At 41.8% G+C, this 254,548-nt stretch overlaps 2 protein-coding genes and 1 long non-coding RNA gene across 5 annotated transcripts; 1 reads left to right on the top strand and 2 right to left on the bottom strand.

Moving 5' to 3' along the window:
- Positions 1 to 28,713: 28,713 nt before the first annotated feature.
- si:dkey-112m2.1 (transmembrane protein 132C) lies at positions 28,714 to 178,065 on the top strand. The gene is made up of 10 exons (XM_047570684.1): positions 28,714 to 29,065; positions 29,441 to 29,632; positions 76,262 to 77,186; positions 107,115 to 107,258; positions 136,998 to 137,187; positions 154,727 to 154,870; positions 163,339 to 163,547; positions 169,076 to 169,385; positions 175,003 to 175,194; positions 175,794 to 178,065. Exons 2-10 carry the CDS (start codon positions 29,584 to 29,586, stop codon positions 176,874 to 176,876), a joined length of 3,246 nt encoding a protein of 1,081 aa, XP_047426640.1. The 5' UTR covers positions 28,714 to 29,065; positions 29,441 to 29,583; the 3' UTR covers positions 176,877 to 178,065.
- Positions 90,266 to 205,959, bottom strand: LOC124997106. 2 transcript variants are annotated; one of them, XR_007110920.1, is made up of 3 exons: positions 205,726 to 205,959; positions 174,962 to 175,156; positions 90,266 to 90,338 (listed from the first exon to the last, which is right to left on the bottom strand). It is a non-coding gene; the product is annotated as an uncharacterized LOC124997106 (long non-coding RNA). The 2 variants fall into 2 exon arrangements; XR_007110921.1 differs by lacking the exon at positions 90,266 to 90,338 and adding an exon at positions 159,475 to 159,604.
- Positions 205,960 to 213,424: 7,465 nt separating this feature from the next.
- si:dkey-1d7.3 (transmembrane protein 132D) lies at positions 213,425 to 250,288 on the bottom strand. Of its 2 annotated transcripts, none has more exons than XM_047569048.1 (10): positions 249,845 to 250,288; positions 245,609 to 246,536; positions 240,748 to 240,894; positions 237,053 to 237,227; positions 233,312 to 233,455; positions 230,121 to 230,329; positions 226,714 to 226,894; positions 226,514 to 226,627; positions 226,220 to 226,411; positions 213,425 to 216,540 (listed from the first exon to the last, which is right to left on the bottom strand). In XM_047569048.1, the coding sequence occupies exons 1-10, from the start codon at positions 249,912 to 249,914 to the stop codon at positions 215,065 to 215,067; spliced, it is 3,636 nt and encodes a 1,211-aa protein (XP_047425004.1). In that variant the 5' UTR covers positions 249,915 to 250,288; the 3' UTR covers positions 213,425 to 215,064. The 2 variants fall into 2 exon arrangements, with proteins under 2 accessions (XP_047425004.1, XP_047425005.1); XM_047569049.1 differs by having other exon boundaries at positions 237,053 to 237,224.
- Positions 250,289 to 254,548: the final 4,260 nt, after the last annotated feature.

The raw sequence follows: 254,548 nt of genomic DNA, 5'->3' as shown, positions 1-254,548 counted from the left end.
TGCTTATGAAAACCAATTGCCCTATCACTGCACAATGTCTGCTAAAGTAACAGGCCGAGCCCCCCTCAGGCTTGTGACCAGGAATAGCTGCTGTCCTGATTGTCCTCTCCGCTGGTGGCCGTGAATGAGCGGCTTTGCGTGTTCAATGCTCATCAGTTTTCCTATTTATTCACTTAGCACCAACACACAACAAGCACTGACACAGAAGAGGGAGGAAAAAAAAACAAAAACAAAATTGATTAACAAGATTACAGGAAGAAAACAAGATTGGCCCGGATAATGCAACATCGAAAAGAGATCATTCATGCTCGGTTTAAAATTAGTTTAATATCCCCTTGAAACAGAATTACATTGAAATATTAATCTACTCCTGGGAAAAGTATGATTATGTCGTATAATATTTAGCTGAAGGAGAAAAGCCCTTGATCTAGGGTGCACTCATACCATTGATTTTAAAAGGAAGACCTGTCTTTTCCTCTTTATTCCTGCTTCAGACGCCTCACGTCCCCATGCAGGGGAAGATATTAGTTTTTCAGGAGATGTTTGTTTCAGCGGGTAATGATCGTTTCCATAGCACTTCAATACGTTTAACGCTGGCCCGTGTCATTCTCTGTATGTCTAAAAGTGTTAGGCTCAGTGGCCAACTCCTTGTAATTTATTTACTATTGATGTTTGCGAGCACAAACGCAGGAAACTCTCAAGTTCAACGAGACTCAGGAGGCAGAAACACGATTACTGATAATCGCCTTCCGTGAAGCTGAGTTTTGATGTATTGCTCCACAACGCGACTGTAACGAACGCAGGTGGCGCAATCAGAACGCTGGCTGCTCTAACCGCATTTTGCATCAATATGGCTATATGTGAGGTATTGTCAAGGCGTCGAAAAATCTCCCTGGTTTAATAACATATCTTACGAAATGTCTATTTTCACATCTCTTTTGTTTCAGCGCAATTATTTCCTAGAACATTTCATCCGTCAGTTCCATTACTTCGGTACAATATATTTTTACGCAGTTTACCATCAAATCGTGTTTAGAGAACAGTGCTACTTCTACCCTTGGGAGTATGTACAAATACAGAGGAGCCGCTCACCTTGGTTATAAAAAACAAAACAAAAAAGAACAGATTAAAACAATTATATGAGTCCTTTATAATACACACGGTAAAAGGAGTGTGGGTTTAAATCCCAACAGTGCTTCTGTATAATAAAAAGTCCTGGTGAGTAAATTTCCCCTGAGAGGATAGGTAAAGTTTTATCTTAATACAGGAATATACTTTACATGATGAAAACTGCAACTAGTTTTCAAACAGGCAGAGAATTAAAACGCCACCACCAGCAGATCAGGCTGCTGTATGTGTTCAGCCTATGCTGTGTGTAGTGAAGACAGCGAACGAATGTAATGAAAGGGATTTTGCAGATTATGAAGGGGAATCACAGGGGAACTCGACCTTTGATCTTTTAAATAGAAGATGTCATCACTTCCTCATTTTATCCCATTAGATATTATACAATGTGATTTTCTTTGCCCTAATCAGCATACGGCATTGCCTTTGAATGCCAAATTGTAATCACTTCATTCTTGAGTCCGAGTGAACGCCTTTCGACACAAATTCCTTCAAGATATAACATTCACAAAAAAGAAGGGAAACACACACCAGATTGAGCCAGCAATAGCCACAACTCTTCATGGCTGAAATAGTGTGGACTGGTTCGAGGCAAGGGCCAGGGCCGCGCACCAACACCTGGTGTATTTTTTAACAGGCCGTGACAATATATTTGCTGAATTTGACAAAAAGTGTATTGGAGGAGAATGGCTTACCCCACCTTTAAATAATCAGTTTTCTTTTTTTTCTCTCTTCTCTCAAAGGTCACAATGACACCAATATTGAACCTCCTCCACACATGCACTGCAGCCCTGACATTTTCCAGACATCACCCTGTATGTGTGAACGCCACTGTTCCAATCAGTCGGACCGGATCTTATACTCTGGTACAATGTGTGTGTGTAGTGGACATGATGGTGCCCCCACCTATCTCATACAACTACCTGCTATAGGAGGAAGTGCACGGGTAAAAATAGTCTGAAAACAGCTTAGACGTGCACGCATAAAAAAAGTCTCACTTGTGTTCACACACTCTTGGCAATCAACAAATGAACGTAGTATTAGTGCAGGCAGACCACGGGGTAGTCTCAGTTCACAAGCCTAGGTCATCAGCTGATCAATTTATCAGCCAGCCCTTGTCAGCTGACCTCTCAGCTTGCAACTCAGCTGAAAGCATCCCTGGCAAATCTCATTCACGGCATCTGTTTGAGTGCTTTAGTCTGCCTCCTCTTACTGTTTCTCAGCAAGGTGCTTTGCTACCCACCTCCACCCCAGCTCCTCCTTTCACACTATGTCTGTCTAACCTTGTTAGCTTTGTGTTGTTGGTGTTTTTTCGAGTTTTACGCATATGCTTGTGAAAGGATAGAGAGGAACAGAGTCATGAGTCATACAGCCAAAAATTATTTACTGAAGTTTCTTTGACCGAAGTGGTACGCACCAAACTTTGTGTGTTTTGAACCCATTGACTAAATATACTGTGGATAAACCCATTGGATTCTCATCTCATCTTTTACTACCGCTTAATTCTCACTAGGGTCGAGGGGGGTTGCTGGAGCCTATCCCAACTGGCATCAGGGAGAGGGCCCTGGACAGGTTGCCAACCTATCACAGGGCTAACACAGAGACAAACAACCAATCGCACTAACACGCACACCTAGGGTCAATTTAAAGTCATCAATCAGCCTAACGAGCATGTCTGGAGGAAGCCGGAGTACCCAGAGAAAACCCACGTGGACACAGGGAGAACACGCAAACTCCACCCAGAAATGCCTGAGCTGGACTCGAACCCGGACCTTCTCGCTGGGAGGCCCCGCATTGGATTCTGAACCTCAAAAAATGAAGCCTGAAGTGGGCGGAGTCCACGGTCACCATTTTGGATGAGCTTTACTCCGCCCACACTCAGATACTCCAAATATGGACACAAGAATCATGTTGGGGTGGAGCTAAAGCAGCCTGGACGTAGAGACCCACCCACCCAGCTCTCCGCTACCTGTTAGTTCCGGCTACCACCTGTTACTCAAAACGGGAACGCCCTTATTTGTGCAGAATTTTAAACCTTAATAGAAAATAGAAACTACATCAGTAGTGGAATAAACTATGGAGACCAAAATCGTTTGTTGTACCAGGCTGTAAACATGTTTAATAATGCTGTAAAGTTGGGCTATTTAACATGAGTGTTTATGGGAATTTGCCCTCTTTCGGAGGCCACTTGATAAACTGCAATTTTTTAGACTTCTGCATGGGCTTCATCGATTAGACCTGGAGGTTTCCGCCTGGTTGAACCCTGTCGACAACAAAAAGCACATTCTTCCTCACATATTCAAATGTTGTCAGCCAGCATTCTTGTATCTTGAAGATCAAGTTGATTGCATGCCTACGATATTTACATATTCTAATATGGCTTAGGTAGAGTGGGGAGCAAGCATGTAGGAGCCCTACAAGTGCATGGTATTAACAGTATTCTTTCGTTTATCTTGTAGAGGGCCCACCATACTTACACGAGGGATGATATTAAGGTGTCCTGCCACACTTCATGTCCTCATTTCTGCCAGTTAAGGAACATATGGTCCTAATTACTACAGAGGCATTCTGGGACTGAACAAAGACTGTAGTGCTCCCAAAGGCTTTTGGCAATTTTTGGTGCTTGACTCCTTGAAATGGAAAAGATACATGTGTAGCCCCTGGACTATACATCTCCCCAGAGATTTCAATCAGTATGCTGGTGCTTTAGTGTAATTTAGAATTCAGGAACTTGATCGAGGTACTTCGTCTGTAATGGCAGTCGCACTCTCCATCACGCTGCGCGCCGTCAGAACGGACCAGCTGACATCAGATCTCTAGATTTCTGATTGGGAACCTAAGTTTGACAGTTCTCCCTACTTAATAGTCCAGGGGGAAGATTGACAGGCGGTGGAAGGAGACCTTTTTTTTTTTGTATCGGATTTTACTGCAGTTGAACTGGACCTATCGATTGAGATGGTTAATATTCCATGTATAGTGCTGAGCAGCCGAGTCCGTTCCCTGATGTGTTTTTTATTCCACTTTCTGTCATTCCTACTGTAATTTGATCATTGTTGTTTAGTGAGACGGGGTGTGCTCGTAATCAAAGGCCACCCGAGTTTTGCCGCAAGCAACAAATACCTACATTCTGTCTAAATTTGTTTTTCTTCGTCTACTTTGCATTATGTGATTCTTTCCCTCCAGCCTTGTTTTGCTGTGGATTGAGGAGAGGACAAAATAAAGGCGACTGCTGCAATTTCATCCCTATTGGCCCCATGGCAAATTGGCCCTTTATCAAACAGGGGCCTCATCTATCAAGCCAAAGACGGGTATTGAAATTGCCCCACTGGCTACAAATCAGGCCAATGGATCGGCCTTTATCTCAGACAAGGCCGTCATCACTCTGTAGCGGCTGGAAGGGGAGGAACTAGGCCATTTGAGAGTCCATGCTGCGTTTCTTTACTGATGGATGTGGCCTACTTGACCTCCCTGTGACCAGGACCAGCTGGAAAAAGACCAAATCGGTGTTTAACCCACATCACGATCTGGCTCAATGCTTCTTTGTATTTTCACCGTAAGACACTAAAAATTTGTTTTTCTGAACCCTGACACACTGCCGCCGCCTTCCACCTTTTCGCTCCTCTGTTACTGTCGGTTCTAGTTGTCGCAGCCCTCCTAATCTTGTCAGTCTGTCTTTGTCTTCTTTACCGACTTCTCCTTTGCTGCCTCACGTTCTCTTTTTCCTTCTACCATTTTTCTCAGAGTCTTTCCACTCACTGCACATCCATTTTCTGTGGCTAATCAATGCAAACAGAGAAAGACCATAATGAAGAACTAGACAAATGGATGCTGTACTCTTAGCTGGGCCTCCATAGTTTTAAATATTTTCCAACATGCTATGATTGATAGAAAGCTGTATTCAGGTAATTCCTCACTCTTGCCACATTGCACACAACCAGCTATCCATATACTTCTAATTCATGGCTGGCACAACCAGCATTGTTTGTCTGTCAATATGAATGATTTCAATTTTGTAAATATTGCTACCATTAAATGGAAACTGAAGAAACGGTTGGCCCTCGCTCTATCTGATCCATAATGACGTCAACATACGTTGACCAATAGGTCAAAAGTTATAACAATATTTCTTGTCAAGAAAAGACTGCGTACGACAACGAAACCGAGTGATCAGGCGGGCCTGCGATCCATCATTCACTGGCTCCCTTCCATGGCAGCTGGCGTCTTTGCTCATCTCTCCTGATCAATTTTGTGACTTATGGGTTTAACTAAAAGCCCGTCTTCAATCTAATCCTCTTCTTAATTATGTTTTAACTGCTCTGCTTTCATTTGATTAGATTCAATCACAGTGCAATTAACCTACTCTGATTTTGTTCATACTCAATCAGAGACAGGGATATTATCTTTACGTGTAGAGTCATTAACATAAGTCTGCTTTGTGTCATTGGCGGATCAAAGACATTACCTCGCACATATCAAACACGCGGCCATGCATGCATGAGATTTAAAGGATCATTTCAGTTTCGTACAACATTTTTTTGTAGTTTTCGCTTGTCCTCATTTCTTTTTAGCAACCCTTGAGAGGCTCGGAAATTAACTTCATTAAAGTGATTATTTTCATCTCATTTCATTATTCCCTGCGATGAGAATTAGGTGGAAGCAGAAAATCTGAGCTAAGCAGTCTAAGCATAGTAGCCAAGGCTTCCAAATCTCTGGGTACTATCTTAAACTCCTCCTGGGGGATCCCTCCTGGCCTGGGACAGTCCAAGGCCAGACGGTATATAAAATCCCTCCAGGGTATTCCGAGTTTGCCTCATGGTCTCCTACCAGTTAGACATGTCTGCAATACCTCCCCTGGCAAGAGCCCATGTGGAATCCTGTGCTACCTCTATGCTCCAGCTCCTCAGATTGAGGACCCTCCAGAGGAAACTAATTTGGTCTGCTTGTATTCTGTCCTGAGCTTGTGATCATGGGTGAAGATAGGAACGCACATCGACTGGTAGATTCAGAGCTTTAGTTTGTGACTCTGCTTTTTTTCCCACTATGATAAATTGGTACAGCGTCTAGTCTCTGCAGATGCAGCTCAAATCTGCTTGTCAATCTCCTTATGGAATTTTCGCATTTTGCTGCAGAATATTTTGTGTGTCCCAACGATCCTGGAGGCTTCAATGTGTTGTAAGGCACATAAGCTCCTTATAGCATCTCGCATGGTCCCGGGTGGAGGGGTAGACAGGGTCACAATGAGCACCCTCTTCAAAAGTGTCACTGTTGACTTTGCAGGACAGAGATCCGCCGCCTGGAAAAGTGATTCTCAAGTCCCTTCCTTAGACTTAGACTTATGCAGACTTTAATGATCCACGAGGGAAATCACTTTGTCACCGTGGCTTCGTTGCGCATAAAAAGAGCAAGGCCTAGAGAGAAGCTCACTTGGTGAGTGTCTGGTGTCTTGGCCCTTGTGGTCTGGTTGGGACGAGCCAGAAGGAGTGATAATACCACCATGTGGGCAGATTACAACAGGGGTAAATAGCAGATGAGCAACGGTCAAAGTGGTTTCAGGAGCCGGCTACATAAGCTGCTGAGTTACTAAATACTTTTCAAAAACGAAAACCAAGTTGTGATAATGTGGACTTTTTTTCACTTAATACAGTCTGATACTCTGGTTCTGTGATTCACCGTGGCTAACACCAACCTACTGCTGCCCAGGCAGTTTGAAATATGAACTTTTACCAGGACTATTTTTAACGTCTGTTATGTATGAAGTAAACTGCATAATCCCAAAGCTTGCCCTTGGTGCTGGGTGCGAAAATGGAGGACCATGAAATGCTAATCAACTTTGGGGAAAACCATTTCTGAATTTTGAAGGCCTTATCCCATCCCATCCCCTTGACTCAGTATGTGTGAGGTGTTATCAGTCCCTTGGGGGAGGCAGGGGAACCTTGGCCTGAACAGTGTTAGTGAAACGGAAAAAAAAAAAAAACTGAAGTCTTCCGGGGAAAGAACACCCACACACACAATGGACACCTACAGAAAGTAAAACAGGTCAGGACTCCAGAGGTCTGATAAGGAAGAGGACTCATGAATTAAAGAGTGGTGGTGGGGGGGAATATGACATTTTTCTTTTCCATTCCGTCTATCAGGACCTATGCTCGCTTGCCAGTGAAATTACCTGGAGAAAAGCTGGTCCGATAATGGACTGCCAGAGACGAGATTCACTCTGGTAATTTCTCTCTTCTCCTAGAGGCAGATTGGCATTGAAAATCCAACACAATTTGACTGCCTTTTGGGATATTTGAGAGACAGGGGATTTGCATTATCATAATAGATCATTTGTATCTCCTTAAATACTAAGTTTTTCCATTGTGTAATAGAAGCCATTCTTCCTCACATCATTCTTTTTCAGATGCATATTGGATTTACAAGGCTCATTGCGCTTAATTAAAAGAGCTAGCAGAAGCTTGTGTTCATCGTTGCCAAAAGTTAGCATACGCAAACTTATATTACGATTTCACATATTACTTGTATACAGAGCAACAGTCTTTTCTGACTCCACAGAACCCAATCAATTTACTCGAGCAGATAAAAGGCCAAAAGATCCCTGTACTGTTGTCTGGAAGTAAAAAAGAAGCTTTGTTCGTTTTTTGCCCCTTCTGCGGGGAAGCAGATGATTAAAATAGAAGAGATAATGGCAGAGTAAGGCAGAGATGCAATGGGTCTTCTCTCTCTAATGATTGGTTTAAGTGACTGCTGTAATGGGCTAGGGTGCCAGAGCCTGTGATTTACGGGACTTCTTTCTGTTGTCATGCCTTTGAGGCAGGCTGCAGGGGCTAACCAGAGATTTCAGGCTCTCTTTTGAAAATAATATCAGAGGAAATATAGATTCCCACATGATAAATATGTCCCTATGCTGTGCTTTTTCATTCTCACAAAGCCAAGTGCGGTTCTACATATTTAATGCAGAGTAAACGGGAGAGGAGTGGCTGTGTTCCCAGCTAACCTTTAACTGAGAGTGTTAAAGGTGTGCACTTGCAAAATGATAAATGGCGCCCGCAGAGAGAAAAGCTGGATGCAATTTCTTACCACAAGCTTCGAAGCTGAAACTTTACGACGGTCCTCGCTATAGTGGTACCATGAAACAGGAACTCCAGAGACGGGTTTTATCTGATGCCTCTGGAGCAATATACATGAAGCAGTTATTTCTCACTTTGAAAAAGGTTATTTTATCCTCCATGGGGTCTTTCGGTGGGCAAACAAAGTGAAGGGGAGCCTGAGGGGAGGAAAGGTGGGTAAATAGCTTCTCTAATGGAGTCCTAATCTGAGGAGGCAATCTGCAGAGAGCTGCCCCCGGCTGTGCCAGTGCAAATGATGAGAGGTGAGGTGACAGCGTGGCAGTTATTATTAGTGGTATCATTGATCAGACGGCCGAGTTGAAGAAGGATGATGGATTTGGAGGCTCAAGCCCAGCTAAGACATGAAGACTGTCAGACGCCGGTCAGGTCATTGTGTCCATGAGTTGTTCTGTACTTTGTACATGTAAATCACCTGGGGTCTTGGCCGTAGTTCAGCTGGGGACTGGCTCAGTTTGACAGACGCCATCTATCCCAGTCAAAGACATGTTGCAGATGAAAAAGTTTGTGTTGTTAAGTTGGAGCAAAGATAACTTTTCCTATGAGGCTTTGGAAATAGAAGCTGATCAGAATCTTTCCATTTCTCTCTCCCAAGATTTGCCTTCTTTAATCCAAATAGCTTTTTTCCCCCCCACCTGACCTATCTTTGCCCTTCTTGTTGGTTATGAACTCAAGTGAATGGAATCAACCTTAGCTCATCCTTTGGGCAAAGTAAAGACCAGAACGGATTTTTTCGTATATCACAACTTATTCACAAAATAAATTGGAAATTTCTGTATATTACAACTTATTCACCCATGATTGCAGGACATCCACAAAGACGGAGACAAAACATTCGTGCAGCTGTGGTTCAGGTGGTGGAGCTCCACGCATGCCAGAGTGTCCTTGGGCAAGACAGCAGGTGAGCACTTTTCATGGCAGTTCTTGGCGTGTGTGAATGGGTCTGTGATTGAAATTGTAAACATTGTGCTATGTAGGATTCCATGAAGAAAATAATGGCCATATAAATGTGGACCATTTGCTGATAATTTCAACTGCCAGTAACACAAATGTCTCTGCTAAGCAATAGAGGGGTCTTCAACGTTTTTCAGGTCAAGGGCCCCCAAACTGATGGAGAGATCAAGTAGGAACCCCCTACCTACTATATGTGTTCTATATTAAACCTAGTGCAAATTAGAAATATACATTATTATTATCATTCTGCATTCTATATCAAGCTATTCAAATAATCCACAGGTTCAAATATTCATTTTTTTTCCCATTTTTTGTGACAAAGTGACAAAGCGATCCATTTTGGCCTCAGTATTTGGCTGATGGGAGCAAGCTGCACCGTTAGTTTCTCTTCTGCGAATATTTCAGCATGTCTCTGGGATTTTACATGGGGACTGAACAGGCTCACGAAACCTGACAGAGTCAGCGTGTAATATGGGACCTTGTGATTGGCTCAGCAGCGATAGGGGCGGGTACTACTATGTATAGGAGGCTTAGATTGACAGGTTTAGTGTTGTGATCTGTGTGAAACGGTGCGCTAACCCTAAGCCTAACCCTAACCCTAACCATGGACCACCTACTGGTCGCGGACCCCCTGTTGAAGACCTATGAAACTTCTGTCAAATTATGTCCAGATTATCTTTGTTATATCTGTTTATCGAGTCCTTAGCGAGTCCCAATGGGTGAAGTCAGAAAATCAGCTACGCAGCATCAAATATTGTTCTCTCAGCAAGTCTTCCCAGTGGAAGTGAAGACATCAGTGCGGTAAGTAAATCACAAAGTGTCACAATGTATTGATAATGATGATTGTATTCATACTTCAACTCCAGCAGCTCATTGTCATACTCAATAGCAAATCACAGATTGCTTCTTTTATTGACTGGCAGTGAAGCGTGTCAAGGAGAGTTGCTGTTGCGTCGATGTGAAAGGATCACGCGTTTGACTACACACAATTTCACCCCTATGCATGTGATTTTACTTTGTATTATAAAGGCCTTTGACTCGTAGTAGAGTTCTATCTTTCAGCTGGAGAAGGCAGTTGAATGAGCTTGAGCACCGCTAGCTTATCACAGAGTTTGACACAGGGTTCCCAGCTAAACGCACAGCGGGGGGCGAGTCTTCTTCTTCATCGACTCAAAACACAACTTCCAAAGCAAAGGCAGGAAAACATGACGTGGCACACAACGCCTTCGGTTTCACCAGCACACTGGTGGAAAATGAAGGGAGACCACGGTGTGATGCGCGGGTAAAAATATGCAGTATGCTTCTTGACAGTTTGAAACTGAACAAGTTCAGACGCCACTTGGAGACAGCGCACCCAGAGCCGAAGAACAAACCAGTCCAAAAATATTCTTCCGTCTATCAAAGGTGGAAATTATGTATTTGAGGAATATTTGAAATGATGCAGCAATTGAATAAAACATATTTAAAAAAGAAATTGGAGGTTGCGCTAAATAGTGATACTCCATAATTAATAAGATCATTATGTCTTCAATAGCTCAACTTGTTAAACGAATACTCTGAACGAATATGATACAAATACACAGCATATAGTGAATTTAAATTATTAAAACTCAACCTATTACTTTGAAATGTTATCTCATTTCCAGAGCAACAGAATTTTATTGGACTTCATTTTTATTTCATTATAGCAATTTTCCAAACAACATAATTCACATCCAAAGGGAAAGGCTCATGCCTGTCTGGCTCAGATAGAGGGCAGAGTTGCCCTGGAGCTGAGACTGGGCCATTGCCAACTCTGCAAAACTCACCACTGAGCTGCGGCACATCAGAGTCAGTTCCATCCATTCTGCTGGCTCCGGTCCAAACACATCTGGGCCGCTATGAAGTGATCTGTGCGAAAAGTGTTTTGTGGCAATGCAGCGCAGGGGTAATGAGAAATCAGGACCATGAATGGATGAGGTCTCTGTTTTCTCTTTCTCTGCTGACCTGACCAATAATTTAGACTGCGCTGATAAATCAAAGTGGGGTGAATCCCAGCTTGAGTGCACGACGGACTACATTAATGACAGCTTTTGAATGCTCTCTGCTTCATGTTAGTGTTACAGTTTCCCTTCTGTAGGTTGCTTAACAAACAAATTGTTGCCTTAACAGAGACACTGTGGAGGTGGGACTCCTAATAACGTCCTACCCTATAAATCAGGGGTGCACTGATACGTGAACCAGTACCTGTTACTGGTCCAATACTATGCTCAAGTACTCACGCTTGTGTTATAAAACAACTAAGGCACAATTACACCCAGCAGCTCTTTATGATAATGTATACTGTAGTTAATCTGTTGATAGCTCTCAGTCGGATCTTAGGATCATTTGGCTTGAAAAAAATATATAAACATTCAAAGGCTGGAAAGACATACCAACTGGCTGTAGCAGCCTTGACTAGATGAGGACTAGATTGTGTCACACATTAGTCATGCTCAGGGAATATTTAGATGGGAATATGCAATATGGCTGCTCACCTGTGGACACGTCGGGAAAAGACCCCATCTATTACCAACTAAAGTAAGGCCTGAAGATGTGACCGGGCTTCTGACCAAAGCAACAGACAAGAACCTTGGCATCAGAAAAACTGAAGGTGACCTGAACTCCAGTTTTCAAATGACACTTCATTGACAAGGGACTGCACTGCAACAGAATAAACACGTACACTAGAAACTGCACATGTATATTTATGTGTGTGTGAGTTCTAAAAACAAAACTGGCATCATAACCAATCTACAACCCTAACCCTAACCTTTACTTTAAGTATGCCACCTCTACTTGCTCGGTTTACTTTATTGAGTAATTTGAAGACAATGCCCTGATATTCATTTGAACAATTTAAGACTAACTAGTTTAGAGGTGGGTATTGGCAAGGACTTCACGATACGATACATATCACGATACTTACAATGCATTATTTCAATATTATGATATTGCTATATATTGCAATGTTCTACATAGTTCACTGAGAATTTTTACATGCAGCTTAAAATACAAATTGCATATATGTACATCTGATGACAGGGATAATTCAAACAAAAAAAACAATATTAATTCAAATGATCCATTTCCAAATTACTGCACTTCGAGCCCAAGCTTTTTTTAAATGTCAAAAAACAGCTTGCAAACTGCACCCTCTTTTTCCAGCTTATTAGTTCCTTCCTCCATCTGAAAGCCATAGTGCCTCCAAACGTCAGCTTTGAATTCTGATGGCGCTTCCGTGCCCACTTCTGCTACTTGCCTGTCCACTTCTTCGACTGCCTTGTAAAAAAGTATTGCGATAATTTCTATCACGATACTTGTTTTTGATATTGCCAATTTGCCAATTTCTTTCCCACCACTAGACTTGTCTGTTATCGTTTCATATTATTATTTTCTTGGGGTTTTTTTTCAAACATCAAGGCTGCTGAACACCCGATCTGAAAATAAAAATGTGACGCACGTCATTGTCAGAACTATAATGCTATTATTAAGTAGTCGTATTGGTACCTCAGTGTCAGTGAGATAAAAATAAGCATTTCATTCCTCCTTCATTTCCTTCACTCCTAATCTCTCTCCTGCGGTATTGCAATGCTAAGAACCACTACTTTAAATAACTCCTCCGAATGTCTGATTTCCATGCCCTGTTGGTCTCTGGCCTTACAACCTAGTCACAATGTCACAAAACTCCAGTCAGCCATGTACATGACTGCTGGGAACAGGTTGTTAAAAGAAGGTTTTCCTCTTACTTGTGAAGTAGCTTTGACACCTATGGCCTCAATTATCCCTTTGAACCTCATTCTCCTGCCCGATCTCCTGAAGCTGCTCCTTGTCATTCAAGTTTTACGCTGCCTTCCCTAAGATAGCTGTAGTTGTTTTGTGCTCCGTGAGGTGATCCGACTTAACAGGTTTCTCCTTAACAAGACGTGACAAACTAAGAATTTCATTAAACTTTATTTAGCATTTAGTGAATGCTTAGTCTGTGGTGCCCACTTTATATCGGGTTCTTAGCAAGTTTGTTCAGTAACCTTTTGTACAATGTTCTGCATACGATATGACTGAACTGCATGTGCCCAGCTGGGTGGAAGGTGTAACCCCCCCTCTGTGGACGTATCTCTGCTTTAAAACCCATTATGATGCCCCACTGATAGCCGGAGGGAAATTGCTTAATGCCTTAGTGCAGATGCTGCCCTTCTGTACCCAACCCCCCGCTGATGTAATGCACATTTGAATATTTTTAAACCACAATCTGCCTTTACTCATTTTGCTAAAATTTCCAACCCCCCACTCCCCCCCCCCCACCCCACAAAAAGTCATGTGACAGTGAGCCGAAGGCGATGGAAAGTTCCACCAGCCGGCATCGTAGAGATCTCACTCCTCCACTTTGGCTGATTGAATCTGATGCCAAACCATGTTTGTGCGCTTTATATATCAATAACAATCCTAGAAAATTAATTTCATTTTTTGCACTGTTCAGTGAGCCAGATTCCAATACTGGAGTGCCTCTGCACCACAACGTCATCTCTTATCTTCATCAGGAGGCCAAAGTGCCTGCTGCTCCACACCATAAACCAAACTAAAGTGAATAAACCACTGATATTCTTCTCAATTTAGCTTTTCCTGCTTTATATAAATGGCATAAAATTACATTTTAGCCTGGAGTTTGTTTACTTAGTTGTTTTCATATATTCTTTTATTTATGCCGGAGCAGTTCCCATTTTGTGTTTCTTCACAAGAATATTCACAGCTTTACTTAAGCCATACAGCGCTACAATTCACAATCCTTGTGGAAAAAAAAAAAAAACCTAAGGTCTTGTAGTAACCTACAATCGAAGAATGCAAGTGTTTTTAGATTGCAGTTATGAATGGTAATGATGCGTTTTATTTAAAAGCCAATTTCAAGGCAGCCACAATCACAATTAAATCTCAACAAACATGTACAAGCAGCAGAAAATAATGGAAAAATGAGGGGAGGGCACAGGAAAAAAGAAAGAAAAGACACGTGGATCTGCGAAGAATACCAAGATGCATTATACACATACAGACTTTAAACATGAGGGAAAAGCTTTCACATGAATATAAGACCCATAGGGATTAAACGCTGATGCTGTAGGGACGTCTGCACACTGAGTGTACGGAGAAGGAGAAAACTGGATTTGAAAGAGCCAAACTACAGACAAATGTGAAACTTTATAATGAATCTGGTACTCAGCTCCTGAGTTAACATCTTAAATGAAGTCAGGAGACAGCTCTCGTGACAAAGCCTGCTCGGGGACAGATGATCCAACATTGCCATAAAGCAATGCAGCTGGCACGGCTAAAAATGGCACTCTAGTCAAGGCCACATATTTAAATGCAAATTCGGAAAGTGCAAAATATGGTAGGCTGCATGTGAACAAGGCAATTTCTTTCTGGATATATACCTTCATCTGTCAGATTCAATCCCAGCTCCTCTGCTCTGAAGACTCTTGAATTTGTGAACTGTAAGGAATTACTTCTGTTCACCTCGAAAGGAACGGCCAGTGCAGATATGCTGATGAAAAACTAGGTACGCTTACTATGCTTTGTATCACAATAATTAAACGTTTTATCAAGAATCCGTTATTGCATTTGAAAATATTTAATTATGCACAAGTCGATAAATGCCTAAGTTAGTACTCGTGAAAATAATTGAATGTATGCAGCGAAAGGTGAAGTATTACAAGAGAAGATAATTGAACGGGAGGCTGAATAAACCGTCTGATTAAATCTCGCTCTTGTGTTTGTGTAAGTCCAAAGCAGGAAACCTGTTTCATCTTCCTCCACCAAGAGGCTCTGTTTACTATTCAGCAGGATGCTCCCCGTAATGAATGAGATTCTTAATTGGCCCGAGTCCTCCACGGCTAAATGAATCATAAATACTCCCTTATGTGATTGTGTCACCGCTGTGCTGACTAAACAATAGGCTGGCCTGGCCTGCATTTGTGTCATGGTGACATGGTGAGTGGTTGCATGGTAACTTGTTAGCTAATGAGCTGACGGTGCTTCTGGACTGTGGAGCTTTTTCTTTTTTTTCTTCTTTCTTTCTTTTTTTTTCTGGGTCAAGCCGTTGAATATTTATCCTGGGTGAAGTGGGAACGTTGCATTTTAAGCTGAGTATCAGGTAATATTTAGGTTACAGAGGCTTTGATTGATGAGATTCTACAAACTAAGAGATTAATTTACTCTAAAAAATTTGACACACATATATATATGTGTGTGTGTGATGCTTCTGAGTTACTTTCCTGATGATATTTCTTGTTATTCTAAACTGTAAACCCAGAAAAGCGATTACAAATGAGGTGATCAGATGATTTTTTTTTTTTTTTTTGTAGATCTAGCATGAATATGTCAAAGTAATTTACATTTCTCTCTCCCTATAAGAAAGATACTCTTGTTATTACCATATCTCGTCATGTTTTTTCTCCACACCAGAAAAAAAAGGCCTATATGGTTTATGAGGGTTAACCTCAATGATTGTACACGGTCATTCACTGATGTAGAGTGCACTCCTGGCGACTGTGATTAGCCGGTGGGCTTTATTACGGTCTGTAAAACATTCCAGACTTTAATGTGCAATAGAGGTCTTCTTTCTTTATGCTGCTGCAGTGCACTCTGTTCTCTGCTCATTACAAACATGCTGGCCCTGCATGGCGCAGGCCCGAACATCTCTTCAGCCTCCTCTTGAATGGCCGCGCAGCCTCCTCGGGTTTAAGTACTTTCATATGTCACACTGACACATGCAGGGACTGGAGGGTAAACACTCCAAGCAGGTCATTCCTCCCACAGTTAGACATTTCATCTGATACCGTTTGATGTTGTGATTAGTGTGGGGGACAGCGGGTGTTGTATCATCCTGTCTAGACATTCTTACTCAAACAAGGCAACGCTGCTTTTTCCAACAGCACGTACAGTACTTCATATCCCACGGGGCGGTGGTTCTATTTCTGCGACTGCATACACAACTGGGATATATTTCTAGATAGTTTTCATTTTAATATGGTCCCATATTACTTAGCATTTGACACTGGACTAACAATCAAATTTTGCAGAGGCTCCCGGCTTAAAAGGCACACCTATAATACACGGACATTTAAATGAAACGCTGCCAAAACATTAAAAATTCACTGTACTAGAAACACAATCCACAACTGTGGTATAAATTCGCCATGCTGATTGTGGGCTTTCCCTGGATTTCTCAGGTTGTCCTTTTAGAACAGAATAATGTCACATGCTGGTATGGAGATTTATTTGTGTAGGCTAGCTGGCCATTGGCTTCAGTCTAGGGGTCTTTTTTCAACGTTTTTCAGGCCAAGGACCTGCAAACTGAAGGAGAGATTAAGATGGAGAGACCCCCTACATAGTATATGTGTTCTATATGGACAAGTGCTATTTATTATTATTATCATTTTAAATTCAACATTAGGCTATTCAAATAATACACAGGTTCAAAGATTCATTTTTGTACATCAAACATGTGCAACAGTAGGGTGTTTGAGGAGGAAATGAAGAATATATATATATGTATATATGAAATGTCTAATCAACCAAAGATTTTGCAACCCCTGCAGTACCTCCTATGTACCTCCTAGGGGTCGCGGACCCCCTGTTGAAGACCTATGCTTTAGTCTTTCAGCGCATCACCGGGGTGGGTCAACACCCACGGCATCCTTCGCCGCCTTTAGTTCTTTAATGTTACTTTGGTGTGCCTATGCCTTCGATGTCATTAACATGCAGCACACGTGACGGCACTGCCATCGACATGCGAACACATAATTAAAGATACATAGACACAGATTAACCACCAGGCGTTCACAGACACGCTGTGGCAACACTGAATGTAAACGCGCGAATGTGCCGTTACTCCGCATGCAGCGGAAACATAAACCGTTAACGGACTGCGAATGCCCACAAAGGACACATTTGCCGAAGCAGGCCCGTCGCCAAACGGGGATATCTTTGAGTGGAATCAGTTTTAGATACACTCTAGAAAAGGCGTCCATTATCCATCTTCATGAAAGGGACTGTGGCATTCACTTTTCACTGAGCTTTAACACACATTGGAAAAGAATGTGCGACACTGGTGCTGTAAGTGGGCATTTGGTATTAGAAAATGAGTGAGTCACTGAAAATAACAGAGCGGCACCATGACTTCAGGTATCTAAAAACCACTAAGGCTAAAGTGTGATTTATATTCCTGCGACCGGTCTACGCCATCAAAAGCATTTCTATGTGTGTGATGGTATGTCTGTACTGAAGATTTACACACAAAGGAAACACTAGGTAGTGTGTGGCCAGGTGTATTGAGCTTTACTCTGTACTTGTCACATGGCGAGTGGAAGTGAGTGGTTTATGTTAGAGTTGAAGATAATAAACATGGATCAACAGTAACTTTCACTGAAATCACCGCAGAACAGAACATAGAGAAGACGTCTGAGTAGATGGTGTGGAGGTGGCCGAACAAAGGAGAACTCTCTGTGCTTGTACAGCCGCCGAGTCACGTGAATAACAAGGAAATGCATTTCGGACCAATCACAGTCGTTATAATTCATGTCGCAGCAGCATGTAGTTACACTTCTGAGGTCCGGAGCTACGACATCAAATTCCCTCAAGGCTGACTAAGAGTGATGATGTCGTACATGAACCATCTTGAGCCAAAGTGTTCTGCATTTTATATAAGTGTGTGCGTGGGGCTCCTTCGGAAAAACATATCCATCATGTGCAGCAATGGGGTAAGTCCTAAATACTACAGCATGACAACTTATCCTGCAAGAAAATATGTATGTGTTTACTCCAAATTAAGGTCCCATGGCGGTGCATTGGAAGAAGTTTGCCTTTTAGCTCAGTTACTAAACTTTATTAAATGGTAACTATTTATTTATTAATTTTTGAACTGTAGCACATTTATTCATGTATAGCTAAAATTTTAAGCCATGTTTTCAGGAGACCGCAAATGACCCTCATGATTGACCGTGTTCTTGAAGAAGACTGTAATATAATATAATATAATATAATATAATATAATATAATATAATATAATATAATATAATATAATTGCCCTCAAGAATGAATTAATTTAGTACAGTATTCATGCATTTATCGCGGTTGTCGCTGAAATCAATGTGTCCTTTGTAATAACAGTAATAATCTATAACAATTACCACTGCAGCTGAAAAGCAATTGATTACATTTTCAGAAGTGCATTCATGATATGCACTGCAGGTCAGAGGGAAAGTGATTTACAGTTAGCTTTCTAAATGACTGCAAGTGGATCAGAGAGGCCTTTATTACTGGAAGTAAATGGGCTGCAGGGCAATCTGTTGCTGTCTGTCCCACTTAGCCAGGGACTACAGCGGGGGAAGCTGGTGTTTGGTGGAGTTGCAAACAGCGTTTGAGAGACGCTGAAACGGCTTTAGCCACCTACAGAGCTATGCTCCATGCCATGAAGAGGATGAAGAGGAAAACCTCCTGGCTCCCGGGAAAGTCTCTCTCCAGCATTACCGGTGTCACTACATTTCCTATGCTTCCCAGAGAGCTGCACGATGAGAAAACAGCCAGATTATTTTCCTATGTGTGGACAAGCACTTCCATCGACAGCATCAGGTTGATGAAACACATTCCAGGTAGCTGTCTAACCTTTGAAGCCGTGGCAGTGTGTCTAACTTGCCTTGCATGCAAATCACACACAGATAATTATCTCTTCCTGTCTGCTGTTATTAAATGTTAAGTTTCCTTTTATGACTCTGTGAATGACTTTGTGACAGTGACTCATCAAGCGCTTTTTAATTGAAGCCGAGCATTAGTCTCCGTCTCACCGTGTACGGAATCGGTCCGAAGACTTAATTTACTGTCTGGAAGTGTATGAATTAATTCAAAGGTGATGAGCACTTTGTGACCAATAATAATGCTTATGCTAGTCTGATTAATTAATCTCGCTTTAATTTCTTCAGAGGAGGATGGGCACTTTTCTGGCAGTTTCATTATGGAAGTCGCCTTAATTCTATCATCTAGATGTGAATTCTGGCGCACATTTGTGGAATAATTGTAATTACCCCGGCTCCCTCTGATCTCTCTGGTTGTTTCTGCTGCACCGTAACCATGCATTTCTGGAGAGATCACAAAAAACAACACATTTCAGGAGTGATCACAAAAACAACAGAGTACAGGGGATTCACGTGAAAGCTTTAACGTCATTACTCCTACACATAAAACAGTTTAATACAGCGAAATTAGCATCAACATTTAATGGTCCCTCAGGGCTCCACCTGGAGCTACTTCTCTTTTCTGTTGTGCTAATCAGTGACACAAAAACACTGTTGATTTGACCTTTTGATGCTCATTTACCAACCACTGAAATCTCTTCCGTATTTAATTTCATAGATTGGCATCCATTAATAAACTATTGTATTGCTGCATTTACACGGTGGTACACATTATGCCTTAATGAGATTCACCTGAGCTTTACTCCATGTGGAAAGTTTATTCCAGAGTGAATCAGTTAATGAAGTACTTACAAGCATAGTGGAAAAAAACAAGACTGAGCAGAACAAAGGAGCAAACAAGTGAGCATTTTAGGGGAAATTTGGGAAATCAGATGTCTTCCACTTCACTTTATTGAAATGGGAACAAATCAAGAAATCTAACTTTAAAAAATATTGCTCCTAACAAATGGCTGAAAAAGTTTCAGCCAACAACTTATAGTGTTACGTCATTTTTGGCTGGTAAAATGCCTGAAAAGAAATCGACATGAAATGCTTTCAAGTTAATGCGTTTTAAATCTTGTGTTGTCAAGTTCACACATCCGAGACTGAGAGCATGGGATTAGGGATCAGACAAAGCAACCTTTAAAGGAATGGAGGTATCAGGCACACAATATTTGCGTATCTTTACTGATATGTCAGCCTCATGCAGCACTGGACTAAAGGTTATAGTATCACTGAAGTCATTAAAGTGACAGATCAGCTGACAACTGACCTACAGTCCTTCCTAGGCATGCCACTGATGCAGAGGATGAGAGGGGAGCAGACAGTTCCATCATGGACAACACCATTCTCTCTGAGCTGAGGCAGCTCAGGAGCCTGTTCAAACTCATGCAGCCATATACGTTCAGGGGCCTCTTCCTTGCCAACTGCCATTAAACTCTCATTGTGCTGTGTGCAAGGATAATCAAGGCATTCTGATTCTGACATAAGACTCCACATCAGCAAGTAACTCCAACTTGCACTGACCATTACAAACATATTGTATCGTATCTTGCTGCATCATATTGTATCATATCGAACACCATCACATCGTATCATATCGTATGCCATCACATCAAATTGTATCGTACGACACCACATTGTAACGTATGGTATGCTATTGCATCGTATTGTATTGTATTGTATGCCATCACATCGTATCATATCATATGCCATCACAGCTCATCATATTGTGTCGTATGCCATCACATCACATCGTATCGTATGCCATCACATCGTATCGTATCGTATCGTATGCCATCACATCGTATCATATCGTATGCCATCACATCGTATCGTATGCCATCACATTGTATTGTATCGTATCGTATGCCATCACATCGTATCACATCGTATCGTATCGTATTGTATGCCATCACATCGTATCAAATCGTATCGTATCGTATGCCATCACATCATATCGTATGCCATCACATCGTATCGCATCATGTCGTATGCATCACATCACATCATATTGTATCGTATGCCATCACATTGTATCGTATCGTATCGTATGCCATCACATCGTATTGTATCACACAGCACCACATTGCATTGTATCGTATTGTATCATATGCCATCATATAACATCGTATCATATTGTATGCCATCACATCGTATCATAATGAACACCATTACATCGTATCTTATGCCATCACATTGCGTATGGTATAGTATGGTATGATATGGTATGGTATGGTACCACACAGTATTGTTTTACATAGTATCGCATCCCATCACATCACACTGCATCACATTGAATTTTATGGGATTATTTGAGAAAATGTATGGAGCATGAGAGATGATTTTAAATGCCTTAAAACTGCTTAAGGGGACACGAGACAGCCGACAACTGGCGGGTTTTGTTGGAGGAATTGAATCCTATTCAGATACTATGTATAATGTAACTTCAGATTTTTAGTATTTGTCTTGAATAAAAAATATAGTTACACTATATATATTATAGAATATATAATATATACTAAAATCTTGAAAAGGGAGCCAAGTCAAAACTTTACTCCTGCCTGCATTGTACCATGTGTGCATTGTGTGAGTATAAAGGTATTTACTTTTTATAGTAATGATCAGATTATTATCCTTTAAAGATATCATTACTTATATCTGCACCCATTAGATCTAATGGCTGTTCCATCAGTGGTCATGAACTTTGCAAGGAGATCTCACCGCATCAAATTGACCAGTCACCCAGAATTAGCTGCTCTACAGGATATAATGGCAGCTGATGACAGCTTGGCCTTGATCTGAGCTCTTTCCCTGACTGCCCGTGGTTGGTAATGACTGAGGGAGCGATGCAGCGGGCAAGTAAAGACCATGGCAGGTTACACATCAATCTCCCCTTGTGGGGGAAAGGTCTCTCTTGGAGACTGATAAATGTTAATTACTCAACCCTGACATGAGCCGGAGAACGCAACCCAGACAGCAAATTGAGGGCATGGGGACGGAGAAGGGGAAATTGTAAGTGAATATGAGCTTTGTGTACTGGTGACTATAAAAAAGTTTGTATATTAAACATTTGTTTGCAGGATTACACTTTTTAAAATGATATAGATTGTATTCTGGATGCAATTTTCTGTACTTTATCCAATTAGTTTTCCCCCCAAAAAGAAAAAAAACTCACTGAGCCCGAATTTTTCTTGTGGTTGGTGTAAATGGCTAAATTAAAACAATATTTTACGCTCACTTTAGGTGGTTTAAGCCTTTTTTGCCAAGGAGTTTGTCTGCCTAATGGGGTAAAGGCACAGTTTTTTCAAATGAAACCTCTGGAGAAGAACAACAAGTCTCTCTCGTGTGTTTGGCACCCATTCTTGCATTCGAGCACAATGAAATACATTAACACATATTATTATTTTATTATTCATGCAACACATTCATTTACTTTTTAAGACAAATACACTTAATTAGAAACTGAAAATCATCAATCAGTCATCAATCCTTCAGTATGTCCCAGTGATGGCAGTTTAATAGGCCTTCACCTCGAACCCACAAACCCACAAGTAAGAGAAGTATTTATTTTATGTCAGCGGCATATCCTCCACACATTTTTTCCTAATTAATCAATATAGATCACCCTTGCTCCAAGTCTCCTGCACGAAAGAGGTAAATGATGCAAATCAATACTTGATTTTGCCTCGAAGAGAACACATGCGCTGTGAGCGAAGGAATCACGGCAAGAGAAATCTTTCCCTTAAACTGTATCACAGAATATTTGTGCGTGTTTGTGAGAAAGAAAGACAGATATTCACAAACATGGGCCATAATCGAAGCTATACAAGGTGGAGCATAAAAAAACAAAACGAAAAATTGGACTGGACTAAACTAAATGTTAATGATTTTTAGAGCAGCTTCGTTAAAATGTGCATCGTGAAGAGCGATTTCCTTTCGCCTCTTTTAATAAATCCAGGTTATAATAATTATCTTCATAATTATCTTAAGCATCTTAAAAAGAGGATGGAGACAATGTGTTTTCTCTCTTATACCAACAGCTGTTAAACTCTGATATCATACGTCATCACTGAAATGAGCTCCAGTCACAGAAAAGTGTTAAACTGTCATTTTATTACAGTGTTCAGTTTCTAGCAATAATTCTAGTTAAATTGACTGGATTTGTGTTTATGTATTTGGATGAGCTTAAAAGTCCAGACCTGTGAATTCCTCCACCCATTCGGGTTTTATTGATTCCCCTTATCTTATGACTTGAAACAACTTCTCTGGAAAAAGTACCATACAACCAGCTGGAACTGACTACACTTCAGAGGCAGGTGATGGGAAGTCAAGACGATCACTCCAGACCAAACAAGCCAGATAAACTCTCAGTCATATAGTTAGTACCTCTCTAACGTCAGCTTAATTATGTTGTGATTTTTAAATGAAAACACACGAGAGACGAGGAATTGAATTTAGCTAATGACGTTGCAATGAGTTCTGGAGAAAAATGCAAGGACGGGTGAGTGGAAATCTGACAGCACACATTACCAACAACATGTCCATCACGCAGGGACGCAGGTACTTTCCTTATCCTGGCCGTAGCAATAAATCGCATGTAGTGCAGTAGAAGTCCGAAGCGGTGTGCTGAGATAAATCAGCGGGGCTGACAACATGTTTACCCCACTAATGGTTCCCTCAAACTATTCCCACTTCTCAACGAATTGCAGCGTCACTCTGTCTCTGACCTCTTTGGGCCTTCGATTGTGTTGAAGAATATCTAAAAGGTGCACCTCAATGTGAAGGAAGACGCGTTTCACGGCTGCACCTGATCTTTTATTCATAGCGTATCGCTGTCATTGTGCGTCTGCCTTTCCGCTCTCATTCATCAGCACATTATGGCACTGTTTTGTTTGCGCTGCCCCCGCTGTGAGAAGGGCATAAAACTATTTTCTCTTTAAGTCTCTAATCAGGTCGGCATCTGGTAATGACCCCAAATTAACGTGAGTGTGCATGTGTGAGTGGGATAGGATAATAATACTGTGAATGTAGTGTACTGTGCAACAAAAAGCACACGCACTGACTCACTATTCTATACGTAGGTAGCTTCTTTGTTTTCTGTGTTATGGAGAAAACATTTGAGATGCTAAATCTTTTGTTGTAAAAACTTATTAATGCAGCTTGGCCTACAGCTAATCTGCCCAATTCAGCGTTTATAGAAAAAGCACAATGAGACTAATACACCACTCAGCCTTTAGATTCACCATTTAGGATTCCATCCACGTCACCTCTCAACACCGCTGTGTTATGATGTATGGGTCAGTGCTCGGGGAGACATTTCTGTTCTTTCCTCTGCTGCGCAGGTGGCCAGGCAGGCTTACCTGAGAAAACTACTTAGTGAACATCACCAAGGAAAAAACACATTAGCAGTTTACCGATAGACCTCAGCAAACAGGAACCTCAGTTTGCAATGCCGGCAGTACGGGCAAACAGATCGAACGAGGAATATCATCCGAGGCTGCCGGGATGCCGTCAAATACGGAGCTGCAGGCAGAAGCCGGTATTCTCACCGCGACCTGAGGTCTGTTCCTTTTAAAGGCGTCCACGCCAGATGGAGGAGCTTGTAAAGACGGGAGCAGACTGAGAGTCACACTTATCAGGCTTGGTTTGCGAGCTTGTCGGAACAAATGTGAACCAAATACTTGCGTCTCAAGTGACTCATAAAAACTATAATTTATAACACGGCATTATAATCTGGCTGCTGCAGCGGGCGTGCAAAGAAAGGTTGGACTAGAGCGATCAAAACGCAGTCCATGTGTACGCCACACATGAGACAAATGTGATATTGTTGTCGCGAGGAACAATCACGCACCCCAAGTGATAGCACCACTTACGCCAAGAGATGAGAAAAATGGATGCCCCCCCTGGCAGACGGAGCGTCTGAAGTGACTTGTGACGGCTTCATGCCGTCGAGCTCAACACATAAAACACACTGTCACATGACAATCACAGAAATAACAACTGTCTTGACCTCAGTTTCCACGCGTGACTCTTTTGTCAGAAAGCCACTTATACCATACAGTGGATAATTTTTTTGCAACGTGCACATAAGAGGGCGTTGCATGCCACAGTCTGCTCCTTAAGGAATTAGGGAAAGCGAAGAGCGAGAAATGTTCTTAAAGCGAGAGAATCCTCCAAAGTCAGCTCGTTGTGTAAACATCTCGCCATTTTGCAAGCTGAGCGCCTGCCGAGGAGCGTGCAGCTGGAAGTCGCAGAGTGAAATCAGAAGGCGCTCAGAGCCTCGTCCCGTGGGACTGTGATCACCAGGAGGAGAACACCAGTTAAGATTTCACCTCTGGGATGTGTGGATGAGTGTGTGTGTGTATGTGTGTGTGTCTGTCTTGAAAGTTTTACCCTCGCTCCCACGCTGGCATCAGATAATCTGTTTTAAGTCTATTTTTTGCCGCTTTCATCAGTAGCCCATTAAACACTCATTGCTATTAAGTAAAAATGATGAATTCATTCCTTACGAAAATCCACTGCACTACTATGTCTCTTTTTGCGGTATTGTATGTGGAAAAAAAAAAAAAAACATCAGGCAGAAAATCTAAGATGAACAAAATTTGGATAACGTTTCTGATTCCTGTTTTGGAAAAGAAACAAATCATTTAGGCCTTGTTCTGATTTGGTGATCTGATAACTAATGGGCAGTCCTTAGTGAGTCCGTTCACATCTTGCCTTATGGTGCATCTCCACACACGTGTCTCATGCTCTATATGCAAATAACAACCGCAACCTTTGGCGTGCTGTACAGTACTGTGCAAACAACTGTGGCTGTTTCAGAACCATGGACAGCGCTGCTTGTTCTCCGTGCTGCATGATGACATGCGTGTTGGTTTACTGAAGGTACTGAAGGCCTGCGTGTTAAGTCATTATTTATTTATGTTTCCCAGCACCTGATGTTTGCTATTTTTAAAAAAAAAACCTACACTAAGCTGTCACAGGTGCTCACAATGGCCCGCCCACTTGTCAAATGACCGGGAATAATCTGGGATAATTTGAATATCAATAATACTCAGGCTGCTGTCACGTTTGAAGAACAGTCGGTTCTTAAAGCTGATTGTTATGAAATTTCAATAGTCGACTAAGAATACTGCATCTCAGCTGTAACAGCAAGCCCGTTTCGGGCTAATTGCTTTAGACCAATTTGTGCTTGGCTGTCAGAATGAAACAAGACCCTGGTCACGACTGAGAAAATACGGCAGCTTAATTTTCATTCATTTCATTTGTTAATTTGTTTAGTTTAGTTAATAGCTACAAGGACAACGTAAATACATTCGAAAGCTGCTCATACTCAGACAACCACTCGTGCTTGTGCTTTTCGGGTAGTCCATCATTTCATAATGGCACCTGTGTTTTCTCCTGACTGCTGATGCGGAGCACAAGCCGCCTTTTTGTTCTGAGATCATTCGAAGTGTTCTCATACGGAGGATGCCAGCTGAGTAGGGGCTGAGCAGGAGGTCAGTGTAGCCAGGACGCATGTTAATATCAGGTCTGAGCAGCTTCAATGCAGCCTGAGACAGACATCTCACATTTTCCATTTCAGCCATGCAGCAAATGCTCTCATCAGTGGAACTCATACCGAGGGCAATGCACTTTTTTTCTTATTCTTAGATTGCCCACGTTGTGAGGAGGAGCCAGGAAGGATTGTAAAGGTCAGAGGCATGGTGTCCCCACTATATTTCCGTGACAGTAAAACAAACAAGAGAGAAGCTTTATGAAACAGAAGTCAAGGATAGGCAGTGTTTTCAGCAAGTTGCTTTAAAGGAGGAAGAGGTGAAATTCTAATGAGAGGCTTAAATTATTTAAATGAGCTGTTTTCAGCTGGCTACGCTGTTTTGATTGCTGGAATGCTAACATGAATACTGGCAAAACACCTTCTGTCACTAGCAGCTCTGAGAAGCGTTCATTCAGTGTCATTCAGACATGTGTTATTATGTAATAACATGTTGCAGGACACAGTGGGTTCCCTAAATAACACGAAGGAAATAATAATTATATGTTTGGAGTTTCAGCTTGAGTGAGAATGTGACAGGGCAAAAACCAGACTGCAGCTGAATCCAGATATCGGGAGAAGCCAGTATATAAAGCAGCAACAGTAAAATGTGACATTCATATTTTATGTCGACTCCACGCGCCTGTTGTGTGTGTTATGGGAGACCTTCCTGGAGCGCCGCCATTTGAGAGGAAAATCTAGAATTTGTTTCTTTGATATCTTATTCTACTTGGATGGTGCTAGAGAAGCTGAAAGCAGGAAACAAAGGCGCGGATGAAGGAGGGAGCGCTTCTTCTTCGAACCCACAGGGTCCCTCCACTCCTCCGCTGATGGCCTGTAATCGGCGCTGAGCACTGTGGTGGAGAGGCTGCAGCTGCCTTTCAAAGTGTCGCTGGTTTGTATATGTCCCGTAATGGGTTGTTCGCTCTTCTCTCGAAGAATTGTCACTGGCAGCTCAGCCCGTGGGCCAGCAGGATGTGGAGGACAGAAAATAATAGACACATAAATAGAAACTACATGTACATAGTGCTTCTCTGTCTTAATGGCACTCAAAACTCTTCAGCCAGTCACACGCATTATATGCGAGGTGCTCATCCAGCATCCGAAGCAAGGGTCAGGGATCAAATCCTGGAAAAACCTGCTGGCTCACCTGAGACACATCTGTCCCTCTTTCATAGTTTCCGACATCCAACAAGACAGTTTAAGTAATTTAGTCTTCATAGGATCTAACCTCATAACCTTTGGACATTTCAATACAGTCCGTATAAGGGTAAAAGTACCGTGGGGTGGTAGCCTAATAGAAAATATTTAAATGAAAATTATATTCTCTGTTTCCATCCAGTAACACGACAGAACAAGTCAATACGCTTAAATGCTCCACTTTCTGAATGAAGCCTGGTGTTACTCCTCGCCAGAGATGAGATGGGGGCTCTGCAGACGCTTGTATTCATCTGTGTCTTGGTGCCACTTTAAGTACGGTCACTGTGTTCAGCTTGTAGCTGCTGTGTAGTTGAAGGCTCATATTCACGCAGCACAGTCGGGGTCGGAGTCATGGAGCTGACTGAGGGCAGCTCCCGGCAGTGAGAGGTGCCCCATAGGGGGCACTGTTGGTTCTCACGAACGACCCGTGGCACAACAGGTTGTACGACTCTGCTTCTCTTTTCCCTGGCTGCACACCAGTGATCCACCCGGGTTATAAAAATGTATCATAATATAACAGTTTAGTGTGCTCCTTTTTTATTATTATTTTAAAGCACCTCATAACCGAATTTAGAGGTATTTAATGCAAAACTAAATGCGGGATTTGGATTAATTACACCAATAACCTGGAGGTTCGTGGTGTGCATCTTGCATGTGAAAAGAAGCATTATCACTTTATATGAGAATAATGTTCATAATCTTCTGTTTGAGTTGTGATTCATGCAGAGATGCGTTCAATTTGGCCACCCAATTGAAAATATAAATAAACACATCTCGTGGAGATGCGTGAGGCTCGAGCCTAAACTGACAACTTTTTATTTCATCCAAACGGTTTAAGAGAAAAAAGAAGTCGTGCAGACCTCGTGTGATCTGATCTGGGAATTTCATGGCACACATAATTGCTGACGTGACGCCCGCAAACCCTCTAATTTGCCAATCCAGCCCGGAGTGCGCGTCCCGCGTCTCCCTCCCTCCCTCCCTCCCACCCACTCCCCCACCTCCTTCAGCTTCTGCACCAGCACTCTCCGGTCCACGGCCACCGGGTGCAGAGAAGGCAACAGCCCAGAATCCCTTCCACCGCCGCCTCCCTCTCTCTCGTCTGCGCGTGGAAAGTTGTGGGACAATGTCTTAGGTATTGCATTTTTTTTCTTTTCTTTTTTTTTTGCGTGACAGTCGGCGCGCACGGGCGATTTTTTAACGGCTGGTGAATTTACCACTATATGGAAAAGAAAAGGAAGAAGAAGAAGAAAGCAGCTGCGAGCACCCGTGTGACCACTTAGGGAAAGCAGAAATTGACGGGGATTGATTTGTCATCCTTGGTGAAAATTTTGCAGTCACATGCCAGCATCGGATGAGACCGCGGCGCCGCGTCCTGTGCATTGAGAGAAATGGTAAGAGGCAAAGAAACAAAACAAACCCTGCACCACTTTCACGCACTTATTCTCTATATTTGGCGCTCAGCTTGTTGAGAAATGTATGTTTCCAACTCAGATGCATCAAATATTAAACACCCTGGGTGTTGCGGGGTGTGATTGGCGACAGGCGGTTTATTTTTCACGCACCCAGAGGCACCTGTCTCATCCTGAGAAATAATGAACTCTTTACTCAGAACGCAGCATATAATGTGAAGAATCAGCAACGAGAAGTTGATTAATTATACACGCTTAATAGGTCTAAGTTGGAGCGAGAACTGCGCACTTTGCTTTCTTGGGATTCCAAATGTTATTCCTGTGACAGTGACCGTGCGCTCGTGTCTGTGGTGACAGGTGGTGCCGCGCGGAATACGGCAGTTTTGTTCTAAATGGGGAACTGCTCGCAGAGGATAGATACCGTGCGAAGTTGTGCCGCTCTCTGCTGAAGGAGTTATCCGTTCGGCTTCACCCGAATAGACACGAGTCCGCGGAGAGACATGGGGCCGCTCCAGTGCGTGAGGATCAGCGCGCTGCTCCTGTGCGCAGGTAAGAACCCCCCCCCCCCAACCCCACACCCCCCACCCCACAGAGAAACCTCCTCCGTTAATGTCAATGAGCGCTTGTGTTCACACAGCTGATCGAGAATTATGGAAATGGAAGGCAATGGTCGTGAAATAAGAGACGCTGTAAATGCATCAACCTTTTTTTTTCCTCTCCCCCCCTACTGGCTGATTTCATTCACCCCTTAATGAAATGCAAATAATTTCCTTTCAGCCAAGGGGACATATATAATTGATGAGACACATAATTAGCTGTAAGCTGTTGTGGCAGAATACAAAATGACTTGTAATATTAACAAGAATGAACTGTGACAGTTGCCTAGAGTGTGTGTGCGCGCGCGCGCGTGTGTGTGTGTGTTGTGGCAGCACTTGAACGGGATGCAGCGTGTGAGCGTGGCACTGCAGAGCACCAGGAATAACAACAGGCTGCAGACACGACCCAGAGCGGGAGGAGAAGGAGTGCACCTTTTCATTGTCTGAGCAGTTGTGCACTTAGGAAAAAGATGGATGAAGGTGTGTTGTTTGTGCGCGTGTGCGCTTGTATGCTTACGATGCCCATGTGTATACTGTATATGCCGGTCTGCAACTTTGTGTGCAACTTACACCGGCCTGTGCAGACCTGTGATTAAAAATGCTTATGTTAGAAAAGCCAAATCATCCATGTTTAGTGTTTAAATGCCAGTAAAAGGCGTATTAAAACAGATTTTCTCTCTTTGGTGCAAGAAGACAGACTCATTTCAAACCTTAAATGGCCACTGGCATAGACAAATTTAGTTTTAATAGTTTTGTCCGTCTTTCGGTTATGACAAGATTTAATTTAAAAATGCCAGTGCTGACACACGGGAGATGAATCTACACTGCTGGACGTGACTTGAACCTGGATCCATTAACAACAACAGCCACCAAGTTATTTGACAGTTTAAAAGCAAGCTGTCAATCATAGGCTCATTTGTGCACAGACCAGAAAAAAAAAGGCTTTACCTCAAGTAAAGGTAAAAGATTGCTTTTAAGACCTAAGTCCAAGTGGGCAAAGACATAATTCCACACATATACCCCCTTAAAAGCCCATTAAATATTCCATGTAATGCTTCTTTCTGTACAGATTAAAGGAACAACGCACAACATGGTGCTGATGGATTTTTACCACCGTTGGACAGTCTTCACTCTGGGCTAGCTGTGCCCTGGTTGGACTAGAAAGACGTGAGGATGGCGGGAAATATATAAAAAAAGACAGATGAACGTATGCCAGGCTGTTGCAAGTAAATGTAAGAGGCTAACGAAGCGAAGACAGCGGTGAATATTAATTACCTGAGCTCTCTGTTGTCAGTATGTTTCCGATTATGCAGACTGACCTTCTGCATGAACCTACTCACCAGACTTGTGCAAACAACACAGCATTTGATTTTGGTTAAACTGCAGATTTGCTTTAACTGACCTCTCTAATCCTCTAACGGCTTGAAGCCTGAACCTCCCTCGAGGGGCTTCGGATAGTTTCAATTCACAAATCACTCCTTTTGATATTAGTTATCAAACGGAGATCTCATCAAGTTGCCTAAATAGGTTATTTGGTTAAATATATAGTTCAAAGATGCAGTAGCTCCAGGGAATCCGATTCTTTTCTCACTTTCCCAGAGGCAGAAGCTTGGTGTCGTCTGAAGTTGCGGCAAAAAGGATTATTTGGCTTTCTAAGATTGGGCCTCGTTTTTTTTTTCTTCTAAGCTTTGTCTGAGGGGAGGCCCAAATTATCCGACTTAAAAAATAACATTTGTTGCAGTCCAATAATTCCTAGCTTGTTTCCACATCCCCGGATTTCTGCAGTGGCCGAATAATTCGTTTTTATGACAAATTGGTTCTCCACACCATTGGAAGTTATATCCAAAAAACCATTTGAATCGCCAGGTGAAAGTCAAGCCATGAATGCGAAGGTGGGCCAGATATCGATCTGTGTCGCATCAGTTTGATCAGTGCATTCAGGTGGGCAGAGAGAGAGAGAGAGAGAGAAACAGATTCCCCCCTGTCAGTCAAACCCTTCCTGTCCAGGGTCTCAGAGGATATTATACATCTCCAGCCACCTGACTGCATTCACAGAGAGGGTCCAGGTTGTTTCTGCGAGACAAACTCACTGACAGGCACATACTGTGGAGTGGAGCTACTCACACTCACATACTGTCAGACCGGACATCGGGACATTCATAAAAACTCCCTGTAGCCTGACATGTAGTCTTCGCACACGGAGGATATCCATTCCCTTCTCAGTGTCTAGAATGATGCTGCACCATCATTCATATATAAAAGACACAGCATTCGCTATGTGGTTTCATGGAATTGCTTATGAAATTGCCTCAATTTAAAGCTTTTAGTGTTTTATTCTGGTGGTGGTCATCAGTGGCGGTTGGTGGTCCTTCATCAACACCTACCACTTTATAAAATATACCACTTCATAATATCAGGCGGCAATACATAATGGAAAACCGTAACTTAAATTTAATGACCCTGTACGAATAGTCAGTCTGGTGTGGCATAACTGAAAACCTAAGTCTTCCACTGACCATGGGGACAACTGTTGCCTTCACCTTCCAGATCTTCCAGATCTTTTTCTTTCTTGGAATTTCTTGATCTTCTCAAGTTCTTCCTGTTGCTGCCCACCAGGATTGAGTCATCTAGAACTGTGGCCCTCTCATGCTGTTTGTCATCACCGGTTAGCCATCGACAGCTCGTCAGTCTGTGTGCGAAAGTCCCACAGGATCTTGGCTCAGTCATGCTCCGCCGTGTTTGGAGGTGTCTCCCACTTTGATCTTGGGACTTCCAGTCCACACTCCGCACAGACGAGGTCCCATGCATGCATACCCCGCACGCTAGCGCCCTCCGCTTTTCCTACGTTGTTTCCGAGACATTGCACCTGTTGTCACTCCTGGCGTGAGAGCATTGATCCTGTACTCCGAGCCTGTTCCCGTGCTGCCGCGACCAGTGCCTCAGCTTTTTCCAGACACTAGTAGGATTTCTATAATTGTCTCATTTGACAGATACGCAGTTTTCAACGCATGTTTAAAAAGTCCTCGAGCGCCTGGTAAAAAAGGGCACCGCGCTACACGTGGGAGGATTCCCACTCAGAGTGTGTGCCTGCTCTTTTGTATGTGTGTGGGCCCCGGTCGGCGTGGAATGGCATGGAGTCGAAAAGTTACAAAAACCAAAATGCATGTAGCCATAATTTAATAATAGCTCTCTCTTTCGCTCTCTCTCTCTCTCACACACACTCAACCCTGACAAAAAAAAAAAAAAATGCCAGAAGCATTCGTGCAGCTCAGCTACGTACATTTTCTCACCACAAAAGCATTACAGCTGAATTACTCGGTTAGTTAGACTGAGCGCTGCATTAGCTAATGAGGGTGCTAATGTAAACGCTGGTTATTCAAGCTCATCACCAGACAAGAATGTTAAAAGGGGACGATTTCACAAACATCAGAGTGTATTTAATGAAGCTGACTCACCCTTGCTTTCTTAACGGAAAAATTACAGCTAGGACATAATGGTCGAAGCATGGTTAGGGTTGGACAATTAAATACTGAAGGGTCATGCTAATGAAAAAGTGAATATTTATTAGATGCCTGAGATAGGAAGTGAATCCCAGTTCTGCACGAAAGACCTAAATGCCCATCCACCGCCCTCACGTTCCGCCTTACATACAGTAATGGGTACACTAACGCATGCAGTGGAACTGCATTTTGGCAAATCACACCGTGCTAAGTGATTTCATGTGTATTTAATTAATTAATGGCTGTTTAATATTCAAGGGAGAGGGCGAAGGAAGTGGAGCAACGCAATATTCTCGGAGAAGCAGAATTTTTCGTTAAAACGCATAAAATATTGAGAAAAGCAGAGATAATGAAGAGTGCAGAGTCTAGAGATCGTACGTGGGAAATAGTTCGTACAGGACCATAGCATCAACGACCAGTCTTTTAGATCCCACAAGACCAGGCCTCCATTTCAAAGAATGGGGAGGAAACCAAATAAAAGTGACTTGAACAGGTTCATCAGACAAATCTGATGGTGATTTAGCTGCAAATAAGATTTAAAATGGATTTTCCCAACAGGCGATACTGTTACAATGCATGCACAAGGTTTCACAACATCAACTTCATTAATTCACGTCTTTGATTCGTAACATCTGACTCATGCCTGTTCACATTACGAACGTACTTTGAGTGCTCTTACTGCACCTGCCCCTGCGACCGCACAACTGGAAATGGACCTCGACCGTGCAAAAAAAAAAAAAAAAAAAAAAAACACGACCAGCCTCGTATGTTTACAATTTAAGCTGCTGCAAAGCAGATGTTTTGCTTTTTTTGGAGGGAAATGCGGGACTCGTGCCAGACGCATGCCATTTGCCATAGATTTATATCCAGATTCTTTACGTGTTTTTAACGCCGTTTTCAAAATCAGCTTTTTTTTTTTTTTTTTAAATATGCCAAAGCTGACAGAAGCAGCATATGAATACACGCATTTGGAGGTTGGAGTGCATTTAACAGTGCTGAACACATACTGTGAACGGTTTCTGCGTCGGCTGCCAGCTTTTAGAAACTGGCCAGAAACTGAGAGCTGAAACGTATTATCCCATGGGGAGGGAGAAGAAGCCCAGAGAGACCCACACATGAAGGCTGTGAGTGGCCAACTACCTCCAGGAGAGTAGAGTCTCTTGGGGCATTACTTGTTGGCTCTGAGCATCTCCTGGTTTAGCTCTTAAAGAAACAGCAGAAGGCAACAGGATTATCTGACTTAACGGAAAACTTGTGCATGTTATTGGAGCGCTTGACCAGGAAGGGAAAAATGAAGTCAGTGTATTTCTGGATCTATTCCCAAAGTCTCCGCTACAACACATTTTTTTATTTTTTATTTTTTTAAAACAATAGTTCTCAAAGCAAACATATATTTAGAAATACCCTGTCGTATCCAGTGCAGGATTGTACCATCACTGAATGAAATGTTGTGTTGTAAAGTGATGGATGCTGCCTGGCTTGCACGGCGTGACACTGCAGCACAAGGAAACACTGCACCAGGGAGCCGTATGTCATATTATATGGGTCATAACACGGAGACAAAAGTCATAAAATGAAAAGTAATGAAACGCGGTCTGAAGATCTGAAGTACAAACCCCCTGAAAAAAAGGTGCATGCTTCAAAAAGCTTACATGTAGGACGGTATGTGAGGATTGAAGATTCCAGCAGAGGGAAATGCAGCAACGGGGAGCCATATGTCATGTTACGATGATCACGATACGGAGGCTCACTTCGTAAAATGCCAGTAAACTTAAGAGCTTCAAAGCTTTGATTCAGACGCTACGAATGGTTTTTATTTATCAAAGTACATCTCAGCTCGTTAATCAGTTTCAGGCCGCAGGGCGTGATTTTTGGTCACATGGGGGGGAGAGGAAGAAGGTTTTGCAACACATCAGGCGTATATTTAGAATCTCACTTCTGTCCCGTAAATGCAATAAAGCCCAGGTATTTATTCCTGCCGTGTTTTGTTGCAACTGTAGCAGTATTTGAAGTGGTTTTCTGATAATAACGATAATCTAAAAACATAAATAACCATTTTTTGTTTTGTTTTCCACCACCACCAGTCTTTCGCATTGGTAGGTGACTGATAACGGATGTTAAAATATGAATAATAAGCCTCCTTAAAATTGGCAGGGAACAGAGGGGAAGCTGTATCTGTCCCAGCTTTATTACATTCTTTAAGGTATGTCTCAATTTGTAAAGTGGTTTGTAAAAGCATCACTACATAATATTCTTTTACTGAGTGGAACAGGTCTCCAGACCCTGGCATCTTGTGTTGCGCCAGTGGGAGGGAGAGTCATAAGCGGTGCATGATGGGAGTGGAGACGACCGACGCTGACTTCTGTAGTTCAGTCAGGATCACTTTAGTCAAAGGAACTTATTGCATTTGCAGTATATCCTTTTTTATTTTTATTTTTGTGCAGTATGACTGTTCTGAGGCCTCGCTGCTCTTCCACACACCGATATGGAAAACATGGAGAGCAGCAGCAGCGGCAGCTAAAGTCCCGGTACAGAGCAGAGCAAGAACCAGTGACACAGTATTGGCACTGACAGGGAGATACAGCATAGATGGGCAGAGGTGGGTTGCAAAGCAGCCTGCAGAGAAACAGCAAGGGAAGGGCAGGCTACAACAAGTTAAATAGCAACATTGGATGAGATTTGCCAATGATGCTGTCAGACGATATAGGCCGGTTTATAGATTAACCATCAACTGATCAGCTGATCCTGACTCCAGGCTCTGCCTCGGCTGACGCAACCCTCCATACGTCTCTGCCGCACAATTTTTTAGCTTTTTAGAAGTTTTATATTTCCTCTCTTTCTGTCTGAACCCCCCACACCCCCTTCAAATATTTAAACAAAAACATAAAAGTCTAACAAATTCCCCATTTAATGTTAGATGTTGGAATGAATACAGGCTTGGTCCTGCCTCAAGTCACCGTTTTTCAATGTAGTATCTCCCCCGACTGTACAACAGTGCTTGCTGAAACATAAAGAAAATAATGAGGATAATTAATAGACGTCATTGACAGCGTGAAGCCTTAATGTTGATAAAACATGTGTTGGAAAATCTAGATGAAATGGGCTTACGTTTCTATTTCTGTATGTGTCTCTATGTTAAGATGGGCTGCAGAGACTCTCTCAGCCTCATGCATGGATCTATAATATGAATGTATTGTGCATACATATGAGTCTTTGCAGCCGGCAAGGGAGAAAAATACCTATTTTCTATGTAATATTGGTGTATTTTCTGATTTATTTAATGTGACACCCTCGAATATTTATATTACAAAACACCTTGAGTCAAATTTGAATCAGTCTCATATAGATAAGCAGCTTTGACTCACAGGATCCTTTTTCGCAGTGGATGACTTTGAATTGATTTTAGGCACTTCTTGTGTCCTGCTGATTCACTTCTTTTTTTTTTTTTTTTTCAAATTTAATCTACGGAACGACAAGCAGGAACATAGCTCCTGCTTTTTCTGATTTGATGCAAGGCTATATTTTTTTGGAAAAGGAGGAGATTCAGAGGAGGATATCACGAGCGGCTTCTTAAGCCGAATTGAAAGGCGTTAGCTTGGGTCATTATGCATGAAAGCTAAGTGACTGACAGGAACTGACAGTGATGCTGCACAGCGATAGTACAGTTCATGACCCGGAGTGAACATCTCAAGGAGAGCGGCGATGGTGAATCTAGTCTTTGAAAGCTAGCTCATCCAGATATATATATATAGATATATATATGTGTGTGTGTTGTATGAACAACATTTTAGATTAGAGAAAATAGTGAATTAAACCTTAGGATTCAGAAAGTTGTGTTCACATAACAGCATGGCATAATGGGATTTTGCTTCCTCTATTGCCTCAACTGAGGCCACTTTCAATTTATTATATATTTTTTTTTGGAATTTCACTGGATGTTAGTCACTGTGGAAAGGGAGCTGTGAAATATATCTCTCTTCTTTTGCCCCCACAGGATTTGCTTTACTAATAGGATCAAACACAGAAAGGAGAATAATCGATATGTGACAGCATTAAGATGAAACCTTTCCCCGCGTCTCTTCTTCACTCTGAGTGTTTGGAGAATTGGGAATACAGCGTGCCTAACCTGGCGCTGATGCATCCCGACACACATAATCACACACTGAGCGCGTGTGCTCAGCATCATTAAAGACTTTGTGACACATTGCAGCCGTGCCGAGCCGTAAACACGCGCGCGCGGGGCGCACGCGGGCTCATCTCCTTGGGCAAACAACTTCACAGCCGTCCAACTGGGAAAGGCTCGCGCTCAGCGGGGGGTCTGGAGACAATTAGCATAACTAACAGAACACTCAGCGCGCACGGAGAAAATCAGAGGGAAATGAGAATGAACCTACGCAATCAGAGCAGGGGAAGAATTTTAACGACTCCGACAGCACTTCCCGCGCAAAAGATTGACAGAGGGAGATCACATGTTTATCTCGCTCCGCCAGATTTGGTCCCACAAGACAGCGGAGGTACGGTACGTGTCCCCCCCCTCTCTTACGGGCCTGTCGCTTGGGCTTCAACCCCCCGCCGAGTCGTCCTCACACATCATCGCTTTACAGAAGAGGAGTGCAGTAAGTTTTGCAGTAAGTTGACAGGGTAAGCCAATAACCTTTTCCTCTTCTGTGTTTCTCAGGATAGTTATAGTGTCATTTCGGGCCGGTTTTATGTGTGCGGATGCCGCTGGAGCCGAGGCAGAGATGATGACAGCGGTGATGGGAAGGTTTTCTGGTATTGCCGTTATCTGCCCAGGTCAGAGCAGGAAGCTATTGCCTTCTCTTTTTTTTTTGTCCAGCGGAAAAACATGATTGATTATTGTGGCAAAGGTCCCGATGGGCTGCAATGTCATGAAGTTTCTTTATTTTTTTCATTTTTTATTTTTTGTAGGTTTCCACAGTTGCAGTATTAAACTTTTCCCCAATCTATTGTTATCTCCCGGCGCGTCCGTCTCCGTCTATTCGTCTCGTTATTCCCGGGATCTTCTGGTGAAAAGCTGCCCCTCATTATCTGATCTTTACCGCCAGGTTCATCAAAGGTTAAGAGACGGGAAAATAACCACTAGAAAAGTTCAGCATCCTGCAAGAAGAAGAAGAAGAAAAAAAACTAAACTTCGGACATACGGGGAGGTGAATTTTAATTTCAAACTTGATAGACACTACAGAATTGAAACCTGAGGGGAAACTATCCCACACCTTTAGGAATGTAGCTCCCAAACCAAGACTCAATTCCCTTACCAATTTTCAGCAACACTGCCTCAAGAGAGGTAAACATTACCAAGACCTCCAACCAATAATAATAATAAAAAAAAAAGTATTAGGGAATAGGAAACTCCCATCTTCCAACACTTCAACCATAGTGATAAATAGATCGGAACAGTCTCTTAATAATTGTGTAGTATTTGCTTGAAATGATCAGAAATGTGTGCAACTTCAGATAGCCGACGCCAGCCCGAGCACTGACAGTTTGTATTCTATATGTTAATGCGGTAACTATGCGTGGCTTGGAGTAGCTTCCAGACATTTCAGCCGGCGTAGGAACGGGCTATAGGGTCAGACGTGGCGGCATACAGCGCCCTGGCGGCGATTCCAGCGGGCTGTATGTACGTGCGCGTATGATTTGCTCGCCCTGGTGATGCATCGGACGGGAGAATGAGACACAGATATTGATCGATCTGCAGGCTTCGGGCCAGACCTGGGCTCAAAACTGCGAGCGGCCTTAAAAAACTGTTATTGGTCAATTTCTTGTTAACACTAAATGTGCTGATGGCCGGTTGGTAAGGCCCTATTAGGTCGGGAAAATTGCAATCTGTGCAGCGGTGGAACAGCTGTCATCATGGAATGAGAAAAATCTGTTTTTGAGTGATTTGTGTGTGTGTGTAACGTTGACATAGAACATGCCCGCTTCTCAATTATGATGTCGCCTGCCAAAAAAAAAAAAAAAACGAAGCCGCCATCAGATTCACAATAATCAGATATGTGGACAGGCACATATGATGCTTGTTCTTTGTTATCCTCCTCCATTCATCCTCCTCATCCATCCGATGCTTGTCTCCCTCCCTTCCCTGCCCGCCACGCTCCCCGTCACCTTTACGTCTTTGTTCTTCTCCACCCCTCATCTCCAGTGGCCTTCCACTTTTCACTCACTGTTGCTCACGTGTTCCTGCTCCTTTCATCAAAGCTGAATAGTCACGCTGCGAATTATGACAAGCAAAATACAGCAAGCGATCAGACAGTCGGGTATTTGTGAGCGGCTTTTCCTGAAATTATCTCAAACCGATTGAAGGAAAAGTTCTATATTTCACCCTAAATTTCTTTCCAGTCTGTTAAATGAAATGTTTAATTAAGCCAGATGGTTAGAGGGGGATAGAATATCAGTTAACACCTTGTGCGTTTTACCAAAATGTACGACTTTTTTTTTTTTTTTTTGCAGGAGTGAGGCTTAGGGCTGAAATCACTTCTTAACAGGTTGCAGTGACTTCTTTGAGTCTCGCTGTCGTTGCTCTGAGACTGATAAGCAGCCCGCATAGATCAGGGATATAGGATCAGTGCCTGGAGCTTCAAAGGTGCTGGTAGTTGGATTATGTTACCTTCTTACAAAGCCGGGCTAGCAGCTCCACCCTGCTTTCAGTCCATATGCAAAGCTGAGATCAATGATTGCGCGGTATAGCTCCAAACTGAGCCTTCATATAGACATGAAAATTATATCAATCAATCATCTCATTTAACTACAACGAGAAAAGTGATGTTTGTCTGAATTATTCTTATGCACCTATACGTTTTTCGCTAATTGCATTAAAAACGCATCATGATTCTCTGTTTATTCACTGTGCTGCTACCAGTCCGCCATGTCTTACTTACTCTGGTATCACGCCGCAAACTCAACTCACAGAAATGTGTTGCCACCATTTTTCACGCTTTTAAGCCACTGCTGTTGCAAAGCAATTCGGGCTTTGTGTCATTCTGTCAGAACGTGTTAACCTATACGTCATGCTTTATTTCTCTTATCCGCGCTAAGATCTGTTAGCTTCAGTGCCACCACCAGTCTGAACTCATTATTTTTACCCCTCTGCCATCTGTGGCCTTTACCTCTCTCAGAACCTGTCCCCAGTAACCAGACCAGCCAATATGCATCCTCACCATCGAAATACAAACAGCCAGTAAACTCCCTGCGCTGCCCGGTGGCTCTGAATTCCTTTCCAATGCTCCTCCAGTAAAGGTGTACCAAGTTATCCCCCCTTTGAAGCTCTTGACTCAATTTGCCAACATCAGCAAACCAACTGGAACGCCCAAGCAAACTGGTTGATCAGATTACCCTAAATATCTGATCGCAAGCCACAGTGTGTATTTTCAGTTCTCTAATCTATGCTTAGCACGCGCCCGCGCCCCATCCAAGGCAGTAAAAGCGATTTTTACGACGGCTCTTATTTAGCCATCTTGTCCCTGTTTCCTACATGAGCAATATGCTGCGCCGCTCTGAGCATGCCCAGGGCCAGATCTGGGTCTCAGTGCTTCAGTAATAGAGAGATAAATCAGTTCTTAAAAGGTCCATATAGGGGGGAGCAAGAAATGTATCCAAAAGCGGTGGATTTAAACAGGGACGTGAAATCCCCTTTGTTTCGCTGTGGGCATGAAGCTGAGCGAGTGAGCCTTGTGTGGGCTCTTGGTACCAGTCTAGGGCTTCTTTGGTGCCAGAATTTTCCAGCAGGTAATTGGGACACTCTGAGCATGTGTGTGTGTGTGTGTGTGTGTAATCTTCATGAATACAGTGAGGGCACACTCCTCCCTTTCCAGAGTAGATGTGGAAGGACACATGCCTCTTCTATTTAAGGTAACTGATGAGGTAGACAGCTAGACTGATATGGTCCACTCATGTCCTAACACTCAGACCCTGAGGTGTGATTTCTATCAGCGCTTTCATTTTCTTCTGCTTCCCATCCTGGCTTGGTCCCCCATGTGGATTTGGCTTGATGGATTCCCTGGAGATCCCAAGACTGATATTTATTTTGCACTTTAAATAATTCGATATAAAAATAGGTTTGGGAGGCATTATCATCTCCATATAATCTCAGTGGGGTCCCTCATGCTTTATGGAAAAAGAATACAACATTATTCCTAGCACAGATTCACTTGATCACTTTCCAACTCTATAACTGATTGGGTCATTACATATTTTGGATCAAGGGGCAAGTCTCAGGAGCCAGAAATTGTCGGGAAATCTGGAAAATATATTCACATTCGGTAAAGAGTACAAAAAGTACATCGCGCTGCTACCGGTTTGTCTTTGCATTGTAGTACAACCTTTATTCAATGCAGTACAATCTTTGCTCTGCACCATACAGCCTTGTACCGGATCAGATCACGTTTTCTCTACGCAGTGCTCGCCCGCTGTAATCTGCAACAGCAGATGTGGAGCCTTAGTTTAAACCACAGTCTGTTAGTTTGTTTAAACAGTCTGTTAGAAGACACAGATGTCACTGACTCGTGCAGTACAGAGCTCACTGGAAAGGCTGTTGAAAGTGTCTTGAAAGTTAAGAATAGACCTAGTGATTATTTACTCAATTTAACAGATCATTAATTTAGTGTTGTTTTTCAGAGGTTGCTCATCGTAAGCTTTAAAAGCAAAACTCAACGTGAGGACATGTTGTCAAAAAACGGAAAATTAAGATTCTGAAATCAGTTAAAATTTGGTGTTTTTTCTTGATAGATGATTAATTATTTTCACCCACGTTGGCTTATTTAGTCAAGACTGACATACACAAAAGTCGTTAGATGGACAGTCATGGTCTCAGAAGATGTATCCCATTGACTTCACCTCAGCTGCCACAATGTTAGGCTGTTTTTTTTTTCGTGTGTTTTTGAAATTTAGCCATTGGACGAGCAGAATAAAAACTTGTGCGTAAATTTCCTGGCCTGCTTACTTACTTCTCTTCTCATTCCACAAAGAAACTATTCTATTTTTAGCTTTTCAGCTAAAAATTTACCAAGACCTGGTTTTTATATGTCACAATTAAACTGGACACATGCATTCATGGAACCCAGCTGTTGATTCATATGTGATCTCAAAAACTCAGCAAAATACAATGCTGCCAATTTCGATTTTCTTAGGATTAGCACATACTAGCTACCTTGGGCATATCCTTGTGGTTTTAAACGTATTGGTTTACTGACTAAATAATTTTTTTTTTAAGGAATGTTCAACAATTGAGCACATCAACAACCTAATACTTCTAGCAAAGATTTAAGAAGTAGTTTCAAACTCACATGATGTGTACCTGCATTAGGAGTTAGAGTTTAAATCTTGGAGTACGGAAAGAAGCATGTGTTTTCAAATCTTTAAAATACAAGGTGTATTTGGAGAAAGTATTCTTGGAATCCGGTTCAAAGACAGATATAGAAGGTGTTTTTGTGGTAAGATGAAAAGAACTTAAGATTAAAAGCAGTAACACCAAAAAAGTGATGAGTGAAAAGTAATGAACAATCAAAAAGTTATCACAATGACAAACACGGATCACTTCTGTAGAAACTGGTCACACGGAATTCAAAGCCTGCTAACTCAAAGCTTACTTTCAAACTCAAACACTTTATAGTTACTCTCTTTCAGAACGTGTTTGCTGTATTTGATTTGTCTTTGTACGCGCTGACTTTTAGTTTGGAATTCTTCAGCTGGATCTTCTCACAAGCTGGAATATACCTCCAATCTGTAAAGCTAATTACTGCCATTTCCATCACGGCGCTGTACAGGGCAGAAGTTCTTTCATATGTAGATATGATTAAATTATGCCATGGTGAACTCATTAGATTGGATTTACATTTAGAGATGTTTTTGTGCTCCATCCCCCCAGAACCCTCTCAAGGCTAGTCGCAAGGATTCTGATGACCTGACATTTCTCAGCCACTTTTCCACCGGCACAGCACTGTGCGCTCACAAAGTCCCGTCTGCTCATCAAAGCCAAGGAGTGGCAGCATGCTGCTTTTAAATTTATGGTTCACTTTGCTATATTAAACACTCTCATGGTTTTGTAATAGGTCGAGCTGTTTAATTAAGTGGGTCAGAAAGCAGATCAAAGGCCTCTGGTATATAGTCTGTATTTTGAACCGGCTACGTTGAGCCAAGACACCACATTTTTAGATGGGACACTTCATTGACCATGTCTACTTAAGCTTTGATGTCTGAACCAATATTAAGTAGAAATTAATACTTACCAAACTTAATATTGGGTCAAACATCAAACAATATTGGTTTAATTTAATTCCAGACAAGAATCTTAAACTGAAACTCAAACCTCAAGTAGAAATCTTTACTTTTTGTTGGAAAATTCCACCCTTTGCACCATAGCTGATATTAGTCTAAGTTGTGTCGCTTAAAGGGTTCTGCGGGGATGACTGACTGTTTCAGGTTAGTTGGTTTAAAGAAAGCAATGGATCTAATCGTGAGGAGTAAAAAAAAGAAAAAAGTGAGGTAGCCATCAATCATAAACCCCCGTTTTTCCTGCTGTCAAGCTACCTCTGCACCATCACACCACCCCCGAACGCAATTTTATAGCGAAAGAACACTTTATCTTTCCGGCTGTCAGAGGAATGATCGGCTAGTTGATTATGACGTTAGTGTTGCGGTGTGCCGATTAAGTTCCAGCGTTTGCAATGTGGAGATGAATAAGCCCCTATACGCCCCGCAGTGCATACGGCACGCAAAACATGCAGGATAAGGTATGTGCGCGAATATTAACATCATAAATTGTCGCTGTATTTCCATTTGCTTGCAGCTTTTCTTTCATAATGATTTTTTTTTCATCCTTTTTTTTTTTTTTTTGCTGATGTGATATTACACTGGGGAATAATAGTGGTAGAAATAAAAGGGAGGATTGAGGGCTTATCTAGCTGTGCAGGTGTGGTATTACACACTTCTCAATGGGAATCAGACTTGTGGTGTGAAGTATAAGCTCCTGCACTGCGCAGAGCATTCTGTACATAATCCCGCCACACTTTCCCATAACTGGGAGCCGGGACAAAGTGAAGGGCACACAGTGTGTTGGCAGCGTGACACTGACGAGCGGCCACTGAGAGGCGGGCGTAAGTGCTTGCTGTGCTTTGTGCGGTTGTGGTGATGTTGCTGCGCCTCAGCAGTGCAAGGGAGAAATCTCCTCCAATCCGATGTTAAGAGTCTTTCTTTCCTCCTGTGTGAGATTACACACAAAAGGAAAATGATGGGCTGATAATTTTATAAGAGGACTTGGAAAAACTCATTGTACAAAACTAAGAAAATGAGTTCAACGCAGCTGAAACCAATATCCCGCTAAATATAGTGTAATCATCAAACAAGCTCATTATATATCATTAGTGGCGTAATACATTTGGATGGGTCATCCTTCAAAGCCGAGTGGAAAAGCAAATTTAATGTCTTTTCATTATGTATACGGATCTATTTTTATGGAGCACACTGTGTGGCTCGGTTAATCAAAAATCAGCCCCAAACATGTACTATGTACTCATCTATTTTCATGCACATTGTGATAAAACGAGACAGTGGATCTGGACCACTGAATATTCAGTGAGTCTTTGTAGACTAATTATAATGTGTGTGCCTTCGTAAACTTGGGGACTGCATGCGGTGACTGAATAAGCCAGAGCAGAAAATAAATAGATTTTGTATTTTTTTTTTTTTTTTTTTTTTTGCTTTGATGCAGTCGGGTGCAAGTGTCTGATGAGGGGCTGCGCGAAATAAAGAAAATCTTATCCCTTACTTCTTTTGTATGATAATTTAGGCCAGCTACGGCAGATCGCATTGTGTCGAATTCTTTGCCACAGCGGAGGGATTGCAGGGGATCTATTCTGGGCTGTGATGAAATTAATGGAAAGCTTTATTGGTGCAGGTCATGTTTGTGGTGTTGCAGCATTGTAATGAAGAAGAATGTTGAGGGATGTTGAGGAGGAGGAGGAGGAACATTAAAATGCCCCCGGCAGGTTCTGCTCGCTATTGAATGGGAAATGAGTCCATCATGGAGAGAGCTCACTCAAAACAAGTAATGATTAATGTTGGGTTGGGTTGTGTTTGCACACATTTCCTGATTGAGTATGTGCGGCGTGTGCATACAAATAAACAAACAACAGGATATATGCATACAAACACACTCATATAAACAAATATGCTTAGTCTTATATAGTTATTCAGGCGTTCAGGCACTTCGCCCACATTCAAGCGCAAACACCATCACACATACACACAAAAGCCATTTACAACAATAGGCGCCAAGAGGCTGTATTTCATGAAGGGAAATGGGTCTGTTCTCACATCATAAGTTGAATAATTCTCCACTTGTTTCAGTGTTTTCTGTGTGTCAGTTGAACTTGTACGTTTGTCCTCGCCAACCTCCGAGATAACAGAGGGGCACAAATTAAAACCTTAAATGGATTTGGAAACTTTAAAGGAATTGCCACTAATCAGACACTGTTTTAGTTAAAGTAAACAAATGAGACCAACAGATTTAAGGCTGCATCTAAAATGTAAGTTTTGTGAAAAAGGAGGAAGTGCAAATCTCATCAAAAAGTTACCGAACTTGTTTTATTTTGCGATTACTTTGCAAGAAGTGTAATTTGACTTCCTGTGTTTGCGATTTTGCGTTTGCCCTCGTTACAGTATTACTACCTAGACGGTGTGTTCACAGGCAGGAAACCTGTGCCAGGAAGCTGCAGCAGCTGCAGTTCTAACGGTGAACACCACACTGTGTGAATATTAACTCAGATGTGTCTACACGGCTGTAGACGTGTTCAATAGGTTCATTTAGTCGTCTGTAATGATTTGGTGCCGTAACAGCTGCAGCACGTGGGCAACATTAGCTCGGGAGATCGGTCCAATTGCTCATTTCAACTTATCGTATTCAGCTTGGAACAACGTTACGCAAAAGTGTGTACCAACAGGAGAATCCAAAATAAGAGACAGCGAGTCTAGCGCTCTGCTTTGTTGGTGGAAGGATTGTCTTTGCACTTTGACTGTCTTGGGAGTCAGGCTTCCCTTGCTGATTTTTGCCTGAGTCTTCTTCCAAGTATGTCTTATCCAGGGACAGCTGGTTTGAATGGGCTAGCAGGGCTAAACCCTCCCAAGCTCACACAATGACACAAAGATGAGGAGATTATTTTTTAAGTAACTTACAACGGATTGTTTTAAATTTTGGTGAAGAAGTTCAGCTGTGGCGGGCATTAGCATGAACGAGGTGAATTACTTGCTTTCTAACCCATTTTCCTCAATGTCTTTGGAGGTAAAGCTAAGATAATGGAATCACGTCGGCCAAACGACATTCAAATAACTCAAAGTGATGCCAAATTGGTTTCTTGGTTTGAAAGAAATGACTGGCTAATGGCAAGTGTAGCCAAGAATTCACTTTTCTGTTGTCCGTGCCGGCTTTATGGAGGGGGATACGGCATGGACCCGACAAGGAATTGTGGATTTGATACGTTTGTCGGGCAAAATTAGAAAATGGCGATACAGAGCAAGTCACATCGGACAATGCGACAATGCTGATTCAAGATTGCAAGCCATATGTTTGCATAGTGCAGTGGTTAGTGATGCTGGATACCACACGGGAACATCGGTGTTCAAATCCTGATGCGTCTTTAGACACAAAATGGATCTTAATGCAGTATTGGTTGTCATAGTTTCTCCTGTGTTTTGTAGGCTATTTTTGCTGCTGTGTTAACTATTTAATCAGTGTCATGCATTTGTTAGCCCCCTCCACCAAATTTAACCACCAGCTGCTAGTGGTCTTATCTGTGGGTTATTTCGCTTTTGCCCGAGTACAGATTTCTGCAGGGCATACATCAATCAAAGTGGGCGTTCTACCACCAGCGTGTACTTGTGCGACAGTTACATGTGGTTGGCTTGAAATCACCAGTGTGCTACTGGAGGTCTTTACCAACCACGTCTAATTGATGAGGAGTGTCCACGGCTGATGAACACCCACTCATGTTGGGCAGAGGCTATTCCATGTCGGTGCCGTTTTCTCCTTTGGCTTCCTCACTTGTATGACATTGAAGCTTTTAATTTTGGGACTTTTATTTTTTCCCAAATTGTTTCAGCAAAGAGGTTTTATTTGGCTACCCAGCAAAGTAGGGCAAAGCAGGTTAAATGCCTGAAGAATAGAAGAGCCTGGGTCTGCCACGCAAAGCATGTGCACGACAACCAACAAGCAAACGCATTAACACAGTTTAAAGCCGCTGCTCTCACCTGTGGGTTCTTTGTATCGAAAAACAGCAAAACAAACAACTACATCGAGGCATCTTTGAAAGCCCCGAGGGCCGCGCGAAGTATCTGTCTTTGCCATCAAACACACGTTGCTCCAGGGATACTAAGGAAAACTGACAGGAAGTTGAAGGACCACTCATACACCTGCTCCTTCACGACATGACCTAAGATGTGCTTGCAGAGTTGACGAGACGCAGTCGACATCCTGCAACGCACTGAGTTTACTTTTAGCATTTAGTATTTCCATCTTTGTGTAAAGGATTTGGACACACACACATCTTTTTTTTTTATCATAAGGCACATTCGGCGAATATATTAGATTTTGTTATCGCTGCTCAAATGTTTGTCGGGCACTTGTGACTCAAGAGAGAGATCTGCAAAGACAGTTTGAATAAGGAAAATGGAATTAAGGCACAAAATGAATGCTGATTAACCCTTCATAGAGCACCCACTGAAATACTTGGAAATTCTAAATTTCAGCCCCACTGTGTTATCGTAGGACGTCAGGCATCTGTTTCACTTTTGTGAAATTTTTCATTTTTTTTTTCTCAAAATTTTCATGGAGAAAATATTAATGCATTTAACATATATAGTTCTTTGCCCTTAAGTGGTAAACAAATGTAAACATGTATTTAGACCATTAGAACATGAGCGCTGATTGGGACACGTTTCAACATACCCATTATCAGATTAAGACAACATTAAGCCAGTTCTTCATGGTACATCACGTATTCATGCAGAGGTGGACCTTGGAGACCATATTTGACCCTGATTTGATCGGAGAATGTTTCCTTGATTTTCTCTGTTTGGCTTCATAAACGTGTCAGTAATTTAAAATGTGTGTGGAAGGTACCATATATGGTGCCTTGCCCCATAAAGGGTTAAAGCGGGAGCACACTGAGAGGCATGTTCAGGGGACTCTAAGACAAATGCTAAAATAACAACTGGATAATTTGTACTTTACACTGTGAAGTGAAACTAGCAATTATTTGCACTACACAAGGCATTTTTGGTGCCTTTGGCATAAAAAAACACTATGTGGACTCCTGAGACAAAGGCTGTGGCCTTGGCCAGAGTTAAAGTAAAGTCCAAATCGATTTCAAATTCGGCCAGTAGTGTTTGCTGACATCTCCTGGGTCTTTGCCCTGTCTTCACTGACCAACTATAATTTATCACTAGCTGCAAAAAGGCAAAGAAATGCATCTAAAAGTGCTACATACACCAAATAAGCACACAATAAATAAAAGAATACACTCATCAGTTATTTTTGAAGAAACAATGAGTTTGTCGTTGCACTGCCATTTCAGGAATTTAACTGCCTTTGTCTCCCAGGAAAATGAGGAGTACCCTCTCAGTAGAGGAGCTGAAGCTGGAGTGATGGGTATCTTGGCACACCGTTGTTGCTGAGTCAGGTCAGTCTGGATTGCCAGAGGGCATCCAGTCAGAATATGGAGGATGTTCTCGTGTTAATGAAGGGAAGGGACTGTCCAACACTTCTTGTTAAAGCACTTCTTGTCACTTTGTTGAGTTTGCCAGCGTGGTAACACAACAACACAGCACAGGTAGTGAACCGCGGCGTTACACTGCATTCAGCGGTGAGAGTGGAACGAGGGTGTTTTTCTTTTTCCCAACACGTTGCTCAATGTTCTTAAACATGTGGGTGAGAAATCAGCTTCCTGGAGGTTACTTATAGTCTGGAGGTGAAAGAGTATAAGGTGGGTCACAGAGGCTTGAGTCCGCTAGAGCGCCCGCTAGACCTGTTCATCTTCTGCCGAGCACTGACAGTGAGCGGTGAAGTGTGTCAGGACCCATTTGGCTGCAGAACAAATATGCAGTGGTGTTTTTTTCTTGTTTTTTTTTTTCCTGAATTGCGCCACATTGAGCCTTGCTCATGTTCCTTGTCAGAGTCAGAATTCAGTAGGGACAATAGAATAACCACATGTGTATTGTATAAAGTATATTGTAAGTAAAAATTAATTCAAAGTGAAGTGAGGGAGCTGCTTCAGACAAACAAATTGGAAATACTGGACACACAAGACAGGGGGTACAAAAGTGCAATGTAACATAAAGTTGGGTGATGTTCATTTGTTTTACAACTGTGAAGTGACATTTTGCATTTTGTCTTTATTTATTAACTGTGGTGTAAGTTCCTGGTGAAAAGTATCAGTGCACGTCTGGTTTTTATTACCAGAACTCATCCTCGTTGTTGGCTTGTCAAAGAAGAAAAACAGCAGCAAAAAGTTCTCTGCTAACAATACCGCCGCAATCCATAAATGCAGCAAGGAAAAATTCACTCGAAAACACCCGCAGCGGAGAAGTGCCTTTTGTACACACCCAACCATTGATTCCGCTCTTGAACCTCACAATAGGGTACCGAGGAGGTTTAACACAGCCTATTTATTTCAGACGCGACTATTCGTGAAGAAACGTACATGCTCTCAGCCGATGCTTGCGGCGCGTTAATCACTTTTATCACAGGTCACTGCTGTCGCCAGCTGTGAAATATACATAAGCATCAATTGGAAGCTCATTTTGCTCAAGTATAAAAATTAACCTCCATACATTTGCTGCACAAATGGAAAACAAAAAAAAAAAAAAAACGAAAGCCGACCCTGAGCGTCTGTGCGTAAATAAATACACTCACACAGACACATAATCAAGCTCCCACCAGCTGAGTGATCGTTGCAGCAGCGGTCCCAGCTGATGGTAATTGAAAGGATGCGTAAATACCATCTGCGTGCAGGTGAGAAATCATCACCTTTAAAGGAGTGTGTGTTGCGGGGAAATGACCAGCATGGTGCTAACAGACTACAGACTAATGTCCAGGAGCTGCACGGTGACCCATGAAAAGATATGACTGTGTCATAACAACCATCTGGTCTGCCTCTGTTGGTTCTATTAATAAATCTCCTGACTAAGCAGAGGGAGGCGAGTGCGGCGTACAGAACAGCAACATGTCAAAAGCGTGTCTTTCTTACAGCTTTAACATAACCCTAAAACCAGCTGTTAACCTCCAAACAAGTCAGGATTGAGCGAAATGTCAAATACCAAGCTCATGGCCGACTTTCTGCCAGTGACTCACAGGGATGGTTTGTGTATCTGTTGCCTCATCTCTTTCAGTTTCCTTTAACAAAGTTAAAGTTGTTTCCCCTCACGGTTTGGCAGAACATACAGTACATAGTAGTTGGCTGTTAGCTGCATGCTAGCCGCAGTCCTTGCGGTGTGTTCAAAAAGCAAAATTTTGGCCCAGACACAGTGGGAATAAGGCGCCGCCTAAGTTGACTTTCACTGCCAGGGAGTCTGGGGCTTAAAACTCCAATCAGGGAACAATTCACGTGCACACACAGTTGTGTTTCTGTCACTTACATCATCAGTCGCAAGCTAACGGGAAGCAGACGTCCACAGAGACACTGATGATGACTCAGCCTCAATCTGAGGGTGGCTCCTCGACGTAGATTACAATAAATGCATTTAAAATATGATTCTTGGAATATCTTATACTTTTGCCTACTGTGTTGTTGGTGGTATAAAAAGTAAAACCATTCAAATCTCTGTTGTGTTAGATAAGTCAAGCCAAAACAAAATAATTGGCTCCATGAGCAAATACGTGCACGGGTTTAAAGTTAAATGGAGGGAGTTAGTTTAGAGGAGTGAGTTCCTAATTACAGATCCTGAATATGTCGCATTCTCACGATAATGGAAAAAGATTCTCATCGGATTATTTCCCTTCGAGATAAACTTTTATCCCGATGTATACTTCTGTGCGTGTCACCGGAAATCAATTTCAGACAGAAAGCAGAACGAGGTGAAAATGATTGTAACAGGAACCAAAAGAGAACTCTGTTTTTTTTTTTTTTCTTTTTTGGCACACCATAATTATATTTCAATCATGCAAATGAGCTTGGTTTTGGTAGTTAGGGGGCTGTTGGAGTGTGTAATTGAAAATGCAAAAGATTGTCTCGCATCAAAATGTCGAGGAATGCGCTGGCTGGCTGCTAATCAGAATGGCCCCCACGTGCCACGCACGCTGAATCGCTGCCTCAATCTCTCCAGAATTGAATCGTTTTATCTTAATTAACTGCGCAGAATCCATCCAGGTTTGTGAGAGTGGCAATTTATTTCACCCTTCTCTTTCTCGCTTTTCCCAGTGTGCACACAGGGAATGGAAAAAAAAAAAATCAGCTCTTCCCCCACTTCAATAAATATCTCTGAGACTGACTGTGATATCAACTAGAGGTGATCGAAGGATGGGATGCTGTCAGTTTTCTGTGGCTGCTCACGCTGCAGTCATTTCGCTTGGTAATGTGTTGGGCCCGATTACAGGTTACTCCTTTAAAAATGAACTTCTTTACTTTACTGATTACTTGATTTTAAAAGTAACTAAGTAAGAGTACAAGTTGTTTTATTAGTTACACTCTTATTGGAAGTGCAGTAACAGTTCATTCTAATAACTAGTTGTAATAACATAATATATAATACTAGTTTAATAGTTATAGTTGTAATAGTTATTAATTTAATTGCAAATAAAAAAAAACTGCGAAGTCGCTTTAACTTAAAAACTATTTCCTGAAAAAATGCATGTTTTTATAAAAGAGGCAGCATTTCCTATATGACTGCCCGACCAACTTCTTCCAGCTTTCCCCCACTTACTGGTTTTGCACCAAAGTCCAGCTTTTGCTGTTTAGTGGTGGGGGACCTCCTCCTGCATTAGGTGCAGCTTGCTGCTTCACACCACCTGCTTTGCACCACTTGTTAGCTTGACCGTGTCGTGCTGCGACTGAGTTTTTGATAGTTTTTAGATAGGACTCTGTCGCCAGAGCAGAGTCCTATCTAGGCAGAGGCTTAAAATATTAGCTGACGCAAACTTAATTTTTTTTGGCTTAAGTACTAACGCACGGTGACCTTGATAAGTAATTTCAATTTAATATTACTGGTTTGGAAATAGCTACGCGTTACTTGTTACTGAAGAAATTGGCAAGATTAGAGCAATGTGTTGTCCTTCTGTCCTTCAAACGTCCATGTGTGTGTGAGTGCATTGTGTACACACATATATATATATATATATATATAAATCTTGCTATGAAGTTCACTTTAGAAGTTGAAGTCCACATCAGCAGGAAATTCTTAAAGCATCATTTGTTTTTGGTTGTCCACTTTACAACCACACTTTATTCTCTCTTAATTGTCTTTTAGTAGGAGCCGCTCCCATTAACATAATCCCCGTCAGTGTGGTTTTGGGGCTGCAGGAGCGTGAGATTTGCGATTTCATTAGTATGATCATAACCCTTTGCATGCACCGGTCTCTGGCTGTTAGCTTCAGCAGCTTTTACAGACAGGCGCAGGATCTGAATGTTAGACTAAAAAGGAAAAAAGGTAAAGAGACGCAACTTTAAAGAGCGAAAAGATCATTTGTTCTTCAGAGATTGTTAAATATGATACGTCCTTTTACCTACATATCTCCACTGATTGATAAGCCTGAGACATGGCAGATAATTCCCTCAGTAATGAGCGATTAAATTAAATCATGTTCCCAGTCTGATCCTACGGCCCGGCACTATCTCAACACGTAATTTCACAGCTTTAATTGCTTGCAGCAATTAAGTAGCCTCTGCTAATTGCTCCATTATGGTAACACTGAATACAAATTATGAGGAATTTAATTTAAATTCTGTTTTTGCTTTGGCCATAAGATAAACTCACTGAGGTCATTTAGTTCTAGCGAACGCAGATTTTCCCTTAAGCATAATGTACAAATACAGCTAGCGCCAACAGCGTTGCTTTCAATTAGAATCATTTGAATTGGAAATGTAAAAGTAAAAAACATTTGGCCTTTGTGCGTTTAGTGTTTGAAAAAAGACAAAGAGAAACAAGGCCAGAGGAATGGAGAAGGACACTGCAAACCCCGCAATCGCAGCGTGATTATTACACAGCAGAACCCTCCCATTTGAGCTCAGAGCCAAGGTCACAGCAGACAAATTCAACAGTAATTCTACACCTGAGTTGAGCGTCCCAGCATCCTGGGAAGATTATCTTGCAGTGTGAACAGGCTTGGGACTGCAGAGTGTGGCACTGTGGGCTGGCAAGATGTTTTCAAACATGTCTGATTTTATCTGGCTCACGTAGTGTGAAGTGGTACAAGACTCGCCAAGGCTGAAATCTGAGAGCAGCATCGACAGCAGATAATCAGAGTTTAGACACAAGGACGAGAGATGAAACAGCGAATGAACTGGGGCTTTAACAGCAACAACACGCACTCAAGCAGACCATTTCCATCACCGAGACGCCAACCTCTATTTATTCGACACACAGTAGGAGGAATCGGGGGCTGAACCACTACACTCACAACTCACGGGTGACCGGTGCTAACTCCCACGCTACAGTCAACATGAATCTGAATTTATCCTCAGTTGTGACAATTTTTATGTGAAGGGCCAACAAGGGATTGATTAAGACAAACGATTTACTGTGCATCAGTAGTATCTCAACTGGTTTACTCAACATTAACTTCATAATCTTGAATATGTTTATATTATCCAAATAGCTGTATGTAAAGTGAGCTACTTTTGGTAAAACACAGTCATTATCATAAAGGATACAATGACACAATTCTGCCAAAATCCCAGGTACAACACATTTAGAAGTCCAGTCCAACTGAAAAACCGACCAGCAGGGAGGCAGTCAGCTACCAGCTAGCAACTAACCAGAAGACACCTGATACCTAGCCTAGCCAAAGGCAGCAGGCAGTATACTGCATAACATTGGGAATTTCAAGTGGGCATCTCCCTTCCCTGCACTAAATGACTTTCAACCACAGAGAAAGGAACTTAACCCTTTCTATATTCAATAAGTTGTGTTGGTGGGGTGTCCAAGCTACCTCTCTCCCCGGGCAGAGAAGGGGAGCCCATAAGTATCAGCCAAATCTATAGGTTTATGAGCTAGACATTTAGCATACTGTCGTGTCTATGAAGGTTCTGAGCAATCCAGGTCACGGTACTGACAAAAAAAAAAAAAAACAAGCCTGTAGAAAAGGCAACAGGACTTGTTTTCTTCCCTCACTGAATAGTACTCTAATGACCCATTAATGGCCTCTTTTTGGAGGTGTGAACATGCGAAACCTCTTGGGGACAGAAGTATAAAGACCTTGTTGTAAATGGATGGCAAATTATATCTCAGTCCACCTCCCCTGTTCAGAGAGAGGTTTTAAGGTTCAAATAGGATCAAAACAAACTCCTCTAATTACAAGTGAGTATCTGGTTGTAAAAGGTCGTCATGTATGTTTGGGGTGGACACCAGCCAGAAATGTTCCTAATAAAAGCCTAATCTCCCCACTGGTCACTGAGAATTGAAGATGAGCGGTGAAACATCTTCAAGGATAAGTCCAAGTCCAGTTGCCTTTTAGATATACTGTCAGATCTTATGTGTGTGTGTTGGTAGAACCCCTTGACATCACAAAATCCCAAATAACACATCCATCTCATTGGGCCTCAAGGATTGTTGTGATCCAACAAATCAGCATCCTGTGAGGAATTATTTGCAGCTAGGGGAATCTTTTAGGTGTGCTGACAAGTGATGGGGACAAGAAGTGTCCATTCATGCACAAACATTCCTTAATGTAATGTAATGTAATGTAATGTTATGTTGTAATGTTAACTGCACTGACTACTAGCTAACTAGCAATCAAAACACCTCAGACTTGTTGTGTTTAGCTTGAGACAGTCAGTTCATCCAGTTGCTCACCAACATCATTTTTTTTGACTGATTTTTTCTTCCCAGATGGCTCTGTGTAATAAACCATCTGGTACCGTTTAATAAACCATCTGGCGCATCAGGTTACGCGATTCCTCGAATGAAAAACCACCGATAAACACTACTGAAGCTTCCATACATGCCAAACCAAACAGGAGACAAACATGGCATTGAGTTGGTAAAAATGCCAAGCCCTTAGCAGCTCAAGAGCCACACATATTTCAGCTGCAGGAGACCAAAACTCAGCTAATAATAAAGTGGGAATGGGTGGTATGGGTGGGTGGAAGTGGCCAGATACACAACTGTGATGCACATATAAATAGGCAACTGTTTGCTATTGCTTTAGCCACAATGCAGCTATCATTTTAAGTTTGTAAAGGGTAAATCATAACACACCTGATCTAAAATAGTTAAAATAAACTTTCAGCAATGCTCTTTTACATTAGACACGACAAACAATGATCAACCATTTCATTAAGAATAACCTCAAAGCTTTTGAAGCTTTAAAGTGGCTGTGACCAGACAGAAACCAAACCAAATCCAATACGTATCTTCACCTTTGTGTTCAGGTACGAAGAAAGGGCACAAGTCCTGAACATAATTCAAAATGATTAATGCTTCTTTCTTGTCTCTGATGACTTTCCCCCACGTCAAGCTCGGGTAAATGAAAAACAAATGCATTTCATTCGCCAGGCAGGAGGTGCAGTAGAGCTTTTAGTGGTGGGGAGCATCTCCACTGACTGGCTGTAAATATTGACTGTTGTAGATTGGCTGTAGTGAGTGGAGCACAGTGAAAGAGGCAGCTGACCATGACAGTAGCCGTGACAGCTGCTGCGCACTTCCTCTGAGAGTGCCACACAAAGTCAGCGTCGCTTGTGTTTGGAGACGGATCCACTCTTCCTCAGCGTTTGTGTGCACACGGATACGTGTTTGCCTTTGTCTGGCTCTCTTTGCGTTTGTACGTATACAGAGTAGAGGAGAATGATACCGATGGCGGAGTTATGTTTTATGTCAGAGTGTGTTCGACTGTGAGACTGTAGTTTCTCCACTACCTGCGCTCCACATACGTGCATGCAGAGATCTGTGTGCACATGTTTTTGTGTGCGTTTTTTTACCCATGTGACAGACAGGGTGTCAGGTAGTACTGAGGAAGGGTGTCACTGCAGTGTCTCTGTGATGTGGTTGGTGCTGACGGGGGCCAGAGGGAATATAGATATTTCTCCAGGGCTTAGCTACAGGTTAATGGAGACAGGAAGGAAGAAGAGGAGAAGAAGAGCAAGAGAAACAAATGAAGGAGGTGAGGTTGAAAAGGATACAGTTGTGTGAAAAACTATACCTGATTTTTTACTTTATTTGCATATTCGTCACATCTAAATGTTGCAGATCATCAAACTCATTTAAATATACAACAAAGATAGCATAAGTAAACACAAAATGGAGGTTGTTCAAACCCACATGACACCAACAAGCAAAACATTTGTCCTCCTTGTTAAAACATAACGTAACTGTGGTTTATCACACCTGGGTTCAATTTCCCTATCCACACCCAGGCCTGATTACTGCCACACCTGTTCTCAGACATCACTTAAATAGGACCTGCCTGACGAAGTGAAGTAGACCAAAAGATCCTCAAAACCTAGACATCATACCAAGATCCAAAGAAATTCAGGAACACATGAGAAAGAAGTAACTGAGAACTATCAGTCTGGAAAAGGTTATGAAGCTAAAGCTTTAGGACTCCAGTGAACCACAGTTAGAGCCATTACCCACAAATGGTGAAAACATGGAACAGTGGTGAACTTGCCCACTTCCGACCAAAATTGCCTCAGTTAAGGTCAGTGTTCATGACTCCACCATAAAAAAGAGACTGGGCTAAAATGTTCAAGACCAAAACCACTGCTGAGCAAAAACCACACATAGACCTGTCTCAGTTTTGCCAGAAAACATCTTGATGATCCCCAACACTTTTCAGAAAATACTCTATGGACTGACAACACAAAAGTTTAACTGTTTGGAAGGTGTGTGTTCCATCACATCTGGCGTAAAAGCAACACCGCATTTCAGAAAAAAAGACATCATACAACAGTAAAATGTAGTGGTAGAAGTGTGATGGTCTGGGGCTAGTTTGCTGCTTCAGGACCTGGAAGACTTAATGTGATAAATGGAAACATGAATTATGCTGTCTACCAAAAAATCCTGAAGGAGAATGTCCAACCATCTGTGCATGATTTCAAGCTGAAGCCAACTTGGGTTCTGCAGCAGGACAATGATCCAAAACACACCAGCAAGTCTGACCACCTCTGAACGGCTGAAGAAAAACTGAATGAAGACTTTAGAGTGGCCTAACGTGGTCCTGACGTGAATCCTACAAAGATGCTGTGGCATTACCTTAAAAAGGTGGTTCATGCTCGAAAACCCTCCAATGTGGCTGAATTCCAACAATTGTGCAAAGATAAATGGAATACAACTCCTCAACAGCTGGAAAAGACTAATTTCAAACTATCAATTGCAATTGTTGCTGTTAAGGTTGCCCCAGCCAGTTATTGGGTTTAGGGGGATCACTTTTCCACACAGGACCATGTAGGTTTGTATTTTGTTTTCCCTTAATAATATAAAAACACTTAAAAACTGCATTTGTGTTTACTTGTGTTATCTTCGACTGCTATTTAAATTTGTTTGATGATGGGAAACATATAGGTGTGACAAACTATATTCATGGGGAGCGAGGAGGAAAGATGACAGCGGAGACAGAAAAAAAACAAGAAAAATCTGGATCTGGATCATATTTACAATGTGTGAAAATCAAAAACGAACTTAATCTGCAGATGCATAAAAAAACTAATATGTTTTAAGAAATGAACAGTGATGAAAATAATTAACTGTCAGCTGTAAAACCAGCAGAGTGTAAAGATTTATAAGATTTATTCATTTGTTTAGAAGAGCAGCGCTGCTCAAGACCATGCCCAGCTGCAAATGCCAAATCTGTCTGCAAAATAGAATATATATATTTGTGAACAAAACACTCCTATTCAGGCCGTCCATGTATTATTTATACTTCTGAATATTAGCTCTTTGAATTCAGCAAGGCAACTGAAAGGCATATAAAATGTGTGTATGACTCACAAGCATGTCGTTCGCTTTCACCACTGCTGCCGGTGTGCTGCTATAATCACTCACTCTGAAGACTCAGGTGGGCTTATTCTGATCTCCTGTTTTATCTTCATTAAGCGTTTGCTCTTGATGTTGAATAGCGAAGGTTCTCTTTAGTCTCTCCTTGATGTCAACCAACGCTGTGGTCCCTAACGTTTCCCTAACTTGAATTAAACGCCACAATGTTTGATTTCATAATTACAGCAAAGACTGTCATCTCAAACAGAGCAAGTTTCAGCGGTTACCATGGCACTACTATAAAGAAATGCTGAGGTGCCAATACTACAAAACATTTAGTGTTGATTTCTGTTGCGTGTCATTGTAATATCATAGGGCATAGTATGTAGGGGGTCTCTACTTAATCTGTCAGTCAGTTCTGGGGCTCTCTTAGTGTGCAAAACAGATTAGATAGAATGGTAATGCTTCAGACTGGTGGTGGGAATGCAAATAACAAAGGGCTGAAGGGCCAATCAACATTAGTAAGGAACTAAACATTTGTCTGCACTTTCCGACAATTACATGGTTTTTGGAAGGCTCCGTCATGGATTGACCCATATTATAGGATTCCTGAGTTTTTTTGGGCTTAGCATTGTGGCTCTAGCCATCTTGGCCTGAGTGCCCGAGTCTGCCTTAATCCCAGCTGATTCAAAAATGATAAAAACAACAACAAAAAAAAAAGGTTGGGCATGAGCGGAGCTGAGGTGGAGGTGACATCTAGGCAGATATCTACCACTCACGCCCATTTCCACTCAAAGCGTCCCTGCCCTTAATTATGCATGACTTTAACTAATTAACTTTTTAACGTACAATTAAAACTGATAAATTAGACCGAAGTTACTGTTGAACTTACTTGCCTTCGCTGCCTCTAGTGGCCATCTGAGGCACTGCATCATTTCTCAGTCCTGTTGCCTTGCAAACAATGTCACCCTGCCCTTGTGTCTTCTACAATAGTTACTGACACATTTAGCAGATAAAAAGAAAAGTTCTTTCTAACAGAAGGCAGTAAATGATGCATGAATAGAGAGCCGAAAATTAATAATAAAAGAAGGCAAGGGTGAGTTTTGGGAGATATTTTTGTAACAGACACTGCGAGCAAAAGTGGGAACACAGAGTGGTCCACTGCTAATTTTGCACCATCACTTAGATCAAAACAGACACTCCGGAGACTTTGGTCAGTGTGTGTAGAATTCTAAGACCCCCACCGAGCTGCCCAGCATCCTTTCACATATCCAAGCCACTGAGCAGAGCGCGCTGTCAGCTCAGCAGCAGCACCGTGTAGTGGCAGGAGCAGACACTCCTCTACATGCCCCACTGATCTCTACAGGGGGCTGCGCACTGATCAGGAACACACACCCACAAAGCCTCTAAAGCAAATCCATGTTATGGTCCGCGGCATTCATCTACACAAACACCGGCGCACACTGCGTGCTAAATGGTATGCGCTCACGCACAAACGCGCTGCACGGAGGCCCGCACGTCGCCCATTGTCTGTTTCCCGGGCAGAGCAGGGCAGGGCAGACCCCTCGCACGGAAAACAGTGTGACCTTTGAAGCCATCTCATCTCTGGCTGAATGGGGAGCGTGAAACATCCTGTGTGGCTCAGAAATGAGTTCACAGTGTTGCCGAGTCGCGAATGAGAGCCCTGGAGAGATAGGCCGGCTATGAAGAGCGCCCTTGTGGGGGATTTTGGGCCAGAGTTCTGTAGCCGTCGACAGGCTGTAATATGCTGTGACAGATGGGTGTATTGACCGGTGTGCACACTTTGAGGCCACCACCAATTTTGTAAAACAGGCCTGTATTTTTTTTATTTTTTGTCCGTTTCCTCTTGGGTCGTTTACATTATTGATGACAAATTATTAAATTAAACAGAAAATGAATTTGTAGCATTCATCAAGAAAAAATGTCACCGCTTATCATATTTGAATATTGAATATAATTTGAATATAATTCTGGGACTGTGGAGAAACTGTTTTTGAACATTTTCTGTGATCTCTGACACGACGTACACTAAAGTGAAGCCTCATTCAGTGCGTTGACAGGCTTATCTGTGCAACGAGCGCGCTCATTATATTGGTGTTGTTGTGGTATGAAAGTAAAATTTATAATAATTCTGACCTCCTGCACAATTTCTACTGTCGTGTTTTTATGAATACGAGAGTGCTTACATATACGTATAAACACAGTATGCACCTTTTATACAAACGCCCATTCAAACCGCATATGCATAGTGCTTTATAGTTTCTCAATGAGAAGCACAGCGACGAGCCCCCTCTCTCCATTAACAGGCTGCTTTTTATTTCTCTGAATCTGTGTCACCGAATTTGAGTTCTGCTCAGGGACTAGTTTTGTCTCCGCTGCTAGATCAGTACTTCTAGCTGTTAAAATTTCATGACTGTTGTCTCTGCGTGACAAAGAGCAACCGCGCTTTCATCTTTGATGGCTCTTGCTGCTGAAGTGAGAATATAAAAAAACAACAAGAGCTCGCTAGCGGCCAGGGGAGCTGTGCGACGCTGCCAAGAGTTGCGAGGCGTGATGCCCAATGTGATGCTCATGAACCGCTCAGCTGCGTTGTTAAAAAACCACTAGCTCACTGAACGCGAGCCCTAAGTAAAGACGGCGCATGTAAATCAGCTCCACTGATGGGAAAATAAAAAATAAATAAATAAATAAACGTCTACGTGCTTTCGCGAACCTCCTCGTCTGCTTGGCTGCCCAGACGCTCAGGTTCATATTTCATCCTGGGAGACATGATCAAAGTCAAGGAGACTCTTTGTTTTAACAAGACCTGGATAGATATAATGAATCCGCCCACACCCACACTCTCTGTGTCAGATTGATTTACACTAAGGTAAACAAGTAAGTTGTCTTGCGCTGGTATTTAGAGTCATTAACTTGGGTAAATCATCTCAGGCTCCCAGTTATTTTGGAGATAATAATAGACAGCTTAGATATTGATCTGCCCTCATCAGCTCAGTGCTTTACTCTGAGAGCCTCTTCTGTGTGCAGGACGCGCGGACACGTGATGTGAATACCAATGCACGTAAGCAGAAATGCCCTCATGCAGATGCTAATAGAGCAAATTAAGAGAGGAACTATGCATGTGTTGTCGGTGGAGTCCTTGGTGAACCACAGGTCATTACAGCTGTGGGCAGGTCGATTTACCACACTGGACATGTTCTATCGCTAACACTGAAGCGTGTTGCTCCCACTCCTCACGTTCAGTTGCAAAATTACCCAAATCTTAGGAAGCTGGTATTACTGAATGAATTCAGGGCATTTTGGAAGCACATCTGGTTTAGATGTTTTGACTGACTTGCATTTCATCTGTCTGATACCTGATATGGATGATCTGTAAAAACTTTTTTTTTCTGATTGTGTAATTCAGCATTTATTTTCAAGTAAAATGCCAACGCTTATATACAGTGTGTCTGCAACCCTGTTAATTGTGTTGCTGAATGAAAAAAACAGCCTTTAATGATACCTTTGCTGGTTAAATAAAGGCTATGATAATGATTTTGAATAAAACGCCTAACTGCTTCACAGTAATTCCAATAATTTACATTTAACACAAATGTCATGGTGCGATGGATGAATCATTTTTCAGCTGGGGATATTTTCTAATTTTCTAAATTATATCCAATCTATACAGTAGATGGTAAAAATATTCCACAGAAGACCTGATACAATCAGGTGATCGCCAAAGTCAGTAGGCACCATCTTCTACGCTTTTGGAGAGAGGTGGATCATGTGACAGATTAAATGACCCACCGTTTACCATCATTACAACCACACCGCTTGTTCAGTGGGAAGAAGTCGCTGGACACTTTCAAGATAAGCAGCTATTAGTTGAGCTCCTTCTTATTAGATTAGATTGGACTTGGAGGCATAACGGCCACACTGACCTTTACATGGAGGTATAAGAATCACATGCAGAATAGGATATCTACGTGCACTGTAGTTCAATGTGGGTCCAAGGTGACAGAAAAAATGAAACATGAAATGTACTCATGTTTTTGCTTGTGCGCTTATGTGGAATCATGGAAATACAGTAAATTAGCAAGTACCTAAACTAGGGCATTAAAAATGAATGCGTTAATGCTAATTGCTTTTAACACTACATTTATTAATTTTTGTGACAATGACCTCAGCCTGACTGCAGTTTGGGAAATCAGGTAGCGCTCAGGGCATCAGTAATCTTGTGGAAAGCAAGCAGAATCTAAGAGCGAGGCCGTGGTAAATAATTTTACCCTGCAGAGGGCATAAATATTCCCTGTGGGGTAAAAACTGCCAAAAGAAGAAGCAGAAGAAGAACGCGAGCAGAAACGAACAAGCAGAAGCGGATTAAGAAACAGGTCTTCTGAATGGCAAGTTCAGCTTCAAAGCCCTGTGAGATTCCTCTGTTGACAAGAAGAAAATGATTTGCATTTACTGCCGATGTGAACTGAGTTCTAAACTGAGCAGCTGAGACCTTGGTGAGAGTAACACACACCTGACAAAATATTCCTTTCCAGAGTCCAGATTTTCAAAGTTTAAAACAGATACAGTTTAAAAAAAAAAAAAAAAAAGTTAGAGAGGGTATGCAATGACGTCACTGACGCCTCAGACCACGTCACAATGGGCGGCAAAAACATGGTGAAATGTATCAGTAAATACAGCAAGACTGGAAAAAATGTGGATTATCTGATCAGATTAAGGTCAATTGGACCTGACAATGATCCACACGAACTAGTATGGATTTGTAAAAGTGGATTAGCCTCAGTTTCAGTTAGTTTTAGTTAGTTTTGGTTCATTTAATGATAAATATAGCTAAATAAAAGATGCTAATGCCAAGAGCTTTACTGAGAACTAACGTTAGCCATACAATACTATAGCGTCCGCATATTTGTTAGACACTATTAAAACCTATGATTCAAACTAATGCTGCTAATCTCCATGCTCAACTGTCACTTTTTTGCCACTCAGTGACTGTAACCATGGAGACTTCGCTAGCTGTGATGTCAAGTACATACCGTGTGTTAATTTGCTTTAAAGTGTGTTAGCTATGGAAACCAACTATTGACAATTAACTATTTCCGTCTACTGACAACCCCACTCTACAAGTGGTTCCTTCTCTTCAGGAGAAGCAACTGGATGACAAGTGAAACATCTTCAAGAAAACAAGTCCAGCAGCCTTTGTTTTAGCTTTGTGTCAGACACATCATGACCTGGATGACTCCTCAGGCATAGCATCCCAATTCATTTAAGCATTTCAGGTCAGAGAATAAGGGCGGGGGTTAATCCCTTAACACCCCCATTTTAAAATGTCCAATTTTATAGCATTTTTTTCTTACGGTTTAGCTGTTTATAGCTAATTTCTCCATTCCTTATATTACATTATGGGGGTTAACTTTTTACATAAACCGCCTGCTAAAATGATGCCAAGGCTTAATGTTAAACACAATTCAGGTCGTGGACACTATGACTGACAGGTGAGTTCTCCATCTGTTTGCCTAGGTGTCGACCATCCACCTCAACTCCATTCACACCCCACTTTTTTGACCAGTTTTCAATTAGATGGGGTGTTAAGATTAGTCAGCAACTGCCGAGATGGTGACAGGCAGAGCCATCGCCACACCAACCTCAAGAACTACTATTCAGGAACGTATGGATGCCACAAAATGCAGTCAGCGGTGCGGATAACAAGGGACGTGACTTGACGTGACACGAGACAAGTTACATTTACGCACAAATTTTGATTTGCGAGCGTCATTTTCTAAAGTGAACTGTGCCTACAACGACAGCTCAATCATTATCTGACTAGGGGCTACCATTACAGCTCAGTTTTAGTAACCTACCGTGTTTGTTGCAATCTACAGGGGCATCCGGAGATATCCACATGACTTTGGTTAGTCATTTTATGTGCGGAATAAATTCAGCATGTAATGTTTCATAAAGTGTTATCAGACAGACCTAGCTTCACACTGAAATACAGACACTTATTCAAGAGCCAACATATCAGACTTATGCAGTTATTGCAGTTCAACACATACCTCTTTTAAATTTAAACAACCTCAATAAAACCATATCGCGTCAATTAGAGGTAAAAAATACAAGTCTCCAGTCAATACTTGTAAACTCCATATTGTTGTCACCAGCAGCAGCAGCAGCAACCCTGTAAAAACCTCACTATGTTGTTTGCAACTTATAGATCGGTCTTAAAATATACGACTTATATCTGTCAGTGATCGTAAAACATCTGCTGTAGGTTAATCCTTTAATATCCAGCTGCTGAAGTACACGGGCGTGTGACCTTGCTTCATTGTAATCAATGCATTGTATGTCTCTGAAAGTCAACGCGTGCAGAAAAAAAATTAAGTTATGAAAGAATGTGGCTTTGAATTCCTTTAACAACTGTGTTTTTGTTTTGAGTGGAATGTCTTCGTCCTTGGGATAAATGTTGTGCGCTGTTGCCCTCATACTTTTAAAAGAGACCAACATTGCGAGAACCAGCAGTGTCAAAGGTTATCCTGCTGGTGCGACTTATTTAACAATTCTACTGGCAAGGCGCTCTCAGGTGTCTTGGAGGAATTAAGTTTCGAAAGCTTCTTTCACTCGCCATGAAAACTTACATCGAGTGTTAGATGGAGTTATAGGCTCGAGAATCTCGAGCATTAGGAAGGGATTTAAAATACTTCAGTCGTTCCATGAATTCAGGCGTGAATTAATGAGATTTTTTTTTTTCACATCTGTGTGAACACCTTTTTAGATGCATAGTTGGAGAATATAACGTCTTCACGTGCCAGTTCATGCATATTTCCACCTCGAGACCAACACGGTTGAGTGTATGTACAGCTTCTGTCAATCTCACTGTACCATCAGATTTCTGATCCCCGGTCAAAGAAATTGAAACTGAAGTCGAGAGTGTCTCTGACTGAAGATTGTCCTTCCTCAACAGCCTTTCCTCCTTTCTCTATGATTTCCCTAACCTGTTATTACGGAGGCCCCGCCGAGTTGTCCTTTTGCTCGCTTGAAATGGTGCGAAAAAGAAAACTTTCTCATAGCCGTACCATCTGCAAGAAGATGAAATAACACACTGTCAGCTGCTTTATTTATTTTAGATTTATCCCACAGGATGGTAACCTTGGGCCTCCGTATCAGTGCTACTTCAACTATGAATAATGTGCCAAAGAGAGATAGCATTTTAAAGAGGTCCACGGTGATGTAAAGACATTTTATGATGCGCTGCATCTTGTTTTACGGCCGACTATAAAAAATGAAGAAACTCTCTCAAAAGCTTTTTCTCAGCAAAAACCCAAGGCGCTCGCGAGGTAATTATCTGACTAAACCTTTCACAGCCTCTGTTAGTCACAAAATCTGGCAACAGAAGGATGAGCCCGGCAAATAAAACTAGGTCTGAGCATTGAGTGAGAATGATAGACAGCCTTTCTCTCGGCATCTTTATTTCCATTTCCTGCTTATTCCCATAACCGCTACGCTCACTCCAAGACCCAAAATTCTCTGTGGCACTTTTGAGGGAGGGTATGGATAAAGAAATGCACGCCGTGAGCATTTCTTGCTGCAGGGAGAGACCTCGGAGTTCATCTCATTTCAGAGTTTCTGAGCAGCCGCGAAATGACTGTCTGTTCTCTCCCTCTGCTCCTGCTGGAGCGTGCAGTGGACTTCCTCAGGGCCATGGGAGACCAGGCTCCTCTCTTCCATGCTGTTTACCACCTCGCTGCTGTCAGAAGCGCGCAGCCCTCATCCATCCATTGATCAACCCAGTCCACTGTATCTCTGCCAGAGGCATCTCGCTACACACATTCCTTAACTTTCAAAAAATGCATTTGGGCCATGCTTATATTCATATTACACTTGGATCTTTAGAGGCTCGACTTGTGATCATCTGCAGCCTGAGCAGTGGGGCGCGGGCTGGCTTAAAATCTAAATATCTATGGATGGAGCTCGAGCCTAAGGCTGCAGGACAGTCATCTCTATGAAGTTCAATGTGTGTCCATGCTTCCACGATCGCACTCGCTCACACATAGACGTGAACAAGGGTAACACGCTCACATTGACAGCACGAGCATGTATGTTATGATGCAAGCACAAGTAGGTGATAAAATACCACACAGTATAACCCTGAACTTATCCAAGTCTCATCTCTACTGGACTACCCCATATCTGCATTGCACGGTCTGATCATCGGATGTTCTCCTCCCTAACTACATAAATCTCGCCATATATGCTGTCGCACGTAGAGCGCTCATTATACCGTAACGCACCACCCCTACCGCCCGCCCGACTCATGTTTAAATCCTCCCACCACCCGGCAGCGGATACAGATCCTTGAGCTGTAAAAAATGACTTGTGCGGGAGCTTTGTGCAATTACAGCCGTCCACGGAGCGCATCGCTAACATCTTAGGGCCATTTTTAGCATTACTGCGCCGTAAAATATCGCTTTTAATTTACGGCTCCCTCGTGTTGCCGTGTAAAGCCGCTGGACAGGGACTCCTAACAAATCGTACTTTTTTTTTTCCTTTCTTACTTTTACTTTAAATTTAAACTCTCACGAATCATCCATTTTCTTCCTGCAATCTCGTATTCTGAAGGATGACCTTCAGTCATTATTAGAACATACTTTGAAGTGGAAGATAAGTAGTCATCTTCTAACTACTGGTCTTGGTCAGGAGTGACGTTACCTTTTCAGACAGGCAACTGTTGAGAGTTCAGTAGTGTCCTGTTTGTCTGTATAACCACAAAATGAACTGAAACAAGGGTAGCTGGACTTGTACAGTTCATTAAAGACATTCAAAGAAACTCTAATAGTCCAGTTACGTTTGTTTTTTACATTTCCTACATTTGAGTACCATTGTTTTTCTCTTCGAGTTATGGCTCGGCCCTTTTGTTCCCCAGAGCTACTACTTTATTTTGTTTTCAGATGAATGAACAGGGAATGGAAAACTATTATTTAAATAAAAGAAGACACGACAATGCAATTTTAACCAGCACGCATAAAAACTGGGCACTGCACATAATATATGCGCATAACACTATATGGGCAAACATAAGACCATCCTTGCATGGAAGAATTTCTACTTTGAATGCACAAATACATTCTCGCAAGTTTGGCTGTGATGATTGTGAGATCGATCCTCCCAGTGAGCCCCCAGCAGCTCGAGACTTGCTTGTTCATCAATAAAAGTCAGCAAGTTGCATCAACAACTTGACAGAAAATATTTGTGGACCAGCAAAAGTTGGGAATGACTGGGTGTTTATCAATCAAACTTGTGTAGTCCCAACTACCAAGCAAAAGTCCGGAATTTGCGTAGCATTTGCTAGGTCGGACTTCCGCTCTGATGGGAGGAGGCAGCACAAACAGGCCGTAAATGGAACAGCAGCGGACCACGAAATGCATTCTGGGATACCTGGCTGTGCCAAGTCTGGGCAAGTTTATTCCCCCATGCATCCTAGATGAACTGGGTGGGATAGGAACATATCCAGGTATTCTGAATGGACATACTTTGATTTGGAACAATGCTTTTTACAGGTTCAAAAGAATGGACTAGAACCCCTACGTTAAATGCTCACTGGTACAGTCGACATAAGACGCAAGTTTCTCAAAAAGTTTAGGAAAACACCAGCCATGACTTTGGTTTCTACCAACCAAATTCACCCCACTGATACGGAACTTGGATTTCTGGGTAAACCCAGATGGAGCGGTACCAATGACACTGACTGTATTTTCTTTTCTAACAGAGGGCAAGAAGAGCTAGTTCTGTCCATACGTGAGCAATAGCTTACGTCCACTAGGAGCCAACTGTCATCTATGCAAAGCGACAACAAGCAAGACCCCTTCATATGTGGACGAGGCTTTAGATTTAGGGGCACTACCAACAGTACCAACAGTCTTCTGCCCGTCTCCTAACCTCTAACCAGCCAACAAAGTGGAGTCAACAGCCATTGTCCTTGTCTCCACAGCCCTGAACATAGTATCCTCAATTGCAGAAGTTCGACAGTGCTTAAAGTGATAAACTATTCATGGACGGAAGGTGTTTCGAGGTGAAGATATTTCAAGTGAAGACATTAAACAAGTCCCCATCGCACAGAAATATAACTGGTAACAACAATCTATTCATATCCTGGAAGCTCTTCTTCTAATCTTTAATGTTATTATTCTTGCTTCCAAGCTGTGGCACATAAAATTGTACTAGTAATAACTACTAATAACTAGTGGTCGTTTATTTGGGCCTTTCTAATGAGATGAGAATTTGCAAATTGCGAAACACAGCATTACATCTCCATATGAATGTTGAATGTATTTAAAGATGGTGAATAAGTAAGTAAATACTGGATTTCCGCCTGTCGCCTCTCATGAGCATAATTAATACTGTGGTTTGCAGTATTTGAGCTCTTGGAGCAGCTGCAGTGCCTGGTGTCCAAGGCCCACTGACTTTCTCACAGTGTAACCTTGCTGGAAATGCCAGAGCATTAGTCAACCTGCTCCTTTTTGCCAACTCTTTGCATTATTCTTACCCACTTAACTGCATGTGTTTTTATATATTTGCACCAAAAAAAAAAAAAAAAAAAAAAAAAAAGCGTCCCCAGTGTATGCTACCATATAGCATATCTGAAATTCACTTGGATGTGATTACCGTGTGCTGTTGTTATTTATGACACGGGTCTCCGGCTATCTGAGCACACCACAGCATCATCTGTCACTGTCACTACTTTTATTTGACTCGCTTACAAAGTGCAGTGACTTCAGTCACGGAGAGAGAGAGAGGGACGGTCACATTCATGAGCTCAGAGAGGCAAGCTGTGGTCCTAAATGACACCAGCAGAGCCGGCATAGTTAAAGCTGAAGCCTTCGATTACCCCTGTGGGTGCCCTCGTAAGAAGGCTAACTGCTGCTCTGCTCTGCTCAGCACATTTGCTGCTTCTTCAAGAGCTCTCGTCTCAGAGTTCATCTTGTCTAAACAACCGTCGTCTCCTTAGTGGCCCCGCGCACCGCCATTCCCCTCCTCCCTTTCTAACACTGTACAATGAACAACACTGGGCCCAAAGGCAACGGGCAGAATTGAAGTGTCATAAAAAGCCCATTCATGTCCCAAATGTGTCTTCAAGGCGGAAAGCTTTGAGTTCTTTTTTTTTTTTCCCTCTCCGCACAACTGGCAAAGTGCTGTTCATTGCTGTTGCCGAGTACCTCCACCAGGGAGACGAGATGCCTTGCAGAACCAGTGGAGGGGAAAAAAAAGTCCTTTACGCAGACAAAAGAAATGTTTGGAAGCTGCTGAAATTTGTCCCATCGGGCGTATGCCCAAACACGAGGCTCTTTCTTTCCCATTTGTTTAGGGTTCCTGTAACACTAAAATACATTATTTCTAAGCAAGCCCGATGGGTTTAAAACGCCATTCTCAGCAGCAGTTACCTCTCGGATCTAACTGGGGCGGCTTTCGATGCGACGCATCTGCTGTTTAAGGAACGACAGCTTACAGACAACTCATTTTTTCAGCATTTCAGCAAAACTACGACTACTTCTCATTTTGTCCCTGATGTTAACTTTAAACATTCCAGATTTATTCACGCTTTTGTGTCAAAGGGCATAAAGAGAGCCCTTAGTTAACCACTCACTAATGGTAGAAGGCACATTCAAAGTCTGATCAGCTGTGTCATCTAAAATGGTTTTAATTCTCTTCTCGGGCTACTTCATTTATTTTGCTTAATTAGTTATTCAAGGACAGAGCAGGCAAAATGTTCATTATTTCAGATGTATTAACATGCTTTCCATAAAGAAGGATCTCTCGGAAAGGCGCGATTTTTCTTCTTGTCTCGGCAGAATTTAAAACGACCCGACTGAAACGTGAATCTCAGAACACGCTAGAATATCTATTTTTAATTTAACCTTTGTGACGGGTCCTTCTTCAAAGCTCAGCGATGTTCATTTATCAGATGGCGGCTGTCCTTAGGAAAATGAGGGAGGGTCTTTTGTGGCTGCAGAGCAATCCAGAAAAATGTACCTGTATTTGCTCAATCTGATTTTATAAATTTTTATTTCAGTGCGTTTGAAAGGTAAGATGAGGAGTTTTTTAAACAAAAAAGAAGAATGCCGTAAATTACTTGTGTTCAGACTTTATCGACATGAACGACCCAAAGCCATTTAAGGACTAAAGAGCCCGTAAGATTTGTCTGAGGCGAAAAACAACTCAAGCCCGGGAGAAACACAAGGCACTGACTTATTGCTGATATCTGTAAGGTATGAGGCCGTGCCCCATCCATCTCGCTCGGGTCACAGTACTTCATTTTCCCTCATTTCTCTGAAAGGGGAAAATATGATTCCACCTATCGATTGCTGCATAAATGTGTTGCCTAGTGATGAAAGATGAGGTGTGCTTTGCTTTTATGTGATCCGATTAACCTCCAGCTGGGAGTGGGCTCTCTGCTCTGCCCCGGCTCTCCTGCAGTGTCAGGGTGCATGTGATGGGCACTTAAAGCGATTAGTGTTCTAGTGTGTTTTGTTTGCGTTGAGATATCATCCAGGACTGGGCATTACAATGCTAGCCGCTGTATTTACGACGGTGCCTCTTCAGATTGCTTGTGAGACTTAGAAATAATAATTCACTAATTCTACTTGGGTTCCAGGAATTTCTTTAACCAGAAAAGGAAGGATTTTGATTTTTTTTTTAATAGTTTAGCTAAGTGTCTTGCTCCTTAGAGGTTTTGGAGGCATTCTCTTTCCCCTTTATGTGCACACCAGACTTTATATGAAACCGTCTTTGATAAGGTTTTTAAACTTCTTGACTTTGCCAGTGGCCTTTTCTCCATCTTAGCTGCAGCTGACATTTATATCCAGCCCTCCAAGAGCCCAAAATACCCTTTTCATTCCATTGTTCTGAAGCTGAAAATAAGAAAGTTACCTCTCATACTGACCAACAGCAGGTCCGCCGACGGAGACTTCAAGGTCCCCCAAGCACTTTCTCTACAGGCCGAGCTCCCACATTGAGCAAATGTTTAACAAAAGCAAATGCCATGTAAAGATCACGTCTTAATGTTTTACCTTTTGGACTGATGAAAATTTGGGATTTCAAAAGCTTTTTAAATGTCAGTATTATAAGAGACAAAAAAAAAGAGACAGAGAGAGAGAGATGTGCCTTCCTCTTTAAAAGGCAACATCAGTGGAGTAAACAGTCTTCCAACTTCCCGATGCAATAAGCGATACTACTAAATGCATCCACAAGCAAGGGAAATAGCGTGTTGTGGGTAGTTTTATCATTTGATTGACTTCCATTTTCCTCAGCAAAGACCAGCTTTCTGATGTCTTGCAGTAATTGCAAATAGCGGCTCACATTTGTTGCGTTTTTCCTGGAGGTTGTTGAAAGATTTTGAAAGGGTGACTCGTATTAGACGGTTTTGTCTGAAAGTGACAACTGGGACAGCGAAGGTCTAACTAAAGCCCATTGGTGGGCAAATCCTTTTAATGCACGAAATAATGATAATAATAATAAAAAAACACCTTGTATTCAAAACTATTTGACACATAGCTGAATAATTCATTGCAATATCTCGTAAGCCAGGGGTCTTCAACATGTCCAACAGTAGGGCGGCCGGGCAACTGCCGTAAACATAAACATACCTAACTGGCAGGTTGCCAGATAAAGAAAATAACTGACAGATTCAAGTTTTAACTTTAAACATAGCTAAATGTGGTAGGGACAGTGAATTGACAAGCCACTTCGGCCTCAGAGGTTGTCTGATGGGAGCGAGCTGCACTGTCAGGTTCTCTTCTGCTAATATTGCAGCGTGCGTCTCGGATTTTACCTAGAGACAGGACAGACTCTCAGCCGATCGCAGCGAGTCAGTGTAATACGGAGTCTCGTGATTGGCTCCATTTCACCCTTTACTAAAATATGTTGGATTCATGTTAACGTGTAGTCCATTAAAATAAATTTTAACTTGCGATTTTGTGGGGAGAAAATAATAAAAAAATATATCTATATAAAAATGTCTGGTCAACCAACTTTTTCTGCCTTGTGCCTATGCAGTATGAAAGTCTTTCTTTTTTTTTCTTTTCTAAAATGAGACCAAGTCTATATTAACTATAGTGTCTTTCTCGGTTTAATGAGGTAACATGTCACCCTGCTCAAAGGTGTGGCACGCTAATGTGTTTTTAATAGTCTCTGGATAAAAATGAAGCTCCTGGTTAGCAGGATTACTGCTTAATTGCTGCGATTGGTCTTTTCATATTAACAGATCGGAGCGCTTAAGAGCCTGTCAGGTCAAAGCAGAGCAGTCTGAAGGGAATGCTGGCCGGACAGACGGATGGATCAGATGTAGATAGATATCACAAGTCGTCTTTGTCAGTGGTTGTTTTTTCAGTGGAAAAAAAAAAAAAAGTCAGGAACTGTTGCGTCAGCGGGTTGGAAGGCAGCGAACTCTTGAACAGTTTCTCCTAGAGCGAGCGAGTAAAGTGTTCTGCTGAATCCGTGTGGGTTTTACAAGAAAAACAAGTCTAAATTTACACCCGGTCCTACAAAGGAGGAGCCACGTGGGTTACACGCGCCATGTCTAGCTACGATCTTCGACTTCTTCTTTTTTTTTATCACTTTAGTGTTAACCATAATCATAATCACCGCTTCCCACTTCATCCTGTTTTTTTTCTTTCTTCCGTCTCTTACCTCGACCCCTTCTCTCTCCACGAGCTTCGTATAAGAAAGTCTGTTTGATTAATGTATGACTGAAGTTGGCCAATTTAATATGTTCGATGAGGGAGTGGCTGCGAGATGCACACATGGCAGAGGATAAAGATGGGAGGAGGAGGAGGGAGGGAGGCAAGATGAAGGGATTACATTTTTGGGTGAAGTTCTACTCAGGTCTCTGGGGATAAGAACAGGTGATTATAAGAAAACGGTTTGATATGAAGCCTACGCACGCCTGTCTTGAGGACAGAAATGCGTTAATGCCATCTTTTGTGGAGTTTACCTTCCAAGTTCCTCGCTGCACGGCGGATGACATGGGAAGTATTTAAAATGCATTTTAATTTGTAGCCTCGATGTTCCCGGCACGGCTCCGGCTCACACACACCACATGAATATAACATCAAGACATTAAATCCCGAACCTAACATCTGTCTAATGACGAAGTCCGGTTGAACCGCGTGTTTGATACGTGATGAGACTCCTCAGCCCCCACGCGTCCTGAGGGGCCGGCAGTGCCCAGAAATCCTCCGCAAGAGTTTACAGCCAGGATTTACCACAGATGTTGAGATATCTACACAAATCACTCGCGTTTTCATTTGCAGAAACAGTCGTGCGGACATGATTTACAAGTACAGTAGATGCAGACATGAAATCCAAGGGCGACTCAGGGCTGCAGATCAAACCGGCTTTGCCTCTATTTACGACGTCCTATTGGTGTCACGGACAGAGAGAGACATATTCTAAATCTGAAGTTACAAATTACAACAGTTTTTTTCTTTCTGGTGTAATGAGGTGTTTAGTTTCATCTGTGTCATAGTAAGTGGAAAGTAGGACAGTGTGTCACATCCCCCAGAGAAAAGGATAGACAGGAGAATCCTCTCATTCGACTATAAGCAGCAATCAAGCACCTGCTCTACTCTTGACATTGGTCTCAGATTTTACAATTGTAAGAACACTGTTCTCTCAGTCGGGACTATGCGACTGCAATCACTCATTGTGTCTCAGTGAAGGTCTTCACAACCTTTCCTCTTCCTCCCCAGCAGGCACGCCGTTTAAATCCCGACTTTGAAGTGGGTGTGCAACATGAATAAAAACATAAAAGCAACTGCTCGGAAAACAGCGCAACTAATTTACATTCATGATTAGTTCCTTTTATTTTCATTTGTTCCTCGTATCAGAGTCAGACATTTAACTATTAATGCCCGTGATTATAAACAAGACAGAGGCTTGCAATTAGGTGCAGCCCTGTTTTTCGGTTGAGGAGCCGGCGCAACTTTTTCTTTTCAAATGAGTCTTAATTATTTGAGAATAAAATGGGAGCCGCGGTTTCTTGCCATTGAGGCTTTGATCCAAATTCTCTCTAATAATACCAAAATAGACCTTGCTGCTCTGGTGTACCTAAAATGTATGACTAAAGAAGAAGGATCAGATGTTATTAGGACCCCATTGCGGGTTGTATTTCAGACCAAGGCAGAACAGGCACGTTATATATAACCTGGTCCATGACACAGAGTAAGACGTGTCTCTTTTCTTGATTTTCTCTTGACATTCTCTCCTTATAACACCAGATCAGGCCCAGATCCTACATCTTATCTAAAACATCATGATCAAAGATGGTGGTTTTTACCCCTACGCCACACGCCTGTTTCTGAAACGCTGCTCCTGCGCATGGCTCTGTCAGGCTGGCGAGCTGCCGGTCGCTGCTCTGCGCCCATGGATTGTCACAAATCACCGCCACGCCACATCTCCCACAGCACACGGGGTTCAAGACAGAAAATCAATGGGCTCTTATGGGCTCCTCCGTCAGTCCGAATATCTGAGGCTTTATGGCAAAGGGGAAGACGGGGCGGGGAGGGGTTTGCGGGTTGGGGAGAGGGAGAGATGGAAGCAGGTTTTTTCTTAGGGTTGTGTGAGGCCTGGCCGTCACAGCGTGCCGCGTGTTTGTGAGGAGAAACGGTAATGAGAAAAAAAAATGACAAAGGTTGAATAGCTAATTTTAACTGGAACGCAGGCGAAACCTGTTATTTGTTTTCCAGTACCTTAGAAGAGGTGGTACGTTTATGTTTCTCTGAAGATGGCAAATGTAGACACAGAGAAAGGTGTTATGGGTAATCATAGGTCACAGAGGGATACGTGCTTAAGGAAGGGCAGGTGGGTGAATCAAAGGTTGAAAATGAAAATGAAGCCAAGCACAGAAAAAGCAGCTGCGTGCACGTAACCAAGTCACCTTTGTGCATCCTTGATTACAAGTCTGGGATGGACAAGCATAATTCCAGGTTTAAGTATGGCTCCTGAAGGGGCCATTGGAGAGTATACGTCTAGTCTTAAATTCTGCAAATGCATTCATTATTTTAGAATTTGTCCTTTTAGCAAGTAAGTGCAAAATAATGATTTTGAAAGTACGTGATTAAAGCCTAGCCAAACTGCATTATAACGTGTCTGACCACACTATACAGTGGTTATTCATGCATTTTTCGACTGTGTTTTTATCTGTGGCAGGATGTGACTTGATGACAGTTTTCAACACATTTGATGGCAGTGATGCAAAAGTGAAGCGCTGCAATGACAGACAGAGGCCTGAAAGACAGAGTCACGTTATAAAAATGTCAGGAAGCAGAAATTGAAAGAGAGGAGCGCTGCCTTAGGGATGACAATCCACCCACCCAACCTCAAACCTTTCTCTCTCAGGAAGCTTGAGCCCGAGGTGGGCTGGACTGGACTCCAACGCACTGCATATTAATGTATTCATATACTTTGTCTTTGGCTGTGTGCTCTTTAATTGCCCCTCGAGGGTAAATAAAGTTATTTGAATCTTGAATCTAGAGAAATGAATAAGATTGGGTTAGCACGTCGTAATGAAAAGGACTGAGATAAGCAAGTGACTGAGGAAGACGCAAGTGCATTGAAACGGAGCGAACCAGTTCTTTTAAGAGCAGTGGCTCATGAGAGCGATACCATATGGAAATGTCTCCAACAAACCTTTTAACATTCACTGCTGGAACTAGCTGGAGATATGATTGCCTCAGGTCACAGGCAGTACATGCAAATGTTATGTTAAATGTTAAGTGCCCGTGTCCGTTTTGTGAGTTATTTCATTCAGTTTTTGATTGCACGGCTGGGTCAGGTTGTGATGACGGTCTAGACAAAGACGGCGACGAGTGACCGCGATACATTGTTATTCCACGCTGTCGAAACAGAGGTTGATGGGTCATTGCCATTTTCTCCTTTTCTTTCAGTGGTGGACGGCAAGGTGATCCTGGAGGGCCTGCAGAGGTACGGCCCCACGCCAATCTATCTGCCTGTCAGTTACCAGATCCTCAATGCGGAGTCAGCGTTCTTTTTACAGGAGGCAAACCAGGACTTAATGAGGAACTCCAGCCTGCAGGCTCGAACGGAGTCCTTTTTCATTCACCAGGCCCGGCAGATGCCCTTTGTCAACGCTAGCTACGGACCGCTGTCCGTCCAGCAGCCGGTCCCTCTGGACATGCTGCAGACGCTGCCAGGGCCATTTAACACGCCCTCCTTCTCTTCGGCGCCGGTGCCAACATCAGCGTCGTCGTCGCCCCTCTTCACATTCAACTGGAAGGTCCACACGTATATAATCAGTGAGCGCATTCACCCAAGCTGGCCCAAGGTCCAGGTGCTGTTCTACATCGCCGGCAGGGACTGGGACGACTACAGCGCCATCCACAAGCTACCCTGCATCAGGATGTTTGCGTTTCACGAGACCCAAGAGGTGCGCGGGACATGCAGGATAAAAGGGGAGCTGGGGATATGCGTCGCCGAGCTGGAGCCCCTGGCCAGCTGGTTCAGCCCGCCCACCATCAGGCCCGGCAGGCAGAGGGTCTCCGAGCAGGCCCAGGGAACCCCCGTGGAGCTCTACTACATGGTTCAGACCACGGACAGCGGCGACTGCAGCTCGGAGGATTCAAGGAAGGGCAGCTCCGTTCACACGGACCAGCAGAGGCCGCTGGGCTATTTTGCAGGGCACACGCCCATGCAGCGCATCGGGAGTGTCAGGCTGTTTCAGCCACTCTCTGAGCTGAAGCTGGACAACAACTTTGTGGTGATGGCGCCATCCAAGCCCATTCGGCAGAGAGAAACGGTGTCAACGTTTCTGGCCCTGTCCACGCTGTCTTCGGTGCAGATTTTCACCCTCAGGTGAGTCAGCCTCCTCCTGGATGTTTACCCTGCCGCTGTATGAATGAGTTTTCTATTACCAAACAGAAATGATTGGATGTACACGCCGTTGAAAAGAGGCTTCAGTTGTATTATAGGGAAAGCGCCAGTGATACATAAAACCTATGAGAACACTCCACTTCTACACAATGTCCCATCTGGCTTTTATGTGTGTGTTTTCAACTGTTGTAATTTCCTTAAAAAATTCTTAGTCACAGTTGGTCTGAGTCATCGGAGTGGAACGGATCATGCAGGGTGTAATAAATCTTGCATAATGTCTTTCGGTTTCTAAAATAACGTACTGCGTGTGCAGTTATGAAAACATGTCAAATCTGTGTTCTCGTTCCAGAGATCTCGGTCGGTAAGCAAAACGGACAAAGTCCAAGAATTGTGTTTTCTTTTTAGCGCCATCAGATACCGCAGTGGATTTGAAACGTTAAGTACAACAAGCTCGTTTGATCAAAATAATCTGCCGTTGACAAAATCGTCAGGGATTAATCTGGCACTGGAGATTAGAGACTGTGTGTGATAAGCATTTGATTTGCCACTATAAACTCCAGCCATGACACCACTGCTCTAATGCCCCATAGCTGTTAGGTAATTCATTTATTTAGGCCATGTGGCTACGAATCAAAAAAAAAAAAAAAAAACTGTATAATATCATATTCTTTTGAAACGTTATTTCATTGTCAAAGAAAGAGCTTGCCTCACTCCGAATCTTGGCTCCAGACCAGCTCTGAACCTCAAGGCATTTGAAAGTTTAAAAGTGTTCTGTAAGAGGGAGCACAAGCTATTTCAGTGATGTTCAACATAACCGACGGCAAAGTTTTAAGGGAGTTTATGTCAGAGCTGGACCCGAATATTGGACTGTTCAGATGTGTTGTGTGAGAAATGTGGCTTCAACGAAAAAGTTTTTTCGATTGATTGTTTCACCCGTTATGTTTTTAACGCTACGAAAAGCATTTTGAACTTGAATACCGATGATACTTTTCATTAAAGCAGTTACAATTTATGCAGGCACCAAGAAGACAAAACTCAATCCAGCAATGTTAATGTTTCTGACAAGCGATGGGTCGATGTTGAGATGCTTGCAACGCAGCGTCAGAACCGCAAAGTTATATTTTACTCAAGAAGTCCAACACTTTTGACATTTAGGTTCAGCTTTTTATTTTTTGGGGTCATTTTTGTTATGCCATAATGCAAATCAATGCAAATGTCGGGGTTTACCAAAGAAATTAATGGATTTTCTTAACTTCTTGGATCCTTGACAAAAGTTTATTTCAGGTACCAATTCTTTTCCTGCTTAGAGTGAATGTGTCACATGTGGTGGTTTGGTATAATTATTTACAAATGTCGCCCTAAACCTTACTCATACGTGAAAAATAAATTCCAATACAACACTTAAAAAAACACATTTAGCGAGTATTGCCTTTAGCAGACATTTACCGTAACATCTTTTATTTATTAGCTCATTAATATTAAAAATATTAATGAGTTACTGGAGTGCTTCAGACAATTCAAACCACACCTGTGATGATGCAGATCGCCTTGACTGCATTACACCTCAATTACACCTCTGTGTTACTGAGGTACTCATTTCCAAAATTGCCAGTTTGATCGCCTTTTTTTATTTTTTTTTTTATCCAAGGTGATTCCGCACAGCTGCAAACTAGTAGTTATTGATTCGTTGAGCTTTGTCTCATACAAATTACCGTTCAAAGTGACTGTAATTGCTGCATGTTGTGTGATGCAAATTAAGGTGTAAGGAATATGCATTTCCAGTAGACTGCTTTTATGCCTGAGATCTAAATCATGCTAGATGAAACAGTTAGCAGCCTCAAAGCGGAGCTATGACAGAGAGCCCTGGCAATTTGTCAACCCTGGGTGAGCAGGAAATCTGCCAAAAAGCCTCATTGCTTTTTCTCTCACTCCAGCGATGATGAACTCCCATGAAGTATTAGCGCTCGCGGTGTGTGTTTATCGCGTTTGTCAGCATGTGTGTAAACGGGAACTTTAAAGGCGGTGTTTTTCCTTTAGTGCCTTTTTGCTCCAGTGTTGCAGCCCAACTGTTCAGAAGTTCATCTTTCTGTTTTTCCGTCGGGATAGCAGAGACTTCTACCAAAACACCTCATTAGCAACCAAAAGATTAATCCTCAAAGTGTTTGAAAATCACAGTACGTTACAGTACTTGACTGCCAGCTTACCAAACTCTGTAAATGAACATCCAAACACTCAGGATTAATCCCACGTCAGCTTTGTTGTGCGTTGCTTTTATCTCACAGGACAAAACCGGCGGTGCTATTGGATGTCTTATTCTCTGTGTGATGCTGGATTTCCTGACAATACAAGGCTTTAAATCATTTAAGCACTCGATATCCCCACGATGATGCTGCGAATTCAAGTTCTGCATCCCTGGAGGCGGAGGCTGGAGTGAGACTTGTTTAAGATGATTTGCTACGTCGAATGTGTTTGCATACTGCTGGCCAGTGTTTGCCTTTACATGCAGCTTACTTAACAAGTAGGCCTGGTGTGTTTCTCTCAGCTGTTAAGGCATCATTAACTATTTATGGAGAAACTCCCTTCCTCTCCATATTTTCCTTTCAATCGTTGCTGTCTCCTCCTCCTCAACCAGTTTAACTTGTGCCAAAAGAACAGTGAGGATCTCTCTGGACAGTCTTTATTTCTACACATGCTGCTGTCAGATCAAATCTTTGACTCTTATCTTCCAAGCTTTTTTTATATTTTTTTTTTTGATAGGACTGCATTTTAAGAAACATAATGTGGTGTTTATTCGTCCCGACTTATTGCTTATCAATCAGATTGCTTTGCATTTGGACGGATGGGTAACCTTGAAAAATGGCAGCTTTCGTTGCTGAAGTGCTTATCTGAAATAGATTTTAAAGGGCATGACGTAAAGACCAATGAGAACGTCGCTTCAAAATCAAGGTGCACGTCATAATGCCTTAGTTTGCTTGTTTGGGAGCGCCGTGTACAATCAGCAAGCTTAAATGCACGCAATCATGAGGCTTATTTGCGCTCACTTTGTTTGAGTCAAAGGACTCAGCCATCGTTTAGGTCACGGTGGTTATGTAGATCATAATCCTGCATTTCTATAGAGCTTTTCTACCTTAGTAGCAATCAAATGAATCAATATATTGGTCAAAGAGCACAGTTTTGCAGTATAAAGAAGACAAATATGTTATTCAGTTTTGATTCCACAATGTAACATAGTGCGGCAACAAGAGACCCAACAAGTTTCCATATTTGAACACACATTTTTAGTTTCTTTTTTACTTGAATCATGAATTAATTAATGTTTAACTGATTTACATACGTTTATCAGCCCTTAAAATGAGCTCTTATAGCTACATAATCAGCAGATCATCTTCCTCAGAGCCTTCCATGTTGTGCCACCGCGCTTTGATTCTATACGTTAAAGTGTCATCTTAAAATTAATGGCGCCATCTTTTTGGGAACCACAAGCTCGGGAGAGGAGTATAAAGCCTCTTTCAATCACCAGCCTCACCGCTACAGTGGCCAATAAATTCTGCGCGGCGGTTCTTTAACCTGGAAGCCGCAAAGTAAATTTATCATAAACTACGGCCGCGCTCAGACCTTGAGTTGACATCCGACCTGAGCAATGTCATCACAACTGGCCAGCTTTAATTACAGGTGTGAACACACTTTGAACGAACTGACGAGCCATCTGAGACTCACACACATTTGGAGGTGGTCTGGGCTGAGAGTTGCCACAATCTGGGAGCAGTGTGAGCACAAACATGCATCCTGGGTCGCATTAGGGGCGGTCTGCTAAACGGCTGTGCTCTTGTGTAAGCACAGTTTTACTTCATTTATTCAGGGGGGGAAAAAACATAACATCCTCTACTAAAGGAAAAAGCACCATGAAAGATGTCTGTTCATTAAAAATGAGAGCATTTTATATTATATTCTCATTAATATTCAGTTCTTGTAGTTGTTCACTAGTTACCAAATAATACATAAATCTAAGCAAGAGTTAACAAATGAGATTAGATTATCGACGTAAGTGACGCCAAAAATGGAGAGAATCTAATTTCTCAATGTATTTTTTGCTGATAACAGGAAATTGTTGCTGGATTAGAGATAAGACTGTGGAATTACACGATTATCATGTTAAATTGATTGTCTGAACATGTGGCGTAACGTTTAAAATTTGCACATCATCCCTTAGCTTAGCTCTACACATAAATTTAGCGCACTTAGCATATTTTATGGTCAAGTTTTTCCTCTCTGCCTCATCGTGCAATCAAATACATTCAGTCTTGCGTAATGTAATGTAATTATTTTGAACGTAATTGCCGGTTTTCAATCCCCGTAACAAGCAGGCGGTCATGAATATTCACGTTCACACGTGCAGAGTCGCACGTGCACGCGCGCGTTGCAGACGCCCACAACCCGTGCGGACGTGCATGCCGCACCAACTGTAAAGTCACGGTGTGTTTGTCATGCTAAAGGCTCCCACCGGAATCACTAATTCCTTGCTCCCTGCCTCATTAGCCATGGAGAGAGTGGTGTAACAGGTTGGTAAAAAAGGTTCTCCAGCTACTCCTTATTCAACATGCAAATGAAAACACCATTTCCTCCAGAACAAATTAACAGGCTTTTCAAAAGATAAATTGCCCCAGCTGTATTGTAATTTTGACTAAACAATCCAACATATTTCCACAGATCCCCTCTGGGGCGGTGTTGCTGATGAATGCAAATGAATTTCTAATATCCGAGCGTGTGAAGGTATAAGTAGGAGATTCTTCATGCCGCACCGGCCCAAACAGTCGGCGCGGGTTGCTTTAGGATAGAGACTGAGCAGGTGAAAGAGGCAGGCTCTGTGAAGACACGGCTCTGAGCTGAGGCCGGTATGTCATTATTCAGATGTCATTCGGCACTCTGTGTCAGATAATTGTGATCCCTAACACAGTTCATGTTTACGGGTCTTGTGCCTTTTCTGTTTGTTTTTGGCCATTGTCTGCTGAAATATCAGCGGGAGAAAAGGTTGGAACAAAGATGTTCTCCTCAGTGTATTAGCCTTATCTTGACTGCTCTCCTCTGTGATTCGGTTCTTGGTAAAGGTCACCCAAGATAGGTATGTCTCTTTTTCATTTTCATTTCTGTACTTATCTGTTCTTTCTCTTGTATTTTATCTGCCTCTGCTCTGTCTTGTTTTATTTTTTTCCTCTCCCTTCCTCGTGTTGTTTAACCTTTCTCTCTGTACTAGCACCCTCCTTTTCTGTCACACTCTTGCTTTCCCTTCATTTGACATGTAATCTTCTATGTGTTGAAACGCCGAAAACTCACTCTGAATCAAGAGAGACGACTTTTAATTTGGGATATTTACCCTCGCCTGCTCTTCCTTAGCCCGGCACCCTCTGGTCGGCCTGCTCGCTGTTGTTTACTCTGACAGCACAGACTTTCCTCAGCTACTCATTAATAAGTAATTAGTCATTTTAGGTCTAGCGAGACAGTTCACTATGTAGATTCTAGTCTCTATTGGGTCCTGCCACCACAAAGCAATCACCATTTGCCGGCAGCAAGTAATTTGAATCCTTGTATTTCTACCGTAATGATTTTCCATCACTTTTCTTCCCTTGAATTTGTGTCTGAGCTGATGAATTTATTGGACCTTGGAAGCCCAGAATTTATTGCTCTGTCACTTCCCCACTGCCAGTCTTTTTTCCGCCCTACTCTTGCCATGTCTATCTTCCATTGGAAAGGTTGGATGTTCCCAAGGGATTTTTTTTTTTTTTTTTTTTATCCTACAACTTGGCAGCTTGGAGTCATACAAATGTGCCGCAACATTCAGAGTGACATACACCTCCAAGGCTTGGAGAATCGACAGGGTCACAGGTTGCACCGGTGTCTCTCTCTCTCTCCTGGTTACTTTGAAGTTTTGTGGAAGCCTTGCAGGCTTTTTTTTTTTTTTTTTTTTTTTTATTAAACCATCAGTGAATGATGGAATCTGGTGTGTGATCCTCCCAAGAGAACAGCACTCCCTGTGTGGTCTAGATGGAGAAGGATCACTGATGAGTGAGAACTAGGTATGGAAGTGTATCTATTCCTCAGATGTTTTAACTTGTATGAAGATACACAGAATCTACCATAGACTGTATAAATATGGCGCCGTGATATCAATAACCCGACTATACGCTCTACCTCCACCAGTTACAGAGGAATGTAGGATTATACACTGTGCTGATTTAATTTTTTTTTTTCTTACAACTCTCACATTCCCAGTTTGTGGAGCACTTGGCATAGCATCTGATAGCATCTGGTGGTCACCATTATCCAGTTTCTATCTTGTCATATACCCAACTAAAATAGAACTTGTACAAAAAAAAAAAAAAAGACAACTGAACAACTGAACATGCATCAACACTGTATGAACGACCTAAAATGTCAGAAATCATCTTGGAAAAACATCATTTGACGTGTATTTTAGTTTGGCCCGAGTCCTATCCGCTAACTTGGAGGAAATGGCGCTTATGACTTATACTGCAGCCAGTCACCAGGGGGAGCTCTACTTGCTTTGGCCTCACTTTTGTGCTGCAGTTCCACCGTCCATCTTGATACTGTCTATGGTGGATACACAATTCAATCCGATTGCTCCCTGAAAGCTCCCTGAAATGGATAGTGGAGTGTTATTGCAGTTTCCTTTAACCCTTTGGCTTCCACACTAAGAAATTAATCGAAATTATTATCGATTTTTAATCGATATTAATAGCGTGCACTGCAAATTGAGTATTTTGATGTATCATTATTAAAATTCTTACAAACTGAATGACTAGCCATGGTTAGAAATGAAGCCTTTTATTGTCTACTGCTACAAAAAAAGATCAACCGTGTGGTCACAATGCCAGTGAAAGAGTTAAAAGCGGACCTAAAAACGTAGTCTAGTTCTCTGTGAAGGGGAAAGCATTTTATTGGATCCCAAATTAGTACACGCCACTTAGTGCGAGTGGCGTCGTCAACATTGTTAAATCATTTTGAAATGACAAACACTAAAAAACAAAAAACAAAGAATACCTACATATTGACTATTTTTAGGGAATGCTGGGCCAGATACTGGCATCTTGAGTTTGATGTCATGGACCCTTAAGAATTTAATGTTTCTGAGACTCCCGTTGTTGATGTTGTCTTTTATTACACAAATAAAATGTTGCAATTCTTATATCAGAAAGTTCGCAACATTTCAACTCTATGTAAAAGTTTAATTTCAAATCAAGACAAGCAATGATCGCTGAGACAAGAGGAGGAAAAAAAAAAAAAAAAAGACCAGCAAACGCCAACTACAAGAGTTTCTCAGATGCAAGAAGAGCCGAACAACTCTTTTCACTCGATTCACATACATAAATAAAATATTTCAAATTTCCCACAGATCTTAAACCTCCTTCATATCAGTTGTGAGCTCCTGGGCTTCCACAATGTTTCTGTATCGCTTTACGAGGCCAACGCGCAACACCGGTTCATCAGAAAAGTGCATATGATTAGTATCATTTTACTCCGGCAATTTAAACCAGGATAAAATAATTACTTTTTCTGCTTTCAAGAGTCAGAGCCGTGTGGGGTTTTGATCACACACACACACACACACGTGGCTAAGACTAATAAAGCTGTGACCCTCGAGTCTTAACAAGGCATTTGCTCATAAGAAATAATAAGGCGCTCACATTTTGCTCTCCATTACAGTAGTGGATTGAACTTGGGGTACGGTAAGAAAAGCCCAGGCACTGAAAAAAGGATGAAACGGGATAAAAGTCGCCGAGAACCATTTTGAGTGAAAAAGGGTGACGTGTATGCTATGAAACAACAGGAGATGTTGGGGAAGTAGCCATTTAAAGGTCCCTAAAGGGCAGCAGAGGTGACAGATGCAGCCTTTAAATTACCAGTTCGTAAAATCTCTAGATAATTCAAGACGCCGCCAACATGATTAACACTCAACTATCAAGTCTTCCACAAATGGCTGCTCTCAAATTTGTTCTCAGGCTGCTGCCATTACCTACGATATATGCCACACAGATTGATACGCCTTTGGGATCACTGCAAAAGATTTTTGTGATTTTTCTCGAGCTGGCTGCCATTACAGACATTATGTTTTCCGTATGCATCTCGCAATTTTAAATCAGACACTAGACTCAACCCAATCAGTCGAGAATTTTTTTCGCGGTGCAGACCGTTCAACGTGTCAAGACCTACATCCAACAATGAAACGGTGATTGCATTTGATCGTAAATCCATTGGAGCGGTAACAAAATAGCTCTACTGTGAACCAGCTGAGATTGTCATGAAGGATTTATTTATTTATTTATTTTTTAACTGCTGCTGCAACTCCTTGACTTACCTTGCCGTTTTTTAACATCTTCGGGCGACACTTTCTCCTCCAACTTCTGCAACTCCAGGTTCTGCAATCTCGGTTGAAGATGATACACGTAGGGCTAGAGGGGTTCACAAACAGGATGGGATTAGGTAGCGAGGCAGAACTGGCAGAATAAGCTCTTCCAGCTAACTGAGGGTAGGTCTCTCTCCCCCCTCTTCCACACAATCATAAGCTTGGCCTTCTAATCACTTGTTTATCCTTGATGTTTCTCATAAGGATTTACTTTGATTAGTTTGATCCCGCAGACTTGACAGCTGTAACGCAAACTCGAGACCGTGCATATTTTAATGTGCACTAGTGGCAAGGAAACAGAGGGAGGTGATGATGAAATGTTTGCGGTTGTCACGTCTGCGGTCCGTCTTAAACACAGACAGTCACAGCAACAGCAGACGAAATGCACAAACTCACTCCGGCAATAGCCCTGTGAGAAATTGCTTCACCCCACAGAGGGGTGAGTTGAGAGAGACGAACTGAAACAATAAACAAAAGCCAAGGAAGAGAGGCTGCAGAAGACTGAGTCCGAGGGAAGAAATCAAAAAGGATTTTGCCTTTTCCCTAAGCAACAACATGGGGAGACGTGATGACAGACGTAAAAATATGACAGGTGAGACAGGGTGAGGATCGTCTCAGTCCGTGTCCTCTGTTCAGTACTAGGGGTGGGCGATACTGGGAATTTTGGTAAAATCCGATAGCAAGTAATTCCAGGGCTAGTATCGCCGATACCAATACCTTTTTCTTGAAACGTCACGATCATTGAGTAACTTCTGCACAGACTTGGAGAGAAGCTGCATGCAAGAACTCTGTAAGGAGTCATTAACTGGACGTATAGAAAAGAAACTGTAACAAAAGTATCCACGTCATTGTGCTAGTATCGATCTGATACCGATCCTAGCCTTGGTATCTTCGTACCTATTCAGTGCCACAGATCTTGAAATGATTTACATAATTCGACATTTTGGCCGTTAATCCCAGAGGAAACCAGGAAAGGCAAGTTTTATTTAAAATGCAATTATTGTTCAAGGTGACACTGGCAATTTGAACCGCAGAGGATGCTTTGCTTTGGCTGACAAAAAAATCAAACAAACCACGTCTCTAAATTAGCAAGAATCTGTTTGTGCCGTGGAGGGAGAGCACTTAGCAGTACCTGATTGCAGCAGATGCCCTAGTGTAGTCTGTTAAAACCTTTTGTTTCTCCCCCTGCTGCATCTCCTTTCCGCTTCAGCTTTCACATTCTTGCTCTCTAAAAATATCCAGGCACTTTCTTCTAAGGGCAAATAACATAAAATATAATGATTATACTGGTACAGTGTCTATAAAGAAGTGTATGTATTCAGGTACAATATTGAGCTGCAAGTCACCCACGTCCTGGCGACGCTCCGAGCCCTGATGCAAGCTAAATGTAGTTACACTCACAAATTGCGGGAAAATAAGCACATGGTGTAAAAATAAATATTGGCTACAGTTTACTGCCGTGTTAGTGTAATTAAAACCCGAAACGCATCAACTGACAGATTCATTGAAATCAGAGCATTTGTTCCGTCACAAGCGCATAAAAGGTGGGTAAGTGAAAAATGTAGAAAATGTAGCTAAATGGCGTTTCTCGACACAATGATACAACGAGATTAAAAATCTACAGCTGAAATAGAGCATTTAACTAGAGTGTAAAGGTTAGCTCATTTCACGGTCACAGAAGTGTTTTGGAGACTGTGCAGCGATAATAAAAAACATTTGGAGGAGGAGGACAGAATGAGAGGCTTCATCTGTATTGCTGTCAACATCTCTCAAACCGAATATAAGCTATAGAAGAAAAATATAATGAAGTCGCCACTTACTGAGAAGTTTGTTCCTGTGTTTGCATGACTACATTATCAAAACTTCAAGAAATTACTATGGGAGAGAGACATTTCCGTGCTATCATTTTTATTCTAAAAGGATTTTTTTTTTTTTTTTCCTGCCTGGCATTAAGGAGAAACCGGCTTCACAAATATGGGTGATTGAGAAGGGAGGCAAAGGTTTCTCTGCAGGCAACGAATGCCAAGCTTCAATGCACCGAAGACAGGTTGCCGACAGAATGAAACGGTGGCAAACAACACCACGTGGACCGGGTGTTGAAAATCACTGACCTGACGCCGAATGGATGCACAATGAATACGCATAGGTGTATAGAATATAAGGGGAAAAGCAGCCCGTGAGACGGTACGCACCTGGTTCAGATCAAAAATGAGATGCGGTGACCAGGGTAGGGCATCGCACGCATTTAAAATGACCTTTAACGTGACGGTAGGCATTATACATGGGACTGACTGCCACTTCAGATTTTTTCCACTGACTGCGCACAAACAAATTCGCCAGGACGTCAGCATCTTTTTATATGTAGTCTATGGGCGTCACCAATAGGATTCTTAAAGGTTGAGTTATGAGCTCAGTCTGGTGGCTATAGCCATAGTGTGTGACTCCTAACTTCTTAAATGCAACCCTAGCCCTAACCCAGGCCCTCTAACCCTAACCCTAACATCAGTACTCTTACTACTGTTTATATCATGAGTAGGAAAAGTAGGTACAGAAATCAAAACTTTTTCTAATTTTGTGGATATTTCTGCTGTAAAGTTGGGCATTTTCACATGGTGGTCCATGGGACTTGTTTTTTGAGCCAGCCTCATTAGACATGGTCATTAGAGGAACAGCAGCAGGCTTCATTTCTAAGGTACTTGATCAGACAGGACATTATAAGAACCTTCAAAGGTTCAGATGACAACTTTCTTACTCACAGTGTCATAATGTATAAATGTTTAATATGTCCAATCATCCTGGGGGATGATAATCTAACTCTAAATTGCAAATTCACATCCTAACATTTAATATTAGTTATTATTATTTGTACTATTTTAAAGTCCTTTGTTTACGGTTAGGACACATTGTCCTAGCTTCATAAATTTACTTTCCATCTTTCTAACAGTGACTTTGATGAAAAAACACCGCCTTAGATGACAGCATTGAGCAAATTCATATATTCCAACTCAGAAGTTTCAGACTAATGATATCATAGCGTTCAGGAGTAGAGAAAAAATAAGTTTGGTATATTTTCACCATGCAAAATATGTGCAGCCGCTATTTATTTTTATTTTGGAAACAGTAATTTCTGAGTTCAACAACTCAGAGCTAATTTTTGCCCCAAGTTGTCTTGAATGCAATCAGCTGCAGCTGGATCTCAACCGAGACTCACCCCCACCCTGCTTCTGCCTGGCTGGTGAAACAGGTGAAAGCTGATGGTGAGCTCAGATCAGACAAGATCTGGCACAGCCCCTGTGATCTGTGGCGGGCGTGGACCCCAGGTTGGGAACCACTGCTCTATGTGATCACCTCCCCTGTGCCGTTTATATAGTTGCTGAGCAACTGCAATGACAGCAGAAAAAATTCACCTTCTGCTCTTCCCAAAATATTACTCTTTCACATGTTTTGATTTCATCCCCCCTTCAGAACGGCATCCCTTCGCAGACACAAGCAGAGCTATAGAGTTTGTGGCAGTGACAAAGACCTAGGGAGAGCCATTATAAAGAGAAACAAACAAACAACAACAAAAAAAAAAACAACTACTGACAAGATGACAGAGTCTGGGCTTCCGGGGAGAATCACTAGACTGATATAGAATTCAGCAAGCAGCTTGGAGCGGTGCCTTCGGCTGGGCTTGAAGCTGTGTAGCGTTGGTCAGGCTGGCTGTGGCTGGTGGGGAGGTCAGCCATTGATCTGAAGATATAAGCTGGTACTTTGGATCCAAGCCTTCATCATCCTGCAGGGCTACCACCACCAGTGTGGGTGGATAAGCCTTGATCTGCTCTGGGGTTTGCATCTGTGTGCGTCTGTGTGTGTGCAATGGCGTCTACAGATGTAGCTGCGTTATGTTTATGTGCACATTCAGACTCACGCGATGTACATGCCTTGTGTTTGTCAGCCGCTGCTCTCCTGGGTACGGTGTGAGAAGACGGAGGGAAAAGAAAAAGATGCATATGTAGAAAGGAGTGACTGGAAATAGAGTTGGCAACAGCCGCCAGTTAACGCTTTGTGTGTGTAGATATTTTAAGTGAACATTAATTATTCGCTTAGAAATATTACCATCAGATCTAAATGACAAGCAGCTACATGACAATAAACCTGACAACGCAGAGAGATGGTGATGATTTGCCAGGGTGAACGAAAGTTCAGCAAATTTGATGTCTGAGGAACTGACAGTAAATAGTTTGAAATCTGGGACATTTTGACTTTGTCTGCGCGGTAATGATGCTGACCTCATGTTTTCACTCACAACTTAATGAGTCCGCGTGGATGCCTAGGAATGTGATTCAGTGCCTTAAAAAAGAAATGGCCTTGTCATTGGCTTCTTTAGTTCGCACAAGATCTTAAAACCTGCCGAACGAAACTGCCTTTTTTTTCTTCCCATATCCACTCGAGCCGAACCTCAGCGGCAGAAAAATGAAGCCAAAGCGCCAGAAACTGCAGTTCCTCAAAAGGCCACTGGAGGATGGCCAGCACAAATAAACGTGTTTACAGCCAAAAAACTGTGGTTTCTCCATTCCTGACAACTGTTACTCATACTCATTTAAATTATATGAAGGCTGGGAGCCGTCTGAGATTGCTAGTCTGCCTAGGCATTACTCACCCGTCCCAGCGTCACTTATACTCCTTCCCTGCGCCCATTTCTGAATTAGCCGGGAGTGAGTTGGAGTCAGACACTGCCAAAATGAAGAAAAGAAAAAAAAAATCAAATTTATACATAAGAATAGAGTATGAGTGCAGTGTTTGTCCATATTCATACTCACATCAGCCATAACATTATAACCAGTGACAGCAGAAGTGAGCATTGAGCATCTGATGTGACAATTTAATGTTCTATTGGGAAACGCTTGGACCTGACATGTGTGTGGATGTTGATGTGTACTGCCAACCTTGACCAGACCAGACACCCCGAGTACCCAAAGGCCCACACTAACAACATTCTGTTGGACACTTTCAGAAGGTCCATGTCCATGTCCATTCTTTGATGAGTCACAACCACTTTAGATACCTACACAATATTAGGAAGGTGGTCATAATGTTATGCCTGATTGGTGTGTATAGTCTATGTTTCCATTACTATCATAGAATATCCAACATTTAGCTAAACGCAGTGCTTAACAAACATTTAAAGAGTTTGGATAAGTTGAGTGAAAAACAGTGTTTTTCACCAAAATACCATTAACTGCTGTGACCCTTTAAAAACAATCGGATGCCTCATCGTTGCTCAGTAATAGTTTTTTCTCTATATTTATTGTTTACATTCACATTTGTAGTCGTCTTCTTCTGCTATATTTCCTAGGGCATTGCCGGTAAGAGCAGTTTATTTGCATGCTCTCTCTATCCGCTGTCATTTGAAACAGTTGGAATTTACAAGTATCCAGTCAACAGCATGCCCGTCTAGCCTGTGTATAATTTAGTATATTCATTTTATGAAAATAAATAAAAAATACACACACACACACACAAAAAAGACCCGCTCCTCAAAACGTCTCATATTGCTACTTCTTGCCAAACACTCCTTGCGGTTGCCAGCGCTACTGTAAAAATTGACTAATTTGACATTTTTGTAGTCTGTGTAACTGAACATGATCTAAAACCTGTGTCTGATTTAGAAAAGAAGTGTAGAAGTTTACAACGTTGCATTGGTTAAACCAACCGGCTAGTTTAATATAAACAGATAATGCAGTTTATTGGTCAAATAATGTCAGAAGCAGATGGTACTTTTTTTTGTTTCTCCTTTTAATCTCCATAATGGTTTAGTTTCAGGGCAGACACTCATTAACAATGCACACAAGATGGTGCAACAACCCCTGGTGCTAAAAGATTAAAGATCTTGGGTAAAACTAAAATTGGAAAGAAATTTAACAACCTCAACATTCCTCAGATATTATAAATACATTAGAGGAACTGAAATGAATTCAGCTACTAAAATGCTCATCAAATGTCATTAAAGATAACTTTTTGTTCACATAATGCCAAGGTGCTTTCAGTAAAATTAAATGTCACAGAAACATCATAATCCTACAAACCAGTTGAAGATTGTTTTATACAGATTGAATTAAGGTAATCCATGATAATCTGGAAATACATGTTTCATAATAATATATAAATTACCATATAGGCTGTTCTTAAAGGTATTTTCAGTGCAGGTTAATTGATCAATTTATCAGGGGTAAAAAAAACGAGAAATAATTTGTAATGATTTGAATAAAAATTATTTTTATTTTCACATCATGTTCTGACAAGGTACAACATACATATAAGAAAAGTGTTATGCTTTCTCCTTTAGAGATGCACGGTGTGATGGACTGCAATATACAGCATTTTAAAATGTGTGCTTTTACGCAGACGATGTTGTTCTCGCACTCTCTGCATGCCTGCACGTCTGTGCATTTTCATGTCTAACATCAAATAAAATTGTGCCTTCACCCCTGAGTATCTTGGATGGCAATCTTTCACGCCACTCCACTGTCATGTGTGTCAGACATGCAAGGTTCAAATGCTGCCGCACGAATCTCGGAGCTAGCGTCTTAAACGCAGCTGTGTGTTTTCTGCGTGCTCTCCTGTTGTTTTATCAGTTATGTAAAGCCCTGTGAAGTCCTCGACGGCTCGTTCGCTCGGCTCACTCTCCAGGCAACCGTATCCTGGCCCACTGTAACTGTGCCTGGAGGAGATCTGGCAGTGTCACTCCACTGTTCGCAGTACACATGAGTTGCGTTACAGCCCTGAGGACTCACTCTGATTCTCTTTGTCTCGCTCTCGCAGCATCCAAACTGACACAAACGCACCAAGCTGTACACTGACACAGACACATCAAACTTCTATTTTCCACCGCTTTAGCAGCTGCTTAGTATATTCATGAGAATTATGAAATGTGCTACAGTGCATTTACAAGCCCTCTCTTCATACAGGGTCACAGTTGCGTGTCCAAACTGCCACGACAATTCGAGCGCAGCAGCGAAAGCGCTGTGAGAAACTCACTCATTGGAAATGTAGCATGAGTCTGTGAGAGGGTTCACATATTGAGGGATGGGATTCAGGATTTTTTAGCCATGTTTTTGCCAAGGACAACAGATGACTGATTTTATCTGAAGTTAACTTCAGTTTTACAAAGTTCACTATTGTTGAACAGTTTCAACTTCGCCCAATGTCACTTCCAAATTTAGCAATTTTCCTCTGAGAGCGCTGCATAAATTAACAAGATAAGCGCTTTTTAATAGAACTGGGGTGGAAAAATGTGTTGTGTTTGAGGTGTTTGCAAGTTTCAGCAACCCTGATCTGTTCCTGGCTTTAATGAGTGAATGAAAAAAACAAACACTCATGTGTGACTTTGTGTGAACACACACACACACACACACACACACACACACACACACACAGACGTCCTTCTCTCTTATAAAACTGCTCAAACAAGACTTCTAAAGTACAGCATGTATTTATTTATGCGGTGGCTTTCGACCTGTTCACGTGAGCCTCCTGCTAATTAATGTGTCAGCGAAGAAAATTGTAGTCCTGTCTCTGCCACTTCCTGCTGTTCAGTGTCACGGCCTCGAAAAGTGGTGATGTAAATTCACTCTCACTTGCAGAATATGCAGCTAAAGCGTCAACGTGCTGCTTGTGTTTCCTTCTCTTGCTCTGTGACTGATCAGGGACTTTTTCTTCCATTTTGAAAGAAAGGTGAATGTATTAAATTCTGGCTGTAGCTCAGCTGCCTGCTTGCTCAGTGCTTAGCTAAATGCTACTTCAGAAAACATTTCCCTCAAAATCTGATTAGACATTGTAGCATGAAGTGGTGGTACACTAAATACCTAAATTACAGCCTTTAGCAGTTTGGCTATGCTCTGCTCTATTACCTTGGCCCAGACCAAAGCAAAAAAAAAACAAACAAACAAAAAAAAGATAAGAATTGTTGTCTTTTAGCCCTAAACCAGTTTGTGTTCAAACTGACTTTTTACAAAAAAAAAAAAAAAAAATGCTAACATGAAGCTACATGGACTGACAGACAGCTCATTAATTTCAGTGACTATCATCCTGCATCATCAGCACCACATGGACTCACATGAGGAGAGTTGCATTAAAAGTACAGAACTACAATGGTCATTATGGTTCCTCTTCTTCTTTGAGTGGACCACAAAAGGTACCCTGATGTACACCACATTTCCCTGCTGAATCCCAGTAGCTAGTGTTGTATACTGTACAGTATATAATCCTGTCAATATTTAAATGTGCACAAACTAATAGCCTTGGGTAGCAATCTGGAAGCAACCATGAGACAAATAAGTAATCCAAATTATATTGTAGGCCCATGTATTTTCAGACCCAAAATATTTGTATTTGTAGGACTGGGCACCCAAACCTTTTGATCTGTAAGCGGTTGATAATAACCGTGTTCATAAAAAGCTGTTTCCACTGCACCGCATTCAGTCGTTGCTTTATAGTTTTTGAATAACCAGCTGTCCTCTTTCACTCTTTCATCACTCGTCCCTCGGCTCACTGTGTTTTACTGTGGTGTAGAGGAACAGACTCAGCATCGTCACTCCTCAGGCCTTAATGCAAACACACCGTGTTGTGGCCCAAGGGAGTTGTGAGCGCACACACACAAACACACACACACACACACACACACACACACACACACACAAAAAAAACAAAAAAAAAAAAACAGAGGGCTGCCCAAGGGGGTCCTCTATGAAGGGATCAGTGTAAACATCCAGTGGCAGTTGAGGTGTTGGTGGCCCTGTGAAGTGGAAGCAGTGCTCAGGGCACAGTGCTGGCTGATAAGTAATACGAACATGCAGGAAAGAAGCGAGTTGGTCAGTCTGGTTAAAAGAGCACCAGCCACCCACTCCTTTGGAGTCATGTTAGAGGAAAGGCTCCTACAGGGCCAGTGGGTGAAGGGGATGACATGTCCTGAACTTTTCATGCATTCTTCAGTGTGTACAAACAGGGACAGCAAGTCTAATATAGGAATAGGTATTCAAATTACAATTTTCCAGTTGTTTGATCCAACATTTGTCTTGTTGGGAAGAAATAACTGGATGAATAATAAGCGTGGAAAACAGGAAGATAAGATAAGATAATAATGTCCTGCAAGCCAAAGAAATACCCAAATTTAAACCACCAACATTAACAAACCAGCTGCGGTCGCCAAAATCGAATTTGAAAACAATTACGTACATTTTGAAGGGCACAAACCAACAACTGTCTCCTACTGTAGGTAAATTCCAATGAAAATGATAAATTACGGCTTTCGTTCTGTCAGGAAAATTAATTTCATTTTGTGACCTCCAAACTGTTTCACTGTGTGTATCTGTGGCTCAACAGCCGAGTTTCTGTTCATGGAGTTGCAGCAGATATTTACCAACAGAGAGCCAGGAAATGTTATCTTAAAAACGGCAAGAAATCATTTTGTAATACTGTCTCTCGTCATTGCTTACACTGTTTAAACTGTTAGACAAGGTGGTGGCTTATTTACACAACGCAAGCACAATTTCTGGGCTTGTAAGCACCGACAAGAAAACAAGCAAGAAGCCGCAGTCACATTATGAGCAACTATTTATTCTCTGGAACCTGGGAATTAAACTCTGAAGTGTGGAATAAAGCTGAATGCAAGTCTATATTCATGTTTTTCTTTTATATATACATATACATATACATATTAAAAAGAGGGGAATAGTATGTTTTATTGTGACCATCCACAAGTTGCATTTAAGCCTCAAATTTCATGTAAATTTCACTCCGCCTTCCTTTTGAGTGAGACGCGCACTTCCGAGCAAGAGCAAAATAAGCCTTTCAGAAATCCACACCATGAGCAGTGCATGATGAAACTATTTTTGATTATGCTGTGTGTCCACTGTTTGTTTGCTTTTTCCTCTGGTGAGCTGATTTGAATTCTTTCTTCACGTTTTAAACTTGCACAACACAATACAAATCAATAGCTGCGAGAGGTGCCATCAAAGACTACGACAGTACCGCCTCATCATATACGTATGTATGGCCACATAACTGCAAGTTAAGGTCTTTTGACACATATGAAACACAAATTTTTTCCATGCCCTTTCACTCTGTTGTGCTCTTGAGAGAAAAACAAACAAACAAACAAACACATGATTTACTTTTACAAAGACACATAGTGATGAGGAGGCTTTGTTTTCTTTTATAGATCTACTCACGCTTAGATCTCTGATCAGGGCCCTGAGAGGGAAAGTGGGGGGAAAATAACAAGTCAGAGAGGAAGGGATGATGAGAAAGACAGTGAGGGAGAAACAGGATTGTTGTGGAAAGTCAATTGTTCTTGATGCTCCTGATAACGCGGCACCTATTTTTGCAAAACGCTCTGAAAAATCAAAGTAAAATATCAGTGTCTGTAATCCCCATATGATTTTAAGGACAGAGGCGGGGTAGCGTGCTCCCAGAAAAACAAACAAACAAACAAACAACAAAAAAAGTCTTTATTCTTTTTAACGTCGGGCAGAGCACAACGGCGAGCTGAGATTGTTGCATTTTTCCTGTCCAGGCTTTCATCCAAGTCAATTATTCAACCCCTAAATCAGCCCTCCGTCCTGCTTTTGATTGCTTCTTTTTGTCGCATCCTTCATATCCCTTATTTCCATTCGCACCCATATCAAACCTTCCCATATGATTCTGTCAAGACTTGGTGCTTTTTCCCTGTCTCCTGTATGTAGAGTAGCCTGCTGAGGGTGACTGTTCAGCCACTGGTGCACATATTAAAGTGCAAATGCAGCTAATGTACCGGTTGACATGGCAGCCATTGCAGATCAAACCAGAATTGATTTACCTGCAATTTCACCCCAGAATTTTCCAATAATATGCACCCAGCACAGTGCAGGGGAGGGTTTGTGGACATTTCACACAAATGCTTTATTTTGTCCCCGGAGGAGACTGTGAAGGTTGAATTTATTTCATTATTATTTTATTTATTATATATTTCTGGGGTTTGCATTTTCTCAGCAAAAGCCAATTCTCTCCCAATTTGTGACATGATCATGACAGTTTTTAGACAGACATTGTCTGAAATGTTGGGTTAGCAGGGTGGCTGTCATTGTCCCTGTCACGCTGCCACTTCAGCACTTACAGTACTGCCTTCACACCGCTCTGTCACAACACTGACAAATACAGCAACGCGTGACATTTAGAGCAAGAAATGTGTCTGGTCGTGGCAGGGCTCTCGCTCGCACCGGCAGGTAACGTTTAATCAATTACATCCGGAATATTGATAGTCCCCGGGCTGAGGACGCCTGAATGACATACCGCCACATCTGACCTCTCCTCCTGATCACCTGACATCGGCAGCCCCAAACCCTCAGCGAGTCAGTCAATAAATTACTCATAGATGAAGTCAGACGCGAACAGGCGTTTTAGTCCCTTCTCAACAACCCTAGTTCCCGGGTCCCAGTCATGCAGCACACTTCATCAGTCCTAGCTGGCTTTTTGTTTTTCGCCACCCCGTGTGACACATCCTTCAAATCCTTCCACAACAATGTGCTCATACAATTTATGATCTAATTAGAGGGCATAATGAATAGTCAACCATTTGTAACGATCGTGATTAAAATGTTTTAGTGATTGCCAAAGATTAATTGTTCCAGTAATGGCTTCAGATTGATGTCATTTGCATACATATGGCAATTAGGAGTTTCCTGTTCTTCCTGTATTTGATGTGCAAAAGCTGTTTCTCACAGTAGTGTTATATTGTCTGAAATAATATCCAGCTGGTAAAATTAATATCTGATTTAATAATTAACTCAAATTAATTGTACAGTATGCATTCACTAGCATGAGGTGCAGCCTCGCTATGGTAACACATTCACAAGGACAGTGCTAGCATATTGGCATGGTGAAGCTATAGTACATGTTATATGTTACCATTTTCATTTTGCATGTTAGTTTGTCATCATGCTGCAAAATCTGGGAATAATGTCATTCACTAGATTACACGGAATATTTTTGAACTCCTACAACAATTTAGCGCAGGGATTTTTTCAGGACAAGAACCCCCAAACTGATGGAGAGATTAAGTAGCATCTGGATTTCACTTGGGGACTGAATAGGCTCTTGGGCAAATTGCGGGAGAACCTGACAGAGTCAGCGTGCCCCACCCCCACGGACCCCCTAGGGGTCGCAGACCACCTGTTGAAGACCTATGATTTAGTACATGGAACAACTTTGTAAGCTCAAGCCTTCATTCCATTCATTGTCCCGATGACCCTGCCTTAATGAAGGCCGTCCGTAGAGTGAAATGGTCAAAACTTGGCGCATGGCCTTCACCTGGCTCATCAGGTTGATGGGCAGGTAGCTCCACATGTGACAAACACCCCTGGAGCATCCAGTACTTTTTATTTCTGTCCTTCATGCAGCTTGGTAGTAGGATAAACAGTGAGAATACACAGCATTGTTGGGACCTTAAACATTGAACTATTTCCTTTGGAATTCCATCATTCAGTACCAAAAGAGACACAGAGCCACCACTCTATCTATCAACCATTAAAATATCTGGGAAATGTAGTGAAATACCAAAGGTTACTTGACCTCCCACTGCACTGCGCTGCATGTACCCATATTGTGCAAGAAGGACAGCATCACCGTTAATCTGTGTTACCATTTACATCAGGTTTACCAACTTGCCATAATCTGTCCCTCTATATCCTGAGATTATACTGCTTGGCCCCCTTCTGTGTCCGTCCAAATATTGGATCAGTCTTGGATGATCTGTCCGGCCCAACGCAGCAAATGCAAAGCCTAATTTTTATCCCCTGGATGCATCCTTATGTCCAATAGGTTTTACTGGAAGCAGTGTCTGTATGTGTTTGTATCCCCTATTTAACTGGCTAGGCTTCCTTTCAAATGGCAGCCACAGGGATCAAGCTTCTGTCTGCTACAACATGACCTCATTCCTTCAGCTATAATCTACAGCAGCAGTAGTAGTAAGTTCCTGAAATCCAGCATTAAAGCAAATGGAAAATTGGAACTTTTTAGTATCCTGCTTGGCGTGCATTCCCCCGAAACATTAAAAATAATAAAAAAGAAAAAAAAAAACCATCCTGACATATATTTCAAATTTGTGCTGATCTGAAATCCTGCACTGGCTCTGCAAATCCGGGGACTCAAGTGCGGATCGAAGTGTCCTACATGTAGGGCAGAGACGAGGGATGTTGTTGAATTTTACATTTTGAGCCTCGCGTCGTGACGAGAGTCAAGCTGCGATACACTGGAGGCGACTTGCTTTTGACCAGTGGGTGTTGCGCTGTCCCGCCCCTAGTGTCATCATCCCGTTGGCAAGCTTTCATGTACGCAGTTACCGTACACACACAGGGCTTCTTGTCATCTCAGTCAATAGCCACCCTCACCCAGACTGTGTCTTTATTCAGTAAAACATGTAATCTTTGTTGGCTTTTTCTTGGACAGTTTTGCTCAAAAATAATGTGACATAGTGAGGTAATGAGAGTGTGGGACAGAGTCAAGAAAATAAAGCCATTAAGTGCTGTAAGCTGCAGGCTTTGGTAAATATCCCTTCTTATGAGCCACGATTTCAAGAAAACAATGCTTTAATCACATCTCAGGCTTATGTCAACACGCGTCTTTTTTTTCCTGAAAAGGGCACTGCTCAGAAGATCTTTGCTCAAAAAGTGATATTTCAAGGTTTCCATCAGCCTCATTTGTTTAATGTAGCCAGTGTACCTTTGTATTTCCTCCTAGTTATAAATAGCACCGTTTATTGTTCAGATGTTGTTTAAAGGCTGTCAAATGACAGTTCAAATTAAAGGTCACCACTACCTTGGCATTGTTATTTAATGACAAGGGAAATAATGACTTTCTCCGCACTAAGATGTATTTAAGGTGGACTGTGTGTATGAGACCTTGCCCAGGTTTTCAAATAAAATGCACCTTTCCTCAGACATGCTCAGGGGCTTCTCTGAATTTGTCTCGAATATATTTCTCAGCGCTCCTGCCCATGTGATTCCTCTTGATCTGTCATGGATTCGCTCCTGTCATGAGGATATGGCCAGCTCACATTTCGAACCTCTTCTCATTTGCAGTCAGACGCGCTCCTCTGACAGTTATTCCGTCTGCTTTTTTTTGGAAAAAAAAAAAAAAAAAGAGAAAAAAAAGGCGAGAGTTTGTTCCCAGAGCACAGGTCCGAGCTCTACATGTCAGTCAACTGGCTGTTTTTGGTTTTAATTAGGAAAGAAATAAATCAATAAAGACAGTGAAAGAGATGTAACCGGTGTTGAGGCATCACTAAGCCCTGTGTGTTTTTCAGGCATCAGCTATGGATGACGAGAGACCTTGGCTGAAGGCAATCAACTGCTTTCCCCTCCTAGTGAAAACCAAATAATCAGTGATTTTCTTGGACATTACAGTCCCTGGTATAGTCACCTGATTGCATATGTGCCTGGTATTTGGTGACACTCAGCAACTACACAATTAAGAACCACTCAATACAATCCACTCTAGGTCGAAATTACTAAGTAGCACTTAAAGCAGTACTCCATTTGATCATCTTTGTCCCTTGACAGATGGCTAGCTTTTAACCCTATACACGTCTGATTGCTTAAGACACATTTATGCACTGTGTGGTTTGGACAACACAGGTATTGATCTGTAAAGAATGGTGAGATGAGGCAGTGGTCCATGGCAGCAGAAATGACATTTCGCAAGGGTGAAGTTAAACAGGAGATAGATGCCACACAAGGCACCATTTACCAACAGCATGTTTAAAGCAATGTCCAGATAAAAATAGAGATTGCATGAGAAAATTAGGCGACCACAAAACCAGTTGACCAAAGTCCTGCAGACTGCATCTACACCTCCAACACAAGGTAATTGTTATATATTGAAGTGCGAATGGTGTTTTTCTTCACCTGCATTTGGTCCAAATCTTTTGTCAAACAAAAACAAAAGGAATAGTTGTGGCATTGCCAGCATCAATAGACTTCATTCTCGAAGGCTTATAAATGGCTGTGCCAAATTTTACGTCAAAGCATCCAATAGTTGTCGAGATATTTTAATCTGGACCAGAGTAGTAGAGAGACTGACCCTAGAGTCTTGTCACTAAAGTTGCTAAAAAGTTCCATCAGTATTCTCACAGACTATAAAGTCTTAATTACAGGTGTGCTGGACCAAAAACTGTAAAACAAGAAGGATCCAGAGTTCCAGAAAATGGGTGGTTATTTTTATGCACTTCACTTTTTCCAGTCGGTAGACCTTCAGGGTGAAAGTTTACCAACCGAAATAATATAATTCAATGAATAACTGAGATGAGACACTGTGTAGGATCTTTGACTTCTATCAAAAACAAAGTGTAAGGCACCAGTGACACATGGGGAGCTCTGCTGAAAGAGGATAGAGTGATGCACGGACGGATCGGGTACGTAGATACAACCCGAGAGGCAGAACGTTACGGAGGGAAAAAGACAGACAAGAGGAGATACGGAGACGGAGAGAAACGCGGCAGAACGCATGGCTGGAGATGAGCTTTGTCTGGCGAGTGCTCCTCCTTATCTGATAGTGTTAATCTTGTCCTCCGTTCGCAGCATTGCCACGCACCAGCACTTTTAACTAGCTCAGATAATGGGAAGAACGGCATCAACTTCATTAATTGAATTAGCTCCCTCTTTATCTTTACATCAGCCTGTATCCACTCGCCCCTAAAAACACTCCACCGACAACTACTCCTCAGTTAATTGACTCAGAGCACCTCCCGTGCAGCCCTGTTTCACCTTACTAATTTATTGGTCCAGGACCCAGCTTGGGTCGCCTGTCAGTGGCTTCTGTCTAATTTAATTTTCTCCATGGCAATGGAGATTATTTTGTTTTTGAGCCGGGGGAATAGAGAGGGAGGGAGAAAACAGAAAGAAACCTGAGCTGTTATATCCAACAGCTTGTGTGTTTATTCCATAACTGGATTAATCTGCAAGTGTTTGAATCCAGGAACAAGGGCCGACTCTACAAGCTGGCTGCAATTTGGCCATTTTCACCCGCTGTCTGTAAATTAAATTCAGCTAAAGTATCTTAAGTTTCTACTGGAAAACATGTCGAGCATCGTTACCTTTATAAGGCTAACCGGCAGACCAATTTGTCATCTGAGTTTTTTTTTTCTTCCAGTGTTTCAGTGAGTTTAGTTAATGATGCCTTGTTGTAGATTATATGAATGTGCTGCTGCTCATCTGTGATATCGCTTTCTGACTCTCCTTTCGCAGGGGCGATACAACAAATGTGGGTTCTTAGAGACACTTTCATTTATCTCCATTAAAAGCTATCCACCAGCCCACTCCCTGAGAATATGCTGTTAACATTATATCAGATACAGACACGGAGCGCAGGGCGTATGTGTAAAGTTATGGCGTTCTGTCAATTCTTCATCTCTAATAGTGCCTGAGTAATGATCTGAGATCACCTGGATGGCAATACAGGAACCATTTCCCTCCCGTTTCTTCTCATTTTTATTGTTATTATTTCAACTTAAAGTTCAGTGGGTGGAATAATCTTGCAAATGGCCTTATGAGGATGACTTTGACACGTAATGTGTCTTTCTCTCTCATCATTGGAAATGGAAGACCAGAGCAGACAGCAAATGCCAACACTGACTGGAATTTTTTATTCTCATCTCTTATCCAATAAAGTCCTCTCCTCAACTCTCCTCCTCTCCTGAATGTTTTTTCCCCTCCACCTGCCCTTTTTCATCCAACCTGATACAACACCTGTCTTTTCTAATCTGCCTGGCTGGTCTGCCTTTGGACTTAAGACACCTTTAGCACCCGGCTGTCATTGGGTGAGTGGCGGGGTACACCCTGGACAGGTTGGCAGTCTATCGCAGGGCTAATATAGAGAAACAGACAGCCATTGACACTCATACTCACACCTACAGTCAATTTAGAATCACAATGAACCTAATGAGCATGTCTTGGTATGGTGAGAGAAAGCCCGAGTACCCCGAGAGAACCCACACAGTGAGAGGGAGAACACTGAAACTCCACACAGAAAGCCCCCAGTCAGCCTGGATTTGAATCTACTTGCTCATTTTGGCATCACATAAAAAAAAAAAATACACTGCAAGCACATTATCGTTTCTCAACCTTTGCTCATTTTCTGAATGCTATCCAGTTGTTTCCATCTGAAAGCTGCAACACAGAAATTTTGGTTCCCACTTTTGGCAATGATGTGACTCTGTGGCTTAATCTGTGGGATAAGAGCTAAGCTAACTGAGTCGACATAAGAGAACTAATTTGATTATGCACCAGCCCACCAGCACTGGTGTTGGGGGTTTTGGGTGATTTTGCAATCTGCAACTTATTTGTCGAATAAGTAAAAAACTTCCTAACAATGATTACAATTAGTTTGGCTTCTCCTCACCAGAGTGGTTCAAAAGTGGTTATGAGCTAACACCATTTGTAAAATATTTCTGAGTGGGTTATGTAGCTATTTCATTTACTCTACTGACATAACGTCGAGGAACTGTATGTGTGTTCTTGAGACTATTTATAAAGAAAAACCTTGGAGCTAGAAGTTTAAAGTGTTTCACTTCATATTAAAATTCAGTAGTTCTGATGTACAGCATCAGAAACTTTTATTGGACCCTCCCTTCCCCGTTTTGTCCGCCACACTTGCACTTGCAACAGTGCCTCATTGTGGCCTTGGCCAGACTGTAAAACCTCAACAATTGCAGGCTACATTGCCATCAACTTTGGCACAGATTTTTGCTGTTGCTAAAAACTTTCCTTAGCATCAACATACAGTTGAAACCAATTAGAGATCTGTGGTACAATGCACAACCAGCACCTCATTTTCAGTTACAACAGTTCGGGCTCGATGCATGGTACGAAATTCAGCATGCAAGACGCAAGCGGTTGGTGTGTCGAGGTGTTATTTGGACAGAAGTCATCGCGGCGTGTCATTTCCTTGCGTCAATCACGTAGAGTTGAAAGCAGTCTCTTCTGACAACCTCATCTCATCTGTAAATACTCATCCCACTGATGCAGGTTTTCATGGAATTAATGAGGCAGCTTTGTGTAGCTGATGCATGTGAAAGAGCGCCTCCCTTCAAATTGCTTTTCTTTATTGCCTCCCCCCTTTGTCCCCTCTCACCAGAAATCACATTAGCCAAACCAATCTCATTTACAACATGACATTTTTTTAATTTAGCCCCCTTTGGATGACAGCTACGGCACATGCTTGGTTTCAGTGTCAAATAGTGCATCGGGGGGAAAAATGGATAATGTAGGAGTAAAATAGAAAGAAAGAATATTCATCAGCTAACTCCATGATTAATGTCACCTGAACAAGAGGCTGAAAGTGAAAAATGAATAGTAAGTAGGTGTACATGATTATTGAACCTAAAGCATGCATGCATGACATCAGTGAAAAAGTTATTGTGTGATTGCCAGATCTCTGTCTCATGTGTTTTGTTAGTTTATGTTAATGATTGTGCTGTGGCTAGAGTGATGACTGGGAAACCGGAGGGCAGGCATCTTCCACACCGTGAAGCTTTTATCTTTTCTTGTCAGGAACAGTGACCAACACAAGGCCAGTAATTACCACAGCAGCAGCCGTGATAAGATCAAAGGAGACCGGTTGAACATGGGAGATGGTAATGGCTGCGCTCTTCTAACCACCGCCGCATGGCTTGTCATGTCGTTATCCTGCAGTTAACGCTCCGTTTTTTTTTTCTTTTTCCCATCTTCTACAAGTTTCGCCCTCATCAAGACTAAGGATAGTCTCCGATTATTTTCATGTATGCAGTTTGATGGTGAAATTAACCCAGAGTTCACGTTTCACTGAGTGGAAATATTTCTTTCTTCTCACCTTTTTTATTTTGTGCCGGTGGTGTTTTGCTTTAGAACACCTTTCTCCTGCCAGCTTTCGTCTTCCTCGTCTCCGTTTCCCACAGGAAATATATCGCTCCATTTGTGTCAGAGGTTTGAACAAGAGCAATTTGTCATGTTGGAAAAAGAAGTACTGAAAGCTGCTCATGTACTTCATGATAATTTCATGTGACAGAGGAGAATGAGGGAAGCAGATGCGTGTCAGTATAGCGGAAGCAGAGGAGGTCATGGTTGTTGGGCACCTGTATATCCTCCCCGCAGACTGTGACCATGAGTAATGGAAGTGATAGCGGGACAAAAAGGGTGGGGAGGGGTAGAGGTTGTATGGGGGTCTGCAGAGACTGGACTCCATATAAAAACCTCAGGTGCAGGAGAAAAATCCCCGTTGGGGATCTAGATTTGTGCCCGCTGCCAATTTGTTGCTGCTCATTTGTTGATATTTTATAAAACAAGATCACGTGAGGCTGCTCCTTCATTCGGCGTGCGTACTAATTGGTTTAACACTCTTTCGCAGGGTTTAATTTGAGCTTGCTAACCCTGACTCTTCATTATTTTAATTCGACTGACATGCCATCTGTTGTCCTGATGTCAGGTTTAATCACTCCAAATGAAATAAATCAGGTTTGCAAGTTTCCCCTCCAAGAGCAACTTGAATCTGCTGGAGCCACCCTACGGCATTATGGGTCACAGCTCCTAATGCTGGGACCACTGTGGACTTCACCTTTTCACATCTGTTCCAGTTGTTTATTCAACCCCTGGTACCTCTCAACCTTTTTGAGCCAGCTGGGATTTCCACTTCTATTACAACCCAATTATGCTCCTTGCCAGCCTCCACTAAGTCTGGTTGGTTAACCAACAGCTACTGGCAGCTACTGCCGTTTGGAACTTGGAGCTGTATTGGTTTCAACTGCTTTCCCATTGAGACTTAGGGGCAGGCTCATTCTCAGCACAGGTGTTGCTTGGTTATTGTATACTTCTGGGTGTTGCAGTTTGCATTAACATCCTGCCAAGATTTGAAGTTCATCTTTTTGCAATCTGTAGCTTGGGACCTGGCTGGTTTCCCTGACCTCTGCCAATACGGAAGTAGTGCTTTGGTGAGTTCTGGTGCTATCGTGATCAGAGCCCGTCTTTCAGACCATCCTTTTTTTTAACTACAGGTAGGATTTCTTGATGTCAGTCATTTCCTCTTCACCAGTGAAACATCCCATATTTGGATCTCGTTTATTCAACTGGGATGGAATCTCAGAACTGGTCAAACCACCCCACTAACAACGTAATTTTGTTAGTGGGGGCTTTTTGATCCAGTAGGTTGAGGGGAGGGGCCTCTGTGAATCAAGCTTGTTCCAGTGCATCCCACAGATACTTGATCAGTTGGGGATCTATTGAGTTTGGAGGCCAGGTCAACACCTGTGATGTTCTAGTGATGTGATGTTTAAGTTTTAGTTGTTCTATGTCAGGCTGCATCCTGCTGGGTCAACATTTGCTGGCTGCAAAGTTGCAACATGTTGCAACATGTATGTAGCATTGTACTAGTGAGGGTAAAGAGAGTATAAGAACAAAGTGTCAGAAGTCAATCCAGGACTTCTCAGCATTGAAATGTTGACTGGACCAGAGGGTTCTAAGGGCCACATTGAACGAATTGGACTAGTTGTATCAAAGGCATGAGCAGGTGAACCAAAAGCCAACACACCATTAGAAGATCAAAAACCTGCTTCACAGAGCAAGAGAGACAAGTTGCTTCATCACGGACAAAGGGTTTGCTATATAAAGCAAAATGCAAGCCTCCAATCAGCAAAAGCACTCAAAAGATAGGACGAGTAGAGTCTCAACACCACTTGTCACTTGGGGAAACAAGGTCAAACACTTGGGATATGGGTAAGACATACCATAATTTTACTCTGGATGACTGAGAAAAGGCATAATCACTGATGAATCCAAGTTTGAGAACAACAGTAGAGTGAGTGCAGGGAGACGAACAGGAGAGAATAATACTGCAGTGTACCAAACGCACAGCTAAACATGGCGGTGGAGAGATTCTGAGGACGTCTGAAATTGCTGGGACAGCTGCACTGAATCGACCCCGTTCTGACCAATTGAGAAGTCACATTACATTCTTCATAGCTACACTACACACTCTGGTTCGTATCTTTAGGGTGAATCATTCATGCAGCGGTGGGATAATGAGAGCAAACACATGTCAAGGCTTTGAAGACTAGTGCCATCACATTTTGCTCCACAGTCACCTGAAAGCAGCCCAAGAAAGCCGTCACAATGAGTTTATATGAAGTTATTCTGAAATGCTACATCACACATATATACCTGTGTATGGGTATACATATACCCTTTCTTGTTTTTATTTGTTGGTTTTTACTTCCTTTAATTCTGTAATGTTCTATTACAAACAAATCTGTACATAATACACAATATAATTTTCTTTTAAAATATATAATCCAATTCTGTCAGTAATAGTGAAAACATGTTTGTGTGTGTCAGAGAAAAAGAAGGTTCAACCGGTGTTGTAAATTGCCAGAAAATAAGTTTGTTTGTGTTCCAGCATCAACTAATTTGATGACTCACTTTTGACGTTGGTGTACTTTCTGTGTTATTCAGGGTCAAGCTGAAAGACGGCGTGGCATTCCTGGGAGCCAGAGCCAATAACCCGGTAATGTGGACGGTGAGTCAGGATGTCAGAAGTGAAGGTCACAGGGTCGTCACCCTGCACTGTCACAGAAAGGAGAACAGTTTCGGCCAAAGGTACGTCCGACTCCCTCCTTCTGCAGGTTTAATCAATATGTGACTGAAATATGAACTTAACGCCCTGCTGAACAACCACAAAGCAGCAGCAGCTCACTTTATTTCTTAGACAGGTGTCACTTGAGAGTGATTGCAAAAAGTGAGGATGAAGGGGGGCATGACTCAGCATCGGAACCATTCATTCTCTGGCACTGCCCTGCACTCAGGCCTCAGTCCAGGGTGAAGTCAATAAAATGTATTGTTCAGTGAACACAGTGATGGCTTTGCCTGGACTTAATGGACAACTCCCGTAATGCTCTATATCTTTCTTTTTTTCTGTGACCAAAATCTGACATACCTAAAAAAACAAGCATTTTTCAGTCTTCGCTCTCACTATAATCTGACAGTTACGTTCCTGTTTAGCCAAGCTCGTGTTCTACTCATGCTATATGCCTGAAAATGTAACTTAAAGCATATGCAAAAAAAAAAAACGAAAAAGAAAGGCAACTGGGCTCGTAGATTGTCTTGAAAGTGACTCGCCGCTCATTCAGTAGCTTCTTCAGTTGTAAAGGGCTGGAAGTTTCCCTGGAAATCTCTGATGGGTTGAACGTGCAGATGTTACCATTTAAACTGCAACTCCCCACCAGTATTTCAGGACTGAAGATGCTACTTGAATAATTGGCGAAACGTCTCCAGGAAACTCTACGACCCACTTTTACGTCTTACCACATAATTTTACTGTCTGTTACATCATTTTTGATTATTATTATTATTTTATAATTTTATTTCTATACTTTATTGCGGACCCCTTCTCTGAGCACAACCATAATGTTTAAGACAGATTTCCCACCTTCTGCACAACCATTAATTTCACAGCACCATGAAAATCATCCACGAGAGACACTTGCTTAAGATATATATATATATCTAGGAAATGTTTTACCGTGATGTGGTATTACACGTTGCAAGCAGGAACTTTGTTCAAAGCATCCATGACATTCATGGCTATGGATGTTTGTATGAGTTATTGAAGAGTACGTAGCCTAATGTAAAAGAGGTCCATTTTAGAAAACCTATAACTTATTTTTCAGCATAGTCTTGTGTCCTTCGCCGGCATACTCTTTGTGAAGGATACAGATTCAATCTTTGCAGAAGTGGTGGAACTCAAGAAAGTGGTGCATGGCAGCATAATGCCAAGATCACTAGGTTACAACGGGTTAATTTCTTCTCAAATCCGACAGCTCATTTTTTCTGTAACAAACATCTATATTTCATAAAACCTGTCAAATATCGGTATAGCGATATAAAAGTTGATCGCAAAAGTGCATTGGAAACACTTACGTCTTTAAGAGAGTTATGGGATAGCCACAGCTCATTCGCAAAACATCTTTCAATGGAAACACGTACAGAGCGCAATCGTACTTTGTCGAAACTTCCGAAACATCGCTTCCCTTTTGCGAAAAACTGTAATGGAAACGCAGCTACTGTGTCCTCCTGCCTCCTGCTCCTCTTTGGATGATGAGCCCTTGAGGGCGAGGCAGCGATGATTGCATAACCGCCGATGTTGCCCATTTTCACACAGAGCTCACTCGCAATTTTCCAAAACAGAAACATCACAACAGTTATTACCTTCAAACTTTCTGCATAATGAATGAGTTGGGCTGCATGTAATAAGAGCCGTGCTCATCTCCTTAACCTGAAGTTATCCCTCATCCCTTGTATATGAAATATTTGAAAATAAGCAGATGCGGATGTTTTCGTTTTTTTTTTTTTTTTTTTTTAAAACCTTGGATGTACCTAAAGAATTGTGAAAATGATACTTGCTCGTTGTTCTAGTAAATCTACTCTAAAAGGTTGTCGGGTACAACAAACAGTTGTGTGCATTTCTTTAAGGGATGCAGCACAATGTGATGTAATTTAGGACACTTCAAGAACCTCGCTTGAAGCCATTATGTGTAAAATCTTTTTTTCTTTTCCCATTGATTACATAAAAGTTCAGCGACATCCAGTGATGTCATAAACATTAAAAGTATGAACGGTATCTATGGGCGATTGCCTCCTTTCATGTCGCTGAATAATAAGTCTGTGTGTGTGTGTGTCAGTATACAGTATTTGACATTCAACTCAGCAGCTAAATGGCTTTTGGCAAAGACAAAGTAGCTGCACAAAGGAAGTGACACAGCCTGGATGGGTTGTTATTTCCTCCTGGGTGTCAAGGTGACAACGGTGATGAATGACAAGTCGTCTATCATTTACATGTATCTCTTTAACAGCCCCGCTGAGGAGAAGACATTGAATTATACAGGACTGGTCAAATCAAGGTCATGTATGCTGTGTGTGGTATTATGCCTCCAATTCTGCGTTCAAGGAAAGAACGCCTTCAAATATTAAAATGATTACAGAACACCCAAGTGGATATTTTTTTTTTGTCAAATGCAATAGCTGTGGAACATCAGTGAATAAAAACCAATAAAATGCTAACATTGTTCTGTAATTTTCGTCTCTGGACTAGCAGCTGCAGCTTCGCGAGTCTGTTCACAAACTATCATTTGAGCAGAACTCAAAGGACATCAGTAAACCCTCTATAAACCTGAATGGACAGAGTCATTTCCTAAATCAATTTGATCGCTTAGCTCCCCGGTACCTGCAAGGATTTACTTTTTGACATACTTTATCCTGCTCATCAGTGTTAGATCCATACTCAGAGAATCGTTTCATTTAATAGCTCTCCTGCGAGTAGGAGAAATCAGTCAGCAAAGCCATCAGTCGAGTCAAGTTTCAAATGAGGCAGTGGAAATATGAGCAGAGAGCTAAGTAGTTTTAAAGGACAAGTGCCTTAAAACATTACATTTTTCCTGATGTCAATCGAAGAACACTTTACTGGCAATTACAACAGCATAATTGACCGTAAAACGGACTGTAAAATAAAATGCAGTGAGTGTCTCCTTTTGATCATAGTAGAAAAGTGTGACATTACAGCCACTGGTGTGGCCGTCAGGTTTGGTGGCTTGGTAAAATCTCAGCAGTCAATAAGGAGAGCATTGGAGAGTATTGACTGTGGACATGTAGATTAAGGGCTGTTTTTGCTTAGGCACTCATCTTAAAACAGAGTGGGACTGTGGCGAGCTTGTGTTTTCTTGCAGCAGGTTAGGCAGCTGGACCGGCATCTTGGTGACTCACTGTGAGCCCAAACGGGAAGAGACGTGCCGCAGATAGTGTGAAGACGCTAAGACAACTGACTTTGTGCGCAGTCCGCCGCTGACCTCGTCAGAGGATTAACAGACTCAAATCGATCTCGATTTGAAAGATCCGATATTGATTCAGATCAGTCCGTACGTAAGGAAGATCCAAAACGTGACGGAACCTGAGAGCATGTTCAGACCTGAAAGCTGATTTAAAAGTATGATGGTAAAAGACAAGTCATAAGCAAGAACTACCAACTACAGGTAGAATATTGTGGAAATATAACAAATCTCTGGATCCATTGACAATACAAGTTTAAGGTTTAAGTATATTTGCTTTGCAACTGATATAACTCTAAATGAATGGAAATTGAATCGAATCGGTACCCAGTGAATCGATTCAGGAAATTATTAGCGATACTTAGTCTTACTGCTTATACCACTTTGTTCAACATTTCAAATCACACCCATATAATAGTCTCATGTCAGTCAAGAAAATGTTATTCAGATTTACAACCAGCGAGACAAAGTCAATTATTATATTTAAATGAACAGTTAGAAGCTTGTCTCTACCGAAGGCCCTTCCTCTTTACAGTCATGTCAGGACACTGGTATCTGGTTCATCTGCAGGAACACTGCAGACTGATGTTACTCACTTCAAACTGCAATCATGCACAACGGAGCTGCTGGTTTTAGTCTGTGCATAAAGCACCTAACCATCACAGGGCGACAGAGGTGTCATTTCAATGACTTAATCTCCATGAATTATTCCATCCCCAAATCAAAAGGTTCAAATCAAAGTTGTGTTGCATACAGACACACTGGAAGCAGTTCACACTGAAATGAAAAATCATAGATCAGCTGAAGCCTTGGCACAATTAACTCCTTCGTCCATTGCTGCAGGCCCTTCCACGATGCCTCGACCGAGAACACTGACAAAACATCACAGCTATATGGACAACATAATTAACAACTGCAAAAGCGACAGCTTCCGCACTAATATAATGTGATAAAGGCTGTTAGTATTTCAGACCAATGTCTATTTATGTGTGGATCACAGATCCTTTACACGGCGGTCACGGTGACGTGGCACAGCAGGATCATTAAAAACAACTTCGTTAAGTTTCCCAGCATGATAGTGAATCATCCTCTCCTTGAAGTGGAATGCACCTATAATTAATACCTGTTTTGTTTTTTTTTTGCTTTTGCTTTGACGTGTGAAAACATAAAAGCAGGCTGTGAAAAAGGTTGCATTTATGTCACAGTATAATTATTGTGACTAAAGGAGGACTACTCCTCCAGGTAGCTAACAATTACTTACAATATACAATACATGCAGAATGAAAAAATCAACTATTTAAATGATGAAGGCTTGTATAAACTAGTGTTGGTTTGACGCATCAAGTCCACTAGTCACTGATCAACATGGAGGCCCCGGAGAAGACACGGGATTGGCCCTGTGACATGCAAAACATGCAAGTCAGCCCTGAAACATAGGTACATAAGTACTACTACAATGCACATACTCATTAGAAAATGCATCTGCTAACGCTAGCAGAGGAACAGTCAAATCCTCTCAACAGCTAACAACTTTACCAAACATCCTGCGGTAGCAGAGGGAAGGAGGCTTCAAATCAACAATCTGATTCCGAATTTGATCGTCAAAGATATTAGCCGTATAGCTGCAGTACACAGAGAAGGAAAGACTTCATTGATCCTGAGGGAGAATTCACCAATTACCTGTATAATCCAATCCATCAAAATGAGCTGCCATCCATGTCACCCATTTATCATCACCCCTCTGATAATTTATCTCTCTTCTTTTCTGTGAATACGTCTCCATGCTTTATGGTGACATCTCCCTGCATTTGCATCCAGAGTGTTTCTCCAAACTTTCTTTATAATTGCCAACGTAGCCTCCACGGATGACGAAGCAACAGAGGAAAGTTGCAGAGGGAATAGACCTCCTTGAAAAAATTAAAAAATAAAAAATTACAGATTTGTACGAAACAAGTCCCGTCACAGGACCTCTGTTTTTGGAGAAATGTAGGTAGGTAATTAACTGTGTTATTTTCACTCTAGAAATTTCAGCCATGGCTGATTCTCACGGGATTAAAATGAAAGCGCGTACGAGAAATCAATCAGCCATCAGGCAGGTTCGGTATGAGAAACTCTGCAATTATGACAAATTACCAAATTACCAGAGGTCCCCAGGTGGGTTTTGGTTATATGACTGTATACATGGGCTGACTCTGTGTGAGAAACACTACCCACAGTGTGCATTTGACAGACAAAATCAATTAACTTATTTAAATTAATAATTAGAAGTCAGCCTGTACTGAAGGTCCTTCCTCTTTAAGGCACAAACTCAACAAATGATGAGAAACTTCTTTAGTGAGTAGAAAGGCAGCAATAGCACGATTTTGACAGTTGTGTGCTGCACATTGTAAATAAAGATATAGTAGCATGTTATGAGACGGGGCTCACCGACGTCACCATCCGCACGGCCTCTGACAAGCGTTCATACATTTTAGAATATCTTCGTATTTGCCTGCTGCCCTTTCGTTCTATTAACAGCAGCACTGTCAGACGTGGCCGGCTAAGGGTTCTTGGAGTGTTTTTTTTTTTTTTTTTATGCTAGCTCAGCCTTCAAGTGTCGACATAGATGTTCAGAGGGGCTGAGGTCAGATGGCTGTGGAGTAAAGTCCATGCCAGTCAGCACTCCCTTTGTCTTCTTTGGTCTTCAAGTAGTTCTTCAGAGCTGTGAAGAGTGTTTGGGCTCATTATCCCGCTGCAGCATGAATCCTTCTCTACAAGGATGTGAGCCAGGGGCTGGCTCTTGGTCAGAGTGGAGTTGATAAAGTGCACATGTCCACACATCCCCACACCTGAATATTCACCACCAGGTTTCACCGTGGCCGCGCCATTCCCTCTTGTGTTTGTGTCCTTGCGTAAACCCTTCTGTTTCTCCCACAAATATCCAGTTTAGATCAGTTAATGTGGCCTACAATCTGTGATGAATTTACTTTTCTATGTATCTGTGAAAAAAAGTTGGACGGACTGATCTCCTGATGGCGTGCCCACTTTTTTTTTTGATCGTGCTTTAGATCCAGCTGATCCGGCTTCTGAAAAGTGTTTTCGAGCACAATCCCCTTAGAAAGCCTTCAGTCTAGTCAAGTTGTGATGCTGAGAGAGCTCCTCTTTACTTAGAATAACAATTTGACTTCTGACACCAACACTTAGTGCGGATGTTCCCCGCTATCACAGTGCTTTTTAGTAGCCGATGTTTTGCTAGAAACTTGAGACACAGGCATATTTCTAGCACAAACAACAGCTTCGAGTGGACTTACTTGAACGAGCCTCTGATGAGCTGATCAAACACATCAGTGTCATTTTCATGCGCGCTTCAACGGAAGGGCTACAACTCACTTACAAACTCCTAGCACTTTTAAATGTTAATTCTTACACTTTCTGATTAAAATTATTTCACATTTAGGTCAAAATAGGGCAGATGTTTTTATATGGTCACAGATGTTTTAACCTTTCTAGGCTGCTATTTCTTTTCAATGAATTAATCTAGGAATCGGTTTCCACGCGTTAAAAGCCTGAACGTATCACTGTTGATGAATTACCGTAAGTCACAGTGGTTTGCCCAAGTGGCTGAACACTGGGAAGTTGTGTTTTTCTCTGACAGACCTTGGTGACATCTCAAGGGTACAACTAAGTTTTTTACCAACAAATTCTTCGTCGTTCCCCTACCTGCAGTTGACAGCAGCAGGTCGTCATCGTTACTGAAGTGGCAGCTTTTTTTCCCCAGAAAGCGCAACTTCCCAGCATTCAGCCACACTTCAATCGGTGAGTTACGGTAATTCAAATACTGCAAGCTTTTTTAGACGTCAGGTCTTAAGATGGTTAACTAATGGAAATGCTGCTGTGTTAGCTATGTGCAAAAAAGTTGCTAACACTCACAAAGTAACGTTAATGGAAATGAACATCATTTCATTTAATAGGACCACATGCAAATAAACAAATGTGACATGCCATGGCAGCCATTAGCATGTGCTCCACAAAAAAAAATCTTTGCGATCTCGACTGAAAGTAACAACACAACAACCAGTCTAGACACACTGTACTAGCCCAAAAGCTGTTGTTGCTACTTACTTGTTTTGAGGTTGGAAAGCCCGTCATTATTCGTGCGCAGCCTCTTAGTGGCTCTTTGTTTATAGAATCCCCTTACTTCAGATAATGAGGATTGGGATTTTTAAGGTAAATTCAAGTTTTCTGGGAGGAAGGTAAACATTGTAACATGCCGTTGCAGCCACGGTCTCCGCCGTCTACGCCCAGGGTGCAGACAGTCTGTGTTCGCCACAAGTCATCATTAAGTTATTAAAAAAGGTCAAGAGGTGCAGACTGCTGGAACCTGTGATATAGTTTTTCCATTTACGCAGATGTTTGTTGTTGCTGCCCAAACGAGAATACAAAGCAGAAACTCCATAAACAGACTAGCAAAACATATTTATTCATTTATTTATTTCGTGAATCTACACAGACTCTCCAAGGATTCAGTTTGGCTGAAAGTTTGATTTTTTTTTTTAATATTTACCTTTATTTGTACATTTTAGTCCCTAAGCATTATGTGGGAGTATTGCACTTAATTACAGAAGCAACAAAAATTAGTTAATGTATTTGTTTCATTACACTACATTTAGGAAATTAAAGTGGCCTGTTTTCTAACTCTTAAGCATTTCGAATCAACTTTTAAATTCAATCAGAGAAATTCACACTTGCCTACGAAAAAAAAAATAAAAAAATAAAAAACTGTAGCTCTTCTACAGGCGCAAATTTCTTCAAGCGAACCACAGAAACCACGCTCAATACTGTTGACAGATGCTGATACTGCTACCAGATTAATGGAGGCCTGAGTAAAAGGGAAAATGGATCTGCATTGTAGTCGCCTCGGTGTCAGAGCCGTTTGTCCGGTGACAAGGAGTTTATTCGCGCCGTGGACCGAGCGTCTAGTTTACTTTCGTCTCACGGGACTTAAAAATGTTCATTAACCCTAACGCCTCAGCGTGTAGCAACTTGGAAACCTGTACCGCAGATTGTTTTATGCATCACAGACTGTTGTGTTGAGCATTTTTATTTGCAGACAGAATAGGCTGCACACTCGTACGTACTGTATTAGATAAGGAAATCCTATATCGAGTCGTGACTGATCCTCAATATAGTGAAACTGTGCCTGCAACAAAGAGGCCTATAGATATGTAATGAATACACAGTGTACATCAAGTGCTTACTGTTGTTTCCCATGGTTTTAACGGCTATAAAAAATGACTGCAAATGCTACAATGCAAATCATCGCGCGAGGCTGCAATAAAGCTCGACTCCTGCAAGATCAGCGGTCAATCAGCAGTCATCAGACAATACTGCTCTCTCATAAAGATGTATGAGGACACTTAAATGCTAAGAGCGTCCTTCACTGCGTAGTCTGTTTCTTTGCCCCTCTCTGCTCTTTGTTACTGCGGAATGAGAGAATGTGTCTCCCCATCATGGAGCTAATTTACGGCGCGCTCTTACTCGCTTGTCATTATTGAACTCAAAGTTCCCATCAGCCGTTGGGATAATTAAGGGCGGCGACGCGCACGTGCGCATGTTACCGCTGCGCCTGCACATGTTGACATGAGCACCGGTTTGGGTCGCCCGCGTAAGTGGAGGTGACAGCGATGTCACCCAGCCCGCTCGTAAGGAACGCAGGCTGCTTCTGCCTGCTTCATTTCTTTTTAATGAAAGCCAACACGATGCGGAGTTGCCGCTTGATTGGAGGGGAGATTGACAAAAGGGAACAAATGGAGACGTTCTGTGGGCCAGTGCCTGTGTGTCAATAAGTAGCTTGTCCAAGCTGCTATGGGAGTTTGATTTGTAATTGCAGGAGGTAAGGCGTGGCGCATAACAACTAATTAAACTGGATCTAATTGCCAACATATCTCAAGCTGCTCACAGTCGGAGCGCGTTGGTTTCAAAGCTTTCGGTAAACAGACATGGAATCTGTCAATTTTCTGGATGAATTAGCGCGATAAATCAATTTTTAAAAAATTGGAATTACCGTGGCTGATGCCAGTATAATGAACTACAATAGTGATCTTAAAAAATCCAAGAGAAGATGAGATTATTTTTCTCACAATACCGACGAGTCTTTTCTAATCCCCAGACAAAGAATACAAATAGGTTTAACCTTACTTAATGTATCTTTTATGCTCTCCTCCGGCGTGCTCCCTGCGCTGATGATATAAAAATATAGTTTGCCATCCACTCAAACAGAGCCAGACAGCACTGTATGCTTGCATCTGAATCCAGCCCTGAGACGCCTTGGAAACAAGGACGCTAACCTCACAAAATGAATACAAGTACATACAAAAAGCATTTCACAAACAATGTATTACTTCTGCACATAATTCATTTTACGTTCAGACAAATGGTACAGATATATAACTGCACTGTATGGATCTTTGGCACCTCGGTGCAACAATATATCACCTTGAACAATCCAATCCTCAATTGTGCAGATGTACATATTCACCCGCTTACATAATTTTCTGTGTATTCTGCTTCTTAATAGATTGTAGCATTAGTAATTATGGTAGTGAAAGCAGTATAGTAGCTAGTTGTGGCAGATCGAGGAAGAATATTTCACACCTTCAAATCTTTTTGTGAACATAATGTGCAAGTGGCAATAAAGGGGGCTGGAATCGTGAATCTGAAACGGGCACACAATAATGACTTAGTGTAAATATTTACTGCCCCCGTGTGCATGTACACCTCAGCGAGTTCACCATCTGACACACACGCACCCAATCAAAGAAACGAGTGAACAAACAGAAGCCTGCAGCATCTTCTCATGAAACATGCAACCACATTCAGTTTGTCTGCTGTCTGCTTGAGAGGACTCCCGCTGTGAGCAAGTGGGAGTAAGGTTCGCTCTAAAACACTGACAAGACAGTTGCGCAACACCTACACAGTGATGCGTGACTCTAAAACCAAATTCTTATGACTGCTATCTTAAAAAAAACAAAAAAAAAACAAAACAATAGTCCTACATCTGAGTGACAACGCAGCATGTCAACAACAAGGGCAAAGGGAATTAAATTTGAGCCAACAATATGCGCTTCATAGAGCACACGTTTCCTCATGTTTCCAATTATTGCAGTCATATAGTGAAACTTATTTTAGGTTTAGGATTAAAAAAGAAAAACAGAACTTGCAACTTGGGAAGCTGCACGAAGACGCTTAGAGTTCTGCTATGGCTTTGATGAGGAGACTCCGCTCAGTGTGCAAGCCCCGGTTTGAAAATAGGTTAAAGATTCAAATTGTTTTCCAGCAGTTGATGAAATCATGTTTTAAGCATCAGTGAAATCGAGGCTTGTCACTCTGTGTTTGCCCCAGCCATCTGCTGAGGGAAGTGACACGAGCCTCTGAGGGTCTTTCTGTGAAACAGAGGAAGCAAGCCTCAGTGCGGGGAATGGCAGACTTGCATTAGGCTGATTAGCATTCTGGGTTCCCAGGAAAGAAGAAAATCACAATTCCCATATAAATAGTCCATAAAGATTCTAGTTAGATAAGATTGCCTCTCCTAAACATGAATTATACAACAAATCCTTTTCCATTGTTTTGTGAGATTATCTCATGATGTGATAAGTTGGACTGGAGATAATTTGATATAGTTGATTACTGACTTTGAGCTGGAGAACAACAATCTGATAGAATGTCAATGTGCAACACTGGTGTCCATGGTAATGATACAACTGGTAATTGGATAGAAAATACCTGCATGGGCAAGTCTTTCATTTCCTTTGTAGGTCTGCATAGACAATAGCAATCTGAATAACATCCTTCAGTCAGATTTAAAGTAGTGGTATGAAACCTTGGACAGTCCACCGGACATGAAAATATTAGCATCTAATAATTGTAAAATCCAAATGTTTCTTTCTAGGAATCATAGGAATCACTGGGAAAAAAAGTACCATTGATGTAAACACCGCTAATGTTGGCCTGTATGTCCCTGGCTAATAATTTGAGAAACTGTTCAATGATGAGCCCTTGAATTTTTGCACAGATATTAATATACCCAAGAGGATGACTCCTAATTATGATACCAAGCAGTTTTGGGTCAGAGTGAAAAACCTGTCTGGTGGATTATTCTTATTTTTGGTTGACGATTTAGCTGTCTCATGCCGTTTCTGTCGGCAGATTAAAGCAGATGTATTGGGAATTCAGCTGAGCCGGAGGCCACACTCCCGTGCAGTGGTCCAATAACATGTTGCTCCTTAGGCACAGGTCAGATACTAACTGGTAGAAAGTTTGGCTTGAATCGGCCCACAGCAGCAATCACCACAAGAAGTGTGGGGGAAAAAAGAAAACTAAGTAGTATGAAGAAGACAGAAGCACAACCAATTCACACTGAAACTAAAGTTATTTGTTCAACCTTTTTGAGAGCAGATGCAAAAGCATAAGGAAGAGCAGCCCACGTTTTGTGGTTGTTCCACATATTTTTGGCAAAGCCACCAAGTGGCACCAGGTGACTCATCAGTTCAGGAGAGTACTCGCAGGACGAGAGTGGGAGCAATGTAGCGACAAAAGCCCATGGAAAGTTAATGAGATTTAACATGTCGCAGCAGTAACTGGTAACACAAAACAGGCAAGTTGGTGCAATGTAGCTCAGGCTGTGACCAATGGGAGCAACTCACATAATTGTTTGAAGGTTCTCAATCATCCAGGTCATGTTCAAGGTTCAGTTTTGAACTGAGGAAGCTACTTGGGTGACTGGAGAAACGTCTTCAAGAAGCTCCTTGTTGCCCTTGTTTAGCTTCGGATAAACTGGCGATAGCTAATATGAGACTGACACAGATATCCGTAAACGTTTATGGTTAGGGAACACAGTCGATGACTCGGTTCCCAACATCAAAACTTCCCAAACTCATAGATGGCTTGGACAACGGGAGAAGCCAGATGGAGTGGTGGCGAGAATGATGGCAGTTTTACAGGTCTCTGTAAAATATCCATCAGACAGCTGCACCTGATTCAGAACGCTGCTGCTCGAGTCCTCACCAAGGCCAGAAAAGTGAATCACATCACTCCATCTCTGAGGGCTTTACACTGGCATCCTGTCTGTTAGGGAACTGATTTCAAAGCACTGACGTTGGTTTCTAAAGCACTGAATGGTTTAAGACCAAAATACATTTCTGATCTGTTGTTACGTTATGAGCCATCCATACCTCTTAGATCATCTGGGTCAGGTCTGCTTTCCGTCCCCTGAGTTAAAACTAAACATGGAGAGGCAGCTTTTAGTTTTTATGCCCCACATACCTGGAACAATCTCCCAGAAAACTGCAGATCTGCTCCAACTCTCGGCTCTTTTAAATCAAGGCTGAAACGTTTCTCTTTGCTACTGCTGCTTTGTTAAATCTACTTCATCAAAATCTTACACTGCGCTGTAACTTTTAATCTCCAGTTTTATTTATTCAGTTTGTGCTGTTTTTACATATTGTCTTATGATCTTTTTAATTGGCTTTTTAATGTTTTGTTGAAATTGCCTTGTGTTGCTTTATTTCTTTTAATGTAATTGTGAATAGAATTTCATCTTGTTTTTAATGTAAAGCACTTAGAGTTGCATTGTGTCTGAATTGTGCTATATGAATAAACTTGCCTTGCCTTTTCTATTGAGAAAGTGTGTAGGGACATCAGGAAAAAATTGTTCCTGGAAATCCATAATGTCACATCATGTCCTCTTTAGAGACATGCACTGATCAGTCATAAGGTTATGACCACCTTCCTGGGCATTCAAAACAGTTGTGACTGATCAGAGGATGGACATGTTGTCTTCTGAGGGTGTCCTGTGGTGTCTGGTAACTGAATGTTGATATAGTGGGGTTGAGGGGAGGAGCCTCTGTGGATCAGGCTTGGTTCCAGTACATCCCACAGATAATTGATCAGCTTGGGATCTAGTGAATTTGGAGGCCACGTCAACACCTTGTGATGTTCTTCATGTTTTTTTTTAGTTGTCCCTAAAGGCTGCATCAGGCTGCATCCTGCTGGGGATCAAGATGACAATGTAGATCAACAAAGACATGAATTATTATTGAATAGATATTGAATTCTGGCCCTCGCATTGTATGCTGTCTTCCATCACACATAGGCTACCTGGGGCTCCTCGGTCCGTCACATACGGGGGCTGCGCTATATACATGATCTCATTATGCTCGTCTAAGTGGCCCTGTAACAACATGTACATTTTCACAATTTGAATGATTGTTCTCACGATATGGTAATAATAGCCTGAGGGCCTGAAAGGGATGCAATCTTCTCCCCGTCTCATCACTTCTTCTCCCATCTCGATGACAGGTTTTCTCAGTTTGGTATGAAATGCAAGGCAGTTACCTTGTGGCTTCTCCTGTATAAATTGCATCATTAGAACATTAGAAATGAGTTATTCACGTATGCATTTGTTAATATGAGCAACGGTGTCAACCGACAGTGAATATTATGATTGTATTACATGCCTACAATTTTAGAATTTGTAAATGTAAAATTAGCCTGCAGGGATGCAATTTAGGCCCCCATACAGAGACGAGAGCTGATCTGAATAAACGATGGTTTGTTGATTCAGCGGTGACATTTGACCACACCCCATAAACTGTAAACACATGCAAATGTGCATTGTTTGGGTTAGTGGAAATGTGTCTATAAAGCAGCAGCTTTACTCCTTGCCGGAGAGTCGTTAGGAGCCGGGGTAATTGACAGAACAATGATGAGTGAAGATTGAACAAGAAAGGAGTTCGATATTCAGTCCTCTTCAGTTCGCAGGGTGAGGTCAGAGGGCCTTGCGCTGTTCTTTCTGATTGCGCCCAGCTTAGCTCATGGCAAATGACCACATACAATCAATGGCCAGACCAAGCAGGACTGCATTTACTACGCGAGTTAAATCAAACGTCCCTTCAGTGCAATCTGATTCCAATGGAGGAACGCTCCGTGCATCAGGAAGATGCATGGATGCTAACGACCTGCCCTCTGAGGGTTTCTGTGCTTGTGTACACATGCACCAATTTATGTGAATTTGATAAAGTGGGGAATTAAAGAATAGTCTACCATTGCTTTAGACCTTGAAAAGCGTGGCAGTTTGCATTAGTTCTGTGTTGTAATTTGTTCAATTAACACTGGCTGAAAATGGTGCACTCTACTGTAGCAGGCAAAGTGGAATGATTTTGACGGAGTGTGTGTATGTGAAAAAACAGAGATGAAAAAAGTGCACTGTAAATAACAGAGGAGATGCATTTATGTTTGAGTGTTTGCAAATGCATTTCCCTGCATGCCCTTGAATGTGCGAATGGTCTTTTGAAAATAAAATGTTACAGATGATGGATAGGGGAGAAGAAGCAATTACCCTACCAGGTGGTCTAATTTATATATTTGTGAACAGCTGCTTTCTTTGATTGGCTTATCACAGCTACAGGTAGCATACAATTTGGTTTGAAAAATATTTGAATAAGTGCTGCAGTCCTTTTGAGTGATCATTCGGGCATCTTATTTTTCCTTGTATCACCTGTAGGGCCACTAATGCATATGGTGAAAACACTATGTAGTTACAGTGAAACAATATTTCTGCAGGAGACCGAGCCAGACATCTATGTGATCGCTAGATCAGTATGCGCAATATTGATCGTGTGTGTAATTTAATTTGTATGAGTGGCACATGAGTCCTATGTGCTGCCGGGTCTCCTCATGGTTTTATCATGAAAACTGCCCTCTGAGTCTAATATGACTTATTTATGCCCTCAAACCTGCCATCATTAGTTGAAATCAACATGACACGATGCTGCTAATGAAAGATAATTAATTTAATCTCGGGGTGAATGATTTATACCACATCCTCCTACTGAAAGATACGCTCCTCCCTCTAACTTTTACCATTAACAGCTAGATTCATGGATAAGATATTTAGTGTACAGTGGTGTGAAAAAGTGTTTTCCCCCTTCCTGATTTCTTCATTTTTTGCATGTTCATCACTCCTTAATGTTTCAGATCACCAAACTTGAATTGAAATATTAGTCAAACATAACACAAGAAAATACAAATGCAGTTTTTATATCAAGGTTAAAGGTTGAAGGATTCAAAAATCCAAAGCTACAGAGCTCTGGGAACTGACGTCACCCTGCGCGGTTAATCACAACACCGCCATATTGGCAGGAAAGCGCACTTCTCTAATGACTTTTCAGTTGACAATAGCAAGCAACTAACAAACTGACCTGGATGCCAGAACAGACAGCAGATTGCTGTAATAAAACGCACAAGAAGCAGGAGCGGTGAGATCCCCCACAGATTTCTCTTGTGTATCGATAACTTTCTATCAGGTACAGAATCCAGCGTTTTCCTAAACCTAATAACTGGTTGGGCCACCTTTTAGTTTTTCTTCAGGCATTCAGAGGTGGACTTGCTGGAGTGTTTTGGATCCTTTTCCTGCCGCAGAACCCAAGTGTGCTTCAGCATGGTACATGGTTCCACTTATCACACAAGTCTTCCAGGTCCTGAAGCATCAAAACAACCCCAGTCCATCACACTACTAGCACTAGATTTTATACATGTACTGTATGGGGACACACAACTTCCACAAAGTTCAACTTTTGTTCTGTCAGTCCATGGAGTATTTTCCCAAAAGTCTCGGGGATAATCAAGATGTTTTCTGGCAAAACTAAGACGAACCTTCATGTTCTTTTTATTCAGCTGTGGTTTTAGTCTTGAACTCTGCATTATTGCCCAGTCTCTTTCTTATGGTGGAGTCATGAACACTGACCTTAACTGAGGCAAGTGAGGCCTGCAGTTCTTTGGATGTTGTTTTGGGGTCTTTCGTGACCTCTTGGATGAGTCGTCGCTGTGCTCTTGGGGTAATTTTGGCTGGCCGGCCACTCCTGGGAAGATTCATCGCTGTTCCATGTTTCCACCATTGGTGGATAACGGCTCTCACTGTGGTTCACTGGAGTCCCAAAGCTTTAGAAATGGCTTTATAACCTTTTCCAGACTGATAGATCTCAATTAAGTTCTCATGTCTCATTTCTTTGGGTCTCTACATGATGTCTGTCGGTTGAGTAGATTTTGGTCTACTTCACTTTGTCAGGCAGGTCCTATTTAAGTGATTTCTTTACAGGAGGGACAAACACTCCTGTAAACCTACACACCACTTGTGTGTAGGTTTGGATTTTTTTCCCCCTTAACAAAAAAAACAAAACAAAACTTCAGTTAAACCTACATCTTGTGTTATCTTTGTCTTATATTTAACTTAGTTTGATGATCTGAAACATTTAGGTGTGACAAACCAACACTTTTCCACACCACTATACATTCTGTTATATCTTTGAACCACAAGGCATCAGTGAACTAGTTTATGTGTCTGTGTGACGTGAAGCCCCTTTTATTGAACCCTCAGGGAATCTGGCCATGACTCAGTGCTAATCCAGGTAATGCAGCAAAAGACACTGATGCATGAAATCAGCTGGAAACCATCAGGAGGTTCAACTTCATCTGTTATCTACAATCTCCACTTTGCTTCTTTCTGTTGTGCTTGGGGCACATATACATAAATTCGCCTCTTCTCCTGAAATTATAGTTTCTCAATCTGACTAATCAGCAACCGAAGCCAGCGTTTGTGCAGAGTTGCCCACAGACAAGTTGGAGATCGGCCATGGAGCCTGGTGGTGTTTGATAAGGAGGGCCTACTGGCCTTGGGACCCTGAGCTCAGACCCTCTGATCCACTTCATCTTCTAATAAATCATCGGCTGAGTCCTTGGCTCCTGTTAATGCTTCAGAGGTCTGTTTGAGGTACTGCAGGAAGCTGTCCAGGGATTTCCAACACACAGTCCTGCACCAACAACTTAGACACGCTGTACAGTAGTCCTGGCTCCTTATTCATGTACCATAACGGCATAAAAATGACTAAGAACCTATTCGCAACAATCTCTAAGTCATAACTTGGAATTCAGTGTGACTGGTGTGAGTGTGTGTGGGTCAGAAGTTCACACAAATCGCAAGATTAACACCTTGGAGAAGTTGTTGACTGTTGTCTTTACCACTACATGGAGTGAAATGGAGGGTAAAATTTCTCTATCTCTGTCCCTCTCTCATCCAGTGGGTGAGGAGGAGAGGGGTTTTGTTTACTTGACAGATTAATGAGGCGAGGGAGCAGAAGTAACGGGCCATGTCAGCAAAGGGTCACGGCGGGGTCGGCATTCTTATTAACCCCGGCCAGATACGCCAATTCAATATACCGAACCAGGGAGCTGTTTGTTTAGGTATGTGTCGGGGCGTGCAGGTGCATGCAGGTTTGTTGCTTGTGTTCGTGCCTCACATTGTGTGTGAAAGAGCGAGACGGAAGGAGAAGACTTGTGACCAGAATGCACGCAGGTGTCCAGACGAAACTGAACTGGTTCAAGGTAGCATAGCATTAAAAAGCAGCATGCACGGTTTTGACAGTCCATGAAAAATCTCGAGGATATAAACAAGATTTCCACTCGGGTTCATTTTAATGAGACATCAATGTAAACCAAGCTGTCAAACACGTGAACTTGTATGAGAAAGTTTTTTCTAAGTGACGTGTAATGAAGAAATGGAGAATGAGTGCATCTCTCACATTGATTTACTCCATAAGAAAGTAAATCCAAATAAGCGATTAAAAATGACCAAAATTCAAACTAGAAGGCTACGACAAACAGGAGAGGGCTGCTAAAGAAGATCACCTTATATAGAACATCAAATAAATTCATTATTTTACAATATATGGGGTCTTTTTTGTTGAGGACAGCTAATGAGTGTCTAGAACCAATATTAATAATGCATCATTGTAGTTGGTTTTATTCCCTCTTCCTGCATTTACCCACAATAGAAGTCCTTTTTTTGCCCAACAGCAAATAAATATAGTATTAATAAACTGCATATAAGTATTTATTTTTTTATTTATATTCCTTACGGCTTCTGTTTAGAGAGATTTGCACTGCGTTGAATATAAATCAGTCACAAATTCCTAAATGTAAATGGTTAAACAGTCAGTTAATAGTAGCCCGTGTAGTACTGTAATAATATCAGTGTACCACAAAACCTCATATTGAGCTGCTCTGCCACATAACATCAATGAAATAAGAGGTCCTCAGAGCACTACTCCCCACAGCAAATTCATTTAATGATAGCCGGAGGGCTTATTGCATTAGCATGTTACTAGCAATGATTTATTAAAACACATAGTTGTGTTGTCATATCTTGCATGTACATTTATTCTCCGCACAAAGAAGTGCACTTCAATATATAGTGTGTTGTCAAACACCTGGACATTACAGTATTTGGCTCCTCAAACAGGCCCTTTTTGTACCCACTGCCCTTTTGTTTCAAAATCCTGTGTGGTAAAACACCATACAAAAGAATACACTGTAGTTTCTAATTAACAAAACCCAGACGTTAGCAACCTTTATTCCTTGGAGCCTCTCTTTTTTGCACAGAGGAAAGTCCCTCTCTTAAAGCTGACATACCTCAAGCCATGCACACTCACACATAAATATCAAAGTGTTTTAGCCTCATGTTTGATTCAATATGCATTGTATCCTACAGAGGGCAGCAAACAAACCAGTAGCTCAAAAGCCAAAACTTCAAAAGCAGAAGTCGTAAGTTGCACACTTGGTAAAATTCAAATTGCTCCCAACTGAAGCTGCTGAGGCTATGAGTGTTTAGACAATTCCAGTGAGTTTAGTCTGATTGTTGGTTGGTAGCTTGAGCCCGGGACTTGTCGTTGTGATCTTATTAGTTGTTTTTTTTTTTTTTAGAAAATACCTCAACAGAGACTCGAGAGCAGATGCTTATCTCGAAAATGGCAGCTCTGCTTTCCAGTTCATGTATAAGCTCTAAGCAGTTTGTTTCTGCACATACAGACCTATAAAACACAACGATTTCCATTAACCTTATGCTCTAAGTGGGTGGAAGTAACCATTGGCAATGGTTAGCATCACAACATAAAAGCTCTGAGTTTGAGTTTGAATGAGTTGAGTGTATGAGATTACGCGTTCTCCATGTGCCTGTGTGCTTGTTTCCTCTCACGCTGGGATCCTAAGTGGGCCATACTGGTAAATGCTGCCCCTCTGCAGGTTAATAAAGCTGCATTTCCAATTACAATCAGCACCAGTCATTGAACTTAAATCATACTCTGCACTGCGTGTGCTAATTGAAGACAGAACTTGGTTAAATAAGAAAATCTTTGATAATTACATGAAATCATTCTGAACTTCTGTGATAAATAATACGATTAGGGTAAAAGTTTAGATTAAAGCCTCTATTCCTTTTGTTTTTGTTAAAATATGCCACAGTTATGGGTGAATAAAAGTTTAAAGGCTTATTTATCGGTTACCGAAATAGTTCATCGACTCCACAGAGAAAAAAATGACAGGTTCATCAACTGACTGAATAAATAATCAATAAAAACCAAGCGTCACTGGAAGAGCACACACGCTGAGCAGTGGAGAGAGTTGTCCTGCAGCACCACGCTTTCTCATCACTGTTACATGAACATGATGTCGTTTATGAATAGAGCAGCGGAACATGAAGCGCAGAACAGCGATAAATGGCAGAACCCACACTCGCTGCTGACGTTCCTAAAGTCCAATTTTTCACCATAAAACTGTGCATAGTGTTGAAGGCAGAACTTCGTCTATATTTCCCTGTGAATACAAACCTAACCAATGATGATGCAACAATATTGTTAATACTCCTTAAATCTGAATTGAAATATCAGTGGAAAAAGTTTTGATAACCTTAGCAGAGCAGACAAAACCTTACTCTGTCGACTTAGTTGCCGGTCACCTAATTTTTATCCTACATTATCAAAGTTGAGTCAAGCAGCTCATCTATTCACAACAGGCTTTCTGCTCAAGGCCATGTTCATGCTTTGTTGGCTGCCCATGCATGTGTACAATACCATGTGCGATCAGAGTAGGAGGGAAAAGACATGAAACTAAAAAGGTACCCGTGGTTACCGTCCACGGTAGATTTCCTCTCTTCTCACGACGTTATGGCACACGGTGGTTAGAAAAATATATATATAAAAATATTGCTTAAAACAAGACAAGAAACAGGAGAACATACGAAAAGAAAGGAGCGATAAACCAAAATCAAAAAGACAAGCTGAACTGAAATGAAGTACAAAAGAAATCTCAGCGATTGTGGCATTTCTCAGGCCACAAGACACAGAAAAAATCCTCCAAATCATGAGATTTACCAGTCACGAGCAGCAACCCGAGAGGCACATAATGGAAAGGACAACTTAATCTAATTCCTGTCATCTGTGAGTATATATGTGCGTAACAAGGAAACGAAGAAGTGTCATTTCTGGTGGAGAGTTTAAACTCCAAGGGGGAGATTAGCCAGTCACACTGAGCTGATCTTATTGTCCAGGATAAGAGGATGAGCACCACAGCCCTCTGGGGAGGTTTTACAAACAGTCCTACAGCTCACAGAAATCAATAAGGGGATAGGAGACGCCGTTTATACACTGATAGATTGTGTTGTATTGTATTCACTGTCTTTAGCATGCCTTATAACCACCAGCTGGTCCTTGAAAGCATTTTCAGTGGATAACAGAACAGAATAAAGGTGACGGCGGCTTTCAGGCAGATGCTGTGTGGTCCCTTTGTGCCTCGATTGTCAAGGAATTCACTCTTTTGAGAAATGATAGAGCCAGGCAGATGACACACAAAAGCGTTTACAAAAATCTACTTCACATCTTCACCTTGCTAGCACTTCACTCACCTCCACAAATTCTTTCAATATTGTGCCACATGGCAGATGATTCATAGTTGGAGTTAAGACATGTTTGAAGGGCTTTTAGGAACATGATAACATGATCTATGAGACATCTTAAGGAATACCTTTTTTTGTCCACTAACTAACCGCAAAGATTTTTTTTTTTTTTTTTTTTTTTTTTTTTTTTACAACCCTTTCATGGGAATGTTTGAGGCAATTTACTGCTTTACTGCTTTACCCATTCCAGAGGGACGATAACTAACACCTGGATTCACCGACAATAGCTTTTCACGTCCTTTATATTATATTGCACGACTGGAAGTATACTATATGGTAGACAAATGCGAGCATTGTGTTTAGGCACAGTCTAAGACAATGTATGATGAACTAAGCCTCTGGATCTGAATAGCAGGGTGCAACCATGCTCCAATAAAACCTGCATTCTGTGTAATGGACAGCAGATGCAGCTCCTCAGGTGGCCCAAAGAAGTCTGCCGGTAGACTTCTTTTACCTTTTTGCTCTAAGATTAGAGTAAGAGCGGAGTAAAATACACATTAAACTAGGCTAGCACATGGCTACTTAGTGACTGACAAACTACTACAATGCGTACGTGCTTAGTATTCGTCCTCAGCCACACTCCAATTTTGTCCAAACACTATGTACCCTGTTTCAAAAAGCCAAGGTGATGTCATGCAAAGACCCTTTGGCATGTTGGAGAACAAGGCATCTACCTGTCGACCCTGCGATGCTGTCTGAGCCAATCAATACCAATACATTTTGCTTGGTACTAGAGATGTAAATCTGTTTTCTGTGTCAACATTCCCAAGCTAGAGTAAGTTTAACAATGTGCTTTGTGTCAACAGGCAAAAAATTGCTTGCTTAAGTTAAAGCCGGCAAATGTAGCGACACTGACAAATTAGTCTACGGCTGGAAGTCAGAAAGAATAAAAAAAGAAAGAATGCAGGAAGTCCAAAGAACTCCAAGGTATAGTTTGTTGCTTTAAAACTAACATGAGGGTTCTCACCATGACATTTAGTGTAATGATTGCCATGTCCACCATCTCCTCTTAATGAGTCAAGGTAAAGGCTAATGGTTATGTTATTAGTTTGATCCTGCAAGTTGCACTGAAGCAAAACTTTAAATGTCAATCAAAACCATCACGTTTTATCCTCTGGTCACCACCAATGCCAAGACAAAGTTTCTTTGTAATCCATTTAGCAACCGTTAAAATTTTATGCTGTTGACAAAACCGGTGTTCGGACAGGTTAGCCTTGATGGTAGCGTGGCTAAAACATGTTACTCATAGCTTCACTGCTAGAGGCAAATACTGCAGGGAAACACAATCAAGACATCAATAAAAGCCTCAATGTCCGTGACAGCTACTCTTATAAGGAACATAAATGGGAAAACATTAAGCACAGGTGTATCGAAGAAATCTTTTGAAATGCATCAGTGTTTGACAGGCTACGTTTTCCGTTTGAGGTTTACAAGTTGATGAGACAGTTGAAACGTTTCCTTGACATTTTTTTTTTCTCCTTAAATTCAATCTACATATCTTTTCAGACAATATTGTTGCCAGGCGACATGGGGCATATTTTACATTTCAGATGCCATTCATTTCATGCCTCTCCTCCAAAATCAGCTCATCTGACAGCAGGAGGAATTTCAATACTATGACATATGACAATTGTTCCAGATGATGCTGGTCCCTGTCACGGCATTATCAGATTTAGGCTCAACTCTTAATTTTAGCACGGCCTTATTATCTCATATTTTCCAGGAGATGTCTGTGTTTCCTGGCAATGATTGGCTTTTGTCACAATCTGGTGCAGAGTGGCGACACCGCCTTTTGATTGGTTGATGCGCGGAGCCACATCTGTTTCATGCAGGAAGCCCGAATCCCCTCATTTCACACACCGTTTGAGACAAATAGAGAGAGAGAGGGGGGGAAAAAAAGTGGCACAGAGAAAGAAAGAAAACAGACCAGCAGGCAGTTGAGAAAGGCAAGATGGGCTAAGAGAGGAATGGGGAGAAAGATGGGGAGAGAAGGGGGGGACAGGGAAGAGGGGGAAGGGGAGAGGGGAAGACAGGGGTCAGGGATAAAATGAGCATGAGACAGCAACAGAAAAAAACAGAGGGGGGTTATTTCAGAAAATATCAGAGAAAAGAAAGAGCAAAAAGGCAATCTGGGAGAAGGACTGCAATATTTTTCTTTTAGTTTCCCCCCTCCTCTTTTTTTTTTTACCCCCACCCTTTTCTCACTCTGTTGGCCTAATGCTGAAGCAGACTAATCTATAGTGACAGCGACCGGGCTGACGTCAACGGTTTGATAGATCCTAGGGGAAATCTCCTGCATACATAAAACTGGTTATTCGTCACTTCATCTGCTTCTTGACACGGTTTCTTTTTATGATCTCTTTCATTATCCGTCTGTCATACGTCAGTGTTTATCGCCCCACTAACACGTCCATGCCAAAACGAGACAGATATTACTGTACAGAAAGCCACCTGTTCCCCGAGGAGCGCAAGGTCAGGGTTATAAATCAAGTGTTTAATGAGCTGCTTTTATGACTCCGAACAGTCTTTGGGGAAGAATTCAGGGCATTTCTCAGGAAATTCATTTAGAATTATTTTTGTGATGTTTTATTGTTTTGTTAGCCATGTCTGTCTATTTCGGTCACAACAGGTCCGTGTTCGCCAGCCCTCTAATAGATAGGACTTGTTGGCCCATTTGATTTCAGCCTTCCCCAGTCGTTTTGTTGTGTCTTACGTCTGCTGTTTACCTGCGCTATAAAGGAGGACAACTGGTGTTCATTGCTATAAGATCTCATTGGCATCATTGAAGACAGGAGACATACTGTGTATTAGACCTGAGACTCAAACTCATTATCAGATCACCCTCAGGATGCATACACACACAAATTATAGTTTCAGCTACACCCGATCACGATTTATTAATCATAATATTCTAACGACCCCCAACTACACAAGGCTAAATGACCTCATTACGCTGGCATTTAGGTTAGCTCCTGTTGAACTAGTAGAGTCAGAAGTAGTCTTTACTATTATCGTGCGGCGACCTTTATAACCACACTGCTTTTATTCTTTGGAGACATCTGATTTCCCACAGGCTCTTCAAAGCAATTAGAATCAAAATGTATTTCTGTTTGGAGAGGCATCGAGACTCCAACACAAAGAACACACACAGCCACACAGCTGGAGTGTAAGTGAACTACGAGTAATTACAACAGCTGCAAAAGCAAATCATTTGTGTCACCACACATGGGACAAACAAGAAAACATTCATGTCTTAGCCACAATGTGCGTGACATTACAGGAACGGTTCAATATTTTGATGCTGAACCATTAATGTAAATGTCCTTCAATCATTTTTCAACATTTTTCAGGCCAACGACCCCCAAATGCTGGAGAGATTAAGTAGTGTTCTAGTGCTAGTTAGAGATATACATTATAATTAACATCTTGCATTTAATATTAGGCTATCCCTTATCCCTTTACTAAAATATGTTGGAGTCATGTTAATGTGTATTGAAAGAAATTTAAATTTGTGGGGGAAAATTTAAAAAATATATATAAAAAATGTGTAATCAACCAAATATTTTGCGGACCCCTTATTGAAGACCTTACAGAAACACAGAAAGTGCATGTTGTGATATTACAGCTCCATGCTGTTGCCAGCTATATTTACCTTGTGTTGCCTGGACTTCCTGGACTTTGTTGCCGTGAGGTTGCCAGGCAACCGGCAACGATTACAGGAAGTGAGTGTTCCCGGCTCAGCGTTGCCAAGAAATTGTTAGAACTGACAAAATAGAAATCCACAAATTAATTATTAATTTAATGTAACTGTGCATCGGGGAAAAGGGGGGGAAAAAAGGTCTCTTTCTCCGAATTTAGACCTTTAATTTATCTTGGAGGAGATTTGTCTCTCTGTGTTCTCACACAGAGAAGGTCATGACTTGAGACCTACAGGATTTTGCTTCTTCTCCGTCTTGGGGCCTGCGCGGGTGTCCTCGTTGGGGATGCAGCTTCTTCCCACAGTTCAAAGATGTGCATCTTAAGTTAGGCGGTTATTCTGAGCTGACATGTGAATGCTCGTCTCTCTGTTCTAGCCTTTTAATGGACGGCAGCCTGTCAGGGGGCGTCTCTCGGCCAATGCCGGATGGAATAGGCTCATAGCGATGCATCTTGAAAACGATGGAAGGGAAAAGCTTTTCTGAATTGCTCATTCAATTTTGGAGACGCCCACTGTGTCTATTGTTGTCCATACAGTTTCTCCATCTGTTAATTTTTTCCTGTTGCCAGCAGGCCTTTGATATCCTTCTAGGATCTTGCATTTTCCACACACCCGTCCAGCTTTCACAAGAACACGCAGCAAATTGGGCATGCTGGGTCAGAAATCCAAACATCCGAACACATCAAACAAAGTTAAGTCTTGCTCACGGGAAAAATCCACTGAGGACATCTGACCAATAAATAAAAAATTCCAATAAAATTTCCAATAACTTCCTTTCAGCCTGAGATTTTATTTACAGATAGTTCTCACGCATCGGTCCTGAAGTAAATCCCGTTGTCTCACGTAACGGATAAAAATATATCCGCTCTTACTTGAACGGAGCAGTTTTATGCAGCGATCTACTGCATAGAGAGACACACAAACTCCTATCGCTGGACCCGCTGTCAATTCAACGTGTGATGAAATAGATTCAGTCCTTTGATGTATCATTGTTGTCAGCGCTAACCAAATCACTGCGGTGCATGAAAAGAACACCCCTCGGGTCTCCAAAACAGACAGCAGACTTTCCTTTCTCTGAGTCAGTTATCCACAGAGGTGTTAAGAGTGGAAAAAAAAAAAGAGAAACATGACAACGTGTTTAACGGGGCGTTTGTGTCCCTATAGCTCCACTTTTATTTTGCTGCTTTTGAAAGGTTTTTCATTCTTGGCATTTTTCTTTTTGTTCTGCCGCTTCTTTTCTGCTCGTCCTCCTTTGTTGCTAATAGTGTGGGTTTGAAATGCATCTTAAAGAACTGAAAGTGTTGTGTCTCTTTCTCAATCTCTCCGAGCGGATTCTCCTCTGTTTGTGCTTTCACAACCAACAATAAGGCTGACAAATAGATACCTCAAAAGCCTCCTCCGAGCGACACGGCCGGCCTCCACCTCATTTCGCCACAACAAACCGGCCACGGCGGCGAGGCGCCGTCACGCGGTCAGCCCTGTGATCTCCACAGACGTTTTGCTTTTATCCGAGCCCTCCTAACCCCACTTCCACTCGGCGTTTTCTCGTCTCCGTTTCCGCTTCCAACCTCTCGCTCCCTCCAGCCGTGACTCAGATAGGGAGAAGCGGTAGTTGCCAGTGAGTGTATTAAATTGTATGGTAATCGGACGGGGAAAAAGGGCACGCAGTGCAGTTATGCTTCTAATGAGACGCAGAGAAGCGGCCTGACCTCTCCAGCTGGTGCGCTGCAGACATCCATCATCCCGAACGCTCGCCGGATGAAGGGATGAGGGGATGGGGGGGGGAGAAAGAGAGTGCACTGCCCTCTGTTGAATGCAACGTGACACTGCGGGTCAGCGAGAGGGACGGGTTCAGGAGGAGGGAGGAAACAGATTAGACGCAATAATGGAGACAACACACAGAAAGGCAGATTAAACAGCCAGAGAATGGGAGTTACAGTGTAGTGTTCAGCACTGAAGCTCCAATTGTTTGGAGGTTCATTGTAAAGCGAGACTGCCTGTTGCAGATAATTGATTTGGCTGTAATTGCACACCATGAGCATAAAGCGCATAATCACCGCCGCCGACACCCTCGAGTCCAGCGTGTTGTCATAGGCGGTGGAGGAGACGGCAACTCTGTTCAACAGTCTGAATATGCGGCTAAAAATTCGAAAAATGACACGAGAACCGAGACACAGAGCAGGTTTAACACGCTGTAGGTAAGCCGCATGTTTGCTCCTCTCTTCTGCTTTCGGTGTTAACCTTTACCCGAAAGGTAAGAGCAAAATGTAGTCTACAAATGGCTGAACCGCACTGAAATGTAAAGTACAAACACAGCTCATCTAGGTTGGTATTTAGTTTTCCCTTGGTTACGTCACCACGGACAATTTTGCAGTAATTGAAATGCTTTTCATTCATGAAATGTTTTCATAACTCTCCTAGCTTCGCCTTTGGACTTTTTTTTCCCCAGTACGTATGTAAAGTGGTGCAGTAGGGGAAGACGTGATTGAAGGAGGGTGGTGAAAGAGTCTTTTAATACTGAAATACTTCACCAACATTGAAGATTGCTGTCACGATACAAGTCCTCTTCAAAGTGCACCTCATGAAAAGACTAAAACCAACAAGCTCTCGGTTTATCTCTTGATAGTTTCCAGTCTGCAAATCCTCCCTTCAGCACTCAGCCCAATTTACCTTTCTTTCTTTTTTTTTTTTGAATCAGTTTAAGTTTTACTAATGTCCAAAAGCAGCTAGAACACAACGACCAAACATCAGTCGCAGATGAAACAAACATTTATTACTTTCGGACATCGATTTAGAGAAGCAGAACACTGCATGTGGTATACCCAGTTTGTATTTAAAATCAACAGTAACTGCACATTTTAAAAAAATAAATGAATATGACATTTTGTGTCAAATTACGTATACCTACATAATAGAGAACTTTCGTCCCAAATTCTGGTTAACTGCGTGTCCCTGCAGGATCAACTGAATTGCAGTCGTCCTCCTTTTTCATGAGTGGTTCCGTTCCTGCTAGCAGCTTATTAAACTGGATCACTGACGTCCTAATACGTCCTAATATAGACTGGAAACGATTTACCAGCTGGCCAGAGTCTCCTTGCCACTGAAGTCTTTCTCAGGATTGGAGGGATCCAATATAATTTTTCTGCTTTGAACAAGTGTGGGGGAAGATCATCTTCACTCCCGGATGATTTCATTTTGGCTCGTATTTGGGAATTTTTATTTTTTATTTTTTTTGCAGTGAATAGAACAATTGAAGCATTGAACTCAAGTGTGCAAAATTTCTGAGAGTAACCTTATTTATCATATGACAGAAAACTAAGAAAAAAAGACTTGACGTTCAAATGACTCAAATGAATACAATGGTCTTGTTTGTTAGAGTGAAGTTGGGTGCAACCTATTGCAACAATATGAGTGCGTTTTTGATCGTTTTTCAATGGTGGTGCAGCTCTGTGGCAAACAATAAACAGCATTTTTGTCTGATAAATCCATTGTTTATTCATTGGCTTTGTTGACAATGAGGAAAAAAATTAAAACTCTCAGCGTTTTTATCCTTGATAAAAAAAATACTGCAGGGTACAAAAACCTTTTTATTTGCGTTTTGTTTTCTGGGAAAAAAAAGCGTGAATGTGTTTTTTGGTAAAAAATCCACAGAGAGATTCCGGCAGCGTGAATAACATCACAAAGAGCCACCGCCGCCTGCAACCCCCCGATGTACCTGTGAAATTCGTCCGTGTTTAAACAGAACTGAATCTAAACAGCACTCCCTGTGTGTCCAGATCCACAGCAATATTCACCTGTGATCACCCCCGAGCCAAAGCTTCTCTGTGCTTATTTGGAAACATATTTAGCATAATTCAGAACATTACCCATTGAAAGTGAAAAGCTTTTCTGCCTGACCTAGAATCGCTATTCAAGCTGTTTCATTCGAACCGTTCTCCCTCACATTTCTATTTATTTTTTTAAATACCAGAGTGGATCCTTAAATCTGCACTTTGAAGTGAGGCTAGTGTCTGAAGCATGAACATAAGGGGGAGTTGGGGCGAAATTTAAATGCAGACTCGGCCAAAATATGTTCAATGGAAAGCTTGGATCTTAGCCCCGACAGCCCCCACCTCATGCTCGCGTTGCTTTTTCTCCAGCCTCGTTTTAATTGTGTGACACCGCAACTACCAACATAGTGGAAAGAAGCAAAGCGTTTACCCACAAATATGTTTTCCACATGCACTCATTGCCTTTTTTCTTTCTTAAGCATTTGCTTTTAATTTTTGTCGCCGCCGTCCTCAACCTAAACGCTCACTCCTGCCATTCACATCTAGATCCCCGTGAGTGAACTGCACTTCATCTGTTAACGCAGTGAGCACCATATGCGTATCTGCGCCTTGCTGCTGGAAAGGGTTATGCGCCGAGTTTACACGGAGGCGCGGACCACCTGGGGTAGAGGCAGAGGCCCGATCAGACCGAGCGCTCCGCAAATCAAATAAGTTTGCAGGATATTATTTTGCATTCATTGTTTTTCTGCTTTGTTTGCATCTCCATCAGCTGAGGGAAAATTATTTGCTCGGCCCCGACAATCTCTGCGAGAGAGGCTCCATGTTGCAAAGGGAAAAATAAATTGCTTTTTCTGCCAACATCGTGGTTCTGGGCGGATGTGAGAATGAATTTCAATTGTGCAGCGATTAGTTTCGTATCCGACTCTGAGATGAGGGATACCTTGCTTAAATCTTAGAAGAGGGAAAAAATAGCATAGCCATCAAAATATCTACCTGTAATGCACCGCACTGTCTTTCAGCCTAATTAATATGTACATGTCATTTTCATTCCAGGGATTTTTTACCTTCTCTGTTTTCCCGTCATCTCACTCAGACAGGAGACCTTCTTAATGCAATTCTACTTCCCCGTTTCCTGCGCCATTAGCGTCCACATTATTGACTCCTTTTGATTGCGCTGTTGTGACTGCTGTGACTGCCGAGTCCACGCTTGTGACACGTATCTTCTCCCTGCAGAGTGGAGGCGGCGGGCTACCAGCGCGTGCTGCAGGTGGACCTGGAGGTGAACGGGCTGATGGTGACTCAGGGGATCAGGGAGGTGACGTGGCAGGTGGAGTATCCACTCACCCGCACCCTGTCCAACGAGGTGCAGACCCTCATCCGACTGGCACCGCAGGACCTGGGCGGCATCGTGCCACTAGCCATGGTGAGAACTGACTTGGGGGTAGTTGGAAGCTTGTATGTACAAAGACGTGTGTGGATCTTTAAGGCCAAATTTAGACCAACCAAGCACGGGGGAAAAATCTCCTTATTTGTTTCAAAGACTCAAAAGCAATTCATGGTCTACTAGAACAAAAGAAAACTCAACTAGCTAATCAAATATGTGCAATTTAATTTGTCCTGTTTTAATTCAGGCTATTTCAAGACAAAGAGCAACTGTCCCGCTCGGTCGGCTTTCAGACCTTTTTATGTTTGATTGGACCAGTGGAACTGCAAAAAAAAAAATAGAATTAACACCTTGCACATCCCTCCACCGAGTGGTCAACCTGCACTTTACATCCACATCTGTCTCATTTACTATTTGTGCTGAAAAACATTTGCCCTCAATGCAATCCTTTTGTGTCTTTTTCACAAGAATGGTACAGACACAGTGACTTTCAACTTCAACTAGTTAAATCCCATTCTAGAGTCGCAATTAATTAATCTTGTCAAATTTGAAGAAAGTCCCTGAAGGCCTTCCAGCGCCTTTATTCGCATAAGAAAAGCACAGACAGACGGACGTAAAAAGGAACCTGAAGGCAGGTAGACGCGCAAACAGAGCCGACTATAACTAGATTCAAAATGAAGCCAACCTGAACAGACCCAAACAGAGACCGAACACCAACACTGTCTGCGGCGAAAGGGTTCCACTGCAGGCCATGTCATTTTTCCCTGCACACCATAATTCACACTTCACTGTGTGTGTCTCAAAAAATCGAATTTCTCCCCCATGATGATTATGACGCATCATGTCAACAGATGCGAGGCCGGTCAGAGCCACTTAGGTGTTAGACACTGACGCACGGGCTCGAGACCTGCAGCAATACAATGAAACTGGACTCAACTAACCTCATTAGACTGAATACAATTTGGGTCAGATCTTGGGTAGAAGTCACAGTAAGACTCAAACAAGGACGAATGCAAAGGAGCCAAATAGAACTTGGCGTTCCTCATTTTTATGGTCTCGCTCTAGTCGACTGGTTGTGAATGGAACTATGAGGATAAAGTGATGAGTCGCAGCTCAGAGTCTCAGAGAACATAGTGATATAGAAAGAGCTCCAGTTTTAAGACACGCTGCAGGACAATGACCTGACACACACAGAGAAGACACTCAACTGTAACACTCTTGACTGGCCAAGTCAGCTGACCTTAATCCAGCTGAGCATGTTTTGCACTGGCAGAGGACAGGACTGAAGGCAAAAAGCTAAAAGGGATGACACCGACGTCAACCGATGTCCAGCAGTCACAGAGTTCAGAACCTATTACATTAAATAAGACGGCTTTATTAAAGTTCTTAACTTGTCCCACTCCCGTCTCTACCCGACACTGTTCCTGTTCCACTGACACATGACACGTAGATATAAATAACCCCAAATTAATGTTGAGTTTCAGCTAATCCACATATTAAATCCAGGGAAGTTCAAAGCCAACACAACGGAAAATGTGTCATCATCCTACTACTTCTGGACTGGAAAGAAAGAAAGAAAAAAGATGGACATGCAATTTCATAGAACGAGGTTAATTAAACACAAGTTACATATTGTGATTCCGAGGTCGACCTTTACGAACACGAGTCTATTTATAGACTTTGGCGTGTAGCTCTGCAACAGCATGAACATGTTTATTACGACACACACATATAGCCTCGCAACTGTGTTCCATTGTTGTTCTGACTTTGCAAAATACATGTGTTTAGACTCTTTATTAATAATGACAGAAGAAGCTATGATAAAATAATCACCATTCAGTGGCCACATGAAAAACAGTCAGGCCCAATTATTTTTAACACAAAGCTTGCACTATTTAATTGTCAGTAAGCTGGTTAATGCAACCCTGTTTGCTGAGAAGTTAATTGAGTTCGGACTTTAACACTCCAAATATGGACGCACTGGCAAGTGGCTTCAGATTGCTAATTGTATTATGATAATGACTATGTAAACATGATAAATTGTTATAATTGTTTTTATGAAATGAAAGGAAATGCATACAGCATGTTGCAAAGAGATAAGGGTTGCTTTAATTTTTTTTTTCACCGATAATGGCCACGTAAAAAAGAAATAGCTTTCAAGGACTTCATAAACTTTTATTATAGGGACTTGTTGAGGCAGCATTTTCATAATACATGGTTTCTAGCCAACAGAGTAACCTTGAGATTTTGACTACATTCCTTAACTTTTAATGTCTCATTAAAAGTAAAAATATGCTGAAATGATATGTTTATGTAATAAATAAATAAACCGACGTGTCCAAATCACACCCGATGGATGGGTGTTTGGGGACAATGCGCCGCAAGCTTCTTTAACTGACATAATAACAGCGGTAAATCAACTGTTTAAGCTCCAACATAATACTCGCATAAAAAGCTGTGAATCTGCACTGAAGCTTCTGAACTCATGATGAGTTCCAGAAGTGACTGGGTTACTTTTCTAATGAGTTGTGCGGTGCTTGCTAAAAATGTGTCTGTTCAGTACGTATGGGTGGCAGCTTTGTCAAGTAGCAGTCATGTAAACAACCAGCAAAGATTGATTGAAATCCAAGTCGTAAAGTCTTGCTGATGATGGAACTGAAAAAAAGGGCCAATATTTGCGGATTTTCCTGGTATAATTGGTGGGTACATTCGCCGACACATTTTTTTTTTTTTTTTTGAGCCGGCAAGATTACAGACAGACGCATCCTCATGTAGTCCTGGCAGCTGCTAGAGAAACTGCAGTGCAGCCCATACATTACCCCTCCCCCACTAGTAGAGTCGTGCAGCTGGAAAATACTTGTGCACTACCTCTTTTTACTGTTTATTTTGTATGCATAGGAGCATTAAATATTCTTTGAGTTCAAGAAATATTTATGTCATTTTCATCAATCTCTATCGAGAACGACACTAAAAAAGTTAATTCATTATCAAAAACTCTGTTGAGGATCACTGGGAGCTAGAACCTATCTCAGCTGGCATCAGGCAAAGAGAGTTACAACCTGGCAAGGTTGCCAGTCTATGACAGGACAAGCACAGGAACAACCACACGTCCAGGCACAGGGAGAACACCCAATGCCCCAAAGAAAGTCCGGCATCATCAAACCCAGAACCTTCTTGTGCGAGACAATGGAAAATGAATATCCAAAATAAGGGAACCAAAACATGTAACTCAGCAATGCTCTTCATTTGGTCCACAGTGACACATCTACCAAGTATGAAGAAGATTGGACCAAAGGTTGTCGAGAAATGTGAATAGACGCACAAGTGGAACAATCTTTTCTACATGACTGATGAGTCGGATGAGCACGCAGCATCTGGTGCTTGCCGTATGTAGATAAATTAAATATAATTACGTTCTATGGAGAATGAAGTGGGAGCTCTTGCAGTGAAGACAGGAAAAGCACACTTCAGTAGCATGTGATCATGAAGAAGTCATCAGCTTGTGTTAGTTTTCTTGCTTACCTGCAAAGTCGGAGTAACTTCAAATAGGACACCACAATTATTAAGGTAAACAATGAAACTGCTGCCCTCTTTAAGCTCACACTTAAAGAAGATTTAATTCCTATTGCTAATATCACCATCTGTGGAATACAGGAAGACACCAAGCCTCAGCTGGGATCTGGAGATGCTCTCCACATTCTGATGTTGTGAAGTATCCATTATTCATTGTTGACGTCTTGAGGAAATTGTATGTTAGTATTCGCATTATCTTGCCTGTCAACATGTGCACTGCAATGCATACCAATAAGGTGATTCAATATTACAAATGTGACACCACACGCCTTATCGTCTTAGTTTTAATGCACAGAAATTTACACATTGCAGCTTTAACTCCACATAAACCAAAGCACAACATCAGGTCTTCAGAAGCAACCAGACGGCTGACATCGAAGCACACATGAGCTATATTTCATGTTGTGCTTTTTAAGTCCACGACAGAAGCAACTTCCCAGCTTTTTACTCCGTGAGCCTGGTTTTTATCTTAGTGTTCAGCTTAATGGCATTTGTGCAGTGATGATTTAATATTCATCAAGTGCACCCTAAAGGGTACACATGGTCTGACAGCGCATTTTTCGGTTTTAATACCCAAGTAATAGATTAAAGGCATGTATGTCAACAAATAGTCTGATTAAAGTGGGTGTTGACAGCCAGAGTTGACATCAGTCTTCACCTGTGCAGGGGAACGTGCATGCCGACACCAATCGTTGCTGGCACTCAGCAGCACTTGTCTGTGTGCAGAATGCCAGACGCCGCTGTTCAATAAAACTCTCATCTCTTTGTAATCGCTTCTGGCCTGCACTCCAACAGAGAAGCACGCATGCACACACTTATACTGCCTACCAAACGTGAAATGCAGAACTCGTGTTATTCTACTTTACGGTTTTAACTGACAATCCCTGGAAATTGTTGTCTAGGGCATGGGCTCCAAAATGTCAGCTCTCGGACTGGTACTGGGCTGCAAGTATTTGCTACCAGGCCAAAGCCAATCAAGCACACACAATCCTATATTAGTTTAGGCTATTAGTGAAGTAATTACACTGAACTTGACAGTTCGTCTATGCCGCACCTTCCCTCACCACAAGAAGGAGCTCATGGCTTGAAGAGAGATCTTGAACTACTAAAGATTACTGTCAGAAAAAAAAGCCAGCAGCCAAAACAGAAAAACTTTGTTTAATCGGAACCACAGTAGATTGGTTTGAATCGTATTTTGGTTCCTTCATGTGAACAATTCTTCCAGATACATAAAAGTTACTCTGAGTTCCACGGTACTAGTCTGTACTAGAATCGATATTTTCCCATTTTACATGCTTTCCTGTGGCAATATCATAATGACAGAGGTTTTTCTGTGGTTACAATCACATTATTGCTTGGCTTCCGTAAAGCATCCACAGAAGATTTGGATTTGAACACTGTGGGTGGCTTTGGCAAATATGGCAACATTTTCAACATTAGCAGGCTTTTTTTTTTTTTTTGAGCCTGGACTTCACTGTCAACGGAATTTGAGCATCACTGCAAACTGAACAAACCCGAGAAATCCAAAGAAATGGATCTGTGAACCATTGATGAAATTTTAAGCGACGGTGGACCAGAAAGTGTATTTGTTGAAAAGTATCTCTGCCAGCATTGTGAATTTGTCAAGGCTGAGCATCGAGAGACAGCCACAAAACCATTGACAACCTTCTTTCCATTTCAAATTTTCAACATATTAGTGAATTGCAATGTCTGTAATGAAAATGTGTAGTGAATGTTCAAAGCTGTGCGCTGCCATGGTGGAAAAGAAGTTGGGGACCTCTGCCCAAAGATAACTAGCTAAAAAGTATTAGCATTAGGAGAGAATGGCTAGGTGTGAAAAAGAGCAGTAAAAGGAGGTAAAAAGACAAGAAAGTGAAGTCTCAAGAAAAAAAAATCTAATCGAAGTGAAGACAGCTTTGCAAAAATGCAGGCATGGTATGCCCAGTTAATTTGTTAATACAGAAATATTCTTAAAGTTCTCAATGTCATTGCAACCGCTCTTTACAAAAAACCCCAGCAAAGATCAAGTTATTCATCCTGCAGTGATTTAAAGCTCGTCATTTCAGAACTTTTTTTCAGTGAAGAGCACTTTGTATTGTGGTCCAATCAATGACTCACAATATTGTGCCTTTTGTGGCTGGAAGGGATATTTCAGAATGCTATTTCACCGCAGAAAGCATTTAACTTAACAAGTAATGTTCAGTTTAAATTCTCTGGGAACGAAAGAGGGATTATGACATCGAGATGAGATAATTATACTTCCTGCCAGAGCCATTTCCCACGCTTCAGGAATATTTAATGTATAGCCATCGTCCAGAAGACCAAATATAGAGGGATAACGGAGAGAGATTGCGATGTCAATATTAGGAAATGACACTTAATATTGGAGAATTTGTTTGAGCAAGTTGACTCGTATTGGAAGCAGACTGGGACTTCAATTGATTTTAAAAGAGTGCATTTATGGAGGATTTAATAACGGATTGCATGGCTCATTGGGAAGAAGAGTTTTTTGTATCTTTTGCAGTGCCCAGAGTTACCTCCTGGTGGTACTCTGTTCGGGTTTATAACACACTCTGTTTGAAATCTCTCAAATCAATACGTTTATTAGACCTGCAAGTCTCAAATGATCGAAAAGTACAAACTGAAGAAGTCAAGCTAAGAGAAAGTTCTCTGTGCTAACAGAGACGCTGGCATTGCTGTTCCCTCTCACTTTACCAGAGGCCTGGTGCTGTGATATCACAAACTCAATGAACTCATCTCGTGTCACTAAGACAAATGCCTGCATACTGTTTGCTTTAAATGAGATTGGCTATTGAGATTCTGAAGGGCGGAACCTGGGAAAACCTGGAACCAGAGACGTAGACGGGAACGGAGAATGTCAAAGTGTTTCATTTACAAGCTTAAAACGGGGAACACGCAGAGAACAAGCCAGCTGAGTGCGCGCCGCTTTTACTGCATCCTCCCATGAATTTTTGATCTGTCTCTCTTGCTGCGCTGTGCCTCTCTGTTGTTTCATTAGAAGAGACAGCCAGCGTGGCCCCCATAGCTTTTTACAGTACATCCCAAATGCTGTCGTTAGCCTTTTATTCATAGCCCCTAAAACTCACTCCATTTCATACTCAATAACATTGTGCTCACATTCCCACAACATTATAACTGGGGCCATTAGCAGGAGGCTCTGAATTAACTTTTCATTTTTTTTTTTTTTTTGTGGTCACGGGTAAGCGCCATTGTCCAAAATTACAATTATAAAGCTAATTTCTGCTTTCTCCTTTCAAGTGTTTGCCGGATATTATACACTTAGGCGACAAAAAATAAGGAGCAGTGTCCTCTCCAGGCAAGAGAAACAAGTCCAAAGAAAAAGGGCCGTTGCATCTTTAATTTATACACATTGCTATCGCGGCATCAGATACCAGCCAGCAGCATTCTAGCAGGTTGCCATGAGTCACGCTGTCTCACTGTCAGGAACAGTATTTGGAAATGGCCTGACAGAGCACTAATAGGGTGTGCACTGAGGCCATCCACTGGCAAGCCAAGTGTCCTCGAGGCAACATTAGCCATCTGCATGCAGCCATAATACCTCTTACAGCTTAATTAAATCCTCTCGTGTATATACAGGCCTCTAATTTACTGCTCTACATTTCTCCTGTGCATTTTACTACAATTATTCTCTCTATCACTTCCACCCCTGGTGAATTGAGCCCAGTGCGTCGGGCTCGTTTCTCATTCCTCGTTCTGATCATCATGCAGGCAAGAGGGAGACAGAAGAAGAGAAGGGCGGAGAGATCCAAAGAAGAAAATTCTGACCTAAAGAGACTTATTGAGATTATTATTTAGACCACTCTTTCTGCAGCTGCTATTCACATGCCTGTGTTACAGGCGGTTTAACAACCCAGAGCATATGCAGACTATAACACCGTAGCCTGGCTTGCAGCTCCCCAGAAATGTTACTACGTGTCGCCGCGGAGCAAACTGCAATAGCTGTGATTGGTCCGCTTAATAGTTTCCGGCTGGCTCTCCATTGCCACAATTTGCAAATCGATCTTTGAAATCTTTGTATCAATAAAGATGGACCACGTTTAGGAAAGGTTAACTGAGGAGGTTCGGAGATACAACCGTCTGCATGACTCGACTATGGCGAATTTTCGCCTAAAATTTCGGTCGCCATTGTTGAAAGCGGGGCAGGAAGTAGTAACCTGGCAAACCCGCCAACTAGGGTTCGGGCAGTGTTGTTACAGAGCGAGTCAGACTGATGAGTGCACCCCATTTAGTCAATGTCCTGCCTATCTAACCAAAGCACATTCATGCAATCATTCCATATTCATGCTTTGTTTAACTCCAGTTTGGTCTCCACCAACTCCGTGGAAAAAACACGGAACATTGCTTTTATTTAGCAAAAAACTGTTATGAAAACACATGTAGTGACATATTAAGATAATGTCATCATGAAATACCAGATTATCTGTACATTTTCTCTCAGTGCACAGGTAATTGTGCAAACAGCAGTCCAAAGAAACTCTAGCCCAAAGAAAAGACGAATTGGACTCTGAAACCGAGTTTCCTTTGAGCAAATTAGACAATTTCCTCCACTGCAGATTCTCTGTGGCGGTTGTAGAAGGCATCCTATCCTCCAAATGCGCTTCCTTGTGACCGAGAATGAGAAACGACAACACAGACTGAATATCTTCTATAGCAATAGAGCGGACACACAAACTTTATTTCACTCCTGAAACTCCACAAGTTTCTCTTGCTTCTTTCAGGGCCCCAAGATACAGCATCAATGTACGCCAGTCAGGCTTTGCTCTGGAGTTAATCCTGTCCATTCTGTCATTTGCTGTTTGTTTATTTTTTGCTGGCTTGCCTTCCCTCACCCACCCCTGCCTGGAGAGTCTTTTCATTTGGCCAGTGAGGGCCAGGCTCCAGCACAGCGGAGCTCCCTGGCTTATTCTAATCAAACAGCCTCCAGAAACAGGACAAGGGTGCTCGGAATATGGGCAGGCTTTATCGGGGACAGCCGATGTATCACTGCTGACTTCGGCATTTCCTCTCCTAATGTTAGAGCGTGAAAGTACCAGGCAAGGGGAAAAAAAAAAAAAAACAACAACAGCGGCTTAATATTTAATCTCACTAAAAGTATTTAGAGCTCACAGTACACAATAACAAAATCTAACAGATTGCCAGGCCAACAAGTTATAAATCAATATCTAATTAATGAGGAGAGTATAAATCACTGTGGGTCCTTTACTAATCAATAGTGGTATTTCTTACTCCTCGTTATGGCAGAATGCCCCCAAACTGCCCCCAACCCTTTATTTGCTAATACTGCAATTATTGGTGCTTTAGCAATTAAGGTAAATCAGTGGTGACACGGCCGCTGATTACGCAGCTAATTCCATCCTAATAAAAGTTCAGATTGAAACAACGTGGACTTTTGTTTTTCTTTGAGTACACGATTCTAGCATATGTTGCTGAAAATAAGATTTAGTGTTTCATTCATTCTCACCTACCTTAATTACACTTTCCCACGGTGGTTAATTTGATAGAGTTGATGTGGTTTTCACTCCTGCACGCAGAATAACTAGCAACTTCCTCACCGCAACTCAGGCGGAAAGAATGTTTTTTGTTTTTTTTTGTTTTGTTTGCCCTTTGGATCACAACCCTGTCATTTCACTTATCAACACCTTGCCCTAGCTTTCCTCCGACTTCAGCACTGCGGTGCAGAATAACTTGGCTGCTGTGCCTTTTTCCCGAGCCATAACCGCAAAGAGATTACATTGTGTGGACAGCTCCCCTCCCCTGCTGTTGTATCGCTATTTTAGAAAAAGTGGGAGGGGGGAAAAAAATAAAAATCCTAGGTGGTGCCGATTCCCCTGCCTTCCTTTTCATTTTATCTCCTGCTATAGGCTGTGAGATGTTCTGATGCTGCTGAGTGGCAGGGGAGAATCTCGGCTGGAGGGAATAGACTTTTTTTTTTATTGATAATTGATATGAACCGACGAGCGCTGCAGTCGCAATATAAATCCTACCTTCGAGTGCTGTTGGCTAACACAGTACAGGACCTGTGAGCTTACTGTCAATCTCGGTTGGTCGGGGAAGAGTTGATGTGAGGCTTGTGCGGGACAGAGGCATCTGTTCAGTCACTGAATAATGAATCGCGAGCCAAGGAGAGTTAAGTTCCCAGATCTAAACTAAGCATATCTCAAATGTGTCCTTCCTGTCCTCCTCTCATCCCTTAGAGTGAGTATATACGATCAGTCATTAGGTCTCATCTCGTCCTCCGACATACCTCATGAGACGTCAGTGACACGGAGCTACAAACTGATGGTTTGCAAATCAAAAGCTCAGTCGGCTTTAACTTTTCTTTGGCATACCGATGATGCAGGGAAGCATCAACAAATCATACCTCAGTGTTTGTCCTACCCCCCGCCCCTGCTTAAAGGTCAAGTTAATTTTATTTAATTATATCTTCTATGTAGCTTCAGATCACAACAGAAGTCATTGAAGTTGACCTTTCCTATAGAACAGATAGGTCAAAGTAATAAGCCATATGTTTTTAACTTTAACCACAGCGTGTCATTTCTGTCTCCACATGATCACGCGCTTACGATTCTCCTCTCACGCTCGCAAACAGCGGTGGGGCCAAACCCGGCATCCTAAAAAGCTGCAAACCTACGTGAAAGACTGCGCGTGCTTGTCCAGTTCATTTCCAAACGGGTCACGACGCAACTGTTCTCGAACAGCTCTCCAACGCCCTTGTAATCCTGTAATTTCCGTAACATCAAGGTAAATGTTCGCAAGAGAGTGGAGTGATTTCACGTGGAAAGAAAATCAATCACAAAGAGCCGTACGGAGAGCATGGGCAACCAGTAGTTGTCCAACTTTGGAGACAATTGCAATGACTAATGTTTACAGAAATGCAGTTTACTGTCATGTGCACAGTACAAAAACAGGATAATTTGTACAGGAAAACATGTTTCCCTGTAAAATGTTCTTCCACAAGTACGACTAATATATAACTCGACTCGACTCCATCCCCCTGGATGATGAAATGGTGATGTCATTATAGCCTGCCTGGTAACGTGTCATGAGAGCCTCTCTAAAATAACCCATGATCTTTTTTTTATCTTTAGTTTTTTTTTTTTTTTTTTTTTTAAAACTAAATTAAGTAGTTGCTTTAACAAAAAAGCGACTGAAAAATAATAAGTAAAAGACATCAAACCTGGTCACCTGTCCTCGAACGTCTGCTGTTGAGTTACTGCCGTTTTCAACCATTCACACATCCTCATTCTTTATACTACCTCCCCCTGTCTGCAGACCTCACAGGCTCAATCCGTTCGGATGTTTGCATATGAGGACATGTTGAACAATCCATCCGTAGCAGAGGTTTCCACAGCTACGGCGTACTTATTACTGAATGTATCCAAGATCAGTGCACTAACAGGTATGGGTGGTTTATTTTCAGAATAACAACAACAATAACACGGCTCCTCTTGAAACCTGGTTAACAAATCTGAGAGTGCTTTCCAAACATCCGCCGATCTCAAGAACGTATTGCTGAGAGACGTGAAACAAACAGCGTAACCCCGTCCTTGAAGTGGCAGACAATCAAATACAGTAGATATTTTCTAAGCAGTATCTCTGTAGGTTGTCATAGACATCATTCATCCACGGCAACGTCGGCCCTCCACCAGCGTATCCCAGCTTTACGGACGCATAATGGCCTTTTATCGATTCCCCCCTCTCGCTACATACGTCTCTCTTCTCTTTTCTCGCTCTGCTCTCTGTACTGCAATGATAGGTTGTTAGGACAAACTGTTGCACAATGATGATAATAATAATAATGCATTGGTTTTATATATCATTAGATGCTCAAAGCGCTTACAATTGAATGCATTATTCATTCGCTCATTCGTGGTGGTAAACTACCTTAGTAATGGCTGAACGTGGCTGTCAATCCGCGCCAATGGCCTCTCTGACCAACTCCAAGCATCACTCACTCGGACAGACTAGGGATAGGACGGGATTGAACCGCCAACCTTTCAGTTATTGGACGACCGCTCTACCTCCAAGAGTGTGCTTGTTTCAGAGTTGGTTCGCGTGTGTAGGCACACAAGTGCAGGTTTGTGTGTAAGATAATAATATAGCCAATCGGGGACATGAGTGTTTATCTGCTGTTGTGTACAAATAGGCTCCATGAATAAGAAATGCATTTTAGACCTTCATAACCCCAGGAGGGTATTAGGCAGTGAGATGATGCCTGGTGAGAAGTAGGTGGATTTCATGGAAAAAAAGATTTTGCCTTATGCGCCTCATGCGTCACTAAAACTGTTGTGTTCTGTGTTTCACTGAATTTCATTCAGCAAGTTGTATACAGGCTACCGGTCAAAGGTTTGGACACGCTTTCTCATTGAACTGAATGAGAACAGTGTGTCCAAAATGTGCCCAAGATTGCAATTCAATGCATTTAGGCATGTAGAGATGATCAAGACAACTTGATGAAGTTCAAACCGAGCATCAGAATGGAGAAGAAAGGGGATTTAAGTGGCTTTGAACGTGGTATGGTTGTTGGTGCCGGACGGGCCGGTCTGAGTATTTCAGAAACTGCTGATCTACACACAACCATCTCTAGGGTTTACAGAGAATGGTCCATGGTTGTTGATATCAGAAGTGAGAGGAGAATGGAGAGAACTTGTTACAACCAAGGAATGCAGAATACCACCTTTGGACGCACAACACATCCAACCTTGAAGAAGATGGGCTACAGCAGAAGACCACACCAGGTGCCACTCCTGTCAGTTAAGAACAGGAAATTGAGACTACATCTCAAACAGGCTCACCAAAATTGGACAACAGAAGATTAAAAAACCTTGCCTGGTCGAACGAGTCTCGATTTCAGCTGTGGCATTCGGATGTCAGGATCAGAATTTGGTGCACACAACATGAAAGCGTGGATCCATCCTGTGGTTGTGTAATGTTGTGGGGGATATTTTCTTGCCACACTTTGGGCCCCATAGTACAAACTGAGCATGGTTTAAATGCCACAGTCTACCTGAGTATTGTTGCTGACAATGTCCATCCATTTTTGACCAGAAGTGTACCATCTTCTGACGGCTACTTCCAGCAGGATAATGCACCATGTCACAAAGCTCACATCATCTCAAACTGGTTTCTTGAACATGACAATGAGTTCACTGTACTCCAATGGCCTCCACAGTCACCAGATCTCAATCTAATAGAGCACCTTTGGTATGTGGTGGAACGAGAGATTGGCATCATAAATGTGCAGCTGACAAATCTGCAGCAACTGTGTGATGCTATCCTGTCAATATGGACCAAAATCTCTGAGGAATGTTTCCAACACCTTGTTGAAAGTTTGCCACGAAGAATTAAGGCAGCTCTGAAGGCAAAAGGAGGTCCAACCTTTTACTAGCAAGGTGTACCTAATAAAGTGGTGAGTGTATATGTCATCACATGGATTTTAAGTGAGCTTAATCTATTATAATGTGTTTCTAACAAGTACAGTGAAATATGCGGCTGGAGCTCATTAAGACTCTTTTCGTGGTGCCGTTCCAGTCTGGAGAACCAAAGAGTACCTTTTTAGAGGTGTTTGTTTGATCAGCATCATATCATTATGCTCACTTCACTCACTCGGCTTCATGGAGAAACACACTCAAGAGATGATTTGAAGTTCTTCGTAACCAATACTACACATATTTCTAATTTTTTCCACTGGATTCATCTCTTGATTGTTTGTTTGAATAATCTTTTGATGTTGTCAGTCAGTTACGTTACCACATATTCTTTCATAATAACTTGATTTAAAATGAAACTTTTACCATACGGTCCTATTATCACATCTCAAAAAATGCATCATCATTATTATTTATTTGCAAAGTTCTGCTAACACTCACTCAAAGCTTGAACTTGATTGTATTGTTTCATTTTATAGGTCTATTTGTGCATAAACCATAAGCAAACCTGCAAATGGAATGAAAGGTAGAATTTAGTGTAGTGAAATTGGCCATTGTGATCTATTTTCATAGTCTTTGTTGAGCGTCTGAAATAGAGATACGACGACCACTCCAGACTCTGGCTGCCAACCAACAATCCATCAGAATAAAAAAAACAAAAAAAAAAAAGCTCATTGTAATAGTGCCAAATACTGCGTTCTCATCGTTTCCAGTTCACAAAGCCAGCGGATGTTCTCTGTAAAGCTGCTCAAGCATAGCGGTTGTGCTGCTGTGGTCGGCAGTTTAATTTTTATACTGAGTCCATCTTATTGAGTGTCTGTTTAGAGAATTCCCATTCTGACAATCAGGATTGGTCTTTTTTTAGGATAAGTTTGTTTTTCGGCATGTGCAGTAGCTGGATCACCCCCGTAAGAGTGATTATTTACATAATCAATGTCACTGATTGTGTTGGTGCATCGTTACAGCCATAGTCATTTAGAACCCAGAAAAAAGTGATTCACTCAAGAATCCACGCTGAAATTAGAAATGTATTCGACACCTCGTGTTTCTGTAGCTAAATGAAAGCACTACATATCTCTTTTTTCCCCCCCAAAATACCTCATTTGTCTCTTGCGTGTTTCTTGCAGAGACTTTGTTTTCCCCTGATGGCAGGCTGAATAAATTCACAGATAGTGTGGGAAGGATTTGATATAAGCAAACATTTACGTGAGAAAAGCCTGAGACACATTTTATCAAGGTTGTTTAAAAAGCTGAAGTTCAAGTTGAAGAAAGCCGAGTGGCGTTATTTGCTCTAAAAGCCACTGACTAGATGCCTCAGTAAAAGCTACAGTGTTCAGTTAATTAGAACACTTGAGTCAAAGCACAACTACCTGAGATTTTGCCTGATTTGACAATCTCCATCTCCATTTTTCTCGAGTTGTAATAACTCAATAAAGCAGTAAGTGGCAACTAAATTTAATAAGCAACAAGGACACCTCATGGTCATCGTGCTCATACCATATATTTGATGCAAATTCCAATTCATTAGCAGCAACAAAAAGAATTTAGGCATTGACATTTCAACTTGTTGAGAGGGACGGAATTCATTATTTGTATGTATCTAAATTACATCTTTTTTTTATCTCATAGGTGGCATGAGGATGAAAAAACAAAGTAAGGAGGGGGTGGAAACATTTTGATGAACAAAGAGTAGTCTGGAGACGAGTTTTCCTTTGCCTTTCAAAGAGTTGGGGCTCTTAGTAGTCTTTTTTTTTTTTTTTTTTAAACTAAGCCGTGATGAGCTGGATCCACTAGCAAATCCTTTGTACAACCAACACACTGAAAGCTCAAGGATTACCAGGCGTTGTCTTAATTGATCTCATTATCTTCTCCCTGCTCTTCTGTAAGGCCATAGACTCTCAAGTGTATCTTGTTATATCTCCTGAATGGCTGCAATTATGGGTAACGTATTCTTGTCAAAGTTGAGGTGAATTCTGGGGGAATAGCTTTAAAAAGGGTATAAAAAAAAATTTAAAAAAAGGACTGCAAATGATTGTAGTGACTGTGATTGTAATTCAGTGTAAATCCTGCATTAAAATGGGACCAATTTTACAAATCAAAGTCCGTTGATAGGTCTGGACGAGTACTATGTGGGTGAATGTAAATTTGGGATTTGAACAAGGCCGTGCATGCTGACAAATGATGTCATCGCGGACAGGGTTGGTTGGGGGTAAAGACGAATATATCAAAGGGTTTGGAGCAGGAAGTTAGTGAGCGAGTATCAGACCCATGTTGTCCAGGGTTACATTAGCTGCTATTAGAAAATGCTGTTTAGAATTTTGATAAAAAAGAAGAATTGCAGCTTCAGTTTGAGTGCAATGCTAAAACTGTTTTAAGGATATATACTGTAAATTGTAGCATAGTAGCACAAGCGGTGCATACCCGTACCATTATCTGTTCAACTAATGCACCAAGCAAAAATATACATTAACTTTTTTGTTCACCAGCCACTGTGGCTAGCTACTCAGCATTTTCACTAGCCACAATTTTGTTGTTGGGAAATTATGTTTAATGTGATTAAAGCTGACTATGACGTGCTAAAGTTTACTTGGCACATCATAGGTTAAGGCCTCCATGCTGTGGTCCTCACTGCAGCGTGGGTTCAGTTCCTGCCTTTATTCAGTTGCCTCATGTAATATAGGTGCAAAAGCCCACAAAAATATCTTAAAAAAAAATTTGTAAATGACCCAATAAATGTTTCAAGGTTCTGCATAGGCCTAAAACTCCTTTTATATGAAGATATAAAAAATATGGTTTGTTATTACATATTAAAAGCCCGCTTAGTACATGGCTTAGAACTAAATTATTCAATAATGTAACTCAAAATAACAATTCAAGGAGATTTTAAAATTAGCGTCCTAGTTATTTTCGCCTCTCTTCTACTTTGCCAGGGACATGTCATTCTTCAGACAGTGTTTTGTCCTCTCCAAATAAATTAAATGTTATATTCAATTTTCCTGGTTATTATGTGAATTAACATTGGGTGTTGTTGGTTGCCAGGGGCAGCAGAGGTCCGTCGAGAAATAATCACCGCTGAATATTGGCGACTGACCAATCAGAATCGAGTATTCAAGAGCGCCATGTTCTGAATTTCATCAAAAAGGCTTTGTTTTTCTTTATCTCCCCTTTTCTGACACCTTCAGTATGCCTCAGGGAACGCCTGGCTACAGTGACGTCGCTCATGAATGGACCAATGAGCTAACACCTTGCCCACGCAGTGCTCATTGGAATTGTTGTGTCGTAGTCTCACTTTGCATTTCGTTTATTATTTCAGATCCCGCTTGAGAAAACTACAATTAGAAAATGTATATAAAAATCAGCCTGCCATAGCGGCTAGTGGGAGTGGCTGTGCTACCTGCCACTGGTGAAATTCACCTGCATTTGGCAGGTGTTAATGTCAAGCCCTGACTACACCATATATTTCTATTATAAACAGCATTTCAGAAGAAATAAATGCAAAATTTGTGATCGCCATTCATTACCCTTTCCTGCTTAAAAACAAGCGAAAAAAGAAAACTCTTGTTTACTCATAATCTGCAATCCGTACCATGCCTGAGCACATTTGACCCCCCAAAGCACAGTTTGTTTCACTAGTGCTGCACTCCGTGGTCTGGTTCATGGAACAAGTACGGTCAGTTCATGGTTAGGGTATCGTGGGCCCGGGCACAGCTGATGATGTAAGCATCTTCGAGCAAGGAACAGAGAGCTCTCGCCGCCCGTGCCCATTGTTCCGTGCAGGCCAGCAGGAGAGCAGGGGAGGGAGGCAATTATACAAGGGATGCATGTCTAGCGCAACGAGTAAACCCAGCCAAGCAAACACCCTTGCGCTCTGCGGTGGTAAACAGTGCGGCTCACGCTCGTGCTCATTATCCCGCTGGACTACTTGAACACGTTTCAAAGGGACACCTGGTGATCAGATGATAACTATAGTCAACAACTCAAGAGGTTGTCGCTCCAGGTTGAAAACAACTTGAGACTAAATATTCTGAAGTGCCTTCCCCAGCGGACTCTTCGCTCCTTTGATAAGAACTTCCAAAGCATCGGCCATACAACTCGAACTTCAATTCACTCCTGTGTGACAACTGTTGCTGTTGATTTTTCATGTTTGTATTAACATGCAGAGTGTCTATTATATGTCATTTTTGACTTCAGTTTTTAGCGACAAAGAACATGAAACCGGTCATTTAATCTTGGATAATTACACTAAATATGCAGCATTTCAGTCAGAGTAAGAGACTTTAAAAGTTTCTGGGAATGCTCTATTCTTTGATCAAGCAAAATGTCGGTGAAGCATTAGGGAGAAGAGCCCCCCCCCCCAAAAAAAAAAAAACTGCTGAGCATACCCACTGTGCAATTAATATGAAGTTGAAAATACATAGTTAACCCGCAGCTAACAAGCTGGTGAAGCACCGCTGGTGGTTAAACCAAGCTGAGGCAGCCACGGAGCGTGCTGCTCCAGCGACACTAACGCACGTTTTCTGGTTTTTCCTTCACAGGACACAGAGATCCTCAACACGGCCGTCCTCACCGGGCGCACAGTCGCAGTCCCAGTGAAGGTGGTCACCGTGGGGACGGACGGAGCAGTCTCTGACGTTACAGAGTCGGTGGAGTGCAAGTCAACAGACGAGCAGGTTATTAAGGTCAGTGGTGCTTTTATTTAGGGATGAGTACTGTTGCCGATTTAGATTCGATTTAATATCGATTCTTTTAGAGGTATTTCAGCTTCAAAAGAATTTTACATAAGATAAAACTAATGCCGTCAATGGTTTTCATGTTTTAGGACCGACATTGTTATCAGGGTTGTAGCTTCTTCGTGTTTTGGATCTCCCTAGCTTCCTTGTGGATTTCAACAAGAGGATGAATAAATGATAAATGAAATGCAACAGCCCTAATTCTATTTAGCCTTTATTCAATTAGTCTTCTCCTCAATAATCACCTTTCAAGTTATATACATACCTGTGTATTTTTCCAGAAATCGTGCCTATGTTCCTATGTGAGCTGTAACGCATGAAAAACGTTATTGATGTTGAACTATCATACCAAGTGGCCAGCTGCATAAAGTGAAGATATTAAAACCCGAAAAACATGGGCTGTACATCTAGAAAGAAAACAAGTGATTTTTTTTTTTTTTTAAAAGTTAACACTGGGTGTTGAAGAAATGAGAGAGGACAGAGGAAAACTCTCTTTTTTTTTTTGATTGCGTCGTAGCCGTCAGCTATATTTACTCATCCTGTCTAACGTGGCACAATTCAAGCAGGCGGCAGCTCACATTCGTTTAAGGCAGAAGCTGCAGCTGTTCGTTTTCATGGCGTATGTTGGTCGTCGGATTTAAACTTCTGGTGTTATTCAAGCGTTAAGGTGACGTATTCCGGTAACATCAAGCCTTTAATTGACTGATTAACTAAAATGCGGTTTTGCCAGGGTGCCGGATGACTCACCCGCATTTTTGGATCGTCTCCTAAGAAATTTCAAACACCATTAAGAGCAGTGACAAAACTGCTTTTTGTTAATGTGTTGCCCAAGAAGTTGTGAGAGTGCAAAACATATAAAAATAACACTTGGGGATATTCTTGTTTGATTGAATTAATAATTTGTGTGGTTTTAGTATAATAGAAGTACGACAACCTTTCATAGTAAATTGTTTGTGAATCATGAGGTTCAAATTATCTCACTGGATGGACGTGGGTTGGCGTCCCAATTAACACATGCCACAAATGTTCACTGTTAACACATCTTAAACTCACATTTTAAGGTGAGGACGGAGGCATTTCGTAGTCTGCTACTTCACTCAAAATCTGCACGTATGAATAGCACGGTAAACTACACGAAGGACGAGTAATCCAAAAGCAAATAAATATTGTAAACATTTGCTAAGGCTCAACAATTGTAAATTAATAAAATGACAAGGACAGAAACGTGTGACACCCACAAGGTCATAGTCTGTCTGCAAAGTTTTTCACTAAAAAGCAGCCAACAATTACATGATCCTTTGTCCTTACGACAGTCAACATAAGCAATTCTTAGCATTTCTTGGCATTTTTCATACCCATCACTCCATTTCTGTGCAATATTTGCTTTTAAGAGCGACAATCCAACTGGAGTTTATCATTATTCATGGTATTCATGAACATCCATGTGTGTATTCAGCCTCCAAAACCCCTTTTCCCAAACTGTTAGTTCCGTACCCTTAACATTAACTGTTATATAGCGTCTTCTCTTCTCTTTATTCTATTCTATATATAACCTTGTATTTTTGCACCGCGGCTGCAACGGCTTGATTTCTCCACAGATCAAAAAAAGTCTTATTCTATTACACACGGAGGTCGACTGCTTCCCTCATGCGACAGCCACACGCTGTAGACCCGGTTCTCTAGTAATCCAGTTACTGGTCTTAAAATAATACTAAAACAGTCGCGCAACTGTTGCGTGAAAGCCGGCTGCGCGCGAAGAGAAGATTCATCAGTCTGCAGTGGTACCACTTGCCAATAGCGTAACTCTGACCAAGTGTAAAGGTGACAAACTGCTCACTGTGATCGATTAGCCGTCTCAAGTGAGCTTCAAATCTTTGTAAGGTGATTTTCATTGGCTTTCAGAAAGCGTAGGTAATTAATCTAAAACCTTATTGAATAAAACCTTATTGAATGTCCGGGAAATGATACACAGGACTTGTTAAGTTATAAAATGTAAATGAAGGGAAGGTGACGACTGAGCTTTTTACTGCTGCCATAGATTTTAACAGCCAACACGGCCCCGGTGTATCGTGCGTTCACGCGATCGTGAAAATGAAATGAAAAGGAGTAAGAAAAATAAAGTGTTTGTCCCTAATTGTGAGTGTGTGCGAAAAAGAAAAAGTAAAGTGTTACAAGTGTGTCTGTGTTGTACTGCACGGCTGATTTTGTGTGTTTCCGTGTACAGTGCATGAATATCAGAGGAGGGAGAGGAGGCAGATCTCTCAAAGGGTTTAATTATCCACTGAAGTAGCGCTGCACATTGTGACGCTGACCTCAGTAGCATACTCCCCTGCCCAAGCGTCTGGTTAGCGAACAGTAAGCGGTGCCCCTCCTCTCTCCACCGTATTTTCAAAGGAATCCCAAAATAAATCTTTTTTTTTGATCAGGACACATCTCCGGCTTTTCTCTGTGCTTCACTGAGACTTGGAGGGTTAAGCTCTTCTTTCTTGCGGCGTGAATTGCGTTGACCTCACCCTAACCTCTTTCGTTTACCCCAGCATTAAATATTGTATAATTAAGTGTTATCAACAATCGACTGCGCGCACACACACACACACACACACACACACACACACACACACACACACACACACACACACACACACACACACACACACACACACACACACACACTGCACTCTTAAGCTGAAAATGATTGTAGAGCAGAAATAGTTGTTAATTGAGCCGTTGACTGACGGAAACGGCATCTGATGCAATTATGACAAAATCATTCAAGTTAATTAAGGAAGAAATTCTACAATTAACATGTTACAAATGAACATTTTCTTGCATTCTTGGTCTTCTATGATAGTTTTGGTGTTATGTTCATGAAAAACCAGTCAGCTAAACACCGTGATCTCTGCTGTTGAGAGATAATTTCCTTTTAGTTCAGGCGTACTTAGGACAACCTAAGGAGATCGGGTGGTTTAACTCACGTACAGTTGAACTGCTGTGTATTTCGTTAGCAGTCGTATCGGTTCGCCTGTGTTTTTTTTGTTTTTTTTTTCACATGGCACTAGCAGGAGAAGCAAAGCACTCCTCTGGAAACTGGCGTGGGCAGCAGCTGCTTATTTGAATTTAAAGCTGCATATACATAAACAGCCAAAAGCTGGGTTACACAGACACGACTGAATTAGCCTCGGTTGATGGTGGTGAGCAGTAGGTGTGTCCTGAATTAACCTTTGCCAGTGTGCGATCACGCTGGGCCGACGTTTTCAAAATGCCGTAAAAAAAAAAAAAAAAAAAAAAAACAAACAAAAAAAAAAAAAAACTAGGTCACCCGCAGCGCTGCTGTCAACTTCAGTCGAAAGAACAGTTTGAAAGTCTCTTCTAGTTTTTGCTTGACGGTGATAGACCATGAGGACAGGAAGTCAACCGTAGGGGTTAGCAGCTGGAAATAGTGGTGAGGAGACTGAGTTTGTACATAGTTTGAAATATTTGTGTATAGTTGATTGCATCTCTTATGTCACATCTGCACTATTTGGGACTCTGGGAATGTAAAGCAACAGTTCTCAAACTCGGGTGACCGTACCCCTGTGGGCCCGTGAGCCATAGCTTGGGGGTCGGCAAAAGAATTTGTAATAAATCCTTAAAGCTGTAGCATTAAAAAAAAAAGTCCGTAAAAGTCCGTAATTACCTACACCGGCTTTGGGTGAATAAAAAGTCTGATATTTGTGACACCACATAAAATGTAATGTAATGTAATTAGACTTATTCAAATTCAAATGTACTTTTTTAAGTCCCCAAAAATTGTTAATTGAGCAAGTTTGTCATTTTTATTGTAATAAAATGTACATTTTTACAGTACATTTTTCTCAATTTGGATTTGATGATTTTTGTGTATTTTTGTCTCCAGTGTCTAAATAGTAGGCTAAACTGAACACAACAATAATAATAATAATAATAATAATAATAATAATAATTAAAGGCAAAATAAATGGTCAAAATAGGCTATGGGTTGACAATCTGTGCAATATTTTGCACTGGAAATTGACACATTCTAGACATGCAAACTTGTTAGAAAAGGGGTCTTATATGTGACCTTTCAAACACTTGGCACGGATCAGCTGAAGACAACAGACTCTGGCAAGGGTGTGTGCATCCATTAGAACAGCTGTGGTCAGCCAGAAAATGAATCTGGAGAACTCCTTCCATGTCAGTGACCGACACATTAACAGGTTCGTAAGGCGGGCCGTGCTCTGCGGTAAGTGGCGAAGCATGGGAACGTTATTTGATGTGTTATTCATCAAATCTGATAACTACCTTTAAAGCTGCGGATTACTGTTTGCCCTCCTCCACGTCCTGAGCCGACGACTGCAGATGCAGATCGAAACCAAATTGTAATAAGCAGCTTGACAAACCGAATCAAACAGTTTGCCTCCACAGCGCAAATTGCACAGCTGCTGCTGCTGTGCACAATAAAAGAAAATGGAAAATATCTTAAGATTCGTGATTAAGTAATTTATCATTTTCAGTTATGAACTCATTCATGTATGCCACCTGTATTAGTTTGCGTCGTGTCCTTATCTTCGTGCCGCCACCACTTCCCGATAAGTAACACAATTAATTGTTTCCACTGAGAGCTGGCATTGACTTGGGAATGTTTTCATGACGCACCGATGGGGATTACAGATTCCAAAGAGCCTGCAAGTGTTTAAGAAGAAGAATATATCTCAGTGTAGTTTGTACGGTAATTCCACACCTCTCATATGGAGGATACAGATGAGATGACAGTGTACAACTAAAGTGCCACAAACCTGGAGATGGAAAGGCAGCGATGGTTTGACAGCAAGAGGGTTGGAGAGCGAGTGAACGAGAGAAATGGAACAAAAATAGAGGTGAGACCCAATGAAGAGTGAAGTGGATTCTTCCAGCTCACTTTCTGGTTGGTTGCCTTTAGAAAACCTACACATTAGTGTGTATGTTACGTGTGTGAGATTGTGACTTGTTTTTGTCACACACACTGGATATTTCACATCATCACCAACCCGTATTAATTCTTGAGCGCTAATAAGGGTAGACATCACTGATGCTTATGATGCAATAGATATGTTTAAAATGAATGCACGTATGCCCAGTATATGAGTGTGATCCTGTTACTAAAAATGAAACCAAAAATATTACACACAAAAATAAAAATAAAATAATGCGTTTTTGCTTATGTTTACTATTTTCAGGATCCTAGATTAATCGAGCGTACATTTAAAGACTTTTAGGGTCATTACAGAATGTTTGGCTCCCCCCTCTGGTAGTGAGAGTAATTACTAAGATTGTTGACCAACTGTAATAGCAACCAAATTTGCAACTGCCATCAATCATTTCTTTCCCAAACTAATCTTTCCTTGGAAGGTTGAATTTCTTTGTTATCCCATCGCGGTCAAAATTAAACTTCCAAGGTTCTACCTTTTCTTTCCGACCACCTCATTTTTCTGCCACAGGCTCCTTCATACTCTACCACTGGTTGCTATTGGCTACTTCATCTCCGTTGCTATGGTTGCAAAAATAATCATTGCTGGTTTATGTAGAACAGCTCACTACCAGACATTTGTAAATCTGATTCAAAACTGGTATTCTGTGAAACACAAGAAGGTTCACTTGGTACTGATTTGGTTAACCAGTTTGGTGTGAAGTTTTGGTGTTTCTCAGGGGCAATGTAAAGCCCCATACTCCCCCATACTCAAATAGAGCAATATGTTCATCGCTCATTGCTTTGTACATGACGGCTGGTCGCTTCGTTTCAGGCTCTGCTTAAAGCTCCAAGGTTGCTGCGGTGAATTTGGTGGCACCAAACTAATGCTTCTGGGTCAGCGACCACCTCGGTGAGGTAGAGCGCAATGCTGTGATTGGTCCACTCGTTGTTAGTAGCGCGTTTCCACTTTAGTTATTTGTGGTGCTTCTCCATCTCTGCAGTTATGGAATTGATTGTTTTTGATCAATAAAGATAGAACACGTCAAGGACAGGTTTAAAGAGGAGGGTCGGAGATACAAACAGTTGCGTGACTAATTTTGGCAAAATTTTGACGAAAGTTTCAGTAGCCATTGTTGAAAGTGACGCAGGAAGTAGAAACTAAAGTTAACCCGACTTGTGTCCAGCAGAGGCATAAACAGAGTTCAAGTCGTGGAGATCTGTTCTTGTCGTACGTGTGTGGTCAACTTCATGTTTGCATCATATGTCAATAAACTGAACTTGTTGCCAGAGTCACAGCACATCAAACCAGAGAAAGGTCACTTATAGATTTTTTTTTTTTTTGGCTAAAGCTCGTTTCTCATTAATTTTACACACATTTACATGTAAAAGTTCAATTCAATAGGTTTAATCTACAACTATTTAAACTTGGGAGAAGCAGAAAATTCTCATATTCTGAAAAACATGAGGCAGTAGCTGGGTTTACAAGGAGCCATATATTCCGATTACGAATGAAAACGCTCCATATAAACACCTCGGTCAGAATAGACAGGCCCAAAGCCAATGAAATTTGATTCGGTTTCACAGGGGTAGAATATTCCTTTTCCCAAACTGATCGAAAGTCCTGTTCACGGTGAATCTGAATGAAGTCAGGTTCTGTCTTGGGCTCCGTGGAGAGTTTGTTTTTAATAATAACTAGGAAATTATTGCACGCTTAGACGGCAGAGAAAAAAAATCGAAATATTTAACTGTTTAAAAAGGTCCATCAAAAATGAATTGAAGCCGAGATAGACCGGAGCTGGAACGATTTTGGAACCACTGAAAAACCTTGAAGCCCGGCTACTATAAGGCTAACACAAAAGGCAATGCAAAAGTGGACATGACCCCACAAACTGCCTGAATCAAGCTGTTGCTTTAAGAATAAAAGTGCAAGAACAATAGATGTTTTCATCAATCTGTAAAACGTTCTTTGCGATTTAAAGTCGTGGTGCATGTTAACATCAGATCGGAATAGATCACCTCACATGTAAACAGCCGACCTGAAACCTTCAACTGGAATGAGAAAGAAGTCTCCATGTAAACGCAGCTAGTGAATGGTTTTAATATTATATAATATGTGTAATAATATATATTTCTAATAATAATATTCATTTCATCAATATTGAAGTATTAATTATTTATCTGATGTGGAAATCTAACGTGATGACAGGTGACTAATTAATTAATCAAACTGTCCACCGCAGTCACATGAAACATCTCTATATTGGCAGTTTTTAAATCAAATTAACCTTATTTTGACGGGGTTTCACTTCGCCGATGAATCGATGCGAGCCTGAGTGAAGTGTTAACTACCGCTCCAGTCAAATTAGCAGTTTCGCTTATAAAAGTGACGGCTTCAGTGGGAATTCAGGTGAAACCATACGCTTTGATTTCAGCTTTACGAATTGTTCCGACCTGCTCTCATTACAGAACACGTAGGAGGTACGGCAACACCGGAGTAGACCAAGGGTGAGAGCGAGGGAGTGGGAGAGAAGGAGAAAAAAAATGAAATGAAAGGGAGGAGGAGGGGGAGAGAACTGACAGACACCAAGCTGTCTGTTTTGTTCGGCAGAGAGAGGGGCTGGTCTGACATCATTTGAGAGTAAAACTGCCAAGTTGTATGCAAAGGACTGGAGACAGGCGGCAGTCTTCTTGTGACTGGTTTGTTATAAAGAAGCAATTGTCAGTTCTGAGGACATGTGTTGAAATTACCAGTTGTGCCAATCAAGCTTATGATGGTATTTGAGATTGAAATGAATTGAAATGCAAGTGATTACAAACAAAATCTGATGACAGATTGCTAAATAGTTTGTGTCCTCAGGGGGAAAAAAATGTTGATGAGGAGATTCTGGCGCTTTGAAGATAATGACAGCTACTTCTGATGTTCCTGCTGCATCATTTCTCTGTGTTGGAGTTGGATCTGAGAAACTTTGATAGCGATTTGGAGCTGCACTCCGTCCAGCCAGTCGTAATTTGGTTCGGGCGAGCGTTTTGTTCTCTGCTCGGATGAAACAGGTCTGTGTGCCTTCAGAGCTCCATCTGTTAAGTTGGACCGAAGTCGCACAACTTGTGAGAATGTTACGCGGCAGACACACAAATTGAGGATACATCAGCGCACATTCAAGCACAAATACCCACACAGAAAAGAAGGATCCCGACACTAGAGCTCTCACTGAAGAAATGCCAAAAGTACAATATTTTAGAAGAAGCCATTGACTGGATAAAATACCAGAAAAGAATCTTCCTCACAGCATCCAAAAGAATAAAAGTTATCATTACTTCCATTTCACTGATGATTAAATACAGAAACACAACATTTACAGCATATTCAAAAGGGGGTCCGCAGCCCCTCGAGGTTCCGTGGAGGTACTGCACCGGGGGTTGCAAAGTCTTTGGTTGATTGGACATTTTTTATATATCGTTTTTACTTTAGGTGTCCGAACGCTGTGACTACATCTACGTCAACGGAAAGGAGACGAGAGGAAAGAGCAGGGTGACGCTCAACTTCACCTACAGTTTCCTGAGCGCGCAGCTCGAGATGAGCGTATGGATCCCCCGCCTGCCCTTAGCCATCGACGTGGCCGACCCCGAGCTCAGCCAGATTAAAGGCTGGAGGGTTCCCGTTACTGTGGCCAACAGGAGGTAAGACACGAATAATTGTGGCACCCACAGTGCAGCGTTGTGTGTGATGCATTGAGATTAAACTGACCCCTGATTTTGAATTATACAAACACTGCAGCACTACATCAGCGATTTTAAAACCGCTAAGAGCAGAGGAGTTGCAACACAATAAACTGGACTCTTGCTTCTTACATTTAACAAATAAACTCCTGAACAAGCCGAACCCTTGGCTCTTAAAGCGAAACAGATTCAAGACTTGGGAGTGTGGATCAAGAGTCGAGCTGCAGAAATAAAACAAAAAGATAACATTGGGAATGACAAAAGCTGCAGTTCCTTTTACAGACGGCAGATTTTTCTTTATCTTACCTTACTTATACTGCCTGAGCTAAACATACTGGGCTGTGAAGGACCACGGGCCAACGCAGACTCCAGCACCTCGCTGTGATGTCCACTGAGAAGCAGGTGATTGAGAGTCAAGCGCGAAAAAGTAATTGACAGATTTGCCTCTCTCAAGGTGAGGTGGCAAAGACTGGAGTCTGCAGGGTCTGGTCAGACCAAAAGGAGAGACCAAGGATAGAATGATGTCTCTCAGGCAGGGTTGCTTATCTTTATTGGCCTTCAGACCTTTGTCTTTATCTTTTCTTTGGGGGTGGGGTGGTGGGGTTCTCGGACCCTAAAATTCTTTGAGTTCAATAAGTGTTTATGTTTTTGGTTAGATTGAGACTTCAAACATTTGTTTTCGCATTGTGTCATTTTTATCGTGTAAATGGAGGGAGAATAAATAGTAATGGCTCCAAATATCGGCAGCACGCGTCGGCCATCGACCAATGCTGATGTAAAAAAAAAAAAAAGGTATCGGCCCTAAAAAAATCCATATCGGCCCATCTCGTATATTAAGGTTTATGGTTACGCAGAATTAAGGCAGTGGGCACTTTAAGTGACAGGTGGATTCTGTCTCGAGTCTACTTCCACAGCCAGTTTGCTGTTTCCAAAGGAGTGTATCCCTCTTGTGCCTTTAGCACTTCCTTTTTTCTTTTTTCAGAACAAATCACTCGAGCTGAGGCCAAGAAGAGAGGGCGATCTTAGCCCGGTTGCAATTGTGTTTCTCATATATCAAACCAAGCAGTTTACCTGATGCGCGCTTGGAAGAGAAACTGATGGCTGACTACGTCTTATTTTTGCTTCTGAAGTGTCTGGCAGCAGCAGCGCACCCTCTAATCATAGACATGAAAGGGTTGTTTTCTACTGAAATCAATTTTTACAGCAAAATTGTGACAAATCACAAAACTGCTTAAAAGCGTGTAGCGTCGAGGGGGTGTCAGAACCTCGACTCGACTGCACTGTGAACAATGAGAAGTGTTAAATGTAATATTGTCATATAATGCGTCATATTACTCATTAAATGTCAAGAAACACACGTGAGAGAGCTTCCTCAGGTCAGTAGTTGTTCACCCTTCAACCTCCACACACACGCTCCACGCCCATTTCTTAATTAGCCACAAGTCAAGAGAAGCCAGGCCACTGCCGAGACAGTCGCTTAGATTCAAAACCGCTTCTCAGGTTCATCCATCTTTATATACAGTCCCTGGCGTCTGCACTTTCATCGTAGCACAACTCTGCCGCTTTGAAAACAGTTGCCAGACAAATCTAAATTTCTTAAAGTCGTTCATTTGAGAAGTTTTTAACAATCCCAGACAATCTCTTGGCAAAAAAAAATAACTAAATAAATAAAATAAAGGGCTGGATTAAATTGGCTTGGCAGCGGCGTTGTAGACACACAAGAATGAAAACGCAGGCACAGCTGCATAATGAGTGTCTAATAATTCACTGCACTGGTCTCCCAAAAAAAAAAAAGTATACTGAATAAGGAATGAGAAATCATTTTGAACATTACAGAGCTTGGGCAATATTCCTGAGGCTGAACAGTGATATAGTGCTCAATGATCTGTGCGGCGCAGCGTGAGTCGTACAAGGCAGCTCTAATAAAAATATTCAAATTTGTGGATTTTTTTTTTTTCCTCCTTCTAATGTGAATACGGCTGATTAAAATAGAAACAACCCTATTGAAATGAAAAGAGATGATCAGTGAAGCACATTGACTAATTTCCATTTAATAATAGCTATCATAATTATTATTTACTCTGATCTTAGAGACAGTAGCCGCGGTGAATACGCGAAGCACAGAATGTGTTTTAAAGCAAAAGGGAATTCGATAATTCCGTGCGCTGCGGCGTTGGCTCCTTCATCTGAGCCGGGATAATACATTAACAGTCATATGGTGGAATGAAAACAATAATTACACGAGACGACATATAGGTCCCATTTACTGTTGGCGATGCATTGAATTCAGTAATAACTGGTGCTTAACGTCACAGCTGGAGCCCCAACTATTACTAGATTAGGCTTTATGATATGAAATTATGTTACAGGGGAAATAACGTACGCCTTCACTTTCCCACCTGCTGAACTTCTGGTTGCTTCGATACAGCCTTTGTAATGTATATATATACATATTGGTTTTTTTGTTCGTCATTTTGATCAAGATACACATGAGGTAGGATATTTTAAAGTAAAAAATTACCTTGTGATAAACAATGAAATGATGACTCCATTTTAATTATTCATGTCTTGCATTAGCATTTCAGCACTGCAGCTTCTTCTTACTCATCAACCAATATATCCAAGAATGATTATGTATCTGCAAGGAGCTACCGTGCAGACCCTAGGGGAAGTAGGGCAGGGGGGTCGCAAAGCTTTGGTTGATTAGATATTTTTTATATATATATATATTTTTTTTTTATTTCCCCCCACAAATTTAAATGTTATTAACATGAATCCAACATATTTTAATAAAGGGATAAATGGAGGCAGAAGACGTCATCTTTCAGTCAACACTTCACTCATTCAGTGACACAGGAGCTGTCTCAACAGTGCACCGTTTCACACTACACCTGTAAATCTAAGCCTCCTGTACACAATAAGACCCACCCCTATCACTGCTCAGCCAATCACGTGGCCATATATTCATATATTCAGGTTCTGAGAGTCTGTTCAGTCCCAAGGTGCCGCAATATTAGCAGAAGAGAAGCTAACGGTGCAGCTCGCTCCCATCAGCCAACCACTGAGGCCAATCACTTTGTCACTTGAAAAAACTTAATGAATATTTGAACCTGTTTATTACTTCAATACCTTAATACTAAATGAAGAATGATAATAATAATGTATGTTTGTAATTTGCACTAGGCTGAGTTTAATACAAAACACATATAGTAGGTAGGGGGTCCCTACTTAATAGCTCTGAAAAACACTTATACCACTAAGATATATTTTACAATATTACAGCTATTCATGGTCACCAAAATCCTCTAATGGGAAGGAGTTTTTTTTGCTTTCAAATGCACCAATAAACACTTAAATGTGCAACATTAACTGCATTACGGAGCTTACATAGTGCTTGTTAATGCTTCATAATGGGGCTCAAAATAAATTATTTCACTTATTATTTTTTTCCAAAGAAAACGCCTGCTGCAAAGTCACTTCATGTCACTTCCACTTGCCCAGTAACCCACAGGGTGGCAGTCTAACACAAATGCCCCCCTGGTATCCAACGCCGCATCACATCAGCCGTGTATTTCAGCTGCATCACTGCACGGAGAACACGTGACATGTGCAGTTTAGACAGAGAGGGGGAAAAAAAACACGCGTGCGCTCGTTTCACGTAAGCCGCCTCGCTTAAGTCAAACATCATGCCTGACCCGTCATTCACTGCCACAAACATGCCCTGACCCCGTGTTTCCGTTTGCCGGCCACAAATGTCACCTTGGTTTCAGATCGCCGTCCCTTCGCTGAGGTGGAATAAGAGGAGGGGAGGGGACGGCGAAGGCGGGTTAGGAAGTAAGCCAAGCCACTGGGCCACATCATGTTAACCTGTCAGCCGGTTTTTCTGCCTGACCGGCCGTGCCTCATTAAACCTAATGGGAAGTGTCACCGTCGACCCCGCCCCCCAACTGGCCACCTGACCTGTAGAGGGAGGCAGGCGGGACTTGAAAGAGAATAAAAGGTACGAGTTAGAAGGTGCGAGATGGAAGCAGAGGAAGGAATTTGAAAAATAGATTACAGCAGAGGAAGAAACCGATGTGGCGAATAAAGGAGCGAGAGTCAGTGAGAGATACGATAATGACTATGCATAGGATAACACAGCAGGGCTATATCTAGTGATAAGGAATGATGGAAGATAAAGAGCAGATGGATAATTGTGATGTGTGTGGCGTGGATGGATTAAGAACTAGAGTAAGACATGCTGCTAAAAAAAAAATAATAATAAGTAGAGGAAAATGGAACAGTTTCAGAGTTGCGTAAAATAATTAATGTTACAAAGTGAGAAAATGCGTCACAATATCACATATATTTTGCCTTTAATGGCTCTATGTTTTAAAGATACAACTTGCACTTCTTGCATCAGCGGCTGCAACCCACAGTGGCACCATCAGCTCAAATGTGTGAACCTTTGCACGATTTCTCCGGTTATTTATTTTATATTAAATGGTTGTTTTCCCTCTCTGTCCTTTCCCAGCTAGTTCAGCCTAATGCGGGTCCCGTTAATGTGACAAAGGGCCATATAAGCTGAACTTAAATAGGCGCATGAAGAACAGAACAAATGCTTCGCAGAATTCCACTGCTGGGTTCGCAAACATTCATCTGTTGCAGAGCGTATCTCCTGAGATGGCTATATCTGCAAAGTGTTTGCCGTGGGCCAAATAAATGGCAGACATGCAGCAAAATATCAGTTGCCCTTTTAAAGAAAATGAGAAAGCAAGTCAGGCAGTAGTTTGTCTCTGCAAGCTGTTTTTAATGGATTTTTTTTTTCTCCCCCCCCCCACTTGAAAACACTGGGAGGCTGTGACTTTCGGAATGCCAGGCAAATGCGCGGCGGAGGATTTTTACCGCCGTAAATACATCCGACGCTTCAGACTTCATGGACTTTAATGGAGATAAGAAACAAATGGATTATGTTGAACTGTGATAAGAAAAAGTAGAATTTAACTGGTGTTAACATTCAAAGTCTTTTTCTAAGTACTTTTCAAAACACTAAGGATGCATTGAATATTTTTTTTTTTGGGCTGTGGAGCATGATGGATCATATAGCACTGTTTCAAGGGGAGATAAGAAGCTTCACCGTGGGGAATTTAGCTGGTATGGTCTGTTGCTTTTTTTACATTATCAAAAAAAAAAAAATCCACTAGCCTGCTTCCTACAGCATTCCGTCAGTCACTGGAAATTTCACGCTTGCTGTGCCTCCGTGGTAGGCCGGTTTTAAATAGCATATTTAGCACACTGCCTTTGTCTGAGGAGTCAGCTGAGGGTATTCAGCATGTTGTCCCACTTTAACAGCTAAAGTGAGCCCCCCGGCCGGGTTCGAACCGATCCCACAACCGTCTCGCTGCGAGGCGTCAGCGCTAATGCTAACCGCCGCACTCTTTGTTATTACAGGTAGCCGACCTGTAATTTATTCCCGGCGCTCAACTGCAAATGTGTTCCCACTCTTTCAGGTACGAGAGGGTCACCGATAACAAGGATAATGCAGAGGGAGCGGAGGAGAGGGCGGAGAGCGCCTGCGTCGCCCAGTACCAGAGCACCACTCTGCGTGTCCTCACGCACTTCGTGGCGGACAGCGGAGAAATCCGAGGGGCCATGGAGGAGGAGGGACTGGGCCAGCAGAACTTCCTGCTGGGCAGCGACTGGCAGGTGGACGTGACGCAGCTGGTCAAGGAATCTCTGAGGGTGCAGGACCCGAAGGTCGCCCAGCTGCTGGATGGTCAAGTCCTAATCGGACAGAGCGCCGGAACCACTAAACTACAGGTTGTATGTGTATATATTTAACTGGAGTTACTAAACTCAAGGTTACACGCGTCTACATTTTGGGTTCTTCATCATAGGAGCGACAACAAAGAAGCGGCAGTTTTGCTGGAAGCTGCTTAATAAATGTGTCTGGTGTGAATCAACAGGCATTTAACCATACTGATTAAAATGTTAGCACCTTAACTTAGAAGAACCTGCAAGAATGCCTCGTAATTAGTTTTCTGTTAAGTTTAGATTTCTTTAATCCAACTGAAATAGTTCTGATTAGAGATAACTTAGCTGTTCTCATGGATGCTAAACACAATTATCTGATAAGAAATACTAGATGTGTTAACTACTTATCAAGTAAGTATTCTCTGATATTTTTGGTCATAAAATCTGCAAGAGATAGACTTTTTCAGCTGCCTGCTTCTTTAACTTCTTTAACTCTAACATCACTGGCTTTTCATGAATGTGGTTTTCTGCATTAATGGGCTTGTGTATAGCAACCTTACACTCTATAAATATGGATGGCAGAACAACCAAAGTAAGCAGAGCTCCCCCTGGTGATCGGGTGCAGTATAGGGAATAACCTCCACCCCCTCCATGTTAGCGCATGGGACTTGGGTCAAGATAAAATAATATCATACACAAGAAATAATTTTTTTGTATGGTTGGTTTCATTCATTTGAGGTAGTTAATAAGATGTTGACACAGTTTATGAAGTTTCATTTTAGTTTAATTAACGGTAAAGAAACAAGATGTGACATAATGGCGACTTCCAGTTGCCATGTCAATCAGTCTGAGATGATGAGGATTGTAAGAAACAAAAACATAATTAATTAATTAACAGACAAGTACGCTGTATAATGCAAAGATTCTTGTGAGTGGCAAGATGGTGCTTGCACAGAAGAATATTGTCAGTAATAGTCAACATAGTGGAGCTTTTAAAGGGACTGATTATTTTTTTAAGCCAGCTAAAAGCATGGGAAATATAGAATTCACATTTAAACCAAAACATGACTTTAAACTGATGCTTACGTTGCTCCGTGTCTGCTGGAGGCGTCCAATGATTTATGAACGCATAAGTCGAAATAATATGCTGAGTCTGTCGTCGGTGTCCTCTGCCCCAAAGAGGCAATTAAAATAAATTAATCCACATTTAAATAAGTAGTTTGGAAATAAACACAAAGAAAGAGGTGGGAGGCCTGAGAAAAAGCAAAGCAAGAAAGAACAGGTTTGGCCGTGGAAAAGGAGGGAATCACGAAAACAGCGCCATTGATCGCAGCATGGCACAAACACTTAAGCCTATCATGAGCTGACAGAGGAGCATGCTTTCATGGCACGTCTAATAAAAGCCTGCACCTGAGCGGCCTCTCTGTCTCTCGCCGCGTCTCCGTCTCACACATGCACACGCACAGACACGAATGCTGAGAACATATCTGCCTGAGATAACACAATCGGCACCTCGCACAGAACGGTACACGTGCCCGATCGCACTTTAAATCCGCCTTAATAGAGCATTCACAGGATAACAACACAGAGAAACACGGTTGAAGCAGAGGGCTGAGATCAAAATATTCACAAAATATGTGCTGAAGAGTTACGTGCACCATCACTAGACAGAGAGCAATTACAAGTTTGGTCAAGACGAAATCAAAATGACAGAAAAAATGACAAAAAGAGATGCGAGGGCACCTTGTGTTAACTTTGATACTTCAGAAATTGTGTGCGTTCATGTTAAGTGATCATTTGGTGGCTTTACACCTTACCTGTTTGTCCAGCCCATGGCTATTTGTGGCTATTTTTCCAAACAGACAACCCTGTGAAATTGGACTTGTGACCGCCTCAAAGGCTGCAGCTTCACCTCCAGATATCGATCAGATTACGACAGGACTCAAAATGCCCCACATTTCTGTCTGAGAACGGAGCATTTTCAGATGCTTTCCCCCCGAGGGGAGCTTACTTCTGCATTTCACGTACCAGGGACGGCAAGTTTTATTGAACACAACAATGGCAATTTAACGGCGTCCACTTTTCAAATTCCAAGAGCTACATTTTTAATGCACTGAAACACTGCAGCCGGGACCGTTTCAGCCGAAGACGGTGCGTTTGCAGTTAAGTATTTCTGGCAGTGTGGCTCTGTTCTGGGACCTCCCTGCCCTCCATGCGCCTATGTGGAAAGCCTAAGGCAGCCAGAGTAGAAAGAGGCGCAGCGGAGACACCCGGAAAAGAACAGAGCAAGCATTAACGACACAAAATTCACATCAGTAGACGGGCGCAGGATGAAAGGAGGAGATGGGGTGGAGGTGGGTTGCTCTTAAGCAACCGTGTACATAAACAATGTAGGTAACTTCTTCTCGTCATGTAGCTTTGGGGCACGACTGAATAAATGATGCATTCAAATCTATGTCAAAACATCTTTAGATATGACATACCTGCAGTTTTTACACAACACCTATAACAAGCAAGTTAGTAATAGTAATAGTAATAGTAATACTATAGTAATAGTAATAGTGCAGAGTTATGTCACCAGTTATACCATAATTCCAAAGGAATATCTTTATCAATTTCACCTAAAGTGGTCAGAGACAACTCCTATAAACTTGTTTTCCTGTGGATGACGCTGAAATGTAATCACAATAGTGACAAATACGGACATGTAACTATACATATTTTTTTTTTTTTTTGCTTCCCATCTACTATGCAGCTTGAAAAGATCTCACGTACCGAATTACAACTGCTGTTTTCTTCAGACGCACCACTCACTTGATATGCAAATTGCATAATTGAACATAAAGGTTAATTGTACCCCCGAATGCCAACATGATTTGGTTCGTCTATTTAATCAACAACGTCCCCTTCTTTACTCATAGCGCGAGTTTCGGTTTCAGTGTTTGGCGTGGCGCTCGGGCGGCGTGTGGAAAGGTTAAATTATTCTGAATGAAAACATGCTCCTGATTCGAGACGAAGCTTTTGGGGGGTCAACCCAGGGAAATCATGTAAACACTTCGCGGAAAACAGGCAGACAAATCAGCTCAATGAAGCACAGAGGTCAGCGTTCACATATAGCTTACCTAATGTTCCTAAAAACAACACAAGTCATTTCAGAATCACCAAGTCTCACGACCTTTATGTCATGGCTGTTCTATTCATGGTGGCTATGAAAAAAGCAAGCAGCAGTCCTTTCTTGATTTGTCCCTTTCAAGCTTCACAATAATAACACAGCAAAATTAATGATGTTCCAGGGGGGGAATAATGACCAGCAAAAGACAAATGATGGTGTAGGAATAACAAATATCTGGTATTTTTTCATTCTTCCCTGGTGTTTCAATATTGGTTAAGAAGAAATAAGGGAAACTCTTTCAAAATTTGTATTGAGTTTTATTTGAATATGGAAGCCCTCCGACAAAATAGAACCAAAGGCCAGAGAAAGCAAGTAATATATTCAACTTCACTTAATATGTTATGACTTTTCTGTCCTTCTAGTTGCCAGTAGTTAAAATTTTAAAATTTATTTCCAGATAATAAAGTCCTAGGAATGTACCTCTTTATCTTTTTTTTTTTTTGGGGGGGGGGGGTGTTACCCTATTATTGAGTGGTTTGTGGTTTTAAAAATAGGACATATGGAGTTTTATTTAAATTAATCTGTTAAGTACTCCACTTGGAAACTTGGATTTGACATTTAAACCGATGCCAAGGATTTCAAAAGGCCACAGATGCATTAGAAGTTTCTATAGTGGCCACAGAATTGATAATGTGATCATTAATATACTGTGCTGCAAGTCTGATGGTGTAGCAGGACTGAGGAATAAATCTATTTAAGTACTCTCTTTCTGACATATTATGGATAGACTACTTGCATGCGAAACACATTTTGCTATTAACCTTTACATAAGTGTCAGTTTGCGAGTCAGAGACACATGGTCTGGGCAACAATGGATTTCATGTAATATCGTTGGCTGCACAGGACTAGATCCAGGTGCAAATGGGATTTTGTAGGCTTCAGGTAGCGACAGCCCTCCGAGATCTGGACAGAAATCATATAAGACAAGACTCTGACAGCTTTGAATAAGAAGGGGTAGGTCTAGAAGGGGTCTGTAATTGCTCTCTGGGGGTTGAATGAAGAAATCTGTAAACTTCAGAGCTGGTGTGAGGAAGGGACTTGACATCTCTGGAAGCCTGGTGGGAGAAGCTCACGCTTGTGGATGTAGGCCAAAGGCAGGATCTGCTGTCTCGCTAATGGGATGAAGGCAACTTTTTCTTAATCGGACAAAGGACTCTGGTAAAGGGGAGGGGAAGGGATCTGACTGCTGGTGCTGCTACTGCCGGATAAAGAAAAGGCGTCCTGACATCTCGAGATGAGAGTGGTAGAAAGTCTGGGCATTTGTTAGCATGTAGTCCGGGTTCGGTTGAGAGGTATGTTGATCTCTTTGAGGGATGCAAAAAATGTTTCTGACATCTTGTTGGGAGCTCTGTAGGAAGTTTACAGATTGCAGCCTTAGAGGAGAAAGATGCAGGTCAGTCCTTTCATGGTTGGAACACTGGCTTCCAACCTTTTTGCTACCAGAACTGTGACGGAATACTGCGGACTCACGTTACATATGATACGAAAAGCCGAGAGCAACATCTACCCGTCGAGACAATCCGTGTGCACGCGCAATTATCAACATGGAAAGTCTCGTGTCCACCAATCTGCCTCTTTAACCTCTCATAACTTCTCAGTGATGAGGTTAACACATGTTTCAACACCACACTCAGTTTAGCTGCTTAACATTCAAGCGTAACGGTTTCACCGTGTGGGAAGCAAAGGGGAAAATGCAAAGAGGTAAAGCAAAGGGAAGAAAACAGGGAAATAGGGCCGTACAAATGAGGCAGTGATCGGTGTCGACAGTTCATTATGGCTGGTAAAAGCGGCCTTGTGGGGGCGGCTAGAGGAGAGACTGGAGCCCTAATTGGAGCGGATGGGAGAGAATCTCTTCTCATAACAACATCACAATTATTTACACGCTTACACCTCTGGCAACTCAGCGCGTTGGCGAATGTGTTAAAGGAGAAGTTGTATGTTTTAGTTGTATGTGAGCCTTTTTACATGATGGCATGCGAGTGTGGAGTCTGTTATGAAATATTAGAGTTTAGAATACAGTAGTTGTGCCATTTTGGTGACATTTAGATATGTTTATTTAATACAGTAAAATCTCAAGAAAAAAAAATCTGTTGTTCCAGCTAAAATTCCAGAAAACAAGAAACAATGTCCACCATGACCAAGACCACCTGAATCACATTGTTACCGGACTCACTGTCAACATGAGATCAAAGGCTAAATTTAACAAAGTAATGATTTATATCCAAACCAAGATGGTATTTTTGGCAAAGTGCCTGTTGTAAGCAACTGTCTTTTTCTAAATCTAGACAGACCTGAACGATAGCATAATTAAATATTTTATTAAAGCTGGAAGCAAATGTGTGTCTACATCAACATTAGTATTGTGGAATGCAGGTTGCGGGGATCCTGGACTAAACATCCGATTTCTACAGAGTACCTCAACATCATTATCAACAACAGTGGCCATTAAGCCTTAAAAATGCGGTCTTACCATGCGTAGCAAGCAATGAGCGGAGTTCTTGCGTCTCACAGGTGCTGTCCCCTCTGACGTCGTCGGTCATGGCTGAGAGGAGCATCAGGGTGGTGGACGATAGAGTGAGCGTGACAGAGCTCGGGGTGCAGTTGGTATCTGGGCTCTCTCTGTCCCTCCAACTCAGCCCTGGAAGCAACCGGGCCATAGTCGCCACTGCAACAACACAGGAAGTGATTGAATCTCTCAAACAGGTATTACTGAACATTTACATACAGAATATACAGAATGTAGACATCAACCTATTTTGCACTATTTTACATGATTAATAATTCCTTAACCAACCATGAGAGGAGAAAGTTTATTAGCATTGTGAATTATTTGGCTTTCAAGTTCAGGACTGAAAAAAGAGTTATTATGGAGTCCATGATACTCGTTGTAATTTTTCTTTTTAAATTAATTCGCTCTTGATATAGCAAAGCTTTCTCTTTGATTTGCATCTCCAACCACGGAACAGCTCTGTTATTCCTATAATTATAATTTCAAATGAAGGAAGGCTACAGTCTCTTCCCCTGGAGAGAATAGTTGGCTTTGTGGAGAATAGTTTCACATCCATTCTATCCAACTGTTTCAATGAACCTTTCTACTTTAATTAAGACTGACTTTCACTTCTTCCATGTTGCTCTGCTTTATTTTCCAGCCTCTGTTTTTTCCCGTCCTTATGCATTCTGAGGGAATGTGCAGATAACTGTTTGAGGAGTTATTTTCAGGAGGTTTTTCATGCTGGGTTACTGCTGCTGAAGGGAGTAGTAACTGCCGCTGTACCAATTTCTGTCTGTGTCTGTTTTCTTAGGAGTCCCTTATCAGTGCTTGGCTCCAGTTCAGTGACGGATCCATGACTCCGCTAGACAACTACAACCCTGCCCATTTCACACTAGCTGCCACCTCTTTGGATGAACGGGTTGTGTCGGTGCAGCACAATGCATCGTGGAAGTGGCCCATCATTGTTGCCAAGGGCGAAGGGCAGGGTTTGCTTGTGCGTGTTGAAATGAGCCAATCCGAAGTGTGCCAGAAGGGCAGACGACATAATATTTTAGCTACCGGAATGGCAAACATACAGGTAAGGTTTGGCCAGCAAGAGGAGCAATACAGACAACCAGGAGACCGGCGAACACGGCCTGATCCTCCGTATTATGGAGGATCCATCTCTGATATAGAAACTGGGTTAATTAACCGTGGAGCCACTACCATCAGGGGCCATGTTCCTATGAGGCCTAATGGTGGCCGTCTATCAGCAGACAGTGGAGCAAGGGTCCCAAATGAATTCTCTGAATATCCGAATCAGGCTGACCTGCCACGGAGTCGCAGTACTGATGAGGACTTGTTGCCATCTCGACGGGGACTGACAGACCTGGAAATTGGTATGTACGCCCTGCTGGGAGTCTTCTGCCTGGCCATCCTGGTTTTTCTAATTAACTGCATCTCTTATGCATACAAGTACCGTAGCAAGCACTTGTCCCTGGAGGCCCCGGAGACCATGCCCCATGCCCACGACTGGGTTTGGCTTGGCCAAGATGAGGGGTTATGTTTGCAGCAGCAGCAACAGGATGAGCTTGGCGGCACCCTGGAGGAAGGTAGTCAACTACTGAATGGAGGCATCCAGCGAGGTAACTCCGGTGGAGGAGGATGTAGTTCAAGCGGGAGGGATCACCGGAATGAGTCACTTAACTCACCCACCACCAAGAGAAAGAGGGTGAAGTTCACCACTTTTTCTAGCATCAAGTCCAGTAATGGATGTCCAGTGCTCAGCCCATTAGCACTAGTGCAGACGAGTGAGATAAAATGGGTATGTCCAGACATCGAGCTTGGGGACTCAAAGGATCTTAGGGACTACATGGAAAAGCTTAATGAGAATGCTATTAAGAACATTGCATAGGGGGGAACTGGGTGTTTCCAATGAACTAAAGAGAAACTCACCTGAATGCCTTCAGAATACGGAGGGAAGGAGGAACGGAAAAGGAAAGAAAAAGAAAAGAGGGTGAGGAAAACAAATTGAGGCTGTTGTTGAACTGTACACCTCACCAGGATCTGCCACGACACTACAGTATAGTTAAGAAGGAGGGAAATGTGAATCTGGTATTGTTGCTTAACTTAAATGTATGTTCTTTGTCTCCACTGAGATTTAGTTTCCAGGTTAATTTTTATGCGGCATCTACATTGTTTTCTTTCTTTCTTTCTTTTTTTAATCACCTTGTTTTAACGTTGTATTTGTTGTACTTTCTTTGTTTTGTTTCTTTATAGAGTTTCTGTATGCCCTGTACCACATGTCAGCAATTATAGATTCTAGGAGAGAAAACAATTTTATATTGTATATAAAAGCAGATTTGGAGGTAATATATGTATAGTAACATTTTGTAAAGTGCAGTTTGGTTTGGTTTAGCTTTTGTTTTGTTTTGTCTCCAGAAACCAGATCCATGCATGATGTTATTTAAGAGGAGGCATGTGTGTCTGATCTGGTATGCGCAACGAAAATGTGTAGATAACTATTATCAGAACCACTGGAGACGTGTCAGTTTAGTATAATAATTGCATTTGTTTACTGTGGACAAGTTTGGGGTTGGATTAAGTATGTTAATATTGGTTTAACAGGTTTTATTAGATCTCTATATTTTCCCTTCTTATGATTTATGACTCCCTTTGACCCAGTGGCATACTCCACGTATGTATGACTACGTCTTTTCGTTCATATGACTTCAAACAGCCAAATATCACGACTAAATTAGAACTACACTCAACAGAAAAAAACACATAAACAGACAATCACATAACTAATGTTTGACCTAATGTTTTCATTTATACACTTTCCATAATAATCTATCCAGTCTGAAGGTTGTGTGGCATGGATTAATGGGGGATTAGCAAACACACTTAATTTCTAAAATCAGTGTATATGACATTTTGGATCCCAGAAGAGAAGTCACAACAGTCAACGAACAAATGATCAAAACCTGTCCCCTTCACTTCTTATGTCATAATATGGCAGCATTAGCCGAGTCCATCTTTTTCTACTGTATGTCTGTTTTAAAATTGGCTGCTGGACTAATTAAAACTGAAGGTGACTCTTCTTTGTCTTCTGGTTGTCTGATTCATTGGACTGGCTGTTTTACTCTACTTCGTCTGTGCAGTTTAGCACATCTGACGGGTTTATGCGAATACACAGGCACAGGCTTCATCAAGTATCGAAATCAAGAGTTGCTTGTTATTGGCAGTCGGTGCAGCTGGCAGCTGAAGCAGGAGAGATTATTTTGCACCTTTCATCCCACAAATCCATTCAGATATTCATTTATTTCCACCACGCACTGCAAGGTTACCATCATCCATTGGTTTTTGGGCGTAATACTGGTAGTACCATTAAAACTGACAATGGACACTGGCATTAATTCACTTAGCTGTCGTATAATACTGTACACTGACACAAATGGTTTATATTTAATTAAGAAAGACATCTTGTTGAGGCCAGATGGTAATGTACCAGCACATTTGACATTAAAAGCACTAAAGAGAAAATACGTAGTCATTCAGGATACTTAATCATATTTCATGAGCAGCAACAACAGAAAAAAAAGAAGTAGTGAGCTGGCAAAAACATCTACTTAAGTATAACTATTCAAAAGCAATGGCATTTCCAGTAATAGCAGAGCAGGGGAGCAGAGCTTAAGATAATAAGTATTCTTCCCATTTAATGATACCTTTGAGTATCATTTGTGTATCATAATGCGCTGTTAAAAAGGTTTTTGGTGCCAGAACCCTAAATCAAAAGTAACACACTCAGACAATTAGTCTTCTTCCACAGGATCACAGATGTGCTCCCCTTTTCAAAAGGGCAACCTAATTAGAGATTACTTAGTTCAATCTTATTACATGTTAATGTGGCCTTTCCTATGCAGTTCGTCTTCTTACTGTACCTACTGAAATATAATTTGTACCTTAATTAAAGAACATCCATGCTTTGTCAGGCACCCTTGTGTTATCGGGAGAGTGTAAAGGATGTAAATGTTTCCTTGAGAATAAGAAGCATGTGATGATAGTGATTTTACACACTTGCTACAGGAGTGTGGTCTGTTTTTGGATTCAGTTAGTACGTCCCAGCACATTTGTGAAATAGCCAATTCTGACCTTTCTTCAACCCTTTTTACATCTCCATTACATCACCCTCTGTCTGGTCCATTGTTTTTTCACATTTTTTTTTTCTCATTCTGTGTTAACGTACTCAATATCTGAAGAAATCAGACTTGATTACTGAAACCACTGTGTGTCCAATGAACATAAGTCACTGGTAATACCAACCCTTGGAAATAGCATCCCTACAATGTAAAATGGTGGTAGTAGCATTGTGCTATGAGGGTGCTAATTAGCAGCAGGGGCAGGGTGACAAGTCAGCAGGGTGAATGAATGAAGCCTAATACAGAGAAAGGAAACCTGGTTCAGTAGCTGAGAAAAAAAATACAAAAAAACATAAAACAAAACAGACTTAAACCACAGAATGTCTGAGCTGACACTTAAAGGTGGCAGTTCACAGTGTCTCCCAATCCAATCTTATGAAGCTTGAGAGGAACCCCTTAGGAAGGATGGGACGGGGTTTCAAAGGTTCGAAACCTTATAAACCTTTGGGTGGAACCCAAGTCTACTTGTAGAAGCAGTTTGTCTGCTTCCATCTTCTGTCCTCTACTTTCTCTCATCTTTTATCTCCAAAGGTAGCATAATACTCTTGTCTTTGACAAACTCTTGTCTCTCTTGACTCTTGTCTTTGACAAACAACAGGTTAGGACATACGGCTATATCGGTACAATTTTATTTTATCATTGGCTTCACCTCTAGTTCGGTCTTAAAGCTTATTTTCAACAAGTAGTTAATTGTAATTTGTTAAGAATTTGTTTGTTTGTTGGCCCCGTGATAGCACTGCAACTTTAGCCTGACCCCACTTGCAAAAACAAAATGGTTTTCTGGTCAACGTCAGATTTTTTTTTTTTTTTTTTTAAATCAAAAAAAATCCCAAACAACCAACACGGTACCTGTTTTGGCACAAAAAAGTTCTGTTCTTGGCCTGCCACTTAACTTTAGTACCTTTCCATCTTCACCATGCCTCACAGTGACACAGTCGCATCATGCATTTTAAGAACCGGTATACCGCCCAGCCCTGCTCCAATGGTTGTTCAATGGAAGGACCCAATACCTCAACAGTCACTTGAAGATAAGCTCAGAAGTGCTCTGCAGAGATAGGAGAAGGTGCCAAAAGGATGCCATCTCAGCAGCCCTCCATCAATCAGGCCTTCGTGGCATAGCAGCCAGACGGAAGCCAAAGTGAATAAAAGAAACATGACAGCCCAGTTGGAGTTTTCCAAATTACATTTAAGGGACTCCAAGACAAGGAAAAAGATTTTTTTGAGTCAAAGGAGAAACAATTAACGCAGAACTCTAAGACACCACATTACAGCCCTTCTGTTGCCTTTTGTTCTTTTTCTTATCACAGCGGACCACAAACAACATACTTTGCTCGACTTCCTCTCACTCTCCACTGAGCCACTCCAAAGTACCACTGCTGCCTTTCATTTATCAGTCAGATCTGTGTCCTCTGAGCTGAAGTGCCATGGAGGCGCTCCTCTTGCTGAACACAGGGATCTCTCAGTCTGCACTCCATCTCACAAAATAACTGACAGTTCCTGTCAGTTATAATAGAACAAAATCCTTTTAACATCACTAGTTATCCCGTTTCACAAATTTTTCCACCATTGCCATGGTAACTCTCCTCAACAGGAAGCCCTCTCCCTTACTTCCCCAGGCCTTCATTTTGTTCGCTTGACAGGTAGGATGGTGGCCACCACTAATTACACCACTGTTATACACACTTGCACAGCTGACAGTATTTCCAGTCCCAAATTTTATTTTCGTAAGTTGAGAAACTATGCCCATGTGCTTCTGCTGATCCGTGGTCTTATTTTGTATTCTAAAAAAATCCATCAAATTTTGAAATATCACTTGGATTTTTTTTTTTTTTTTTATCACAAAGCATATTACGACTCAGCGTTATGTCGGCAGTCCAGATAAAAAATCTGTCATTAGGATTTGTCATCTATAAAACATGAATATCTATATCAACTTTTAGTCAAAACTTTGACCTGTTGGTTGTATAATAGCAGAAGTCAAAAGCTCATTAGGATTTATCCTCTGCCAACATGGAAATCTACTAAATTTTAAAGAAATGCATCTCAAGATATTTTTTAGAAAATTCATTCCATGTCAACTTGCTTCACCAGCTGGGCTCCGTGAATGTTTGGAGAAAAAATATTTTCAGTCCATCCAATAGCTTTAAAGATTGTAGCCTGGACAAAAGCATTGGCCACCTGATTCCCAGAACAATGTTACCATCATGATGCAAAATAAAGACAAAGAGCATCCATTCCTGAAAGCAATGCTTCAAATAAGGATCACATTGTTTGCCCTGCATTTACACACTAAAGTCTAACTATTCTGATCTTTAATTCAAGGCATGGGTTTAGAGATCATAAAGAGTTACTATGGTTCATATATGCATACAGTGGCCACTGCACACTGTGCACCCCTGTTGGCATGCTGCACGCTTGCTTGTCATTGGGCGAGCGTAGATAAACTGTGAAGAATTATTGCGTGAGTGCGAGAAGCGTCAATGTGATTTATGGGTTACAATGATGCAATTACAGAAGGTCTGAAAGTGGTTTTGTTTACTTTATTCTGCCGACACTGAAACACAAAATGCTGTAACCCGGCGCCGTCTAAACCTGTAAACATTCACCGAGATGAATCGACCCTTAGAGAATGTCACATAAGTGACTTGGTGTTGCCTTGAAAAACAAATGAATAGTTCATTAAGAGAAATAAATCAGGGAATTTTTAGCTACGTGCAGCTTATCATTGGAAGTCCCTGTGGCGATGGCCTTATTGAGCACCGAGTAGATGTGGGGCTATACACTCCGGTAAACTGAGCACTGAATGCCACTTCTACTTTCTTCCGGAATATATTTTTTCTTATTTTATCTTCAGTGGTATTTTAGTTTTTAGGTCTGTGTTTTCTGGCATCCTAGGGGGGAGAGTGTATTCTGGGTCCCTGAAGTAATAATGATGGCTTGCTCGCTAGTTTCTTTGTTCTGCAACACAATACCATTCTGACAGACCAGGCTAAGACAATGGCTGCAGAGAGAGCAGCTGCTGTTTAAGAGTATGCTTAAGTAGATGCCATTGTGGTTGTTAATTTTGTAAGAAGTTGAATATATAGTCATGAATATGTACAGTTTTTGCCTAAGTAGATCCTATTTTAAAAATTCAAGTTCAATAAATAAAAAAAAAATTCTACTTATCCTTATACAAATATTAGACCAGACCAGACTGAGAGCCTTGGGATGACCTGCTGTCCAGTTTGGAAGACGCACTACCTTGAGCTTTGTCTCAAGCTCTGGACGTTGCAGACGAGGTTTGCCGGGAAACCTCGAACTCTTTAAGGAGCATCATGTTCAGAGAAATAGGAGCAAGGTGTGTCAGGTCCATGCACCTTAGTATTTACCCTGAGACTCCAGATAGACGGTACACCACCGATATCCTAACACTGGATGAAATGGTTGCTTGCACCATTAAAATGCTACAAGAGTGCACCGATAATAAGAAACTGATGTGCAAACATCAACCGCTGGAGCTGGAACTCAGCCTGGACCAAGACACAAGACACACTGAAGAAGACCAAGAAAGAAAAGAAGAAGAAGAAACCTGCTCTGGTATCTCTGACAAGCAGAATTAAGAGCCTCTTCAAAAAGCCACTTCACAAAGCATCACCTCCTGCACCAACAGAGATGCCCGATGCTACAGAGGTCACCCCTGTGGATGTCTTTGTGCCTCTAGACACAACACCGGAAGAAGTATTTGTGAGCAGCATTGCAGAGAACCTGATCTCCTGGGCCCTTAAAAAGTCCAAGAGGACCTGCGCTGCAGATGGCCTAGACACCGTGCACCAGCGGCTGTTCAACAAACTCTGGGCTGAAGTCGAGAGACAAGGTTTTAACATTAACCTGGACAAGCTGAAGGACGTGCACAAGCCCATTTTGAAAGACATCTACAAAAGGCTGCCAAATCAGCTTTGTGGACTTCTATGATCTATCAAGGTCCACAAGGGACACCTTCTCCTCCACTGGTTTCTGCAAGTCAGAGATCAGTGGAGGAGGGGGTTTACCTAAATGTGGGGACACTTCCTGTTCCTGCCTGTCTGTGGGATTACCTTTTCCTCTGCTGGAATCCACTAGACAGAGACCAGTGGAGAAGGGGGACGGATACGAATAGGTCAAGACTAAGCTCATATCATCATCTCGATGGACACCGGTACCTCCTGACAGCTAGAGGGCAAGGGATCGATTCCCCACTGCTGCTGCTGCTTACTTATTTTCACCTGCTACTTGTTACTGCAATAAAAAAAAGAAAAAAGAAAATACTGTTTGTACTTAACTTAACAATAATATAGTAAATATTTCAAACAATAATAAATATGTACACTACATACTAGGACTGCACGATTCTGGAAAAAATGTGAACAGTTTTTGCTTAGAATCGAGATCACAATTCTTTGGAATGATTTTTTTTTTTTACAAAATGTTTATTGCACTGATGAACTTAAACAAAACAAAACAAACTATGAACTAAATTCTTGCTGCTTCTCTCCCTCACTGTTTCCACACACTCAACTGCAGGCGGTTTTCCTGCACTGACGGAATCACATGTTGTATAAATGCTTTACCATAGATAGGTCGAGGGAGGAGTCAGCGGCAGTATTGCCTTTAGGGGCGCTTGAAAAAATCTGTGAAGATGTTGTTGTTTGTTTGTGAGGCCACTCGTGAAATAAAATGCTTAAGAAGCCTTGTGTTTCAAAATGAGATCCCGTGTATGCGTGAATCGAGATTGTGCTTCCGCTAACTCCTCCCTCGACCTCTGGTGGGGCCGTGCCACTGCTAATGTGTTTGTGAGGGGAAAAAAATGGCACAGAAGGGAAAAGTCTCAGATCCACCTGTTTGAGCACATATTCGCTAAAAAGGAAAAAGGGAAGAGACAGAATTTTTGTACTTCTGGGCCCAATACCCAGGCTATGGGGACACATATTACTGTTAGAAAGTGAGTTTCGCATAATACGGGACCTTTCATGACCAATGCAAACATTGGAAATTAACTGTAAAACCAACCAAAGCCTTTCCACCTTTCCCTAGCTTTCCCTAGAGTAAATTTGTGCGATACTTGACTGGTTTTAACGGTTTAGGCTTGCTTTGCCTGTTTAAAGGTCAGTCCAGTCGCCTTTCTGCAAGCAACACAATCACCTGCTAATGCAGCATGGTGAAATGAGGTGAAATGTCATTAAAGCAGACCAAGCTCGACTGAAAAACTTGATGAGTGTATGATTACAAAGGAGGGCATTGTACTCATCTTGAGATTCTTCACTGATACACAGTCGTCGGTTTTTACTGTGGCGATCAATATACCCGCAATCAAAGTGCTCTGCAAATGACCACAGAGCTATCCAAGGAGGTAGGTAAAGAGCAAATGATGTCACAGCTGCATGTTCAAGGTGAAGCACAAAAATATATACTGTGGTTTGCAGTCACATAGAAGTGTTTACAAGAGCTATGTAATATTCCACCTAGAAATAAAAATATCCCTCCCAGCACCCACTCATTCTGTATGAACAGAGTGGATGACTCACCATAAAGGTTCCGCACTGTGAAAACTTTGGCATTTCTTGCAATCTGATGGCTACAGTGGAGCGCTGAGGAAAATGTCCATTTCTCTAAATAGGTTTTATTTGTTCCATAAAATAAGATAATCAACAGCATGCATGTATGTGCAATCACATACTGTGCTCTAACCTAGATTAATAACACAGTATCCACCAAAATATCTTCCAGCCAGTTGACCTGTTGGACCTATTGGTCATGTACACTCTGCATTCAACTTATTCATTAGTACACAGAAAAATTTCTCTTACCACCACAGCTGCCCCCTCAAACAAGCTTACAATAGCCCAACCTTGTGTGTGCGTGTGTGTTCATTTAATGCCTGAAACTCACTCGCTTTGGAGTTTGTATATGGTTCTCGCTGAGGTCTAGGTTGAGTTAGGTTTGAGAAGTTTCCCGATTCGATTTAAAACGCTACGTGACATGACATGAGTTTTCGTTGTAGAGCAGAGTGGACAGTAGTAAAAAGCATTCTGACACAACAGTCATGTGTCGTTCCAAGCCAACTGTAAACTGGTAAACAAGTTTAATGATCAATTCAACATTGATCATTCTGAATGATTAGCTGTATCCGCGGTGGGAAATGAGAATGTGTATTGTCGCCAAGGCGACGCTAACAACAGGTAAGAGTTTGAATCTAATAAATTAATCCGATGAGGTGATTCAGTCTGTTGCTTTCCTGTAAAGCAGAGTGTTATTGACGTGATAGAAGAGAAGAACATCTGTAATTACAGTAAGTAGATTGAGCCTCAAAATGCTTAAAAGTCATCAAATTTCCAAAAGCGTGACCAAAAGTTGGTGAACATTTCACCAAAGAACATTTTATACTTAAGTTTTTAATTTCCGTAAAAAAATAAAGTAATATATATTTTGATCAAAAGCAACATTTTAAATCTCCATTCAGCTCTGCTTTTTTGCAGACCAAAGTGGCTTCCTTTCAGTACCCTTTAAATTTTTATCCTGCCTTTTTACAGGCATCAGACACATCGTTTGAATTAAAAGGATGTGAAAGTACTTCGGTGCTTTATGGTTTCATTTTTGCTTTCTGCTTGCCTCCCATTCTCTATCACTCTCCAAAGCACCGTCTCTCACATGCAGTAACAACTCTAACACCACTGCCATTTATTATTTATTTATTTTTTATTTTTTTTAACGGAAAGTAAAAGGTTCTCAAGTACATGCTCTTCACACACACTGTGAAAAGCATTGTTTTAATTCACAAACCGGTCTCACAGATCAGTGTTCCAGGTCCGGTTGCAGTATCATCACACTTGCCAAAAATGATTTCTACTGCTGCTCTCCTGCTTCTCTTAAGCATTTGTCCTAAACTGAAAAGAGAATGACTACGTTCTACCATATGAATGCCAAATATCAGCTATTATCATTGTTATTCTAAGCAGTCAATGGGTGTATTCACCTTTCTGGAACTGCTATCCACATAAAAGTACTGAGATCCAATGTGAACAGCTATAACAAAATTTCATACGCTCAGTATTTTAGTCAGCATTCGCTGGATAAATTAAACTTGTAATAATTAAATAAAGTAGCCAGCAGCTACTTGGAAAACAATTATTCATATGCAAGGTAGCAGCCTTGTACATGTAGAGCCTGGCATCAACACCCTTGGGGAGAGCATACGTTTAAGTTTAGTGGATAACAAAAGGTTACACCAGACTATGTGGCCATGGATTTTCTTTCCATCATTCGATAACATCGTCCCTTATCGACTCAAATCCAACAACACAAATTGGGGACAATATTCTACTGTGAAAATATTTTCCCAGACCTGGAGCAAGTTTCTGCATAATGGCTTCGCTACATGTCAACCATGTAGCCTGCAAATCTATGTGACTGACAATTTTATTATCAGCCGTCTAGATTAACCAGATTTCTCTCTCTGTACTAGTTAATCTTTGTTCTTCCTTCTCCCACAGTTTGGTCTTCGAGCCAGTAGCTTTGCAAGGACCCCCCATACTAAGCCAAGTATCTGAGCACAGCAAAGTAATTTTGTGTTTATTGATCACCATTTAATATCCAGAGACTATTCGAATTCTGAGGAAAGCTACGAGTTGAGTCGATTCCAGAGGACTCGGCCAATCCTCGGCCCATGAGAACGGTAGCAGAGCTCTGGATGCATCTTTGGGTTTTCCACCAGTATTGTTAGTTTTTGTGATTATAACTTATTGAAGCAACTATTCTCTCCCAGAGCAAAGCAGCTATGTGTTTTAACTAACATTTTTATTTATATATTTTAGCAATTAAAGAATATGATGTATTGCACTGCAAAATTCATTTTTAAGTTTGTCTTTATTGATTGATTGCCAATATTTGTCCAACAAAATGAATTAAAAAAGAAACCATCAAAAATCCATTTTCCTCAGATGGTCTCATTTCCCAAAGAAATTTAAGAATTTATGTCTAAATGTTTTGTCAGCTTTCCAGTTTAAAACAAGTGTAACACGTCCAAGGTTTGAAGTTTACTTACGTCCAGTAAGTTTCTACATATTCCAAGTATTTCTTCAGACACTGGAGTTCCACTGACTTTTCCCACTGGGTTTTCCAATAATTCATACATCACACGAAGCATATCTGAATCCCAAACTAAAAACCAAATATCTATTGAACAAATGAATGTCCAAATAGTCAAAAATAAGCATAAACAGCAACAGTTAGAATTTATTAAAAAAAAAAAAAAAAAAAAGTCTTGGCTACCAAGACTGCATTGTACATTATATTTTAATTGACCTGTTTGTTTGTTTGTTTTTAAGTGCAATTAATGAAAGATCTTTCAATGGTGCTGCTCTGTATAGAAAAGAGCACAGTGTAGAGCCAGTGGTAGTGTGCTGACAATAACAAAAGGCACCACAGGTAGAACATTGTTACTGAAAAACCTTGTATAATGCAATACGAAGAAATCCCTTTGCAACAATGCAATGGTATTAAAGCTTCTGAAGTTTCTTTTCTTTCCCTTTCTATTCTAAGGCTGTCAGACAAATGAGGACTCACAATGAAGTCATTTTTGAGGCTGCATTTTTTTTTTTTTATTTTGTGTCATTATACGAAAACTTATTTTCGTTTTCCTTTTTTGAATTCACCACTACAAACAGTTTCGATAGACAATGATAAAAGTCGGGGAAACGCTGCAGAAATCTCATATTTTATAAGGCGTAAACAGACGCTTTGTTTTTTTCTTGACAAAGATTTTCATCGATGAATTTTCACTCAATAGACTTGACCTACCTTACTTCATGTTTATACAGTCAAATGTCACAATTTACAAATAAGGGGTTACAGTTAAGGGGTTTTATAGTCTATATATATATCACTTTTAGACAAACAGACATTCAATATCAGGCAGTACAGAAGTAGTCACTGATGGGAAGAGCCGCATTATAATAAACAGCATTACTAACAGCATTATTTTTTTTCAGTAATGGGTAATCCAACTAATTACTATTTCCATTGTTACAATGGCGTTACCGTTACTGACAGTTAAATGTGGCGCATTAGAGGCATTTTCTCCTGGAGGCCAAGCGAACCAATGCTTCGTCTCTTTTATCGTCTCTGCAGCTGTCATTAAATAAGAAAACACTCCTTAGAACAGTTTAAGCAATTCTTCTCTGTCACTCAGCGGCTGAAGTTAAATGAAATGGCGACATAGAAGCTGCAACATACTCTTTTCTCTCACCCACCTCCTTAAAAGCAGATAGATGAGAGCATAGGTCTTCAGCAAGGGAGGTACTGCGGGGGGTGGGGGGGGGTCGCAAAATTTTTGGCTGATTAGCCTTTTTTATGTATATATTTTTTAATTTTGCCCCACAACTTTCCCCCACAAATTTTAACTACACGTGATCATGAATCCAACATATTTTAGTAAAGGGATAAATGGAGCTATAAAATGTTATCTTTCTTCCAGCACTTCACTCATTTAGCAATTCAGGAGCTGTCTCAACAGCGCACCGTTTCACACAGAGTGCTGCACTAGCCGAGACCTGTCAATCACGAGGCCGCATATTACACGGCAACTCTGTCAAGTTCAGCGCAATTGGCCGAGAGCCTATTCAGTCCCCAAGTGGAATCCTGACGCACGCTGCAATATTAGCAAAAGAGATGCTAACAGTGCTGCTTGCTCCCATAAGCCAAAATGGATCAGTTTGTTTAATTTTCTTTGGATGTCACTGGTGTGTGTGTGTGTGTGTGTGTGTAGACACACACACACACACACACACACACACACACACACACACACACACACACACCAGTTAGGTATGTTTGAACATGTCCAAATCTCTGAAGTAAAAAAAATAAAAAATAAAAAAATAAATGAATTGAGTTTAATATGCGTGCACACCTTGAAAACCAACCTTCTTTTAAGTAAAAAAAAGCCTGGCAAAACATCAAGAGTAAAAAAGGGTCCCCTACTTAACCTCTCCATCAGTTTGGAGGTCTTTGGTCTGAAAAACGTTGAAGACCCCTGGATCAGAGTCTTACTTGACCTCCTCAAAAAAAACCTAAGTCACACCACTGGTGTGCTATGAAGTGTGAGGTGAAGCAAGTCACTGAAGTCGTCATCAGACGTGGCTCTCACACAAGAGCTGCAAAGGTGGTTTTTAAAGAAAAAAATATATATATACAGTATATACATATATACATACACACACACATTGTGTAATAGTTACTTTCCCTGGTTATTAGTTACTTTTATAGTGGAGCAATTCAGTCACTAACAAACACTGGTAGTAGAACAGTAGAAGTGGAAAGGAAAGGAAATTTTAAAGGAATAGATTGATCCCACTTGACCTCTTCAACACACTGAAGACCTTATAAATACGAAGTATACGAAGAAAAAAACGAAATATGAAGCTAAGTAAGATCAGTCAGCTTATCTGAAGTGGACAACAGGGGAAAAAAAATGCATAAAAATTGATATTGTATCGATCAACATCGAACTTAATTGGTTACCGTGGAATGAATTAGCATGACAGATACAATCATGTACCTCTAAGGATGAATTCTGTTAAACTCGTTGGTGGATTTTCATCAGCATTTCAGTTCACCTAACACTTAAGTTTATATGAAACACCTCCTGATAAACCGAAAGTCATCAAAGCCAATCATTTAAAGCGCATTTGCTAAAACACCGAAGCTCTAAACTCACATATTATCCATAAACAGTTTATTGCTACTATAAAGTTAGATATACTCTAATGAGGCAGATTTATTCATACTATACCTGTTCAACCCTAATTCTAAGCATATTCACATTTTCTTGGTTCAAGAACAGACAGGCAGGTATTACTGAAGACTGAGTCTCCTGGATGGTTTCTGATTAATTTAACCCTCAAACACATGAACCTCTCCGGTCCTTCTGTTGTGATATCTGTGGCCTCTTGTTTTTATTTTATTTATTTATTTATTTTTTTAATCCCACTCTTTTCCTTGGAACACAATTCGTTAGCGTGTCTCTTAGTACGAGACCTCAGAAGAAAGGCCGTCTATTTTTAACGCGCTGTAAAAAGGGATCAGATGATCGGTGTCACAAGATGGAGGCCCCCGCACTGTCAAGTCCATTTTCACATCTCAGCCCCGCGATTTATCAAATTACAGCCTGGTTCCTGAAGGCTGCCAGAGGAGATTACAAGTACACGGAGGAAGAGAGGTGGTTTTAAAACGAACCCCCCTATGCCTTAACCTCCAATCAATGAAGCATCCTCTACTCGCTCCCGTGCGACTCGAGCACTCAAGCTTTTCTCTCAGTCCACCCGTCTTTTTCCGCGGCCGTCTACTTCTTAAAGAGCTCCGCGCGGCGCTCGAGACGGCCGCGTTTGTGTGCTCAGATTTGTCTGAGGGTCCGCGCCTGCACGTGCGCGTGGATGAGTTTCCTTGTGATTGTGTTTTGGTGAGGTGAGATGTTATGTGGGAGAAGCTCTGGCAGCTCCATTATCTGGGTGGTGTCAGCTTGTCTGCCTGTGCATGCTTCCTTTCTTCAGGCCCCCTTTCCCATTCAAACATTTATTTGCTGCCCTGACATACCCTGTCAAGCGTCTTCTGCCTCTCTGTCAGAGAGCTGGGGCTTACTGTACTGATAACTCAGCAGCTTCGAGGCTGCCTGCACTATGATGTGACCCCTATTCTAATGACATTGTTGCAGCATTTTCAAGTGTATTTCGAGTTAGTATTCTTCGCGAGAACTTTGTGAGGAATCTTTCTGTTTGAAAATGAAGTTGGTATTTATTTACGTGGGAGTAATATTGCATTGAGTTCACTTAATGGAGCTAATATTATTTTTATATGCGAGAAGCTATGATATGAATTCAATAGGTGCTAGCTTACTGTCTGGGCGCTCGCCGACTTCCACAGTGACTCAGCTTTTGATTAAGTCAGTAATTGAGGGCAGAGTGTAAATAGATTACCGATTCAATTAACCCTCCTACAGTCGGCGGTTCAGATCACTGCCAGACATTTAGCCCCTCCAGTGAAAGCCTCACCAATCTGTGGATATCCATATAACACAAATGGATGGCCAAAATGAAGCTTCTGCGGCAGATTAGGGAAACTGTTTCTGGAGCGCGTGGCAGCTCAATTAAAAGTGGTAAATGTGGAAATGATTCGGGGGTGCCATTTTGCCAACCGCAAGGAACAAAGCAGTAGGGAAATGTCATTTATTTGTGCAGCAATGGGAGCACAATTAAGCAACTGGAGGGAGCGGAACGACCTGCTGTGAAGCTTGGAAAAAGAATCGGGAGATAGTTGCCACGGGTGGCGTTTAGACAGAACACAGGCGACAGTTAACACCTTTCACTTCAAACTGCTATTACGCATGAATGAAAAGTTCAGAGTTCCAATTCCTTGATAACAATTTCGGTGAAAAAAACTAATTAATTTAGTGACAATGATTTTTTTATTTTTTTTAATCATGGTTGAGATATTTCACTTTGGCAGGCAGAAAGAGTGAAATATCTCAACCATTCTTGGATGGATTGTTGTAACAAATTCTTAGATTATAAACTACGCTCCATGCCCTCAACTTGTCCCTCTAACCAGTGGTTTTCAAACTAAGGGTTGGGAACGTCATGTGCGAACAAACACAGGTTGGATGAGTTGTATTTGATTAAAACTTGGATAATTTATTATTAGTTGCTTCCCCTGTCATTGGTAATGATTCTAAATTGATATAATTGGGGTGTGGGGTCAAGACCATATTTTGTTCAAGGCCATGCCAAAGAGGGTTTGCCAGAAAAAGTTTGATAAACACTTCTCTACATGAATAACACGCCCAGCCAGTCAACACTGACAAGATCGATAATAAAATTCATAGGATCATTCATTGGATCATAAATATTTTATACAGATATTCATGATCCCGTAGGTATAACTCTAACCAGGGTTCCTACACATATGAAATTTCAAAATTTCATACTTTTTCCAGACCCTACTATCCAGACTTCTCTGTAACAAAAAAAAAGAAGAAAATAAATAAATAAAAATCTAATTTATGGCATTTGAGTAAACTGTTGCGTATCATGTACAACAATTATGGAATCATTTGTTTTCATTCATCTGGATACATATGCTGATATGTCACTATGTCACCAAATAATTTCCAGAAGATTATAGCTACGCTAGGCAGTGTAGCTCATACAATACTTTTTTTTTTTATATTGCAAGTTGCACATGACTCATCCATCTATGATCATCGATGTAGCCTATTGAGTGCTCTCACACGAACATTTTAGCTCTGCTGCCAAGCGCCTTAAAAACCAGATCAATCCATTTATTTATTTTTTTAGAGTTAGAAATTTTTTCCTAGTTTTCATTTTGCATACTTTTCCAGGCCTGAAAATGTATAAAATCTAATTCCATAGTTTCCATACTTGTGTAGGAACCCTGTCTAATAGCTGTGGAGATCTACTAGTTAAATGCCTTGTTTCCTCTCCACTTTCAGCCTCAGCTTGACTTTATGTTAAATATTACTCATCAAGTACTGCATTGCTAACGTGCACATTAAATATCAGTATTATCGTAGTGAGCGTGTGTCAGCATTTAGCTGCAAACATCGCCAGGCAGCTCTGTCAAATATTAAGTGCAAACATTTTCTATTATTTATGTCTAAAGTGGTATATGTGCACATTTCAACCCAGATGAAAGTCAGACATGCTTCCATATCCACTTTCAAACCCTCACTTCCAACCTTTTCAAGATTAAATTAAAGATAATAATGGTAATGAGAAAAAGAAGAAGAAAAGAATTATTATTAAGGCTCTTGATTCTCCATCCCGTCTCCACCTTGTAGTACGTCAAAGGATTTCTTGATCCAGAAAACAATCTCTCACTTCTTTCTTTTTCCTCTCCCGCTGCCTTCCCACTTTTTTTTTTTTTTTTTTTTTCCTTAATTCAATTCCTGCTACCTCCCTCTGTCTCCCTCCTGGCCTCAAAAGAAATCTGCTTCAAACCATCTGTCTCCCAGTGCAACACATGCCTCCTCTAGTCACCAGAGAGAAGGAACGGAGCATGTGGGGACACAACTGAGCCATTACAGGAGCACATTTTTTTTTCCATTCGTCCTTTCCCTCCTTCCTCTCGTCCGTCCAGACGTCAAAGCTCCGCAACTCAGGCACTGTCAGCGCGAGGGTGCGGTGTGGGACAGAGAGGAGGGAATCAAAACAATGCAACCGAAGTAGTACGAAGAAGATGAAACACGATGAAGTCGACTAAAATCGGTCACGTAACTTACTGCCAACCACAGAACTTGACAGGTCACACTTCAACACCTCACGTCTCCTCCAGTAGTGTTGGTGTATACCACTGTATCCGTGTGGTCATTCATTTCTTATTTCAGCAGAGTCTGAAGTCTCTCACCACAGCTCCTCTGCTTAGCTGGGGTAGCTCGGCACTCCAGACGAGCTGGTTGGAGATCTCAGCAGGACATCCGGAGGCTGCGGTGGAGGATGTAGCCTCCGTGATTCGGACCATGAGACCTGCATGCATGAATACAGTATCTACAGAGACATGGGAGGGGGTGTACGTTTGCTTCCAGCGTGTGATTGTTCTCGGGTAGGGCTTCTTACTGTTATCCACATAAAACTTATAATACTCTACTGGACAGAGACCAGTTTTAAAATCTAGTCTTTTTTCCTTCAGACTGATGAAAAAGAAAATAATAAAATAATAAAGAAAAGTATGTATGACACAGTGGTATTTTTTGGTGGGTGCTTCCTATTTGCCGCAGTATCCGAACATTTTTCAAACTCATTATCATATATCATAACATCAGTGTATGAAGACGGCCGAACCCCCTATGGCGCCACCCGTAGGATGATCCAGCAACTTCTGACTCACTCCTGGCTATTTCAAAAACAGTCAAAGAGGTAAAGACAAAACCATGTGTGATATTTTGGTATATAGCTCAAGTTAAAGTGCGAAAAGTTGCCTGTTTTTGAATCATGACTCAAAGTATGTAGCGACAGTATATCTCCTGTAGAAATATCACTGCGTTTATGGGTTACACTGTTGTCAATAGTCACAAAGGCGAGAGTCAAAGTTGAATCATTCCTACAAAAAGGTCACTGCGATTATGTTTATGTTTAAGGTATAAATTTAAAAATTTAAAAAGTAAATGGGAGCATTTAAAACAAGGAGAAAGCTGACTGGAGGAGTGAGATGCCAAAGGGAACCTTTACCATGACATTTTCACACTGCAGCAGAAATTTTATTCATCTCCATAATAATATCTGCAGCCTATTCAAGTACAAGTTGTAAGCATGAGAGTATTTTCCATCACCAAGCCAGAAATAAAGCATGAAGGCCAGGCCTGTGCAATAATTTATTTCCTTGATGGCGATATTTAATAATTACTTAAGGAAACAAAATCATTAGATTTCCTGCCAAGATATACGGTATAATAACTTCTCCCTTCTTTTAATTTCCTTCTCCAGTTCCATCCTGTCACTGGTGTTTTTGTCTTGTATGGTCAAAGCTAATCAGAGTGCGGTAGAGTCAGAGAAACATGTTGCTTCTATCGCACTGGCGCAAAAACAAAAACACTGCCAAAAGGACTTTGTCGACTTACAAAAAAACAAGGAAAAGCCGATGATGGGAAAACACTGCGAGCCGACAGATAAATACATGGTCGTGCCAGTTGGTAAGAAGTTGGCGTGTTCACTGTGCGACAAGCTTTCTGTGAAATAGAATTACGTTACGACTGAAGAAAATTTTCAGAGGAACTAAAATTGACTACATTGCTCTGGGAAAAAAAAAAAGCTTAGATGAAATAATTCTCTCAAAGGTTCCTTCATTCTTTAAGGAAAAAAGGTGGAAATAAGACCTGGATAAAACCAACTGTGAGAGACAATGAGTTTGCTAGTGTAAGCAAGATTACCTTTAAAAAAAGAAAAAAAAAAGAAAAAAAAAAGCCCATAATAAGAAGAAGAGTAATTTCATAACTGTAATGCCGCCACTCCTATGTTCCAGTAGGAAAATTCCCAAGTGAAAAGCTATCCGAGCACAACTGATCGTCCAAATGGTTTTGTATAGTCAAGGCAGTGGTTTTACTTTCACGGGACGGCTGCTAACCAGACTGATTCACATACATAATACGAGTCTTTTCAGGACAGAGATTCTGATGAGATATTTGCTCTGGTGAAAAAGAAGTACGCCTGGAACTGGATGAAGTCACAGAAGTCCAATTGGAAAGTGTGAGAAAGTTTGAAGGCAGGCCTGTATATGCCCACGTACTCCCAAGAAAGGCTCTAACAGGGCAAATTAATTGCAAACAACTGTGTGGGTGTGTCGCTAGGTTTTAATAAGTGTTGGAAATATAATATGAGACTGAAAAGAAATCTAATTTGTCATATTCCACCAAGACAACATTGTGTCAGAGGTATGCTGCCTAATTAATGTTACAGAAAACTTTAATTGGGATCGTAACTCATTGGGAGAAATACATATTGGCCGCTGTGCAAAACATTTGAAGTTATGTCGCACAGGTTGCTATAAATCATGGCACACAGCATTAAGGTGACAGTGCTATATCGGCATGCTCGACCAAAGACCTTTTAACAGTCACAACACCAGTCCAGTATTAAAATCAAGTGAATTGTATTTACAAGTCCCACACATATATACAATGCACAAAGTACAATGGACCTTCTCCAAAGTGACATCCTGACAAACTTCTATTATAATAATAAATAATATAATTCTATAACAAGCTGGTAGGTGCCGAGTGTTGACCAGGGAGTCCGACTCTTCTTCCCTCTGCTAATAAAGTAAACATAAAGTAACAACAGTAACAAGTAAACGACAAAAGGAACACAATCTGACAGTGTCAATTCGCCAACTGCAGATACTTGCCATTAAACTATAATAAACTGCATAACACGATCTGGAAAAGTGATGTTCAGTACATTACTATGGCCAAATTTAAATATGTACTGACACAAGACAACTAACCAAACTTACTTGCTTAATTTATTTATTTGCACATTGAAGACAGAACATGTTAAAATGGTATAGAAATGGTTTGTTGTTGTTCAGGAGAGAGTGAAGCCTATAAAGGCTTATGAAATATCTATGTATCTACAAATGTAAAGTAAAATTAAACTACAAATACGATAGAAAGAAAAAGAGAAAAACAAAAAAATATAAAGGTACAAACTGTTGTCCACAAATTTGAAAGGAAATTAAAATAAATGGAGGTACCTTGTGTGCAAAATCAGAAGCACAAAATTAATTTTATATAAAACAATATTAAATGCAATATATAGCTGTTAGCAGGTGATTTAAAAAGCTACAAGTCTTGGCTGGAAAGTAACATTTTCATTGTTTTTTAAGCGATGACAGTGAAGACAGAGATGAAGATTAACTGTTTCATAACAAAGTGGCAGTTTCAATGGAAACCACCCAGCTGACTTCATTATATATGGGAACTGATCGCTAGAGGCGCAACAACTTAATTAATTAGCAGAAATGTCAAACTTAACATGAGCTATAGCTAGACGTTAGTATAATGGATAATTGGTACCGTAAGTGTAGCACCTGCAAAAAAAAGCAAGTAAGCTCACATGAAGCAGGACTATTAGCATCACACGCGATGAATGAATAAATCACCTCAAAAACACACAACACCAAATTAGATTGTTCCGTAAAGCAGCAACACTCTCTCAGACAAGCCTGCTTACACCATTATAAATTAAACTGGCCTACCACTGGTGCCACAACAAATTAATTTGGAGGTGGGGATATAGTACCGCTTATTGTTCTGTTACAAACACGCGTATCCCAAAAAGCTCCACAAACAATTAACCGTTGACAAGTTAACAACTACTAATTTACTACTTTGAGTTTCTTTTAAAAAGCTAGACAGTGACACTTTAGTCCCAATGTCGATATACGATGTAGGACGTTGCCACAGTTTCCCCCGTACCTGTAATCACTTCCTTGAAAGGAAGAGATTCAGAACGTCTGAGTCATTTGCCGTTGCGACCATGCATAGTGAAGACAAATACAAGTGTTTTCCACAGGCTTGTTTCTCGAGAACTGTTGCCTCTCATACACCTAATCACTCTAGTGTCACAGATTGAGAACACTGGACAGAGTGTGTAAAGCAATTTCACAATCCAGAGGCACAAATTTACGCTTTGGGTATTTGGCTGACATTTCGGCCCTCGCTGATCAACTTGGACAGAACTAGCTGTTGCCGGTTTCATATGAAACCGCAGTGTGAAATCCATGGCTGGTGCTGGCGTGTTATGAAACTCACATCATCCTTTGGATTCTGGAGCCAGTGTGCGTACATCTCAAAGATACGGTACATTACAACAGATCTACGCAAAGACTTGAGCGCGAGCTGTAATTAAAAACTGGCATTTTTTTTGTATCCACAACCAATAGATCTCAATATGTAAAACTCTTCTTTTTAGCAAAAGAAAAAGTCAACAATGCCCACTGAAACAGACAGAGCAGTTCCGTGAATTAAGTCAGCATGATTTTTGACACTCATCATAAAGACAAGCTGCCGCCACTTGCCACGTTTCATTGTGAATCCCAGAGGACTAAAAAACATGCTGGCAGATCAAGTAAGCCTGTTAACTTCCAGACTGTTTCACAAGAAAAGTCATGTATACCCTTGGCACAATTTCTCTGTCTAAAACAAAGAGGACAGCTGAATGGGGAAAAAAAGCAAATGCAACAGACCTGGGGCCTCATTTATCAACCGTGCATAGGCACAGATGTGTGCATAAAGAGAGCATAAGCACATTCAAACGCAAAGTATGGAATTTATCAATCTGTGCTTGTGCTTAGAAAAGTGTGTAAATTTACGCACATCTAGTGGTAGAACAGTGAAACTACACATAGAACCCATTAAAGTCGCAGTGTTCAGCAGGATCTCTAACTTCACACGTTACTACATATTGTCGGTCTTTTCTAATAATAAAAATGCTCTGTCAGTAATTTAACATTTTGAATAATTGGTGCGACAAGCTATAAAAGAAAAGTTGAAGTACCATTGCTTGTCTTGTGCTATTGGAGGATTTTGAGAACCGTGCGCTCGGAAGGCAGCGAGTTTTCAATGAGCGTTCCGATTTTTTTGCCGTGATTTAAAACTCTCGTTAGAGCGACAGACAAACTGCACCAAAGCCATCCCAGTGCACATCCAGCTCCTGTCCACCCTGGGATGTTCGGCCACCTGAACATTTCAGCGAGAGTTTGGAGACATGTAGCCGACACTAATTTCGGCAGTGTTGAACGAAATAATTTCTCTGGCCTTGGTTTACATCCAGTTCCCAGGTTAAACGATTTCAGGCCATTGCTGGATTCCCAAACATAATTTGGAGCCATAGATTGACCCGCATCGCAATGAAACTGAAACTGAACTAAAAAATTAATTCAGTTACGTTAATGGGAAAGGGTTTCATTCAATCAATACACAAATCATATGTGATGCAACTACGTCTCTACTAAGCGTTGCTGTAGTTGCTGTAGTGTAAACCTCAAAAACTCTTTCAAACAAGAGAGAGGTACCTTCGCCATTGGACGAGGACAGATATTTGCTTGCCTATGTCTTTTGTTGTTGCATCTGCTTGACTTTGGCAGTGCAGGCTAAGTCGATGACTTGAATTTTGATGAAGTGTGTCAGTGCAGTTTGGTTTAGCCACTAGCTGGACTCAATCTTATTTAAGATGCCATCACCTCCAATGATGCAGTTGCATAGTTGAACTAAACTACACTTGACTGACTTTGACCTTGATTGAACTGTTGCAGTTCAAACTACAAAAAAAAGTCCAATAAAGTCCATAAAAAGGATACTTTAAGGAATCCCAAAACAATACACTGGCTGATTTGTTTAACAAGTCAATCAACAGAGCAAATGAACTCTACAGGATGAGACACGTGCAGATAGAGAATGTCATATTCATTGCTTACAATTACGCTAACGTTCAGTCCAAATTTCCCTCTCCCCACAAAAGGTTTGAAAGGGGAAATTGGTTTGAAGTTGGCCCTTTGGGAGTCGATTATGTCGGGGCAAAAGCCGGCCAGCCAATCAGATAATTTGGACGGGCTTTATAGGTGATGAACAGTAGCAGCGGTGTAGCCACACAAGTCCGTCGAGTTCAATTTGTTGGACTCATCCAAATGGATAAGTATGTCAGCATAATCATACTCAGATAAGAATCGAATCTGGCTTGTTTGTGACAGACTTTAAGAAGGACTGCTACTGCCACCACTTCTGTTTGGCTGAGCAGCAGATGTCTGAGTACTGCGCTCCCATTTTATTTTAATGCTGCTCTCAAATGAGGGACCGAAGAGATGTCGGCGGTCAGTGATTCAACCTGTGGTGGGAGAGGAAAGAGAGAGACGAGAGACGCTAAAAAAAAAAAAAAGGTAAAAGAGCAAATGAATGTCATAGCGTCACCATTTGCAGCCAGATAAATATGAAACAATGAAGAATAAAAGAAATGAGAAATTTAGCAACTGTAGAAGCCTAAGGCAAGCATTGCAGACAACTTAGCCAGCCCGTACATATTAGAGACTCATGAATAAATGATCCTCAGATCTCCAATTTGACATCAAAAAGATACACACCGAGCTCACGATCAAAGGCCCTCCATCTCTGCCAGTGAGTTGTCACTGCAAAGGTAATAACTTTCTATTTCTCTTCCTACCTATCCTCTTCCTCCCCTCTCAGCCCCTTTCTCTGTTTCTCCGGTTTCATTTTTCATGCAACACAATGTAATTACATCTCGTTGCCACTGTATCCAGGGCAGCGACGTTTGATACCGACACACCCAACCCACAGACGTCCTGTGGGTGTCAAGACATCAGACGGCTGTGGAAGTCAACCACCTGCTGGGTGCGCCCCCGCACGCCGCAGCTTGATCAGCAAAACAAATCCTGCGTGATTGCAGACATGCAGTAATGGTGACAATCAAAGCCCTACATCTCAAAACTAGACTTCTTCCCCGTGATTTAAAAGCTGCCGCGGACAGCGCGCACATCCGTTCTGGTGACAAGTGCACTGATGCAGACACTGCCAGATGGAAGCCTGAGATGAACATGTGGGCTTTTAAATAAACTCTTGTGTATCCGTTTTTTTTGTTGTTTTTGTTGTTTTACAATTTTCAATTTTCCAGCCTTGTTACACACATGGATTGGTATGATTTAATCAATGAGTGATTAATAAAGAAAAAAGAAAAAATGTGTTTTGTGTGTTTTCATTGTGTTTTTGTAACATCTTGGAAGGTGATTACATTTTAACCACTCCTTAGCTTAATGGAGCTCTAAATACAGCTTTCTCAATGCGGTCCTTGTCACAGTTTACATGCAATGGAAAAAATTAAACATGTCCTCCACGTCCTCCACGTCCTCCTCCTCCTCCTCCTCCTCCTCCTCCACACTAGGTGGCGATATGCGTCTTTCCAGCAGGTTAATACGACGCCCTTTCGGGTTGGCCTATTACATAATACAATAAACAACTGGAGGCATTCATGTTGTTTCAAACAACAACAAGATGAACAATCGTACAGCTTTTTTAGTCTTGTACGTAAGGCGCACTTCTAAACGCTCTGTTTACCTTCTTCTTCTTCTACGATGAATAGAAGGCGGTCACTATATTTCATCCACATGGAGCTTGAGATTCTAATGTGCTCCTATAGTGTTTTAAGAAAAAAAGGAAACCAATGCAATAAGAGTATAATCATTCATTTCTACATTATTTACCTGCAATCCTGCGGAACCCCTCTCACTGGTTTGTGGCCAAGGAAAGACACAAATATGCCCGAGAGAGGTTTCAAAGCCTTGGTGGTGTGCTCAGCATCACCGATATTAGAAAACAGCCATTGGCAAAGAGACGAAGTGCATTGTATTAGTATCTGTTCGGATGTGAGAGCATGGCCACGCTTGGTGACATTGGTGACGGTGGCACGGATGCGGTTGTGAATGTAAATGTTAGACCACGAGTCCAATAGTGATCTGCCGACATATATTTAATTCAGGACAAACTAAGCCCACCCCTTCATCAACCAGATCCTCCACAGTCGGACATGCCATGTGGGATGACAGATGTTGACTGTGCGTTACAGCTGGGCGGTATACCGGTTCATACCAGATACCGGTATTTTCCTTTCATTATGATATGAATTTTTAATATACTGGCATACCAGCGTATTTCTTTTTTTTTTCCCCAGGGTGACCAGATGCAGCCCCGTCCTAGGGGAAAAGTGAGGACAATTCTAAGGGCCCACAGCCCATTAGAGTCCACACACAGGCCCCAAGTAGCATATATGACTATTTTCTACACAGACATAACTATTATATATTCATACTAATTAATCTGAGCTAAAACAAAGCCACATAGTATTTTAATATTAATAATTTCAATAAACCCCTTGGCCCCTTCTTAAAAATGGTTTGGTCCATGGTTCATTTTTCATCAAGTGAATCAAGTGAACGAGCAAAATTCGGCAGGCAGAGAGGCAGATCAATTAAGATGATGCCGCAAAAAACACAAATCATCAGAAAAGACTTGAGAGGGAGGCATTCAAGTTCTATTCAGTAAATATGAGCATCAGGCGATGGTCAATCGCTTTGTCATGATGTGTTCAATGTAGCCGTGCAAACCTAAATACAACAAAAGTTGAATAAAGTAAATCGACAATTTAGAATTCTGGACAGTTTACACTGGGATGGTTTTAATATTTTTTTTATTTAAACCATATTTTTCCCGGTTTCTTCATTTCTTGATAACATTATTATTATTTTTTTTTAATTTACTGGATTTTCCACATCAGCAAGTAGTGCTAACACGGGGCCATGTAAACCTGTTTTAGTAATAGTGGGGGATTATTCTACAATATTTACTCATCATCACAGTAAAATAGTCCATCCTTAATCTACTGCATTAATTCCTCTCTCAACCAGTAGAAAATGTTGTGAACATGTGATTATGCACGAAAGAAATACATAAATATTTGGTCATACTGTGTTTTAGTTTTTTAGATTATAATGTAGACGATGGCGAGGCGCCACTACAACTCGCTTTTATGAATGAATAGAGGAACAGGCTGGCACAAGAAAACCTGCTGGCGACCAGGTTAGGTTCACAAACTCAGCTACCATTGTAACCAACTGCAAGTTGGAGTTAGCCCGCTCTCTCTGGGTTGATTAACATTCCTTTCTAAAAGGGAAAATCCAGAGCTGCTCTTGTGACGTCTTTGAGCGCACAGTCATTCCCCGACCAGCCAGTCATGGAGTCGCTCCGTTAGCTCTCCCCAGCAAAGCAGTCATAGAGCATGCCTACATGTGTTGTCTAGTTTAACTCTGATTAAGGAGTATACATACCAGTAAAAATTCATTTCCAGTCGCATTATCTGGGAGTATTAGTTTGATAAGGAGAACTCTGATATTAGTCGGATAAACGCTTTTACATGCTCTTAAGTTGTCCAGTTACAGTCGGATTAAGGCAATAGTTATTTTGTTTCCACATGCATGTAAACATACTGACTCACTCAGTTTACATTCACAGCTTAATCGAGCTATGCTCAAAATTCAACTTTTGGAATGCGTCCTTACAGCTCTGTGAAACTCCAAAGGTTGTTTGTTGCCTTAGTTATTGACCATATGTGTTGATCACAAGTTGCTTTATGGCTTTTAATGAAATTTTTTTTATTCCTCTTCAAACCAAATAACTTTGATCACATCTGTTGTTGCCCTGGTGAAAAAGAAAAGGCTTTCTTTTATGGAGAAATGTAGGAAATCAAAGGATGCTTTCAAAATACCGATATGAAGGCCTTTCAGAGATATGCACAGCAGGGAATTTCAGTATGGACAACCCATACTTAGTCATCTTTGGTATATACACTCACTTGCCAGTTCATTAGGGACACGATTGAAAAATAACGTATTCTGATCTAAACAATCTTCTCTTTAAGCTGCAGGAAGGTTATGATACTCTGTATTTGTGCAACATAACGGATACGTTTCTATTACAGTTTAACAGCATAACAAACAACAGCCTCCCAAAAGATCATAGTGTTGAATTACATTTACAACTTTTCTTACTTTTAACAGAAACTGAACATTATAACGGTCAAGAAGGGGGATTCAGGGCAAAACTGCGATATTAGAATGCATTGGTTTTCTGTACTTAATGAACTGGCCAGTGAGAGTGCATCTCGACAGGTCAGGGAACACCTTGAGATTTCTAATGAGGAGATAGAATGCGTTGCTAGGGAGATGGACTTCTGTAATGCCATCCTTAAGACTGTATCCACCGCGATCCAAGCTGGGACATGGATGCATGCGTCACTGTTGCCTGCAGAAAGGTTTGCGGACGTTTAAGCAATAAGGATCTTGTGTTTGTACATCTTACTGTATAGCTTTAAACAAACAAAAGTATTCAGAGAGCTAAGATAAAGTAGTTAAATTCAGATGCATTCGAGGCACGGGCACTATGAAGGATGCTGCTGTGGCTAGCGTAGGCAGAGCATTTGGTTGAAGAGCCTCAAAGGAGCTGCTACCTGTAAAAACATCCACTCAGAGGTCAGAGCTCAGAGATCAGATCCCATGTGTAGCACTGCTCGCTATATCGCTAGGGTCACCAAGGTGTGAATGATTAAGTGGCAGCCTAAGGTCACAACATGATGTTCTGTCTGATTTCTTGAGCAAATGGATACTGCTAGACTCTGTTGTTATTGAGAGGCTGTATAATCCAAACGGAATAAAACTAAGGAGTGGGCAGAAGTTATCACATATCTCACAGATAGACGTTCTATATCATTCACTGTGTGGTGCTACTGACAGGGTGTCCCATTACGTTCAAATCTCATTTGGATGATAAATCCATACGTATTGTACACGTATCAGTATAAACAGCATTATTGATCTACCCACTCTCAAAATGATGCTAAACAAGCAGTCAACATCACATTTAATTCCTTTCACTCCCCCACAGAAAATATTCAGCATGAATTCAACTGATAGCCTTGAGACGACTGCTGCGGTAAAGAGGGTGCTGAATTAGTACTATCTAAATAGAATCACCTTTTCTTCTTGGCCTGGATAAGACCGGTTTAACACTGTGACACAATTAAGCGTGGCCTCTGGCAGAATATGAAAGAAAGTTAGAGACAGAGACAAAGCATAAGAAAAAAAAAACTCATAAACATCACCATTTAGGCCTCCTGGTTAGCAGCGAAAATATTTCTCGTTTTCTCCGATTGTGTGGCAAAAATTACTCATTTCAGTCGGTCATGGAACAGATGTTTCACATATTACGTGAAAGCACAGTTACTTTGACTCGAGTGAAACCACACACTCAGGACAACAGTGAAAATCAAATGTGTTCAGTGGCAAAACTTTCCCAGCTGCACCAGCAAGATCATAACTACAAGCTCCATTTGAAGGAAACATTTATTACAGGGCTCAACGCGAGCTCTCGCCAACTATAGTCCTTCACTAAATACTCGCTGCCCACTCACCTGCAAGACATCTCAGATGACAAGGGGAAAAAAATGAATAACCTCATAAAGCTTGGTTTATAGGCACGCGTCTCTTCTACCGGGTCGAAAAGCATTGTTCACGTGTCACGGCCGCAGGACAAGCACAGGAAGTGCTCCCTTGTTCAGCCAACTCCACACCATCTACTCAGATTTCTTCTCTACGTTATGTGCTGCGGTGATTTCAGTGAAAGGACCTGTTGATCCGCATTTATTAATTTTAACTGTGATATTAGATATTCAGGACTGCCATTATTATGCGAAACGAATGGAAACTTGGCTGAATAGTCGTCACCTTGCGTATACAAACCTAATCGGTTATTAATGCTTTCACAGGAGTAGATCCACATGGCGTCCACTGGTTGCAGTAGCATAAACTAGGCTTAATACCAAAAAAATACAATTTTAAAGAGTTTTTTTTTTTTTTTTTTTTCATTTCCCACAAAACAAATATTACAGGGAACAATTTGCTAGCCTTGCAGTCCCAATCAATGAAATATGTCCTATCGTAACTAGAGGGGGACCTGCAGAGGTTGTGTAGTATGATCAATGTAAGTTACTGTTTGTCCGTTACAGGTTTTACAAGGTTTGTGGTCGTCCCTGAAACATAGGCCCATCCATGCCTGTCCTGATGGTTTGCCATTGAAAGTAATAAACCTTCAATACTTGGTTTTACAATAATATGTCACACACTCAAGACTTTCGCATGAGCCATTTTAAACTAAATAGGCCATCCAGTTTTAAATCACTTGTGCTTCTTGCTGTATTAGCCAAACAATCCAAATGTTTCCAATGCCAAATTAAACCTTGCTAGCAGCAAAAAAAAAAAAAAAAAAAAAAGCTAAAATATCAACTTGTAGACACAACACATCACTAAACAAATATCCGTGGTGAACCTGGAGCAATAGCAGACAGTGCTTATTTACTAACGTGTGAACAGAGACCAAACATCAACACAGATGTAAGCAAACAAAACAAATAGCCTCCTCCTTACCTCGGTGAAGTGAGTTAGCTGTGGTTCCTGACGTCTTAGCAAAGAGCGACTTCGGTTGAAAGTTTGACCAACTGCTGATTTATTAAGCTCCACAACAAAAATGTAACGAGACCAACGTGAATCCTCCAAAAAACGCGACGTGAAACTTTAAAAGTTAGCTTCTAGCGCTAGCGTTACATGCTACAGGTGACCAGCGCTAATAATCTTCCCTCGGCGTCTAAGGCCCTTTAGCTTTCAAGGTGAGAACCCAAGGCCAACAATGAGGAAAAGTATGGAAGACTATAAGGGCCAACCAACCAAAAAAGAGAGAGGGTTTAATTGCAACATGCACTTCGAGAAAAAAGTCGAAATGTCGAGAAAAAAAGTCGAAATACAGCCTAATATCGAGAACAAAACCTACCTCCCAAAAAGACTATTCTCTTAAATAAAATAAGTTTGCTTATGCTAGTGTAGTCTATCATTAAAAAAAAAAAAAAAAAGCAAACAAAGCATACAAATCATCCATCAAAAATCTGCAGCGCCCAACAAAAAAAAAATAATTTTGTTTCAGAACTGCATTAAACAAATTACAAAAACTGCCAGAATCAGAATCATATTTACTGAACTTGAGTACAATACACATAAGTCAGGATGAAATCATCCCAAACCAGCAAAAAGTTTGTTCAACTGTACATATTATACGCAAAGAACAGCATTCACTACTTCCCAATCTGGCAACACTGGTTTGAATGAGCATTCAGACCTGCTCAGGAAGGAGTCACTACCTTTATTTTAGCAGTTCTCAAGTTCATAAGTGATAATTTATTCATTTTCCTAAAAAATGAAACTAATGCAAAGCGGAATGAACTGAATGTGGTGTTCAAACAACAACCTTGTATACAGACAATGGGACGGACAAATTAATTAGCCCTGATTAAATGAGGGAAAGAAATCACTAACAGCGCTGCACATAATCCTCCTTCATGACTCTTATAATGTTCAGTTCATGTTGAAACTGCCTCAGAAAGGAGGGGATTCAACTGTATGATCATTTTGGAGGATTAAAATTGTGTCAAAATAACGATGTCCGACAACACAGTACAATTCAATAGAACTACAAACGCAGCCTCCAAAATAAAAATATGGTTGAATCAACAGCTATTCAATTATTTTGAACATATTCTGAAAACCACAGTCTTCGTGAAGCTAAGATTTAGAGCGGGGCTGTCATTTTCACCAGTGTACTTAAAGAACTGGCAAGTGAGTGTACGGCAGACCCACCACCATCATCCCTGAAGCTTGCTGTCCCAACCCCTTATTAGGACACTTTCTGTAGAATGGATTTTCATTTGTAAAACCTCTGCATACATCAATTGCCTCAGTCATAGTTTTTAGTTTGAGCGAGTCGGGGTAGATTTCAAAAAGCACCATTTACCGTCGAAGATCCATTTAAGTGTTCAGTTTGAAATGAATCCTAAATCCTCTGGTTTCACCTTGTGTCACATTTTTGAGATATTCCAGACACAGAGGAAAATACGGTGTCAGCAAAAAACAAAAAAGGAAAAAACTCGAAGGGAAACAAATATCAGGAGGATGCAGAGAGAGTGGCAGGTGTGAGACCAAAAAAAAAAAAAAAGAGTGGGGGGAAAATAGCAAGACAGGCAGTCTTTGTTTAAAGCTGTAGGAAAGATAGATGCACTGTGTGTATAAGGTGTGAAGCAAGCGGGGAATGAAGTGGAGAAGAGGGAGGAAGAGAGACGGAGAGGCAAGGGGGAAATATAATAGTTGTCAAGGAAGGATTAAATGGATAGAGAAGTGTTTACTGTGTACAAGACAAGACCACATTTCCAAAACAAATGGGTACAGTGTAGATAAAACACTGACGCATACTGTTGCTTCAAAACGTTTCGTCAGCTAAACAAAAAGAAATATTTCAAACATCTGCGCGAGCTTCAAGAGGCTCTTCCATGCCAGCCTCGCAGCCTGTCATATATTCCCCTTATTTCTCTGACACTCCTGTCTCCTTTGCCTTCATCCTTAACCCACACATGCACAGTCAAACCCAAGCCCACTGTCTGTGTGCAAGTATATTTCTCAAACACACACACACACACACACACACACGTACAGACACACGCGCGCGCGCACGGGTGCTGCTCTTCAGATCTGAAATGAGGTGGAAAAGTAACTGCGAAGCCGGGCGGGCGCCTGCAGCTATCTCAGGGATGAATGCAACTATTCCATTACAAACACCTTTAATGTCACCATGGTACATCTGACTTGCTATGCAGGCCCATCATTTTATTTTTCTTGAAGGTACCAGCTCTATTATTCCCGGTTTGCAGCTTTTCAGCATGCAACTCGTGAAAAGAGTCAAACAGCAATCAGCCAATATGCCGCCGTAATGAGAAAGCATAAAGAAAGTATTTCACGGATTTTCCAAACTGGGTTTGTTTGTGTGTGTGACACATTAGCAACCTTAGTACATAAATTCAGATTACAGAAGCAGCGCGCCGGAGGTGAAGGAAGCCGACTCTGCGGGGATGTGCGAACGACGCGTAACATCTGTGGCGGCGGGATTACGATGAATGCAGCACTCCTGGTTTCTGGTGGACGACATTAATCTGCCCGTCACAGCTGCACAATGCAATATGACGTCGGTTGGAGATTGTATCGGTTTTTGCAAATGATATTCTTGTACAAGTGATGGTTTATTGAGACAGCTCGTGTATAAATCTCTATAATTGAACATAAAGGATCTATATTGCCAGAGAGTGAACTCAGCTGCAGTGAACATCCTGAATGATGGATACATTGGTATTTGAGGTATTTGTTCATATTTTGGGGTCTCAAATCGATCACTTATCTTTAAAAACTAGTCAAAACATCTACCGGTAACAAACCCTTGGTATAGTTTGCATCAACAAAGGAAATATCTTTACTTTTTGATGGCATTATGTAACTGTCGTCTAACCCATGCATGTACTGTATTACTATGAAACAAGTAAATACGTTAATTTGTTTTGAAATGAAAATACTGTATAATTTCCCAAACTGAGAAAGAACCACGTTCTCTCTTGAAGTTTGAGATTTCTGCTATCATTTATGAACTTTATGAACCATCATTCTTTGACTAAACAGAAATCTGAGGTCTACTTTGTTTGTTTTAAACAAAAGGTTTCACACTGTTTTGTTTGTTTGTTTTATGCATTGCTAATTCAGAGATGTCTTTGTGTGTACTTTTGACAGTATTGCTAATGTTCCACAGCTCCTATGTTTTCATATTGATTTCAATCAGTCACATTAGGATTCATGTAAAGACATCAATGCACGCTGTGCATACTTATTTCATATACATTAATGATCTTTCTAATGATGTATATTGGCAACTTAACTGAAACATTTCATCAACTTCACAATGGACTGCCACCAAATGACATTCATGGTCCGACACCTCATTAGTCTGGTTTTGAGTGAAATGTCTTGACCACCGTTTAGTAAATTGCTGTAATGTTTGGAATGGATTTTCGATTCGCAGATGATGACTTTCATTCTCTAACTTTTCTTCAGCTCTGGTTGATCTGGCGCCATCTGTGGTTACTGTGGTGGTTACTCAAAGAATTCTAGGACTGTTTTTAACAGTCAGTTTACTTTATCAGTATGTGATAAAGCGTGATTTAATTTTATCCTCTGCATGACATTAGTCTGTAAATAGAAAAGGAATTAGATGGTTACCTATGTGAGAAGTTGCGAGCTCTTCATCTGACTGCTCCCTACGGCTGCTTCTTCTTGTTCCTTGCGTTCCTGCAGTATTAAAAACTAATGTGATGACAAAAAAAAAAAAAAAAAAAAAGCCAAAAAGGACAGTTAACTTGTTTTGTCAATGCATTCACCTCATTAAGCCTTTTTTTTTCCTGAGGAGGCTCCATAAATAATTCAATTAGTTACCATTGTATAACCTCATTTGGAGCTACACAGACATGTATTTAAGCGAAAATCTTCTTGATTGCTACTTCGTGTTGCACACCCACAGATCTCCCAAAAATGAAATGTGCACGTCTTGCGTTATTTATAGATGCCGGATGCCAAGATAACGTGGCAAAAAAATAAAAAATAAAATAAAATAAAAAATCTGTCAAAGTTCTGGCACAGTGTGTGCTTTATTTTCTTCTGTACAACTCTCTTCATACACAAGACCATATTTGGGATCATTTAAAAATTCACATTTTTTAAGGAACAGGCAGTTGGGCAGAGATGAGTCATCTTGTGCTACAGTCTCTCACTTGAGATCTTTTCCTGCCTTGCCATTTTGAAGTTTGACAGTCATGTGTTGAATGATATCTCCTTGATCTAACTGGAAAAAAAAAAATAAATAATAATAAAAAAATAATAATATATGTATATATATATGTGTGTGCGTATGTGTATACGTACATACAATCCACTGCCACCAGACTCATTTACCTGTTGTCGACACTGCTTCATCCAGTTAAGACTCCCCTTTTGTCAGTTTGGGATGTCTTCTGATCTGACAGTGCCGTTTCCTACAATCTGTCTCATTAACACAAAGAACTTCTTCTCTGCCTTGAGTCCCCCCCTTTGTAAGATTGGTGACATTATCTTACGGTGCACACTGAGCACTGACACTCCGCTGACAGGCAGCGACAGCGATGAGTGTGGCGAGGAAGAGCAAGGTACTTTGTCTTAATGAGCTGCCATACAGTTTGAGTTCCCTTCCACCTGTGATATGAGTTATCGCTCCCATCTCCTTATTCATCTAGGACTGATGTCAGCATGTGGCTGTCTTCTTTTGTCTATCTCTGTCAGTCTTTATGTTTCTGTAAAAACATGTTACCGCGCTTTTTGTACCCATCAGACCTCACGCTAGCCTCACGCAACATCTCAATTCCACTACATTATTTAGTTCAAACTAAAAACACAAGTTCCCCCTGCTGTGCCATACGCTTAACGAACTGAAGCTGAGCTGCTATTTCAGACTCATCTTGTGAGTTTGAAATTTTAAAACTGAATAAATTCAATTAGAGAAAACCTTCAAGAAATTAAAGGCGTTAAATTGACCAACCCAGCTGTGCTGATGCAGTTAAGTTAGTGTTTGCATTTTCTCAGTTTGAATGAACTGTTCTCGGGCAAAAAACATATAGCTGTGACTGCTACAGTGGGAACCACTTTGTTGTCTAGTCAGCACAAAGGTGACAACCAAGATGGATGCACGAAAGAAAATTGCCAAGCTCCTGCTGAAACTCAGGTAGGGCAATTGCTGCAACTGTGGCTTGGGAGATCCATTCAAAGGGTAAATTAACAGAGGGCTGAGAAGACGTTGGACATTTATCAATACCAAGTATGGAAGCTTCAGACGCGACTCTGTTGAACTCTGAAGTACGTACTCCTCAGAGTCTACAGGGGGATGCAGTATGGTCATTCTGTAACAAGAACAGCAGAGTACTGGATGATACCTGAGAAGTGTCCTCTGGGACACCTAGCTGTCCCCAAGTATTTGGACTATATGTACTCTGAATTGGAACAGTACTTGGGCAGCAAGTACTGACATCCTGAGACTGAGAAGTCTCCAAGAGCACACATTGGTAAACGCACATTGTCTCATTACTTTGAGTAAATTTTGATGTTCACATAAGGCGGCATGACCGCCAGTAACCACTAACCTCCACATGGGGGCTTGCACCAATATGGAACACAGTCAGATTGCAGTGCAGTGCAAAAACAATGTGTGATCCAGGGCAGGCCAGCAGTACAGTGACTGGGTTATATGATGAGGCACTTGGACAAACTTTGGACAACAGTGACAGTCACTGACTGCAACCCGAACACTGTGGTTGACAGTGGTTGAAAAACAACAACAAAAAAAAAAACTTTCTTTCTCCCTTTGGAGCTGGACTGCTTCAAGGAACAAACTGTCCATGTTAAAAAAAGAAAGTTGTGCGTCATGTATGCAGTCACAAAACAAGGGAATATTGAGAGAGTGTCGCTCTCAGGTATTCCTAATAATAAAGTCTGATAAACTACAGATGATGTTTTCAAAAAATCTCAATGGGATGAAAGAACTCGCATACAAAGCAAAAACAGTTCAAGTTAGAAGAACTAGAATAATTTAAAAACTTGGCAATTAAAAATAATAATCAAAATAATAAATTGTGCACACACTGCATGAATTAAGACTGATTTGTCAGGCTTTTCATGTTTCCCAGCATCCAATACAAATTTCCCATTTGAATTTTTTTCATTTGCACCTGCCCCTTCCCGCCGACACCTTCCTCCATCTGAGACCACTTGTCTGAGCTGTGGGAAAGCACACTTGTGAAATAAGTGACCTTGTCTCTTTTGGCCTACATTATCAGGACTGTGCGATGGAGACGGTCCACTAATGCACACTAATCCTGCAACACAATGACCCCAATCCCTCAAATCTGTCAACAGGGAAGCTGATGCTCCAGATTAGACGTCTAGCTGTAATGATACCGAGGGTCGCTGCTCCCGTCTTGATCGTAAACTCATGCAATTTACATACTTCCTCATATGCAAAGTAGTCCTGACTGCTCTGTCAATGGATTTCGGTGGATCATCACCAAAGCAAAGTAACCGAAATCATATTTTTAAACGCTCAAGATGAATTTTGTAACTAAAGCTTGCATGATGAAAATGATTAAACAAAAAGCTTTCCCGCAACTGTGATATTGGCAAATTCTTCACGCAGGAATCATTTAAATTATGTTCAATTTACTTGTGGGACCAAGTCACAAACCTGACAGCAAGCAGGCATGAAAAAAAAAAAGTTTTAGTCGAGAGTCCTTTAGAGACGCATTGTGTTATTGCATTCTGTGTCATACAAACTGCGCAGGTTTGATATCTTAATCTGCGTCTGAACTTTAGAATTCTGAATTCTCTGTCTTATATTATGCAGCAGGTCCACAATCAAAGATGCCGGGTCACGATGCACCACTGAGACAGCTTTGAATCACTTCTTATCTCCGAGACGAGTTTGTTTACTTTTCCTGCGGTTGCTGGACAGATAAATCTACTGGAAAAGGGGAGGGAGTTTATTCGCGTGGGCCTGTAGGTGGAGAATTTTGGGGAAAGTTATTAAAATTGCTTTTATCAACACTCTAAATCCGCCCCGGCGCTGTTGTGCAGCAGGGAGTGACGATGTGCGGCGTCATATCCACAGCTGCCAATTCCTGAGGTGCGTGGCATCAGATTATCTGGGCTTCTTTAAGCCGGGGACGTTGTTTATGCATCACAGCTGGTTGAATGTAATTTTGAGAAGTGTAGCTGCGGTCAACACACAGACACAGGGAGGAGGACGGAGGAAAAGAAGACAAATGAGTCGTGAGTTATCAAACGCAAGCCTCTGAGCCCCTATTGATAAAATGCCTGCAATTCTTCAGGGATGAAATAAAAATACATAAAATGACGATCACTTTCATTCTTCACAGCTTTCTGTTATTCAGTGTAAGAGTTATTTTGTGGAGTCGCACAGAATACCAGTATTGACAGGCACATGAACTACATTGCTGTCAGCATGACATTTTGCAGAATGATGACATCAGCCTTAAATCACACTCGGAAATAATCAAACATAATTGAATGCCACTGATTCAGAGCCAAGCTTTAGCCTATAATCCAGACCATTCACTGTGCACTGTCCCTGTGAATCACTCACAAATTGAATTTCAAATATACCAAATGTATCTATTTGTCCTTTATTGATAGAATCTCATAGGAAATACACGTCACAGTTCGGTTTAAAAAATAGGAGGACATAGAAAAGGCATCATCATTTTTCATTCACACATGAAAAATCTTAAGAGTTGAATATGTATTGCACGGCGTCGAGAGACAAAAAGATTAGACCTGGCTTTGGAAATTGTAGAAGCAAGTCCCCAGGTGAAGCCAGATGTCCAAGGTAACATTGTTGGAATAAAACGTAAAATAAAATCAGAAACAATGTCAAACTCTGCACAGATTATATTTGCATAGCGTGCATTTGATTTGAATAAATATCTGGTGAAGACTGCGGTGACAGATTGCTCAAAATAACGTGATGAATGTTGCATATTTTCTGACAAATTGCACAGATTCTTCAGGTATTCTCCAGAGGACTCCCAGAAGAAGAAGAAAAAAGCAAGCACAAAAGGCTGGAAAAGAACAGAATTACTTGCAAGAAATAATCCCTCCAATACTGCATTTACCCTGACAACTAGGAAGGTGTGGAGTTGTTTCTACGGGGGGGCGACGGAACTGTACAAAAGTAAAAGGGAATGGAAATTCATTTGGACTTAGAAATGTAGAAATAAGTCAGTTACAATAGATATATGTATATACACAGAATCCCTTTTTTTTCTCTTTCAAATGTAAGAACTACGCATCAAGGGATAAAAGATAAAAACATGTAAACTGCTTTAATCTTACAAAAATGAACACAGAATAAAAGGAGCAGTTTGTATTATGGTTTGTAAAAGATGTATAATACATTTCCGTAGATGGGATTGCCTTTAGTTCTGATAAACACTGAAGCTACTTTCATTATGATATTCTGTGCTTTGATGCCTGCATTTAAATACTGAGTCAGGGGATTATTAAACCAGGGTAGAGGAGATGTAAGGAACATTAATGTTTAAAGCTAGCAACTACTAACTGACAACAGGGCACAAAAAATGGCGCAGCAGAAATAGCACGCACTCCAACTTCCCTTATATTTCTACTGTACACTGACATCAGAGCAACTGCTTGATGTGTTGACCGTTGCCGCACACTGCTACAGTATAGAAATCTCCCAATAGCCAACCTACATGATGATCTGATGGACAAGATACACAACCTTAGGTTACTGAAGGAACCAGTCTTGCAGGCCTTGCTGATGCTTGGAGGTCTGTCCTGGGCTAAAAGTAAACCCTGGCGAGCCAGCTCTCCTGTACATCTACCTCTTTGAAGGGTGCATCTCAAGAGCTTTGCCCATTGCTGCATTTATTGCTTAATTCAGTGACTACCAGTCCTGGTATAAGGTGGTATTACAAGACAGGCATGAGCAGGTACTGTCCGATTAGCATGCTAACTTACTGCTAACAGACAGATATCTTGAACGTAGTGTCATTTTGGTTGGTTTTTGAAAGTTTGAAGTAACTTTTCCCTTTTACAAACGATCTTACAAATTGCCCGTTTAATGTCAGTCTTCAATGGGTGCACCATTATATACAATATTTACAAGCTTGCACTGAGCAATTTAAATATAAAATGTCCTTTCTGTAATCTCATTAAACACACTGTCCATCATTTCAAGTGATCTCTCTCACTCATTTGTGCATCCACACATGCACACATATAAACTCACTGGGGCTCTCCTAGAGGCTTGACTACCGGCCACGGCATGTCAGGTAAAGGTGTTTGGGGCTCAGGTGCAGGACCAGGTGGGGCCTGCTGCTGCTGCTGTTTCTGTTGGTTGGCCCAGTTTAAGTCCACACCGTTCTTCTTGAGTGCAGCCAAGTGCTTGATGTCTAGCGTGGTAAAGGTGGTGAACTGAACCTGATTCCTCTTGCTAGTAGGGGAATGAAGAGGCTCGCTGCGGTGCGGTCTTGCCAGTAAGGTGGCCGAACGGTTTGCCATGGGGTCGACTGCCTTTGTCTGAAACTGTTGCTGTGAGACGGTCCTGCTGCGGCCCAGGGTGGCGGTCCTCTCTGGGACAGCTGGAGCACTCACCGTGGGCAGGGTGTTCTCCATGCCACGGTGGGCCATCGAATCAATGGAGTGACGGGATTCCAGAGGGCGATGATTCTCACGCTTTAATGTGGACACTTGAGCTGGGGCACCTGGGGCAGGAGCGCCATGATTGCCGCTGCCTAGCCAAACCCAGTCATGCTTGTGATCCTTTGAATCTGTGCTGGGTTGTGGGCCAGCCTGTATGGGGGTCTTGTGATTCCGGAAACATATATTGTAAGAAACACAGTTTAGTAAAAAAGCCAAGAGCGCTACACAGGAGACGCCCACCAAGGCATACATGCCAATCTCCACATCCGACATGGCTTTGAATGTCCTAATGAGATCGCTCTCAATTACTTTTGGAGTTTTAGATTTAGGAAGCTCTTTCTTGGGTGTCACTTCTGCTTCAGGAATGTCTTTGTTGGGAGGTGAATTAGGGTCATCGAGCATGTTTCCGTAGCTTCTCTTCTGCTCTTCTCCATCACTAGAAACATCTAGGGTTGTTGCTATAGGTAAGGCCGTGCTCAACTGTGCTTTAAAGCTTGGTGTGCTTATAGTTGTAGAGGCAGCTGTGACAGTATAGGTGGTTCCTCTTGTAGTTTTGGTAGTCTTTCCAACCCACACAACATGTGGTTGAATTGAGGTGCCACTGTCTGCGAGAGTGGACTCTTGCTGATCAGGCATTGTGCTTCTGAACAACCATTTGCCCATATCTGTGGCAGCACTTTGTGAAGTCACTGTAGTTTTGAGTTCACCTATGAGTTCCGATGCACCACCATCCAAATTTTGATTTCCATCAGTGCCTCCTTCTCCTGCCTTGCTACCGCTCCCAAAGTTGATCTTGAGGAGCCCCATGCCAACTGCCAACTTGCTCTTCCTCTTAGACTTCTGGCATTCCTCGCAGATCCTCAGCTCTACCCTCACTAGCGCCCCCTGGCCTTCAGCTTCACCTTGCGCTACTACAAATGTGGACTGGGGGGTGCGGCGTACTGTGGCCAACCCCTCATCTGGGGTAGAGACTGTCAGGGAGTAGATGCTGCGGTCGAACAGCTCCAGCGGAGCAACTGCGCCATCGCTGAAATGAACCCAGCAGCTGACGACTGCTTCCTGTGACGTAAGACAGAAAGAAAGACTGTGATAAATGAACAAAACAGAGGTTGTGAAATGAAAAGCAGGTCACTCCTGTGGTAATCAATATCCCCTCCCCCCCTGACCTTCACTTCCTGTAATCCCATAATTGTCAATAACACTAAACTGCCTATGCCAATCTCTCTGTACTATTTAACGTAAAACAGTTTATCTTTTACTATATCATTTGGTTTAAATGTAATTTATACAAGAAAAATATTAAATATTAAGTGACTTTGATATGAGTCCCTAAAAAAGTCTCAAAAAAATGCAGCTGGGGTCACATAAGGAAGAATTAGCCAATCAAATCACATTAATAGACAATGACCTAGTTCCTGTAGCTAATGTGAGCTACTGGGTCAACATAGACCTAACCTATATTTTGTATTTGAATACATTATGAATGGCCTCGAGCAGAACATTAACAGCTTGCCATCACAGATGCAATTGGCTGATCATCTACACTGGCACAGTTCTAATAGTTTGTTATTGACAAGGGCAAACCAGCAACAGTGACAGTGCACTGGAGGTAAAGTGAGCAGCTGTGGTCTCCCTAATTGCCGCCCCATGCCTGCGACAGAGAGCTGGTTTAAAACGGGCAAGCCGCCATGGCTAAATGTGTGAGTGAGCTGTTAAAAGGATCATCCGTGCACTCTGTCTGCCCTGCCTATTCTCTCACCCAGCACGGCAGTAAGGGCTATTAACACAATGAGCTCACTTTCGGAGAGGCAAATAGAGAAAACACAAATATTATTACACCTCTATGGTCATTGTTGCGTGAATCCACTTTGCTCTGGAACTTCTGTAGGTGGCCATTACATCTTGTTGGGAAACTAACATTCAGGACCCAGATAATAGCACATAGCTTTATCATGGCAACTTCATAGGGCGATTTTTGGCTTCTTCGTTTAAGGATTTCAATAATTCTGTGTGAAGCATATTATTTGTGGTGCATAAACAGGCTCTGCTGCTTGTGCGGGAACATTTGAAAGCTCACTGGAAAACAATATACATGACAGTTGAATATTGTTATTACACTTTCCTTCCTGCTTTCGGACTTATGATCCTTGAAATTTGGGCCATACTGGCAATCTCATCAATACTTTCATGAACATTCATACCACCAGTAATGAACAAATATCTCTCCAGTCACTGCTGAATGAGGTGGTAACTGTGCTTATGGTCCATGGATGAAAGAATTGCACTATTTCCTGCATAAATTTTCATTATTATAAACAGAGATCTGGATATGGATGTAGAATTCTAATAGTCCATGGGCCAGACCGGATTTTGGTATCAGTCAAAGGGACGAAGGCTACCTATATTTTTTGGATAGATATATGTCTGTAGATAATTTTTTTGTATGATAGCCTTTCCAGGTGAGTAGCTAAATATTGGTTATCAGCTCATGAAGTTAACCACCCCCTAAGGAAAACTGTGTGTTAGACGCATGTGCATAATCTGTTTTACCCTCATGATTAGGACTTTTCTCAGTGTTCAATAATATTGTGTTTGGTATCATTTTAAAGGGGACCTTCTAAGCTTCCATTTAAACCCAGTTGTGAACCTTTTGATAAATATGGAGGTCACTGCAGCTCATCAAACCATCAAAAGCATACATTTTTTCACATTTTACGCCTAAACTATGTTCTTTCTTTTATTCCTGTAGGACATAGGAACATCAGAAACACAAAACACAAGTACCACAACATTCACCTGACTATAAGGTTTCAGAAAATATATAACATGCCCATATAATTTCATTGTGAGAATTCAAGATGGCGTCGGAGTCCATCTTTACCCATTTTTTAACTTTTGATCTTGACAATGCAGATGGTCATGTAATACCTCTTTTTGTATGTTTACAAGGACGGGAAGTTCATTTCCAGGGTTATTTTTGAGATACAAGGTCAAATTCAAGGTCACTTGAAGGTCAAATTTGATATGATTAATGGCACATCTGAGGCCAGTGCACATCCAATTAACTATCAGCCAATTAACTTTGGAAAATGTATAATATATCCATATTATAAAATTGTGAGAATTGACTGTGAGCCTGAAGTTTTTCAAAGTCTCTTTTTACAAAATACACAGTGGGTCACACAGTGGTCTCTATAGGTTACATTTGTTAAAATACACAATGAACATCTACGCTAATAAATAAGTAATATCACAATAAAATAGGAAACAAGAATATGATTCAAAAACTTAAATATTTTAATAATTTGAACAATATTAACATCAGCATAACTATAATATAACTATCCCAAACCAAGTCCATCACCACACTGTGTCACTCTCGTCATCTGACCCCCCTACTTCAAAATGAGGCTCTGGATCTTCCTGCAGTTTTTGGTTACTACAGTTCTGTAACCTGCACATGTTTGTGCATGTCAGACCATTTGACAGGCATGTGCATCTCGGCATTGGGCATGAATGAACACACTTGAATGCCAATAGTTCCAAGACCACATCTGGTGCAGGCGGGGAGTGCATTCAATCTATGACCAGCTTGCCATCATCATCAGTCCATCCATGTCCAGTAGGGCTCGGCACCACTGGGTCAGCCTGCAGACAGCACTTCCAGATTGCTGCTGGGTAGTTTGCTCGTTAAGCATGCATATAGAGGCAGTCTCTACAGGGTGGCAACTGGTGGGACTCAACTTTTCCCCTTTTGGTGGTGAAGAGTTGATAGCGCAGTTGGTTGACCTCACCAGTGTTGCTTGTAGCAGCATACATGCGGCAGGTGACCAATTCGATTTTTTCAAACAGATCATCATTAATGTCCCATGATTGCCCCAGTCGACCTAAAGTCTCTTGGCAGATAGTGTCCTTTGTTGCCATCTTCAGGGCATTCAGCTTCCCTCGACCAGCAAATGCACTGACAGTATCACTGCTTTTGAGCCTGTGTTTGCTGCATCCAGTGCATGATGTAGTAGGCGAGTGTCAGCCTCTTCTTGTGTTGAGTACAGCTCTGATACTTCCTCACACTCATCATGTAGCAGGTTTCCTCACAGGTCATGTACAACACCTTGTCATGCAGCATTTCTCTATATCATGGGCGTCTCCACTCTTCTACCAGAAACTTGATGAGACTGGTCTTGTTTGAGGGACTGCAAAGGAATGTTCTCCACTGCTGTATGTGATGTCCACTTGTGAGGTTCTTGTACTGGAGAGTGATATCTCTATCCCGGTTTAGTCGTTCAGTGTTTTTGATCGAAATCTGGCGGTAGACATCAAAAAACACATCAATCAAAATCAATCAAAAATAATAAAAAAAAAACATCAATCCTTTCACTCTCTGCTCCCTCATGAAGAACATAGGTGAAGGTTGACTTTGCAATCTGTGCAAAGGTCTTGTTGTTGCCATTGAGTTTTTGGACCAGGCTCATCCCATCAATGATGGCTGTAGATGGTGTTGGGATCTGTTCAGCAGGAGACGCATTCTTTTCCAGCTCTCTGGCAAGTGCAGCCTTGTTTGTTTTTCGCAGAGATCCATCAGCATTTGCCAGTGGCCATGGCAGAGGACCCAGTGGGTGGGCAAGGGCATCTTTCATGTTCACCTTCCTGTGTTCAGCCACCAGGATCATGTGGCTGAAAAGGTTTCTATCTGCCTCAAGAACCACATCTTTTCCTTTCATAACATGAGATGTCTTTTTGCTGACCTTGGAGAATGTTTTCAGACTTTGCTTGGTCATCCTGTCATAGAATTTTGAAGAGAAGGTCTTATCTTACCTGGTTTGCTTAAAAACCTGGTAGGCCTCTTCCCGATCTCATGAGCTCTCAAGAGATCCCTGGTTACATCAGGTGGAGCCAAGAAGCCAGTGGACAGGCTAACCAGATCAGACTCATCAGGGGACAAAGGATTGAGCCAGTTGTTCTCCATAACATCAATGAGAGACTGGACATCTGCCTCATCTTTTTGAATCCTTGGACCTTGTAGATCTGGATGGGATAGTTTGGACATGCTTTGGCCTGTCAGGTCTCTCAGCTGTCTGAGGTACATGCTTCTGTACTCAGCCGTTAAATAATATTTACTCAGAGCTCCTGGCTTCAAGCTGAACCCCTTTGTCCCTCCAGCGGTCTGGGTGTCTTTGTTCACCATTTCTTCGATGGCTTGGTCAACAGGGATTCGACCAAAAGGATTTGTGGAGGTCAGTTAAACTGAGAAGCCCCCATTCATGAACTCCATGTATACATCTGGGTGTGTGGTGGGAAGCTGACACATCTGGGTGTAGTAATATGGAAGGTACCGTGCATAATTCATTCTATCATATGCAAAACACCAGGGATTCATTGCACAAATACTTCCCAGGTGAAGCATCCAGTCTCCCTCTCTAGACGCTCGGATGAGCCCCAACAAGATTTCAACGATGTCCAAATAGGACATCCAGAAGGATGAGAGGCTGCCGTTTCCAACTCTGAGGAACTTGCGGTACACTTCAACCAGTTCCATGATGCGTGTGCAAGAGCTGCTGTCAAGAACCTCCTTCAAAGTGCCTTGGGAGACGTTGTTCCCAAGACAGTCAGTTGTTTTCAGCGTCTATTCCAGGTGAACCAGGTCATTCATGTCAGTTGCCTCCAACCAAGACAGGAACCCATTCCATGTCAGTCGCATGAGAGCCTCATACAGGAGCTTGTGTAGTTGGACACCCCTGCTGTATTTACAGCCATCCATAACACCAGAAACTGAGCCTTCTGCAACCACACCAGATTCAATGCTGAGGTCTCGGAGTCCAGCATCTTGGAAACATTTTCCAATATTGCCATCAGTGTGCAGATGGTGTGGAATACCCCAAGCCTTGATGTTCTGAAACTTGTTGTGATGTTTCCATGTGATCTCAGCAGCCTTCACATACAGGGCTTGGTCACATACACAGACAATCTCTTTCAGGCTTAAATCTTGCATGATGCTCAGTGACTGGTTGAGCACTTCATTGACCGTAGACATTTATGTTGCTGGAACATTGATGGTAGGCAGGTAGCCTACATTGTCAAGGATGACAATTATGTCACCTCGAGTCAGGATGTTGAAGCCAGTCCAAGTGCTGACTGACTGGTGTTCTTGTTTCTGGCAAGATGAGTATTGGCAGCAGTATCAACATGTGTACTTTTGCTTTGTGGTGGCCCCACTCATTGTCCGGCATTGTAAGTTGGCAGCATTGGCAGGGGTGCATCAATTCTTCATTTCTTTGTTTTGGCAACACTGGCCATGGGTTGGACAGGAACTTGGTTAACTCGCTTTGCTTGCACAGCAATCCCATTGACTCTATGAGATGTTCCCTCACCACTGATGGTTTCTTCCAGACAATCAATATTGTCCCAGGCTAAAGTTGTAAATATTCTTGGATGGATGTTACCTGGTAAGGCCATATCTCTCCCTGATGACGAGAGCTTCTGAAAACACAAGGCAGTGTAAATCTCTGCCATCTGGGAATAGGATACACTGTGCCCAAGTCGGTTGAGGATGTTTATCAACTCCACACTGCCTGTTAATGACGTGACACTGAATGGCAGAACAATGTGCTTAGAAAGCTTGATTTTTCCACATGTAACTGCATATACTATGTCTTGGCCAAATGATTGCAGAAGTCGCTTAACTCTCTGGGCTGCATGAACAGGATGATTAGAGCCTGTGAGTAGATAGCACAGGAACACAGCGAGCGATGCTGGAATGGTCGGACACTCTGTTTCTGGTTTGACCTCAGGTGGCCAGGCATTCGGTGGTTATATGCAAGGACAGTCAACACATGAATGCATGTCTTTTGGTTGTAAGACAAAAGAGAATTTATGCGAAAGTGACATGGTGTGTGTGAAAGTGACAAGTAGCTTCATATGCTACAGTTGTTAGCTGCAATTGGCTGCACTCTTCCGTGCGGGGGGGGGCGCACACCAAAGGCGAGCCGCCCGGGGTGGTGAAAGTGGTAAAAAATAAGCATTATCTCTGTCCCCACCAACGACGCCGACACACTACTGACGCCGCTGAGCGCGCGAGCGCGCACACACACACACACACAAGGATGAGTTTCTCTCTCTTGTTCAATGAAGTTGGTGGTGATCAGAGTAATTTGTGATTATCGTTACAAGCAGCGCGAATCACAACTTAAATGAATGCGGTTCCGTTTTACATTATTGTCAGAACGTTAGATAAACATTAAAATTTATTAAAATCGAACATTAATATTTAGAGCTTGGAGGCTATAAAAATAATAGTCATTAAAGTAACCGGCTGGACTTAATTTTGCAGTGGGCTATATGGCCGTCAGCTGCGCTTGTGGAAAGCCCTGTATCTATCCACCACACCTTAAAAGCTGGTCCGTGAAAATATTGACGGACATTAAACCGGTCCATGGTGCAAAAAAGGTTGGGGACCGCTGGTGTACATTACAAATATATTTAGGATATACTCTGATTCCTGAATGCAAAATTTTGCTGCATCAAACATCATAATTTTCTAGCTAAAATTATGCTAGCAAGGCTAACGTTAGTGTAAGTTTTCAGTTCTTGCTAGATAGCCACTAAAACAGTCTTACACACTCCACAGTACTACATCTGAAGCAAATTATATATACTGTATTTTCCGCACTATAAGGCGCACAGGATTATAAGGCGCACCTTCAATGAATGGCCTTTTTTAAAACTTTGTTCATATATAAGGCGCACCGCATTATAAGGCGCACTGTCAGATTTTGAGAAAATTGGAGGTTTTTAGGTGCGCCTTATAGTGCAGAAAATACAGTAGTTTATCGGTTACGAGAGGAAGGGCAGCGGAGCGGTGTTATTTATCGCAGGAGAAAAAGCTCTTTGGCATCATCGCGGTGAAGAGATGAATGACTGTGGCCACCTCGCTTTGTTCCCTCGGAAACTCTGTTTAGTCTTCTTTACTTGGCGCAGGTCATCTTGTTACTTCCTCCACTTCCACACCATTAATTCGTTAATGTTAAATTCTCTCACTGCTGCTCTATTCCCGTGTTCTACTGCGTGACTTATCGCCTTGAGTTTAAACTCTGCGTCGTAAGCGTGTCTCTTAATAGGAGCCATTTTGGGGTCTTTACATAAACACACAAATGGAAATGAAACGGCACGCCTCACGCAGTCATATATCCCAGCATGCACCGCGCGCTTCTTCTTCTACGGGGAAAAAATGAAGTCGGCGGCTGCTTACTGTAATTGCGAGACCTGTTGTGGCTCAATATTGGTCCATATATAAGGCGCACCGGATTATAAGGCGCACTATCAGCTTTTGAGAAAATTGGAGGTTTTTAGGTGCGCCTTATAGTGCGGAAAATACGGTAATTGAAGTGAATGTATGTGTTGATAGAATAATCATAGAAGTAAAACAAACCTTGCTTTGTTTGTTTTTGATTGTGATCATTGATAGAACAGCAGTGGTGGAGTGATATTTACCTGGGCTCTGCTTCTTTCTGTTGTGGTGGACTGGGGTTACTTCTAACCGGAGCACAGTATAATTCCAAATTTGACCTTTGACCTTCAAGTGACCTTGAATTTGACCTTGTATCTCAAAAATAACCCTGGAAATGAACTTCCCGTCCTTGTAAACATACAAAAAGAGGTATTACATGACCATCTGCATTGTCAAGATCAAAAGTTAAAAAATGGGTAAAGATGGACTCCGACGCCATCTTGAATTCTCACAATGAAATTATATGGGCATGTTATATATTTTCTGAAACCTTATAGTCAGGTGAATGTTGTGGTACTTGTGTTTTGTGTTTCCTATGTCCTACAGGAATAAAAGAAAGAACATAGTTTAGGCGTAAAATGTGAAAAAATGTATGCTTTTGATGGTTTGATGAGCTGCAGTGACCTCCATATTTATCAGAGAGGTTCACAACTGGGTTTAAATGGAAGCTTAGAAGGTCCCCTTTAAAATGATACCAAACACAATATTATTGAACACTGAGAAAAGTCCTAATCATGAGGGTAAAACAGATTATGCACATGCGTCTAAACACACAGTTTTCCTTAGGGGGTGGTTAACTTCATGAGCTGATAACCAATATTTAGCTACTCACCTGGAAAGGCTATCATACAAAAAAATTATCTACAGACATATATCTATCCAAAAAATATAGGTAGCCTTCGTCCCTTTGACTGATACCGAATAGTGAAATTTTGGGCTCTGGCCCATGGACTATAAAGAGAAGCAGCAGCAGCAGTAGTAGTGATCTGTTAGATGAAGAGCTGCAGGCACGCCTCAGACTGTCTTGCTCCCATCGCAGTTGCTAGAAAAGAGCGAATCATTGCTTAAATTCTTTATTGAAAGTGTGTTCTGGTGCATCTAGGATTCTGTTAAGTAGTAGTATTAAACTGCTGTTGCTGCCAGTAACTAGAGGTGTCACCTCATCAAACGGACCATGGTCCTGCACATGCTTTCACATTTGGTTCTGCAACAGCAGCATCGCTATCTCAGTGACAATATAAAGTTTCTCCTTGATTTTTCCAAAAGTTGTGACTTGTAAGTGCCGTAACCAGACTTCTACGGACATCACAAGCATTGTTGAGTGGCATATGTGCAACAGATAGCAGCGTCTAATTAGTATCCCGCTAAGATGTGCCTACATTTCCCCCAATTTCCTTCAGAGAAACAAAAAGTTCTTCTTTTTATCTCAGAGCAACAGAGGAAGGATCATTTCCCCTTTCTACATTTTGATTTCGTGCTGGCTCATTTCCTATTACTTGTATCTGTTGTAACTTGGCATATGCTCCATAGAACATAGTGTTTTTTGAAAATTCTGGTCCTTCTCAACAAAAATCACATAACATCTGCTGTAAAACTACTCCAAGACACGAGAGCACACATATGCTATTGGATCTAGAATGATTTCACATGAAATTTAAATCAGCAGAATGAATGAATCTGAATGTGCATGTTCAATGTTTATAATTCCTTTGGCTTCACCCAGCCGTGATAAAGTAATAAATGCTCATCCCACACACAAGATTTGACACTTGCGCCATATGCACAAGGTTTATTTTGAATCAAAGAATAGCTGCATCTGCTAACAGTACATCAAACCTGTTGGACTCCAAACCCCAGTCTTTTATGATGTTATTTATGCGGTTCTGTTTTATTACACATAAATCTCCAATCACAGTTTCCAGGCCGGTGTATGTGATAAAAGGAGAGACTTTGTCAGTGGAGGAATGCTTGTTAAATGCCCGCATCTTTGAAGAACAATGATGAGAGGACGTTTGAAGGCTTTGAACGCATAAGCAAATTAAATACAGAGAAAAACAGATTGTGCCCCTCACCTCTGATGTATAATCTCACACAAAAGTAATTTGAATTCTGCATGTGTGTTTGTGATCTTAGGTAAGATCTCTTATGAAACACTGCGTACGGGGATGACACTGACAGCTGCTCCCATGGCAGAGTTTCCAAGGATGTGGGTTACAAAGGAAAATTGTAGCACTTTAAAGGAAATGTGCATAGTTTGGTGGATTTGCAATCAAGGGGGAAAAAAAAAACAGGAAATATTTTATGGAATGCTTACTACACGTGACATTTAAAATCTGAATTAGAGGGGCACGGCTGGTCATGTTGTGACACTGCGAAGCTAACAGGTGTGAAAGGAGACAAGTGGCGTCCCCCGCTGTTTTATGCCCTGCGTCTAACAATTTTCCAGTTACTTACCTGTTTGAGCTGCACGATCATCTCCCGCGTGGTTGCCGTGGCGACAATGGCCCTGTTGCTCCCTGGACTTAGCTGCAGCGACAGGGAGAGTCCAGATACCAACTTCACACCGAGCTCTGTCACGCTGACTTTGTCGTCCACCACCCTGATGCTCCTCTCAGCCAGGACGGACGACGTCAGAGGGGACAGCACCTACGACAACAACACACCTTCAGCCAAGTGTATATCAATATATGTGTATGTATATATATATGGCTTAAACCACGCATACGCACTCAACACCTCATGACTCACCCGTATAGCAGTGGTGCCAACTGCTCGTCCTTGCACCAGCACCCCATCTTGCACCCTGGCTACATCTGGATCTGATACTTTTATAGAAGAGCGCACAAGATTGGTCACATCCACCTGTCAAACAGAGAAGAACAGTTAGCCACGGTCGGGCAATGGGTTGCAAAAAGGAAGCTCTTGATTGCAGAAATGTTTTTTTTTACCTTCCAATCAGATCCCAGGAAGTATTCAACGGGCTCCTCCCCAGTTAGCGGGTCCGGCGGCACGTCTGCGTCCGGCCGGGCCACAAAGGTTGCGAGCACCTTCACCGTGGAGTGCTGGTATTGCAGCATGCAGCCCCGACCCCTCCTCATCTCCTCCTCTTCCTCACTGTCCCATGTAGACCTGACACACAAAGGCGAACAGAACACAGTTAGTTACATGCGTATTGCTGAGCGTTACAGCAGATTTACGAGACTGATGTAACTTTAATGCCTGAATGTTAAATATGGAGCTGGAGCCGGCAGCAGGCGTAGCTTAGCACATATGTTTTAAGCAGCGCGCATCTTGTTTGTTTAATCTGTACAAAAAAAAAAAGTAACAAGGTTATTTACATATGTTTCTTTCTACCTTTGGGCTGAGCCAGCTTGGTTATCTGCGCCCCTTGCTTCCAGTATCATGCATTTAATTTGCAAGTGCTGGCAAGCTGAAGAAAAACAATGAAGGCCAGCAGTGTGTTTGCTGCTGCTTGTTGACGCCCAACACATGCTGAGTGACCTTTTCTTCTAAATGAATTGAAGCTAAATTAACCAGGATCCCTCGGCTGAGTGGTTTGTTTGTGGGTGATAGAGGTTAAGCCGGGAACCATCCTCAAACCCCCTCAGCAATGATCATATAATTATCATACGCACAGCTGGTGTGCCACACGCCACACTGCAGGTGTGCTGGAGGGTTGGTGGATATGTTTTTATACTGCAGGCGGAAGGCTCCTGTCAAGAGCTGCAGTCCAAATAAACATCATTATTATATTGCCTAAGGTCTGAGCTTAACATGTGATGGAAATGCTGCTGTGTTGAATTAGTTTGACTAAACACCAGACAGGAAACTAACTCTGCGTGAAATGCTGCTGTCCAGCTAAGTAGCAGGAAGTATCTATACTGGTCATGTATGGGTTCTTGATGTGATTTAAATTGTCTCGCAGCATCCGTAGCACCAGATATTCCCTTAATTGCGCCTTTGTTCTTTTTCAAAACCTCATCTACTCATTTCTAAAAACACCTTTCTTTTACCATGGTTACACCACTTTTCACTTGGTTCTCAGTTCCCCTTCGAGCCATCACGCGTTCCACGGGGTTGCCAGGCTACTAATTGGCATCCAGCGACGCAAGAGTAAAAGTTAATTAAACTGTGCTAGCGTTAACTGATTGCAAGTGTTTATTTCAATCTATTTTGAAATCGCCCACAATCAAACAACTGTGAAAATTTCCAACTGTTGATTGTGAAAGCGTGAAGGCACAATGAGTTTTTAGAAAGGCTTTTCTTGGTTTTGTTTACGTCCGGCGGCCAGGAAAATACAGTTCAGGAATTTTTTCGCCACGAGACAAGTCAGGACAATCACGGCTCTGACCCCGAATCTGCGTGTGTCTGGGGCTGCTATTGAATGTTTTGGGAAATGACAGCCCATCAGACGGCCATCATCGTTAGTATTGAGTGGGGAAATAATGACTTTATTGTAAGTATTGAGTGAAATCCCACTAGCCTTTATCTCCAGGGCAACTGTGTAGCCTTTGCACTCTCCTGCCTGTTAATGCACCAGACACAGATGTGACGTCGCTGCGACTGGCTGCATTTACAGTGCACAGACAGATATTACACAAAACTCAGAACAGTTTTATATTTGCATTAGTAACATCACTGTGGGCACGGCTGCCTCCCATGATGAAATATATAAAAGTGACATCTCCAATCATTGAAGCGGCATCCCTCAAGATTTTCATTTAAATTACCGGCTGCTGTTTATCTGTCTTTTGCCAAGTGCAATGCTGACTGAGTCGACGGCCCACTGATGAAAGAATTGTAATCTTTATATATTTTTGTCATTATGAACTGGGGGTCTGTGCCATAAACAGACATCTGGATATGAATGCAGGTGATAGGTGATCCCTGCTAATACAAACTGAACATTTCCCTCTGCTGTAGCTTCATATTACAAGCATTTAAGGCGGCACAGGTGAATAGGGTGAAAATGTTAATTAACAGATATCACCATGAAACTTCGCCAGTTGATTACTTACATAAATACAATATATAAGTTACCTTCTTAAATAAGCGCTAAAGAAAAATGGCGAAAGCGAGGTTCGAAATTCTTGTTTCATTTTGTTAACATATTAGATTTCTTTTTATCACTCCATAAATCACAAAATACTGTCAACAGTCCAGAAAAATCAATTTTCGCCGTGTTTTTAGGAGTCAAGTGTTAAATAAATCAGGTCCTGAATGATATATGAAAAAAAAATCCCCTGTGTAAATACCTGTAGAATGAAGTTTTAGGAAGAAATCTGGAAAGTTTTGTATGTGTAATGGCTACTGAAGTGGAGATTTCTGGCTCAGAGGAGCAGAAAAACCCATTTTGAGAAAATGGCCTTTAAAGTTTTATATTGCAAAATCATGGATATTTTTATTGGAACCCACTTTGTACCAAAACCAAATCTACTTAAATCCCTCAAAACATAACATAGAATCATATTACCATATATAACATCAAAATATCAGATTTAAGTTTCAATAAGTTTATTCAAGTGTGAAACATTGCTGATCGTCTCCATCTTCATCTCTTTTTACCAAGAATAATTTACGTCCATGTGAACTCAGGTGAGTCCGACTTCCCTCTCCTCTCCTTCACGTGTCTTTTCTTTGACTTTTCTTGCTAATCTGAGTTGTAATTTTCTTCTTAGAGAAAACTCTGCAACATTTTTAGGTGTCCCTCACAGATAAACACAAACCAGCAGAGTATCCAGTCACGTGACACTATTGAACGAATCACGTTCAGAACGTCACCAGCCAATGAGAGTGCAAGTTTAACTTCAGTTCTGCCGTTCTACTTTCACGATGTTCTGGCTGCCAATACAAAGGACATGTACACAAAGGATAAAAAAGTAAGAAAAAGACTTTGTCTGCTGTTCATTATTCCGTGAGCAATATAAAATCGTCACGGAATAATGAGAAAAGGCCTATTACCAATTATTAGCGAATGGTTTGTCTTGCTGTTTTGGCCCAGTCTTCTATGACCTGTTGTATTACATCAAATCAAGCAGGACTGAGACATTAATTAAAGTTTCCCATTTATAACTTTAAGGTCACAGCATTTAGAAGCCTAATAACAATGGACACACATTTTAGAGTACCACAAGTTGCTGTAGCTTGATTAAAATCATCATAACAACCATCCTGGCCCATCCAGGCCCCCTCGTCTGGATCACTCCACATGATGAATCAAATCCCTGTTCATAGTGACAACTACCAAACTACTGAATTTGTAAAAATGTTTTGTAATCTTTTCTTATCTGGTTCACTTAGTTTTTATTTTTAAAGAAGTTCCCCAGTGCTTGCTATACAGATGGTCGGGCCTTACCTCCTGTTGCCCGTAGTAACAGGAACCCTCCAGCCTTTGATTTGACTGAGCTCGGGGTCGGAAACATCGAGGAGCAAAGGCAGACGGGGCGTCCACACGCTCATCTCCAGCTGTGCGCTCAGAAATCCGTAAGTAAAGTTGACCATCACGCTGCTTTTCCCCCTCGTCTCCTTCCCATTTACATAAACATAATCGCAGCGATCCGACACCTGGCAAGACAGATGAGAAAAGAAAAAAAAAAAAAACATGATTGAAGGGCTCAGGAGAGACATTCAAGGTTTCGGTCTGGCCCCAAAACTTCCCCCCGTTGTTCCTGTCAGACTGTTAATCTAAAAATAACTTGACACTGGACGAGAAGCCGGGATCGTGAATAGAGGTGGGACTGAACCACCGTCCAGAACTTTAAAGTAAAGTAGTAAAGTCCATCGCAGACTGAAAAAGAAAGTTTTAGTCTGGCTGGCTGATGAGAGGAGACGGGGGACAGAGGCACCAACAAAAATAAGCACACAAACATTTTATTAATTTCACACTACTTCCAAAAGCCTGGGCAGGGAATCGCAGTGTTTTAGCGTTCCTGTCATGTAAATTCACCGCCGTGGTCTCAATGAAACCGTTGCCGAATGTAAATTAGCTCTTCCTCACGCCTGTTCCTGTAGCACTGTACTGTACTGTAGGTGGGAGCGTCGCAGTCCCCACCAGCGAGAGCAATGAGGTGAGACACAGCAGTTGGTGTGTTTTATTTAAGATTGGAGGCCTATCTCCAATGCCGCCTCACTTATCTTAACAAACCAGTGGCTCCACAGAGGTAATTGGAGAGCACTAGACTGGAGAATTGAGTGTAGCACTGGAGGTAGGGAGGTGAAAAGGGGGAGGTGGGAGGAAAAAAAAAAATGAGGGAGGAGGAATGAAGGTAAGTCAAGTTGAACTCCTATGGAATTGTTAAAAAGGGCAGTCTCTGTAAATCGTTTCCCAACATGCTGACTGGTCCGGACCATAGTTTTATTAGCTCTTCAAGAAGCTGTATATCTGGAAAAATCCTGTCAATGTCAAAAGTGCATTTATGTCATGCTTCAAAAAATATTTAAAAGAAATTAGTGGGAAAAATCAAGTTCAAAAATGATTCTATGATGTGTTACAAATTAAAAATGCAAAGTGCACGATGTGTACTTAAAGTTAGGCACAAAGTGCTGGTGTGAAAGTGGGAAACCCACAGAAAATTATTATAGTAACCCCTCTACAGAGCACTTTAGTGCAGGGGATCGTTTTTCAGGCCAAGGACCCCAAACTGATGTAGACATTAAGCAGGGACCCCCTACCTACTATTTTGTTCAATATTAAACTCAGTCTAGTGCTATTTCTAAATTATTTATTATTATCATTTTGCAATATTAAGCTATTCAAATATTTTAAAAAATAATATTTCAAACAAATGCAACAGTAGGGTGGCTGTGCAACTGGAGTAAGCATGAACATATCTATATATATTATGCAGTGCTTCTCTTCTGCTAATATTGCAGCGTGCTTGTGGGATTTCTCCCGGGGACTGAATAGGCTCTCGTACAACTGCAGGAAACCTGGGTCAGCGTGTAATATGTGGCCTCGTGATTGGCCCAGCAGCAACAGGGGCGGGGCCTAGTGTGTAGAGGAGGCTTAGGTTTAGTGTGCCGCTCTGTGTTAAACTGTGCACTGTTGAGGCTCCCCTTTACGTGTCGGATATGTGTTAATGTGTATTTTAAAAAAATTTTATTTGTGGGGTAAAATTGTGGGTAAAAAAGAGATCTTCTCTTTAGGTACGCTAGTGATAATGCATCCAGTGCTGCATTAAATCTTATTTTCATGAAGGTAATAATATGCGTTTGTTGGAACTACTGAATAGAATTGAGTTGAAATGACTCATGTTTCATGTTGCTTTCAAGGCCACATATGAGTCAGAGGGTTCGGCTAAATAGAAGAAGCAGCTTTGCATTGAATCCAGTCCAGTTTGACAGCACCCAACTGAAGCATTATAAAGGAGTTTAGTGCAGGACTGTTATATTAAAATGTATTCGTCTTCACTCTAAGAGGGGTCAGTGACCGCGGGAAGCGTACGAGACCTTTCAGAGACACAATAATAACTGGATTAAGTTTCTCTGCTGATACAGAAAATCATTACAAATACAGTCGCCCTCTTTTCTCACTCTCTTAAAGCTCACGCACTTAAACACACCGCCCTACACTCGCAAAACCGACAGCGGGCGTGCCATTTAATGGGAAATCATATTGTTTGTTTTTTTTTAATTCTCTGGTTGCTCGCTGTCTTTCTGCGCCCGCTGTCGTAGAAACACGGATCCATTGCGCAAAGGTCAAACCGCTGTGCTTACAGACTGAGTGGTGGGATCATAGGCTCAGTCTCTAATGCCATATTGGAAGAGGCTGCTTTTATCCACAATGCTTTGACACACATTCTCACACGCAAGAGACTGGAGTGGGACGTGCTGCGTGTGATGGCACGGTGACGGGGGATGTCTTAGAGGTATAAACCAGAATGAATCATGAATGACTGATTTTTATTTATTTTTTATTTTTGTGTGCAGATTAGGTCTAAAATTCTTATATCTATCTATACTTATATTGTATAAAAGTTCTTTCCACTTGTTTAAAACACATCGGGGATTATACACTGATCACACGTAACATTATGACCACACCCTCTCCCTTGTGCCTCCAAAACAGCTGTGACTCATCAGTGAATGGACATGGACACTTCTGAGGGTGTCCTGTGGTGCCTGGTAGTAGGATGTTGTTAGTGGGGGCTTTTGGGTCCTGTGGGTTGAGGGGAGGGGCTTCTGTGGATCATCCCACAGATACTTGATCTGTTTGGGATCTAGTGAATTTGGAGGCCAGGTCAACACCTTTCAGGTTTCTGATGTTTTTTGAGTTTTTAAACCGTTTTTCTGCGTGTGTCTGTGTCCGGATGCATCCTGCTGCTGTTATTAAGTGTCATTATGTCATTGCTATGGGGTGCCTGGTGGGAGGCACATGTCTAACCCTAACCCTAAGTTACATCCACATGAATGCCAGGTGCAAACGTTTGCCAGCAGAACATTGTTTTGTCACAAGATGGTCAATGTTACTTCCTACCACAAAGTTTCAGATTATTTTTCCATATACAACAAGACACAAACTTACAAGTTTAGGATTTTAAGACTTACCTTGACTACATCCTCATCCGTAGACCTACAGCCAGTGTAGCTGGTCACATCTGTGACCGAGCCATTAGCCTCGACAGCCAGAGTCTTCACAGGGACCGACACCATTTTGCCCGTAAGCACCGCAGTATTCAAGATATCTGTGTTCTGTGCACAATAAAGGGCAGATAAAGAGCAGGTCAGTAGTCTGACTCAGAGCAGTTATGCAGGTTTATTTGCTGTTGTGTACAAGGAAATGGAGACAGAGAGCGTTTGGGATTACCTGACGCGGCAGATGGTTTGTTACACAGAACCATCTGCAAAGTCAGCCAAGGAAGCAGTTTAGAACTAGCAGACACTCTCGACAACAACAACAAAGAAGAATTGTCAGTTGATTGGACAAACCATCTGTCTATCACAGGCTAAATGCACAGTCTGAGGAGCTTTGGAGGTAGAGTCGTCAGTGCAGCTGTCCATGAGTTCTTGCCGTCGTTGGAAGGAAAATTGGCAAATAAAAGCAACTGTTAAGAGTGACGATTGTAGTCCTCAAAAGACACCCATAGCTGTCAGCAGCTCCTCATAAAGCTTGGTCAAAGCTTGGCAGGATGGACTGCGAGCTTGCATGATAATCCAGTTGCCTCCCGAAGTTACTTTTGTTTTTTTTTTGCAAAAGTTCACCTTGAAGTTTGGAGGTTATTCCCCAAAATTCACCCAGTTTAGCTTGATTTGTTGCTATCATCTGAAAGAATGCAGGAAAATGGATGTACCTAACCCTATTATTATTATCCGCTCTAGCTGCATCCCCAACAACCAATCCACTGACACTGGAAGGTATATTGCAGTATGCGGGATGCATCTCAACCACGAAACAGACACTCAGGTAATTTTTAATGCTTTCCCTCAGAGCTGTGGAAGATGTATTTTCCTACAAGCTTCAAAGGGAAGCTGCTATTGTTCTTGATCCCATGTATGTGCAGTCAACGGGTTAAGAATCGCTATAGGTGGAACTTCAAACAGAAAGTTCTTGTTTTACCAGCGTGCGGCAGTCGGAGCGAGAAGAAGACGTGCGTTTGGTTGAATCTAAAAACTCGTCTGGGAACCCCGCTGGGCTTGCACAGTAACATCATCACCACTTGCATGGGGGCAGGGATGCCAGGCGCAGAGAGGATGACTAGCAAGACTAGCAGCGATTAAATCATAGAGGGGGGAAAAAAAAGCGGACTACATTGATTTATTTAAGACCCAGTGATGCAACACTCACACAGAAAACTGGACAGATGTGCTAAAAACTAAAAATAATATCTATTTAGAGTCTATCTCACAAACACACACATGCACCTGGTTGAAAATAAGTCCTCTGGTATATTGTGTGATCCATACATCAACACTTATAGCGACACTAACACTTAAACCTGATTACATTTCTAATCTTCCAGCTGATTTTCCCACCTTGTACTGTGCGGCTTTGGCGACGCTGAGCAGCAGCTTAGCTCTTATACATTCCGTAACTTGTCAACAAGCCCGATGGAGCTTTAATTTTACACATTAACTCCTCCCTCAGCGAGGATTTACCACTACTTTCCAATTCACAAGATCTCTGGAAATGCCTTTTTAAAGGTAGCGGCAGCGCAGTTTGTGCATAAGAAGCTTTGGGTGATCAGTGTTTTTTTTTTTTTCTTTTTTTCCCCCCTGCTCCTGATACTTGTGGGCTAAAGCGGCAGACAGCGCTCTGCAGATGTTCCCTGGCATCATCGCATTCTGAACTCTGCGGGCTTGACAGCTGCTGACCGCAATTCCAAAAGGACATGCTCCAGTTCAGGCCGCAACGCTGACCCAAACATAAGCCACTGGATCAGAAGGTAGCGGAAAATCAGAAAGCAATAGCGGCGGCTCGGCGGCGGTGACGCCAGCGGCGCGCTGAGAGATCTTGACGTCCGATGTTTCCGCAGGCTGTGCAGTAATCCGGTTTGCAGTGATCAAGCCCAGCTCAAGTGATTCAGCTGTATTTTAAATCTGCTTCTTTTACATTTGCGGTAAACCTCTGTACATTCGTTCGTTGAAATGCGATAACTTCATAAATCCCTGATAGGTTCACAGGTAGTTCAGAGAAAGGTCAGGGACACTCGGGCGTATACACCTGTGCTTTCTGTCACTTTATTGCCATGCAACATTACATTCTGTCCATTTTCCAGAAGCTTTGCGGGTTGCAGTACTAGTGGTGATTCACAAATAGGAAAAGAGTTGCAGTCTGCTCAGAAAAAAGAAAAAAAAAACGTTACTGGGGAAAAAGGTATTTTCCTCATGTGAATCCTGGAAGTGGCTGAGATGAAACATATTTGCTCCCAAATGGTTGTCTGATTCATGTTGACTGCTGTACCATGAAATAGACTAGTGAATCTCCTGTCAAGGTCAGATATGGATCTACCTTGTAATGTCTGGAGGTTTCCCCACAAAACATTTTGACACAGCTACACACACACACAAAAAAAAAGCCAGAAATCGGTACCGTGAATATTGTTTATGAGCAACGAATGCTGCGTTCACGGTGCAGATAGAGAGGTATATAAATAAATAAGGAAATGGTCACAACAGCACACTCATTTTATTCTTTTGAAACCATGTAGCGTACGCCAAATCTTTTTAAAGGCAAGTCTTGGCCTTTTAATATTACATTACATTACAATGTGATTATGCCAATTAAAATGCCAATTAGTGTGTGACTAAAAGATGGTGTAATTTTCTACTTAATGAGGCAACTGATGTCAGGCGTTCAGATGGCAGGAAAACAAAGACGTGATACATATTGATAGATATTTTCCACCATTTTACACCAAGAATGCACTAATTTGTGACATTACGACAAACTGCTTATTTCTGATGCATATTCCCAACCGTCATAATCTCATCTGGTTTACTGAGCAGGTAATCATCAGAACGTCAAACGCATGAAACTGTCTTCGATTGAACTGGTGAACACTGACTTGGTTTAGACTGAGTGGGTTAGATGGAGAGTTGGACAACCTTCTCTGTCCAACTATCAGGATTCATAAGACAACAAGACCCTGATCTGGTCATTTACTCGGCAGCATGAAAATATAAAACTTGGTGCTTGTATGTCTCCGTCAACTAGCAAATTGTATCCAAATGCACATAATGTACCGTATTTAGAGAAGACTTTTTTTTTCTTTGCCCTGACCTGAATGATTTCTGGGAGGGTTATTTTACTATAATGTCCTCTGTTCCTGAAGTAAATCTCCAACCATGCCCTCTGATTGCTATAGTTGGGATTCCTGAGCGCTGAATTGCATTTAACCCTACACAAAAAGACATTATAGCTTTCACATGCTTACTAGCAAGATGTTCCTTATTGTTACATTGTTAAATATCTCCTGGTGACCCTTTATCTCTTATTTCACTAATTTAGTAGTACTACCCAACTGATTGTGTTATTGTTGTACCTTTTATATTGTACAAATCACCGGTAATGTGTGCGTTGGTCGTGGAGAGCTGGGGGGTTCACAGTGTTCTGTAATGTATTTTTTTCTTCTACTCTATTATTAGTGTTTTTTTCTTTTGTTATTTTTTATTATTTTCATTTTTTATGTGTGTATTTGTCACATCCACATATGCACATATGCTGGACAGCTTGACAACGTGCCTCCAGCCACAACGGTTACGTGTTGTGATAGATACACCGTTTAAGTGCACTCCTCACAAATGTACCGCCAAGTCAGTACTTTAAATTGATTCACATATGGTTCTCACCATCACCAGAGGAGCCAGCCCCACGTAGTCCTTCTGAGTGGTGTAGATCCTCATTATGCCGACATCTTTGATGTTCCCTGGCAACTCCAGACGCCAGGAGATGCTCTGGCTCTCAACCCTCTCTGAAACGTCTTTCGCTGCAAAGTCCAGTTGTAAAACCTCCAGAAGACCCCTGCTTGGAGACATGAAAAATAACATTACAGTATGGTTAGACAAGTTAAAGCAGCGGTGTCAGATTTGAACTGGAGGTTCATGTTCGTTAAACAGCAACGGACCATTGCTAACGTACTGTACAATAAAGTCATCATGAGCTGTCAGAAGTACAACAAAGTGTGTTTTATTTGAGCAAGCATGGATCGAATGATTTAATGTCCAATGTTCCATTTGTGAAAGACACAATGTCTTTTGGAGACACACCCGTTAAAGTTTTAAATATATCACGCTTCGGGTTGAATATCAACTGAAGAATAAAGGGAGTCGAATTCCGTTCCTTAGAGGGGAAACGTAAAAAGTATGAAAAGACACGAGCAGCGAAAATGGAAAGAGTTGAAATTACTCAGAACTTGAAGGGAAAAAAAAAAATACCTGTGGAGTTTAACAAAAAGTGAAGACAATACACGAGAGGTTTCCATCAGCAGATGGAAGAATTAGGCGAGAGTGTGGAGGGAAGATTAAGTGAGCTGGCTGAGACTTCAGCCAAGTATTCTGGTCAAAGGGTTGTCAAAGAAATGGCATGTGATGTTATTTGATGCTGGAGAGTGTGTAGGCATACCTGTCAGTAGGAATAGATCAAAAGGGAAATAGAGCTGGATGTGAATGGAGCCGGCGCCCTTTGAAGTGCAGCAGAACTTTGCATAAAGCAAAACAATAAATCTCTACATAGCCGAAACTTGCATTTAAAAAGAGACAAAGAATGTTGAAATCAGTGGCAACAAGGACGGCTCGTAGCAGTGTGAACATATAAATGTGCTCGTGTTCTGTCAGAACGAACCCAAGGACTGATGATGCCTGCGATGCAGCTACAAATGAAGAGCGCAGTGTTACGTGCGGTGCTCTTGGTCACAAATTCAAAGACACGCAAAAAAGAAAAGAGAAAAAAAAAGTATTCTAATTACTTTTGCATGTGTGGAACCAAAAGCTTTGAAATTATCAAAGATTAAAGGTACTGACTGTGGGCAAAGCAAAATGGTGCAGGCAGTAGATTCACTGTTCAGTGAGCTCAGTTAAGTAAGTTTAACTGAGTTTGTCAATGCGCTGTGCGGCATAACACACCGATGGTGACAAAATATGTTTTCGACTTCCTTATTTCATGTTTTATCTTCCTTTGAGGTCAAGCACTTCAGGGACCAAGTGGCTTCTGAGGCCTCTTGCTGCGCCAAGTGCATCTGAGGTCGCTGTCAAAGTAAAAGTGTGCGTAGAGGACTCAAAATTTCCCGGAGAGAGCTCTCCCGCAGTTGATGATTTGACAGTGGGACACCTCTAAACCCTCCCGGACTTGACGGGAACGCGCCTCCAAGCGTCCATGAGTGTAGATCGGTTATCCTGAGATCATGAAATTAAGCTCACTGATGCTATGTGAAAACATGTTATGGACTGTTCCCTGGCAAAAAAAAAAAAAAAAGGAAAGAAGGGCATCTTCAAAAAATGAGCTAATTTGGAGCCGACTTAACTGTTGAAAAATCCAATTTATATCTGATTTTGTGTCTCTTTGGAAAACACGCCTGAATGTGTGCAAAACGTGCCTCAGAATTAAATTTAATTCAATTTATATAGAGTTAATAACAATACAAAATGTCTAAAGATGCTTTACAGAAGCCAGTCTGAAACACTGAAATTAAAATATCTTTCATAGACATTGAAAAAAAAAAGCAGTCTGGTAAAGTAATTAGGTGTAAAATATCTACTTAATTTCTTCTATATGGCCCTTTCCTTCCTGCGTTTTCCAGTAAACGAAGTGGATTTGAAGCGGATTGAAGGGATTCACACTGAAAATGCTGCGAAAGCCCATGTGAAAGCGAGACATAGAAACACACGAGGGGTTAATGCCCCTATTTCCTGGAAATCTATCTGTCTGTCTGTCTATTAGGGGGGACATTAAACCCCACGTATCATCACTTTAAAGCACAGCGGTGGGAGAGGAAGTGTGTGTGTGTGTGTGTGTGTGTGTGTGTGTGTTGGTGCGTGTCCCAGTGGAAGCTCAGCATGAGGGACACGACTTGGAATATCTCTGCTTCCTAATCTCTACTTCAGAACGTGCAAGCGCTTAAGCCTGGATAACGTAGCCGTGATTATGGATGATTACAGATATGTGGGTCGGACGGACGGCGGGTTGTGTGTGTGTGTGTGTGTGTGTGTGTGCGCGTGTGTGGGAGGTTGCTGGGCAGAGGTGGCTGCTGGCGTGTGGCACCAGCATCAGCATCAGTCAGGAACTCATGTAATCAACCGGTGTGCATCTAGTAAAACAAGTGCAGTGAAATGAATATTCATTTGCCATTGAGGACGTGAATTATTTAATGCTGCCGTTAATATTTCTCATTTATTTTTATTTGCATCAAAGCTTATTTGCGATTAAAACCCATGGGACTCGAGCTCAGTTTGTTTTTTGTTGTGATTTTTTTTTTTTTTTACGTACAGTTCCTATTTGATTAACAATTGAATAAGACAATAAAAACAAATATTCTCCTGTAAAACCTTCAGATACTCTGCTGTTTCTGTACTTTTTCACTGATGTATAAAGTGTAACATGTATACGATATGTGTGGATGTATTTTATGCACTTGTAACTACGGGAACAGGAATTCATTTGCACAAAAATCCAATGACTGAGCACTAATGTTCTAATATATATGATATGATGCTGTGGAGTTGTTTCACTGCAGTGAATCTTGTTTATATTGTCGTGAGTATTCTGATTATGCCAGCTCTGGTGGTTATAATAAACACATGCTGGTCACTGATCACCGCATGACATTTAAGAAATTGGATAAGGCGGATAAGATACAGCGTACAGAAGCAGCAATACCTTGGTTTGCAAAGGTTGATTGAAATGACTGAAAAAAAGGAAGAATTCGATCTGGAAAAGCACAACCAACTCTTTTAGATGTCACCTGAAGGTTTTCTTGTAGTTTTGAAGCTCAGCAGGGGGGCCTCTGGCAGTCGCCATCTTGGCAGTGTCTGACTCAGTATAACTCCCGGGTTAAATCAAAAGTGGTCAAAGAAATAGAGCGTGAGTGGAGCTGAAGCGAGTGACAGACTGGAAAGTAGACCCCTGGTAACCTGTGAGACCACCCACCTGTCACTCACACTGGCCGGACCCTGGATTTATATGTAAATTTAAACTTTTGTATTATGTAAATTACTGATTGAATGGAGAAATTAACTGTAAAGATCAAACTTTTTTATTTATTTATTTTTAACCAGGCTGTAAACATGTTTCTGGGCATTTTAACATGGAGGACCATGGAGCTTATTTTTTGGACCCAGCCTCAAGTGGCGACTCGAGGAACTGCACTTTGACTTTATTTTCAGTTGTTAAAAGTTGTGGGTACTTGTCTGCCTGTAGTCACTGTTGGCAGTGCAGCTGGCCACATATTTTTACATTTCCTCCGAAACAGATAAGGAAATTCTTCAGAAAGTTGGGCCGGGTGACAACTTGCACACCTCTGGGACTGCGCAGTGTGCCGCATGCGACCAACCTCTTTGCAGCGAAGGCGACCTTCCTGCGGCAGGTGACAGAGACCGTGTTGGGAGTTGCTCCTCTGCCAGGCTCCACTAAGACGTCCCACAGCGCCGAGTCGCTGGGCCGGGCGGCGCTGAAGGACAGGCCCGCTTTTATCGCAGCCCTGCGACAAAGTAAGGACACACAGTGAAGTTAGAACAACTGCAAAGCATTTCTTTTTTTAAAAATGAACCCACAAAACAAACACGGGCTTGGTTTCTGTTGTCTAAAGTTAAAAATTAAGAACAAGAAAGCTTGAGAAAAGTTTAATGTACTGTGCAGAACAGCTATATGTATATCTAAAGTGTGTGTGGGTAGGCATTCAGGATTTTGTGTGTTTGCTTGGAAAAGCAGGTTCCTTCCGTGATTACATATGCGCGCTCCCTGTGCTTAGCGGCTCGTCTAACGAGGTGAGTCACCGACAGACTGACGTGTCGCCGGCTGATTGCAGACTGAGAATTAGCAGGGGTATTTAATTTCCATTAACCCTGCGGAGGACTGAGAATCAGTTAATCAGACGTCTGATTTAGACGCGCACTCGGCTCCGCTAGGCAGAGACGGTCCTGGAAAATCCACCAATCATTTTTTTGTTTGTGTCTAACTGGCAAACTGCACCGGGAGTGGTCGCATACCAACGGACGGGATCACGGAGCAGTTGTTGGGAGTCGTAGACTTGAAAAGTGATACGGGGGGGTGAAAATGCAAAGCCTCTGACCCACGTTTAAAGTGAAGCGACTCGATGCGGTAATCTGCACTCAAACAGACACCTAGCTACAGGCTGAGAGCTTCATGTTTTTTTTTTTTATCCAAAACAGGCCAATTTCCTCACGGCAGGCGTTCAACGAGACGCTGGAAACATTCCAGGGGGAATTCAGCACGTGCTGCCTTAAGAATATCACTCGGCTCCTGCAGATTTGTCAGCAGGATATTCAAGGCGAGAACAATTTCTGGGGAAGAAAAACTTAACTGTAATAAAGTGATGGATAAAGTGATGTGAAGTGATGTCAGAAGCCTCTTTAACAATTCTTGGTGTAAAAATGCGCAAAACACCATTAATCCTCCTTCACCTTCTTCTTGTCTTAGCTGTAAGGAACGTAGACCATTTTTTACTCCTGCCGTGACCCACGGAGAACACATGACGGGAAGAGACAACCTGCTATTTTACAGCAAATAATCTGTCCGTTTTAACAACCTGCCACCGTGGATAGAGAAAACGATCTTCGCACAGCTGAAAAACACTAGGACTGACAGATAGGAATAAATGCGCGCACACAAACAAATCTACTCGTGGCAGAAAAGGGGGTCAGTATGCAAACCACGTCAAACACAAACATGCATTTAGAAATACTGATTTGTAATCCAAGGAACAACTAGACTGATCAATAACCACTGAGACCGGGGTCAGAGTAAGACCCTGAAAACAAAACACAGCGCACAACACACACACACACTCACACACGCACACACACACGCGCACACACTGCCAGAAGCAAACTGATAAGCTGACAATTCAACTGATGCCGGATAAAGACATACTCAAGCAAAGCTCAATATCTGGATCACAAGTCTTAAAGCCAAGGGCAAAATCTCCACATCATGTTTCCATTAGCGGGCTTAATGAATGTCTGAAATACAATAAACATAAACATTGATTCAAGCCACCAGATCAGAATACAAATCAAACAGAGATTTCAATTTAAAAGCAGCAATTATTTTCTCCTTAAATGTTTTTTTTGTTGTTTTTTTTTTAAAGAAGGGATAATTTGTCGTTTTCATCGTGGCGGAGAACAAATTAACACATCACGCTTCGCTGAGGGGAAATCAAGAGGAGAAAAGTGTCCAAAGTTTCAAGTTTACTTTGAGCTTTATCCACAAACACCGTGTTATTTCTGCTCGTGCAGCCCGGGAGACGCACCGACACCAACACCTGATGACCTTCCCAGGGGTGCAAACCCCTCCAACGGACGACTATTGAGTGTGGAGAAGCAGTAACTCAATGACAGGATCTTCCTGGATCACTGAGCTTCTTGTCCACAAGCAAACACACGCCTCCCCACAGAGAAACCTCATTTCGGCCACTTCTATCCTCGCTCTTTGTCTTTGTCAGTCGCTGCTCGGAGTTCATGACCACAGGTGGGGAACAGAGTGGATATCGACCTTTAAACTGAGCAACTCTTCACAACTGTCGTACCCAACTGTATTTTTGTTTAAAAAAAAAGAAGAAAAAAGATGGAAAGCTGACTTTCATTAACTGTTCATGCAGATGAAATTAGTTATTGTGCCATAAATGTGCTTATCAGGGACATGGCAGTCCTCTCATATTTTATGCTGTTTACGAGCTTGGTGTGTGCTTCACAGGTGGTTATGTTGGTCCTCAAAACTAGACCCACTCACACAGTTGTAAGCGGGTAATCCTGGCTGTCAGCCCAGATCATCTCCATCCTAAAGGGTTAACCTCTTGATTCATTTTCAATCAGGGCCACAGATTATCTGGCCTAACCCTGCTGGGGTGGACTCAATCTTGGGCCAAAGAGTGGAGTAGAGCAGGGATTTCTCCCAAGAGGAATCAATCACTTTTGCCAAGCTCCTCAGAGCTAGACTTCACTCGGACTTAAACTGCGGCACACAGTCCCCTCTTCTTGTCCACTCTCATTCTGGATGTGGCAGTGGGTCAGAAATACACAAGTCAAAATCACTGACCTGACTGGAGGTGGGTACGGTCAGTGAATTTGGGGGATTCCAGGTGAAGGGGCTGTTAATCCTCACAAAGAGTCAAAACAACAGCAGATGTTAAGGGTCAGCATCTCTCCACAAAATCTTACTCATGTAATTTCACCGGCAGAGCTGCATTCAGGTCACAGAGACTTGTGTATGTGTGTGTGTGTGTGTGTGATTTAAGGCATGTTTTCTGAACAGAAAGTCTGATATTTGAGAGGAGAGGAGCACCGCGAGCGACTCAAACACAGTCGCAGGTTTAACTATTCGCACTATGGATTAACACACCCATCTTCACATTTGTCTCCATTCGCCTGCATCCTGCAGCAGATTACTGCGGGGCTTGTATGTTTGCTGCATGATATCACTAAATCGTGGGATTAGAGAGAAATTTGTCTTGCGTTTCAAACAAAAACCATTAGGCACAGTAAAGACTGGGAACACAAACCTCACTGCAAAGGATTTACATTTGACTGATCTGAAAGCAGTTTTACTCATCTGTGCATCAAAAGGCAGCAAAGAGAAAGTTTGAAACAGAAGCGTGTGTTTCACTGTGACAGGGCTGCTTTTATATTAAGTTCATTTTTACCCTAAGGAGTTAGGAAGATGTTAGTTATTTGTTTTCCTGCTCCATTAAACAGATGCATTATTTATGAAGTCAAATAACCAGAGAACCTCGTTGGAGTGTTAGTGGGATGTTGAGATATGAAAACCAGTGAATCATTTGCCAATTATTTCCCTGTTTATGGAAGAGTGCTCTTCATAACTCCCCCACTAACTGAGAGGTTGAAGTAGACAGGATATAGCATGTCAGTAATTTATGAAACCAGTGAAACTGGCAGACAACACAAGTAATGTCGTCGCTCAAGCATTTTACTGCATGGCCTTGATGGCCAGCCCCATCAGTATTCCAGTGCCTTAAGTAACAGTTTAAATGCATGGAGCTTATCCTTCATAAATATGCTCAAATATACTGTACATCCTCATGACTCAACTTGGTTTCTGTGTCTTTTTATGCTTTGCATGTTTCAGGGACTATTAATTTTCACGTAATTCCTCCTAAACTCTCTCCTCAGCAAGCTCAGCAAATTTGAATACTTTGATATTTTGACTTCTAGAAAAGATACTTTATGGTAGAGGTGGGAAAACATATCGATATGGCAGTATAACACAATACATTTTCTTCCAATACAATATCGATTTTGAATGTCCTAATGTCAATTTTAAAAGAAAAAGTCACATTATTGCAATATATCGCAATATCATAATATCTCAATAATGTATCGTATCGTGACTCAAGTATCGTGATACGTATCGTATCGTGTGTATTGTTGCCAATGCCCACCCCTACTTCACGGTATTAAAAAGTCTGGGCAGACTTTATGTGGCCACATGCTGAATATGTAATTTTAAGGCCTCTACATTAGTCTCTGCTGTTAAAAAAAAAAAAACTATTAATGTCACCTCTAATGAGAAATGTGTAAATGTCATGTTGTCAGCATTCAACAACAATGAAGACTGCAATTCACAATTTGCTTGTGCAGCACTTCTCCCCAAGGAACTGAAACGTGACTTGAGACAGATTTGAGACTTGACCCAGATCCACAGTATCTTGAATCGTGGACTGCAAAAGACCACAAACAATGTTTCACTACCACTAGATCAAATTTAATATTAGAAAATGGGATGGGATTCAAGTATAAAAAGTGTTAAAAATACAGATTAATGAAGAAGAACTACAACATTAACGCATAAAAAGCTCCCTCGGATTTTGGGGTTGGTTCCCACAAAGGGAATAGACATTTTGGGAAATAAGCTTATGGTTAGATGAGAAGATTTATGCCACTTTCAAGTACAGCGAGCCTCAGATCAGCTTAAAGACTGGAAAGATGGGGCAACATCTATACTGGGTTGTATCTTAACACATTACATTTGTTTAATCCGTGCTTAATCTAATGCCAAGATGTTTTGTGGTTTTATGGGGCAAAGTGCCGGACTCTTTCTTGGATTTGGGCCCACCGTCATTGGGAAACAGAAGTCACAGCTGATGGGTAAGAAATAGTTTGGCACATTCGCTACAAGCACAATTCCTTTAAAAAAGAAGAACACTGAAGATCACTAACCTAAGTGTGAAGCTTTCCAAGGTAGATGTACTAGCCAGAAAGATGTAGAAAGTTGCCACGTCAGTTGTCCTCAGGAACTTTGAAGAGGTCTGGACCACCACGGCACCTCCAAGCCTCAACCGAAGGAATGTGGGGTTCACTGGTGAAGCTCTGAGCAGACTGACGCTTCCCATCCTCCTCATTGGCGTCCCTGATCCTCCAGAGTCTCTTCCTCTTCCCACTCCTACTCGTTGCAGGCTATCCTGTGGGGTGCACTGGCCGGTCTGGTCCCTCCGACTCTGGAAGTAGACCTCCACAACGTTGCCCTGAAGCCCCTTGATTCCTTCATTTCTTTCTGCTTCCCTGCTGGAGCTCCCAGATCTGCTGGATGAGCTGAACCAGGTGGGTTCTGGCTTAAGGGATGCCACACAGAATCCACCCGGAGACACCAGGCAAGCTCCGCGGACTTCCCTCGTCTCCCAGAAGGCGTAAGCTGTCACGCAGTGAGCTCCGTCCTTGGCCTTAGCCCCGACGTTTTTCCTGCCATTGTCTCCTCTAGACCTCAATGATTCTTGCCTGACAGTGATGTTACTTTCAGTGGGCATGTGGAAGAGAATCTTGACAACAGGGGAAGAGGAACGAACCTGGCGGACCAAAATGGCTGGCAGGATCCTACGTCCACTGAGGAGCAGGTCTGGAGAAATAGAGGCATCTACAGAAATGGGGCCATATGAAGCATTGACAACTGGTTTTAGGAGTCCGGCACCTGATCCAGTGATAAGAAAGGTCTGAGTGTGAGTTTTCTGGCTCGAGTTCCCAGACGGCTCTGGACTGTCCTGTTCGAGAAACACATGGTCCAGATTTTGGACCTGAAAGTTGATGGTGGGATAAACTGGAGAAGGGGTGGAGGATGTCCTAGTGTCTTCAGAAACTTCCTGGCTCTCAGCAACTGGAAGGGGAAAATGTACAAAGAGAAATGAGGGCGGAAACGTCTATATCGCTGCTCTAAATCACAATGTCAGTGTGAAACGGTGATGTTACAATGCACAGTGGTCACTTACAAAGTCAGATACTGCCAACCTTGATGAGGATGACAGGAGGATGAAGGGTTGAAAAGGGGGTCATGGCTGGAGAGACAAAGGATCGGCGATAGGGGGTTGAATTGGGCACCAAAAGGATTGAGTCGAGGTCAGCGGATGAGGGCAGTTGGATGTCTTGAGGAACCAAGGACAGCGAGACTTAAGTTAAAGACAACGATTTGATAGAGAAAATATGGTCACAATGTAGTTCCTGGTTTCCACAGCTTCACAACAGATTTATTGATCACAGCAAAGGAAAAGAAGATAGAAAAACACCATGCAAATGCAGCTTATGTGGTATTTCCTGCACCTAAAATATTTGTCCTTCAACATACCATCTACTCTCGGTTCTCCAAGTATCACATAGGTCTTCGCAAAGTAATGAAAGAAAAGGCAAAACATCCAAGTACTACAAAAGTTTTCCTCTGACTTCCATGGGATTACCGTTAACTCAACAGGATGCAGCATGCGAGAGATCCCACTTCTTGCTGCCAAAGACACTTGGTAACTTGCCACTCTCCATGTTGAAGGGCTCCAGAATTAATGTGTGAATGTGTCTTTCCCTCACCTTACAAAAATAACTTCACTGAAGGCAAAAGCTTTAACAAAGCAAATCCTCCCTTTCCCTAAAGGCCTTAGCCGCTCTGCCTCTTATCTTCAGAAAATATTTCACAAATGCATCCATATGCGAATAACTTCTAGTCATAAATGCAAAGGAAAATCTGCACACATGTCGACATTAAACATTCAGAAGTCTGTCAAATGGATTGCAGAGATCACACTGATGATGTAAGGAAGGAATTTTACATGAAGGCAGCAAAGATATTGGCTGGGACTTCTGATTTCTCCAAAATATCTGTCGATTTAAGGCAAATCAGAGGCAAAATGAGAGTTTATTTGCTATTTGCTTATATAAACCTGTCCATCAAGGGCTGACTTACTTGCTATTTTATTTTATTTTATGTTATATTTGCACTACTTCAGCCAGGCACTACGACCCAAAATTTAGTTACGCACGCACATATTTTTAGACCTGGACATGATTATTTGACGAGGTATTCAATTTCAGGTCGACATCCCTCTCACTCACAGCGGAGCAGTGAACGTACTGTAATCCTGTGCCGCTTCAGTTCACTTTGTTGTTAAAGGGAAGGGATACTGAAGACCTAAGCTGACTTTAAACTGAGGGATGGCAGCACAAAGACAGTGCGCTGGATATGCAATGTGAAACCAACCCGCCACGGTGGCTCAACATGCATGAAAAGTCACCTGAAGGCTGTAAGTACCAGGCTGCTTTGTTGTTTGATGGTGTATAAAAAAAGGACCAGTAGCTGGCAAACTATTGCAAAAACTTTTAATGCTTGAGCTAAGTATATTTAAAATAAACTATGGCATGGAGCCTCCCCACATGAGATGCCATAAAAATGGCAACCACTCAGTATTCTGATGTAATAATGAAAACTTGAACAGCTTTCAACATGTGTTTATTAAGTCTAAATAAACCCTGGGTCAGACTTGCTGCATAACATCAATACTACATTGCAATCTCTGCAATTAACTAATTGCATCTCAGCCATATTGGATGTCCCCCAGCAACAATTAGTCGAATATTCGCTGTCAATTACTGCCAAATATTCGGAGCACAAAAAGTAGTATTTCAGACAGGACTTTTTATCATACTCTTATTTCTCCATCAGAGAAACCACATTATCACTGTTGTTACTGAAGTTTCTCCGTGAGCAGACCTTTTAAAATCCTCGAACACATTTCTATTACATTTGGTGCACAATTGGCTCTCAACTAATTAGACTTTGGTGAAGATCCAGGGCTCAGATTTCCAATTACTGGATAACTTGGAACTAACAAGATGAGAAACATGCTTGGTTTCCAAATCCTACAACAGTTTATATGGCACAATTAACAAAAAAGTAAATAAATAAATAAAAATCTGTTTAACCAAAAAAAAAATGGCTAAATATTGGCTTTCGGGTTAAGAATTATTCTTTGTTGGCAGACGTTTGTGCTCTCTAGTTTTATTTTATCATCGCTATTCTAGTCCAGAATGAAAACCCCTTGAGAGATATGTTCGAATAGTGTGAGATTTTATATGAAAAAATCGTTGACTGTTAAAGAGCTTATGTAATAGACCAGCCTGTGCTGCCTGAAGGTTGTTAAGTCCATTTTGTTTCACAATTCAAAGTGCATATACTGCAGGCAATTAATGAACTCAGGAGAAATACATTAATACCTAATCTATATTTTTTCAGACACTGTATAATCTATCGGCTCAACTTGGTTGAGGGCTGGCTGGAGTCCCTGAAGTATCCGAACCAGTGACCTTACAAGAAAAACTAACCATCAGACACGTTTGAATGGCAGTTCACACTCTGGCTGACACTTTAGCCGGCCCATCTGTGACTGGACTTTAAGATAAGGCAGTCATGCATATTCATGGCTTTCAAGCAGAGAAAATATCAAAGGCTGAACCCCATCAAGAGGGCTGAGAACACAGCTGAGTCCTGCACTCCCAGAAATGCAACAGTCACACGTACGAGTGATGAAAAACTGAGTGCACGCACACACACACACACGCACCACAGATATCATGTGTAGATACAAGCCCGGGTAACGTCAGAAAGCAGTCTTTGGCATGATATCGGTATCACGGACAGGCAGGCTGCTTCGTAGCTCCCTTGCGCAGGTTATCTTTAAACAACCAGAGGAACAGCTGTGCAACCTCAGCTTCAGGCCTCTTTAATCCCACAGATGAAGCTTCCTGATGCACACTGGGAGCGTGCTGTCACTTTCATTTAGGCAGAGGGATAACAAAATGGACTGAGACCATGGGCAGAAACCACAAAACTCCAAGAAAATCAGGCAAATGAAAGACTATATCTTTAAATAAACACATCATGAATAATAGATTTGTCAGCAACAGTGTGAGCATTTCCCATTTTTATTTTATTTTCCAAGTCCAGATAGCTGCATAGTCTTTTACTTGGCCTCTTTAAAGTTTGTGCTGGTATATTAGTGTTGGAAACTGCAGTGCACAGCAATATTGTGCATGTAAAATAACGCCAGGATAATACAGAGAGTGATAACGCAAAATGCAGCTAGTGCACAAATTACACCTCTTCAAAGCCAGGACTAAATAAAAGCAGACATTAATGAAGCTCACCTTTAACAGCTGTCAGAATTAGCACTGCCACAACTGGAAGCAATGAGCGGAGGGGAGAGCTGAGCATCATTTTGGTGGGGTTGCGGGTTCTGGCCGGTCACTCTGCTCTGCGCTCCAGTACGCACCGGGGTAAGCTTTGGTGAGTGTATGCACACGACTGAAAGAAAGCGCCGGAAAACAGATCATTACATCGCCTGGCGTCCGGTTAAGTGATTTTTCCCCCCTCTCTGACTGTAGAGGATCAGGTGAAAAATAAAAGTTTAAAAAAAAAAAAAAAAAAAGGTTCACTTCCTCATCCACGAGAATCTGCGCCTCGTTGCACCTGGGCTAGTTTTAGACGTAGTGTTCCTTTCCTCTAAAGGACGAGGGGGATTTTATTCTTATTTCCTCCTGGCGCACGGCTCTGGCTAACGCGGCAGGACGGCAACAGACACGACTCTTCCCATGATAGAAATCAACATGTGCCGTCGGTCAGATTAAGCAGACCCACGTGGGTTTAATCGCCGGTAGGGGGAGAGCCAAGAGCAAATTAAATGCACATGAGGGACCGAGGTTCTCCAGCGTTGCTTTTACCAACTGCGAATGCGTGTTTGGCTCGCCTTTAAAGAAATAAAACTCACCTTTAAATAAGAACAAAGCCACGATTTACTTCGCTTTATTAAATCCGCATTTCGGGGCCTCCCTGTATATGGCGGCTTGATTCGGGTTTTGAGGGGGGAAAAAAATAAAGTTTAGTGCATGTTTTGTCAGTTTTACTGTTTATTCTCAGTCCACTGGATCTTCTTCTATTTGGTGCCTAGGATGGAGCAGATGGCTGCAGCCGCTGAAGCCTTGAGGTGTCACTGCACATACACACACTTGGCGCAAAGCATCAACAAGCACTCAGCCGAGTTTAACATAGAACACACATTGAACACAATTTGGGGGTCCTTGGCCTGAAAAACGTTGAATACCCCTGGACTAGAGCACACCTGAGTGCTGGACTCATGCAAGACCAGACTCTTCGTTATTATTTTTCTCATCCACTTTTACACCACTAATCATAAAATATATGTACATCTACATCACTGCGCCATTCAGCTCAATCTTCCACGTGCACACAAAAGGGTAAATCACAACAAATCAACACACCAGACACTGAAAAGAAAAACACAACCAAGCAGACTAAAGCAACAATAACCAAAAGTTACCAGAACACAAATACCAACAAAAAACTCATATTTGGTTAAGTATGGGCTCACCTTATGTTGTCATGTATGTCCACGTACCACAAAGCACCCACCCCGTATTATTCTATTAATAAGTTATCTCTAGACTCTAGTCTTACACGGGTCCAAGCTAAACTAAATTATTGTTGTTCAGTGTGGGCTGCTGCAGTATTTACATATTAGAGGCGAGCAGACTCAGAGTCAAATAAATTAGATTTCTTTTTCTGTACCCCCCTCAGGCCACACTTAATATCTCAACACTGGGTGCTCTCTATTTATTTCTCACTCTCTCTCTCTTTTTTTTTTTTTTTTTTTTTACATGTATCACTTCATCTGCCTTGACCTAAAATCCCATACTCTCTTTATAAGGAGCCTGAGCTTAAAAAAAAAAAAAAAAGCTGTATCTTGTCGCAGTGTGTGTGTGTGTGTGTGTCCTGCAGCTGATAACAGGGGCATTTTGGTGTCCGGGAGCAAGCCAGGGGTGACGGTGTTTAAGGCTCCAGCCTCCCCGGTCGTGCGCGGAGACATTAAGCGTCGGCATCAGATTTATGGTAAAGGACGCCTGGGTTTAATGAGCTCGGTCAGACTTTTCTTCTCCTCTCCTCTCGGCCCCCCTGAACGCTTGTTTTCTGAAACGAGCACTGACGTGATGTGTCAACGAAAACCAATTGCGCTAAATCCCCCAGTGCCCGTTTTATTGTACGGTGGCACCGGTGCCAAGGGTGACAGAATTAAGCACGCGGGCATCACTGATGAATAAACAGTTTCCCTCTTGACAGCAGAGGCCGATTAAAACAAATATGTGCCTCTGAGAGCTGTTGAGGACTTTTTAAATGCCAGCAAAAGTTTGGACACCTAAACCGCCTGTATTATCTCAGGGGATTAACTTGATTTTACTGTACACACTGTGGTAATATTCACAGGGATGGGGGTATTACTTATCGTGTACTTTAAAGTCAGTTTTAATTTGGGCGGTCTGTCTGCGTTTTTGGCTGGGCGTGATTATTAAAGCTGAGCCCGCCGACTGTTGAGCCCGGGAACCTCTCCAGGTCTCGGCCGCTGCTGCTGCTGCTGCTGCCGTTGTCCCAGACATGCGGCCCCCGCGCCGCTGGTGCTGCTGGAGGTGAGGGGGGGAGGGCATGGGGAGGCGGTGGGAGCCGCCATGCGCGGAAGCCGCTGCCAGGTGGCTCAAAAGTGTTTGGAGGTCATTTGACGCGGAGCAACACGGGTCAAGGGCCTAATCCCTGCAATTATATATTAGATTTCCCTTTAAATGGGGAGCTCTGCCTCGTTGAGCTGCTGAAGCAGATAAATAGGATAAAGTGCCAGAGCCCATTCAGAGAGAAAGGAAATTATTAGATCTCTTTTTTTTCTTCTTCTTCTTCTTCTTTGCTGGTGGACATTCTGCAAATCATTACTCTGTTTTCAGTGTTTGCATGCTAACATGCTAAATAATGTAGTTTAACATCCCGCCTATCACGTCTGCATCGTGAGTGACACGTCAGCAGATATTTATTACAAAACTGGATGATACATACCGGCTTGGACATATATTTCAAACTAGTTTTAACGTCGCAAAAACATACGTTTGATGTCGGTTACACAGCTTTATCAGCTTTGGGGGTTTTCATTGTCGTGTACACCGATCTGGCATAACATTATGACCAACTTCCAAGTATTGTGTAGGTCTCCCCTGTGTCTCCAAAGCAGTTGTGACTCATCACAACTGTTGTGATGTAGTATGTGTAGTAGTAGTAGTACTTCTCCTGCCAGTGGTTTTAATGTTATACTATACCCTTGGACCCTAGATCTTGATTCATCTTAACTTTTAAAAAAATCCTGTATCCCACAATTCCATGACACATGAGTACATGCTGACAAGAGGCGAGTGTGCCACGCTGTCATTCAAGCTAGAAGTTAAACGGTAAAAAGGTGTATGGTATACACAGCATGTCACCTGTTGATGAACTGTGACCAGTTTTTGACTCCTCAGTGCTCACTGATGAGTTGACCGACTAACCTTCCCTGACAGTAATCCAGCTCAGTGATGGATCGCGAACCACAGCGATGTTCAATCTTAATAATTCCTTAATACCTCTTATTATGCCCCCATTAGCTAAATGGTGATCAAATCATTATTTTGTCAATCCATCAAACGTGAGATCAGCTTGGCTCAGCTTCGCCCTGTTGGCGTCCAAACGGTAGCAGTGTTCGCACGAGTAGATTAATAACAGGGGTTTGAAAGAAAAAAAGACGCAAGTCAATCGCAGCCATAAGCATTTATGAAGCCACCTGAGTGGAAATCATTGCAAACTGCTTTTGTGTTCTCTGCTGTGATCTCGAGGGAGTGCTAGAGGTCTGGCGTTTGAACGTATAGCTGTCGTTACACCTGTGTAGTAATGCTTATCGCCGAGGCCCCAGCCAGAGAGAAGCCGGTCTATTCTATTCAACACTCGTCGCCCTCTCCAGCCGAGTCCGTCCGTGTCTCCCACCCGAGCCAAACGTGAATCACAGAGGCGAGGGCCGGCTGCTTGGCTGCCCCCCTTCACCGGCGCCGGCCTACGCTCTTCCGCCGATGACGAACGAACACTCTCTCCGGAGCGTGACTACCCCAAACATCAGTTTTCACCCTCTGCGGGACGTCTCCAGTAAGCTAGCAGCCAGGTGGCGCGTCCGCCCACCGCTCCCTCGGAGCGCTGTGTGTTGGACATGTAGAAGGGTTTTCCTCCGACCACCTGCCGGGAAACGCATTAATATTGGAGAGGAGTGAACGGATGCACAGTTGCGCTCTTCGCCATGATCGAGCTTAGTTATTAAGAATTTCTCTCACCTAAGCTGAAAAGAAGAGAGTAGAACTTCATGTACAAAACTGAGTTCGATCACAGCATCCATATTTTAGCATGGAATCAGCAAATGCTTGTAAACCTAAACAGGTCTCCTCCTTAATTTAGCTACACGAGTCCGGATCACTTCTGGCTAAGAAGGAGGCACGCCTAAAGGCTTCAAAGTCTCTGGTTTCTGGTTCTTAAAAGGGTTCCAGGGTCACAGCGTGGCAATTAGTTTGCAGTAATTTGATTAATCAAACATTTGTTTTGTAATTACATATGCAATACTCAGGGGGGCTCGCGTATTAGTCCTTAACCTTGAGCTGCTGTGTCTTGTGGAGGAACCAAAAGCAAAAGTGTCAGAACTGTAAATGTCATTCCCATTATGAAAAAAATTAATTCTCGACGAGAATATCTCACATGTTAACTACTATGTCAATCACATTTACTCAAGCGAGGTATACTGTATATAATACATAGTACGTGTTAAACTTATTCCAGTGACTTAAATCTTCTTCTTCTGCCACAAATTATAGAATATGTGAAATGAGTTTAAACAGCATGTGCTTAAATAGTGGTGGAAAATATTAAAGTCGATTTTTTGCTGCTTTGAGTATTTCCATTATATACTTCCAACACATACGGCAGATCTCGTTACCTTAAAGAAGAGC

This window comes from Mugil cephalus, chromosome 19, assembly GCF_022458985.1.
Source record: "Mugil cephalus isolate CIBA_MC_2020 chromosome 19, CIBA_Mcephalus_1.1, whole genome shotgun sequence".
Classification (NCBI taxonomy): Eukaryota; Metazoa; Chordata; class Actinopteri; order Mugiliformes; family Mugilidae; genus Mugil; species Mugil cephalus.
This window is presented reverse-complemented; position numbering and strand designations above follow the sequence as displayed.

Coding starts and splice junctions, on each gene's coding strand:
- si:dkey-1d7.3 (XM_047569048.1), bottom strand. CDS start 249,914: ATGATGCTCAGCTCTCCCCTCCGCTCATTGCTTCCAGTTGTGGCAGTG. Junction 240,895..245,608: donor TTGGAAAGCTTCACACTTAG/GTTAGTGATCTT, acceptor ACTTTGTCGCAG/GGCTGCGATAAAAGCGGGCC. Junction 230,330..233,311: donor CGGATGAGGATGTAGTCAAG/GTAAGTCTTAAA, acceptor CTGTCTTGCCAG/GTGTCGGATCGCTGCGATTA.
- si:dkey-112m2.1 (XM_047570684.1), top strand. CDS start 29,584: ATGGGGCCGCTCCAGTGCGTGAGGATCAGCGCGCTGCTCCTGTGCGCA. Junction 163,548..169,075: donor GTTACTGTGGCCAACAGGAG/GTAAGACACGAA, acceptor CCACTCTTTCAG/GTACGAGAGGGTCACCGATA. Junction 175,195..175,793: donor TGATTGAATCTCTCAAACAG/GTATTACTGAAC, acceptor CTGTTTTCTTAG/GAGTCCCTTATCAGTGCTTG.